Source organism: Diuraphis noxia, unplaced genomic scaffold (assembly GCF_037042655.1).
Source record: "Diuraphis noxia isolate RWA-SAM2 unplaced genomic scaffold, SU_Dnox_SAM2 contig0004, whole genome shotgun sequence".
In the NCBI taxonomy this organism is placed as follows: domain Eukaryota; kingdom Metazoa; phylum Arthropoda; class Insecta; order Hemiptera; family Aphididae; genus Diuraphis; species Diuraphis noxia.
This window is the reverse complement of record NW_028301714.1, coordinates 54,572,496-54,860,853: the sequence shown is the minus strand read 5'-3', so window position 1 is coordinate 54,860,853 and position 288,358 is coordinate 54,572,496. Positions and strand designations below refer to the sequence as shown.

Sequence of the window (288,358 nt, the reverse complement as noted above, 5' to 3'; positions counted from 1 at the left end):
ATATATACCAGATACCTACTAGTTATGAACATAGTATTTTATGATTTTTTTAGAGCACTTAAATCCAAACCCTATAGTTATGACTTATAATATAACTTTATACAATTATGACTTATAACATGTACGAGTCTTGATGATTTCAGTCGAATTCGAGTGTGTTTTGTTTTTTCCTCTCCCCCGGCAAACTGCGGTCTATAACCGTAGATAGACATACATCGCAGACACCTCGGGTTAACGAACGACGACGACGAAATAAAACAACGGCACAAGCATTACCTATATAAGTACCCATACAACACACACACACACACTCTCGATCGTCCTGTGTACACAATATTACTATATTAATACACTACAATATGTAATTACACGTCCGGCGAATTTGTCGTAGGATTTTTGATTTCACTCGAAGACCACACTATCTTATTATATGTATATACAAAGGTACCTATACTTATATGTATATGTATTATTATTATAGACGACGTCTGCAGCGCAGACCGACGACGACCACGTCCTACTCTAAATTTGTCTCAATGATAATCGGTTTTATTTTTTCTTCTTCGCCGCAAGTCTATATATGAAAACGGCCCGAACAGATGGTTATCCTTATATGTGACCCGCGCGCGTCCATGTGGTCGGACGAAACACGCTACGCATGTAGGTACGTATATAGGCGGCGGGCGATTATTATTACTATTATTACTATTACGATCGTCGCACACACACACACACAATATTATTATTATAACACAATATAATATTATACGTTTACACGCCCGCCCGGAACAACTGCTCGGCGAAAACGGTTTTTCCCGCGCCAATTCCAACGATATCGGCACCGGACTTTGGCTCGTCGAACTTTTTCGTTTCGGCCTAGGACCGGACGGGGTGCCCGGCCGACGATTCGTCGCGTCAGGACTTTCGCGCCCCGGTAGCACTCGCCATGTGTTCCGCCGCCGCCGCATGCTCTTCGCTCCATACCTAGGTATAGGTATACCTACCCACCTACCTATCTGTATACCTGCAGCCTAGCGAGCGCGCACGTTTCCTTGTTTGTAAGACTACAATTTATTATTAAATACGTTTTATTCTCTCTCTCTCCGACTTCCGACACCGTCGTCGTCTTCCAGGTGGTGGAAGTGTAACCCATAATGGAAATCCTGCAAGTCTCCCGGGCCGACACCGCCACCGAACGTATCTAAACTCGTTTCGCCGTCTCCGCTCCGTACTCGGACAATCTGACAGGTCGCGTTCCAGCATAATATATAATATACCTTTAAACACACTTATATATTATATATAGGTTACAGTTATATTATAATATGTTATCATGATAAATAATAAATCATTTATTGTATTCCGCGCACCGATTGACGGTGATTCGTCTCTAGAAGAAGATCCGTAATATTTATAGAATAGGTACATTGTATACGCGTCACGTGCATATAAATAATATTTAGTTTTAGGTTGGGACTTGAAGTAGTTTTGTTTGCATGTGGTTTTATCGTGCCCTTGGCCGAGGGTAATATATATAACGTTTACCTAAGTTGACATTTTTAAACTCTTTAATTCGTAAACGTGTTATATGCGATTAACCAGATAGGTGTTCATAGAGAACGAACAATGTATAGGTACTATATACAGTGAAATACATAAAATAACTAAATTAATAACATGAAAATAAAACCGAATAAATAGATTATAGGCCATATAGCGATGGTTCACTAACCAGTCGATCTTACTAAAAATTCATAATAGGTACTAATATCTGTTGATTACGTGATACCTATACCTAATGTTTAAAGTTAAAGACTAATACATTTATACGCTATGTGCACAAAGTAAATTATTTAATAGCGTAGAAAAACATAAAAATGTCCGAATTCCGATGAGGAAATAATAAAAGAAGAATATTATTTCACAATTTATTATAATGCTGCATGTAATATATATTATACATTTTTAATTAAAATAATTATTTATATATACATATACCTAAACAAACCGTATTTGATCACTTGACTCTTAATTTTTTCACTTTTTGATAAAGGTTGAAGATCTCTGGGTTATAACTTAAAAAAATTAATGTCTATTCCAAAAAAAATAAATGTGTTTAGAAAAAATAAATAAAAAATAATATAGATAATTTATCTCAGATATAACCGTTTTAGTTTTAGACAACTAAAAAGATGTTTTGAATTGTTTTTATCTAGATAAACTATTTAGACACAATTATCTAAATAATTCACAACACTGCACACAAATAATAAAAGATGTTTTGCCACATATTACAGATGCTGCCAAAAAATAAATAAACTTGAATAAATATAATTGGTTTAGTCGAGCGTCTACAATTTAATTTTAAAACATTTTACGGTTTTGGTTTTGTTGGACTGAAAAATTAACAGATGATCCATAAAGCGGTGCCAGAAACATTTGGATTTAGTTAAAAATACTGTACGTTGGATATAATAACTATGTATGTATGTGCTTGTTATTCAACATGTCTTCCTCATGAAATGTAAAATATTTCAAAATATTAAATTGTTGACGATTTATACAAGTTATTACCTACCTAGGTTGAGATAACAAACATGTGTGAATGCGCTATGCGGTATAGTTTAGCTGACAATTAATGTGGCCCAGCTAACAAAAAAATACCAAACATTATTTGTATATAATATGGATAGATAAACGTAATAAACGGTTGAACACATATTTGCTCATCCATTAATAAATAATATTTTTATATTATATTCCAATTGTTGGGCAGATCACGTATAAAAATATGGCAAATTTTTTTATGAAAATTTCAACTTAATTTACATTACTCTAAATACCTCTTCATAGAACTTAAATGAAAATAAATATAGTCTTCTTGTATTTTGGATTTAGCAGTTCACGACATAATAATCATAATACTGTTAAGGAAATAATTCATTTTTTTACATTTAACAATTTATATTTGACATTTATTTAAGTTATTTGATAGATATATTATTGATAAATTATTAATTTTTTTGAATTTCTTTAGGAACGTCCTTTGGTTTTTAATCTACCCTTTATACTGTAAATTATTTATAGAATAATTTATCTGAAAATTATTATGTATCGAAATAAGATTTTGGATAGGTAAGTAGTTATTAAAGTTAGTATACTAATATTAATAGATCCATGATAATGAGATTGAAAGATATAAATTCTATTGTAATTTATGGTAACAAAAAAATATTAGTAGGTAATTTAAAATTTGTAAAATGTATTACCGTAGGATATATATAGTATTTAGTATAGTATATACTATATATAGTGTGTATTAGTAGTATAGTATGTTAAGTCTTAAGAATTTAAAAATATGGCCATATGTTTAATAATTCCAAAAATCAGAATTTGAATAAATTTATTGTTTAAATGAAAAATGGAGATGAGAATGCTTGGTAATTGATGAATCATCCTGTGTGATTACTGCTACTGTTACCTACTACAGACACAGTTCTCTGATACAATCATTTCGTCGGTAATAAATGATATATAGGTACCTAAATAATAATACTACGTTTTCATCTTCCGTAAACGAAATGATTATATAATATTTACTATAGTTCTACCTACATAAAAGACACAATTGTCGAGATGGGCGTATAATGTACTCTATAAAACACACGTTTTGGTTGTCGATTCCGATGCACTTTGGATGCATATAATAATAGTATTCAACAAAAAATAAGAAAACGATTGCCGTAACAAAAACTATACTATAGCTATATAAACATTCAATAATAAACCTAACCTACGTAGGTGTGAGGTGTGTATGCATACGTAAATATTACATATTATAGTTAGTGGTGTAGTCGTGGGGGTTGGGGAGATGAAGTTACCAAGATAAAATATAGGTATACTAATATTATATTACCCCAGAGCCTTTTTTCGTGTTTACGGTTTTTTAATGCAATTGATAAAAACTGTAATTTTGTAATTCAATATGCTTACCTATTTTTTTTTTTATTTTTTTACTAACGGCGATATTTTATTCAATATTTACCATTTTCATAGCCTGATAAATTACGATTCTAGAAAAAGATCTATCTAGTTCCGATCAAAAGGGAAAATACAATACATTTTTTTAATTGGTAATTTCCTAAAAATAAAATCGTACCTAATTACTGAAATTGATACCAACTGTTAAAACATTTAAGAAACTATAAATTGTATCAAAAGTGGTCGTTTAAATTAATACGTTGTATAATATTATTATGTTGAACTACATCATGGAGGATTACAGGCACGTATTTAGGGGGGGGGGGTCATTATTTCAGTGTTCCTTGTTATGAAAATTCTTAGAGTATTTAGTAAATTTATTTTGATATATTATTGTTGTGTATAATTGTATCAAAAAATAGAAAAAATTATATTATATATTTTCAATATTATTATTAGCTTTGGTTAATGTAGCTCAAAAATGTATACCTACTGTTTTTTCCAATTATTTCGAAAATAATATTAATAACTTAAATAATATCTATATCAACTATGAACTAAGAAAGGTGTTTTTCGTTAACATTATCGACAATTGAATCAGAAACTCAAGTCGGTAAAACATACATTGATGAAATGAAAAACTTCATTTGTAAATCCCATATCTAGGAAAAAGTTATAAATCTATTAAAATTATTATTAGTAGTAGAATTAAGATCAGAAAAAATATAATAATCACAAAAATACATAACAGTACATTTTTTCTGTTTATATTATACTTGTTGGATGTATAGCACTACACTACCTATTACTCGTTCCTTTCAATTTATGATGAAGTACCTACGGTAAAATTTGTTTGCATTAAAATCTTATGAAGAAATATTTGTGTTAAATTTTGTTTTACTTATACTCTTTTAAATGAAAATTATTATTTGTTTATTTAACATATTATATTGTCTAGAGATTTAGAACATAACTAATGGATAAAATGGAAAATATTGGAACGGATGTGGTTTAGCGAGATAAGTGTTTTTCATGCATAATATAATAATACATTCAAACAGTCAGTCAAATTTTCTTTGAAAATGTGGACTTATGTTTAAAAAACTTCAAAATTTCAATATCTTGTTCTTAAGATTAAAATACCAAAAAATAAATTTTTTTTCTTGTAAATATTAGATTTTTTATCCCGAATATTTTGGGGAAATTAGAAAATTTCTATGGTAATTACTATTATTTATTTTATTGTTAATAAAGTAATTTAAAAAAAAATACTTCGACGGGTCATGAGTGGGAATAACGTGAGCTCGTGAACTACTAGTCCAATAAATTCTGATTGTACCATATTATGAAATACATAAGTTTCAGGAAAAATTATTTTCAAAAACTGTTAGGTAGGTAAAACTGCATTTATACCACAAAATATTAAGTTATACCACACGTTTTAGGAAATATCTTTTTTTCGCACAGAGAGGGGGGGGGGGGGTTGCAAAATATTTTGGACCGGTGCGAAAAAAATTCAAATACGGTCCTGGGCTACGACAATGAATAGTCGCAGCGCACACACGGTTGGCCGAATAGCTATTTATTCAAGTCTAAAAGAAGAAAGTACCTAATAATAATAATAAATAAATAAATCCCGGTCACGTCTGGATAATAAACCCCGAAATTAATAACTCTGTTCAACGTCGTTTGCATGGGGCTGTAAAAAAACAAAACGCAGACTTTGATGACGTCGACGACTATAATATAACACGCTCACATAATATATATTATAATATTATAATGTGTGTATGTGTGTATACACAATAATGCACATGTATCCACACGGACCTCTGCAAGTGGACTGCGGGCGGGAAAATAGAAAAGAATGTAAACGCGTATTACATGTTATACATATATCGGTGGACTCTTGAAAAATCGCTTCCACGTGTTGTGCGGGGCATGTGCGCCCGCCGGCCGAGCGTCTACGACGTGATAGAACACTGAAAACAGGTCTATTCGGCCGACACGCCGTCCGTAGCCGCTGCCGGAAGGGTGTGGCCGCCAAACACTCCTGTGCGGAGCTCATATTATAGCTTCATCTCTGTGGTGCACGTGCAACTATAATATTATTATAATATACTACACGTCCAAATACACGTACGGTACACAACGTAAGTCGCTGCATAAGCGGAGATGGGCTTATACGGCCGCGCGCCTCAAATAATTCCCAGCGAATAGTCTCCCGACAATTTTCACGTCCGACCGAGTGCTACGACACACACGTATCGATGTGCACCTTTGTAGAACACTTATATGATATAAGTTTCTAAGCGGCAAATCACATTATGTTATGAACATGAAAAAAAAAAGAGGAGAGTACGTAAAACGTAACAACTGCTCTGATGTACAATATAGGCGTCAAGTCAATTCAGCATCTTGAATTTTCGATCCAATAGTTGAAAAAAAATGTTGAACACTTTTAGAAAAAAATGCTTATTTTTATCGCGAAAGGAATATTAATTTAATAAATATTTTCTTAAACAATATTGGATCGGTTATTGGCTACAGACACACCATTGAAATGAAAATTATTCAAAGGTGTAATAGCTTTTCAAAATATGACACCGTGGAAGCTGGCTATATAAAGACGACGTATAGTGTCGTCCGTACATGATTTTACTTGATCGACAATAAGGGCAATCGAGTGTGGAAAATACGATACCTATTTAGTAGTTATGGTGTTTGGCCAGATAAGATGGAGTCGATTCCGGAAGCTTTAGCCTCAGATGAAAATAGTTAAAAAAAAAAATAACTACCATTTTTAGCACATAAATTATGGCCATATTAATATATACTGTTGGGAATTTTGGAAATCCATCGAAAATCTAATGACAGAACGGTGACACACACGTCTGTACTCGACACGTATCGTTGTAAACCTCGTCAAAGTCGACTTATGGTATCGTCACTCATTATACGCCATACGGCCATTGCAGTATCTCAAAATGACTGTGGCTCTAGGTCCTAGGATTTTATATTTTTTTTTTTAGTGAAGGTATATCGAAAAGTATATTATTAAAACACTATGTACAGTACGTATTAGAGTATTATACCTATACACAAAAATATAAAATTACGATAATTTACAATTAAGCGAAATAATCAATTAAATTATATGGTAGGTAAGGTATATAACACCTGTTTTATTTGTATTTTTTTGAATTGGGTGCTTAACTCTATCAGTCCCTACCTCAAAACTGCTGCTTGCAGATTTAAGTCATTATTTATTATTAAAATATTTTATTTTGTATCAAAGATGCTACTATGTTGTAATATAGTTCATATTATAAGAAAAACAAAATTTTTGACAAGCACCGTAGCGCCGTAACAAAAATCGTGGAAAATTTTTATAGTTATATATATAATATATATATATACGATTAAATTAATACATATAACGTTGTGTCCTATATAAGCGAATTCAACAAATGCGACAAAAACAAAAAAGTTAATATTTCATTGCATTGAACGCATCTTATTGCGATGGAACATAATTGTCACAATTGAAATCGCATACACTCTTTGCGTATTTATAATTGGTATTGTAATATTATAGTTAGCGATAGTTCTCGGAGTGTTCTAAAAGTTATTGAAAATGGTATACGAGTAAGCAACGCGCTCTAGCGATAAACTAGGTACATTTTATTTGGCTCTCATAACTTAATATTATAATAGTCGCGACATAACACGAATTAATTTTCACAAATTTTATTTTATAATCATTAGCACTTAACAGTGATACCGAACTTTTAAACGAAATGGTCAAGTGAAATAAAAATTCAATGGCCAGAGATTCAGAAATGGATACAAGTCAATACCTTAAAATATATAGATGGGTGGACATTGAAAGAAAATTAGAAGGAAAATAGAATACTCAATTAGTATATTCAGTATTCCGTTTAATTTTGATTGATATAGAAGTCGACATTATTTGCACAAGATTATAACTGACTCAGTCATAAAAGAATAATATGATATACTATTTTAGAATTAACTATTAACTTCTTATTTATTTTTTTATTTTTTTGGTGGACGCCCCTTACACCACCAAAGCACTTTACTCTAGTGATACGAAAATATTTACTACTCATAAACACCATTGATAATAATTAATGAATAACTTAGGACTTATCAACCAATGTTTACAAATTACTAATTAGGTATTATAAAATATAATGTGTAAAAAGTTATAAATCAAGTTTACAATTGTTAAGTTTAAAATGTGGTTTATTGGTATTAATTGTAATGTAATTTATAAATCACATAGGAAAATTAGAATCTTAGGTGATTTAAAATCAACAAACTATTATAGAATAAAGTATTTTAAATATTAAAATAAGGTATCATATCAAATTATTATACAATAACTTTTATTGTTATATACTTATTAATTATTACTTATTTATTTAATGAATATCATACCACAACACTTATGTCATAATAATATATACAAATATTATATTACATAAATATATGTGGTGTATAATACAAAGTGTCGGTTCTACAAATTATGCATTCCGGGGCAAAACATAACATTATGAGTTTAAAATTTGAAATTTGCGCCTCTCGATTATGAGCGTCCGAGGCATGGGTTCCGGCAAAGGCGTTTAATGGGGGAGCTAAAGGGGATATAGCCCTCTTAAATTCTGTCCATGTATGAGGACTGAAATATTTTTTATTCAAAAAAAAAAAGGCTATAGCACCCACTTATAAATTCATCACGACCCCGGATCGTCCCCCCCCCCCTTAGATCCGATACCAGTAATACATAATAATATAATATGTTCTTATGTTTAAGGAAAATTACTTGCAACGTACAAATGACCGCAGTGGATATGTTTCAACAGCTACAATTGTGGAAGCATCTACACTGGTGGATTTTCTGAGATTTGTGGCGACGACCACGACGCCTCGATTTTATGTAGGCCTGGCAATGTATACGTCACGCAATCTTTACCTGTGCCAAGCCGGTGTACAAAGGCTTGGCTTGATGCTTTTCACCACTTCCGTGATGCTGGGTGGGCGTATCGATGTTTTTGTATCCACCCTCACCACTGCATTAATGTGAGGAAGCGACCAACGCTGTATGCACAAGATATCGGGTCACCGAGTTTTAGATTTTTAACTGGCACTAAAAGACCCATTTTCAGATGTACATTTGTAAATTGATCAAGATATTAAGCAGTGCACCGGGGTAAATAAATACATTTAAATTCGTATCATAAAATAGTTGTCCAAACACATACGATCGTCCGTTTTTTGAGTGGCCACCGAGATTTTCTCGTTAGTTCGCCGCTTCAATCCGGGCCTAGAACGGCTAGAATCGATAGAATTCCAGTTTGAAATACGACTATTCCCGCGACATGGTTAGGATAGGTTTATCGTCGCCGCCGCGGTGGTACTACCGGTTACCATGTACCGGAATACGCCACGTTTAGTCCGCGGCGATTGCCAAAATAAACCATCTGGGACAGTGGCGTAGCCAGGATTTTTTTTAGGGGGGGGGGGGGTTTTAATAACAGAATACATTTTACCACGACCAAATGATTGTATTCCTATATTATAAACATTATATTTTTGATATAAATACGGCTGAGGGGGAGGGTTATAACACCCAAAACCCCCCCCCTGGCTACGCCACTGATCTGGGAGCCGGATGATCGGTGTCGTTTCAAAACCGCCGCCTTAAAACAAAATTGAAGACGATACAAAACTACGACAACGTCCAGCGGGGGGACTTTCTGCTAAAAGTTAGATTGATTTTTAATCCAAATCGATTATTGCATTAGGTACATGAATTAAAAAATTATTTATTTTATGCACAGCAATATATTATTACATAATAGGTTATTGAATTTAAACAATGTAAGGGTCAGTTGTACCGTCCATGGTTAAACTTCGATTACGCTTAATCAGCTGATAACAGGTATTTAACCGCGCAAATTCGGCCGATTAAACTCCGGTTAACTTAAATCAGAGACGGTACAACTGGCCCTATACGGTATAATAACCGATATTAAGTTCTTAGCGTGTTCGATAAATTTTCAAAAACTGTATAGCTAACGCTATCTAGTGGTGAACTAGAGAAATTTTATTTCATAGAAATGGTTCGGTATACCACATCGTGGCGCAAATTATTATGTATCATTACTAATTAGTCACTAGGAAAGTAGAAAACTAGTTTCTTTTTACTAATTTATTTATAGTTAGTAGTTAATATACTACGTTAGTTTACAAGAACATTTATTTCCAATTAATTCTTTAAACCGTTTATGTTTACACAAGATTTTCGAACATTTAGTATGTTTACGACGCTATGATGATATCCCAAAGCGGAGATTAACAAGTTAAAAAGTTTAATTTAATTTAACTAATTGACTATGGATTATGGAGTTAACTAGCTTAAATAACAGTTGAAATAAACTAGCATTTCACTACTGATTTAAAAAATAATCCACCAAGTAGAAATAATTTTTGAAATTCTTCGTTTTTATGGTTGTATACATAAATATTATTAATTAATTTTAAAATTAAAATTAAAACAATCCAATATCATAGGTAATAATACAAATATGTCTGTTATTTTCGAAATAAAGTTTTATATGGATATTTTCTAGTAGATAAGATAGACATAATAGTATTACATAATGATACTACCTTAATCTGATATCTGATGTAAAACTATTAATATTTGTTGAGATGTGTAGGTACAGTTGAAATATTATACTCTGTAGTCTGTACATTACGAAAAACGTACGATAAAAGTGTTGATTAGATTTTAGGAAATTAGAAAGACCGCCGTCACTTTTTATGTGATCCTCATACTAATTTTAAAAAAGTATATAGATTAACTTTTTAAATTGACCTAATCTAATATTTTTTCTCTTTATAGGTATTATATAATATAATATTATAGGTATAAGTTAAAATTTTGATTTTAATTGTTAACTTCTTACTTACCGATATTGTGTTCTCTTAACTTTAGATAATTACCTATTTTCATTAAATAGCCTATTTTTTTTTTTAATATCCTAATTGAGCTACTACCATACTATTACTAATTATAATAATCTGTGCGATATTAGCTTCAAAAAATTTGTAATTTTAAATTTAAAAAATCAAACATTTGGCAATAAAAATGATAGTCTGTGACATTAAACGCTTTATGTTATTAATTTTAGCCTAAAAGTGGTGGGGGACTGATGGAATGTAATACAAAACAGTTATAATTAGTTGAATAATCCTAACTTTATTTCAGGAACACTTTTTTTTAAATTTAAGCTTGAATGCATATCCAAATTCCGAATAATATACTAATATAACATACTATTCTGCCATTAACGAATTCAGAGAAATTCAAACTCAACTTTCGTGAAAAAAAAATATAGAGAAAAAACTAATGAAAAAATAATTTTTATTAGAAATAATTCTTCAAAGAAACAAAATTATGAGAAATCAGAGAAAAGGAGAATTTTAATAAAAACTCACAAATACTGAAATAGTCATGGCTGACTATTATATAAATTAAATAAATACATTTCATATTAAACGAACATAACATTTTATATTTAAATTTACAATTATAACAGAGGCATTTTTTTTAAGCAAAAGAATACATTTTTGTGTTTATCTATTTAATTACACATTTTAATTTATTCTAATAAAACAAAAAAAATTTTGTTGTACTGTGAAAAATCGTCTCCTTTGAATAATGCTATAAATGATTCTAAAAATTAATATTTTGTAGGTTTTTAGTTCAAATAAAATATGTAGTCATATACTTGATCGGTGATCGATAACAGTTAATCTTAAATTAATTTGTTTGTATTAAAATCCACAAGACATAGTACATTGATAATAATTTCGCACGTAATATAAGATAATCTTAAAGTAAATTATTTGATTTTAATTATATATTGATCCTCTTTCGGTGTGTTCAACACTGTCACGTAAATACAATTTTATTTTACGGGAATATTATATATTATGATAAATCATTGATAAGATGTGGTAATTTGTTAATCTCTATGCACGAGGCACGTATATATGTTGTATACTATTTTTATAATAGATAATTATTTTTACCGTTAACATGCATTATAAAAAAAGTATAAATGTTTATAAAAATTATATTAAAATTTAGAAAATATGCTCTGATCATCAACTTAGAGGGAGGTTCTCTTTTAACTATAGTTTATCATGCGCAACTGACTCACAATACTTATCTTTTACCTGACAAAAGTATTTTCTTCAAAGGAAAAGATAGAGGTTGATATTTACATGATGTTTCGTTATGTTCTGCAATTGAATTGATTTAAATAGTTTTAAACAGTTTCCGAGAAAATCAATTTCTATTTCGGGAGGTCTTATAATTCAAAAATATTTTTTACACTGCAATAACTAGATAACTCAGGTTGTTATCACTTATCAACTTCGGGAAATTAATATCCATAGTTTGAAATGAAATTAAGATCCTATCTTTATTTATTATTATTTTTCACCACATATATATTAATATATTATTTTGCATTCAAAATGTGAAAACAATTTAAAAATGTTGGGTGTTCAAAAAAGCCTACCCTAACCGGCCTAACCTAATGATTATTTGTATGTTGGTTTTCATTACTCTATGATCTCACAATAAATTTATTCTGTGGTATATATAACATAATATCTTAGTTACTGTTAATTTAATAATCATTAAAAATGTCATAAATTTAACTCACTGACAAAAACGTTATACAGGACGAAATTATTATTATTACTTTCTTATATTAGAAATTCAACGAAATTATTATTATAGTACAAAAATAATATTGGTCGGGCGGAATACAGGAGTATTTTATTTATAATATTATAGTCTGTAATGATATCCACCAATTAGTAACGCAATGTCAAAAATACCCCCATTCACCACCCAACCTACAATATTTGTATGCCAGTTACTCATACCCTCCAACCATGTCTATCGTTAATCCTATAATATGATATTTGAATATTATCTCTGATTAGAAATATTATTTTATAGTCTTCGATCTAAATATATATATATTATATAATACTAATAGATTTTAGTATTGAAATTATTAATAAAAAGTGTGTAAGTGGATGTCGCACTGCTGTACATTAGGGGGTGGGGTGGACCTCTGACTAGGGTAGGTTAAATTTGAATGCAATGATAGGTATCATTGTATACGACAAACGATTCTGAATGGAGATGATTTGTTAGTCTAGGATATATTATAATTAGATATTGTCATATTATATTCTATTTTAAAACAAATATTTTATTTTTCAATTAGGACGCATTTTTCATAAGGCATGGTTAATCAATTTTCCCAAAAACATTGCATGTATAGTTATCATGATTCATAATATCGTTACGAGATTTCATAAAAATTTAAAACTCAAACGCTCAAAACATTTTTCCTATAATGATACTTCGAGTTTTCACTATAGCTACTTGAAGGAAAACTTATGGAAAACTTAGTGTTGTGTTTTAATCCATAGTTATAAACACAAACATTTTTATGATTTTTCAACTTAAAAATTACTTGCAAATTTTCGTGTTATTGACATATTTCGTAAAAATTTAAACTTCAAATGATAATAAAAAAAAGTTGTGACCAACGATAGCTACAATAAGAACAACTCATAAGGAACCTTGTATTAAATTTTCAAGTTTTTTTGGTCATCCAAAATTTTTTTACCGACACTTCAAAAAAAAAAATCAAAAATTTCAGCGGTCTATAAATAACAAAAAAGCGAGTAAGTCGTGGATGTCGCTCTGCTGTACAGTAGGTTACTGTAATGGATGGGATTAAATTTGAATGCAATAATAGGTATCATTGTATACGAAAAACGATTCTGAACGGAGATGATTTGTCAGTCTAGGATATATAATATTTTAATATTGTCATATATTATATTTTGAAACAAATATTTGATTTTTCAATTAAGACGCATTTTGCATATGGCATGGTTAATCAATTAGTGTAGTTATCATGTAGTTATCATAATTCATAATACCTTATATTATCATAGATATACGAATACCTGGTTTGAGGATAAATCGTTATCATTACGCGATTTCATAAAAATTTAAAACTCAAACGCTCAAAACATTTTTCCTATAATGACATTTCAAATTTTCTATATAGCTATTTGAAGCAAAACTTATGGAAAACTTGATGTTAAATTTTATAACCTTAGACATAAATACAAACAATATTATGAATTTTGAACTACAAAATATTATTTTGAAAATAATTTGCAAATATTCATGGTTTTGACGAATTTTGTCAATATTTGAAATTCAAATGCTAATAAAAATTTAATTTAAATTTCCGGTGTACATTTTTTTTTGTGATAAAGATTGAAAAATTTGTAAAGAATCTTGTATTAAATATTCAAATCTTAGGTATAAAAAGAAAAACTTTTATGAATTTCGATCTAAGATGATTTGAACATTGCCGTAATTTTTATGTATTTAGTCAAAATTTGAGCTGTAAATGCTTATAAAAAAAATGTGTTACTATATATTTCTTCTATTTTTCAAATGCTATTGTGAAAATATTTTTGGAGCCTTGTATAAAATTTTCAAATCTTAGGTATAAAAGGAAAATTTTTTATGAATTTCTTGGATAAAATAATTTACGAATTTTTGTGATTTTTACGTATGTTGTCAAAATTAAAATTTGAATACATGTAAAAAAAAAAATGTGGCTATACATTTATTTTATTTTTCAACTGCTATTGTAAAAATATTTTATGAGCCTAGTATTAAATTCTCAAATCTTAAAATTAAAAAGAAAAACTTTTATGAATTTCGATCTAAGATAATTTGAAAATTGCCATAATTTTTACGTATTAAGTCAATATTTGAACTTCAAATACTAATAAAAAAAAATTGTGCCCATGTATTCTTATAATTTTTTAATCACTATAAGAATAACTTATGAGAAACTTTGTATTAAATTTTCAAGTATTTTGATAGGGCCAAAAAAATTTTATCGACACTTCAAAAAAAAATTTTCAGCCATATTGAAAATTTCAGTCGTCTATAAATATCTCAAAAAAATTCAAAATATTTTGAAAATTAAATCATGTAAAGAAAACGCCAACCTAAATAACTGATAAAATTTTTAAGTATCTACGACTTATACTTTTTGAATAATAACAAATATTTAAAATCGTTTGAGGATAAATCGTTATCGTTACGCTATTTCGTAAAAATTTAAAATTAAAACGCACTTAAAATTTTTTCTATAATGATGCATCGAGTTTTCTCTATAGCTACTTGAAGAAAAACTTATGGGAAACTTAGAGTTGTATTTTCAATCCTTAGTTATAAACGCAAAAAATTTTATGATTTTTCAACTTCAAAATTACTTGCAAATTTTCGCGTTTTCGACAGATTTCGTAAAATTTTGAACTATAAACGCTTATTAAAAAAAAATTGTGACTTACAATTTTCAGTTTTTTTAGCTACAATAAGAACAACTCATAAGGAACCGTGTATTAAATTTTCAAGTTTTTTTGGTCGTCCAACATTTTTTTACTGACACTTCAAAAAAAAATTCTCAAAAAAATTTTAAATTTCAGTGGTCTAAATGTTTCAATGGTCGAAAATGTTTGAAAATTAAACTGTATATAGATATCACTAACATTAACATTTGGTGAAAATTTCAAGTATTTACAGTGATTAGTTTTTGAATTACAATCATATAAAAATATCGATTTGGTCGAAAACTGGTTTTGCGTAAAAATTCCCGTTTTTCTGTCATTTTTTTTTTGTTTTTCTCGATTTTTTTGAAAACTGTTGGAGAATGTTTACTTTTGACCTCTATAATGCACCAAGGATCTTCAATTTTACATCGGAAACCACCCCCAAAGTTTGAAATCGAAGCATTAATTCGACTAGTTATGCTGTACACGGACACAAAAAAAAAAAACAAAAAAAAAAAACACACATCATTGTAAAATCAATACATTCATCACTTCGTTCAGAATCTAAAAAGTCAAAATCACTTTTTTTTTCCTTTTTCTCGATTTTTTTTTGAAAACTGTTGGAAAATGTTTACTTTTGATCTCTATAATGCACCAAGGATATTCACTTTTCCATCGGAAACCACCCCTAAAGTTTGAAATTGAAGCATTATTTCGACTAGTTATGCTGTACACAGACAGACAAAAAAAAAAACACACGCATCATTGTAAAATCAATACATTCATCACTTCGTTCAGAATCTAAATTGGAAATTTATAATATTTTATTTATAGAAATTCATAAGAGTTATTTTATTTTAAGAACCATAAAATTAAAATATTATTGTTGTCTCTGAATTTACTCGAATAAGTCGATACTATGCAGTAGACATTTGATTGATTGTGAATCCTGTTTAATTTTTTTTTTATTATTATTTTTTATTATTAATTGCTTAAAATAATATATAAATATTATAATTAATAATTACACAATGGAAACTAAAGTAAGTAAATATATACTAATAAGACTTACAAGAAATCTTGTAGTCAATTTTAAAGATTTTTTACTAAGTGAAAACGTTTCATCAAGAATAATTTAAAAAAAAAATTCCAACATTAGAAAAATTACTTAGGCTATAACTATTTACGTAAAGTAGCCTTCTCTTATTTTGAAATAATTACCACAACTCAACTTGGAATTTGAAAAAATTTGAAAAGAAATTTGTAAAGTACTTATAAAATTTTTGAACGGTTTTTAAATTGATTGGAGATAGTTGGGAAGCGAATTTCTCTGACATATGGGCCGCATCGAATGGGGTATATGGGCTAATATATAGGCTAATATAACTGTTTGAGACCAGTAGTGCATACAGACATAAATAAGAAAAAAGCGGGTAAGTGGGTGTTGCTCTGCTGTATAGTGGGTTACTGTAATGGATGGAATTAAATTTGAATCCAATGATATTATATCATTGTATACGAAAAACGATTCTTAGTAGAGACGGTTTATCTGTCTAGGATATATTATAGATTATTATTACTTATTATTATTACGGTACTAAGTAAGTTGAATTAATATTATTTAGTCGTATTAATGGATATTTTAAATATCATAACCAACCATTTAATAATAATCGGCATTTCTTTTTCTGTTCATTCTCCGTCTTTGCTCGGTTTTTAATAAAATATTTAATAGTTTTTTTTAAATAGTTTCCATACGAAAATATTCAATACATGTTTTAAAAATTATTTCAAACCGATACTTTAATATTAGTTAGAAGTTTGCTAATTTCCGTATGTAGATTTAAGAAATACTACCAAACCAAATTTTATTGATATGAAAATAAATTTACAAGGATAAAATTAACAAAAAAATTATCAAAAAATTATGTCTAAACCTAATTTTTAACTTATGTCATATTTGATTGACTTATAATTATATTTTTATTTTATTATGTTGGCAATATTATTGATTTTTGAATAAATTCAACACATCATAATTGATTTGTTGTTACATCAAAATTATATATTCAAACAAATTTTTTTAGGTATATAATTTTGTTGTTATATAATTCATTAACAGCTGATTTAAATTTAAAACCTAGGATATTTAGGACACAATTGTATATAAGTATTCTGTTCTATAAGCTTTACAAAAAAAAGTATAGGCAATAAGACATATAGGACCTTCTGCAAAAATTATTATTGCTTATATAAAGAAGATGCTAAAATGTTCACAGACATACTTTTTTTTTAAATGGCTAATACAAAATAAAAATTATATAAAAAAAACGTTAACATTTTTTTGAGACGATGAGTGTAAAAATAAACTATTAAAATAATCACCCTGTATTTGATTATAGACTCGGTATTAGTAGTTACGTACAAACCATCATATAATATTATAATGTGTGTTGTAAATTGTTTACTAACACGTAGTGATATATCTAATTACGATGGCATTATTCATACTGCTAAATTTATGCGTATCATAAATTTAAATAAACATTACTACAACCCGAGTACTAAATAAATAATCATAAAATACTAACGATTGTAAGTATATTTGACTATAATTTTTTCTTGTTCAGATGTAAAATGTGTGTTTACTAATTGAAAGTTAAAAATGCACGAATATTTGCAATATGCTGAAAAGGACTCACATAAGTCACAGGGTTTTGCAGAGATTTGTCGGTAAATAGTAAAGATAAACTGCACTTTGTATAATATATATAATTGATTTGTTAAGGTAAATTGTTAAATTTGATAATTTTGTTTATTACTCTCGAGGTGAAATAGGATAGAACTTAAAGAACTTTAATGAGATGCACCATATATTCTATATCATACTCAACTTATATACAATATCTTAAATGTCATAATTCTGCACATGGCATAATATTATGTATTGATGTATTATAAGCGATTTAATCAAACAAAACTCAAGCTGAACAATGAGCCGCGAGTTGTGACCTACATAATTCTTTAAAATATCATTTCGACAGAACTCTAGTCTATAGAAAATAATAATAAATAATGTTTACGGATTATTAGAATGTAATACTTTTTTAGTATTCTATTATTTTATATTTCTTGTTTTGGAAAACGAAATAATATATAGATTTTTATAATAATATTATGTCGTTGTCAATGGCAGACAAAATCTATTGAGTTAGGTTACAAAAAAAATTATCAATACGATACCATCATATTAAAACTAAATGTTCCCTAATATGAATTAAATGTTAAATTTTAAATGCAAATATTTTTGATTACTAACAAAATAGTAACCAATTACTGACCAATCATGAAATAAAGAAGTTATATATAATAATGAGGTAGGTACCTAACCTGACGTCGAAAATACAAACATTTTCGGTTATTAGACGATATTTTGTTTTGAAACCAAACAATAAAACACGAATTTCTTAAACATCCGATCTCGGAATTTATCAACACATACTATGTTTACGCTATTATATGACAGACTATCAAAAACATCGAGAAAACATGTTGTTAGTTTCAGAATAAAAACATTTCTGAAGTGTAATTTTTTTATACTTAGATCATTGCACATACAATCGAGAATTTTTATATATACTCCTGGACAACTAATATTTAAAATTACAATAACGTTTTAAATTTAAATCGTGTAGTTTGTACTTTTAAATGCACGTTATCTGTAGCAAAAATATGAAATTATGGATGTAGATTCGTATGCAATATACACAGGTCTATGTAAGGTTCTAAATTACAAATATTTTAGAATGTATAACCGTATAAATAATTAATTTTTTTTTTTTTTAAACTTAACTAAGGTTTCAACAAATTTAGAAAATCGGTATATTATTTTTATATAGCTCATTATATTGTTATAATAATATAACTGGGGGACGAGGTGGCCGAGCGGTCTAACGCATCGGCTGTGGCTCTGCCGGACCGGGTTCGATCCTAGACCATCGGGCGATATTTTTCTCCGGGCAAGTCACGGTGTCCGGAGAACAAGTGCAGCCATCCCCCACTCTGGGGCATGGCAGAAACCTACGGGTGCCCCAATAAAAATTCTACCAACACTCACACACGTGTAACACACCTTACCGTTCCATAAACGTACAGTACCACCCCCTTCCCAATGGCCTAAGTTGCCGCGGGATAATTGATAAAAAAAAAAATAATAATAATATAACTGTAATCATCTAGATAATTGGTTTTTATAAACATTTCATCATAAGTGTGGTTCATAATCCATTATCATTGAACTATCGTATAAATGTTAGTATAAATACATATTAGCATTGGAATAGCTTATTATAAATTATATACCTAACTGCTCACCGTATTTACGATTTAGTGCTGTTAATATTTCACTAATAGTTTTCAAAAATCATAATTAAATTTTTTCATATCAGCGTATAAATAATATTATACATATACAAAATTCTACATAAGATTTTTATAATAGACGCAACACTTAATCAGCGTATACATTAAGGGGTTCCCTATCGATTACTTTATATACTTTTATGTATAATCTACATCTATCTTTCTTTTTGGACAGGAAAAACAACACAACATTATATTATGTTCGGGAAATGTTCATGGAAGGATTATTGGTTAACGTGATAATATAATTATCGTTTATACAAATTGTATTAAAAACATTATCTAATCATTATAATTTACAATATAATATTATGTTTATTATTAATATTTGTATTGCTGCCTTATTGTACCTACTAACGTAGTTAAATCGATGGAAGCATAATATTATGGATAAAATAGTATTTTTAACAGTATAAACTAGTAGCAGGTAGAATCTTTCGTAGCTGCTACCGCTTACCAAATACCAACATACTATAAAGTTTAAAAATTACTACAATAATCCTTTCAATTAATATCAGGTGTCATTATATAAACTGAAGTTAATAATTTATCTATTAAATGATTATGAATGCTATATAATATTATATTATATTGACATAAAAAATAATTTAATTCAAATTATATTCTAGAAAATTTCATGATTTGATAGAAAAGTTATTAAATTTATAACATTATAATAAATTTACAAATTTGTAAAAAATTATAATAATATAGGTGGTGAAGTAGATAAATGACAAAACCATTTCATATTTTTATGTAAAATTGTATATAAATTATAAATACTGTTTTCAAAAATCAATTATAGAAAAAGTGAATAATACTATTATAGAAATTCTGTATACCTATAATTGTTATGTTTGTTCATATAATGATATATATTATAATACCTATATATTTTAAGCATTTTTAAAAATTTACTATAATTATGTTTGAATTATCGTGTTTAATTTGATAACAAGGAACAAATTTACACTAATCTGCACGCGGTTCTGAAAAATAACAAACTGAGCTGACGGTTATTTAACGATGATCGAAATAATAGTTAGAAAAAATAAGTTTTTATCACTACTCTATATTATATTATCACTACTATATATGATTTAATAAAGGTCTTAAAAGCACAAGTAATAGTGTGGGCAGTTGTGTCTTAGTGCGTTTTTCTAGTCACATTATGGTTGGTGCACGAGATCACACTCGTTAAAATCGAATTCTCCAGACTAATAAATGTATTTTTCACTAGATTATATAACAGTCTATAATTATAACAGTTTATTTACGAAAAAAATGATTTTCAAATGGCAAGACATGAAATAACTAGGAAATAATACCGAACAATATGGCCTTAATAAATCTCATCTCTGCAAACGACAAGCGAAAATATCAAATAATTAAATAATATTCGATGAAGTAGAAAGCACTGATATAGTCAGGATTTTATGTCATTGAGAGGTCTAAAGTGATGATCATTTTTAAGCTTCAGGTACCTCTGATTGAAATAATGTACCATGTATTACTTTTACAAAAATATTGGAGGTGCCAGAGGGTCCAAAACTCAAGAATTCCTTTTCCTGTGTACGATTTTGACAGGAAATGTGGAGCAACGTTTTATTTTATATGCTATGTATTGGATCAAACGGAGAAGAGGAGTTATTGGGATTAAAAAATCGTCTGGCCTCACGTTCAACATTGACCATTTTATTTGCATGCCTCTGGCCCTACTTATAAATTAGAGACCCCAGCTTGGCTCAATCGGGGTAAATTTTAGGTGTCACCATTAGGTATGTCAGGACCATTACCCCGTAATATACATGGACCATGATTTTTTCAAGCCATAATTTTAACCTTTCGCCATCTTTCTTAGCACGTTCCCTTCATCATATCAGTGATTTTTTTATTAGCTCAACCGGTTTCAATATCTGGTTTTTTTTTAGATCCTTTCTCTTTCTTTCGTTAATTTTCTTCTTTATATGTATTTTATAACTAATTAATAATTATTGCCAAAATAAATATCTATACTTGCTGACCTGTCTAAATATAATATAATTGCTAGATGAATATGATAAGTTTATAATATTTTAAAGGTACTTAATACAATATTACCTGCAGTATAAACTATAAATTATTTACGTTTAACTACAAATCAATACAATTTTCAAAAAGTAAAATAAAAAACCCAACATTTGTTTCTAACCCTAAAATAAAACCACAATTATGGAAAATATTTTCTTCCATATTCTGACTTCTGAATACCATATTCTTTAACATAAAATTAATATCTGTTTGGTATTTTAGTTATACCTACTTACAAATTTTAAAAATCTTTCTCAGATATTTTCAGTAGGACAGTTAATTCTAAACATAAGACTGTTATAATACAAATAATCAGCTTTTAGTTTATTCTGATTTAACAAGTAAAATATATAAAAAGGAAACCGCGGGGCTGGTTATCAGTTTATCACAGGTTTTAGGTGCCACTATTCAATTTTTTTTTTTGTAATGGACAAATAGGTATTTTATTTATTTTCATGTGCTGTTTGCCAAATCATTCAGAATACAATTTTCAGAACATACTTACTAAAAAACTAAAATCGTAGTATTAAAAGTCAAAATAGATTTATAAATTTTAAAAATAAAACAGAATTTGTAACAACTTACACTGTTTCAAGGAATATATTATATGTATTTACGAAATAAAATTACTCAGAACTTTACGTTTACTTTTTCCGTCTTAAAATGCGTTGTACAAATACAATAAAAAGCACAATTTGATAACATCTATAATTTCAAATTTATTGCGAGAGTAACATTGTGACAAGCAACCCACGAGAAAAATAGCGTCCAGGTCTCACTATACTTACATATTATTATACATAATAATAATTACTTCTTTAACCTCTCTATTCCACACAAACCTTAAAATAGGTAATTTTAATTACTGCCTATACTTTTCTAAGTATTAATAATATCTAGCAAGTGGAATTTAATGCCCTAAAATTTAATCAAAAAATTTAATAGGTATAATAATGCACCTATAAAATATACTTCGATTTTAGATTGTGAGCGGAGCAATGAATTTATAGACTATATAGTATATAGACATACAGTAGTATTTAGAAACTTTATATTTCGTAGATTTAATGTATTTATTATTAAATAATAACTCATAAATCCCAAATTAAAATAATAATAATATATAACACGTAGGTATACCTATACCTACCAGATACTATAATAACCATATTATGTGTGTTGTGCGTGTCTAAGGTAATACTCACCAAATACAATAATTTCTCTGTGTAAGAACAAGTTTTCATTTTTTTAAATCAATTATTGAAAAAATAATGATGATACTTCAAATTTATAAAAAACAAAGTAATTTACTGACGTCATGAAATTACGAGGACCTTGAATCATCTGATTTATACAATAATCAGGTACATATTTATTTATTACGGTGGGAGCTATTTTGTAGGAATCAAATAAAAAAAAAAAAATTGGGGTGGGTGGAATTTAGTTAATTGTTATAAAATTAAATATTATTATTAGTCCTCGTATTAAAATCAACAATTATTGTACTAATAATTTCAACTCGGAGTCAGAATCTATCCTATCGTATTATATTCACAGAATAAAATCTTAGAGTTTTTTTTTAATTGGGAATTCAATACAATCAACCTCGTTTAACATAATAATTATAATGAGATTATTATATTATTCAGCTTATATTCTTAAAATTTAATTCAGATAAACATAATATAATTTATATTTAAATTGGTACGCACGGTGCACCTATGTCCTATATTGTATAATTGCCTACAATAAAATATGATCAATATATAAATATTTAACTACAAAACATATTTAGCGACATAACTCCTAATTGGACACATCGGATACTTTCTCTATTATGTTACTATTGCACGTAAATATCAATACTACTGATAAATGGTAGTTTTTTAGATGTACAGGGTAAATTTAAGCGTAAGGAGTATACGTTTTCTGTCAATTTTTCGAATTAAGAAAAGTAGCAAACGTGTTCTTGCTATTCATAGTGTAACACTTAATTCTTTTTGAAAAATATAATTTTCTATTAAGAACTTAACATTTTTTTTCAACTTAATGATTTTGCTTGGTTTTTATAATTTAAAAAAAAGAACCCATATATATTAATTATTTCTTATTCTCTTTTATAATATAATTTTTATTATATTTGTCTATGTTCTGGTAAAATTTTTCATGCATTTATTATTTGTAAATGCCAAATATTTGAATTAAGTTATAGTAATTTTTTTCTACGATTTAAATTTTAGAAAAAAAGCGACATTGGGTTTTTAAAATCAAAAATAAAATATTCAAGTACCATCTATTAATTTCATGTGTTCAAAAACTCACCTTGTATAAGTACTGAATACCTATAATCTATATAATATATTAAATTTCAACATAACAAGAATCGTGCAACAATTTTATACGAAAGAATCCGAAAATTAATATCAAAATTAGATTAGTGAAAATATCCACAGTTTTAAAGTTTTGGCTAACGGTGCAATCAGTTTGATATTAATTCAGTTAATTTTTGGTATGTAAATTAAATATAATATTACGATTCATGTTTATAATTTGTTGCCTACTCACTATTTACTCACATGTTTCAGTGGGGGTTGTTGTGACTAAGTAATCATTCCATCGCACAAATAAAGTGAAATAAATACAAATACTTAAGCTGATTTTATAGTTGTTGGTTAAGCTCCTAATAAATAATAAGATAGTACAGTAACCTAAATAATTATGTATTAGGTATGTATATATCCAAATAAGTTTTGATGTAGTTAGATCATCCATGATTTTTCCATTTATAGCAGTTAACGAATTTTACATTCAGCTCATAATAATTAATCATTGCATAAGGGTTTTAAATAAGATTAGGTTAGATACGATGTAAAAATCAAAAGTTTTAACCAATAAACGTAATAGGTAGTGAAAATAAATAAGTAAAACGTAAATAATTAGAATCGCATGTGAGTTAAAATTTCTAAAAAGGTAATTTCTAAACATAATTGGAATCTATACTTGAATACTTATCAAAGTATTTGATGACAAATATCTACTGTAAATATAATAAAACCGGAGTATGATAGAATAAGCGCATCAATTAAATTATAACATTTAAACTTAAATTAAATCAATATTTTGTTATTATAATGTATTAATCCTATCCTACGTATATGTCCTAAACTCCTGAATGTATATAATACAGACTTAATTACCATTGCTACTTTTCATCTCGATTAAGTAGCATAGCATGCCCCTGTGGCCTTGAGTAATGTGAAAATAGAATAATCACATTTTTTATAGTAGAGCTCGTACATAATTAATTGTGAATTTCTAAAAGTTACATATAAACCAATTAATGCATAAATTATAAATGAATACAATATTTTATAATGGTGTTATAGAATCTTTGTCGATTTCAGTTTATTATTAATTATTATTATACTTATACATTCAATGTCTTGATATATTTTATAACTTTATAAGAAATACTTATCATGAAAGTACATAATATTATCATGGAAAAAAATAATAATAACAATAATATGAACTAACAATTACAATTGTATAATTAATGGTTTGAGGCTATGTTTGCCGGTGATCTCAACGATCGTTTTTTTTTTTTTGTATTTCAATAATAATGCATAGAAAATATCATTTCAAACAGCGTTGATGGGAGTATTGTATAAAAATATAACTTTTCATGTTTACCATAATATTACATTATTACATATTATATTTATTTATAAATAGCAGGCAGAGGTAGTATAAAATACAAATTGTATGGCTAAACAATCTGTACGAGTTGTTTCAAGGACAATAATATAATGAGTTACATTTATATTATTATTATTATTATACAGTATAATGTACGATATAGTGTTGAATCTAAAAAGTAAAATAATGCTTTGCGATGGTCGTCAATAATTGTTGGAATCTAAATTCTTATGAATAATGCGTGTATCTATCGTATTTTTATAGATATCTAGTAATGCACGAGAATAAAATAAGTTTTTCTATGATTAGTGAAACATTGAACCAATTGTTAGGATATTTATAAAAAACGGTTAGCAAATAAATAAAAATTATGCTATTTGCATCCAAAGTACATTTTATTACGTACATAACAATAACCGAACGTCGTTCTCATGTATAAAATATAGATTTAGATTGTAGGTACGTCTATTGTATGTATAAACACTTGGAGCGTGCAGTGCATAGAAAAAGAAAGATTGAAGTGAGTAAGTTATGTTTTATATTATAAAATATAAAAAAGCACAATATGAAATTCGTTAATAGCCACACAATTAATTAGAACGATTAATGCTTTGAAAGTATAAAAATACGCTTACACGGTGTAAAAAATAAATACTATATATTAGGTAATGTAAATCATATTTTTTTGAAAAATAAACAACAATACAAATATTTCTCAGTGATTTCACTATCAACAATAGCACTTTAACGTATTTAATATCGGTATTCATAAAAATGTAACAATAACTATAAGTAGGAATGAGTACTTATAAGTACCCAATAAGAAAAATAAATAGCCAATATTACATGTTAAATGTACGAATTACAATATTAGGAATACGAATTAAAATACACAACTGTCAACATAATGTAATAGTGTTGTTCTCGACCTCCATACATTTTAGATCTCGTTCCAGTGAATAGGTATGGAAAATTAAAGTACTATTTAAGTGGGTACTCCGCCTTTTATGTAGGTAAATAATAAATAATGAATAATTATATTACTATACTAAATTAATAAACACGTTTCTTTGTGTTCGCATGGTCATTTTAATGTTTTGTAGGTAGTATAGCATGATCATTTATAATATTTATACAAGCACAATATAATTATCTATTTATTATTAAACGTTGATTAAATAATATCATTTTTTTTTTTTTTTTTTAATTGAGGCCTCCCCACTTTCGTTTTACACACTTGTTGATGCTTATTTCATAAAAAATAAATATAGTATAAAGTGTTATATCATACATAATATCCCAACAATAATAATAATTTATTATTAAATTGATAATGAATAATAAAAACAGTAACTAATGCTCTTAGTATGTAGTATCACGTTAAACAACAAATAACCAGATACTTTCTATTAAATAGGTTCACTGAGCATTATTATTATTGAAATTTTTGTAAGAAGTCTCCAACATAACATTTATTTTGTAAAAAAAATGTTTGTTTTTCAACTTATACATTTTAAATTTTATATTTATCTTAGCACTTTCGGTGGTTACTTTTTGATATTCTCGAGTTGGAAGAGCTCATTATAAGTTAATGAATATAGTAGATACAGAAACACAATTAGAAAAATCATTATTAATAGTTAGCAATAGAATATAACACTCACAATTATTATTATTATTAAACTAATTATCATTTGATACGGTTATATATCGTGTAATTCTGTGTCTACGATCAGAATGTCGATAAACCAAACTATTTATATACTTTAACTTTAATTACTTATTTTTATGCATACCTATTGAATTGCTTTAAATGAATTGTTTTATCTAATAATAATAAAAAAAACAATTAAAAATTCAATGACATTATCAAATATTTGAGTATAAATCTTAAAAGCATGTCAATCATCAAACCACAAGCCACCGAAAAAAAAATTCATAAGCATTATAGTAAATATTCGATATACGTGTATTAAGAATAATCGACACTTGTTTCTGTTCTAAGGTTTACGTAAAGCAGATTTTAAATTATTTTTTATAGTGTACACAGATTTACAGAAACAAATTTGAGACATGTAGTATAAGGAAACTAGGAAACTCACTAACTCGTTGACTCAACGTTTAGTTTTGGAGAGCATAGAATATTTGGTCAAGTTGACTTAAAACGTGGTTTGTTTGGAAGAATATTTATATACATATTATAACCGTTTGGTCGTTTAATATAAAGATGTCATAAGCAGTTAAACATATATATATATATATATATATATATTGTATGCCTGTATGGTAATGAGATTGTCATAATATTATTAAAAAAATTAAAATTATAAGATAAAATTATGTTATGTCAATATACATGGGTAAATAATAATTAATTACGAACTATAAGTTATAAAAGTATTATACTATTATACAGAACTAAACAGTGATTAGTACGTAATTTGTTGCTGGGCGTGTAATACGGTAGGCATGTTTAATATAATGCGTTTAATTATATTTATAAATTCAATTTATTACAGCCACTAACCAGTAGCTGCCACCACGAGGCCAGCAAATATTGTTATATTCGCACACATTAAATTCATTATTAAATTGAAAACGCGTGAACAAAGTATTATACTGTAAATTTTTTTGGTTCAATACTTGTTTTTTTGCAATTATTATAAGTACACCCTTCGATACTCCAATGATACACAAGAGTTTATTAATAGAGCCGTGAATAAAACACGTGAATATAATAAACTAAAAAACCATATAAAATGTATAAATAAAAATAAATGTGAATACCCAAAACAATTCACAAAAAATTAATTGAATTTTTTATAAAGAATTGCGTATTTTATATTTCACATTGAAACGATATTCTTTTGCATAAAATATGTCAAAAACGAATTAAGTACAAGTATAAAATAACTAAAAATCATTGTGTACACAACAAATGAATTCATAAAATCAATTATATTTTGTATTCTATAGGTACCATTTTTCGCAAAAACGAAAAATTGTATACTCATAATAATTTAAAAATCTGCATTATTAATCTTAAGACTTAACTTTATTCTCAGGTAGCTAACCAACTAATTTGCTTAATAGACATTTAATGATCAAAATGTATATGATTTACTTATTATTTTAAACTGTATGTTGATTACCTATACGAAGTATTTCCGCATGCCATTCGGAAATTAATTCAGTTGGCAATGTTGCCATAAAAGGCTGTAAAGTGATTTAAAACAACTCGAGAAACTAGGACTACTGAATTGTAGGTGTCGAGTGTACCTCATCATTATGCAGGTGGCAGGTTACTGTAATAAATTATGACTAAAATTTGAATTCCGTACCTAATAAATCATTGCATGTCAAATTGCTACAAAGTACAAATGCTCTCCTTACTTAAAATTTCAAGACTTCTTGGGGTTTGATAGTTGTTTTTTTTTGTGGTTACTGTAGAAACCTATATTTAATTTAATATGATAATATATTCTATTATATAAAAATGAACATTGCCTTTCTTTCTTTCTTTTTCCGTTATAAACTCAAAAACTACCGAACCGTTTTTGAAAAAAGTTATATCAAAAGATTCCTCTATTAAATTCGGGGGGGGGGGGAGGGGAGAGTTCTTAGCATCGTACTTTGACCTAAATATATCACTATAATATGGTGACTCCCAAATACATTTTGTTTTGCATCATAGAAATTGAATATTTTTAGGGTTGCCATTGGTTACGGATGATCAGTCTTTACAGCTACTAAATTATATATATATATATATATATAAAAAATGGCTCTATGAAATGATGAAATTCAATACAAAGTTTGATTGAAAATTTTGCGTATTTTTTCAAAAAAGGCAAATTTAAGCGTTTTAAAGAATAATATCGTTGATATACTTTTATAATATTACAGCACATTTTCTTTGGTCATATACAATTCTTTTCCATCCACTCTATAATTGTAATCATTTATTTTAGAATAGCATAATTCAGAATTTCAATAGTATGTTCCGAACATTATCAGTGCATATTTCAAACCTTCTACGTATTACTAATTAATAACGATTTGGAAGGAATGTTATCACTCTATATCAAAACAATATTATATTCTTTCTAAAGTAATAAAAATTGATACTAAACAGCCGAGTACCGAAGAGAATAATATAACAATGTGATTTATTTCGTTTCTAAATAGACTAAATCCGTTGTGTTCGTATAGTGTACACGCAAAAAATGTCACGATAGTGTATATGCACAAACAACGATGTAAAATTTATAATAGGATGCGTAACATAATTATTGCAAGGAACTTAGTGGAGTTTTTATATTCCATATTCTTTTGTGTCTAATAATATAATAATAATGTCACCAGTTTGTGAAAATATTTAAAATCTTAGAGTAACCGAAATTCTTGGAAATTTCATTATTCCAACGCCGAAAAACCTTATGTGACCCGTTGCGATTTCACCTTGCCAACGGGTTTATCTCCCTCGGAGACGACGAATTTTACGCTCATACCTATATAAATAAATATTATATTTCGTTAAAACATACATATATATGTATATTTATGTAATATTCGTACCTACTTGACAATGGCTGTGTTATGATTTTGCTTGATTTTTTTTTTCATCACGACCGCGAGCTAATGATGGCCGCCTGGCTTATGTATTAGATTTAGGTACATGTTTTTGTTTCTTACATTTCTATTATATTATATTCTTTTTGTATCTAATATTTTTCATTTAGATACCGACCGTAGACCACAGAAATCATATGATAAAAATATGCGTGTTTAAATTATACAATTAATATGGTAAGTTCTTTATTTGTGTCAATAGTTATATAGACACTTATCTTTGTCAAGTTATTTATGTATTCGGACGTTGTTTTACTCGAAACTAAGTTTTAAGTTAAGTTAATTTTAATTTAATTACCTTGACACCAAATTTTTTTTATATAAATTATTATAGACCTTAATAAAAACCTAAAGAGTAAAATGGAATCAGAAAACTAATTACGTATTTTAAAATGCAATCAAATTAATATTATAATAAAAACTGCGTATATAATATAGGTATACCTATATAATGGTATGACATTATTGTACATGGGTAAATGTGAGACGTAGGGGTAACCGGTCAGTATTAATAATTTAATACTTGGCTGTTTAAAGCAAATAATCGATCTATTTAAATTATTAATACGTTTACTGTTATTATTATTATTATTTTAGTAATAATTACAATAATTTTTCTTCTATTTAATCGAATTATTCAGAAGTAAGTTAAATATTATTTAAAATCTATACGGTTTATTATAGTCATAACTACAGTTAGGTATATCATAACAAGTCATATTATAACTTATAACCTATTTGATAATTTATAGTATGATGGTTTAGTGTTAACCTGAATTCTAGTAATCCAGATATATCTTATATATTTAGGTACCTATACTGAATGGAATATCAATAAATAATTTCAGAGCGTAAATAATATGCAGCCAAGTAAACATTAGATAAATGTATTAATAACTTCCAAGTAATTGAGTGTCTAAAGACTGCAATTCGCAACTTTTACAGTGGCCACTGCACTAACCTTTTGAACTACAATTATTATTATTATAACAAACACATATTCAACGATATTTTAAATATAGTATACGCTGAAGTATTTGCTGAAATTCTCGATACATTTTTAGCACAATTATCATACAGACTAGTAAACTACAAGTACATTAGCCTATATAACGAAAATTAATTGAAGTAAATAATGAATTCTGTTTACATAATTTAATAAAGACGTTATAAAAACACGTTATTATTTATAAAATTATAACTACGAATCATGGTACATAATATGGATATGATTTTATAAGAACAATATTATTCTTTTAAGACTGAAATACCATTGAATATTTAACACTTGTTTATAGGGTTATTCACTAAGCATGTAAACCTTACCTTTTCGTTTATTAACGCATTTTTTCAAATTTTGATTTTTAGAATTTTTAAATATAGTTGAACACCATATTTTAAAATTCTTGAAAATGGGTGATTCTCGTTTGAAAAACAGTAGCACATTCTTTTATAATTACAAAAAATATCAAGAGTTTGAAAATATGGTCTTTTATATTTAAAAATTCCAAAAACTTAGATTAATTAAAAGAAAAATTAGGGTGAGCAGAGCATGCTTGGTGGTTAGGTTAGTTTAGTTAGGCTTTGTTGAGTTATATCATTTAGCACAGCATTTGGAAGATTATAGTATTGTAGTTATAAACGGCTAATGTATATTATTTTTAAATCTAATCTTGACAATATCATCGCATTCAAAAATTAATGTAGTATAAATGTCAATAGATTCTAGGCAACTGGTGTGTGAATTATGTTTTCGGAATTGAACATATAAGTGCATAATCATATTTAATTATTAATAAATTTAAGGTCAAAATAAAAAATATTATAGTATATAATATTACAACATTTATGACTTATAACTTGATATTTACCAAGCAAACCTAGAAATTTGTTTACAGGGTTAGAAAACTTTTGGAAGACTTTTAAATCACCAAACAGCGTGGGCTGAAAAAAAATGCATTATTTATTCATTGTGAAACTTAAGCACTTTACTTTGGCTGAGAAAATTAATCAACTTTGATATTTAATAATAAACTGTTGTAATTTATGATAGGTAGTCAAATAAAGTACCTATAGGTACCTTTAAGCATATTATTTTTTTATTTTTTTTAAGCCTCAACAACTAAGGGTATTGGCTATCATTAGCATTAATAAAGATACATTGATACATTATATATAAGGTTGTAAAGTTTAGTTCTTTTTAGAAATAATGTTGCTGTAGTTTTCAAAACTGGGTCGAAGTGCTTCTACAGATGATCCGGAATGGTTAAAGATGTTCTGTTATCGGCGTAGTTGCGGCAGTGTAAAAGGATGTGATTAATGGTAAGACCTTCCCCACAGGTTAAGCAATGAGCAGGGTCTTCACATCTCATGAGAAAGCTATGTGTGAACCACGTATGACCATTTATGAGTCTATTGATAATGACTTTGTGAGGTATTTCGGTGATGGGTGATGGCAATGGGTTGATAGAAAGTTTGATTTCGTTCAATTTTGTCTGTGACGATGTGCAATGTAATTGTCACTGTTTCAATTTCAAAGACTGTACAACTCTCTTAATGTCATTTTAGAGAGCAAATTTGCACTAAACAGTCTTCGGGGGGAGTTTATAGCTCTTTTAGCATAGATGTCTCTTGTTTCGTTGCCAGGGATTCCGACATATGGCTAGGAATCCATAACAGCGTCACGCTTTGATTGTTGTGATTTAGAAGGGAGATTTGATTTTTGATCATACTGGATATTGCATTAGGTTGATTTATGTTGCCAATACTGTTTTTAAAACTAAGAGAGTCGCTTAATATGAGAGTTTTATCTATTTATTGGTGTTAAATTATTTAAAGTGCGTGAGAGATCACGTATGCTTCTGCAGTTTAGATATAGCAGAAATCGAGAAGTTTGATCATTTTTAAAGTATTGTTAAAGAACAGCTCTACCCCTGCTTCAGTTTTAGATCCGTCAGTGTAAAAATTGATGTAACCCTGGAAGTCTAAAATTAGTGAGTAAGCCAAATTTATAAAAGTTTTGTCTATAATCTCACTTTTTATGTGTATAACGAGATCGGTGTTGTAGTGTAGTTCAATTACCCATGGAGCACTAATAGAATGCTTGTGTTTTAATATTCCAGAGCAATTGAAGTTGTTGAGTTTTATTGTGTTTTCAAAGTGTGAGGTAATATTGTTTTTTACTTTTCTAGTTTTTTGGAGTATGTAGTTTTGCGCTCTCTTTAAGTCTAGTGAAGGAGTGTTTGAAATATTGAGAATGCTTGGAATAGGACTAAATTGAAATGGTGAGTCTGAGACCCATCTTGTGAATAGTCTCTATCATTTTGAGTGTGGGTTATGTAGCTTCGATGAAAAGGAAAGTACCATACTCTAATTTAGACAGAATGAGAGATTTGTATATTTGTTGGAGAGTAGTTCCGTCTGCTCCCCACGTAGTGTGCGCTAATAATAACTTGATGATGTTCAATTTTATTAGAGTTGCTCTTTGAAGTGGGCCTGCCATGTTGTCTTGTTATCTAAGGTAATTCATAGGATTTTTATGATTTTAGTATATGGTATAGGAGTGTTGTTTATGTATTTCTAATTTGTTGTATTTTCTGAACTTGGTCAAGAGGGAGCAACGAGATCTTGTAGCAGAGAAAGTGAAACCAGTTTTAGAGGAACATTTTATTAGTGAGTCATTTGCATCCTGTAGTGCTGGTTGGATAGAGTTTTGATATATTCCTCTACAAAGGATATTTAAATCATACACATAAAGAGTGGCTTAGACTGGAAATGTAATATTCTCACACATATGTCGTTTATAACGATGAGAAATAGTGTAACTGATATTATTATAGATCCTTGAGGGACACTGTTTGATTGACTTAAAGAGGGAGATAGATGATTATTGATTTTCACTTGGAATGATCTTTCTGAAAAGAAATCCGTTATGAAGTTGAACATTTTGCCATTGAATAGGATTTTTCGAAGTTTATCCAGTATGCCAGGTCTCCAGGTTGTATCATGGGCTTTAGCTAAATCTATTGCAACTAGTCCTAGGACTTGTTTATTGTTGAATGTTTTTTATTGTTATCATGTGTGCCCTGTATAGAACTATATGTGCTTCTATGTTTTTGAAAACCATTTTTTTGAGGAATAAGATAATTAATTTTTTCTAAAACCCAGCATATTATTTTGTTTTTAATCGCAGTGTAACTTTTGTACATTTTTTAGTATTTTACCTGTTACTAATAAATTTAAATATCGAAGAAAATATTTATTAAAAAAGCTCAGTAAAATTAGTCGATAGTTTTTAATAAGCATAATAAAAACTAATGATTCAAAACATTTATTTCGATAATAGATTACATTACATTAAAAAGGTACTTTTTTATTAATTATTTTTTTACAAAAATTAGTGAAATATGTATTTTAGATGAATAAAATATATAAAAAGAAATTATAATCACTTAATTACAGTATCGTTTTTTAAAAGAACGTTTCCTTATTTTTTTTTTAGAACTTTAATTTAATTAATTATTAACCCAACACAAATGTAAAAATGTATAAATATATTATGAGTTCTGTAAAGTTCAAATTAAAAATAATCAACGTTTTTCACTAATTACTTATTATACTTGTTTAACTGACAACTTTCTTATTCAGAATATTGCAAAAAAAAAACTATTTATATAGTTATTATCGATATTTTATATTAGATATATTATAGTTCTAATTGGATTTTATAAAAATATTTGTTTATATTATAATTATTGTAATCTTTTCATTTATGTATTAAGGGCTAAGGGTTAAGAGTTTCAAAGTTATATAGTTTTGAAAGTTATAAAGTTTGTTAAAAAGTTAGGTTTTGTATACCTACAGTAGGTTTTACTCTGATAAATACATTTTTAGATGATTTATAATTATTAAGCAATAGTGCCGTAAAATTTACTTACAGTGTTTATCCTTAATAAATAAAAGTATTAACATCGTATATTGCTACGTTATAAAATAAAAGTAACTTTTATTCGTATACTAAGCGAATAATAATATTAAATTATTATTTCATCGAATTTCTTGTCAAAAATCTATAAAGGTTTTATACTAAATGAAATAGACTAACAAATAATAAAGGTATAATAAAATGAAAAATACAAAACTGCATTTTTCTCATAATTAATATTTTGTTTTTTACGGAACTTTTGCTTAGAAGGGAAGTATACTTTTATGATAGGCAAAGCTTAACTCTAAGTATTTTTAGATTTTTTTTAACGATGATATGTTATAGGTTAAGTACAATTTTTTTTCAACAAACGATTTCTAGGAGGATGATTTTTGTAATGATTTGTTTATTGCCACAGAAAATTCCTAACAAAATACGTAGCATGCTATATTGCTATACTAGATATATTAGATTTTTAGACTGTAGTAACTGTGATCTATTCAAATAATTATTAATAAAAATAATTATATATTTTATAACTTGTATAAAATTTATATATTTTTAAATTGTTTATATATATTTATATGAACAAGATAAAGTAAATATTAAACTTTTTGGTTTTGATCAAAAAGAGAAGGGTACGATTTTATACTGTACTCGAAAACAATTATAAGTCCATCACGTACTATTACTTAATATACTTATTAGTTATTGTTATTACTATTATATTTGAAATCAATAATATTGGGAATGTATAATAATATAACATACAAGTACAAAATGATATGTTCACGAAAATCTTTCCAATGTTAGTCGACGAATTCATGATTATCATTCCGGAGTAATATTATCAAACATATTGTTGCTGTTCAGAGAGAAACGTTGAAAATAAACATAAAAATATTATTCTGGACTTTGGATCCATTTATTAGCGCTGTTGTTATAATATGTCAATATAACATACGACTGATTAGATTATTCGTTAAATATTTGGCCCACAATTTTACATGCAAGCAGTATGCAGTACCTATTTAGTATTTAGTACAACTATACAGTGCATATTATAATAATACGTAATGACTAATGACATAGGTACAGTGTGATTAAATAAATATACTTACCTCTATATGTTTTTTACATTTATTCAAAATATAATTTTTAATTTTAAAGACTAAATTTAAATTCCTTGAGATTTTTATATAAAAATTATTATGATTTAATTGACAGTCCTCTCCCTCTTTTTTTGCTGTAAATTATTCAACGGATAAGTTTTTTGAAATTCATATTGATTCCAGTTAATAAAACTTTTAAATATTATTGATAATGTCCTTATAATGGTTTTACAAAAGTATATTAAGTATTTATTAACGCCTTAAACTAATTTTGTAAATTATTAATATTAATAAATTAATATAGGTAAATGTATTCAATTCTTAAACTACCATAACCTCCACATATCTTCCTAATTCAATATCATATTATCACAGACTTACAAGTACCTATACAAAGTTGTATTACTCATAATCTACTATTTTCTTATTCGAAAAAGACAAAAGTATTCACTAAATAATTAACAGTAGAAAAGTGAGGTTGTAATTTGAATAACAGGAGTTTGTATATCAAAAAGATAAAACTCAAATAGGTAGTACAAAATAATAGTTTAAAGATTAAGGTCTTTCAGTATATTTAAAAGTTTCAAAAAAAAAAATATACAATAACTGATATAACTGCATCAACTGCATTAAGGAATGAAAGGGGTGAGCATGAACAATGAATCACTCTGTATATTATATAAACTTTATATAATAATAATATAACATCAGTGCTGTGGGTATCAGCAATCACACTTCAAACAACAGAAAAGTACACGCCGCCGCCGTCTACTGATGTAATATGTAATAATTATTATTTTAATAGCTGAAATAATGTTATACCTAATACATATTTACAACAGAGTTATTATCTTTATCAATTTATTTTTTATTTTGATATTATTTTATCGTTAAGCATCTTACCAGTTACCATCCGCTTCGAGTGAACATTGTGTATAACATTATTGAACAATTATCGTGTATTGGTGTGTGCAGCGTGGTGTAATGTTACGTAACAGATGCCGATTGATGAACTAATTTTGACACACTAAGCCAATAAATTCAATATATCCACGATTATACAGAGCGAATGATATATTTCAAAGTTAACGAATTATAGTCGTTAAGCAAATTTGTGTTTATTGTTGTTATATATATCTAAACAATAATAATAGCACTTCTGCTAGCTTGAGGATTTGTTCTGTTATATTTAGTAAAAATCATTCAATTTTAATATCTCTTGGTTACCTAGATAGATATTATTCGGTAATATTCAATTTACAATTTTATTATAATATATAATACACCTAACTTTTACAGAGTAATGTTAAGAGAAAGATTAATTTAATAAAATGTGAAATTTGTGGGAAGTAAAAAAGATGAAAGTCGAGGTTTACTCTTTATATTATAGATACACGATCATATTATTTAATGCGAATTTAACATTTAATGTTAAATCATTTAAATTTTTTGTTTTATTTATCTACCTACTATATCAAATCTAACCCACTAATTCATGCGTAAACAACGATTTACATTTGTATGATGACAAATTTATAGTCACTATACTCACTCTATATACACGCGTTTACTATTTAATCTTAAGACATTTTGTTATAATAATAAATGATGATGTCTCGTGTTGTGGCTGAGGGTGGGCATCTGATTAAATGTACTCAAATACTACTAGACTGTAGCATATGCACTACATATCTGGTAATTTTTTGGCTTCCTTTGTTTGACAATGACGCTGTATAAAAATTGATTTTTATATTTTTCATTCATTAGTAAAAATGAAAAATAATAAAATAAAAGTGCCGTCATTATACATTTAGGTAATTTGAATCTACAGGTGAATCACTTTTAAAGAAGTGTCCTTTTCACCATTCGACCAAAACGATACGCAGACGCGTCTTGAATAACAGCCAAATACCTTGGCCATTTTTTTTTTTTGTACTTGCCTGCTTTAAAGTCGTGAGTCAATATTAGTCAATATTAATATGTTTATACACTGTTAAACATTTCACTCGAATCAATGAGCGAAGTTTGACTACAAACTTGTCTTTACATGTATTTTAAACACATATTCTATAAACATTTCCTCTGCAGAATCGATATTTTTGCCTATTAAAATTAGGCATTTCCAGGAAATCAATGTCTTTCGATCTCTACATGTTTTCTTTAAAAAATTGTTTATCGTAGTTTTGTAAGTCTTATTCTATACTATAGTAAGTTTTGTCAATATATCGTGTTTTCAATTTACATTATTGATAATGTGATGGCCCGAATTATAATATTCCGGTTTTTGTATCTTTGATTAATAAAAATAAATAAACCATAAACATCAAACATACCATGTTTCGAATTTACAACATCAATTATCCAAGTGCATAAAAGGTTAATTTGGATAATTAGCTTAGTTTTACCTAATCTATATAAAACATATTAAAACATTTAAATTAATAACTTTCTATATACTGCATAACATAATAAATACAATATTGATTAATAACATGCCAATTTATAGGAACCTTTTACCTAACCTTAGGAAGAATAAGTGCTTGCGTAAACATAACCAACAATAAAAAAAAAAAATGTTCGTTAATTTCTAAATAATTTTAGTAAAAATGTAAAAAAAGATAGAACGAAACAAGAATAAAATAATAAATATTTAACATTTTAATGTACTTAATGCACTTAATGTGAAAAATCAAGTAATACTCAAGTATTAAGTATTTAGGTAGGTATAACTTCTAATAAAGAATCACAACAATTATCATTCAAAGTAGGTACATCAAAATATATAACAATCACTAATTATTATATTATGTAAGTAATTAAAAACAATAATTTTAGATATTATCACCACTTTAAATAAAATATGCATTTTTAAAATAAACTATATTAATTTAAATAATCTTGCTAATGAATTGACATAAGAACTTTGATATAGCCTATAGATATACTGGTAACTGGTTGATCGGTAAATTATTAATTTGTAACGTATGTTAGAATAGTATTAAATATCACAGTACACAAAAAAAAGTACTTTTAGGTACTTAAATTTAAAACTTAAAATATAATTTCAAAATGATGTCTAAATGTATGTACATATATTCTGTAAAATATAACATATATTATTTATTAAATAGAAAATAATGGTAATCTTATTTATGATCTGGAATGTAACGTATTTAAATGCTAAATATAACAGTATCACCATATTGTTGGTAAATATAAATAATGTCAAAGCATAAGTACTTCAAAATACACTTATATGGTAAACAATTTAATTCTTATAAATAAATACATACATATGAATATTTCTTGAATTGTTTAACATTTTTATTATTCATAAGAGTATAGCAAATTATAACAAAACTAAATTAATGTTGATATATTCATACTATTGTGGTCATTGAAATAAAGTGGAAATCATTATAAATACTTGAAGCATATAAATAAAGGAATTTTTGAAAATATGTACATTATTGAACATTGATTGAATGTGAAGAACATGCGTCCCATTAAAAATTTTTAAGTAGAATTTTATATTAATGAAGCTAATTAAAGAGTAATATTTCAGCTGAATCATTGAAATATTATAATAGACCGTGAATTTTTTAAATATAACAATATTCACAATTTAATATAAAGTTGTATAAATAATAACTTGCCCACTACAATAAATTGCATGTACATTTGATCGAGTTACTTGAGGTTTGTGTTAGTATGAGTGAAATATAAGAAAACGTTTGCACGTTTCATCGAAGAATCAAATTTCATTTAAACTGTCTTAATTATAGTACGACGCACCAATAATGGCATGGCATCGGGTGATTATTCGGTATTCCGAAAATGTTGTTGCAAATCGTCTTCTTCTTATATTATATTATTTACTATCATATGACCGTGGGTGAAATTTTCGGAGAGATGAAAGAGAAATTTAAAATTAAATCGGCTTACATTACGCATTTTTTAATCACAGTATCTACATACAATATATTTTTTGACCTTTAACATTTACCAATTTAACAATATACTTGTGTACCTAATACCATGTGTGACTGTGTGTATACCTAGTTAAATACTTACACGACTTGATAATTTCAAGATCAAAAACAATAAGTTATAGTGTTATAATTATTTGTTTATTGTTCTTATATACATTTAGTGATTTGCGTTATAAAGGTAGATCCAATTTGGTACGATTACAATACATATGAAATAAGATCCAATAAAGAAATTAAAGACCTGTTGGGAGGAGAGAACATTATACAAACACTTAAAAGCTTGAAAATGAGCTAGCTTGGACACGTATGGAGATCGAATGGCATAATGAAGGATGTGCTTAACTGGAGACCAGAAGGCAAGAGACTATTAGGAAGGTCGAAGAAAGGTGGATAGACGATCACAACCAGTATTTCACGAATTTACTAGTTGCGGTCAAAATCAAAAATGACGTACTAGTTGCGGTTACACCTCAAAAAGGTTCATACTCATTAGTCATTAATATTATTTTTTATTTTTATTTTTTTATTATACGGAACAGGTCCGAGGCTGCTATGGCCATTGGACATAAATTACAATTTACGAAACAACACAATACATTACATAACACAGATATTAAATTAAATGTATATACAATTACAGAGCAGTTAATAATAATAGTTAGGTTATATAAGATAAATGAGATAATATAAAATAACATAAAGAACTAACAATATATGCATAATTGATGAAGTATAGTAGATGGGGGTTTGTGAAGCTAATTACAATAGATTAAATACTGCTGTGTTACCGAAAGAAATTTGCAAAGCTTGGTGATGTTGGAAGATTCAGGGCTTAGACTCCGTAAGATGATCTGATATTTGCATTCCTTCTCTCTCCGAGTTATATACATAGCACTCCGTGATTATGTGTTTAACGGAGAGGAGGACCCCGCAACGTGTACAGGTGGGGGAGGGAGATTCTTCTTTCTTCGTGAAGTATGAATGGGCGAAGCGAGTGTGCCCATAATGACAGAGGATATCTCGAATCGTCCCTTACATACACTTCTAAAATATAGTCTAAAAATGTAGTCAATTTTAAATTATTAGGAGGAAGAAGAGCCATAATATCTGTGAAAAACAATTGTCAACTTCATCTGGTCGTAGAAAAATAAGTCCGAAAAAAGTTTTAAATATTCAGAAATTTCACTCGTTTTCATATAATGCTTGTGCCAGGCCTAAATACATAATGACTGAATTTTTTGAAACCACGTAGCAGTGTTGAGACTTATCTAGATAATTATTTAGTTATCTTTTATCTTATCTAGATAAATATTTGAATTTTATCTAGATAATTATCTAAGATAAAAAAATCATTCATCTAGATAAATTCATCACTATACAAAAAAATATAATACACATTTTGATTGTCAATTTATTTGTATGATAACTATACTTTAAATTTGAATTGTCGAGTCATCTCAGTAAAAAAAAAAAAAATATGTTCATAATAATGTTATTTATTATACAGGTATTATTTTTTATTATTGATATTTTCATTAGGGGCCCGATCAAATATACCTACATTACATTATTACAAATCGTGTAAAATTGTAGTTTTTTCTTGATTTTGATACTTAATTAAAAAAAATTTTTTTTTCAGTTATACCTACCTTAGTTATTTATTAATAATAATGTCTACTGCTAACATTAATTTACTCATATAGCCGATGTTTATATAATATTGAAGTACTAAGTAGTATCAAAGGTGTACTCTTAAAATGTTTTGGATTTCAATGTGTTAAAAAATTAAATTTATCTTTCTTGTTATCTAGATAATAATGTATTTATCTTTCATCTTTATCTAGATAAATTTAAATTGTGTTATCTTTTATCTTTATCTAGATACATTTTTGTCCTGTTATCTTTATCTTTATCTAGATAAAAAAGTACTTATCTAATCCCAACACTGCCACGTAGGTTGTAGGCAAAAATGGCATGCTTTTAAATTTTTAGTAGGCTACACATCTTTAATTGCTGTGTGTATAGCCTGTTTGAAGTCACTGAAAACTCTATTTGGGATATAGTCACACAAACGATCTTTGAGATGATCTAATACAGTCGTGTAGGCATTATGACAGTTACTAGGCAACAACGAAAAAACAATGGAACGTATGCAGGCGCGGATTCAGTACGGGGACGGAGGGGGCGGCCGCCCCCCTTATAAGCTGTGTTTTGTTTAGGAAAAATGCCCACTAAAAAGATTTAAAACCAATTTTAATACGTTGAGTGCCGCGGTCGACGGGTAGTAGACAATTGTCAATTTGTATAAGCTTATTTTTGGCCTTATAATTTACTCGGTTATCAGAGCAATTCTTCCGTTTATATACGTAGTTATTCAGTGAAACGTTTTAAGTTCACTATTTGGAACTTATCAATTGATTATAAAGTTGTATTAACCATAACTGTTTTGTGTAAGTTATTTTTGAACACAAATATGTGCGCTTGCCACATATTATATTTTATTAGATATTTTATTTTGTATGTAAAATATTCAACCCCCCCCCCCTCCCCTAATCTCGGGCTGGATCCGCGCCTGAACGTATAAGCTATACTTTTATTTATATCATTATATCCATGAATTACAAAAAGTTGCTTAAAAGGAAAAGGACAACTTGAAAAAGTACCATCCATAAAAATTGAATCGCATTGTTTAAGAAAATCAAGATTCATCTGAGTCGTAAAACATATTATATTGTTCTGGACATCATACTTTATAAAAATCCATTTTTCATTATTTTTCGTTGGTATTTTATTAATTACCTCAGAAAGCGTCACATGCAAATTGTGGAAAGTTACGTAGCGAATTCAGATAAATATTCATTTGTACAGTATGCATATTTTTCCTAATAAAAGTAACGTCATTTGAGTCGAGTACACTTAATACCGTACTTAACATCATCTCGGATTGAAAAATTTTGGAAGGGCGTTCACTCACTTATCGTTTAACATAAATTCCGCCTGGAATTAGAGTATAATAAAGCTATGACCACTACTTAAATATACCTAAATTTGCGTGACCGTAACAGTTATATCGGCTTCTCTAAAAAAATGGACCGCATTTGGCATGCAGCTGAATTTCAGGATACTTGGGGTTGAGAACCCGGAAGGATTGTCAAAAGATAGTGAGGAATGGAAGAGGCTGTGTGGAGTAGTGATGGGCCTTAATGGCCTACAAAACCTGAAGAAGAATTAATATAAATAATTTTTTTTTAATGTTAAAATAATAATAGTTATATTTTTTAAACTTTTAATCTAATATTGTATTTTATTTCAATACATATTATATAACTTCCTTACTCAACTAATGTAAACAAAAACTAATTTCAACTCTAACAATTTGTGATCATCATAGCCTCGAATTCGTTTTTCAACTAAATATCTTGTTAATAATTTTATAAATACTGACTTAGACCAGACACATTTTTAAAGATGAATGAAGATAAGATATAATATTATCTTTAAATATCGGTCTTTATTTTTATCTTAATTTTGATGAGAAAAGCAAAGCTTATATTATGTATGGTGGACGATGGTATAATTACTAAAATAATAATAGTTATAACTTCTTAAGTTTATACAAAACTATTTATTTTTTTTTTATTTCAATATATGTATGCCTTATTACTTCCTCAACTACTGTAAACAAAACTAATTCTAATGCTAACATTTTATGATCATTATAATAATTCATAGCCTCGAATTTTTTTCTGTTTAGAACCTAGATAAAAACTTTGATAACACTGGTATATTAGTCACGTTTATAGGTGATACTATATTATCATTTTTATTTTGCATCATATTTTTAATGAGAAAATTATATTGAATTTATTTAAATATAATATATTAAATTATATTATGAATTTGTTTTTCAGTTCTTTAAATGTATTAAAAATACTTTAAAGCTTAGTATGTACTTTGTATCGTTATTACACTTGATCATTTGGCCTAAGAATAATTTAGATCGTTAAAAAATAAATCTTATCTAAAGTAACACAATTATTACAAACGAGTTATTCAAGTAACTATTAATTACCCATCATTTTAAATAATATATTCGTAACTTAAACTTTGAGAAAAAAATGAATAGTATGTGTATGCATATCGAGTATGATTAAATATAAGCACGGAGCAATGTTTGTTCTTAGACATAATTATAGTGTTCACTTTTGAATTAAACATTATTTAATATATTCGAGTATTCCTGCACTGTTGTACAGAAGCAAGGATCTATTACAATAGTAATATATATATATATATATTCTATAATAATTTTAAAATTTAATTTGTATTTTATATTAACTAATCTTAAGCATTTTAATTTTACATAGTTATTTAAAGTGTATTATCATTGATAGTCAATACTATTATAAATACTAATATTGACCATCAATGGTATTATGTTAATGTGATAAAAAAAAAAAAGTTATCTTGAGTTTATAATAATAAACAAAATAAAATACATCTGATGTAATAGATACCTATAACCCAAGATACTCTTTATGTACAATATTATAATACTAATTATTATAATTAATTATTGTGATAAATCATTATAATTAATAATAATAACCGTTTCGCAATAGGATTTTATACAAATCTCGGAATCTCAATAACACAGTATTATATTGCCACCATAATGTATTTAACTAGGTAGGTACTTATCGAATATCAGTAAAAGTTAACTCTATTAAATAATATTCTATGTTTATTAATTTAGATATCAGTAATAGTATTTAAATATAAGTTAAAAATACAGTGTATACCTACATTAATGTACTTATTTTTATTTCAAATTTGATTTTTGAATTAGGTTCAATTTGGTAACTACTTAATATTTAGAAGCGGAAGATACGATCTAAAAGTTTCAAGTATAGGTGTCTATATTTTAGAATTTATTAATTTAAAATTTTATATATACTAATATAGGTACATCGATATTCTATTTCTTCAATTTTTCAGATGTACTTCTATCAAAATTTAAAAAAACGGATTATGAAAATGTATAATTATTTGAAGTTATAAAATTATTTCTAAATTGTAATAAAGTTGTTATGCATTATACATTATATAAGTATGTGGACAAAAATCCTGCCTTGTATAGATAATTATTTCAAAATACAAATAATTTGTATATAGTTTTTTTTATTATTGTTTTGAATTTAATATTTTAATTAATGAGAATAAATAATATAATATATATATAAACAAATTTATTAAAAAGATATTATATGGACTGGTCAGTGGTTACCATTATTATGAGTTGCCAATTGGACACATTTTATTACTCAGTTTAATGTATGTTTAGCTATTTTTCAGAGAATATATATTAAAACGTAATATATTACTATAGTAAGATTATCCTTTATGTTTGTATTATAAAATTCAATTATTTAATTACAATATCATTTTTTGCACACTAGTGAGTACCCAAAATACGCGTAATTTCAACAATGTTATCGAAATAATTTGATTTAAAATAAAAATAATTGATATTTTGATAGTATAAATTTCACCTCATGATTATATCATGCAATAATGATGAAATGAATAGAGATATAAGAGGAAAAAATTATGAAAGTTTTTTTGTTTGAATATTAGAAAATAATATGTGTTTGTTATGTATATAATTAGTTCCCACATAATAGGAAATCAACCAACAAAGCTGTTCAAAAATATACATTTCACTATACTTAAATATTTACCACGTTATTCGTATAATACCTACTCGATGAAAAATGAAAATAGTTTTTTAAAAAGCTGGTAAGTAAGAGGATGTCGATCTGCAGTTCAGTAGGTTACAAGTGGATTCCTGTAATGGGTGGTATTACATTTGAATTCAATGATTTGATATCATTGTATACGAAAAACGATTCCGAGTGGAGACGGTTTATCAGTCTAGGATAAGTCTAGTATATTAATTATATTGTTATAATTTCAAAAAAAAAACGTCGTCCATAATTATTTAATATTATAAAATCGTAAAATTGTGAAATCGTAAAATAGTACTTTTTTCTCTTTTAACCGCTTTTATTTCGAGTACCGTTTCGAAAATCGAAAACTGACCTCTTTAAAGTACCAGCTCAAGAACATTATTTTTCAGAAAAGATGCTACACTTGATACTTTTGAGCAAGTTTAGAGAAATAAAAAGTGTTTACAAAATAAAAAATAAATAATCATCATTGTAAAACCAATACATTCCTCGCTCCGCTCAGAATCTAAAATATTGTATATAGTAATTATTGAATATGATTGGTTGAACGTTACTATATATTTATATTTTATGAACCCTCACTTAATCTGTAAACCAATACTTTATTATAAATGCCTGTATGACGAAATGTGTCCATCCGTTTTATTGTTTGTACTCCGAAACCTTTGAAATATTTGCGTTTTACTGCCGAGCATTTCAGCATTTGGAATAGTAACAAGTGAGGTCAATTCAATATGAAAGGTTCAAGTAGAATATATTTAATATTAATGGAATCATCAATTCGGTAAATAATTTATTATGAATTGTACTTTATCTGAGAATTAATGTTAATATATTATATATAGGTGTTGAGCGCATATTATTAAACATTTTTACGTTTTCAATCATATGAATCTAAGGGAATACCTAATAAAATCATAAAATGTGGTTGGAAAAAGTATAACATGATTTAGTCTAGCACTCTATACACAACAGTGTATAAGTTTCACATATTATTAGGTATCTATATTATCATTTGACCTCGTTCAGTAAATATCACAAGAAAACATTTTAAACGGTAATACAATTTCCAACATCCCTAAAACAACTAATAAAATATTATTAGATAATATGTCATTAAAATAATAATATTTTCCATATTTTAACTGTCGTTATATAAGAACCATGAGCCCTTTTTTTCCTAGCTCGCTTTACCTAAACTTCATCAGAATACTTTTCTATGGAAAACAAATAATAATATTGATCATACATAACTGCATGAAATTTGTATTATAAAGCAATGATTTTTAACACCAAACTATTTATAATAAACGAACGTGTTTGGAAGCGTGGACTGTAAAAATGGGTTAATAATAATTTACAAGATATGTCGGATAGGCATCGAAATATGGATTCAAAATTTAATATATTTTTGATTTAAATTGATTTAATATATAAGCGATACTACTATATAACTTTAAGCATACAATGCAAAGCATTCTAATACAACAAAATAACCATGCCACCGTTTCAGTTAATATGTTTACCCTAAATAACAGTACCTAAACCTTGGTATATTTTTGATGACTCGCTGCTAAAAACCTTTGAATTTTAAAATTCTAACATTGAATAAGATTTATCTACTTAACTAAAAAAAAAATCACAAAGAGGTTAGCTTGAAGTCCCCTAATAAAAATCTCGCCTCGGGACAAATTCCTCATCACCACCCACCTAAACGCAAGAAAACTGGTGAAGGGACCTTGCCAGCCTTGAATCACATTTTCGCATTTCATCGTTCTTACATGTTTTACTATTTCTTACTTATCAATAAGTTTGATGACCCTGTATGTCAGTTACACTTTATAATAAATAAAAAAATAAAAAACTATTTCTAAAATATAATGTGTTGTACAGATTATAAATTTACAATGTTTTTATAAATACTACTTTAGGCATCATTGCATCAAAACCAAAAACAGATGGTTTAAGTCAAGACTTTCGAATCGTTTTATTCATGATGTAAAATTCTTCATATATTTAAGTTTATACTTTCATATCGAACACTTATGATGGCGAATTAAAATGTTGGACAGTAGACAATAAAATAGAACAAGGTGAATGATGAGAATACTTGGATAATATATTGATATATGGAGTACAGTGACTATGAGAAGAATAGAATTTTGTTAATTTGGGGTGTGTAGCAGTAGTGCCAATTTTTTGAAGGAATGAGTTAAAATGGGTCGATATAGCTTAGTAATGTTATGAGGATAAGTAACATGTGGCAATGAGAATACTGAATACCTATATAGATATTAATGTAGAAAGGAAGACCGAAAAAATTGAGATGTAAATACAAAATATAGAATGACATGAATATATCTGGTATTAGTAATGAAAAAGTAGAAAACAGATCCCCATGGAGATGAAGGACAAGGGTGGCTGACCGGCCGACCCCGTATAATTGGGCACGAAGGTGAAGTTAAAGAAGTATTATAATTGGTATTGTATTATAAGAATTTTAGCAACATAATATTATGTTATTTTTTGGCACATGTTATAATTAAAATATTAAATACTGATTATAATTAATCTAACATAATGACCTCCACATAATAAATAATGATTCATATTATTTCTTTTATATTATTATTATATTTTAAAATGTGAGTCACATTTTCGTCCCCCACAAGGTTTCAAAACTTATCGAGAAACGTTCAACGTTTAGACAACAATCAAAACAAGATAAATCTAAAAAAAAATCACGTGTGAATTTTTTTATTATATAAAACAATAATCTTGGTCCTTCACTAATTTTTCTCGGAATAGTAGTATGTAACTTAATCAAGAGAAAAAATTATAATATACTCTAAAAAAATTTAGCATAAAAAGTATGTTATTTTATTCGACAATACATTTAACAATATTGGGCGTAACGATTCCGTCAGAATTGTTACATTTTACAGTGAAAAAAACTTAATCATGAAAGTACATTTAAAGATTTCATAAACGACATAAACAACATAGTAATATTATTATTTCGACAATGGAAATTGTCATTATTGGTATCATATTTTGCTAGTATACCCATACTGATGTATTGTTTGATGACCATTGACTGTTTTAATGTATAATGTATTGTATTTATGAATAACGCTTAGATTAAGTTATATTTACAATAAAAACAACAATAACAATACAGATAGTTTTAACTTATTCTGATTGATGGAACAGTACATGATAATTTTTTAATAATATTTTATAATTAATATTTCATTATATTTTAATATGCCTTTTTTTTCAAAGTAAGTTAAATATCTAATCTGAAAGAGTATAAAAAGATAAAACAAAATACAATAATGTTATTGTTTATTTTTTTTCTGTAATCCATGCACTATACATATTATATGCACAGTGCACACTATAAATCAAACTCTAATCTTTTCTACATTATTTAATACAATCATTTAAAGGTTCAACGTTGATGGCTTTTCCCTACTTGTTTTTATTGCTTTTTAAGTTTAGTCATATGATATTATCCCTTTTAAAATTAAAATATAATTTGTTAGACAATTTTGATAACAATGTTTTGTCAATTATTCAATTATAGGTACTCAAGTGTCTCAAATCTGAATAATTTGTATACAATACCAAGATTATTATGAACATTTAACATACTTATATGAACTACTAGATTGAGTTGGAATAACATCTTTAGGCACTTTTATTTTAGGTTAAATATACGTACCTACATATTATAGACTGTGGAGGTATCTATGTTGCATAAATAATTGAGCATAACAGATAACATACTTGCAAATATTTGGTTGAATTAGATGTTTCATACAGTCACATACTATCACATGACACAAAGTGCAACTATTGACGATTGTTATAAATGAAATGAAATATATAAACTATAAACATTGTTGAAGCGTAAACTATCAGTTAACTACCTACCTAGGCACCAATAGTTATCGAACATTGTGCTGTGCACTTTAGGTATAATATTAAATAGGTATAGATGTATTTGTTTTAAATTTTGCTATAAACATTCAGGCTCTATAAACAAAGTTGCATACTGCACAACATATTGAAACATAATTCATATATGTATTACAAGTGATACATTAAAAATCGTTTTTATCTGTTCACTGTTGTAAATAATTATTATTATTGATTTTCCAACTTAATGTTGACTATTACGGTATTCTTTCAAACATAAATTATTATTATTATTATTATAATTATTATACAAATATGAACGATACATGTATATGTATATTATTTATGGGAAAATGTATCATAGTTATTATTTATAAATAACAACGCAGGAATAAAGTAAAAACAAATTCTATTAAAGCCTTAATCCTTATAATCAGTTATAAATTATGATAAATGAACAGTTAGGTATAGATGATCAGTGTGTGAACAGATAATGATACGAAAGTTCAAAACAATAATGATAAATTTTGTGCTATAAATCAATGTTTATAAGCTCATCTTGAAAGGTATCTATACATACATATACATATAATATATATTTAATTATTTACACATACAAAATTCATATATTCATTAAAAATGCAAGTTACCTATTACTTTTTTCATCACCTCATTTCCGTTAATGTGTTTTTTCTATATGCTTGCAACTTACTTTAATTATAACAACATTATGAGCATGTCTGAAAAAAGTAAAAAAGTAAAAACGTAATATAAATTATAATAAACTTGTTTAATATGTGAATTATTAAACATTAAATGCATTAGTATTATTTAATACAAAAGGTGGGTGATTCACCAAGCTTGCTAACCTCCATTGTTTATTAATAATTAATATTTTCTTCCAAGTCTATATAAAAATCATAATATTATTAAATACTTATGTTGATAGCTTATAAATTTATATTATTCAACTGTGAGAAAGAAATACAAAAATGTTTATAAAACAGGATTGCATAACTTCAATTTCTAACTTGTAAATAAGACAACAGTTTCCCAAAAGTAATGGAACCTTTAATTTGTTGAAAAAATGTGTGTGATGCGTACCTATTTCTCGTTTTTATTATGCATGCAAAATGTAATTTAACTATGTAAGTAGGTACGTAATTATAAAATGTCTTACATCTATGACTATGTATATAAAACATGTGAAATTAAGTTTTTACTAACTTACCACTAATTTACCACTTTGAAATTACTAAACTAATTTAAAAAAAAGTTATATAAATAAGTTTTTTGAGACTCGAAGGATGTTTTAAGCTTTTTTATTCTACTACTTTAAGTTACTACATTACTATAAGTTGGTTTATGCTTCACACATGAATTTAGTTTTGACTCACAATAATCGGAAAAAAGATTTTGAGTTTTCTCTTTTATTAACTGTTTTGTTCTATTATCACTTGACTTTTAAACTCATCATAAAAACACAGTAACATAAACAATATAGTATATTATCTGCTCCACAGCACAAATGATAAATTTGTTAGATATATGTATTAATTGTCTTAAGACAAAATCTTTCGATGTCATTGTAATTTGTAAACTAGTTTTTTATAATAATATAAATTGGTAAATAGTTGTTTTAATATTATTTTTTAATGTCCAAAATCAAAAATTCAAATATTTTTCGTTGGTATAAGAGTATTTGTTAATAAATATGAATATTATAATATATTTTTGACGAACAAAACAGTCTTGTTTTACATAATATCAGAAATTATTTCTGATAAATCGTCTCTAAAGGTCATATTAATGAATACTATGAATTATGAAGATACTAGTAACAAATTTGAATAAAGTTAGATGCTAAAAAGATTAAGAGGTCAATAATTTACGAATCTTAGCTCACATAGAAGAACCACGTACGTGCAAATTTTGTCATATGAACATTGAAATTTTTTTTTAGCTTCTACATTGAAATTAGGTGATCCTAAAACATTTTTCATTGATATAGTTACCGAAGTTTTAGAAAAATATCCAATCACATTAGCACTTTATAACTTTTTATTAACCTTTTTTACATTATTGATGAAAACGGAATACAATACAACAACCTAAAGATCAGTAACTCTGTAGTGCGGTAGCTGTATCATAAACATAGCGAAAGTATGAAAATATATAAAATTCTTTTATTCTAAAATGAAACACACACCATTTATAGCACTGCTAGCACATATTTATTATTTACACAGAGATAGAATGGTATTTCCCAAAAGATGATTAATCTTTACCTAAAATGAAAAAAAAAAAATTAAAGGCACATTCAAAAACACCTGCCTACATATTTTTAAAGAAATGTCCACCACAACCGATTCTAAAAAATTGGTTGATGGCTAACCACGTCGCGGCGGTTTATCACTGGGTAGAGTTTTAAAGCATAAAATTCTAGTATTAAAATTGGATAATGATGATACAATATGTATTGAAAAAATATTCAAATTACTTTCTAGTTTAAAATTTAAATTAAATTAAAATCACATAAAATTATTTTGTTGATTTTTAAATTTTAATGAGATCATAAACTTCTAAGTCGTATTCTTAAAACAAATAGACAACTGACAGCCAAATTTATTTTATTTTTTAAACTTCCTAATTGATAGCTATTCTAGAAAGTAACGAATCAAATCATTTAAACTAGTTGAAATAAAGTACTTGCCTTGCAGCCTTGCAAAATGTGCATGTAACAGGTTAGGTTATGTCGCACGTGTAATGTTTTATAATGTATATACAATTATGTAGTGCACAGCAACACACATATTGATATATAAAACCGACCACTGGGATATAAATATTCAAACACTGAATTCGCTGAAATGGTTTTTAAGCCAAATCGATCAAATTTCGTTCACAATATGTACATTATTGCCACTGTATACTTTAAGTAATGCATACCGGTATACATATGCACCTGTATTGTATATACCGCTTATTTGAACTTGAAACGGTTGAATAGCGATGGGCAGCGCTATATATGATATGATGCTAAAAATATAGTTACGGTTTGTAGCACACCTCTGCCAAATTGCCAGTGTAAATCAAGCCACAAGGGTAAATATAGGTGCCGATAATATGTTTATAACATAATATGTTGCCATCGATTTACTGGTCCACATATACATTTTTAGAGCACCTGTCAAACACTAACGCATATCTATGACAATCGATTAAATTATATTGGTAGGTAACTGAATATATGACACACATTATATTATATAATATTATAATGCTATAGCTAAATTACCCTGCTTCATCACCCGTGCAGTACCTATACAGTTTTGAAAGAAATTGTACCTTCTATTTCATTTAAATAATTTAATTTATCTGTCAAATAACTATTTTTAGATTTTTAGTTACATTGTGGAGTTCCTAATTATTTGCACATAATTTTTTTTATGATATTTGAAAAAAAACATCTTTGTTTTTCGAGAGATATCTTGTCAAATCTTCATTTTGACCGTAATAATAATTTTTATGTATCGCAATTCGTCATCTGATGTTTTTAAAATTTCTATAAGTCACATTATATTTCTACTAATTTATTATAGTAGTAATTATTTAATCTATAACCAATGACTACCATTAAGACAAATAAACAATTATTCGTTTTGTGTGATCCAAAAAACAAAATTCATATATGAACCATCCTATAGACTATATATACTACATAACTATATAGTTACTAAAGGTTAGTATTAGTATGTGGATTGAAAAATTAAGCTACAAAGTACAAACCCTCTTCAATACTCAAGGAATCTATAAACGGTCCAATAGTCTTTGAGTCAAAAAAGAAATGGGTGGTACCGAATTAGTTCCCGAGCCTAAATAACACATGCCGAATTGGTTCCCGTTTAATTAATTAATTTTCCATCTTAATTTTATCGTTGCAACTCGTTTGCGTACATTCAAAATTTCTTACTTGAAAAAGTACAACTCGCTTGCACACAACGACACATTCACACACATGTGTAGGTGTATTACTATAGATTGCAATAAAAACTATCAAATATCATTTCGGATTTTTCAAACCTACCTACTTTTAGTACAGTTTCAGTAGTTATGATTCAGTATAATATCAGTAATTATAAATCTAAGTAAATGTGGTGTCTTAATGATTAGATATTCAAATTTTAAATATACTAATAAAAACTGTCCTGCGAGTGTTATTGTGAATAAATTAAACAAAATTATAGCCGACACTCATAATCATGAATAGTAATATAAGATAATTTTACAACAAAATCAGAACATAATTATGTAAAATTGCTACAAAGATCAATGCGTATAATCCAGAAAAAAAACATTATCACTATTATCCTACATCTGTTAAAGTGAGAAAGAAAATGTGTGCGCAAACGAGTTATGATACAAAGGATTTTCGTCACAGTTAGTCAAAATATATTATGTGCGCATTGCCCAATCGAGTTGTGTTTTTTTGCGCAAATGAGTTGTAAAAAAGGCAAATGTGCGCAAACGAGTTGTAGCCAATTTTATAATATTAGGACTGTCAACTTCAAATTACGAGTAGGATTATTGGTTAAAAATTTGCGTTAATGAGAGTTAAAAAAATATATAATATATACAATTTAAAATCGATGAGGTCAACAACCTTTGTAGCCTTGTAATGTTAGGTATACAAAATAAAAATAATAATAAAATATAATAATTACAATTTAAAGTCGTTGATTGGCAAATTTAAAGTAAACTTTCTTCAAATTGTCAATTCACGAAAGCTTCTAATCAATATACTCAACAACTCAACCATACAGTTCCCTAGGTACCTACCTATTGATTAATTGATTATTTTTTTCTTGATTAGCAATGAGTTATAAGTACATATATCTCAATCGTAATTTTAATCGACCGATGTATCAGCAAGAATTTGCTAAAATTCCAATAAAACTACCTATTTACATTTTATTGTATGTACTGCATGTAAAGTGTAGGTACATAAATACATTTATATTTTATGCTATCTAGTTTGTATTTTGTATCAATTATTTAAAATTAAAAATTAAAATTTTAATTATTTTTACTTAACCTAAACACAAACGGGAACTAAATCGGCTCTACCTAATAAAACACTTTATTAAACGGGAACTAATTCGGATCACCTTAATAAAATAACTTTTTCAAATGGGAACCAACTCGGTTAGTCCCAACAAAAAAAATGAAACATTAATTTTTATTTATATTATAGAGATTATATAACACATTAAATATCCTATTATTATACATGTTATCTTTCCGTAGGTATCTATATACTTAGTTTTATTTTCACTGATAGTCTATAACGTGTTCAGGATTATTGTTTTCAATGGAGGGAGAATGCAGTTTTTATTCAATAATAATAAGTGGATAAAATGTTTAAATATTTACATTTTAAATTGTAGTTAGGTATTACATAATATTATTTTAATAATGCGTGTAAGCTCAGTTCAAGGGTAATTAAATAATAAAATCTAACGATCTCCCACTGTAAATTCTAGTTTTAAAAATTAAAATAACTTGTATTATGAAAACTAAAAATTACGACTACCCTCCTTACACACATAACACACTTAAGCTATAGGTACTGCAGTGGACGCTGCCAATCGGTTTTCGTGTTTAAATATTCAGTTGAGAAAATTATCGCAGTTAATTATTACTGCTATACCTTTTATGTATATACAACTACCTTGTGCAGGATGTAATATTTGTATACGTGAATCATTAATTCGTTCGAAATTCGTTGAAAATATTCGTAAATAAATTATTAGTATTCGCAAACTTTATTTGTTCGCGTTTCGTGTTTATTATTATACGTACATATATTATAGGTAGGTACATCTCGATTATATTATTATACGTGATTTTTAACCTTTTTATGCTTATGATATTAATGCAAAGGTATCTACTTTGGATATACTTTTTAGTTTTTAGTAACTTTGAACCAAGAATAAACTAAAATTATTAATATTAATCAGATAAATGAGGAAAGTTTTATAATGATAATATAATTATTAAATATAAAGCATAGGTAAAAAACAACATTTTATTTTTCAACTAAATTTTGATTTATTTGAATATATTATTAACACTATTTGTGTAACTAAAATAGAATAATTGTGAAATCAATAATCTAAAAAAATTTACAGATAATCGTGCTATAGAATTTTAAAAAGATAAAAACAATTACATTAAGATCTTACGTGAGTTGGCTTCATTAATGTCTCTTATTTATCATATAATACAATTTACTTTTACATTACCTAGATATTTCTTATAGTGCGTTAAAAAAATGCGGAAATACATAAAATAATATGATAACATATATATAATTAAGAATTAACCAAATCAGTAACGTACCTATCTGCAAATTCATTATGAGGAGAGATTTGATTTCCTAAATTCAATACGTACTTTAAATTTCTACAATCACCATTGAAAAATTACTCACTGATTAGTAATATTACCTACTTAATAAAATATATGGCTCATAAAATGTATATCGATTATTGATTAATGAATTTATTTATGATTAAAAATGAGGGAAATAATACCTTTATATCTGATTAGGATAATAATAATAATTGAGTTGTTTATTTCTTATTTTGCTGTCTGACAGCTGTTATTTTAATTTATCTACGAACTATGTTCATAAACGATTTTAAAACGTACAATCATCTTCAAAATATAGCTGTGAATATTTTCAAAATTCCAGAACAAAAATGGTTCGATTAAAAAATTCTCTCATCATATCATACTTAATATGTTATATAGAACTTTGGTTCCCATCACTTTATACATGAAAATTATGACTGTGCATAGGCCATCTAATATTTATTTTTTCACGGGGATATAATATATGTACAGTAAATAAAGCAAAAGTTCACTCAGGACTTCGAATAGGTAAAAATAACTGAAAATGGAAGTTCTAATTCTCATTGACAGAAAACTAGTGAAGACTAAATTGAAGTATATTATGTGTATTATAGCCAAGCAAATTTATACAAGGAAAAAATTGTTTATGCAATATACCAATATACCAATTTATCTGTTTACATATTTTATAACAGCTGTATTTTCATCTATAAATAATATTACATATATTTTTATGTACAGTTAAAATTATAATTTGCAAAGATTTTCTTCTTAAATTTACTAAATTTTATTAGTAGACTTACATAATAATAATTGTAAAGTTCTTTTAGGATTGAATCAAAAAAATAGAATCAAAAACTAAAACAGAATCATGGTCACATCAAAATAAAAGGGAAAAATGTATCAATATAAAATTAGATTTAAATTGAAAAAGTATACATTACTATACAACCTATTTATTTTTAAAGAAAGTAAATAAACATCAACACTTTTTATGGGAATACATAATTCCAAGAAAGCCAGTATGAGAAATAATTAAAATCGGAAATGACAAAAATCTTGGATATTTTTTCGGGGAACATAATTTAAGAACTAAATGCTGGAATGTGTAAAACCAAGACAAAAATTACAGAATTTATATTTTACAATAAATTAAATGTCAAGAATTATAAAAATAATGTATATTTTGGAAAACATGTCTAATTTAATTAAAATACGATCATATGACAGTTTTTTAGCGATACGTTTGCTTTTCCCAACGATGACAATCAATCTTCATCAATTATTATACTAATTAAACAAAACTATTGTATGTATTGTATGTCAAACGGCTATAATATTTTCAAATTAAACTCGTATTGGCAAAATTACTAGAATCCTATTCCATTAACACAATTAGACTCTTACACCTAAACCACTGTTTGTCATGAATGACCTGCAAATGTCACTTAAAAAACATAATATCTCAAATTCATCACATCATAGAATACTTAAGTACCTATATTTAAATTTCGCCATACCTGATAAATAAGAATATTTAGAAAGCAATAGACAAATCTATGAATAACGAGTACAGTTAACTTTAAAAGCACACGCATAACGTTTTTGTTAAGTAACAGTAGTTTCAAGACAAAATCATTCTAATATAGCTGATGAAACGGGCAAATCAAAGGGTATTATAATATAATATATATTATACATAATAGCGTGTTGTAATTAAATTACATAGGACACAACAAAGTAATTAAGATAAAGTGACAGACATTATACGGTTGGTACCTAAATGTTTCGTACAATCCGAGTTGTTGTTCAAAGTGATTATTGTAGTTCCTTTGTATCTTAAGAGAATCTTAAATCTGCTTAAAAATTGTAATTCAAACAAAATTGAAAAAATATGTGTGTATATACTATGTAGGTATTCATCAATTTATAATGTATATATTCGTTAAGATTGAAAATCCAAAATTCTAAGTCATTACAATACTGGCTTACAATTAACGTCTATCATAAGCCAAAGGTGTCTTAATTTTCTACTAAATATTGTATTCAGAGTATACGATTTGAATTGGGTCGCATTTACTTCTCTTCACATTTCTTCTCAAAAAATAAAATTTTTCTTTTTGCATTAGTGTCTCCAAATACAAATACTCATCTTTAAATGATAATACGAGTACCTATTAAAATATTATATCTAAATTGTTTGAAACAAGTAAAAAAAAAAACTACAAATAATGAATATAAACGTATGACATATTTGGATTACTCCAGACTCCAGTACCATCTAGAAAATATACACAGTAAAAATGAATGATTTTCATTGATAAAAATATATATTTTGGTATGGAAACAATGTTCACTTCAACCATTCTCATTCAATGATATCAGGGTTGACAATAAAACTTTTTAATACTCGTAGAATTACGTCATATCGTCCGAAGACTCTTACAGTTCTAGAATGTGTATTTCAATAAAATATTAGGCGTGTCCTAGCTGGTAATACTGAAAAAATAAATCTGTTATATTTTTTTTTAAGCTGGGATAAAAAGGATAAAAGATAATTCAGTGTATATATTATATTATATAGGGACATACAAATGTAGTTAACACACTCAAAAGTACTTTTAAATGCAGTATTTCTGAGTAAGGTATCTACTTACTCATGTATAAATATCAAACATATTATGTATTTTATTGCTTATTACTTATTAGGTTGGTAGTTATTAGTTATTATTCGTTAAATTTTACATCTAACTTTTTATTATGCTATAAGAACAATTTTCATCATAAAATATTATTTTATTACAATTTGCTTTCAAGTATTTTTGAAAATTTACGGTGATAAAACGAATATACTCATGCGATTCTTAATAAATTACGTTATCGCAATCAGTTATTGTTTAGCGTAATAATATTTGGGATAATCTTTACTCGTTGATTTTTAAATACTAAACAAACTTGGTATGAACTTAGAAGAGTGCACTGTAATGGATGTGTAACGATTGCCTACGATAGTAGGTAGGAACTTACACAGTTATTTATATTAATTATATTGATATAAATAAGAATTCTATAATAAATAATTTGAAATGAAAAACGGGCTAAGTGAGAACGGCTCCGCTGCAGAGTGTCGAGCCTAACCTAATTAGTTTCGACATTAAGTAAGTTGCTGTAATTTATGTGTTATTTAATTCAATGATAAGTGTACGAAAAGCTATTCTTAGCTAGACGATCTGTCAGTCTATACCTACTACTTACCAATAAGTATACTTATGATAGATTTGTATTGCTATCATATTAATTTATTTTACTATTAGAAATAAATGATTAATTTGATTAATTTACCAAAACCTACACAATTATTTTATCAGTAAGTATTATTTGATCACCTACTGTAATAATAATTGTGTATTATTATTTATATCATATATTATTGCTGTTATCTTTTGAATCATTGCCAATTACCAACTAAAACGTCGTGAATAGTTTCATGGTAAAATAAGGTAATAGTATAAAATTAACCTAAATGTTTTAAAAATATAATTATCTGTGTAAGTATAAAAATAATAATTACATAAAATTCAAACATCCGTGAAATGTAACAAAATATCTATACAATTGCTATTATTCATTTAAATATCTAATTGCATATTAGTTTGAACTTCGAATTTTAATAAAAAAATTTAAATTAAATATTTTATAGATCTTTTGATTGCACTATTAACTATTTATGAAAAACATTGAATTAAATTCTCAAGTCCTAGCTACATGAATTGAACATTTTATAAATTTTTAACTAAAAAACGATTTTTATTATGATTTTGATGAATTTTGTCAAAATCTGAAAAAATCGTACCTATATGGGAACATATATATATTATATATGTTGTATATATATATATATACGTATGTATCATTAATATTTTGATATTGTAATATTTTTAATTATAATAATAACACATCAAGATTTATTGATATTTGTTTTCATTCAATGTATGCATGTCATTTATCAACAATTCTCACCGTTTATTTTCAATAATATATTGATGGTTAATCTCTGATGTAAGTTTAAAAAAAAATATATTTTATTCTTACCAAAAATTTAAATAATTTATTTGGATGGTTATTTTTGCTATTATTACACCAGCTATTTATTGTACGTTATTATAGCTCGCTATACATAATTCTACCGATCTAGGTAGTGGTATTTTTTACCAAGAAACTATCAATTTAAAATTTTTTATTTGAAAAAAATGTTTGGCTGATTACGTTACACATGGCCCATAAAACACATAAAGGAATGGGAACGTCACTGGGACATTTCATGTTATTATACCTTTAATAAATTTACATATCACGCCTTTTGTAGGTACAAAGTTCCTGAGTAAACATTTTTGTAACAAGTATAGGTACATTAAATTGTATCAAGCATAAATTATTAATTTATAGACAAGAAATAACTAGGTCATATCGTAGATATATTTACCGTCAACAAAATATCTCGATGGTTTCATTATATATACTATGACACTTAGTATAATATTATGCATGCTACTAAAATTTTTTTATTTTATCTTCGGGTTAAAGCTACGTCTTATTTTTCTGTTCACATTTATGTAATAATATGTCTTATAGTCTACAATTTTAATCGACGATACATCAGTATTAATATGCAATATGTATATTTTTGTTAATTGTATAATATTTTTAATATAGCTACAGAATTCTATGATTTCATCTTTAATATTTAATAAATATATGTATAATTTTTCATTCTTGTCAGCTTTAATGCTTATCACAGTGGTAATCATACTTTTACATTAAAACAGTCAACGTTTATTTTAAATATTTGTTTGATTATCCAAGGGCATAATTTATTTAAATATAAAAAAACTATATAAATATTTAAATAAGGTCCATTGGTTAGTATAAAATAAAATAAACTGCAACAAAATTTACTAAAATATAAAAATATCCTAACTAAAAAAAACCTTTTAAATTTTATCTAATATTTATTCCTACTAAGTCCTACATATAACCTAAACAAATACGTCATATTAAAAATTGAAACTTGGGAAATCACTCGGCTACATAATATTAAAATAGATGTCGGATGTTCTTCGTCATTGATTAGGTCACTGTGAACTTACAAAAGATTGATACATGCCAGTATTAAATAAGTGTATAATTTATTTATTTTTGTGTAATGTATAAATTGTAAATGTTGAGCAATCATAGTTTTATATTAATAGCTAATAATAAAAAAAAAAATTTATTTATTTACCACAGAAGTGTAATATTTATTTATCAAAATATACGAATGTTCTGTATAATATTTAGGTACTTATTATTTCATTATTATTTATGAACGTTACAGAAAATGATAGGTATAATACTGTAGGAAAGAGAGAGAAAAACCTTTCTATGCGTTTGTCATATACCTATATTCCTGCCATCACTCAAACATGTTGACGATGAAAAAACCATCTTTATATAGAATATTAATATTTTATTCTATCAAAAACTAGTTATATTCTTATATTTACGTATATTTATGTATGTTTTAACGACTCTCATCACACCCTCTCGAATCTAGTATAAACCATAATTCATAAACGAATTATGCCAAATGTCAATTGTGTCATGAAAATAATGACGACGTCAATAATATTACACACATACATTTTGTATGTATTTTTTTATTATGAATTTAGTGGTCATATTTAATAACCATCGAATATTATGACGCGTGTTATATACCATGCACACTTATTTTACCTTTTTACGCACATTAAAGTCATTTCATTGACGCGTTTGGTCCGATTGAAATGTTTTTCACATTAAATGGCTGAATTATAATATAATTGAGTTGCGCGTCACTCTAAATTGTTCTCGTAGTAGAAGTAGAATATTATACTCACTATAAACTGGAGTGTTATAGTTATTTAGTTGGTTACACGTGTTCATTATTGGTCTAATATGGAATAAAACTATTCGGACGAATTAAAAAAATATATCTTATTTTAATTCATTTTGGAAACCCATAAAGATGAAATAACACGTGTCATTATACCCTTATTATAATCGAACTTGTAAGATCAAAAACGTTAATTTTTCGAACAGTGAAGAAAATCTTATCCATTACTTGAGCTTAGTATATTTTTAAAAGTTTATTATTAAAAATATTTGTGTGGCCATGTTTTGTGCTACTAAAATTACAACTCATCATTGATGACCGCGAAACGTCGTCGCGTATTTTTACAATTATAAACATTATTTCACAAACAATGCACTGCATGCCTATGCGGCTATGCTGTGAACGATTGTACTATATCATCGAAATAATTGTATGGAAACTACGATACTCTGTATGACGGTAATCTAGGGTTCTGTAGAACGGGAAAATGGCGGAACAAGCGTCGTCGTACGTAACCATAGTGTTGCAAGAAGTGTGCCCATAAGCGCAAAATATGACCTAAATGCAACTCAAAAGTGCAAAAATAAATATTCCATGAGCGTAAAAAAATACTTTTTTTTAACAAACCAGAAGCACAAATAAATTTTAGGAAAATAAAATGCATTTTATCAAAATCTTATATTTATTAATTAAGCTTTTAAAATGATATTATAGTACCTAAGTTAAAAATTTGAATTTAACAACAGACAATACACTTCTTGAGTAGTTTAACCCAATAACCATTGTTTACTAAATATTCTCGGTTACTCTTTACGTGAAAATTACAACTGTAGACTTTTCATCCATAGTTCTAGATGTTAAAATGTTTCATTATATGATGTGTATAAACTATTAATTTTTAATTGTTGAAAGAGTTTATTTAATGAAGTACGGGAATTTATTTCCAACGTTGTCTATATACACAAATTTTCTTAAAATAGATATATCATCTGCAGTTGTTCTGTATTTCAAATATATATTAATTTATTCTATATAAATCGTGATATGACAATATTTACAATTTGTGTTTGATAGCGCTCAAAACACTGTACAACGTAACGAACACATGACTATTTAATAACAAATTCGATTTTTTTGTATAAAATATATAACAATCGAAGAATAATTTCTTTGAATCGAAAATTATTAATGATTTTATAAAAACTACATCAACAGTAAGTTGTAATGCAAGTATTGTGCTATTTCCCAACTGTTCCATTTATCAACCGATTTTCATTAGGCATCTACCTATAAGATTTAACTGAATTTGTTCAATTAGTAATAATTATTGTGTAGATGAATGAAAGTTTACACGTGAGAACATCATAATGGTTAAAAAAAATACGTTATAATATTTAAGTTCCTACGTTAGGGTGATATTATAAAACAAAAATTCAATGAGATGTAATAAAATCAGGTTTTAGATAAACCATAGCAACGCACATATTAAAGTTTTTAGAAATTTCACTATAAATACCTACAAATTACAATACATAGGCTTGCCTTTTTCGTTTTCAGTATTAATCTATCTTTTCGTAACATAACAATATTCATATGCACATCTATAAGAGTCTGCTGCACAAAATAATGTTGGTTGGACCTCATCCCCACAACAATTTGACCGATAACGTTGTCTCATTTCGACACATGCGCACGACTCAGGGGTGCGGCCATCTGCGTTTTTAATACTATTTACTATTACTTATATTATTACTTATAAGCTACTTTATAAAGGTCCAATCCAGTATTTCTAGTAAATTAGAATTTTTTTTTTATAAAATGCATTTTTAACGAGCAGCAATAAGTGCACGGGATCAGCTAGTATTGCATATTATTAATATACCTATTATAAGTATTATAATACTTACAATTAGCGCGGTTATGTGTTAAGATTGTTTTTTGAATTCAAAATTAGCAACTTTTATAAGTTCGTACACTAGTTATTAATATCACACAGAAAGACTGGTCAATAGACTCCCACGTACCAATGCGAAAACGCGGTAAAATTGGCCAGTATACACGTGGGTTGTGGTGATTGGAAGGATAGTTCCCGTTAAAAGTAAACAACATAATATTATGTAACAATATTACATCTAATTGAATACTCTTTATTCACATAATAGTCTATTGGTTTCTTGTCACAAAACGATTTGCTATTTATTCGTTTAAAATATATATGTTGTAATTTAATTCACATTATCGAATTTGTTAAACCAATACATCAATTGCACAGGATGATTCACCAAGCATGCTACTTTTTTCTTCAATTATACAATTTATTTAAAATCTAATTTTTTCATTTTTCGATTATACTAATTAAGACCATATTTTCAAATTCTTGAAATTTTTCGCACTACTTTAGTAGCACCATGTGGAAATACAAACTTCTGTTTATCAAATGAGAAACTTCCCCCATCCTTTTAAATAAAAATTTTCAAAATAATTATAAACTAAATAATTTACAGTAATAAAAATGGGTTCTCATTTGAAAACAGAAGCTTGTTTCACCTCAGGAGTACAGGACACTCTTAAAGTAATACTAAAAAATTAAGGACTGTGAAAGAATTGTATTTGAGTATATTTAAAAATTCTCTTATTTATACATCTTAATTAATTAACTTTATAATATTGTAAAAACATTGTAAAAATAATTGGTGTATTGGAACAATTATACTAATTAACTAAAAAAATTCCAAAAATCAAAATGCATCAATGAAAAAAACATAGAGTGAGCGTGTATAATAATGTCATACTAGCGAAAAATAGAAATACTACAAAAACTACTCAGAATTCTGAACTTCAAAGTTCAAAAGCCATATTAATCATACAATACAATAATTTACCAATAGATTAATGATTTTTATTTTTACAAACCTACATCGTTTTTAACTGCATACATTATTAGAATGTACATATAATAATATATTTTATACAATTTAATTATTAATAACTCGAAGGTTGACATGGACAGATAATGTTAATGTATTGATTATAAATTTATATAAATTTATATTCACTGCAGTGCTGTTTTATAATAATTCCTTGTAAGATGAGTAAGTCAACTTACGAACTTTTTCACACTTGAATCACGTCATGTTTTATAATCTACCCACAATCCCACCTTTATAAAATATGAAAATATAAATAATGCTACTCTAAATAATTGTTCTCTGCAAATAGGAAAAATTCATTATTGAATGTTACTCAATATTTAACTCGGGAATGGATTATGCACTGTTTACAGAAAAAACCACTTATCTTATTTATAGTTATTGACTTATTAGTTAAACTGAATGTATATACAGCAGAAAAACGTGCTTTGATGAATACAATTTTATATAATTATTTCTTGCTTTTAGTAAAATATAGGTGACAGATAAATATATATATATCTTAATATAGATATTTTATACCTACATAAAAATCTTTTTAGTAATTTGTTTATTATTTAAAATAAAATTATCTACATTTTGCTCGTCAGTGAAAATACGAGTACAAAGCACCTCTTAATTAAAATAATAATAATAAATAATGTTTTATGTGTATTTTACTGAAAATAAATTGGAAAAAACTTTGATAAAAAGTGAAAACAATACAAATTTTAATTTTCTATAATATAAATCAACTTTTATGAAGTAACCTCTTGAAATCTTTCCAAACGTAAAATTTACCTTTTAGGCCTTTATGAAATAAAATAGTATTTTTTATTTTGTGGTACAAACGTTTATCTACATACCTAATTAATTATCTGCCCTGAGAATTTCTAAATAAGTTGTTAAAGTGCGATCTCATGTTTCTAAATTCCTTTTAAATAATATGCGTTACATTTGGATTTGTAATAATAATATTACATTATTAGTATAATTATTTTTATAATCTAGTACGTATAACGGCAGGCAACTATATATTACTTAGTGGAATTTTAATTGATAAAACGTTTGTTTTGCTGAATTAAATGCACATATACAAAGAGGAAATATTATTGAAAAGTAAAAATGTTTAATTCAATATAGTAATAGTTTGAAAAAGTCAGAATAAAATAAAATAACGATGATTGTAAAAAAATTATTAACGGAGGATTTTTTTTTAAGTTTTCATTAGATTATAAGTTTGTTTTCAATATACATTAATTTGTCTGGTAATCATGTTTTTATAATTATAATAGGTTTACGATAACGCGTAAATTACTTTTCATGTATGTATATTGTAAGCACAATAATATTTGTTAACTACTCCCCGTTATCGGTCGAAAATACTAGGTAGGTATATCGTATATGGTCGTTACCGGGCCCATAGACATAATATAGATGGACTGCGCGTTTAGCCCTTATCATGTCAGCAATAATAAACTTAGGTAGAAGGTAAATAACCATGGAAAAATGTTTATCTCAACATTTTTCATCCATGATACGGAATTAATAGTTACCACGAGAGTTGCCGCGTTTTTTTGTTTTACATTTTTCGATTTTTTGATTCCAGTTATAATAGCGTAATATTATCATAGACATAATATAGATCATAATCTATATTACATGTATGAATATTATTATCTGTTATAATATTATATCATAGAATACATAAAACATAGCATTAAGCATAATATTTTATATTATTAATTCAAGTTTTATTAGTTTATTAGTTTTGGTTGTTGATATTTTGTAAAACAGTGGTAAAATGGTATATATATATGTTCCATTAAAAGCTGTAGAAACATTGGTAAGGATGATGCTCATATGCATAAGTAAGTTAAAAAATTATAGAATTTTAATAACTTTTATATTTTTAATACATTTAACTATTTGACATATTATGTTTTTAAGATTTCCGAGTAATGAACAAATTGCAGTTATATGGACTAACACAATTAAAAAAATTACATGCCTTTAATTTTTTTTTGATTCTTAAAAAAATAAATAATTAAGGTATATATTTTACATTTTTCATGTCTATTGTCTTATCAGTTATCACTTTTATTTACACAAAATAATACCTTGGAATAAAAACAATAAAAATGTTTTATCCATGCTATTTTACCTTCTCCGGTCTTGTTATTTAGGCTGAATTTATTGATGGCAAGGGGGAGGAACGCGCAGTCCATCTATATTATGTCTATGACCGGGCCACGATTCAAATTATATTACCTAATTGATAATAATAATTATCAATCAATCGAAAAAGACACGTCGAATGGTATGGGGTTCGGAATTTTAATCGGCTACAAATAGGACTCTTTAAAATGCGTAGTTCGAGTATCAATCATAAATAATGATTACCTTTAACGGCTTTAACTACCTAGCTGTTTAATATAATATTATATTCTTTGTTCGAAACGTTAAAACAATGAAACTGATTCGGACGATGGGAGAAAAAACGTAGATAATATATTAAAAACGAATTGAAAATTGAAAAGCAGTGAACATAATAAAAACGTCTTAAAAATAAAAATAAAATATCATATAGCTGTGACATGCGTTTACTAGCTGTTTAGTTGAAACCGATTCTTTGGCCGGCGTTCCGATTAGGCAATTCAGGCACGACAATGTCAAGGGCTTCGGGCGCATAACTCACTCCCACCCGACGCCACACGTACTACACATGCATACATTCAATAATATAGGTAATATTGTAATTTATAATAATATGATAGACATTGCTATTATATACAAAACTATTTTGCGAAAACAAGCACTTATTAATTGCGTTGTAGACTTATAGTGTAAACGATGAATTATAATATATTGTACCTAGGTATATACTTATACGGTAACAAATGTACGATGTGACGATAAATAATAATATCCATGGCCGAATTATCATAGGTGCAAAAACGTGTTCATATCTGCAAGACGACAACTTTTGAGGGGCGGTTGCATTTAAACATTTTAAACTACCTACCTGTTCAAATAAATTAGATGTTTCAATAATAATAGTTTTTTTTTTTTTTTTATGAAGTTAAATAACTTTACCATTATTTTTTTTATCTTTGCATATAATTTAGACTTTGAAGGAGTAATAATACAATATAAAATCATTGTTGGCAATCATTGTATTTTCCATCCGAAGGCAAAACATAATTTGGTTCATTACACAATGATTCAAACAATCATCATACCATAAATTTTAGAAAAAAAAACGTTACTTAATATAGAAATAGTTCTATAAATTATGTGTACTCCATCTTCTTAAAATACAAATGTAAAACATAATTTCTGTCAATAAGAAAATATTTGAGATTAAAATAAATGTATGAAAACATTTAAAATTTATCAATATTATAAATTAAAATATGAAATGAGAAAAACTGATGTATACATTTTCCACTAAGAAAAAAGGTATTAAAACAAAGTATTTCAATTTTATTTAAGCACCTAACCATAAGTTTATAAATAGTTTTTATAATAAAATTAAACGTTAACTTGTAATATCCCATTTTTTTTTTTATTGATAGGAGGGAGCGGAAAATGTTTGCAGCATTGGCCGTTAATTCGGCTTTGAACTGATATTATAAAATAATATACAATATGGGCAATGGTGTTAACAGTAGGAGGCGTCGAGAACTCAATTGTTTCAAAAAAATTTAAAAGCCCACTCAAAAATAAGTTCAAACATGTAAAAATGTACCTCTATTTCAAAAATTATTATGAAGTAGAAAATAGAAGATTTAATTAGATATAATATACCTACTAACATCGATTGTGTGATGAATAAATTATTTTAATATGCTAAATAATGTCTACTTATCGTAATAGGTATACATCATGAATTCATACTAATTTCATTGATAAAGATTTTCCAAATATTTAAAAGAACATTTCAAATTCAATTTTGATAAAGGAAAATTAAGAAACTGAGATAATAATACAATTATTATAATTTATAATTGTTTCAGTTTAACTTTATGTATAGTTTTTATTGTAACGATATTAACAATATTAATCAACAAAAAAAATGATCAGATTTTAAAATAAATAGTGATTCTAACTCATTCAGAGCATCATGCTCATTACGTTTTTAAGTTTCTATGAATAATTCTACTAAACTTAAGGCAGCTGGCTATTTTATTAAGCTGCAAAAATTCAAGGAATTTTCAGTTATATTTCGCAGTCGTTATAAGTTATAAGTCGTCATACCGTTATAAGTCATTCTGAAAATCAATCCATTTTAACAATCGAAAATGACTTAATTGGAAAGACATAAACAATCACATCTTGTAGATTAGTCAGATTTTGATCAATATTTTTTTAGTTTAAAGATAACAGCTATATTTTTATAACATTAGACTCCGATTTTTAAATTAAATTAAACGTCAGAAAAATGTATTCCAAAATTTAAATGATGAGTGATTAGTTAATACATTTATTACACTATAATTTTATTTGACCTATATAAAGTCTTAATTTTTAATATAAAAAAAAAATTTCAATAAATCTGTAAATCAGACTTTTTCACGAGACGTGGGAGTTTTTACTGTAAGTCAGTGAGTCAAGTTTATTCACTAAAATCCGTCTGCTCCGGCAATCAGACACCGTTAACAGTCAGCACTTAGCGCACACACCAAATCAAAACAATTATATTAAGCGAGGTGGTTGCTTTTCTCCGACGTGGATTGTTTTGGTATCGACGAGAAAGATAGTTAAAAACGTAGGTAGTCCTTAGCCAGGATGGTATAAATAAAAAACGAGTAGAGAGAAAAATGTGTATTCTGCTCTCGTCGAGGATAAGCGTGAGCATTTTTTTTGTCAGTTATTGAAAAAGCACAACAGTATACGACGAAAATAAAATATTGATGATGATAATAATAATAATAATAATAATAATAATAATGAATTAGATGAACGACACCGTGCGGAGGAGTAGAGAGAAACGGAAAAGTAAAAAAAAATAAATAAATAGAAGGTAGTGCCGTTCGTCCGTTGCCGGCCTTCGTCGGCCCCTCTCGACCAGTCGATTCCCCCGTCGCTCACGACGTACACCGCCGTCGCCGTGCCACCGTACGACCGCGTTTTCATATCACAGTTAACGCTCCGTGTGCGCACCGTGTCCGACTACGACTTACCACTCGTTCGCTTATCACGTACTCGAACGGTTCCGACGAAATATTGTTTAACCGTTTAATTATTATTATATGATTATTATTGTAATTTTAATTTTTGCTTAATATACTCTTTATAATAAATTTAAATAATTTAATATCATAATATTATTATTCTTATACATTTTACCATAGTGTTTTTAATTTTTAATTTATTTTTTATTATTACGTGCGTTTTTTTGTGCTTTTGGACTTTGCCGCAGTGCTGTTCTGTATTTTTACCTATAAATTTATAATATTGTCTTTTAAAATTGTGCGCGCCTTACGACCCTGCCGTTTGGATACAACAATCTCTGATTCTTCGTACATTGACCGGATCTATTTATCTGAGTAAGTTTCGATTATTCGCATTATTGTACATTGAATGTTCGCCGTAGGTCTTAGCTCCAGTAGAGAGTGAGTATTATATTTTAAAAGCCGAAAGGAATATAATGTCTATAGTTACGATAGTTATGATAGTTAATTAATTCTATAGTTTTCTTTAAACCATGATTATATAAAATTAAACGAAATGTTTACGAGGACGAAATTCTGACCATTCGAACCGATAATATTAGTATTACCGAGGGGTAAAAATCTCGAAAAACGTAGTAATACGCTTTTAATACCCCGTTGTCGTGTCTTGGCTCGGTAAAATCCGACGAGTCAATAACCTTTGAAAATGTAGATAATTATAGTGTAAGTGTATGCATTTGTGTGTATGTGTATATGTGTCTGTCGGTCACATGAATATAATACCGTTAAGTTGGTTTTATGAATACGTTCGAGTCATTAGTGCAAATATTAATTAAGCTGTTTGATAACGACAACGGCGCGTTTCCCTCGCGCAGTAACGCGCACGCGTTTATGATAAGAACAGTACGTGAATGGACTCGGTCGTACTCGGGAGTAGTTAAATTAATATTTCTTATTTTAATTGTTTTTTTTTTTAAGTTCAAAGTTCAAAGTTTGTTGTTTTTTGCTCATAGCTAAAAAACAAAATAAAAACAAATTACTTGGCGGCGTTCGTCCTTGAACACGGTAAACCATTATTCTTATATAATAATTTTCCCTCACAAAACGGTAGTCTTATATGTTATATATCAAGTATTTCAATCGCGGCTCGCCTTCATGCTGATGGTGCCTTGAACTTCCCACCGTCCGAGACCTTAAGACGCACATAAGTGTGTGTGAGACAAATACACTGTTAGCAGCAACTCTACACTCATGAGCGAATTCGCACCCCAAGGTGGTCTCCAAAATATCCATGTCCTTGGGGGTTATTCGTGTGCTCCATGAGATTTAGATGATAGAAAAAGGATCCGTGACGTCATCGATGTAAACAACAACTAGTTTTCAGTGCACAATATTAACCGAATTGATATATACTCAATACTCATATACTCGAAGAGTGGATATTTGAGTCACGCACTTGGACGTGTGTGTAGGTACCTATGTATATTATTCGAGTACATAAAAAAAGCACCGCGTACCTATTCCACTGCTCCACCTCCAAGCGAGTTTCACAAGGTTTAACAACGCGGAAGGAATGGTCGCCTTGATGATAACTCGAGTTCTACCTTGAACATTACCTTGATTGCCACCATCGGTATACAATTTTTACATTTTAATCATTGATAGATAGTCTATCTCTTATTATATGGGCTCGAGAGTGTTAACAGAAAAAAAATATAAAAACAATACGACGCGATACATACTATACCAATTATATTATACACAGTACACACACACATATATATATATATTCACACAAACCATGCATTGGTAATAATTACTATTACAATTAAACACAAATGTTTATGTTGTTATAATAGTATAGTGTAAAATAATATTTAAAGTATATTATTATCTCCATAAGGATTCGTTAAGAACTCGAAAACGGCAGTGTTTGACCAACGTGGGTTTGGTTTTTAGTGTCAAGGTCGTAACAATGCATTATCGATGTTTTCGCGCAATGTAGACCGATAGATACAGTTTTCTATATCCCGCGCATTTTGTTATCATTCTATCTTTGTCAATATTTGTGAAAACAATTTGATTTTCACAGAACGTGACAATAATATGGATTCGCAATGTTCAATCGTTCGTCTATATTGAGCCTTGAGCGTGTTCCGAAGACGCATGACACACTTATGATATATACGGTTTTTAAAATTTTAAACATTTCTTTTTTGAGGGGGAGGTGCAAAATACGAACGTTTGCAGTTTTTTCCGCCAATATTATGTTTTGAAAACAAAATGCCTATAATAATTTCACTGTGTAGAGCCTTTTTTCGATATTCTCATTCCGTCAGCCTTGACGGATATGAGACCTTGCTCTGTATCGAATTATGTGTGATGTACATTATTTTTCTCTGATTAGCTAATTTAACGATGTCACGAACGAAAACGGCTAGATGAAAATACACACTCAATGATTTGGGTTTTAGTCGTACCTATAATCTAATCTATTTTAATGTACTTCAAAGTGAGACGAGAAATCGAGTCCGTAAAATCTTTTATTGTTAAATCAGAACTTTTTTTCGAAATAAAATCAAGTTTATCAATAAAAACGCAATCTAGCAGTGGTTCGATGCTTAATAGATAATGCTATGAACCTTTATTGTATGTACCTACCACGTCAGACACCATGACCTCACAGCTTTCGCAAATTTTATTCAACTTGACCTCCGAGTCATTACAAAATGATAATGTCCATCTTATGTGAAATAGATGAAATACTATACAAATTGCAATTGACAATAAAAACGATTTCGTTTCCACTTATGTTGTAACCGTCATCGCTTCTTAAATATCTATAATACAGTACTATATTATGATTACTTCATATATCCACTACATGATAACAGAATACAGCATGACATATTTTTATATGCATTTCAGGCAACGATATTATTTATGTGGTGGAAACACAAAAAGTGATGCTATAGTGGTTTATAGTTGTTTATCTTCAGTTGTATTCAGGACGGCTTCTTTAACTCGTTTTCTCAAACAGTTGTCGTTTCTTATCACTTTTTAAGATGATTAAAAATATTAAAATAAACCGTTTGAAAAATACAAGCATACCAGAAAATGCATAGTGCTAAACGTCAGACGAACGCTACACCAAAAGACATTTAAACCAATTTCATCGTCGAAATTCAAACGTCATATTATTATTTTAATAACACGGTCCTATTGGTAACCTACCTTCGATGACGTATATTGGAAACTTAATGAAATTTCGGAACCATTTACGGTGCTTGGTAGTTCACTCACGAACTGAAAAACTGTGGCCTAGAGACTATGAAACTATCAAGGTGATAAAAGTGGAATGTAAAAAACCAAGAAATAAGTACGGTGCGAGGTTTTTCATTTGTTGTCCTTAAATTAGATATAGACAACTCACAGGTGTATAATATGTACCTAGTTAATTTTACCGCAGAAAAAGTTTAATGGAGTCGATTGTTATAGAATTATAGGGTATGCAATACAAATACATAATTGGTTAACTTTGGTGGGCAAACAGTATGCAAGACATCGTTTGATAAAAGCATAAAATTATTTTGTTCAGAGACTTTAGTAAATAAATATATAATTCTCTACAAAAGTACGATACACTATCTTTAAGATGGTAAAATCATTTTTTAAATTGACCTATTTTTGTTTTAATTCTCTTATATTTATATATAATAGTTTCTATTTCTGTTTTGTCTCTCTCTTGAATTTCCATGAAAACCGATATTGAACACCATGACGTGACAGTTTTCACAGAAATATGACGTGAACTTTTCGTTAATAAATAAATCAATCCTTATATAGGTGTAATATTTTGTTCCATATAAATATATATGACACGGTACAGTATTTGGTGTTGGGTAGCTCAACCGTAAAATCTGACTAGAGGATTCGATTTCTGTACGTTTAATAATTACAATCTGGTAAATTCAATTGATTGCTGAAGTTTGTTAATGTAAACAATATTAATTAATTAGCATGTATTGTGTAACTCGTGTATAGTATGAAATACAATAAAAACAAATACCCCATCATTATTATTATCGAAATAAAAATTATTTATATAGACTAAAGTCATTATATAAAAGTTTTAAAAGTTATACTGGAGTAATAATCCAGTTACGTGAATTTTTTTTAGTCGTATTTGTGCATGGTGCAAAAGTCTTCAAGTTTTATTGTAAATCATACAACTTCAATCACTAATTCAAAACCGATCAGCGTTCATTCATACTACTTAATAATATTATACACTCCAGCGTGTTTTACAAAATTTTAGTCGGTACACTCCTATCAAACACATTGTATCCGGATGCCGTTTCTATGAAACGGACAAACGAGAAGTTGGGGTATCAATTATCGTATCGGAAACTCTCCATCCAGATATCATAAGTCACATTTTTAATTAAAACCAATCTTACAAATAGTTTATAATCTGTTTTTATTTATATAGTATGTAAATACTACATCTTTAAAAATTGTTAACTTAAAACTCCTTGTATGCCAATGGCCTTAGACGCCGAAGCTTATTTATTTAAATAAAAAATAAAATTTGAACCAAAGCGATTTCATAAATACTGCAGTCTTTAAACAATTTATCCTAACAATTTATAACCAGAATGTTCAAGTTTAATGTTTTTACTCTACTTTGTTTTACGAGTAATAAACTTATATGTTCTAATGTTCTATAAATCGAGATCAATTGTCGCTTCTTCTTTAAATAAATATTATGTCGTGCGCGTGAAAGTATCACGAATGACTTATCCGCCTACCTTTTATATCATATACATTTGCGAAGACACGAACTCGTCTAAACGTTAAGCACACGCGATTTCCCTCATTATTTATTATTTTGAAACATTTGTAATACTATATCGTCTTTAACTATCGCAAAAGTTAACTTGCAGATATGAAAAAATATATACAATATTGAAAATTCACTCTTTTGTTGACATTATATACACCCAAAACTGCACATGCCAATATTAGATACTCATTTACTCATATAAACATAGATTGTCATATCAATAAATGTAAAATAATGTAATAATGTAATAAAATAAATAATTTGCTTTGATTGAAGTTGTATATATAGATACTTACGATCTATGTTCGTAATGATGGTTTACTATCGTAATTTATACAATATTAAACCTTCATTTTTGTTATCATAATAAATCAAATATAAAATACATTTATTGATACCTATGATTTGTAAAATACCATATAAAATTGTAGTTGTAATTAAATTATTAAAATCATGGTTAGGTAATCATAGCATTGTAGTGCAAAACATATTAACTGGATACCTGTTTGGCAACCACTCTAAAATCATTATTATTATGATAATATATTTACTTGTAGTTATACCTTATACACACAGTAAACTTTAGCTTATTTCATGTTTTTTGAACTATTATCATAAACAATTGAAAGTATCTATTTAACAGTATACATTGAAGTGTTCTGAATACAGCGATAATTTTTCTAATCAAAAGTTTGAGTCGCCATTAAAAATGTATAATTTCTTTTTCATTGTATTATTTCAACATGCCGCAAACACTGTAAAACGATTTTATCGAACATGTGCCGAAAAAAATATACTCTTGGCGATTAAAAAATGTTATACTACTGCAGCGTTATACTGCTCATATATCTAATCGACATCACGGGCACAGAGATGTCATAAAACCACGTAATGTCCTCCAAATACATGTTATAGATACTCGTATATCCCAATCGATATACGTATCGATAGGTGTCAATGAATCGATGAAAAATCGCATTCATTCCTGCAGGTGTTAAAAATAACGGTACGAATTTTAAGTACCAATGCGTCTCATGCAGCATATTATTATAACAATGTATATAGATAGTTGACGGTGTACCTCAACATTGTCAATATTATCGTTGCACCATCCATTCCGTTAATTCTCGAGTCATAAACCAAGTCATAATATCAGAGCGATAGGATTTCAATGCACTTGCGTTGTTTTCCCAATCCTCGCGATAACTCAGACAGCCTGAACACTTTTGGGGTGTAATTTTTTTGAGGATGTAGCGTTGCATACTTGTATCAGTGGGATTTACTCAATATCTGTAAATATTATATAGATCAAATATTATTCTGAAGAATTGGTTACACCAATAACATTATTTATAATATAATTGTTTGGGTTTTGTCCCTACCTACATATAATGCATATATACAACACATTTACTCATCAATATTAATAATCACCCCGCATGCGATCAGTAAAAAACAGCTGATCTAATATATAATAAGGATTTTGATTCAAAAGTGTTGACGACACGTCGAGTCAAATAGTGTATACAGAGTAATTAACTAGACATGAGATTCTATCGTAATGTACAAAATAATCAGCAATGAATTCAAAATAATAATAAATATTGTAAATTTATAAATAATTATTACATATACGCGTAGGTGTAATGGCTCAATTTATACACGTATAAATAAATATGTATAACAACATACACATATATTATACCCTACACAATGCAATCTGAACTCTCGTTTTTCGTTAGTTTTTTTACCGTTTTACCGATTTACCGATTTTTCACACGCCGTTTACGTCTCGTCGCTTTTCTTCGTACGTACCTATACCTACCGCCATTTACAACACCTGTTGTTCACTCGCAGCCGTGTAAACGCGTTTCTTTTTATATAATCTACACGGCAATCTATAACGGTGAACGGGCGGGTGAGCAAACGCGTGGCGAGGAGAAAGAGTCGGACCGCTATATGTAGCTGCCGATGGATCGGTCTCCGTCGCGGACTCGCGATCGCGCGCGTGTTATTTAATTCTCTCGAAAGACGTGAAAGCGAAAACGCTAATAACACCGTTAAAAATGCCGATTTGACGAGATGGCGTTGTAGAGTGAAAGTTGGCTCACCGCTACACAGAACCATCGGGAACGTCGTTTATGTATTTCATATATAAATAAGTAGGTATATAATAATATATAGTCGCCACTATACACAACCGTACATTTGCCCGTCTATTGTGCGATTTTTCTTCGTCATCTTCTTATACTCGTCACCGTTCTTTCTTTTTTGATGAGAAAACTGAACGTTTCGTTCACCACCGAAAAAAACACTGTTTTTTGATTAATTTAGCTAGAGATATCCCCCCCCCACCCCCGTTACGTGTCGTCTACATTTTACAGTATGTAGTGTTTGTACTAATTTAATATACCACGTGTTCGGTTTATTTAATTGACTAGTTACACTAATCTTCTACGTCAATTTTTCGACTTTGAAAAAATATTTGTATTATTATAGTTGGAGAAATTGAACTATTAATACATTTTAAAATATTCATCGGTTACTTCAAAATTTAAATTTCAAAATATGACACAGCTAGACGAGGGCTATCGGGCTATGGCAATACACCTTGCTATGTACATATTTAAATTTAAAAAATTAGACGCATTCACAGTAAAATGGGTTTCATGACATCGTTAAAAAAAATTTGCGGTTATCTATATCGCATCAAAGTTATTAACAGAGGATTGGCTGGTGGAAATTGTGTATTTTATTAAAATAGATCTTAAATCGCACATGTGGTACATAGCAGCAGTGCACATCAATTGAATAGTACTCCGGCGCAGAAATTACGCAAAGAATCAAAACCTAATCGACCCCTTTGATATTTAGGTATATCTATTATTATTTACTGTAAATATTAATCTTTTTTAATTTTCTAAATACAATTTATTTATGTTAACTATCTATAGTCAATTGTTACTATACGAGTTTTACCATTATTAATACAATAATACAGCGTGTAAATAGCATATACATATATTATACAATATATTATAGTAAAATAGACAATAGTGAGTACAAAGATTTATAACTCACGTGCACATTAAACAAATAAATTACGGTTGATAATAATAATATATATATATATATATTATATTACTGTATCATATATATATATGTGTATATTTAGGTAACGAAATAAAACCATAAAATAAACCCGAATGTCACCTCACAACGACTAACAACCTACGGTTATTACTATATTATAATATACTATATTATACAGTGTGTCCCTCGAGGACTTACCCATTGTAATATCTCACGAAATAATGGAGATATCAAAATTCTCGTTTTATAATAAGAATCACTGAGATAAGAACTAATGTTTTGGTAAAAAATTTTAAAAATATACTTTTTTGTTTAATTATTTCCAAAAAAATTGACTATAGCCATATTTTAGGGTTTATTTTTCTGAAAATATTGAAATTTCAAAATTTTATTTTTATTAATTTCCTGATTTGTAATATTTTTTCTGGTTTTGAAGAAATAAAATATGATTATAATTATAGGTGCATTGAAAGCGTTCGGCCGGCCATATGAGCACGCACGCGGCGCGGTGGGTCACATGTTTGATAACACCCCGGCGTTGAATTATTAGTCATTTTTCTCAAGATTAAAAACCAGAAAATTAATGAAAATAACATTTTGAAACGTCATTGTTTTCAGAAAAATAAACTGTACAAAATGGATATAGTGAATTTTTTGAAAATAATTAAATAACAAAATATATTTTTAACTTTTTTACCAAAACATTAAAATATGAAATAATAAAATTGTAGTTCTTAGCCCTGTGAGTCTTATTACAAAAAAAGAATTTTGATATTTCCATTATTTAGGAAAACATCGCAATCAGTAAATTCTGGCGGGACACCCTGTATAACTCTAATTAATATACTGCTTCTGCAGCAGCACACCAGACAAAAATATGATATTATATTATGTCATATAGTACCTACCTGCAGTACGGTCGTGTGTTGCGTTCGAAAATAAAAAGCTCGACATTCACACGAGAGTAAATAAATATTTTTTCCCTTTTCCCAGCCACCGTCGAGGCGTTTGCAATTGAGAAATATAGTATATTCTTGACATCGGATTATAGTAATTGAATACCTTATATAGGTACATAGGTAAATGCTGGTATTCTTGATTACAGTATGAGAAGTTTACGAAAACATTTAGTGCACAATTATAATATTATATATTATTATTATTATTATTATTATTATTTTCACATTGACATTGTTGCAAGAAATGTATTTTAATTATTTTGTGGAATATATTGTACCAGTCGAGAAAGCCACCGCGACGATATGGTTGACAGCGTTTATTGAGCGGTTTTCGTTTGGTTCCGATGGTTTTATCATCAGTTAACCAACGTCTGATTTCATATTGAAATTTATTGAAACGGATTTCTAAAATAAAACTAGAAAATTTATCGTCAAACAACAGCAAATGTATAAGAGTTTTGATTATGAAAACATATGATATTGAAAAATAAAAATCCGTATCTTGCGTTCAGCTGCGAATCACGTTATAATGTATAGTTTATCAATATATTCGTAAATATTCTGGAAAATCTAGAAATATATCATTGCATTCAAAAACTTGGAAAATCATTTTAATTAATAATAAATTACTCGTTTCGAATTAGATACACCAACAGGCAACAGTTACAAAACATAATTCATTAAATAATTTACAGTAAAAATTGTGATTCTAATTTAAGAAGCAGAAGTTTAAATAGGCTCAGAAGACTCCTCAAACAAATATCTCAAGAATTTGGAAATATTGTTTTTAAGTATAGTTAGAAATTGAAAAATAAAAATTTGAACAAATGTTTAGTTATGAATAATTTCATTATATTACATGAAAACAAATTAGTTCAGCACGCTTTCATTTTTATTCACCCTGTAAATGTGGTACAAATAATAAGAGCGAAGATGTAATGTATATAATATCTATTTTCGGCTGTTGTTTTAATAATATATTATTATACTCATCGACCGCAGTTTACGACGATATCATAATATGTATATTATTATTATTTATTTATCAAATTGCGTGATACAATATCGATATGTAATAAACTTTTTTATAACGCAAATATAGTGTGTTTATTAGTACGGTCGGCCGTTCGCCTTTTTTTTTTACGAAAAATGAAGAACGACTCTTTTTCGAGATATTCTATCTCAGAATCGTTTCGTCTTATCGAAAATGAGATAGGTAAAACGCTTTGCCTGTTACGAAATAATTTTGACAAATATAAAAATGAATAATATTTAGATGCGGTGGGCGTCGAGTGGCATGTGGTATTTGTCATAACAACACCGGCCATATCGTTATCATTATATTCTTTGCCGGTGGCACACTGTCATGTATAACAGTGAGATTAAACTTACAATTATTATGTAGTACGGTCAATACTCCAACAGCATATTTTGGTGGTGTCAAAATAAAAAATAAATCCCAAGTCTCCTTTTTAAACTTCGAGTTCTACGCCGAACTTTCAACTACCATAGGTTAATATACCACACATCCGCCCCAGCGTGCTGCTTATTAAACGGCGATGAACCGATAATAAAATATATATTAAATTAATGTGTCCGACGTTGTGTGGAAGACGAGAGCTCATAAACGAGAGTCAAGGTCACTGTACATGGTACATCTTCAGTCCCGTGGTACGTTTGATATATATTTCGATTCCATAAAAGTTTAAACGGTTTAAATTCTTAACTGTAAATTCACGTGCGTGCACATCACGATAACTTTAAACCGCTCGCAAATTGCAGACTGCGTTGCACTGGAAAAATGTATCATTAAGGCAGTATATCGCTGTACTGGTGCATAACGCATATTATTATCATGTGTAGTACCTACCGTAATGTTAAAATATTAATACTGTTATGTGCTTTTATCGCGTAATACGAATAAAAATATGTATAATATAATATGTTATCAACGACTTCAACCACGATTGTGCAGAGTGTATAATTAATATCAATTAAAGCTGTTTTTTCTCAAAACAATAAAAAGCAAAAATAAAAACAAAACCGTTAACATTATATTATTATAGCGATTTCCGTTGCCAGGTAGATATAGAATATACGTGTATACGTATATATATATATATATATCACAGAGAAGATGAAAAACACGCAGACGAGAGTGAAAACGAAAGTGTACGAAATGCAATTAAATCTCGACCGTAACCAAACAGCAAAGACGAAGACTTGCGCTTTCACATTGAACGAATCCAATTTGCGTATACATTCAAATATTATGTGTTTTTTTTAAACTTAATTTGTACTCCTATTAATATGATAAATTTAGTCATCAAGAGATCAAGAATTAGGCGATACACGCTTATATATATAATAATATACTTGAACTACTCATCCAAAATTAAATTGTTATTCGTTAGGTACTCTAAAATATTCTGCTTAGAAATAAGGGATTAAAAGAATTAAAAAAAAACGTTGTTAGTTTTAGTTGTTGATTGTATTACGTTTAATGAATCACCCGGAGGTGGCCCTCGAATATGATATTTTAGAGAATATAGGTACGCTACGTATGTTTAAAGGCGCCTTATTAAGTTTATTTGGCGACCGAACGGAAAATCTTAATTCAACCCGCTGAAATCGATCGATGTTTTACTTGTTACAACAATGCCGAACCCTGGAAAATCGTAATTTTTATGCTACAAAATTATTATACGTACCAACACTACTGACCGCCTACATTATTATTATTATGGTGTATATTACAGCTGTATACGATTTCTTTAGGGTAATGACTTTTGAACCATACACACGCCTCGAAAATTGTTTTCACTTGAATAATACAATATAACATTATACACTTTTTATTCTTTCATCGCTCTACACAGAGCTGCGGTTTTCCGGGTTCAACCCCCTCTGCTCCGAAATTGTATTTGTAGTTCCTCTCTGTCCTCCCCCGTCCACGTATAGATGGTATATTTTATTGGCGAGAGTGTGAGACGCATTTCAATCGCGCATATAGGATTTCGTCATTATCTGTCCATAATATGTAACGACAGTCACTGCAGCTTTATGATATATACGAATGACTGGAGGCCGTTGAACACCCTATAAAACGCGTAGTTAGCTTTCAACCCGCACGACACCCACATCGAAACAATAATACATCAGCAACAGGTACACGTGTATCGTACATGCACAGCGTTAACGGTTTTGCGTTTTAAGAAAATAATAATTACTGTGCATTTCGAGCGTAAAAATTTTGGTACAGCGATTATACCTATGGATACACGACCACGCTGGGGGATGCGTGCGTGGGCGTATGTTATATACTTGCACTGACACCAGTATAATGTATTACAATATTATTAACATAATTAAACATGGCGAAGGCGTGAAATATGCGTATGACGCACGCACAAACCACATAATAACGCGTCGAGCGTATTATATATAATACATAAAACCACCGTTTTTGTGATAACGCGGATTGTAAAATACACTGCAATCGTAGGCGGACGATGATACCTCGTAATCTTTCGATTATAATATCATCGATTTATGACCAGAAATTAAATTATTTACATTCCACATAAAAGTACGAAAACGAGATGACTATGATGTATTGGCGGTGACAAATTGAAACAGAACTCGAACGGTAAAGCAAGTCCAGCGTATTTCCAGCCAACCAGGTAGTGGTTTTTGATTGCCGGATTGGCGTTTGTGTTTAGATTTGAATAAAACTTGACCAATAATGATATTTGGCCAGTTTGGTGAGTCAAGGTAGTCTATTAGGTCCGGATGGAGGTTTCTATTAATCACTTCATACCAAGAGGCAGAGGTTATCTGACAGATACACTCACATCGAAAAGCTTGCAAGGTTTTCGTATTGAATGGTTTGCAAGAATGTATGGAGCCATGGAACCTCAAAGTTGGATTCCAGGATAAGGATAACCAGACTGGGTGGATTATATTGACTTGTTGCATACGTCAAATTTGTGAGTTACAGTTGGAATCTCAAAGAGGCCTCGGGGCTTTATTTATTTTAGAGAAAAAAATTTCGTGTGCTTTAAATACTACATACGTATATACACGTCGTGTGAAATAAAACAACGCTTCTCTAATCGAATTACCATCTAATGCTAATGACATTGTTCGGACGACGACAACCTTCGGCGCGTTCATGGCGGCGGTGGCGTCTGTTCGACGCGCGTCACCTTCACATACACCTTGAATTTTGAGGCTATATTATTATTATTATTATGTACACGCAACATATCTGCCGGACGATGACGCGTATGTGTGTGTAATATTGCATATATACGTATATGTGTGTATGCATTATTATGTATATAGCGTTAATATTCTGTAGCCCGTATATTATGTACGTAGCCCGTTTTGTACTATACATATAGAGAAAATTACTCGTGCAGTTGTAATGTACGAGTTTATATATAAAGATTATAATAGATTTATACAAGTGTGTATTTGGTACTATTATTATTATCATCACGACGGTCGGAGGGATGGGGTGTCTGTACAGGGTCGTTATTTAACACACACACATAGAACAATATATTATACTTTTTTGTCGTCTCCACCGGACGTACGTGTTTATTATACCTATATATTGTAATATATATATACATGGTGAATTTATCGTACGTAACTATACATTTATACAATATTACACGAGTGTAAGCCCTCGCAAACGTGTAATAAAAACCCTATGTGTTTGTGTGTGAGGATGCAGTTCGCAGAGACTATACATCGCGGGCACGGTACTGTATTCTATATCGACTTGACCCGATTCGCATGCTCCGAAAAACACGTACGTGCGTAAAGCGTACCTATATATTATATATATGATTATGTATAAGTCGTATTCGCGAAGAAGATGTCCGGATAATATAGTATAATGGTCGCGAATTAGGTGACCTAGATACGAGCTGATATCTTCGCGACGATACTGTCTACCACCCCTTGCATACCGCCGCCACAGTTCACGTCGCACAGCTCACATCCAACGGAAACCGCGCACGTCCCTTCATCCGGTTGGTTTATAACATATACGTGGTCGGGGGTAGTAAGTCGGTAACGTGAAACAGGTATATAACTTAATGAAATATATTATGTGACGGAGGCAAAACACATAAATACGTCATTAGTACAAATTATTATTATATGTCTATACTACATCACTATACGAACCAGTCAAGTCCTATCCCACGTCATTATATCACATGTGTTGTCTATGGACTATATAATATACGTAACATATTATTATTACAATTTATCGCGAAAATCTCTTGTACTAGGTAGATACCCTATTTGCATAATATGTTGTAAGGAAAATTATTATTACCTATTATTTTTTTTTTTTTAAAAACGTCATAATATTATCATCGGACATTATTATATCAACGCACCGGTTCGGCGGTAAACCGCGCGCGCGTTCGCGGCCGAATATAAGAATATAAATAATAATAATAATAAAAACGGTAAAAAAAAGAGAAACGCGAAAATATAATCGAAAAACAGTTGTCCGGTGCGTATACGTATAGGTACTTTCACCTTCGACACGATTTTGTTTTCGGTTCGGTACAAGAGTCTCAGATATAAACGCATATGTATACTATGTACATAACATTATATACACCTTTCCTTTTACCTGCACTCACGCTCACAACTGCAGTGCGGCTGATGGAAAATTCGCTTCTTCGTTTTTTTTTTTAAATTTTTTTTCAAACAAATGTACAATTGCAACGATCGCTTTCGTTTTTATTAATTTTTTATGCATTTATAGTTTTTCGTCTTCGCGGTCGGTTTCGTTGGCGTGGCCTCTATGGCATGGCATCTCCAACCACCGCAGCGTTGGAATACAGTAAACATCACTAACCTACTACATTATTTAGGTACCTATAACTACATATACCGTAATTGACGGTCGAACAACGTGAAAGATACGTCTGTGTGTACACAATGTTCATATATATATATAATAATAATTTCATCGATTATAATCGTCAAACGGTTGATCGAGTACTCGTCGGCGCAGCCCGAAAGATGAAAAATGTGGGTCTTGGACGAGACGTTCAATCGGGCTGAACCACGGCTGGGGACACGGCATCCACGAAGACGAGGACGCTCGCCAGCACCAATTCTATCGAATCGTATATTTGAATCTAAGCTTATAATGACTTAATTAACATAATAACGTAGTAATATTTCGGTCGTTTTTGGAATTTTCCGGACAATTGCCACACGAAGGCCTCCGCAAAAACAAGTCTATATAGTTAGGTTAGGCACATTACTGCCGCACTATATTATAATAATGAAGGATTCGTACTTTTATTAACATATTAAGATTTAAAAAACAAGAAAATCGATTCAATATTTCATATTTGTTTTTCAAAGTTTATATAATATTATGGTTTTAACTCGCAGTGACTTTAATTCGTGTCAATTAAATTAATTTATCCGACAATTTAGTTGTGTTTATTTATATACAAGGTTAATTTAAATACCTACATAATAAATCAACTTGTAATTCTATGTTTATGCATCAAATATCTCAAAACTTTTCATACTATACATACTTATACTACCTAACAATGTATTCTCGTGGTCGTTCGATATTATAATTATTATTTATTTTTGTTATATTATTTAGTATATATATAATTTAAACTATATTGAAGTTGAAATCCTGCCTGTAATAGGTCTGTGCGCAGTTCTGTAGAAAATAGCACATAATCTATAATACATTGTGTCTATACTTAACTTAACCTCACCTATGGTATTTTGGTACCTATCTAATATATATTACAATAGGTATACTACGTATTATACCCGATGTATAATGTATGATTTATTACCGTGGTTTAATGCGTTTGTCGTCCGAGGACAATTTATAAATCACTCACTATCATCAGAACAATATTAAGTACGTTCATAGCGACAGTGCATGATCATAAATTGTATAAATATATTTTTTACTGCAGATGTTGTGGTGATTGAACCAAAAAATTTTTGTTATTTTTCGATATTATTTTTAATGTTCAAGCATAACAACTTACTGCATGAACGGTGAAATCGTCATGACGTATCAACTATAAAGCGCCGTCGAATATATATTTTTTTTAACTGTTTATTTATAACGGGTCTGTTAATGAATTAAAAAAAAAATGGAAGTAATAATTGTTTATAGTTCATCCGAAATACCAAACATGCCATGAACAAGATAAAATTTATGCCAGTTAGTTACATGTTATGCCGTCAATTTTAGAGGAAGATGAGTAATATTATCATACGTTTATAGATAAGCCATAAATTATTATACTTTATGTAGGACATTATATAGGTACTACGTTCAGACCATCGAACCGTATTTTTACTCGGAAGAGTTATGTCCTTGGAGTTATGAACATTTTTTTAAAAACAATTTTAAATTGGCTCCTGTCCTTTTGTCCCGTCATCGTTTTGTTTTCTATGTTGCTGATTCGCGTTCTGTATACCTCGTCAAGCGTGTCATAGCCAATCCGCAAATATATTTTTTAGACGGCTTTCAAATTTTGTAAGCACTTTCATAGTAATATAAACCAACTGCACAGCACTCATCTTTATTGTTAGGGAGGACCGTTGTTATGTGAAGTAAGCAACTATATATACGTAGATAGTTATGAAGTATACAACAGGTAGTTGTCATTAAACAACCAAAAGTGCTTATATATATTATATATCTGTAGTTCGTTTTCCTATCTAAAATCTAAATAATGTATCAGCTTCAACCAGCACTGAAATTTGTAAAGAAATTCCCTGATCATTGCCTATAGCGTAATTTTCAAAGTTCTGTGTACGTAGCTGCAGTGGCTGCTTATTTCTTAACCAACTGATTCCACCTAATCCTGATCAAAATATGCAGTTTTCCTAAACCGTAATAATACCGATACAGCAATAACAAATCGTCCAACGCCCGATAATACAACTGAAAAACGAAATATTGCAAAACAATACATTAATTGGCATTTTTAAGGGACGTTGGGTGTATAATAACATTTTAAATGTTAAAACAGAATTTTAAAAAGAAGAAACTGTGAAATCAAAGAAATTATAGTAATAATTTTATAATACATATGTATAACGTCAGTTATTAATTGTATCTGCAGGGCACAGAAGCGATTATTGTGTTTTATTAACGTACGTATATAAATATAATAGGTACATAATAGGCATAATATTGATAGTCTCAATGCTAGATAGTTATAAGTAAAGTAATTGTTTTTTGGTAAGACTATGATAACATGCAATATGAAAAGATGCGAGACGCAAAGCGTCATATCGACATCCGGTCTAGACGAAGCACGTTAAATCAAAGCTATTTACACGAACCTTATATAATATAATATAATAATAATAATATAGATTAAAGAACAAAAAAAAACAAAAACCTTTTTATACAGTTAGTAAAGTTGGGTACAAATATTATCGTTGGACCTATCATACATATAATATCAAAATATGTTTACAAATATGTTACAAGTCGTTGCCACAGTTTGGAAACAAAAAAAAAAAAATCATATTACCTATGTAAGGAATATAAAACAAAATCGCAATAACGATATTAATAATTATAGTAATAACAATAATTATTATTATTATTATTATTATAATACGAGTATATTGTATACACCATGACGTATTATAGAGGTACCTATTTGGCTATATTATTCTTTGATACAGAATAGTAAAAAATTGTCTCGCGGGCGCGTGGAGATATAATTTCGGCATAGACATTGAACGGACAAGGACGCGGACCTCGGCGATCTCCCCCACCCATCACACGTTTACTCACCCCCCCCCCCTCACACACGCACACGCACCCGGACCCGCACAAGCTGCCGGTTTTTCGCGAGCCTTCGGCACGTATAATATTATACGAATCTTCGCACGCGAGGCGGCGGGGGACACCCTGTATGGTAATTATTCACGTGTGTGCCACCGCCGCCGAATCTGACGAATATTCACGACCGTCACCCACACACACCTGCAACGGACGTGTACACGTGTGTATACATACACTTACACACACACACACGATCGTCCTCTCACCGCTCCGCCGCCGACACCGAACGGCCTTGTCGACGTGAAAGTGATCCGGCCGAAGGCTGCGACCTTCTTTTGGGGTCATCCGTTTCGAAAATATCAATTTTATTCGTTTTTTTTCTTTACCTTTAGGAAAAAAATTAATATATTCCTTCGGTTTCTTTTCGTCCACCGGTTTTTTTAGTTTTGTCTATAATATATTATTGGTGTGTCTCGACAAGCAAAACACGGCGAATTTCGCCGCATGCGCGTTCACTATAATAGTATATCATTTATAGGTACGCGATGTTAAAAATATTTTGATTTTGAGTAGAACACGTTGCCACGTGAAATAGGTGTTATATGCAATCGACATAATGCGTAAAATACTAAGGTGACGTGTATGTTTTTTTCAAATCTTCGGTTCGAAGTATCTTACATGGTGATTTTATACGCCCACCGGAGTTTTTGAATGAAAAACTATTCAGGGGCTGCAATATTGTTATTATTCACACCGAATATACATAGGTAGATATAGGTCTATAGAGATATCGTATTATTATTATTACTTTTGTTAGGTATTTAAAGGACAGTTCCAAAATGCCCGAAAAATCGAGACACTTATACTTATACGAAAAGAAAAGCCCAACGCACGAAACATGATGGTTTTCCGGCACCCACGATTACTATAGTATTTTATGTATATTATGTTCACTTATACAGCTGTTATAACATTATGACTGATTTTCAAAAACTATCGATCGGTATGAGCGAAAAATTCTAGTTTTCAGCGTAGTATATTATTGTAATATAGACTTGCTATATATGCTGACATTTGAATACAAGGTTACCAATCATTCTATGAGGATGATAACATAACATATTATAATATTTTATAGTGTTCCTGTACCGCACGACTCTATAAAAAAATAATTACATCATTGATTTTCTGCACTTTAAAAATCTCAAAAGCAGTTATTTCTTATAAGGAACTGATCGGCTTTATGGGGTGGTATGCTGCCACGATGGTGACATTCGCCGCGGTATTGTTATTGTTATTTCTTATTATTATATACATTACTTTATGATACTTTCGAGCCGGATTCACTGCGGGGTGAATCGGGTGCAGTCAGTCGCTGTAACTTTGTATGCAATAATAATGTATATTATTATTATTATAAAATGAATAATTGTGATGGTCCGCCGCACGTCAAAAGAGCTATATACTATTTACCACGGCGGTGCAGCATAATATTCTATCCGCTTACATTATACACAAGCACCCTCGTCAACGCTTGTATAGAAATAATAATAATAATAACAATATTTATACACAAAAATATCAAACTCTAGTTGTGCAACGACTCGTTGTGGTCGCGCGACCGCCGCGCCGCCTCATCGAAAAGTTCAATGGCTTATCGCAGTTATTATTATTTTCTTCACCGCTGCCGCTACCGTCTTTCCGCGCCCGTCTGGCACGGTGGTGTGCACAGGTGACGCGACAGCGCCGACCGCCCACGATCTCAGCCGCCGACGCCGCCGGCACCCCCTTTGCCGGGGAGGGTCGTCGAACCTTGCGACATCCCTTACTCAACACAATATATATACATTCACTATGCTACTACTACATCTATCAGTGACTATACTACATAATATCCACCCTCTTGACAGACAAACGACTACCTAACCCCCCCTGTACCCCCAACTCAATCACAATGCGGATGTTTTTTAATAATATTTAAACAGAGAAACCTCCTTTGACGGACACCTCCATATAACGGATGGAATTTTGGAACGGCGAAATGTGTACTCACTGTATTTATCCTCTTAATAGTGGACACTTCCAAATAGCGGACAAAATTAAGCGACCGAGAGTGTCCGGTATTTAAAGTTTTCACTGTATTATATATTGGACGGTGTACCCGACGAGAGTTTTGTTTTTCTGTCCGTTAATATTATTATTTATTTTCCTTCCTCCCCCCCCCCCCCCCATACACACACCATTTTGGCCAGACGAAAATATCAACTTTTATTTTAAATACATTTTATATCGCATCACAAACTATTATTGTGCGTGTGAAAATTTGATCAAATCTATATTACTATTGCCATCGGTGCCTGGTGGCAAATATATAATACTATAAAATAAGCACAAATAATAATATTATAATGCATATAATATAAGTATTAAGAAGGGTTTAACGAACCCGGGAAAGTGTTGCGCCGTGGTGCCAGTTACTTATACGGGGGCGACAACCGCGGTTAGGTGTGTGTTAAGGGGTTGTTGGTGCTTATCGTTACTATATCCTATTGTATGTAATTCGCAACGAACATAACACTACCAATATATAATTATCTAATTTATCTAATTTATCAAATGACTAAACCAATACGAATTCGAATTCGAATACGTAAAGCGCGCCGACACGTATACAAATTTTTTTTTTATTAATAATACCCTCGGCAACATGGGCCATTGGGTTTAAAGTGAGAAATATATATAAAAAAAATTACATGAATTATATCTTTATCTAAATTATACTAAATTTTGGTCAGAAGATTGGCGGCTGTGATGAATTGTATGATGTTGGTAATGGATTGAGGATTATTGTTTAATATTTCTAAAAGTGATGATTCGGGCAGGTTGAAGCTTGTACGGATACTAAAATATGTTCGGCAATCGGTGAGGATGTGTTTAATGGTTACCTGAACACCGCAGGTTGTGCATATTGGAGGCTCTTCCCTGGACATTAGAAAACACGTATACAAATTGTATATATATACATATATACGATAATATAATATATTAAATATACTCAGGTGTATGGGTAACAAGTACTGTACATACTTGTATATCCAAGTATCATAACAAATGCACCGTGCGTACAGTTCACTGTGACCCGGACAACTTATTCAATATGCTGAATATAATTTGCCCTTTTTTTGATAAAATTTAATTTTAAACTGCTCATCTGTTAAAAAGAATATTTTATACACAATTTATTTCAAATATTAATATATAATACTAATGTTTCTTTATTATGCTTTTATCAATTTTGACTTTTTTAAATTACTACATTGTTTACAAGTTTTTTCTTCTTCCGGAAGTCTATATACACAATATATATTTGTTTATTCATTCTGTTACGATGTGAATCAGTGTACATATATATGCATAAATATTCTACTAATATAACAATAAGTATAAATGGACGTTAGAGATGCATAAATATTTGTATTTAGAAATCACAAGAATGTTTTCATTCGCTAGTAACATAATATGTGTGTTTGACTGAATAAACTTTCAGTAGTGCATAGTACTATCTACCTTCTAACTTATAATTATCCATAGGTATACGATTGAATAACACATAAACTAAATGCAACCGAGCACGAATCGTTTAAGGTGTCCTGACCGACATTTACATTAATATGTTGCTAACGTGTTTTTGATTATGATTACAGTTATTAAAGAAAATAATACATATTATATTTAACACGACAGTTGATATTTATCCAATGAAAAAATTTGAATATGTAACAAAAACTTGGTATGAATATAAATCAGGAAAAATGTCACAACATAATTATCTAAAAACGGTTGGATTCAAAACTCGACTATAAGAAATGATAATACACATATATTATTAGGTATTATAAACCTTTTATACGTCACCATTAAATTACAATTTTTATCATATTGTAATAATAATTATAATTATTCGTCATTCGTCATTCGTATTTTATACCATCGTTAAATCGTCAAATTTGTTTTTTTTATATATACAATTAAAATCGATAATTTTATTTATTTAGCATACCCTGATTTGTTAGTTTGTTTTAATCAAATATCATATATTCAATTATAAATTTCATTCGCGGAATGGTTGTTTTCTATACTGGTGTCGTTGATTAATCAAAAATGAATAATTTATCACATTTTATTGATCAATTATTCACAAGATCGTTACGATATTTTAAGTCATTTAATTAATCGTATATTTTGCACTATACATATTATGTGTAATAAAATATTCACGTTCCAAAGACTTTATATATAGCTACTTCTTGTCATCAGATTCATGGTAATACGAGAGAGAACCGAACGAACCGGACTGGCGTAGCAATAATAATAATATAATAAGAACAACAATAATCGATACGTACATCGTAATTTATAGCGTTTTTATTTTTTCATTCAATCTACGTAGGTATATTAGAAAACACTGGAAATCGGTGTTGCGATTATAAAAATATAATATATTATAATCGTTATTCGCTTAATTATTATTTATCAGCCGACTACACGAGCGTTTTTACCCGTGTCAAAATAATGATATACACATTACACACACTCATACATATAATATTAAATGTAGTAATATAGCTGCAGCCGCAAGCTGCATGTTCGTGTTTATGCACTCACGCTGTCCAACTACGTGCCGCCATATATTGAAAACGTTTTGCCAAAATATAATCAAGATACAAACGATTTTCGAGTGTACCTATACTCCATCCCCCGTTAAAAAAAAATATTTCTACTATATATATATATATATATATGACTTAAGTCGTGTGTATACACAAAACACAACCACCCACTCTCATGCACACACAAACACACGCAGAATACAGAATGATCGATATTTAAGAGTTTATTCAGGCATCGTTTTGAAGATTTTAATTTTTTTAGAGATAAAATTTTAAGTCATTTAAAAATAACGTTTTTGAAAAAGGAAATACATTTTTTATTCTTATATTTTTTTTAAATTTTAACTTTTTCGAATGGCAAGGCATACATTTTTAAACTCATATTCTTAATCAAAATATTTCTCGGAGTTCTTCGATATAAAACCGACCAATAGTTTATTAATTAGGATGGTATAAGTATTTATAAAATTAGGATGAGCTATGAATCATAGCTCATCATCATAGCCTATGATGAATGCGCGGAGTAGTGCAGAACTAACATTTTGCGAGGTACCCCCCCCCCCCCCACCCATATGACATTAGGTACACTTTAAATACTTATTACCTATACTTGCAAGTAAATATGTAATGTTTTTATGTGTTGTAAGTGAATTTTTTGAGAAAAAAAACAGCAAACCAAAAATTTTACTTAAATGTTTACACAAAAGTTGATAGAAAATCTTTATTACACTTTTCTGAATTGATAATATGCTCTATACAAAAGTATAAAATTGTTATCAATATAGTTTTCAAAAAATGAAGGTTTCACAGTTCAATTAACCCAATCATCTATAATATGAAGTTCATATTATGAACTCTCAGATTATTCGCTTTATATTACTCAATATTCACGTTTTATTATTATTTTTTTTAAGTATAAAACAATAAACATATTTGAGGTATACAATAATCGTATGCACTCACGCTTCAGTCAGCAACAATATAAATGTCTTCGAGTTTGTTTCATGTCTAATTGATTTTCAGTCATGTTGGAATAATGGCACACTTACAATTCAAGTCGTTCACCAAATTCATAATAAACAATAATATTAAAATATCGACTCGATAACAAAAAGCTGCGGTGGATTCATTCCAGTGCAAAATTCACATCGCAAGTCCAATAATATAATATAACCATTCGAAAACGTTAAATATTTTAAAGTTACCTATATATATACATAATACATACAATATAATATGTTTTTATAGATATACCTGCCTACTTACCACGACATAAAAGCATGATAATATTATAACGTAATGATATATATATTACGAATGTGACCTGCCGGACGAGTTAGGTTAAGTTGACGAGTGCTCGATGATTATATATTATTATCATTATTATTATTATGTGCACGCGTAGAAATTGTTTATCGTTTTATAATACTGCAAGTTTATGCATCCCAGCCAAAATTGAATTATGGCATAAAACGAGCGTTAGTTCGATTTTTTCATCTGTCTGAGGTGTATACAAAAAACGCTTTAGTTTCAATTATTCCGAAACCTGCAATTATGGTAGATTCATTTTAATATCATCTAAAGTTATTATAATTATTATAATGTTAAAATCATATAATTTGCGTGGACAAACATGGTTAGGTGACATATTATACCTAAACATATAATTTATATTAATATATTTTATAACAATACAAAAAAAAAACCTACCTGCTAATATAATATTACATCAATATAAGTGTATTCGTTTGTTTGATCGGTCTAGAGAGAACTGATTCTATCAGATTATCTGATGGTATAAAAAAAAATGTTGACTATCGTACGAATGGGACAAGTATGTAGGTAATGGATAACAATTAGTTTTTTTTCTCGCGGTAAACAGCGAATAATATATATTTTAATAATCATTATTTTCAATCAAGAGTCGAAAATTGTCATAATTTTTCATTCGATATCAACAAAATATTTAATAATTAAAATATATAATACACACCGTATAATATATTATTTTTGATGGTCATCATTTCATCAATATAATACATACGACAAACAAAATAAAATATTTTGCACATCGTATTATTTCAAACTATTAACTATTTATGCATTATTTTACATTTAAAACAGAACTGAAAATATTTTAATGCCACGCATACATAATATTAAATGCACTAACCTTACTTAACCTAAATATCAATCATACTAACCTAACACGCGCGTCTTGTGCGGATGATTAGCTGATACGCATAAGACATTGTAATAATATGCATATAGGTACGAATATAAAAAATAATATGAGTTATGACTATAATACTATACCATTACATAAGAAAAATCATCATACATTTAACTAGAGAATCGCGTGGGTAGTGATAAGCGTGAAATAATAAAAAGTAGGTACCTATACATAATATAGCGCGAAGTATACACGTCTATAATATACACATGCGATAAAAAAGAAATCTAAATGTTTAAATGTTATTTTTTTTTTTCATTTGCTCGGGGTGTATATTGAAGTAAAGAAAAATTTTCATTTTTATATACCATACGACGCAGTCCAAAACATTATTTCATTTCGTTCTGAACAATTATAAGAATAACTAACAAATATAATATTCAATAGGTACTCAATGTTATTGGGACAATAGAGTTTAATAAAATTGTGCACTTAACAATTCAAATAACAATAAATATAAAACTATACTTTTATAGTTAATGGTTTTAGTGTTTGAGGGTGTGCACCATTCCTAAAATATTACACCAAAACAAGTCACGATTGTTTTAAATATTTGTTTTCATTAAATAATTAAAATTGTAAAGGTACTCGACTACCCGATGTAAGTACCTGTTATTTTATGATCATAGTTTAAAAAAAAACTCGTCCGGTATCCCTTGACACTTCGCCTCTTCATTATTATTGTATAGGTACGTCTATAAACTAAGTAGTAAAGCCGTAAAGGCAATTACTAAATATTCATAGTAGTATAATAACTAATAAGCAATATAACAAACACTAAGTAGTACAAATACAAATAAATTTAAATAAACTATAATATTATTATGATACAATCGATACTTTATTTCGATAAGTTTTAAGTATATTAATATAACTTATACATAATAGATACTTTAATAGGTCTTAATAGGAACTCAACGTTTCAGTGGAGTAATTATAGGGATTAGTTATGCGAGGAAACGCTATACATCTAGGTATATATGGTTTTTTTTTTTAATTTAGTACCGTAAAATACTTTGTTTCACTTGTATGATACCCAAATAATTCTGCTATTGCATATAGGAGACTTATACAGGGCCATTTCCCCAGCCCTCGAATCCAATTTTCCAATTTTATTCTTCAACCCTCGTTTGAGGTGACTATACAAGGGAAACATCTGACTAAGATAATAAACCGACGAGCTGTATATAACAATAACGTATCTATGTATGATATAATACATCGTTGTTTCTTGACGGTAAATAACATTTAGGTAATTAATCGAATATTATCAGTGTCTGCATCACCAACAAATTACACAAATTACATCTGGAAAAATTCTGCAACGGAGATACACGCGCTCTCGTGTCGCAACGATTCGATTTCATATATTATATTATAGCCCCGTGGTCGCCATGGATACGCGAGCGCGTTTTAAAATCATAATAATAATATATATGTGGTACATACTGTTTCCGACGACCTCGGTCAAAAGCATTCGTGTTGCGACCGCCGCCGTCGTCGTCGTTGCACCCACTTGATGATATTATATTATTATTTATATATATATATATATACTATGGGCATATATACTCAGCCGCCGCCGTCATCATTCTAAATACACCGCACGCTAAGCAGTGTCGAGCTTACTCAATTAACAACTTTATAATATTATAATATTATTATTTTGGCTCATTTAGCCGACTCTTCGTCGCTATAGACTTTATGTACTATGGCTATACCACCTATGTAGGCTTTATTATAAGTCATGAACCATGGATTACAATATTGGACTTAAATAATTTACTTACGTACTCTCACCCATTCAACCACGGATGGAATACTTTTTTTGTTTAACCACGAGTACCTACCCGAAAACTGACACGCCGACACTGGACATTTGAATGATAAACCTTTTCGCTCACACCAAAACACGATAACATAATAACGTATAACCTAATATTTTTATTTTAATCATATCTTTATAGTATAGTTATAATATCACCTCCCAACATTTAACAAGCTAGTCGATACTTTTTAAAAATAATTTCGAACTTTGACCTACATATTATTTTAAATTTAATATATTCCTGAGCAGAATATTTTTCTTGAAATTTATAAAATATAAATACCTATTGACTATCGAACCGACAGTTGATTATTTACCTGCAAGCATTTAAAGTTAAGTCAAACATGGAGTTTCAACAATTCCACAACAAATGTTTTAAAGCACCTGCAAACTGTGTGTACTTTAAATGTTTATATATAAAATTCAGGGTTCAGTACCTATTTGTTGTTAATACATAGAATTTCATAAAAATATTCCGCGTCTAAATTGTATATAAAATATTATACAGGGGGTGTTATAACAGTCATTTGAAAAAAAAATAATAACCTTAAAAATCATTATATACGTCAAATTGACATCGCACACATAATATAGGTGCGAGTGCTAAGGTTAAGAGTTGTTATTGTAGATGACGCACAGTATGTAAATAATTATAGGGGTACTTTCTGTTTTGTTTTGCAAGTATACAACATTTTACGTTCAGTTTGGTTTTCTGAAATGTTTTCAGTTATGAATTAAAATTATTATTGTGGTATAATAAGTAATAACAATAAAATAATTTATTATATCGTGTTTTATATTAAAATTAAATAGGTACGTAAACGGTTTTATCTTGAAATCTGAATCTAGTTTCCTTTATTGATATGTACCAGAATGTAGCATATCATATATAATATTAAATGTACCTTCAATCCATCTATGTGTAATGTTAGATAATTATATTAATTATTATGAAAGCTACGCCGCTACAGCCACACAGTATTGAAGCATAAATTATATGTTATCATTTTTATACGTTCTGTGGTACAATTACATACATTATAATTTATAAGTCATTAAAACGAAAAAAAAAACATCTTGGAAAGTTTTTTTTTCATAAAAAATGTACATTATAATTATTGTAAACTTACGAATTTTAACATCAATTCCTCAAAGATAAAATATTCCACAAAATTTGCAGAAAACTCAGGTTTTACAGATAACTTAACGAAAAAAAAACTATTTTGATTATCCCATTTAATCCTTGTGGGTGGAATTTGATACGCACAGGTGTAGTCATACAATTTTTTTTTTATTTAAGAAAATTTACAATCTATATACAATTTATATAATAAGTAAATATGATGAAATATATTACAGGACATGAAAATCTTGAGGGAAGGGAGTGTCCAGTGACACTACTTCCAATTTAAACTCAGTGGGGAGGTAACTTAAAAATAGCACTAGGCATTTTTTAATAAATCACACGGCCATTTGCGTTTGAGGCGACGAGGGGGGTTATCAGGGATTGTACAAGAAGAAAGTTTAGATATGAGTGGTGTTTGGATGGTTAAAGGTATTTTTATGAAATTTGTTAAAATTATAAGAGGCAAATGTGGATATTGGTGGTATGTTAAGATCATGATGTAGGGTGCTGTTGCTGACGTACCGTCATACAATTTAAAGAAGAATTTCAACGATTCAGGTTTTGCTTTAAATAGTTAATAATATTACAATAAATAGGTCGGGACTCGGAATACAAATGAAGTGGTGACGATTTATTATTGACCAACTGGAAACTGCACACGCGAAAAAAAGGAGACGTGTTTGTATATACAACTATAGCTTATTGTATTTGTACAATTGTACCTATACACACAATATGAATATTACAATGAAAATAAAATTTTTTTTTCACAAGCAATACAGATGGCCTTTAGATGGCTTGCCTACACTTCGATTTAAGGTCCATGTCTATAAGGCACCCCTTGTACAAAATTCAAATAGATTTTAAAATGATTAAGCACTAACGACGAGATAAAAAGCACTAACGAAGCACAAACAATCACCCAGGGTTTAGACCCGAAATTCGAGGAGGGGGGGGCTGGAACATGGACCTCGTAATTTATATATTAGTATAGAACGCTAACACGTCATGGGTACTTTTAATACAGGGTAATTCACTAAACATGGCCTATTATTATCTTTAATACCCAATGAAATGATGAAATTAAATTTTTTAAAGGAGTAAACATGCTCGGTGAATCACTCTGTATAATACGGAATACAATTTAACCCATCCTTGTATGATTATATACAATATACACATTACCTATACCTCGTTCCGTAAATACAAAGAGCTTATACATTATTTAACATTATATATTATTAAACGCGTACCTATAGCCTATAGGTACTTATGTGGACACATCAAACGCATCACACCGACTTGCTGTTTTTGAGAAATCAGTATCCTCTCAATACCTATATACATATATATCGTTTATTTTTAGATCAAAGAACGAAATACGTTTGATTTTTTTTTTAATAAAAATGGTGCAGTAAGTTACACGCACATACTATTTGTGGTTTCAATTTCAAAGCGCACAAAGGATCGGGCATGGTAGTGTCATTTGTTAATAATTATTAATATTATTATCATCTATGTAATTCCATCAATATTTGTTTATTCTATTCGGTTCGTATGATGATTTATTTATGGTGGTTAAGAAATATTATACCAACCAGTGAAATGGAAAAATCTTGCAAGCGCTCAATCGATTAATAATTTATAATCGTAATATACTTATACATATCAATACAATATTATTCTCGTTATTTCATCCGCCAGGATGTTTTTATCGACCAACGCATTATCGATGCTGCGGGAATACGCGAAATACATCTTTACAGCTTAAAAAACGCACATAGATGGGCGCAGGTCGAGGGTATATTATAAGAAAAGGCTAATTATCGGAAATCAACGTCGGCGATTTCAAACGGAAATGTTCACGATTAAAATGTATTTAGACTTTAAGCATAATATAATATGAAAATATGTAATCTTCGTAGTCTCGAACTTTATCCTGCGCGGATAATGATTATTAATATCATTACTGTTACTAGTTAATAGGTACTTATAAAAACATTTGTTTTTTAAATTATTTTACGCATACCTACATAATAATATACGTCGTTTCATACCGAAAAAATTGATAAGTTATCAGAAACTAACTTCTCTGTAATATCAATTATAATATTATTGTTATTATAATATTATAGGTAGAAGTAGGTATATACTATAAATAATGTATTGCCAATCAATAATTAAAGTTATAGGTAAAACATAATAATACTATGTGGTTAGCATCATTGTATGCCGTTATATATATATATATATATAGAAAGTTGGTAAAATCTGTTACAATTTCGTTAATTAATGAAGCGGTTCGTGGAGAAATGAAAAAATAAATGAATACAGCGTTCAGCAGTTCGTCGGATTTTATTCCAGGGGATGCTGCAAGTGGAAACAGTATTACGATCGTGCATTTGACGTTTAAAACGTGTACAATAGTAAATAATAAATATGAACCAGAATCATTAAATATCATAAGAACGCTACACTGCCGCCACTCGTCTGCACAAATTTAGGTCAATATTAGCGACCACAGAATAGACTCGCACTCGAAAACATAATAACATTAAAATAGGTATCTATATGTAGGTATGTTTCAACGAGGAACGCCGACCAATTAGCCCGAATAATCGATTGTCTCTAGGATGAAAAGAAAATATATTAAAATAATTTATACCAACCAATAACGCGAAATAATAATATTATTTCTATATTATAAGAAGTACCTATAACAACACACATTTTTTATAAATGAACGCGCAACTTCGACGGTAAATTCTTTAAATTTCTCTGAAATAACCCACACGCTTACTTTACAATTATGTCTACGAGATTCTCAGCAATGCATATGAATATAATATAATTTTACAGGAATCACGAAAACCTAAACATTTAATGAAATCCTCATTTAATTCAACATGGAAATAATTATTTCTATTAATTTTCGTCTGCGGGTCAGATAAATTTCGTCCACGGGCCACCATTTGATGATCCCTAAAGTTTGCTGCAGTAGTAGACGTTCATTTTTTCGGACTACTACTTTCAGGGTAATTTATGGTACCTATATAGGTATACTCGTATACTGTATGTGAGGTTTACTGTCTTCTGTTAAGTACCTATGATCAAGTATAAAAAATACCAATTGCTTGTTTAAGACTTGAAAACAATAACTATGATTATACATTCTGTTTTGTGAAACAGCCTAAAAGTCGAGGGTAAAAAACTATTAATATTTTTCCCCCCAAATCTTATATTTTGAATTACCTGCACAACAAAAACAATCGGTCTGTATATATGAATATAATATGATCGTAAGCCTACACACGATTACGCAATAATGCGTATTTATATATTATATTCATTATAATGATGATGACGATGATAACAACAATAGTGTAGTCGGGGGCCGCACGGGTCATCTGGCCGGCGTTTTAACGGGAAACGTCTTTCGCGAGCAGCCGACGGACCCGAATAAAAAAAAAGCTCTTCGGACCCGTCCGGATCGCGGCATCATCACTTATCGCGAGCGCGCGCGTGAGAGAATATTTTACTGAAAAAAAAACAAACAACTATACGGCATTGTTCTAATCTATATCGTACATTTGTACAATTAACTTAATTGGACCCCCGGCATCATTATAAAAATATTATAATATTATATTATTATACCTCTTTTATTTTAGAATATCCATTATCCGCCATGTTACCGCGCTCTTGGCTCATACACTTTAATATTATTATATTACAATATACTATACAAATGCGTGAAGAACAATGCGTATTATAAAGACGCAACTTCGGGACGGTCTCGTGAAAGAAGCTAAATTTACCACCATCCGAATAATTCGGTTTGTGACGCGATGCACAATATTAATGCATTAAATCATGTTTTCGTAAATATTCATACCTATACACAATATGGATTTATAAATAATGTTATTTGTTATATCGAATTTTATGTTATTACTTACTTCATTATTTGAATCAGAATTATCTAACAGTCGATAAAAATATTTTACTTATATTTTATATAAACTACAGTTACTTTCAGTTACTCTTTAACCATATAACTACGACTACAGTATTATTACATTCAGATTATTAATATATAGAACGGACTATGGTAGCAATGGATGTTTTTCAGCTTTTAAGATATACAACTATAAATAAACTTTAGTTCAATAAGCTACATTTTAGAGAACTTACTTATTACTTAATAAGTTATTACTAGAAAAAACTTATCCATTGCCTAGCCATGTGAGCAAGTGACTACGTCACGTTAATCCTGCAAGACTGCTGCGGTATGTAATATCGTCACAGTCTGGAACATTCATAATCGAAAATCGTAAGTACATCTCTTAAGTACGTCGTTTTTGGCGGTGTTGCAAGAAATCGTCTTTTAAAAAATAAATGTCATATTTTGGAATAATTAAAGTCACGGATGTTAGTAGTCATCACACCGCGTTAACGTTTAATTAAATTTCGTTTTCGAATAATTAGTAGGCAGAAAAACAAATACCGCCGATTCACTACGGTCGCATTGAAGGTACCGATAAGTGGCTGCAGTAAGTACATATTAAACATATATATATATATATATATAGTTAAACCCCAATCCAGTTAACCGACGAGTGTATATTATACGCCGTTTAGTGTGAAAACCGTGAATGCCGTTACATTAATAATAATAATAATATGATATCACACCAGTTATAGAAGACCAAACCAGGTGAAAGTTTTTCTGCGATTACTTTCACTGACGGCCGCCGAATAATCCCAACTGTGCAGAATGCGAACCGGTAGAGCAGGCGGCGACGGGCATAATATCATTCTGGTTTATTTTCTTCTTCTGCGGCGCACGGAGAAAGTACCGTTATTCAATTTTCCGCCTATATAATATTAAGGGGATCCGACGACAACGCCGTTTATATCATTGTAATAATCAAAAGCGGTTTATCTTATACTGACTTTTGCGAGCCCTTGGGGTATTTTCAAAAACAATAATAATGCACAAAATTCATAAATTTCCATTAAACAAGACATTATGATTTGTGACATCTCCTAAAATATACATAATGTCTTGTAATATTTACATTCCACAAGATTTTTTTTATTTTGATTGACACTTGGCAGTTCACGCCCCAACTAAAAAGTCCTTTATCGTTTCCTGGTAGATTTATTTTGTTTATTCGTCCCAAACTCAAAATTATAACACGCAAAAATATACATTTATTAAACATCATCAAAATATACTGTAGTATAATTTCAAACGAGACATTTAGCCACTAAAACGATCTGTTCCCCACGCACAAAAAATCGGGGAACGTGCCTTCGGCACACCTGGTGTCCTCGAATCCTCTTGATGACTGCATACGGTTTCTCCACCGGATCGTCCAAACTTCTCGCATCACCTGTAAGGGGCGAAAAGATATCATTATTATTATTATATAACGCGATATCATTAGTAAAAAAAAAACAAACAATAAAATCTTTCGCGCAATAGGTTCTCGCTGTCGTTTTAAAGTGTATTACTATAATATCACTGCATATGTACTGTGCAAAAAAAAACAAACGGGCGTACACGTTACAGGTAGGAAAAAAATGACCTACAGTTAAGGTCGACAACTGCGTAAACTGGATACGAATATATACTACGAGACTGCTTTATATGTAATTAAAACCAAACTGTCCAGCCAACACTGTCAAGGTATTCCACGGAAGGTTAACGATTACAGCCGTCAACGCGGTACAGTCGTTGCGAAAACGATTATTATAAACTTGCTATTTATACTGATATATACGAACGCGGCAGGGCATTTTTTAAATATATTTTCCGTGTTCAAATGGACACCCAGTTAAGACTAGTTGGACACCCAGTAATGAAATAATTCACCCACTGGGTGTCCTGATATCCTGTATCTAACGATTGTTAGTTAGTAATATTATTAATTATTTATTTCAGATTTAATTTTTTTTAATTTAATTATCGGAAAATAAAATTAGTTTTATTGAAAGGCAACACTGGTCACTTTAGGTGGTTATCAGACTTTTCGGAGAGCGTCCGTTCTGATTTGAAGTAATTTCATCTGTTCTGTGAAACTATTATCGATCTAATCTGTTTTAATTGTCATTATTTATTATCACATTATAAAGTTTAAAATTTGAATTACGTAGTGTAAAACTAATAAATTTTGAAATTTAACGATGGAAAAAAAAAAGAATTTACTGTTTTATTTCAACAAATGAAAATGAAAGCAGGGGCGTCATTTGGGGGGTGGCAGGATGTGCGGTTGCACCCCTTAATTTTATAATGTTACAATTGGCCTGCGCCTTGCTGAAGCCTAAAATAATGCACGAGCCACGAATGCACAATTATTTATATGATTAAAATCAAATTGTAATAACCGGTCTATAATGTAAGGAAATAATTGAATGCAGGATAATATACATATACGTATGTATATCTATTTTTATATGGCCTGGCGAAATTTCAAAATGGCCTGCTTGAAACTTCGCACACCCGAAAAAAAACCTGAAATGACGCCCCTGAATGAAAGTAGCAGTAATGAGGTAAATTTTTCTTCTTAACTTGTTATGTTTTATGATCAGTATAAAGTATATAGAGTAATTCATATTAAGGTGAATACTTCACAATGTACACATATATGTATTGCATATACTTACTGTAAAAAAGTAAAATACATTTTGAAGTAGGTACCAACTGAAATATTTTGACATACCTACCTATCTATTTATTTATTGAAAAAAACATTATTTATGTTATGCCCAATAATTACCTTAAAAATTGTAATAATTGACGTGTACCTAGGTAATATAAAATAATATATTTTAATTAATATTTATTATATGTTTTTATTATATAATTATTTTATAATTTGTTGTTTTTTTTTTTTTTTAATTAATAAAGGTTAGCTAATTTTTTTTAAAGTGGACACCTAGTAAAATATCACTAAAAAATGCCCTGGAACGCGGGACATTTGCAAGCCAAAGTTAAATAATGATACAAATATTATAATTTCACCACGGAAAATGCGTGTTCCAAAGAAAATCGTTGGCCGGGCAAATGATTTTGAAATATTATTATAAATTATAATATACCTAATATAATATGTAAAACTTAACGCGCGAGACGACGACGCCACGCCGTCGCCCATAACCTACGCACTATGTCAAGGTCGATGAAGGATTTCTAGAAATCGCGTGTGCGTTGCACACACACACACAACGAAAAAATAATAAAAACATCACAAAAATAAACCCAAATATAATATGTGTACACCCGGCTCATGCATCGGCATACCGTATACTATTATTATTTTAGTATAGCGCTGGTATATACATTATACAGAGTAGTCACTGTGTTTTCAGTTTTTTTATATATTTAACACAGAAAAATTCGAAGGGCCACTCTGTATAATATTATGTATGTATAATGTTGTTTAATTCGCGATTCCACTGCGGCGTATACTGCAAATAAACACCACATTACAATAATAATATAACCACCGACGTAGCATTCCAAAATATTAGATTCAATAGCAATTTTAAAAACAACAAAAAAACAGTCAGTACGCATAAGATAATTGTTTCGTAATAAGCGGTGTTGTTAAGTAATTCCGAAGAGTTAATATAAAAAATCAAAAGATTTGAAATTCAAAAACGATTGCAATTATTATTGTCCGCCATGCCACTCTTAAAGGAAAGCTGTTTTCTTTCTGCTATTATATGTATATTGTATAACACACAAAATTTAGAGATTTGAGTAAAAACAATAAGATTTAAGATCCACGTGTAAAACAAAGCCGAAAAATCGTGTATTTTTATTATAAAATGATTAATCGTTTAAGATAATTATGTACACACTAGGTACATTATTTGTACTAAAATGTATGTCGTAAATTAGATAATTTTTTATAATATGATCGCTCCGGCTACAAATGATATTTCGAGCTATAGCCGTTATATTATCGAAATAACATGCATCGCCGGCACATACCGACGCCGTCTTTAACACCAATATTATAAAAATAATTCATAATATATGTAAAAAAAATCATTCTCAGATATTTTGTCGCATCGCAGTTCTAGTTCTGTAGTAGTAGTAGTAGTCGTTATTATTAAATACATATAAGACGATTATAGATTATAAAAATATTATGAAGGTACGCTTAACATAGTCAAACAATATAACGTATATGATTTGAAGGGAATTTAAAATCTGCATCAACTGCATCCTTAACTCTAAGTCGTACAGATTACTAATATAACCTGTGACCCAGTAGAGGGCCTTCCTATTCTAAACCCTCTCCCTATTGAATGATATTTGAGCACTAAAGTATAACAAGTGATACATTTTATATTATAGTACTATGTATTATATTGTATTATTATGACTATTATTATAATATACCTACGACAAAATAATTATATTTAACAATAATATTATTATCTACCTATGGATACAAAAAATTAAATATAAAATATTATCCACCTCAGAGAATGTATTACGCAGTTACGCTACCTACTGATCCAACCAACTTCCTAAATTTAGGTAGTAATAGGTACATAAAGGTGAGTAAACATAGTTCAACGTCGTTTTATATAATGTATAAAACAATAATATTATAATATAACGGCCGAAGCGAGGGCCACTGCACGTGGCGCACATAAGTCACAACAATCATTATTATTATTATTATTATCATTGGAATCACTATTCGAAACCCTTTCCCACACCACCGCCGCAATATTTGGCCTAGATAATATTCATGAGTAGTTTTAGCGAACACTAATACGGAATATCTTACCGGAAATCATTGGAGTGCTTATAATAAATAAATAATGATAAAAAATATTACTATAATGCTTATATTATATAATATACGTATACCATCAGTTGCGGCTACCTTGTAGATACTGTGCGGTAAAGCATATAATGATATGATATTTGAGCTAATATAATCGGGAATCGATCGTGTATTATAAGAGTCGTCTTGCTTGCAAATCGTCAATGTTAACGACGTTCTGCGAACGAGTTCGAGCCCCGCGGGCCGCGATTATACTTATAACCTTCAAGTTCAATAGCGCACAAAACCCACATTATAATCGTACCCGTTCGCTATCGTCGTACACTACGTTTCTGAATTTTTTACAATATATATTATGCACGCGCACAATAATTGTACACACCTATACCTCCCTCACCCATCGTCCAACAACGGATAAATGCATATTTATTTCCCACGCAGAGTGGAGGGACAATCGTACAGCACAAGCACACGGACTTTAAAACGTTTCAAGCTGAAATCTCGTTTCGATATTAGAATATTAGATATCATTATTTATTTTTAAATGAAAAAATTAAAATATGACCGTAGCTTGGAGCACATTGCACGCACATTTTCAATAGTATAAAAGGTGATGTTTGGAAGGAGAACATTTAAATTTTAGTTAAATTCAATAATTTCGTACGATTTTCTGGTATTTTTTTTTATTAAATACTATAATAAAACTAATTTTTTAAATGATTCTAATTAAAATAATTAATATGTACTACATTACAGAAAGGATGTACCTATTGGTGAATAGTTATAAAGTTTAAATTAAATTATCTATAAGACTACAAATATATTCATGAATTTAATTTTCTCATCAGACATCACTTTTATACATTCATAATGTATGAAATAAATATCATTATATTAGAATCAGATGTACATAAATAATTATTTATAAATATTAAGAGATTATAATAATTAACAGCATTGGTTCAATATTTCATTAATTTACATTCTTTCAGAAAATATTCTCTAATTTAATACCAGATTTGAAATAAAATTTTATTTCATAATAAAAAAAAAAAAAATTGCATTGAAAAATTAAACTAACAAATAATGTTTTGCTGACCATATGCTTATATTTTTGTAATACAATATCAATTGAATGTCGTTAACAACTACACACTTCTTATTGTATAATAATATATACACAACAATAACTGTAAAAATATGTGTACATAACACAGGATATAAGATGAATTTAAACCTTTATAAAAACGTAGTAATTGTGTCACCTACTCAGATTGAAAATGTGGTGTTGTATATTACCATTGTTTTTTTTTTTTTTTTTTTTATGAATAGTGATCATATTTTAACTAAATTTCTGAGCCAACAAATCCTATTTAAATAACATAGGTACCTACTAAATTACTATTACTAAATATTAATATTATTAAAAATATATAATTCACTTGATCATTCAAACAAAGTGCAAATCATCAATGTTCATAATAATGTTTAAAGAATTTGATTTTCAGGCCCATTCTATTAAGCTACTAAAAGGTTAAACAATCGACTCAATTGAAATGCACTATGTAGATAGAAGCAACTAGTATACACATAATAAATTATAAATAATGCATTATAGTGTTATACCCTATATAGTAAAGTTTTGTAATGGTAATTTCATATTTTTTGTCGGCCACTCAATAGGGCAGTGATCTGAATTTAGGTGACAAGTTAATACATTTATAATGCATATTTATAATGCTAGTAAGTAAACAAACATTTATTGATAACTTTTATGATATACAGTACCTCTAAGTTACTGATTCTTTCTTAATAGGAGTTATATAATAAGTGTGTGTAAAATTTCAATGCCATTTTAGTAATTTTATATAATATATGAAACAAAAATTGATTTTTTTATTCATTTTTGCTTCAAAAAATTTTAATTTTAGAGATATTATACCACTCTCCTATTAGTCTTATTAATACATAGTAGCTAGTTGTAGGTGTATAGAAAATTGTACCTTACTAATTCATAAAACATTATCATCAACATCTTATTATTAGTTACCAAGCATTTGAGGTTCATATTTTAAATTTTGGTTATTTCTATTGTTATGCATTTAATTTGAAAAATAATATTTTACCACAATTTAACGTTTAGTTGGTTACTTCCGTGAAGTAACAAATGTCACATTAAATATTAATATGATAATAGATATTAATTTACATTATTTAGACATATAAGGTTCAATATAAATTATAAGTGTTTTTCATAGACAATTTAAGCATTAGTATTGAAATTTATAATGTTGGCAAATAGTATACAAAAGATAACCTTACCAATAGCTAATGATTTGTACTTGTTTTTCCTCGTCCATACTTCGTCTACATCATCCATGACTAAGTTCCAGTGTTTGTCAAAAGCAATAATGTATCCTTCACAGTGACCTCGAACAGTCACAGCTGATCGTATGTAGACTTTAACTCGTTGTTTTGTGTGACAAAACGTAGCAATACGAGATAGTGGCCCACGAGATTTGCCAATTTCTGACATACGTGCCAATACAGTTCGTCTCTGTTTTATAGTCCGTTGAACTAATGATACTTGAGATGAGCCGGCCACTAAAATAAACCATTTGCAATATTTTATAGTCATTAATATTTAATAAGAACTTACCAGCACTTAAATCACGTTGTATTGATGCAATATTATATTCATTTTGTCTCTGTAAAATGCAAGTGTTAAAAAGAAAACTGGTTTGTTTTGAAGTATACAATATAAAATTACCCTGGGTCTTTCAGGTTTAATTATGACTTCACCTGTAGGAGTTAGTTCAAATTTAGAAATGTTGTCTAGCGGTTGAGCAGTCGTGCTAGGCACGTGTACGTTTTGTGAGTACAGAGCTTTGATCGGATTGAATGAGGTTGACAACATGTCCAATTCTTCGTCGGTGCTAGACGACATTGCATATTAATCTGAGAACAAGCCGAGACATTATTAAAATGTATCAAACTTCTCAATGTGTTGTTTCGGTGTATGACCACCTGTGTAAGAACAGGTCACCGTCGAGAATATGTAAAACTATTTTCTTACCGGCTGAATAGGAACTATAAGACCTGAAATATTTCAAACCACAATGTATTGTTGATAAAAAAGCGTTACTAATATTAATTCGTTTGTAAAACAATTTTCAAAAATAACAATTTAAAACTTTTTAAAAGAACGATGGTAGGTGATAATATGTCATAACAGTGATAACACTGATAACGATATGGAAAATAAAACGTGACCGACTGACGTATTTGGCGGGATACCCAAGAGTGAGATCTACACGGCGCGATTGGTACTTCAGTCCAACGTGAATGTCTACCAATAGCAAACCGTTAGAGCACGTTGCTGTAATAGAAAATTATATTTAAGTTTTTTTCTCTTTTTTTAGACTTGAAAATGTACTTGAAAGAAAAATGGAAACGAATCTCCATGAGCAGACAATGAACGACAACGGAAGTAGAACATCGCTGAAGGTGAGAAATTGTTTATTTTTAACATTTTGTACCACACAAGTACGTCATTTTAGACAATAATAATATATTTTGCTAATAATACCAAACCTTAAAATAATACGTTAAAATGCATGAAAACTATTCGTGTAGCTACTTTGGTACCTATTACTTATACCACGATTGTATAGAATATCAAGTTATCTGCAACCGTAACATAATATGTCTATAACATTTAATTAATATAATATTATAAATCAAATTAACATTAAGTATAAATCGGTTTTATCGACCAGTAATGTAGTTCACGAATTCGTTATTTTCTAGTGATCTTTTTCATTTGAAAATTTAGGGTTCTTTAAAAAATTGGCTATCGAACTTTAATATTATAATCGTTACTTATGTGTTATAATAATTAGGTGTTAGTTCAAGATTTGCATTTAGCAAATAATTGTTTTATACATGGGTAAATAAAAATATATTATACATTTTATAATATAGTTAACCTTGAAACGTTAACGAAAGAAAATATATATTTTTTTTAAAAACACGCTTTAAACACACCGACCCTGTTAGTTACCATCATGATAGTATTTTTTAAAGGGACATTTGCGTTCTAATTTCTGGCAAACGACAATACATGCTAATTACAATATAATTGTCCTGCAGTTGGATTGGTTCAAGTATTTTTTATACTTGGCCAACATCCAGGCGTATTTCATTGAAATTTCATTATGAAAGATTTGTGTCAAATAATTAGCACCAATACAACTACAATGTAAACTTTTTGTGTAAACTTCAATATGATTATTATTTACAAAAAAAATTCCTATATCTATTCGACTAATGGTTGTTAAAATTAATTTGATAATTTTGTTGCTCCAATGTAAGATTATTTTAAAAAGATAATTATTACCAATAGAGTAGCTTTTTCAAGCAATAAAATTATATTAAAACAGTATTACGTTAATTGTTTTTATCAAACAATATTTTGTAAATTTTACTATAATTTTTCGAAAGTGGTGTTTTATATATTCTTATATTTATTCCTAATGTTAATATATTATGTATTTTTTTTAATTACGTGAAAGTAATAAGTGATAAATTACAGTCATATAAAACATAAACGTTTATGTATGCAAAATAAAAATCATGTTTGTATTAGGCGATTTCGAAAATGTCATGATACCAGTTTCTAAATAAAAAAACTGACAATAGGTACTAGATTTATAAATAACTAACAAGCTGAACAATGATAATATAGACATAGCCACATAGGCATCGTATAGTTATAGTATGTACCTATTATAATATATTATAATATTTAAATTACCTATATTATAAACAATACAAAAATATTAAATTAATGCAAGTAAATAGCAATAATTATTCAAATGAATGTGAGGCTTTATTTTCTTATCAAAAATATTTTAAGGCTATAGAAGTCCGTCGAGTAAATATATAAGTATTATGGTTATTATTCCATTTGGTATCTATTTTGATAATAATTACATTTCTTAAAAATTACATTATTATTTCTTCGCAATTTAAGGACGAATAATTTAGTAGATGGTTGATAACCTACTTAATGTTTTATCAAATTAAGACATTAAATACATATTTTAGAAAACGTATACCCTGTCAATATTTATATTACTACAAATTGAATGAGTTATGACTAACGACTTATTATTTTAATTATAACGTGAATCTATAACAACCTTAATTCCGTAGTTATTGACGTAACTTATATCCTATATATTTCTTAATAAAAACCGTATAAAGTCATTAATGACCAATAGTTCACTAACGTATACTCTGAAAAGTGAAGCTCCAATCCAGCGAAGTTAAAAACATAGACTTGAGAATAATCAAAATTAAAATATATTTGTTTAAAAGATTTAATTAATTATTTGAAAAAACCACACAATACAAGGTTACATATTATATTATTCTAATCATTATTGTTAAGTACATTGAGTTTTTAACTTCTACATTATGCAAATTAAAAATTAATTTACTGTAAACATAACCAAGTTTGACTTTATTATTTCAATTAAATAATACATTGTAAGTTGGGATTTTTTTTTAAATGTTCTAGATTATATAATAACGTGTGCGCCATGTGGATTATTATAGTAGTAGCCGAAGACGGTCCAACATAAACGTGTTACTGTTCCTAAATTTAATATAGTTGTAGTAGATATTGATATGGTTATCTTCCAAGGTAAACGGCTGGATACTCAATGGTTCAAATCACACAATTAAAACAAAAATCAAATTTTAATGCACTTTAATGAGTACTAAATATATAATACTTACTTTTGATAACTTTATTAGCAGGCAAATCAATTTAAAAATGTATGAAACTAATTTGATTATTAGGTTATATTACTCATAAAAAAACTTTCAAAAACTATATAATATAAAAAATATATTTAAAACTTATTTTTTAAATAAATGTATTTGTTTGCAATTATTAATAGGTAGTTACTTCAAACATTTTCAATATAATATGTAATATGTTAATACGTATCGGTGTATCATATACTTGCATTTTAGTCATTTTACTTAGTTATATAAATTTGTTCATAGATTATCTCGTCTTGTATTGAATGAGCATTTGGATTAGTCTTTTATATTATCGAGTTGATCAAACAATTGCAGTTTTATTTTAAAACTATGAAACATGTTTTGTAGTTAAACAAATTGAACGTTACTACATTTTTCATTTTTTTTATTTCCTGTTGTTATTACAATGATAAATATTGGAGTATGCCAAACATATTCAATATATGTACTGACTACTGAGTATAAAAGCATTGTAAAAAAACTATCCAAAACGTAACTGCCTAAAATATTTAGTATTAAATAATAGGTGGTATAAAATAAAAAATGATATCTATGAAATATTTTATTACTACTCACATTCTATCTATATTTATAAAGCATGCAGATTGTTTATAATTTTCATATTTTCTTAAAAATAATTTAATTTTGTTTTTTTATTAAGGAAAAAGCCTCGGTAACGTGACCATTAGCTTGTAAATAATTTAATTGTTTTCAAAATAAGTAATAGTAAATTAATGTTACTATTTATTAGTTATGATTGTTCATCTGTTGTGTTTTATTGGTATTACCTATTCATAGGTACTACAAATTTAGGTATACATATTTTATTAAAATAAGAGGTATTTATAAATAATAGGTACCTACCTAATCTAGTGGATCAAAAAATCAAAAATTGGGTAATCAATAGATCCTTATAAGTGTTATTGTTATTTAGTATACCTACTGGTATTGTGTGTCATTCTAAAAACTGTTCCAGTACACCTATATTACTAGGTACCAATATAATTGGTTCAACACAAATCGTTTATTTTAATATATTTTTCTTTAAATTACAGATATCGAATAAACGTGGGTCCGTGATTCATTAATTGTCATCCTGGCTTTTGTGAAACCCACACCTCCCGTCTCGTCACTGTCTGCTGGTGTAGTGATTGCTGGAAGGACATCAGCCATCTCAGGTTCAGGTATGCCTTTCATGGACGATGTGTTACTCTGGTGTCCAGAGGCCGAGACAAAAATTGACGATTTTACCGAATGTCTTGTAAGTAGTTGAACGATATTACCAATTGTCATTATTGGATGATTTAAACAATATGTTAGCTAAAATTTCATTTTCGTTTTAGGGTAACGAAGTTTCCTGTCTCGGCGAACTACTCCAATCGGAAATATCCAGCGAATTAGACAACGCATTAGACGGAGGAGGAGTGAGTGTCCAGGATGGTGGTGAACATTCTGGCGATGATGACATTTTCAAGCAGCTATCCGACTCGTCCGCGTTACTTGAACAGTTTTTCGATTTTGTTAATTGTGATATAAAGGTAAACGGCTTGTTTAGATTTGTTGTATTAAATGCAAAGTGGAGAGGTTTTTCAATCGATCGATCATGTATTATAATGATTTTTGATTATATTAAATGAATATTTTACTCGTCAACTTTGTTATAAATTTATAAATTACCTATGCTCTTTTTTCACTATTTTTGTTTTTAGTTATTACTATTAAAGTATTATTTAAACAAATTATATCTAATAGTTGGGCGTTGGGTATAGACAGTTTAAAATACACACACATTGAAACGATTTAGTTTAATTTTTGTATATCAAGAATATACTAAATCGTATAATGTATATAATGAATTTAATAGATTATAAATATTTTTTTATATTTCAAATTTCAATAATAATATGTTTCATTTTAAAATTTAAAAAATAAAATAATTATATTAAGAGTATAATATAATTTTAAGATAAGAAGTAAATATAGGTACATACTTTATATAAAAGCTTAAATATAAGCTGTTTAAAATATTTATTGTCTTACTTCAACATAAAAAATAAAAAATTAAAAGTAATGGTTTGTGAAATTGCCTATATTTACTCCTTATTTTAAATCACACATATTATTATTTTGTATAATAAAAAAAAAAAACGTGTTATTTTCAAAATATTCAAAAAATAAAACTAGAATTTTATAATTATAATCATAAGTAATAATTTTAATATAGCAATAATTAGCAATTAATTAATGATGTATAAAAATTGAAAGTTAAAACTTAAAACTAACTTTTATATTTTTTGTGTATTTTAAATTGCCTAAACCCAACGCCCAACTTTTAAACACATTTTTTTTTAAATATTCATAATAAATTAATAACTAATAAGCTTCATATCCATATCAAATAGATAAAATAAATGAAATAAACATATACATTTTTTGTTCAGCTGTACAAATATTATACAGTGAACTTTAAAGAAATATTGTTAAACTTAAAGTTATGATTATCTGTATTTTGGTCAGGTTTTTATGATAAATTTTTAAATTATTAAAAAGTTATTACTTATGAGTATGTACAAAATTTAAAATATTGAAATTTAAAAATGCTCATAATTTTCTTAAAAATTTAATATTGTAAAAAACTGATGTACAAGGTACAAACAAATAATATTTTTACCCTTAAGTTTGATATTAAGTCAAATTATTACATTAAAGCTTAATTAACATTAAATTAAAACAAGTTTATTATATTTTACAATCCAGAACTTATGTTCATAGGCATAATCTAAGGTAAAATATTTGTGGGGTAGTTTGTGATAAAACAAATCTAAAAGGCAAGAAGACTATTTTCATCCAGAATATACCTATTTACATGTTAGTATTAGGTTCATCTCCTTTTGAACAATATGGTTTTATTTTTTTTAATGTGATCTTTTGTATTTATCTACAATCTACATCGACAACACTTTCTCAAAACATTTTTGTATCAAATTGTCCAATTATTTTATTTAACTACTTTTAAATAGTAAAATATTTTACTTTTTGTGCCTTAAAATGCTCTAATTCATAAATAAATATAAATAAAATAAGCTATTTTAATGTATGTTTATGATGTAACATACATTTTTATTTTTACAGGAAGAAAATAACAATAATGTCATGTCAACGGGTAACAAAAACCATGCTGCTGTTGCATTACTTCAAGAGTTGCAACGCACAAATGCTGGCAAGAAATTCAACATTACCACTGCAAATCCTTTGCTTGCAGGTACATACTCTTATACAAGATTATGTGATATGCACCCATAAATTAGAAAGTAATTTTGAAAAAAAAAAGTTCAAAATTCAAATATACAATCTGAAACCTACAATATACCTCCTATAAATCTTAAATGTTTATTATACATTTAATAATAATGTATCCAACCACTTTTTGATTTGCTCATATCAGAAATAATTATTTATATCTATCGTTTATATTTTTTATGAAGTCATATGTTAAAACCTACATGACTATTCCCAAAAATAATTATTTATAGTTTATACAAATTTAGTAGGTACCTATTTATGACATAAATTATAGTACGAGAATACAAATAATTACACTAAAATAGTATGGTATCTAATAGTTAACAAAATTGTCAAATTGTGACTAAATGTATCTACATAAAAATACTTGTAATTGTTTTGTTTGAATTAAAATATAGATAAACTTGTAGTGGGTTCAATATTCTAAAATGTCCATCATAACAGTCAACTTTGAACTTAGCATATCTATCATAATAGCATGTCCTAATCATTGTTTAATTGTTAACATTGAACACAGTCCTTCCATTAATTTTGTAATGATGGAGAATATTTATAATATTTTATATACTAAACATATTATTATATTGAGTATTTAATTACATAGTTTTTAATTAATTATAAAATCTAGTCCCTAGGTACTGTACCTACTAAACACCAAAAATAAAATTTTAAAAACAACTTTAAGTGTTCACTTATTTTCACTAGCAATTTAAATTAAACAGAACTTTTTATATACCTATCTAATTTAATGAATTTAAAAATTATTTAACATTGTTTAATTTCAAAATATTAATCTAAAAAATATATACCTCTCTAACTTAAAAATATTGGTGACAGCTGATAGGTTATAATATTATTTATGTTTGATGATTCACCTAGCACTAGCATGTAACTCCCCTCTTCCGTAACAGTTTAACCTATATTTGTCCAATTTTTAACTGTTGGGATTCTTAAGGACTTTTATATCTAGATTTTTTTGTGTTATTTAAAAACCATCTCTAAACCCAACTCAATTTTTCCTATTTATAGAGTGTCATGTATTCTTTGTTTTTGTTTACGATAAATCTTTTGTCTACTGTGGTTTGTAGAGTAGATTTTGTTATTAAAAAAATTAAAAAGATTTTTGATTACTTACCTATTTTTTAGTTATTAAATGTTATGTACTAAAGATAATAGTCTAAATAATGGTTTTATACAAAAAATAAAATATTATGTGCCATATTTAGAACACACTCAGATATTTTAAAAATAATTACATTTTTTATAATAGATTAATCATTAATATTATTCATGAAAATTTAAAACTACCATATCCAATTCCAATATGATGCTATTTGAAAAAAATCATGTATCATGTATCCTTAGTATCTATATAAGTAAAATAATTTTCAATACTTGTTCAAATTTTTATTTATATCTGATACTTATATTAACATCTTAAAAAAGTTAGGAAGACCCAATAAAAAAAATGTGTGTGTTAAAGTACATTTTTAAAAATCTTAAGTATTTGAAAGTATGAATACAGATCAGAATATTTTAATAGATGCATAGATAATTAATAGATAAAATAGGATTTAACATGTTTAATGAAATATTGTATAGATAAATCTGAAATATTATAATTTTTTTAAAATTATAAAACATATTTAAATAGTTACCTAGGGATATAATTATAGAACTTTAATTGAATACTTGATGTTAAACGCACAATAACCATTTATTTAATCACATATAACTCTAAATCATTTTTTTTTTAAATGTACATTAGGTACTATAATTTATCATCATAATATTTTATCTATTAAAAATTAAAATGTGAATATTTAGTATAGGTATATTTTATAAATCAAGTATCATTGTGTAAATACAAGTAGTTATTTATATTTCTAAATTACTGAAGGAAAGTAAATTAAAACTATAATTATTTATAAAAGTTCAATAGATACCTAGGTAGGTACCTTTTGGGCTTTCAGCTTTAATTTAAGTAGTAGAATTATAATTATTCATTAAATGTATTTAAAATCACATTTTTTGTAGACAGTTGTTAAAAATAATTTTATTTTAAGTAGGTAATAATTAAAATTTGTATTGTTCTATGATTTAGAAAAACTTTTGAATCCTGTGTCTCAGTTAAATCCAAGTTTAAACCAAAATTCAGATATGTTCATCAATCAAAACAAGTACATCAAGACAGAACCTTCAATAAATGATACAGGTACAATATATGAAAAGTTATGAATGAAAATTATTGAATTGTCTCAATAAGTCAGGATTTATTAATTAAAAGTTAGTCAGCAAATGTAAAAACTTATTCATGATTATAATTATTTTTGTTTAATTTGTTTGAGTGTAAGCAGACACTAGGTAATTTTAATTAACTCTTAAAGTCTTGAAGTATTTAATCCTCTATTTGATACTTAATAACTGCTAAATCCTTTGATGATCTCGATAATATTTATTGATTTCTCATAGCATAAAAGTATAAAGATATTAGAAAAAAATAGATACTTTGACAGTTTGACTACCAAACTGAATAGAAATAAGTACACAATAAAAGTTAGATTTTAATTTTAATATGTATTGTAGTGTAGATAGCGCTAGAAGTTTTAAAAATTAATTTCAAATTAGTAAAATATTTCTAAATTATGTATAATGTTAACACTTTTTCGTTTGTTTTAACGATTTATGCGTTCATTTTTTAAAACAAGCCCATAAGGAAAGTTCAATATCATTGAAGCGCTTTTCATTAATATAAACACTAAATAAATGTCTAGCTCATTGGCGGCATAGATACTATTCAGTATTCAATATTATTATGGGTTTTTATTTTATGTTACATTTATTCGTAACTCATTATCATAAATGTAGCTCTCAAACTTGAATAATATATTGTTTATATAATAATCGTGAAATTTCTTTTTAGTTCCTGGGTGGGAGACTTAAACCCATCAAGATCCTCTGTAGGCTTTTGGTACTATTTCATATATATATATATATATTAGCATTGCACCATAATGTTTTATTCACTATTTATTCTTTCAATTGAATGATTTTCGCTATTTTGGAGGTAAAGCGTACCTAATACCTAAAAATCATACATGTGTTATTTTTACGCAGCATAGTTCTTAGAAATCATAATGTAGTAAGTAGGTACTCTAAAAGTATCAATAGGTATTATAATATTATAAATACAACTTAGAAATTCTTGCCTAACACTATTTTTAAAACTAAATTACACTTTTTTTCTATATTGAATATTCATGTTTTGTTTTCGATGTTAATGATGTTATCTAGTAATCTTATAAGACAATATAATATTACCAAATCAGTATTTGCCAAGATTTCATACTAAGTACCCTTGTATTACCTATGTTTAACCATTACCACAATGTACACCAAAAACTCGCTGGTATCTATACGTTTTCCGACTCCTATAATATTATATCGTTCCAGCAGTTGTACCATTGATATTTAATCAATGGTTGTACTATACTGATTACTGACACTATCCCGATAAGAAAATCTAATTATTTAATTATACTAATATATGGTTAAACTAATAGACACCAATTTGTTTGTTTAAAATCAATATTAATTCAGATTCAATTATCAGTTCAGTTATAACTTATAAATTATAACACATTGATGGCATTTAAGCAAGTATAAATATCTTATTATGTGCACAATTAACATATATTTTGTTTGGCCATGATTGGTTTTTAATGATTGTGAATTATTTGTGATACAAAATCAGTATTTAAAAATATTTAAAAAAAAATAATAATAACGTATTTACATCTTGAAGACATATAATATATACAATACACTCAAAAATCCAAAGTATATATTATATTTAGGGTGTATTTTTCAAAATTTGATTTCAATAGTTTAATACAGCTAACATCTTGTTTTCATAACATAGATTTATAATGTAAATTTTATTTCCGTTTAGAATAGTTGCATAATATTGGCCCTCATATTGAAATATTGAATTTGTATATAGTTCTAATATTTTAGATAGTTATTAATTATATGACGACAATTTCGTATTCTTTTCACAAAATTATAGTTTATGCCTAACATTATAAGTTACAAATAACTACCCGTTTCCATTTGTAGCATAGTGCATTTTTATTTAATATTTAATCTAATATGATATAGCCGATATAGGACATTATATAAGTAGGTAGTGTATATAGGTACCTCCTACTGTTGAACCATTTAAAATATATTGTAAGTATTCATTATTAAATATTAAATGAAGACACAAAATATTTTAAAAAACTCGATTCGTTCAGTATTAAAATATAATAATAATACCAATACTAATAGTCTGTCAAATGTTGACATGTACACTTTTATAATATAATATGTTTATAAAAAGGAGGGCTGGATGCCCTGAAGTATAATATGTATAACGTTCTCTAAATCACTGATTATAATTTATATTATTTTCATCACTATTTCTATGTTTACCTCCCCCCCACAGATGTATATACTATATCGTTTAGATGTTGAAAATTACAGTCTTTAAATAAAACAAGTATAATATGCTATGTGTTTCTGGGATGGGTCTGAACTAAAACTATGGGGATTTTGACGAGCGTTTCGAAAAATTAATATAATGTTTTTAAGTTTCAACATAATATGCATCATTATTCAGTATTCACAATTTATTATCATTGCTAAGTATCTGGCACGCGCAACAGTCATCTGGTGCATTATTATCTGAGTAAATACCTATAACTATACTATAGCCATACTAGGTATATTATGCTAAGTTTAATACTATTACAGTATTATCAATGTGTTCATTATGGCTTACTAGGTTAGAAGTTTCAATAAATTTGCTGGCCAAGTTTGATAATGTACTTGGCCTTTTCCACGTATAGACCTATGGTTAATAGTTATACAATTATTAGGTGTGTCAACTTATATCTTATTATATATTATATAGTATATTTGAAATACATTTTTAAATCATACATAAAATCTTAATATATTTCAATATTGCTTATTATACTATTATAATATTTGTACATTAAGTATGCATAATATTGATGATTATTAATTACTTATAATTTAATTTTGTATGTACACTGTACAGCCATACATTTGCTTAAATTGTGAATTACATTTAGATACATATCGTGTTTAAACGTATAATTAAGTGTTATGTAACGATTGTAATTTAAAATTACATTTTTTCCTTGTATTTTTCTTATGATTTTATGGCACAAATAATTTTAATATTATAAACTATATATATAGTTAGCAGTTATACTTCCTATATTAATAAGCCGTACACATCAATTTATTGGTATTTTATTATCCAAGAAATCTTATTACACCCCAGTTGAGTTATACATATATCTTGATGATTGTGGAAATATTATATTATAACTGTTATATTTTATGAATACTTTCCGAATAAAGGAGTGATTGGGATTTGTATGTGCACTCTTCAGTGTAAGTAATGAAATACATCCTTGATTGTAAATAAACTTTGTGTGGTCATCGCTTGATACCAACCGAAGCAACAGTTCGATTAATATTGACTTAAATATTTTTTTTACCTAACTTTAAGTTCAATACATCATGTCTTATTCTCGACTATCGCATGATATGATACCAAGTATTTTCAGTTTTTCTACCTTTTTCACTCCATGTTTTTTTTTAAAGTTTAAAGCTGTATAAATAATATAATTCATTTCAATTTAATTTCGTCAGAATCAGGAAAAAAATCTAGCGATGAGAAGCGCATAAGACTGCCTATTATTATATTTTAACGCGTAAGGATTCGATCCAAGTTAGGTGGCTGGATTGAAAAATTCTTCCGCGCACATTGAAACTCTTTGTCTTCTGGAAACATCGTATACGCGCGGCAGCCATTCACCGGAACTCGCAAAGCGCGGGCTCCGGCGCTAACGATTTTCCGTCTGGCTTTCAATGATAATAATATTATACGTCCGGAATGTCTTTCGCAGTGTATTATACACGCACCGCTATTTTAACAATGTATAAGATAATAAATACGATTATAATATTAATATGTAATAATAATAATATGACTATTATGTCATTATATTTTACGCTCACGAAAAATATATAGGCAATACATTGTATTATACTTTTATTATTTATATACATATAATACGTTTTCTGTAGCCTACTGGACCAAGTGTGTTGAAAATGTGCAGTGTGCCTATATTTTTCATACGCGTTCGTCGTCTTCACAGTTCATTCATCTTGAATTTTCTATGTGCAATATAATATACGCCATGTATAAGAATAGTGGCGTCCGCATCGGGTTTAATTAGCGAGTAATTCGCCTCGGGGACGGAATCCATTTCAATCGGGTGGACACAATAGGGACTCCAGCGGACAATGGGTTTCGTTCGATTTCGATTTGCCGCACTGTCGTGGAGCGATTATTATTATTATTATTATTATTTCTGGCGCGATGGATACACATTACGATGACAACGGCTGGGGCGGTGGCGCATGCACGATGCACGTGATTAGATTCATGAGAAACCGGTTGCCAATCAACGGCTGCTGCATATTACAATCTTCTTTGCTTCTTCTTCGTCTATTTGTACTCGTATGTGTGTGTCTTTGGTATATAAAACATAATATGTTTGCATTGTGTATCACGGTATACACAGCATTCGCGCGGGGGCTACCGGATGCCTGGGTGCCGATGACCCTGCAATAAACCAAAATTATATTCGTCGCCCGAGGGTCTATTGCTATGGCTATCGAAAGAATACTATAATATCGAAATATCGATTATACACATACACGCACGAATATGAGTTTGATCTTAGCAGATTCTTAATTAAACGTTGTTGCATACAAAAGACAAAAAAGTTGATGATATATTATACTCCGACGACTACACAGTAATCTCGCTAGTAGTTTATTCATTTAGAGTTGTTTTTGGTTAATTTTTCATTAGGTTAATATTTTGAATAAACTGTAACAAATAGCACTTAATGTCAAAAGTAGGAAAAGTCACAAAAATCATCTGAATTTGAGGCCGTACGGAGATTAAAGATAACCTCACTTTGAAAAACATCTCATATTTTCGTAGTCGCTTTTATAAAGTATTATGATTTAAATATTAAGTCATCAAAATCTGTGAATTTTTTTAAAAATGAATTAAAGTTTGATACTAGATCCTAGATGAAGGAAAAATACACATAATTAGAACTACTGGATAAAATGAATTTGTAATCAATCTGATAGATTTCTTTCAATACATTTTGAATTATTCTGATTTTGTAATGGTTGCATTTATCTACACTCCTGCTGAGTCCTGAAGGACTATATTTAATATCTACTGTTTATTTAGTATATGTTTCATGCGCATATTAAACTGATATAGATTTCACATCTTAGATAGGCGTTATATAAATTTAACGCAGCTGTTAAAGCGAATATTAAGAATACGAACTCTGTTTCATGTCTACCGGACATGCGTATATACACGATAAAGCACAAAGTAAATTGTCGAGAATTTTATAAAAATGTATGGTACACTATATGGCAGCTTGCTTATGTATACATACATCGTTATGTGCTTATACAATGCTTACAAACGCTATTCGAGGGTTAGTAAGTTTTAAAAATGATACTACACACTATATGTCTACATCGAATTTGTTTACTCTCTACAGAGCTTAGAGATTTTGATTTATACAAACCATTCAAAAATAATATATATATATACATATATTATAAGTGTAAATTATACATTTATCCGAATCTGCGTGTTCTGTGAAATTTGTGTTTCACGTTAAACTTATTACGATTGTTAATTCCGTGTTTTATTAAATATTTAAATTATACGTAATGTGTGTAAGATTAAGATAAATCAAAACTCGCATATCATGAATAATATTATTATGTTTATATTTATGTAAATATATACATATACGTACATCTATGTCAATGGGTCTACAGCAGTTTTTAATATATATATATACAAAATTCTGGGATTTTAATAAGACTCGTAGGGATAAGAACTACAATTATTTCATGGTTTAATTTATTTTAATATTTTGATAAAAAAGTTAAAAAGTATATTTTTTAATTTAATTATTTCCAAAACAATTAATTAGCCATTTTGTAGAGTTTATTGTTTTTGAAAATATTGACGTTTCAAAATTTTCATTACTTTCCAGTTTTTATTATTTTATTTTCGAGAAAAATTGCTAATTATTCAATGCAGGAGTGTTATCAAGCATGTGACATGTCGCGCCGTGTGCGTGCTCGTACGGCTGGCCGAACGCTGTCAGTGTGCCTATAGTTATAACTATATTTTATTTCTTTAAAACTAGAAAAAAATATTAAAAATTAGGAAATTTTATTAATGAAAATAAAATATTGAAATATCAATATTTTCAGAAAAATAAACTCCACAAAATGACCATCTTTAATTTTTTGGAAATAATTAAATAAAAAAATATATTTTTTAAATTTTTTACCAAAAAATTAAAATAAATTAAAAAATGAAATGATAAAATTGTAGTTCTTACCCCAGTGAGTCTTATTACAAAACCAGCATTTTTATATCTCCATTATTTCATGAAATATCGTCATGGGCATATTCTCGCAGGACACCCTGTGTATATATTATACATACGAGTATGTTATATTTTTAAGCTCTATCATGGTCGATACTTCGTCTTTTCGATCTATGTGATAATAAGTCATCTATTTTAAACCCTCAAACGGGCAGACAAGTTGTTTAGATGGTGGACCAGGTCATTATCAAAAAAAACTTATATATCGCACTGCAGCAGACATCTGCTGGCGCTGTTCCGGTCTGTTTCCGTTTATTTTTCGTGACGCGTATTATGTATTATTTATGTTTCATACCTATATGGCTATATAATACATGTATATTGTGGTGGGATTACTTGTTTCGCACACGCTGCCTCAAGAAGGACTTCGCGGCACAAACGTGATTAACAGGCGTAAAATCCGCGTGTGTTTGCACAACACAGACCGACATGCTTTATATTTCCTAAAATAAAGATCACCTTGAGACTAATGGTGAAAGCTAACAGATTTTGGGGCAAGGATAACTACAGGTGTTTTTTTTTTTATTAAAGACTTCAGGTGCTTGGTTCTTGCAGAACTTTGTTGTTAGTTACAGTAAGTGTATTTTCTTTCTCTATACCTATACCGTTCGTTACCTCCTCGTCATCCAAACGAAATGATTATTATTTACTATTGAAAAATTGATATCCTTTCCCTTTCGTCTGGTCGTTTGGCGAGTTCACTAAGTATCTACATCCATTAAATACATATAGCCATAACTACGGTTGTAATTTGCAGATTGTTATTAGGTATTCAGTCCAAAAGACTAAAGACAACAATATTTCAATTTCTATGAACATTTTATAAAATTTTGTAATTTTGTTAATTAAAAAATTATTGTTATACATAAGTACCGCTACCTTCATAATGCTACCTACATAAACGTGCAGTTACATATTGAAGTTTTATAGTTTTTGTCTTTATTCTTTTTTAGCACTTTTTAATTTAAAATTCATCGTAGTGTATTTAATTTATTATTAATCTCGAATCATTCATGCACAATAATTTTATATTATAATATTTTTTCATACAAATTTCTTTTTATTCTAAATAATAGTGGTCTTGTCACGTTTATAACAATTCACATGAACACATCATATCTATAAAAAGGTTGTCTGAAAAGTGAATCAATAGAATAGTTCCTTTTATTTATTTAACTACTCAAAGATTTTAATTCTATTTAAATGTGTTTGTTAAAATAAGTTATAACGATATGAAATACCTTACACAATTTTCTAAACACAGGTTTAAACACTTTACGTTTGATATCAGATTACTTGTATATGCCCGTACCGCCTTATAATTTGTATATATACAGCGTGTTTGCGAAAGTAATAAGGAACTGGTTTCTATATGGTTTCAAAAAACCACTTACATTGTACTATAAATTATAATGCATGTATAATGTATGAATTATTATTGGGTACATGGCCGACTGTTTTAGTATTACTTGACAAGATAATACATATATATCCTCATTTTATTATTAGGTATACACATGCATTTAAGACTTAAGTTAAATTTTTGCATTTCGATTGTTTACACAATGATAAAAAATAGTCGATTAATTAACTCGGATGATTTTTAACAGATATCTCGAATTCTCGACAATTTATTTTGAAATTCAAAATTTTCATAGTTCAATTAATCATGTATAATGTGTTATAATTAAAAATTTAAATGTAAAAGTGTTATACGGAAATAATACTGTAACATTGTAGGTTATAATATTTAAGTAGTCATCATTTGTGTACTTGGTTGTTGGTACGTACAATTATGTTGGTATAATGATATATTCAATTATTATTGTCGACGTTGTATAAATATTAATTAGACAAATTATTTCCTGTATAACTAATAAGTAATAACTATATTAGCTACCTACTTAGAGATAATAAATTATAAGCCGATACTAACTTCCTTGTTTTTAAAACATACTTATCTGCGTTTTTTACTACTTTGAATAAATAAATAATATTTTAATAATTTAGATGTTATCATTTGTACGTAATATTTATAATACATATTTTTGTTTCAGGTAAGAAAATTTCATTATGAAACCTCTTGTATCTACACAGACCTAATAATTGGTAAGAATCTGTACAAAAACTATTATTATACTGTTAACATCAATTGCACAGGCGATAAACACGTGTAGGAAAAATGGCTAGGTAAACCATTATATTTATCTTCACATTATATTAAGGGATCGTTTATTTCATTTTATTTTATCAGTTCTAAATATATTAAAATACTCATTGGTGTATAATATTCATTACTTTTTCGGATGAAATACACGTTATTAAAGAACCCAACGGAATATTATTACTTTTCAGTTATTTTATCTTCAGTAAATATTTGAACAGTGTATTTAGTAGACCTACACAAAGTATATATTTATATAGGTTGTTTTTACAATCGGTCAACACATGCATACATTTTTAATGGCAAAATAATGCATATTATAATTTTCTTTATAAATTATTTTATTACTTATTGTATACTTAATTTTGGTCATTAAAAACTGCGGATACATGGTTATTTTTTATATTGTATATTTTTTTTAAATTCTATATTTAATTTGATATTCAACTAATGTACGAAATGGTCAATAATATCGTTATATATTTTCATTATATAATATACGTCATGTAGATTATGATAAAAATGCTATTACGGCATTGTTATTTGTTTCTAATACTTTTTGTGCATATTTCAAAAAAATTACTTGTAATAAATATCTATAAGGTTCTTTAACACAAGTATTAATGAACACGCTGTATGGGAATTCTAAAAAATGTGTAAGGCCGTAGCTGGTATAACTGTTATTTTTGAAATAATGTTCTTTAATTTTTGGTCATTATTTGATAGTCCGATAATCTATATTAGGTCTATAATGTATTGTTTTATCATAAAAACTTAAGTAACAATATTGTATGCTATGATTCTGGTGAAATTGATAAACAAATATCGTTATCATTTTTTGTAGCAATTATTTTTTTTATTCATGGTACAGCTTCAACTGCCAAGGTTATTAGCTTGTAACAAAATTAGTATTTAGTACATAGTAAAATATGGTTATACAATAGGCTCTTAAATTAGATTATACATATCAATTTGTTTTAAAAATGTAATTATTTTGTTGATGTTGTCATAGGTAGGGCTGAGGGCTTCAAAGAGGTCGTCCGGAAATATTAAATTTTTTCTGGTATCTATATGGATACGGCAGTGGATAAGGAGATGCTTGACTGTGAGAGGTTCTCCGCAGGTTAGGCACATTACAAGTTCTTCTTTGCGCATAAGATGTCCATGGGACATCTTTGAGTGACCTATAGTAATTATTATTAATGTATAAATTAATAAATGTGTACTGTTCAAATTTTTTTCTTTTGCTGTAATTAAAGACCAAATATATCATTAACAATTAAATTAGTGAAAACATTTTCGATGATTTATTTGTCAGCTTTTAGAAAAAAAAGTAAAATAACCGTGTTTATAAACATGATTTTTTGTTGATTTATACACAGACACACGCACAAATTTTTTATAATTTTTGTTGTTCACCGTTTGAAACCTAAAGTAATATACAGCATATACAATAATCGCTCTCCGGATGTTTAGATTTAGGCAAGTTTATGTGTTTTTAATAAACGCATATAGAGCAGATATACAAAATATTTTTTATTAGAAATCTGACAAACAATATTATATATGTAATATATTTTAATATGTAACAAAGTAGTTACACTTTTTTAATACGTTACTTACGTAATACGTAAAGAAAATTAAAATATTGTAATATTTAGGTGGTATGCATTTACTAAGTGAGAAATCGCGTCCTGAAAATTTGGTGAAAAACTTTTGGGTCCAATTATTGTATGATAAAATGTCTATTTATATAATATTATAAACATAAATAAAGTATATTAACGATTATGAAATACATAAAAATATCATACCTCATACGATATGATCTAAAAAATAAAAAATAAATATTTCCTCATAAGATACCTAAATGTATAAATTATAAATACCTATTTATTTTTTTCCTTATTTTTATTCAATGAAAAAATGTTGTATGATATTTTAATAAATTCATGCATATTTATTATCTATTGTCTCATTTATTATCTACATGTTTTATAATACATCAATTGTTTTAAAAAACTTTTCACAAAATTAAATCACAAAAAATTATAAAATCGCCGGTTTTTTTAGTTTTTGGGAAACGCCGATGCGCTTCAAAAACCGGTCGTGTGCCCATGATGAATATAATAAGTAATAACTATATAGCATTGTAAAGTTTATTTTATATACTATGATTAAACATCGCAATTTATCACTATTTCGGGTCGTATGCGCAATACTTATAAAACGAATGGAGATCCCTCTATATAAATTCACATCACCAACAACAACAAAATATATACCTATATAGTATATAGTATTAGTGGGGATTTCGTTTTAAATTCTGGGTGTATACAAATCAAAAATAACTTCTTCTTTTTTTTTTTTTATTGGGGGGAACCCATGGTAACATAGGCCATTGGATGTAGAGTGGTAAGGTAGGGCCGGTAGGGGTTATTTTTATATATTTTTTTCGTAGGTTTTTAAGTTGGTAGGGTTGTAACACGTGTTTATGTATATGTGGCAAGGATATGTTGCTAAAATCCCGGGTGGTCACCCATCCGGGAGCTAGCAACTGCAACCGGTATTTACGCTCAGTGCGTTTCTGTAGATTGAGCGTACAACTGCGCCACACCAAACCACATAACTTGTATTATAATTTATATTAAACAATTATAAATTGGTTTTAAAATATTTTTTATTTTTACATTTTTCGACTTTCTGAATAGTTCATCGGTTCTCTTACCGCACTGGCGCACTAACGACTGTCATCAAACGCGATTCTGACCGTGAGTTTGCTTGCAATTGGTCAATCGAAAGATAATAATATTACATTGTATAGACAGCCAACAAATAGTATTATTGGTAAATGGTAAAAGTTCTTGCACCTAAACCCATTGTAAATTTCCGACTTTTCCCCATAGATATTTAGTAAGAAATTTGATTAAATCACCGTCCCTATGACGAAAACCCTTTTAATCGTTACCAAAAGTCTGCAACATATATTGTGTGTACAAAATAACAATGCTTACCTGCATTCGAGTTTGTTAGTAACACAAAAATGCTATTATAGTATATAAATCATATTATATATAAAATCGATTTGAAAAATATTCCCTAAAAAACCAAAAATCTCTAACATCATAATTTCTCTGCTACTTCCTGCAGACAGCCAGTCCACCCACACACATACACCTTTAACAGCTAACAAGCCAAAGTGGTGACGATATTGGCCAAATTTTACAATATATACATTCTTCATACACACACCTATATGTATATATATATCTATATGTATATGGATGGTTAAGCCACCGACACTATCCGTTGTCGAAGTCTATGTTTTTCAATTACGTAGCCCCCGGTCACCCGAAAAATGCACAGAATGACTCCAGTTTACTCCTTGCAGACTTATTGCAGCTTATATATATGTAATCGCCTCCTTATTATCGCGTGGCCCGTTCGAGGTTCGAAATAGTTCTTATTTTAAATTTGATTATATTTCTCTCTTTCTCTATTTCTCCCTCTTTCTCAATACCACACCATCACTCGCATATCTCCCATTCTTATAACTATGTATTTCTATCTATTATATGTTATTGTGTGTGGTTTTTATTGTCACGTCGTCTTCGTCGTCGGCCACATAACGACCGCCTCCGCCGCCCCTCACGCGAGCACAACCGGATCATGCACTCAGACCTCTTCTCTTCCTCTCTTCGTCATCGTCCCCGTCACATACGTTCGCGCCTAGGTCATTACCCTCCTCGGATATATAAAGGTGCTCAGCTGCGTGCAGGTTTTCCGACCGGTGATTAAACCAACAATTTCCGCCGATTTTCTGAAAAATCATCCTAATTGACTATGATACATAAAGTTACTGAAATTTTTACGATTTTCAGTTGATAAGTCGCCATACAGGTTAAATAAATATACGTAGTTATAATTCGCTGATTGCTATTTTTTAAGGTTTCACTCAAATTTGTTTTTCTCACGTATCTATGTATTATAACACGAATTGGCGTTTTAAATTTATGCAATTTATAATACACAAATCATTTTTATAGCCTAAATATGGAAGTGGATGAACTAGAAATTAAAAAGTGATACTTAATATCTATATCATATGACTCAAACTAACTTATGATCATAAAAATAATTTAGTATCACATTATCAACTCATAAATCAAAGTAGAAAATGATCAAGATTTTCATGAGGTGAGCGGTACTCCTTTCGCCCAAAAAAGACCTTCTTCTTTTTGCCCACGTCCTCTTTTCGACCAAAAATGAAAAAATAGTTTTCTCTTTTCGCCCGCGTTTTCATGTTTTACATCAAAAATCCTTCGGTGCACTAGACCGGCCAGGCCGATAACAATATCTAGATTGCAAATATAATTGATATATTATTATATATAATATAATTTAACGAATTTGATATCGATACGTAACACTCGTAACAGCTTTAATTTTAGTATGTCGTTCACTTTTGTGCCGAATAGTGTGATTGTAATTTTTCTCGTGATTATAGTGTCTACATTTTATAAAAATGGAATTTTTAGAAAGTAAAAGAGGTGGTCGTATGGTCCTTTTATATAATTTTTTTAGTACAATTTAGGATCCACTAATAAAAAAGACAACTCTACCCGTTAGAGATTTGTAACAAGAACGTGTGATGCAAAATTATATACAGAATTATTAATTTTGAGACAGTGGTTTCCAAAATGTAAAACGTGAAACCGTGGGTAGAAAGAATACAATTATTTGTAGGTGAAAAGAAGATACTATTTTTTCATTTTTGGTCGAGAAGAGGACGTGGGCAAAAAGAGGAAGGTCATTTTTGGGCGAAAGGAGTTCTGCCCTATGAGGCATAATCGTTTTTCCTGTAAAGTCGTTTTTAATCGATGAATATTGTTTTGTTTTTTCGTAAGGCCTGTAGCCTGTTGTATAACTGTCAAGTAACTTAACTTTTAATTGATTATATTTCTTGTTTTATAATAATAAGTCAGCTCGACACCCCTAAAGAGCAGTATTTTTAAACAAAGATAAATTTAAAGTCAGTTGTTTTTACAGTTTTCGGTAAATAACTACTTACGCGTATACCACGAGTTGCAAGTTTCCGCGCAGAAAAGCTTTTGATCAATTTCTACTTTGCAAGCGAAAGCGCACGCTCAGGGTCAAGGCCTTGGCGCGTACGTCATTATATCATTATCGTAGTTATATATTGGACCTGAGTGCAATCACCTCGCCTTCGGGTAGTTTGGGATTTTTCGATTGAGTCTGTGCCGCGCCGGTTTTCCATCGCCATGACGACAGTTCCGAGCACCGCTATAGCAACAGCCCTGCAGGATGAAATTTCACTAATGTCAATACCATTCTTTTCTTTTTCTTTTTTTGTCCTATTTTTTCAAATTTCACAAATCAAAACAAAGATTGTTGGTATCTATAATCGTATCGTATACTTACGACTTACCTACACATAGGTAATACCTATAATAGACGCCACTATACCAAAAAGTCCTACATTTTGTCTTGTGGGCTAGCTGTTATATCCTGTATGTTTATTATAATACATTTATATCATGCAGCTTCAAATAAAATAAAATGGTTTTCCATTGCATGAATCGATCCTGTATAAAAATAATAAATTGTACTTTTGTACTATTATCATCATCTCGATCAATATTCAAACATATATTAATGATATATTTATTAATGTTATGTCCACATTGGAATTTTACTTAATAATTGCAAAACGTTTTTCTGTCAAATCATTTTTCATGAAAACTTAAGAGTGAAACGCCCAACCCACCCAGGAATTATATCAATATCTATCTATATACATAGTTATCCAGAACATTTTATGAACACTTGTTGAGCATACTATGATATGAGAATTGTACTAAATCCTGATGATTTTCCTAATATACATTTAAATATCACGTTGTGTGATGGATTTATCAGCTGACTGCCAGTGACAGCGGATTTATAAAATTGATACGTACAACGTGTCTACGTTTCTGTAAATTATTCATTAAACGCATAAAATATTGATTTAGTATGGTAAATGGCAATAATAAAAGAATAAATAATTTTAAAACGATAGCTACTTAGGTAATAAACTATTAACTAATAATATTTCAGCCATATGCTGGAGATAAAATAATATATATGTATAATGTATCTCTGAGAAACATTTATTTTATACGTAAATTAAGTATAAGGCTACCGAATACTTTGTCTTATAAAATAATTAATTATTTTTATGTCTATGATTATACTCTTGCAACGAAATTCATGACGAATGCGTACTATACGTAGCACGGAAATTTTCAATCGATTATTTTTCACGAGCCTATATAGCAACCTATGAATACAATGATGTGAAGTGTTATATCTCTTACCATTCATTATTATATCTATTTACAATTTCCATTCATTAATCACTATTTATTTCTTTACCACTACTATGATGGCTAACATTAATCTTGATAACCACTATTAATATACAACACAGTTAATAATCATTATTGTTTAATTGTTCATCTGAATGAAATGTTATATACTTGTATGCATTTAATATATTTTCAGATTTCAAATAATAGAAATTAGACACGATCATTTTGCTTAATGTTTTACTTTACATTTAATTTGAAATTGTTCTGCATTGTTTTATTACTTAACTGTTATTTAATAGTTTAATATGTATTATGTATAACTTACCTATGCAATATAAATTTCAAACTCAGTTAATGTTTTCATTAAACATTTCAGGTTTAATAAAATGTGTATTAATAATTTATAAATCAACTATACATATACGTATCTATTATATGATAGGTACCTACACCATACTTGTATTGTTTATGCATATATTAAACGTGATGCATATTTTTAACGTTATTGGGCTATTATATATAGACGTTAAAAATAAGTATTTTATACAGTCATTTGTGAAGTTTTCCATGATAGTATGATACATCGTGAATGTTGTGTGTTGTGTATTGTATGAAATATATTTACAATGAAATATTTCCAAGAACAATTTTGTGAATAAGTCGAGTATATTTTCTTTTCATTTTAGCTCTTTCATAATTTTATACATTTTATGATTAAAATTTACTTACTCTGTAATATTTATGCGTTTGTAAATATTATATGATAAGACTTGGTTTCATTATGTGAGGGAGGTGTTGGGGGCTGATATTTAGAATTTCACGTTATAATAATAATGACATGTCCACTGTCCAGTGTGCACTCATGTTTATAAAAAAAAAATGCATGATGACTTAACATAATTTACAACTTACGTGTGGTAGTGAATGTGGTGTAATTGTTTCACGTAAATAAAAAAATTGCAATATATCAATTGACGTTGTTCATAAAATGTTTTATTAACTTGGGCACAAAAATATATTTATGATGTACAGTAGTTATGCAGACGATAATACTGTTTAAATATTTCGATAAAACTAAGCGTTTCTTTGTTGATTTGATACTAAAAATAATACATTAAACTTAATGTTCGCATATACTATACTTCGATGACGTTTATATATCGTTTAGAATGACAAATCTGAATACTAGACATACATGAAACACACGTGTATATAATTATAAGGTTTTTTTTTTTAAACAAATAAACGTTGTAAACAATAAACATATTACATACATTATCGAAACCATTTCCTAGATGAAGTTTATGTTCTTAATAGATGATTGTTTTTTCAAATACAAAATTTATAATTTATTATTGCTCAAATTGGCATTAATTTAATTTTTATTTTTTTAACCTTAAAAATTGACTCTATTTACATAATAATATGATGTTTTATATTTGGAAACTAAAAAAAAATGATTGTGTTTGTTTTTATTCTCGTTCTTTATGTTAAACACAATTTGATTCTTTTTTTATCTGTGATATATATATATATACGTTTATATAGAGTAATTTCATATACCTACCTACCTACTAACATTTTAACATTATATATACCACAAACGAGGCTACCATAAAAATATTATAATTATAATACGTGATATTCTGCGATATAATACCGTAGTAAATTTTACAATAAATGATTCGCATGACATAAATAACACATAGACCATATACTATATAGACTACATTGCAAATATAGGTACATCATACGTATACGACAAACAAATTCAAAAATTATACTCATTTGTATAACATATATGTATTAGATCTAAATTAAGATCTTCTATCAACATATTTCCGTGTACTTTGTAAATTGGACAAAAATTAAACTTCATAAATTAATTTTGTTTTAAGATTATTGATTTTTTATGATGTTTAAATACTATATGTTTATACGATCCATAATAGGTTAGATATCACGTCAAATATCAATATATTATATTTTAGCTGCTGTACAAATTTAAAGAAGTTAAATAGCCGTATATAACGATATTAGAGTATTATTGTGAACTTCTATCTTTACGCAAAACAGTCTTGGGAACTTTTGGTATTAAAAAATTATTTGATATAAAACAATTTAAAAACTTACCCTTTAACATAAATACATAGGTGTAACAATAAAAATTTATCTTGTAACTAAAATGAAGTGGAATATTTTAATATTTTTTTTTTAAAAAAAGCGGGAAAGTGGATATCGCTCTGCTGTACAGTAGGTTACAAGTGGGTTACTCTATAATGGATGGAATTAAATTTGAATCCAATGATATTATATCATTGTATACGAAAAACGATTGTGAGTGGAGACGGTTTATCTGTCTAGGATATTATATTATAGATTATTACTACTTATACGTATTAAAATATTTGACTTTCCGGTGGGCATTTTTTTTTTTTGCCTTGTATTAATTTTCAAGCTTTTCTACCCAACAAATACATTTTATCGATAATAAGTTTTAAAAAACAAATAATGATCGAAAATTGCAAACGCCTACCTATAAATAGTTTAACTTAAGTCAAAATTTTTAAAAGTTTCATGGTGATTCTGATAGAATATACTTATATAAACATTCGGTGAAATTTTCATGTATATATATATATATATATATATTCATTTGTTTTAAAGTTACATCAAAACCCAAAATTGAATAAGTTGAAAATTGATTATGCTTAAAAATTCCCGTTTTTCCCTTAATTTTTAGTGTGTTTATCCAAATTATTAAGAAAAATATTGGAAATATTTTACTTTTTACCCACTAAAGTATCAATTAGATTCACTTTCTGATCGAACGAAGTACTGAAGTCGAAATTTGAAGCACTTTTTCTGCCCCAAAACGTGATGACAGACACAAAAAAAACACATAAAATCATTGTAAAACCAATACATTCATCGCTCTGCTCAGAATCTAAAACTATTATTCTGAGAACCCTGTGTTTATACAAGTTATATTTTAATTACGATGCAATACCAAATAACAACTAACTAAAATTAATTAAAAGTTGTGCTGTAACTTGATTTAAAACGCATATTTTCATAATAGTAACAATGGTGTATGTATAATATATAAATACCTTTTTGTTATTACACGTATTTAAATTCAACGCAATAACTCCACCACCCCGACACCACAATATATTTTCGCACAGAGATAATCATTATTAACTGAATAACAAATATAATAATCGAAAATTATCATCGATACACGATCTTTACCAATCGGACTTCGAATTAAAATTAAAATTTTCCAATTCCCTTTAAATCGATTACATTATAGCTATTCTCTATTAACTTATTTCTTTAATAAATTGACTCACTCAACCATCAAACAATAGTATAATGATATAATTATTTTACGGTGATATTTTATATTTTATATTACTTAAGTACCTATATACGATTATAAAAACAGCAATAAAATAAAAAATAACTTACTTTTTTTGTAAAAGTAATTATTAAGTCTCATCATGTATACAAAAATGGGTAATATAAAATAAAATCGGCAGAACCTATTGAGAGAACTATTGATACGAAAATATTAATTAACGGTGCCAAATACCTAAATTACATAATTATATTGTACAGGGCGTGTCCACAAAAAAATATATCATCCTGTATTTCGGGCAATGGAGAGTGTTTAGCGCATAAAACCTCATAAAATACGCATTGCTACACAGCTACACCTCCACCCCCTTCCCGGTTGAAGAATCCTTGACGTGAGCGAAAGCGTAAATGGATATAAAAGGGTTGGCTCCTAGGGGTTGGAGAGAGCGATGCCTCGTGCGCGCACACACACACGTGCACATCCACGTATATCAAACTTACATACACATATACACGCGTCTATTACCATGGTAACACTAGAACGAACACTTAGAACTACGGAAAGGGGTATGACTACGGCAACCGGCGACCGACGACCTTGAATCTCGCGGGGGGGAATGTCGTCGATATAATTGCCGGGCGCCACGCCGGTCGTTTGTCTGTGCGCGTTATTACACACACACATACACCCACACAAAAACGCGTATAAATTATAAATCGTGAGCTCGATCGGCTTACAGCGTACCCTACGCCTGAAAGCTTTGACCCATTTCACGATCATCCCTTTGCGGTCATGTAGCAGAAGCACGTGCCCGGCTCGGACGGCGTCGACGGTGGCGCCCGTGGATTACTATACTATTTTCGCAAGTCTTCTATAATATACACTACTCTTCACCGTATCATCGTCGTACGTCGTTACGTATATTATAATATAACATTCTCGTAGACACTACTCAAATATAACAGAATTAAAAATGTATTAATTATCACATTTGTGAAAAATTTTAAGATATAGGTAATATGTTTTTTATCGAGAAATCCTATATTAAGGGACATTTGTTTAACCATTCAATCGTCAGACAGATCGCTGCAAAAACATTTTTATTTTGATATCTTGATATAATGATGTACGTATAAAAATGTTTAAAGTAATGTTTTAACTTTTATAAAAACTGTGATGATTCATAATTAATATAATATAGATATTGAGTTCTGATGTGGCAGCACAGTGGTTGAACACAATCACTATAACATGTTCGCATTGGCTGAGGTTACTTCCTTGATGGGTGACCACTTAGATTTTTAGTGATAAATCTTTGCCTCAAACACACGTATTTCACATCAACCATACCGCTTCAGTAAAAACTGGCTTAAAACCATGCAGTTGGAGCCTTAAAAAATAATAATAATATAGGTATTTTAAATTTGTATCTTGCGAATACGCGTGCATATTAAGATTGGAATTCAAAATGTAATATTATATGACGTCGGGCTGGAACTCGAATCCAATATTGTTAAGTGTTAATAGTATATTACAGTAATATGTGTACATATACTGTATTTAGACCACCTGAGATTTAAGTTTAAAAATCGTGTATATAATATGTACGTTATTTATACAGTGGTAACTGGTATTATAATACCATTAATATCTAATGTTATTTAATATCGTGTTATCTACATGCAGGATGTATCACAAATTACAATGATATTGCCAATGAGCAATATTGTCATATTTAATATACTCCTGAGTACTGATATACTCTATAACTGTCTAACTCCTTATACATCGAATATGTTGTATTATTTTTAAATTTCATATTATATTATTCCCTAGTAAAATATATTTTTTTCTTACGTAAATGATTTTAAGCATTGTTAAAGAATTTATTTTATTATATATATATATATATATATATATATATACTCGTATTTTGCAGTTGTCTTATATTATTGTATAGTATTAAATCATATTGTTCTACATTCTGCTGTTCGTTTATATAAGAAAATCGAATGAGGTCTGAACGATCGGAGGTTGTAATATTACATATTTCTCTCACACCCATAAACAATATTGAATATATTAGGTGCCAACCAACCACTTATGCGCAGTGCATAATAGGTAACTTGCGCACGTTAAATGCGCCGGTCCCATGGCTTTATTTTAGAAGCATTTAACTGCAACTGCAATGTGAGCTAAGCTAACCATAAAGTATCCAAAATATATGAAAAAATTCCACGTATCAGATAGAAAATTTCATAACATTGCCTTTTATTGTATTATTATATTATTATGTTATCAGTTGTCACGCTTTATCAGAGCATCCAATCGCAAAACACATTTAAAATTTCATATTGAATTGATTTGAGAATGAGAGGTATATTTTTTGTTAATGTATTTTACTATTGCTCCAAATTACTAACACCACACTTCGTCAATCTCCTCGTCAAAATTGAGTTGAATAATTAATATATTTATTACTTTTCATTTGTTTCAATAATAAGAAACAGAAATACGATGTGGTGTCATCCGCTGTGTTTGAGTAAGAATTTTGGTGTTTATATTATATTATTACAATATAATATTAACACCAAAATACTGTGGATTATAACAATATTGTATATAATAATATTATATATATATATATATATATATATATATATATATATTGTTATAATAGTTTATAGTAATCGCATTGTGTGTTATAATTATTTTGCTCACACATGCCATTTTTACGATGAGCGCATATGTGCCAGAATAATACGTTGTTACATACAACTCCCGACAGATCAAAACACCTATAGTTTATTATTCTAGTAAATTGTATGCACACATGAAATCGCGGCTATTAATATGTATTAGTTTAGTATATAATAATCGAGTATCTAAACACAACTGCAGACTTTTAAATGTTTTAAGAATTTACCGTATTATAATTTAATGAAACCACTACTATAACGGTAGAATATATTTTTATGTTAAGTATCCATAAGGATACAGACATTTTATATCACTTGTCACTAATTACTAATAAGTATAAGTACCTAGGTAAAATATAATCATAATATAATTTTATGTTCAAAATATATTAAAGGTGGTTATAGAATATTATATATTTAACATTAAAATATGTTCGTGCTGTTTTAATTTTTTAAAATTTTTTTATCAATTACACAATATTTACTCTTTAATAAGGTTTTCAAAAATACTTCAAATAATTTGATTCGTTTAACCGCAACAATCTGTATCAAAACGATTTTTAATCAAATTAAATTTATTTAAGAGTAGTAAATGCTTTAACGACGTCAATAATGTTTTGCGGGAAAGCGTAAATATCTACGCCATGCGTAAATATCCAACGATTTTATTTGCTTTTAAACATATGTGCGATTTGCTCGGGTTTTTCCGACTTTGCACAGTATACAATTGTAACTATGTAATTTATTAATTGTTTATATTGCAAATACGTACACATCGAAGGAGGAAAAGATAACCGTCTACACTTTATAGTCTTGTTGTAATATGATGGAATATAATGGGTATTGAATAACCGTATTGTTTGCAGCCCGGTAAACTATTGTCGTTCTCGACTCACTGATGCTGCAGCGACCAAATCATATTATATAATATATTTTATTATTGTAATATTTTGTTCTTACACGTTGATATTATTATTATTACTATTGTCGTAAGCGTATGTACAAGTACAATGTATTATATGTGCATTAGAGACGTTTTCCTTTCAGTACGTGAAAATTCACCACCCGTCCGGTCGTCGTGTACCTGGGCTTCGTGGTATTGACCGCTGCAACGGCGGCGTGGTCTTAGTTTTATTTGTTTCGGTGACGTACATAATATACAATAACGCGTACACTTTAGCACATAAAAAAATTAAAATATATTTGTGGATGTGTTGGTGTGTGTGATTGTGTATGTATAAGTTTGACGAGTAATATTTGAGGCGGAAATTTGAACAGCTATAGCCTATAATAAGAACGAACTTTTATCGTGAACCCACTGACAATATCTTAGAAAATACGAGGAATTTAAATTTTTTTTTAAATTTAAGAACAATTAATACTGATACGTCTTAATCACGGAAAAATTTCAAATACGTCGTAGTATGTATTTTATATTCTTTCAATTAAAAAAATAAAAATAAAAATTCCCCGTGTTTCCTATCAGATATCGCCTAGTTTACGATAATATATAGTAGAATTATTTTGTGTACACGATAGTTGTTTACGCGTGGCCCCCGCTGCATGGAAAAAAATAGTATACTCGTAATATGTTTGTTTTAAAACGATTCTCAAAAAAAAATTAAGTTTTTGTGGGTGGTTGATTAAGATGAACTACCCCCTAAAATTTGAGATTTTTAATTGCCCAGGTGTACCTATAGGTTATTTGACACGTTTAGGTAGTTAATTTATTCTGAATATACTTAATACTAGGTAAGTAATGCATACATTACTAATACTTATTATTCTGAATCTAGAGGGTATGAATCTGAAAAACGCAAAATTTCAAAAACTTAAAAGATAAACATTTGCGATTCGGTTGAATTATCGGAGAGACAAATATATTAGCCAAAATCAAAATTTCCCCCACCCTGATTAGATGCTGTTAACATGGTCCACTGAAATGCGTCGATTTCTATTTCAAATTCTACTCACGAAGTAGTTGATGCACCGAATTAACACTCTATTATTATAATATAATATTATACACCGTGTCGCAATCCTATTGCGTCGGTGTCGTTCATACGTTGTAACAATATTGTTGCACTCATTACCGCCGTACCTACATAATATACGGGTTAATGAGTGCGGTTTTTGTCGTTTTATGTTCCGTTTTTTTTTTTTTCATTAGCGCCGTACGTCCTGTATTTCATTATAAGGAAGATACTACGGGTATATAATATTGTTATTCGTTGTTATTATTATTATTATTAGTTGTAATGTGCGCGCGTGTGACGCATTTCAATCTCACGCGTTCAGATGTCCGGATAGGGTCACATTCGTCGTCGCGGTTTACAAACTCAGTGGTGGCATAGTAGATTATTATTATATATACTTATATACACCATATACACGCGTGTGTGTGTGTGTGTGTGTCTGTATGCCATAAACCTTGGCATACTTAAATGGAAGCGAAAAAAAGCTACACCACGACTGTGCAGCTCACGTCCGAACGCACTGCACCATCACCGTGGTACTTTCACTTTTACAACGCCGCGCCGTATACGCAAACGGGACGAATATTCGCACGCCGTCTGGTGTATTTTAAAACGCGCACGCACACGCACACCGCAGTTACACAATCGCGCAAACATAATATATTCCGTCGTTCTATAATAGCAGGCAAACGGTTGTATATACAGGGCGATTCGTGCCCGGAAAAATATCGTTATTAATATTGTATCATAGGCACCGTAAATTATAGTAAGTAAATGCACGACCAAAGGATTCCTTTACAGTTTCTCACTGCAGGTTTGTATTCTATATAAAATCGGATTTATTTGTCGTAATTAATGTTCCTGTTGGTGCTTAAAAATAGTTATTTCGAATAATTTATATATTATTCTGCAGGGCTGGGTGAGACGCTAATATAATAATTAAGATCGCGTCTGGTACATGTGCAGCCACCGGTACGCTTGCCAATGATGGTATATTACATTATATATTAATTATATATATATAGTTACACATGAGAAAACGATGAAAATGTATGACCGGATTTCTTCCGATCGCTCGCCCTAGTTTTCGGTTTTTGTTATGTTTCGTTTCGTTTTTTTTTCGTTGTTTTTCCGTTGTTTGTACGCGTTACGGACAACAGCGTTCCATCTTTACGATTTCTTCGTGACCTCGCTGTACGTTGCACCGTGACAATCTACCAGACAAAAAAATATAAACGTCGACACTTATATATTATAATAATTGCGCGTGAATATATCTATGTATTTATTTACACATATATGGGTACGATGTACTGAAATCTGCAAAAACGATCAACGAACAAGTGGAATATTATTGCTGCAGTAAACAAAAATATTATAATCATTATACCTTGATAGATTATAGAAGGTGTAGTCGTACAAATAGTGTTTTATAAAATATGTTTAAATCTGAGCTTTCTTAGTAACACGTTAGTTGGCGCGAAACTCAGTCAGTGCCCGTCTGCGGTTTTTGAGCGTAGCCCACCACAGACTCCTGCATTATGTTATGTATATATAATATATATGTTTAAATCGTGCATAATACAACTATATTATAATATATAGGTTGGTACCTATATATACTCGAAACAGTGCAGATAGAGAAGTATAATATAATTTGATATAGGTACGCACAAATAGTTACAATCTATGCGGATTATCGTATTAATATGACATCGTGTGTATTCATTTATACGAAATTTGCGGGCCGCGTTGAAATTGATCACTCTGTACACACGCGCGATGTGGGAAGATCACCGCGATTCCGGTGTGGTGTACATATGTTCTATCGTGCCGCATTCTACTCACAGACCGGTGTACTGTAAATGTTTTGAACTGCACCACTCTATAATGTAGGCGCAACACCTTAATATATGTATTAATGTTACAATTTAAAATTTGATGGGCTTCACGAGATGCCGATAACTGTAACACCTTTGTCGAATGCATTCACGTCTTTAATCCTAAATTCGTGTGTAGACCAGCCGTACAGGTAGAATATATAAATCATGAACTAAATAATAGCAGGGCAGGCGCGTAGCCAGAATTTTTTGGGGAGGGGGCTTCATTTTAATTTATAAATAACTTGTATAAGAGTTTTATATATTGAACTTATAGAACTATAATATATGACAACATATTTTATAGAAATCTGAAGTAGGTATATATTTTCTACATCATAATTATACAGCCAAGAGAGGTGTTTTAATACCCAAAACACCCCTCAGGCTATTCCACTGTATAGGAATATATATATAATACATTAAATTTCATTCCCACCCATTTATAATCAATTATCTATACTTATCTCTCGATCGTTTTTTTTTTTTTTTTTGAGTGTAAATATTTCGTTATAGCATTGCTAAAATACCAATCGTCCAATAGAATTGCTTAATATATAGGTACCTAATTTATAATTTGAAAATGGAGACTTTAAATGGGATTTTAAAATGCGAATATTATTTGCATCACACGTTTCTGTGTAGGTGGTACACCCTCCCACCCTGTACTCATTTTATAAGTCACCCGCAGAAGCTACGAGAACAGCACTCTCTTCCGCAAGAAAACCGGCAAAACTACGCGTCTAACTCTCGTTATACCATGCGAAGTTTGGGGAAATATTATGTTATATACTATATAGGTAATAATAATTTATTGCACGGCGACCATACCGTGGCACGCGATATTTTTATATTAACACGCACAAACGTTATTGACGGAGGTTTTTATACTTAACACACTGCACATCATAATATATAGTAAAATATGTGTCACGGTCGATTCGCATAATAAAAATTATAATTTTACATTCTATGATTTTTTGATAACGTAAACATGATTCCAGCCAAACCAACTCACATATTATGTCATAAGATTATGTACAGCGTTCCGCGTCTTAATACAACGATAATATACAATAATATATTACAATATATTATACATATTATTATAGATGAGGGCACACCCGAAACGAAACATATATGCGATAAACTTGATTTTTTCTCGATTTCTTAATCGTCGACTTCGACGCTATAGAGGAATGATTAAAACACTGCAGCTATATCGTTAGTCGTTACCTATAACTATACAAGTCTCGTGTATATAACTATAGACCTGCAGAGCGTGCATATACACATAACATTCACTTTTACGTGTGATATTGCTGCACGTTGGCAAATCATAGATATTATACACACATTCGGTATCGTCGTGTTTTATGTCTGTGGTCATTATGTCATTATTATGATTATGATATTTTTGTGATGGGCATATTATATTACCTGTGCACATAGTAAATGCAGCATTAATCAATGGGCGAGTGGTGGTTGTAGCGTGTGGGTAGGACGGGTGGTAGTGCGCACCATTATCATATATATTCGGTTCTTATTTAATAATTCATAACGATACGATAAAAATATAATATGTACAGCTTAGATTTAAAACTGCAGCAGTTCATAATATTTAATTACGTGATAATATAGCGTTATTCACCTATAAATTGGTTATTGAAAAGTAGAAAGTAGTAGTAGAAGAATATTAATTATATATAGCTACACATAGTACACGTCATATATAAACGTAAGATTTTATTTAAATCCGTGAGACTTTTGATAATTTTTATGAAATATTTGAAATAATATATAAAAATTAATAATTAATGAGTGATAACCCCAGCTCGTATATTTCCCATTGGTCCACAAAATAAAATAGTTATGTTACATCAGGATGAAGTGAATTATTACCGCAGTAAAAAAAAAAAAAGATAAAAGGTCCGCAGGTCGAACAAATACTATTATTTTTTTTAAACCCGGTCAAGCCGCGCGAACATAGCCTTCGTACGAGCGGACTATTTCGACAGTAGCTTTCATTTCATAATTTAAGGAATCCGTTATACTTTCAATTTTGCGTCCAAACAATATATGTTTACGCTATTTAGCTAATGCCGACGTCCTTCGTGCCAGACAGTCGACGTGAAGACGCGCGCCGGCTGTTCTCGATTTACCTAACACATAATGCACTGCACGCACATTTTGTATCCCAAGTCGTGTTTATTTTTTTTAAATTTTCGACAGAACGAGTTGCGCAACATTTAATAATATATTACGTAGTACAGAGTTTTCATAGCATGATTGGCGCAGTTTAACGACGACGACGGTGGCAACTCAGTACTCACCGAAATCACGTTCGGTTTTGTGTACGAAATTATTTCCCTCCGGTTATGAGAATCGCGCGCGCAGACTGTACTCTGTAGCTGATGGCAGCCACAAAGATAATATAGGCGTCGATCGTATGATGACATTCATTATAATAACGGCGCGTCCGTATAGGTACCTATACAGATTAAAAAATTGAACGTATTATCCGTCACAAATTTTGACGATGTATGCTAACAATCACGGGTGAACGTGTTTTAAAAAACCAATATTATAGTATTATGATAACACATACTCAGTGCCAGCCCGATGATGGTTTTCGGGGGCCGGTGCAGAATTTTGCGGAGCCCCGTGGCCCATTTCGGCAGATTTATATATATATATATTAATTTATTAATTATTTACTTAGTATACAATAGATTATATTTACTTATTACGTAATTTGTGGTCTGTAAGGACCCGTGCTTGTGCGGAGCCCTCTTGCCCACTCCCCCCTAGGGCCGGCACTGCACATACTGGCATATTGTACCTATTCGATTCGGCGACGACGCCTATTTACGTGTTACACACTTACACGTGCGTTATTACACAATACATAATAGATAATAATATAAACCAACAACTAATTAATTTCGTAAGCGCGACGCCGCTGGCACCGGAAATTATTATTCAGATCGAGTTAGCGGAAATATTATCATTGTTTGTTTATTTTTGCGTGATTAGTTATTACAGGTAGATTTCTACTATACATATATAGGATCTAGTTAAATATTATAATATCATATCGGATGTGTATCGTGACGCGTATTAATATCAGTCTGTTTGCGTAGGTACTAGGTACACATGTATTATATACACAGTTTTAATCACAATATCACTGGTGAAAATAATTTCAATAATTTCTTTTGATATTATATCCTTCCACAAATATTGTCTGTCGGGATTCAATATAGTTGTTTCAATGTTTGAATCAGAACACCGTGAACTGCAATGGTCCAGTCCAGTACATATATAGCCGTAGGCAAACACGATCATATTGCGGACGATAAATAGTCGTAAAAGAATATAATCGAAGAACACTACATATATATACTGCTGTCATTGACATACGTACGTGACATATTATGTTTGCACAAATAACGACGAGACATTTGCAACAGAACATGATCTCTCCTAATTGAATTATATTAATTGATTTTCAATTTTATTTGCGACGACTAGCCGGAAAAAATATCGCATTACAACTTTACACAATAATTACAATGACGCATTATCGCATAATGTATAGGTAAATTGGAATTATCGAACGGTAACTGGTAAGATATTTATAAAGGATGATTCATCGAGAATTCTTAACCCCCTTCCTCGCCATAAACTATTTATTCAAATAATTTGATCAAATTCTAACTTTGGGTGTTTTTAGTATTTATACTTAAAGATGAAATTTTAAAATACTTAGATTTTTTACACCATTAAAGGGGTGTCATGCTATTTCAATTTACGGCATAACATGTTGCAACTCTTGAGGAAAAGAAGTTTATATCGGCACAGAACACTCCCTTAATAACATAAATTATCAGAATTTTTTTAATTTGGCCTGAAAGTATTCTAAAAAGCTCCAATAGTTTTAATTACAATCAATTCGTTATTAATGGGAAAAATGGGGTGAGCATGTAGGGTGGGATAAGCATCAAACATGAAGAATATTATAACATTAAAGAGGAGGAATGTAGCACCTGTAGAATACAATGAATTGCATATCATGCAGAGTTTTTAGCGTAAATCGCATAAAAGCTTCAACGTAAGTTGCGACGATAATAATAATAAAAATAATATACTGTATAGTATACTTCAATAATATCTGTGTAGCGCTTTAGTTGGCAATCCGTATTACTAAGGATGAATGTAAAAAATTATTTTTAATTAATTTCCGTAAACTAATCACATGTTAATGGATATCGTAATAATAAATAATACTAATTTAATGTTTTTATTTATCACTCGGTGTATATATACTTATGTTATAGAATAGTGCGCGCGCAACGCGTTCCCTTTTCCGGTGAGTGTGCTGCGACAGCGCACGCGGTTTTTTAAAAATATTTGTATACATTTTTATTTTCCCCATTTCAATTTCATCGATGTCATAATCCGCACTGCGACTTCCTGGCCTCCACGGGCCAGGTAGTTTCCTAACTATTATACATTTATATAGGTTCGGTACGCGCACTCCATACCTGCCGATCGAACCGGCGCGCGCCCGTGTCAAGGTGTACCGGTCGCAACAGTCGTTTTCACTATATAATAATAATAATCATAATATTAAACACAAACGATAGTGTTTGTGTGTGTGTTACCTCTGTACACATTCTCGGGGCGCTGGGAATTAGCTTGTCGTTCATGTATTATATATGTATATATGATAATATATTATCATTAGAATATCGTCGACCGTAATTAGGTCGACTTCTGTGTACTACCTACTACTATTACTACAACAACTACTATTATTACTATTACTACTACTACTACTACTACTACTACTACTACTAATACTACTTTTACTATTACTATTACTTCTACTATTATTATTATTGTTATTATTACTACGGTCCACGAGTTGTGACTTACTACTAACAGTTAAACGAACAAAATATTGCTGGTTAATTGCGATCTACGCATAGAAGAAATAAAACAAATCTTTGTGGACGGAACAAAAAAAAATATATATATCAAACTCGACCAACTGTAAATATTATATATTATGTTATTGTACGCACGGATGAGATGTCGATTAAGTTTGTTACAGGTTCTTTATACAATTCGTTATTTTATAGTCTAAAACTCAGGTTACAGTACCACGATCACGGTGTATATATACACGATATTAGGTATACTATATTAATACTCATTACTCATACTATATGCGATAATAGAAATTAATAAATATAAATGTATAGCATATCTTTGCACGATTGCGAAAAACCTCTCAGACATATTTCACGTGTTAACGCAGATTATCGCCGAATGTGGTGTATGATGGGATCATTTAAAATGTTGAAAAACTTAATTGTAAAAGTCTAAGCGTATTATGATTACATAATATATAATGAATTGAACATTGGGTTAGGTTAGTATAGACGATAACTACTTTTTTAGTATACGATGATACTATAGTTTTTCCTCTCTGTTTTTTTTTTTTTCGTTTGTTTGTTTTAATGTACCTGCGACACAGAAACCAATACAGATCCATTGACGCCATCGTATAATTCGTGTTTATTATTAAATATAAGTAGATACTACTGGGCACTGGCAATACACGAGAGAAATCGCTGTTTGTTTTTGAGTATTTTTTCCACGGTCAGGAAATGCGCACTGCAGTGACCCATATAATAAATATAAAGAAAAAAAATATTTGTGGTAAAAATGTATACGCGTTATAAATACAATATAATATCAAATTACCTATAACTTATTATATTCCACCGAATAATTATTGTTTAAAAATGAACATAGAACATTGCACGTCGATTTGTTGATGTAGTTGCGAAAAATATGAATAATAATATACTATAATATGGGGCAAAATAATATAATAATTGCTTTATTGATTACGTCTGTTGTCATTATTTATTACCGCGCCCACTGCAATGAGCTGTATGTCGTTTTCACATTGTACAAAATATGTTGATAAACGGTGGGAGAAAGAAAAAAAAACCAGAAAATACCGAAAATTAATGAAATAAAAAAATCGTAGACCCCTTTTCATCACTCAATGGGACGGGCGTTCCATTATGTGTATACCTACACGATATTCCCTCTTATGTGTCCGTTTCGAATTATCAAGGTACAACAATGCAATACCGCACGAAAATGCCTTCCCCCTTTTCGCGCGTAGTTGTAAATCTTTTTTTCAACGTCCGTCGTGTTTACACTCTCAAACAACACCGTTTTATGGTTATTCCTAGTGTAAAGGTTTAGGTAATAGTTGAGTTAGGTATATGTTTATGCATACGACAACGGCATACATAATATATATATATATATGGGTGCAATAACAGAACAACTTCAAATGCCGTGCGCAATGAAAGGATGAGACGCGTATGCCGCCTTACCTTATACGTTTACCCGTTTCCTTTTACTAACTCAAAGGTATACCCACATATTATTCATTATTATATTATTCTACAAGATTTAACTTCTCGAAACGTATTTCCTTTTTGTATCTGAGTCCCACGTGTTAAATGCTATATTAGTTAATAAACAACTGCAATGTTCTTTCAATCTTATCTTTAAATATTCGAGTGCTTAAATCGTTTTTAAGAGGCCGGTCATAAAAATTTGAGGTTTCGTACGATTTCCATAATATATAAAAAAAAAAACAATTTCACTTTTGTGCAGTTCAGTTTTTTATTATATATTTGTTTACATACTACCAAACGTGAATAAGGTCGTTATAATAATACACTCGTCGATAATTATTTAACACCATAATATATAATTTTTATGGTAAATATTTGAAACCATTCGATGTCAAGATTTTACTCTAACAATATTGCAATATAAGACATAACAACATCATGCGACTAACAAAATATGTAGTGTTCGCCGTAATCCCTAAAACGCTATAATGTCTGTAATATACCGTTATAACGTCGGAGGTAACTCATAATTTTTACACTTTGTATACCATCGTGGATTCGTGGCTATATGGTCTATACCTGTAGGGATTTTCTACTATAGTGGCTCACAAATGCCTGCGCTGCGGTGTAAATTTATATGTTATAAAAAAATGAGGAGAAAAAATCATTTGAAAACAATGATCCTACTCGTGGAACTTTTAAGTTTTATAAATTGGTACACTAGGTAAGTTCGAGTTGCTCATATTCGTAGTTTATTTATATGCATGTATATACCAGACAGAGTGTGATAATACACTGAGAGCTTAAAATGCAGATTTCTACAGTGAAAAATGTGTGCTGTGAGTATGACGTTCCAGCAAACTCTTTGCGACACGCATAGTGTTTCTTTGAAAATGCACTGTAGGTACGTCATATAATATTATAGTATGGAGGATGGTCGGATGGATGAGAAACGCATCATACCTTGCTGCACCGGCCTCACGGTGAACGAGTATTAATTTTTTCGAAGAGTTACCCTAATTATCGATGCATTTCTTTCGAAAAAAATTTGCGCGAAGCTCACACAAACAGAGTTGGCTTTCTGGGCATCATAAGCGCACTATGTTTCCGTATGGAACGCACAGAATAAGAGGAAAATTCGGCGATCACCCACCGCATAATGTATAATATTATAATAAATATTATATCAAAACTGAAAGTCCTTGAGTACCTATATATATAAAAAAAATATTTCAGCGAAGGAGGTGTGGTGAGTTGACAACGCAGTTATAACTACGGACCAGTGAAAAGGAACATTTCCAAAGGCACATCTACACCATACAAATTATACCTATATTGCATCGTTGACGACGTTGATATATATATGTACAACACGATTTTTATCGCCATCAGAAAATGGATAGGTATATTATTATTGCGAATGGTGACTGCTAATATCCACGTAATACGTACAATGTACATATAGGATGTTATAAGCGTAACAGAGGCGGTGCATGCAATAATATTATTATGTGCACTTTGGCAGCGACGCGATTGTTCGACTCCCGAGTCCGGCGTATTGTTGTCTCCGCAGCAACAACAGCAGCTCCTACGGACACAGTAAGGACATACAATGTACACGGACAGTGTGTGTGGCGAGGAAGAGAACGAAACGTTATAATATATATATTGTATGTGTGAGTGTGTATGTATTGGCTTATAGAATAGCGACGCGCAAAACTACTAACGAATGTACAACGAGAAAAATCGAACCAGAGCGTCTGGTGCGTGCGCGTGTGTCGGTGCGAAAGATCACAGAACTCGTTCAAGGCCAATAGCACCTCAACGACGACCATATAATAGTATATATTATATAAACATACCACATACGGCGGCAGTGAATACATTTCATTATTTTTCCTTCAACCCTCATCTCGCACACGAGTCGGAGGAAAAAGTTTTTCACCATTGCGGTCGGTGACGGTGCGTAATATATTGGTCGTCAATTGTTATTTTACTCGAAGATCGCGGAGTCGCATGCTGGTGGATAGGGAAAAGAGAACAAAGGGGACTTGGGGGTTTAAGTAAAAATTAACATACGTTATATCCATCCCTCCTTACATAAAATGTTATCCCATTTCCGGTGGCGACTCGGGAGATCGGCGAAAATCCGGTGCCATGCGTATAATAGGTACGCGAATCGAATCGCGTCGTCGCATATAGTCGCGCTGAGTGCGCCTTTATAGGAAGAAAAAGAAAGTGTGTCTGTGTGATGATTTCAGTGTGCGTGTGTGCGTATCTATGACGAAGACGACGCGAGTGTAATATATAATATTATTATTATTATCGTAAAATAATATATAATGTATACAAAATATATATACTGAAATACAACGTTTGCGCATATAGTCTTCCGCCGACCAGATTTCCTTGACACGAAACCACAATTTCAGAGTCTCGTCGTCGTCAGTTCGCACGTATTAATTCAATATCTAGTATGCTATATGCGTATACCCGGCTCTTGCAGCACTCGTCGTTGCGATCATAATAATAATACACAACAACGCGTAACGACTGCAACCTAGTTTTTTACGATATTATGCAAAAGTGTTATTCGTTTTTAAATATTATGACATTGTACCTAGTGTTCGCGATATTATTATTATGATACTCGTCGCATACATAATATATAGTGATAGAATTGGGTAGATTGAGATCGCAATAAGATAGGTACTACTACCTACATATAAAATATTGTATTGCTAAAGCAGCACTAAATACTAAACCAACGTCCGTGTAATTACTAATTATATAATATAAAAATGTATACACCAAATTAATTATACATAACGGTTTATGATGTTTATTGCAGTATAATAATGATATTATTATAGTGTCATACTGTCATATAGTAAGTATCGTACCGGCGGAAAACGATGTAAAATAATAACAGTTTAATATGGTATTACAAAAATGTTTGTGTGTATATTGGTATTTTAACTGCGCACAATCTAATATAGTTATACTAATATGACGTATTGACCGTTTGTTGAATTTTGAAAGCGCCTAAAAGAAATGAAACGAAAATAAATTTGAGTGAGTGCATGAGCGCAATAAAACGTACGTCTCCGGATTTCGCTGACGATCGATAATAATAATCGCAACGGTTGTTTACGCGATAGAAACGGAATGAAAAAATAATTTATACAAAACACAATAAACAATTACCGCATCAACACGTTGTTTACACTTTGGGGGTGATGGCGTGTGCGGGTCAACGACGTTTGGAAATCGCCGCTCGGCATTTCACATGCATATTTATTTTAAATAATACAACGTACAAAATGTTATTTTAAATATTTATAATACAGTTGCAATTATTATTGTAATGTTTAGTGATTTAGACCTGCGCAACCGCGGTGACGTCCGATTTTCGAAACATCGCCGTTAATTGCGCATGATGTGTTTAGTCATACTCGTCCCGATGCATTCCGAGTATATCCACCGACAAAATAATATTTTACGCGCTCGAAAAATGCCGTACAAATATGTATAATATTACAATGTAATGGTACCTTGTATACCTATACGTAGAAAAGTGAAACGATGTGCGAATAATGCTTGTTTATAACCGCACGTTTGCACTATAGCGTTGTGTAGTGTTGATGCGAGAGGTTAAAACTTGAAGTTAAAACTTGAAAATGAAATGAGTTAATGTTAACCACGAATATTTTTATATCGTTTTGTAACGATTTACATACACACCCTAAAAAATGTAACATGCTAAAAAACAGTAATATAATTGCTACGCTGTGAATATTGTGTAGGGTACCTACACGTCACTCGCTATAGTACAACTTGCCGATTTGGCATATATGATAATCGTACACATTCTGAAAAAAATATGCAATACATGCATATAAATAAATGCTCACACCAACTTAAAATAACAATAATTGTATATTTTACTGCTTGAGTTATACAAGTTTTTTGCAAATAAACACAATTAGAAAGAAAAATCTAATATCACTTGAGGTAATACCTCTTATAAGTACAATAGGTAATAGTAAAAACTGCAGTAGGTATGCAGTAAGGTTTATTTTTATCAATTAATAATATAATAATACAACTATACATAAACCTAGGTATGTACCGTAAGCTCTCGTAAAAATCTGCAAATAACCGTGGCTCATGTATATAGTTTAATTTCTAATAATATATAGATGCACACGGTGACGTCATACATAGCCGAATAGACCGACGGCGTGTTTCAAACGAATAGCGGAATGCCGATGGGTACCCATATTATGTATAGAATGCAGTTTTTTGTGTCTTTTATACCTTTTTCCGTGTGAACGACTGACTCGGGGTGTATGCATACGTCATCATATATATAATAGTAATATAACTACATATACACCTTCAACGGTCCGCCCGAAACATTTTTCCCCCGGTACACAATATATACATAGTAAAAATAGTGTATATATATATATATATATATATATATATATATGTATATCGACTCGTTTTTGACGGAATAATTGGTAACAATGCATGTTCGTTAAGTCCGGCGCGATGTGTGTCGTATAAGAATAATATAATTTATAATATGTACTAAACCGTGTGAGCGATGTTAGTAAACATAGACAATGATAATATATAAATATAATACTCGTCTCTTGCACCACAATTGCTGCGGTATATAAACAACATAAATATTATGCATTACGATAATAATTAGCGTGTAAATAAAATACATAAGCGACAATATATAATAATCGTAAATATAATAATTATTAATGTTTTGGTTTTTTTTTTGTCTGTTTCAGGTAAGCATCGACCGACATCACCCCCACCGACCACCACCACCGTCGGTAATTATTGTTTATGTACATATTATCACCTTGCTCGACCTTTTTTCCGTTTCACGTATTTTATTACTCGTATACTACAGCTCACGTAACAGTATACATTATTATATACTTTATAAGCGCATACGGTAGATGTAATCGCATACATGTGCAGCGACAAAAGATTATTTCCTCTGCAGCGCATCGTGTCCCGGGTCGACGGCCGCTTCTTTAGATGCAACGGTATAATAGTGTGTATTGTAAGTATAGGTATACTAAAATATAGTTCTGCAGCATGAATAGGAATATGGACAGGGTCTTTCAAATTTAGTGTGACAAAAATGGTGGGGATTATGTTGGACTTATGCGAACCCCACCATTTTTGTCACACACAATTAAGAAAACGCTGTACAACATTATAATATTCAATATTATAAATATAATATTTATAGGTACAATGTGTCAATGGATGTATTGCCTTGGTAACTATACATACGATTTATTTATTTATTTAATATTGTATAATATTATAATATACTGCAGTGATTTCCGAAACGTGTATGACGAAAACTATGAGGATTAGGCTGGCTTATAAGCGAAATCAACATTTTTGTCACATGAAATTTGATATATTTCTATAATCTGTCCAGTGAGAGAATGCCCTGCGTGCCGACTAAATTTTGGTTTTTCTACGCATCCTCACGCGACACCGATCCATAGGGAACTGGTTTCGATAACGTGGGGGATGTACAAAATCGGCGGTTTCTCTCGCTGGACAAAGTATATAATAATATTATACATTATATCTAAATATTTTTTTCCAAAACGATTTTCTGACGAGAGGGTGGTTTTTCAATAAACAATAACAATCTAAATTCCTTGCAAAATACTACAGGCGAAGAAAAAATTGATACCATCTTTTTGTTCATAAACACTACAACTGACTATGAAAATAATTGTACCCATATCGAATCACCCTTTATTCTAACATTCGTGATCGGGGAGGTCGTCGGGGTGTATACGACCGTATCGAACTGTTGCGGCGGAATAAAAGTATAATATTGTCTGCAATATAATATAATGTAACCATGCGTATGATAACTATTGACCGAGGTCTTGAAAAACAAAGCTCACCCATGGTTAATATCTAATCGACTCTCATGTTTAATAATATATGATTTGCTGTCAAGATCTTTCACGCTTTGAAATTAAATATTTAAAATACCGTCTTAAAGCTATGGTGAATTTATCGATTTAGAAACGCTTTATTATTATCATATCGTATATGTGAAAATTAGTATAGTACATTAGTACACATAATCACTGCGCTTCAGTTATATTATTTTTTATTTCTTATTATTATATTATACCTACTTGTATGTATATTAATTGTGACAATTCTATTTTAATAAATAGAATTTTTTTTCCCGCAGTCATTACTGATATTTTCAGATTGCGTACATAATTGTAGACAATTGTCGGGAAGAAAACATATATTCACTACTTATTAGCTATACTAAATAGTAAATATATTATAATCTATATTGGTTACACTACATATAACACGATATAAGTGCGTTGAAGAATATAAATTCGAAAATCTATCGATATTTTTTTCTACCCGATGCATCTATTTTTAGTGTCAGTTATTAATTATATTTATACGGCATTTTAAGCATATATATGGCATATAATGAAATTACACGTGTATTGGGTATGTAATATTGCTTATTAGTATTTTTTCATCCGGAAATAAATGCGTATATTCGTCGAAGTCGAATCGCTCAGACATTAGTCATATAAATATTGATAGATGAAATATTAACAATAATAGTATTTGCCTACTTTTTTATACTCTTGTACGTCCCAATAAATCGATGCCACACCATCGATTTTTCCGTTCCACGCACATGCTATTAATTTTTTTGTTTCAATATTGCTGAAGGTCGTACATAATATTTCATGCGCACGATGCGCGAAAAATATCGTGTAGTAAAAAATAAAATATATAATATACTATGTATGTTTGTAGGCATATAAGTTCCAACTTACGATGTATGATTATGGAGATTTCCACAAAACCGTGATCAATGATTGTAGTAAAAAATTTGATTGCATTTTAAGGTGACTGAGAGTTAAAATTTTCCTACACAAAATGAGCCGATTCAATAATAATTATTGTTTTAATTTTGTGAGAGCTTTTAATGTATTTGGGGACTATTGTCCCCCCAATCACTGCCTATATATATAAATCGGGTTCTTGGTTCGAGGGAAACATTTTCTATCTTCAATAATTTTATTGAGCGAAAACGTTACCCAGTTATTATGATAGTTATTTTCAGCATCACTTATAGGAAATACTATAGTATTAATGGACACACGCGGTGCGTCAACCGACCCAGCCCATTTTCTAGAGTTGTTTTTTTTAATATAAAATTACTCGAAATACGATCTATATCACTATCTTTTCTCTAACTTAACCGTTTCCGAATTCGAAAACATCATCGCGTATACCAAACATTGTTTGATACCTTGTTTTGAACAAGTTTTATAATTTTGCTACAATTTCATTAATATTCGAATATTGTTACGGCGAATATTTGTCCGTTACCAATTCCAATAGTTAAAAGTTTGTTTGGTACTGATTCCAATAAAACGTGTTCAAAATTTTGATTCGGAGGTAAAGTATAGAATCTTTAACAACTTTTTTCAACCGACACGCGCTTGCAAAGTTGCAAATATTACTCAATTTGTTTTTTTATTAATTGTTTTAGTGATCACTAAAAATTTCATCGGCAGCAATGTCCATTATATTTACTATTGAATTACATTTTTATGTTGATTGCGAGTACTATAACTTTATATTAAATGTAGTTGAGGAGGTGGGATACAAAACATTGAAATAAAGTATGGTAAAATATGAACTTATGAACATCTCGTATAATATAAGAATTGACAATAGTACATTTTTAATGACATATAACATTTTGTTTGTTTCTAACTTTTACAAATTATTGTATGATTTCTTCATTATTCTTTGGGTTCAGTCTAAGAATACCTATAAATTTCAATGAGAGGTTTTTTCACATGAGAAATCCGGCTTAGAAGTGTCCTATTCGAAAAATAATTTATAGTAATAATTCCTTTCGTTCATTTGATCATGATTGTACGTATTTTGTTGTTTCCATAGTTAGTAGCATTTATGATATATGTACTTTTTTCGTCAATCGTTAAACTGAACCTTAGGGGCGTTAAAAATGCTATAAAATAATATTCTGTAAATCGATGTGAGCCATACGCGTATTGTTCTTATTATTATTGTTATTGCGATTATTTTTTTGCACGTGTGCAATACACATAACAAAATATATATTAATAATGGAAATAAAATGGCTGAATTAGCATAAATTATTATCGTATTGATATAAATAAGTGTATAATACTTTAATGTATTATAACTATTTATAACGAATTTGTTCGTGCCGGAAGAGACACCCGCCCCCGGCGGGAGCAGGAAGACGCAACCGGTTTGTTTTTTGTTTCACCTCCATATACTATTATATATATATATATTTATATGCACATTATATTTCCTCCCCCAACGCGAAAGAAAAAAATCCAAAACAAAACCCAAATAACACATTATGATAATAATATATAAGCGACTATATTATACACAAACGCACATGCGCATTATACCTATGTTCTTATATACAACAGGTAGGTAAATAATATGACGCGTCCGTATATTATTATAGTCTATAGTGTAACAATGCATATTAAACGAACGCGATCCCGTGCTGCAACGTTACCTATACCTATATATGGCATAATAATATAATATTATGTATGTGGCCGCTCATTTCGTCGTATCCCTTAACCGCCCTGACCCTTTTTCGTGCAGGGCTCAGACGGTGGTACGTCGGTGGTTTTTCTATAATATGCTTTTATTTACACGTGTTATATTTTATAGAAAATTATACGTTCTATTGTCTCTTGTTTGTTTGTTTTTAAATTTTTAATATACCACACCAGAAATAATATTACACCCACCAGAAAATAATACAGGTATCGCGAACGAGCGATATTATCAAATAAACACGCACGCGTGGTCATTAGGAAATATCGGTGTGAATAACAGTTATAATAATAATAATGATGATAATAATAATTACGTGACGTGTAAACATTATAATATTATATTATGAGGCAGTGCGATGTCGTGTACGCAATATTATTATTATAATAGTCGAACGCAATGTAAACTGCAGCGAGCCATTTTCAGCCGTTACGCACGCAACGCCGCAGCCGTTTCCGTCGGGGTCGATCGTTCCATTTTTTTTTTTTTTTTTTGTTAATTATTCGCAATTCGTCCGAAAACGATCATTGTTTCAATTAAAATAATAATTATTGTATAAATCGTCATCCGATATCACTGCAGCCGTGTATGCCACCTATAGCTATAATATATCGCACACGTGTGTGTGGCCCGTTTGTAGATTGAATTCCATATTATGTATTTGAACAACGCGTTGTGTGAAATGCGAACCTATATAATAGTATAATATACTTCCAATATTGTACAATCGTACAATATTTGTTCTGGTGGTGGTAGCGAGTGAGCCAGAATTTAATTTTTTATGTCCACTCAACGGTGTGAAATTTCAAAAAAAAAAAAAAAAAAACAAAGTCGAACGCACGTTATCATATCGACATTCGTAATTCATGTATATATAGGATATAGTAATATGTTTTCATTTCATGTACTCTGGGCAGCTTGTGTATTATCGTATACGGAAACAGCTTTTCGACGGCATAATAATATAATACCGTGATATTACTATTACTATTATTATACTTTTAACATTCCGAACGCGCGAGTACACCGCAACAGAGATAATAATAATATTGTATTATGCTCTATACGTATATTATAATATAATAGACTTCCCGCGACGACCGCAACGCGTTTTTCCTATAATACACTTTATTACTGCACTGTTTTTAGCAAACGACCACGGAAATGTGTCGATTCCAAATTAGCTGCTGCTGTGGAGTCGCGCGCGCGCGTAGAACAACTCATATTGCAGCAGAGATAATAATATCATGCGAAAACGAGAACGGACGAAAAAAAAGTGAAATCCCGAACGAAACAGACGACTGTGATCGTCACGGCGTTAAATGCTTAATTAATTGTGTTACTATAGATTCGTCGGGCATACGTGCAATATAGAACATCAAACACAATAATAAACGCATAGGTAATCTCCAATCCGAATAACGCGCGATTCGACGTGGCAACACCGATGGGACTCGCGACCAGACATACATTATTATTTATTACAATATATTGCATATAGATATATATTATTGTTGTGTAGTTATGTAGTTGGATGGAAATTCAGCGAAGATTAGACTGTATAAATCACAATTATTAAATTGACCTAGTTTCGGACTAGAATAGAGCTAAAACGATGAAATTCTATCATAATCGTATAATAATAATATAATCACTGACGGGAGGTGGTCCGAAAATGTGCGTCCACCACACAATCACCGTGCACCGTGCAATGAATGATGACATGCTTTATGATTTATATATTATACTCAAATAATATATTGACGTTATAAATATTTAACATCGTTACAATATTTTGTTCATATAATGTTAAACCTTAAAACTAAGTATTGAAAAAAAAAAAACACGAAGATGCCTCTCATTTAAGTTTTTGAATTTTCACTAAGTATAAAATTTAAATGTTTTAACGTAAATACGTTTAAATACGTGTATTTTGTATAGTTCATAAAATCATAACACAGTGAAATCAATAGTAGAATTGAAAGTAAATAGTAATAAACTAAATAATTATGATACCCAAAATTAATAATAGAATCATTCAAAATTAATTTAATTTAATTCACAATCATTTAATGATTTGTTAAACTTCTCAATATATTAAAACAAATTAAATATCTTTAAATAAAAAAAACACATAGACATAACGATAACATCTTGCAATGCTCCATGTTATTCCTAATTGAAATAAATTCAAATTTCCAAATTTATTCCCTATACTGCTTACACTGTTAGTGAAATGTATAAATCTTATGTATGATTCATACATATAAAAACACAAGATAATTGACGCATCATAAGGATAGCCAAAAATCAAAAAATTAATACATTCTATTTTTTTTCAAAATATATCAAACTTTAAACATTACTCATATACATCTTATCAAAATAGGAATTTGAACAATATGTGCGATAACAAATATAAAATGTAATATTGATATTTTACTGTTGTAGAGATAGTAAGTAGGTAGGTGTAGTAGGTAATAGGTATAAGTAGATAGGTGTTTAACGGATATAATATATAAAAAAAAATTTTCTTAACGTTAGCTAGCTACTTAGAACGGTACCTACGATTACGTTTTATCTTAACCGTACGTTGTTCATATGAGGTACATGTAGATGTATAGATGATACATGTTGTGATGGTATTAAATAATAAATCGATACAGTGAGGATTATTATTACTAACGAATCGTAAAATTGGCCCGATCAAACACGTTTGCCCTTGTACGTTATTATATTATTAATTAATGTACGGACGTCTGGTCGTTATTGTATGGACACCCGTTTTGGACGAGATTATGCGATAATCACTATACACAATAATAATATGATCGTATACTGCACATTACAATATTATTTTGTGCATAATACGTTGCGTAAAGGAAAATACAAATTAAATTCTTATAAATAATTGATAGGGCGGTTGTTCGCCGACCCTTCCGCTGCTATTCTACGTGTATACATAGTGTTCATAGCCCTTAGGTCAACTCATGATATATATATATATATAATAGAGGCTTAATAATGTAAGGCTATTTTATGCCTATGCTAACTTATAGTATTGATAAATCCTAATTTTTTTATGGATTTGTATAGACATATTAGCTTCACATATTTTATATCATTCCCAGACTATTCTACAATATTATATCTATGGTTCGAACTGTAAACTGCATGTATCACATGCATTTAAAATTATTTGAATACTACAAGACGATTTTCGCGAAGTGACTAGATCATTTGTTTTCTTTTTTCCGCCAGCTGCACATATTTTGGCGTGAATATTAAGTTTTGTAAATATTATTATTTTTCCAATTACATGTTAAAAATTACAATACTGTAATATTAATATCATATTCAATATTCATATCCTTGCATCGAACGAAATAAACAGTAAATTATTAAATTTTCATATTATCGCTTTATTCGCTTTGCGTAGTATTCACCGATTATATATTATATATCTACTGTATATTATACATACGACAATACGGCATGTATTTATAATTATATACGATGTAAAATATAGTACCTACTACCTACTGAACTGTAAATACTTATAATATATTTTTAACTTATGCCAAGCGATAAAAGTTGTGTTTTTATTTTATATATAAAAAAAAAATGTATAATAGGTACGTTGTGCGAAATAGATACTGTCGAAAATCGGTGGGCACGGTAATTACGGCGCGCATACGGTGTTTTTAGGTCGCGCCGCCTGGTGCACACTGCTTGGGGGGGAAACGCCGCCGTCACCGGCGCTGCCGCCGGTTGCCCGTGGTCTTGTATAGCTTCTCATATTCCGGCGCTGGCTCATCGACGTCGGGTACCTACCGGCTGGTCATGCGTTGTAGTACGTGAATTTATTGGCGGTGCTCGCGAACGTAGTAGTATTTTATAATATTATAATTTTGTTTTTGGTTTTCGAATTTTTTTTTTAGTTTTCGGTTTCGAATTATATGAATATAACCGTGTACGATATAGAAAAAAAATTATCCCGAGGAAAATTTGTTTTCGTATTTGTATTCAATTTTTTTTAAATTCATTTTTCGTCGGAAAATTTTAAAAATATATAATACCGACTCGTATTGTATTATTATTGTTATAATTATTATTACTATTGCACTTGCGCGCGCGTGCTATACCTAGTGACCGTTTTTCTTAGTGTTTTTCATCAATCGAATATCGTTTTAAACGAATTGTATTAAACACGAGAACGAATAAAAACATAATCGTCGCGATGATCAGTGAAATCGAGGCCAAACCTTTGGACCTACGGGTAAAGTGTGAACCGGACGAGACGAACTCCGAATCAGATGATGCTGAAGATATTAAGCCAATCTACAAGGGTTACAAAAAATGCATCATTAAACAATTCCGTAAGTCTTTCACACGATTTTATAATAATGGACCACGAGTGCTTTTGATGACGCGAGTATACTCGTCATATAAATTTTGCAAGTACCTAACGCATAAAACCGGAAAACATTTCTGTATCATACCGAGTCAAATCTCTTATTTTATTTATTGTATAATATCGTTTACCTGTTACCCTCGACGACCGCGACATAGGGAGATGAGAAAAATACAAAAAAAAACCGAAAAATGCATTAAATAAAAGGATAAAAATATAACTCAACGACGCGAAATTCTTTTGTGCCACCGCGGAGAAAGGCGAAAACAAGGTAACCTGTTAAAGTGGGTCAATCGCGTGTGCACCCTCGTCAGAACCGCGTATATATACGCACTCATCATCGGGTTTTTGTGCGAAATCATTTCCTACACATCTGCCTCCTCGTCTTCGCCGTTTTATTTCAAATAAATATAATATATAGGATCTTTTTTTGGGTATAAAAACACCTTTTACCCGACAAAAACATCCATCCGTTCGTTTTACCCCCATCGGTTTCTCACAAGGATTACATATCGTCGTCGGTTCATGTTTTTTTTCTCTGTGCTGTCAGTATATGTACTAGCTGCAGTATACATATAGTTGGTGAATCTATGCTGTAGTGATTGTATGCACGGCGGAAGTTTCCATATTGTTGGAGCGTTCCGTTTCGTTTATCATTATTTATACGCCTCCCCGAAGTTCTCTTGGCCGTGTGCCAGGCGGTTTTCGCGACGTTTCTCTTGTCCGATCATCAAACACGTTCCGCACAAAAATCACTCGGACAACGTACTTTATCTCTAAAGCGATAAAATGATAATGCTCATTCAAATATAATGTTTTAACGTGGTGCATTTGCGGGGTTTATTGAACCGACGACGTATCGCGTATAAAATATATGCGGATACGAATTTTATTATAATTAGACGACCGCGCGCGTCAAAGAGAATCCAAAATAGTGAAAGTACAATAACGAAACCGTCACCGTATACGCGCGCGCGCGTGTGTGTGTGTATATATATATTTGAACATAGTTGATGTAGTGGCGGGGGTGGGGTCTATGGGGTACCGTCGGCGGAGAAATCGCTGTGGCCTTGAACAATCGGGCGCGTGAAAGTTCACGGCCAGTCGCCCAGGCGTCTTCGTGTCCGCCTCTCGTCCAGGAAGTGTGTGTGCGCGCGTACACGGAGTCCCGGAAATAGGTCACGATTATGGGCGACGACTGCGGCTGTGGCGGTGGCGGCTCCCCTTCGTATCGCATTGGTCATTGTTTTTACACGTTTAAAAAAAATTCCCCGACCGTTTATTGCTATCGTCGATGTTGTCTCACCGCCAGTTTTTCGAATAGGATTTCTAAAGAGTCAAAAAAACCGTACCTATATATCGTAATATAATATACGCCCACGCAAGCCCGTCGTATTATCGTTATTAATTTATTATGTAAATGTGTTCGGGGACCGTACGTAAACTTATTTCGAATCCGTTATTCATTTATCAGGCTCTCACGCCCCTTGCATACCAAAAAAAAAAATACAAAATTTATTTTACAAAAAACTCTGTTTATACTATTACTTAAAGTCAAAGAAGTTTTTGTCCCATTATCCACTAAGTATATGTATGTAGTATATTATTGGGGGTTACATTTTTTTAATTCGATTTGATCAAGATCATTTTTCGAAGAATGATGGTTCTATAAAATATATACAACACATATTTTATAAGGTATAGATTATTAATTTATTATGAACTTTGAGCACACTGTCGTTGGTTAAAATGGAATTTCAGTTAAAAATATTTTCTTCGAAACTCTTTATTTTATAATATATTGTATTTGTGCTTCAGTTTATTTAGATAAAGTATTTTTTTTTGGCTATATACTTAAGTATTTATTATACGAGATTGTACGGTTTTTCATTTTCTCGTTGGTTTTAGAAAATAACTATTGTCTATTATAATATTATGCTCTGTGACTGAATATCATTGTATAATATGCAGGTCCTATACTTAAATGTTAATAAACATATTATTTAAGTAACTACACTAAAAAAAAAGAAAATATCTAATCTAATCTAACCTTTATACATGTACCATACACAATAAGTTGTAACTTCACTCGTTTCTCAGAGTCACCAATGAGCGTACGCAAATTACATGAAGAAAAATTGATCGATATATATATATAATTATTATAACGACAAGACATCGAAAATGCTGAACCGTATACTACGATTCGTTATACGGCAAATCCCAAATTTTTCGCAGAGGATATTAAAAGTTGGGCACAAGAAGAAATATCCATTTTGAATTACAGTGTTCCTTGCGCGCGTGCTTATAATAGATACATATTATATATATATATATAAAAGGAGTCTCAAAGGAGTTCCATCCATTTCGAGTGGACGGTCGGGTAAGCGGGTTTGGTGACGCGGGGTGGCGCTCGTGGTGACTTAAAGTCGGAAGAGAGATCGGAGAGGAGTTGGATATACATATATAACACACAAGCACATATATAGGTCGTGTCGATCGTGGCTGTGACGGGGTGGTTAAGTATACAGAGAGTAAACGACCTTTGTTCGTCCCAGGGCCACGAGCACTTTATCAAGCACACAAAACGTGCGGCTCGTGGCAAACGTAAAAGTCTCCACCCCTTCCGCCTCGCCAACGTACGACGTTAACGCGCCGGGGTCGTCATCCCCAGCGGTCCCGACGCCGCCGTCCGCCGGCGCCCGGCTCACACCCCCATCGTCCCGGCCATTGCGCTGCCGACGCCGCTACAAGGATCGATCACCGGGCGTCTACCCGCGCGTGCGAACCGACCCGTCGCCGTACGATGCCTACATAAAACGATTTACCTCACTCACGTATTTTATATTGTATATATGTTACACCCTTACAGCTTGCGCGACACCGTACTCGATATGATATTATACCCTCGCGCTTAAATTTACGTCATCATATGACTCGATAACTCGCACTATACGTATATATAAGTATATAGTTTGTAATAAATCGTCAGTTCACTTTTATTGTCGCAACACAATATATACTTATGTAAGTTAAACATAATATTTACTTTTCCTCTTAAACCAAATGTATAAAGCGTAGTACGTGTATTTACTAGCTATATCTATATCTGTTATATATTATTCTACACGCGCGTTTGTATATGCAAGCACGGAAATCGAATGAATTTCCGCCGAGTTGGCGAATTCTGACGACGCGCAGCTGCCGTCGGCTCATCACCGCCGTTTTAACTCGCAAAACAAGGTCGTTTTCACTTTTGCTCCCATTTACATATTATTTTATTATAATTATGTATATTTTATTATAATTATTACGACCCCGCAACCAATTTTCCTGGTTTAACCTTTTTGCGATAGGATATCGACGATCGGTACCTACATGATGGCTGCCACGGGTAATTGTTGTGTGATGCGTTTAGTTACAATAATTCAGAGGGTGTCGAACGTCCTCGCTTAAATATTAATATGTATTGACGAGTTTTTTTTTTATAATACGTTCAACATTATTCGTCAGTAGCGACGACGCTTTCCGGGCACCGGTTGAATGGGCCGGCGCGTGGCGCGGCAGGCGGACAGTACAAAATCAGCTGTTATCGATTGCCGGCCAAAAACGCCTCGCTCGAAGGGTAGTGCAGGTGGGGGTCAGTGGGGTAGGTGGTGGCGTCGGCGTCGACGGTTTGGTTATAGCACGCCACGTCTGTCTCCGGTGCGTCTGACCCGCGTGCGTGAAAATAGGGCGAGGGCGGAACGCAGCCTTGAGACTAGCGTCTGCCCGCCGTCACCGTCCGCCCGTCTGCTCATCCACCCTGTGGCACGCGTCTACACACTCTGGCGGGGGGGGGGGCGATTGCTGAAAACTCCCACGCAAAAGTCGTTCCAGTGAAAGTCCGCTGGCCGAGTTGTGTATATAACTATACATGTAGATTGTGCCATTGCAGTGGTGATATGCGGGGTATTGCGAAACGTCTTTCGCGTATATGACCCAGTCGGCATTTCCGATTTACGACGACGATTGTAATAATGTTATCCATATAATAATGTCGTATAGTTGTTATTATTCACGATATTGCTGCTGCAGTATTATTACTATATTGCACATTGATATTATAACCAAGTATTAACAACATCTATACAATATTATGGTTTTATTAGCACACAGCCCCTTGCACTACGTTTTATAGTAACAGTAGAAATTTAATATTAGTATGACGCTTTTTTCGGAAATGTCAATATAATAAATAATAATAAAGTAAAATCGTTTTCCGGACTTGAGTTTGTTAAAATTAGCAATAATAATTTTAAAATATAAATATAAAATCTTCATAAATTGCTTTTTTTAAAGTACTTGATAGTTGATACTGTATTTTAAGTGCGGTGCACTTAGACCAGCGTCGACATCTCGCGACGTATAATAAATCGAAAATACTTAAATAACGTAACGATGCCGACAACCTGCTTGCTGCTGCACATAGTCCTCGCAGCGTAGACTTGTATAAATTAAAATATTATAGATTATTATATTACACATATAACCTATAGGTGTACGACGGGACCGACGGGGCGTTTCTTCTCGTCCGTGTATACATAACGTCCTATCACATAATAATAATATACGAGACAGAGAATTGGGTCAGACGCGCGCGCCATAAGGTTTAATTTTTTTGCCGCCGCCGCCGCTTCCCTCTGCAGCCCGCGTGCGGCCGTCGGTCCATGATCCTTCCTAAAACACCGATATTATAATATGTAAATTCAAATGTGGTGTTTATATCACTGCAGCATTATCGTTATTCGCGTGAACTACTTAGACGCCACAACCAGATGGTTATGTTATATTATAGAGTTGCGTAACCGCATTGTCAAAAAAAAAAAACCAACAAACAGCATTAAAACAACACGACGGGCGTGGATTGTGTCGTGGTTCGCCGCGTCCCTATCGTCGTCGTCGTCGTCGTCGGTGGCGTGTCGCAACATCATAATAACCGATCCGTTCTTATATAATTTCATCGTCTTTTTAGCATTATAATATAATAGTTTTATTATCTCACCGCGGCATTGCAGTGCAATGATTTGTATTTTAATAAATTATTATATTGGTATACGCGAATATTCCACCGACGGACAACAACTGCCGAGTCTCATTGAAAGAAAAAAAACGCTTAACGCCAAAATATATTAAAATAATTACCCATACTACTGTAACGTTTGTTACATCATTACTTTTATTTTATAAACATAATATGTACAATAGGTACATATTATATATGCATCTTACATATATAGCATGTACATTATGCTGACCAGATATTAAGCCCCTCCTCTCTTGTCGTTCATGTATACGACAAGCTACGATCAAATACTAATATACCTATAAGAAAACGGCAGTTCTCTATGATTAATATCACGTAAACTTAAACTCTGAGACTTAGTTTGTAAGTAATATAATAAACATTATTGACAATTATTTAGATCAATCTACATTTATTATTGTTATGTTAAAATCCTAAATACCATTTGTACTCTCAGCCTACGGTTAAAATGTATTCAAAAGAAACACGATAATATTCATATATCATCGTCCCGTCGCGACGTTTTTCGAATTCATTACGGTTTCGGTTTTTTTCCTAATACACGCGCGGGCTGGTTACGTAAATCCATACATAATATAGGTAATATACGTTACGTTGCGTATAATATTATGTACGACAAAATAATACCAGAACAAGATTTATTATTATGTTTATTGACGTCGTGGTCTGCTTCAGAATTCCCTAAACCGATATCCTTTTCAACCCCAAGGCCGTAGCGAGACATTTACGAGCATGAGGCCATAGACCTCAAACCCTTACGATGGGACTATTATGTTATATTATCGTCGACGATGTAATATAAAACAAATAGTATACAGAGATAATAATATGTGGGTCAAACGCGTACGACAATTGGTCACATCCCTTTTTCTTTCTTATACGTCACATATTATTATTAAGTTGCGGTATCCCATAATATGCGTGTATTCTTAAGACTTCTTCTTCAAACATTTATTGGTTTCGGTCAATTTAACCGCGTTAAGAAAGAATATATTATTATATTATATTATACACACGTGTTACGACAGTTTAGTACATGGGGAAAAGAGTTTAAAAAAAACTGTCTACAATAGTGATTTAGTCCCTTACAAGTACATGACCCAATTCCAAGACAACAGTTGGTCACGGGTATTTTTTTTTACGGTCGGCGTGTTTCTTTTTCGGGTCTAAGGGCGTTTGACCTAGTTTCGTATTCGTCGTGTGTAACGCACGCTGATGGATCGTCCTCCCACACGTTTATTTTCAGGTTAGAAAGAATCAGAATTTTTCGTTCTTTCATTCTTTTTTTTTTTACTCTTCTTTTTTATTCGTTTTTTTTTCATTTTTTTACCCGATGCCAAAACACACGCTGACCCGATTGCCACTAGAAATTGTTTTCGCCCACTGTTATCTGGCATAGATTTTCCGGTCCCTTTTTGGTGGGGGCTATACTGCTACACAATAATAGATATATATAATACAATTATATATATATAAGCCGTCCAAGGCTAAGACTCCGGGGAACAAAATATAAGTACACCATGCAATGAGAAAAAAACTCTCACACACAAACGCATGGACAATGTTTTTTTATATACGGCAATGGCCGTAATTTTAAAATCGCTTGATGTAATACATAGATAATAATAATATTTAATATTTCGATTTGCAGCCAATGTCACGACGACATAAAGGTAGGCCAAACGAAAAATTAATGACAAAAAAAAACATTACACTGAAAGACAAAACGTACAATATATAGCATCGACTTCCGACACCGATGCTATTATGATAATCTATACATAGATATAATAGGATTTAATATTATAATGACGTGTATACTCGATAAAATACGTGCTAGTGGAGCGGACGAAATGTGCGCGTTGTGCGAGTTATAAACATTGAAAGTGGATTCGTTTTCAAAACGACCGCCTTGTGTGTGTGTATATTTACTGTAAAGTGTATACATATATAGATGTATACCGGAACAAATGCGAAATTCACCGTCGTCACTTTCTTTGTTCCGGATTGAGTGTTTATGAGGTGACCGAAAAAAAATCATCAGCGATCTAATTTTCACTATCGGTAATATTAATAAATATTATAATATAATTACAACCGATTAACTTATTATAATACGTTTAGTGTATAATGTGGGGAGGGATCTTTATCGATTGTTCATAACATTTGATACCAACTATATATATCCTATTGTTGTGTACACATTTAATAATAGCTAGTTAAGTACTATATAATGATAAATATATATCCGACGGTAGTGTATATATTATTAGAATATATACGCTCTTGCGTTTGCGGGGGAGACGTGTCTTTTGGGAAGCAGGTGAAAATGTGGGTCAAGGAAACGATGTGGCAACCGTGTGGCGGTGGCCGCGGCGCCTCAACCCACTTTCCCTTCCGGTGCCTTATCTGCCGGTCAATTATTCCCCCTCGCGTCTGCAACCTCACCTCTACCGCGACCATCCATCCCGACCGTAAATCCTGGCGGTGAGGGTCGCTACGGTGTCGGGACCTAAGTGTGTGCGATATATAATATGACGTCGGTGACGGGGGCGTTGCCTATGTATGTATTTTTATCGAATCGAATTATATTTTATATTTTATTAATCATAATATAATTAAAATACAAATACGGGCTTATGAAAAAATCGAAACAAGAGATGCTAAAACTAACATTAAATGGCACAATAAAAATCATATTAATTATATACTATAATTAAATATATATTGGGAAACGTTATGGCTAATACCTACGTGATGTAGCCGTTCTCAATGAAATGCCATCTAATCGTAATATATTGTAGCCGCATGGTCACCGTGCTGCACTTATATTCTTCATAATACCTTTGACTACTTATAATATAATAATAATATTATGCATGTGCACGTTTGTAGTACCTAACGCAAATGTTCTTTTGTCGATACAGGTAATGAAAAAGACGAAAACATCGACTTCTTGGATCACCTCCGGATCGCCGGTAACGGTGGTATAGGAAACCAGGGAGCAGCCGACCATCTGCCTCCCAGACAACAGTTGTCATTCGCCCTGCCGCACGGATTCCATCACGCTGGTGAGTTTTCGATAGTCATAATTTAATATTGTAAGAATGATCATTATCTTATAAATAAAATATTTCATAAATACAAAATATGTAGGTCAATAGGCGTAGGTCACTCGGACTATAGGTAATAGGTACCTATTCTATTAAATGGCTGAATATTATCGTATAAACTATAATAACCATTGTCTACAAATATGCTGCCAAAATCAAAACTGATGCTCATAGCGACATCAAATCTCATAAACTATTACGTCGCATCGTTTCCACAATAATATGATTCACAATCTTGACGGGCGTAGTGTTCGCATAATATTATACTATATTATTATACAGCATTATTACGATTTCGTTTCGTTAAAACGACGCGCAGCTGTGTCGTCACAACGTCTCGTCGTCGTGACCTAAATCTGCCAGGCGAAGCGCGTGCACACCTATAATAAATCAATGCATATGTTTAAGCAATATAATGTATATATAGGTACCACTTCGACCAGTGACTTTCTATTGTTTACACCGCAGTGGCGACATTATTCCGACTCGCGCATAACATTATGTCTATTTATACTCTTTACTTAGAATGTATGAACACGGCTGCCGCGTCGCGAGACCGGAAGAGCCGGTTCGAAGAAAGTCCGTTTTCACTTTGCGATTTGGAAGTTTCCGGTACATATTTATACATCGACGCGATCTTTTGCTATCTGATTTTTCTTCGGAGCGTTAAACTCGCAACGATACCAATAATAATTTATCATAATATATGAACTCGTTTGCACTATTATATATGTTACCTATATAATTTATTCGTTTGGTCGATCGATATTAGGATTTCATTTAGACAGATAACTTTATTATAGTACGCATACATATAAATATTCAATATTATAATACAGCAATTATTATAATATATTTAATATTAATTATCTTTGTCTGCGTTCGTAAAACTATATTATATTATTATTATTAAATTTATCATAATACATAATATATAGTTCTATTGTCCTGCAGACGGCGTTATATATTTTATCAGAAAAATATCCATCGGCACTTCGTCATGATTTGATAATATAAAATGTTTAATTTATAATAATACTAAACGCCGTATGTGTGTCAAACGTCACGTTCAATATAGTATATAACGCGTTTTTACAGCCAATTATATACTCGAGAGGCCTTGAAACCCAAGAAACACCATGATTCGTTTACATGATTTTCTCGCCAAATAGTTTCGTAAAAATAAAATTTCACTTTTGCATCGTGTATTTTTAACGAATATTCTAAAGACGTGCAATGACTAAAACGCAGTATTGTTTAATGCCGATTTCCTCGACCCCGCCAACCGAACATTATATGCGTTATAGGCATCAGAAAGATGGTTTATATCGTTAAATTCGGTTCCCATCGGCGCACTCCGGGAAAACAATACTATATAACCCGCCCCTACTCCTTGTCCTGATCGGTAATATTCGACGGTTCGACGGAAACCACTGGGTATATATATATATGTTTATTATTACTATTATTATTTCCATTATTCGCAGGGTCGATCAAAAATCGTCTTCTGCGGCACACACCCCTGCCGCACGTAACGGCGATTATCGTGCTTGCCTACAATAAAGAATTTTGACCACTGGTCATTCCTTGGGAATCGTCGGTTATATAATAATATTACAATATTGTATGCGTTCATTATATATATTTCGCGCGGCGGTCAAACCCGTTCGACCGCTGGACGATGGTCAATATCGATGAGGGATATGAACAGCCCGTGATATCGTTTCTTCGATACCCCTTCCGCCGTGGTCAGCGGACCATGTTTTGGTACACGATGTGGACATCACCGGACACGACCGGTATAATAATATAGGTATACACCCCGGAAACCGGTTCTCCTCCCCCTGACTATTGTTCGGCCGCGGAGTGCATAAAGTGCAACAAAGTTTGCATATAAAATATGCGATTAAATTATAAGTGTGTTTGTGATATGTGTATATACGGCGCAGATCGCACACACCTGGAATTATTTTTGATTTCAATGCGGGACGATCTGTTGTATAGCTAGTGATAGGTACTTAAAGTAAAATAAAAAAAAAAACTGAAATTGAATAGGAATAATAATTCCGAGTGCACACAATTTACTGAAATTACGACATTCCATTATTCCAAATAGTTATTATTAAAATATACAAATATAGCAATATAAAAATTCAAACGATCTGCATCAATATTACAACCAATAAAAATATAAGTACATATAAAGTATATAACTTTTAGAAAAATTCTTAATTATTATTTAACTATAAATTTTCCGTAAACGTTGATGTTTCCTGGAGTATTGCATATTATATTGTATCATAAGATAAGAAAGCTCTTATATAATATATATATATATATATATGTATATATTATAATGTACATATTAAAAACGCAATTGTTGTCTTGGCAGATTTCTTTCAAACATAATTTCCATAGTTGTTTACGATCGCTATATATACGAATAATAGTGCTCATCGGTCAGTTTGATATTCGGTTGCGACCTTTGACATAACGGACATACAAAATAATAAATTACTACCGATTTATTTCCCGTCGTTCAGCTGTTGTTAAAAAAAAAATCGGTTTTATAGGTATAGGTTTATGGGAAAGGTCATCGGTCTCCCCTTATATGTGTATATATGTAGATGGCCGATGGTCAGTCGCTGCCAACTGACCATCGGAACCAACGCGAAAAACAGGTTCCTATTATAATCCCTTAGGATTGAAATATTCAACGACCTCCGAGAATCAGCTTTTTTTTTTGTTCTCCAAGGCAAATAGTTGATGACGAACACGTTAAACGGAAAAAAAAACCATAAAATCGTGTCATTGTCGCCGCAAAGACGTAGTGTAAAACAATATACCCCCCGGAATCGGAAACCACATAATAATAAATGTTTAATATGCAGACATGTAGATGTAACGATTTTAAGTCAATAGATCTGGGTCGACAGCATTTAATATATTTTAGGCACTCGGAAAAAAAAGAACCTCTAAATTCGTCATTGAAAAATCCTTTAGACATTGCGATGGGTTATTTGAGATTCAGACGGAAAAAAATTTTTGAACTCAACAGTTATATAATATGTATTTTGTGTGTACAAAAATGAACGACGTTACTTTATTATTATTATTGGACGTGTCGCATTTCAAAACACGTCATTGAATTCGGTTTTAAAAAATGATATGGTCTATCGCACTATGTCTTAATAAACTTTGCGAGCAAGTATAAACGTGCTTGGTTGATTTTATATTATATATCACATAAATACAAGAAACGGCAAACAGCATAACATCTACATACCTAGTGTATATACGGTTGTGGGCGTATTGCCGGAACCGGATGTCCGTTGAAATTAAAGAACATTTATTATATTGTATAACGACCTACGGCGTATGTCTGTAGTATAATATAAACTCTTGAAAATGATTCATGTACTCTGAGTACCTTTACCTATGCGTACGACTCGTATGATAACTAATACCGATTAGTACCTAATTAGTAATTACTAATTAGTTAAACTTATAGTTAACTGATTAAATTTTACTCATTTATCATTATACTATCTTTGATAACATATAGTAACAATACCTAACAATCAAATTTGAATAGTTTTCACTTTTCAGTTTTTAGTTTCAACGATTTATTTAAAATCGTCCTAATATAATAAAAGATAATAGATTGTAGTCACTAAACTATTATGAATTATGATATTCTCAAATTCACACGTGGTTTTATTTTTCATATTTTTGATATCGAAACAGAAATATAATAATATTTAAACTTTGATTACCAGCCCCGTCTACGAAATTGCAGAACGCAATGTAAACTACAATAAATATAACCATTATAAGAATATGCATAGTACATTAAGTAGGAAAGTGTGTCTATGCATGCGTTAATTACATTCTATTTTGTTTTTAACGTCAAATTTAAATTTAAAGCCGCAAATCATATTAATATTCTATAATATGTATTATAGTTCCGCAGTCCATGTTTTTATAACGTTGTGGTTTCGAAGGTTTTTCTAAAATAAACGGATCCGTCTGGGTGATCTTGGTATTATGTATTGTAATGCGTACCAATATTAAATATTTTAGAAAAAAGAAATACACGCGACAATAATATAATAACAATAATTTATGAGAACATATAATAATAACGATTAAATGTCACTGTCGTCGGTCAGTCGGTTTCGTAAGTCAAAATCGTATGTTTTATTAATATTGCAAGGCGATAAAAATCTGTCGACGTCCCACAAAAACAACTACAATGTCGTCGTCATTTCGGTCGTCGCGCACAACTACCCATCGTGACGTAATACTCAGCGCAGAACGAACCGCGGGTGCTGCACAAGCACATCCGCAAGTTTTTTTACGATTAGTTTTTCTTTAATTTATAGGTCATGTGTGTTCCTTAATTATATATATATATATATTTTTTTTATTGTTTACACCTAGTGTTTCCTGTCGGCGGTCGCGAAAAACTCGCCGGTCGTAACTATTCGTCATCAATAACAATAATAATAATAATATTAATAACCGCTCTTTGGTGGCGGTAGCACACCATCCCTCGCGTATTGGATTTCCGACGAAAACATCAGAATTATGAAAACATCTGTGTGTTTACGTGCACGAGCATTGTCCGCGAAGTTGTTTTCGCAATATGCGCGCGCGCCAAACCCTTTCGTCGCAACCGTACATAAATACAAATAATAAAGCCGCAGAAGCAGCAGGCGTCGGTCCCATTGAAATTGCGCAAAGAGCGACACGCGCCACCGGTTTCCACAAAAGTGTCAAAAACCCTACACCGAATGATAAAACCCTTTTATATATAACATTGCTGCTACAGTGTATTATATTATGAACGCGCAATAATTGCGTCGTAGAAATGACAGCCGTCTAACCCTTTGCACGAAAAAAGGGTGGAAATGCCCCAAAAATCACACCGACCACGTATAATATGACGGTGGCTGCGAGTGCACCGCGGGACGATGAGAGGGACTACTGCAGGTGAACACTATGATCGTTGCCGTCGTTCAGCTGTATATACATATACATATAACGCACGTGATTGCACAACGACCCGCGCAGATGAGGATGTACTCGCACGACGACAACAAAGAGAAGAACCTACGTCACCCTTTTTGGGTCGAAATTCCGCGTTTTCAGCACAAAAAAAAAGTATAATAATATTATATTATATAATGTCTTTGACGCGGCAAAAAAAAAAAAAATAATTCGGAAAAGAGGAAAAAAAGAGTTGTACGCACATTACAGCAGCAGCAGCTGCTCTACAGGGTACGTTTCCCTCACGGCCCCTTAAATAGGCATACACACCGCGTAAATTTTATTGATATTATATCATTGTTATTATTATAATCCCGTGGATTACGCCTTTTCGCGCGGTCCGTCGATGAGTTATTATATCGTTTCCCGGGGACGCAGGCGATCATATTATCGTTTATATATATTATATCATTTTTTTTTCGCTTTTCGGAATGTTCTCCGCTGATTCAGAGTAAAATCGAAAGACTCGTGTAAAACCGAGGAAAAAAACCGACGCGCGATGTAGAGAAACTCCCAAGGTCTCGGCGTGGGGTCAGTGAATTTATACGCTCGCCGAACCGGTTTCGCCGTCGTCAGACTCTCCTGGAACGGCGAAGACTTGCGCGGGCCCGAAGAAGAGGCGTAGTAACTATAGGAAGCGTATTATACTGTGGTGGTGGTGGTCGTTGTCGTCGTCGTTATAGTCATATAGCAGTCGTCATCCGGCTGCTTCTTCCTGCTTTTGTCTGTAACGGTCGCGGCGGCGGCCGCCGCCGTTTCCTATACAATATAAAACACTCGCGCATAATAATTATTATACTTAACATATCAACAATGTCGTCACGGTTCGCACCATCACCGTATAAGACTGATAAATAGCCTCTTCTCGGACGTATCACGAAATTACAATATTATACTGTAATAATAATAATAAAAAATGATATACGGTGTAAGCGAATATAGAGAGGAATACAAAATATGTAGAAGGGACGCGTAATCATTGTCCGTCATCGTCCGTCGTCCGGGGGACTTACTCGCGGACACGATGACTAATGGCGATGACCACCGCGTGTGATCTACACCTGTGCCGCCGACGTGGCATTTGCATGGGACCCGGTCGGCCGGTCTGAGCTACTGGCTAGTCGTCGACGACGCCCGTCAATCCGCCGCAGTGATTAATGGATCTATTTCGCGTGTTTAATCGGCTGAAACCCGTTTCCGTCTCGTCCAAACCTTTTTCTCTGTAATATATGATCGTTTACACTCAACGGTCATAACTGACGTATGAATAACTATGTACTATAGGGATTATTAAAGGGAATTTCCGCAGCCGTCGTGTCTCTCGTATTATTTTCTTTCTTTTCCGGGTGCGTTTCTCAACAGTGACGGACACCATTATATAGGCATAATTATATACAGACGGTACCACCATGTCGGAGAGGTTGTAGCCCTCATAATTTCTCCTTATTAATCCACATGGTTTTCACACATATAATTTTTCTGTCATTTAGATTTACAAATACAAAATTAGCTTAATTGTTTATTGCAAAAGAAGATTGGTTCTCATTTGAATTAAAAAAGTTAGTACCACCAGGACACTTCTATTAAGTAATGGTTAGTATACAACAAATCCTAGCATTTGCAAAATTTGAGAAATAGTCTTACAGGATACATACTCGTTCTCAGCCAATGTTATGCCTAAAATTGAAAAAAAACATTTTTCATGTCTTATTATCCAATATATAATTGAGGGTCAAGCCACATAGTTGCGCCTAGTACAAACACAATCGAGTATAATATAGCACATAAAACTACACGAGTTATTATGAGTGTTATATTATTATTATCTTTATACTTCGTTAGACCGTTGACTCGTTAACATATTGCTACGCTGTCGAAAAATAAAAATTATTCAATATATAGGTATTTTCGTGTAAACTGGACGTATTGTTTATACTATATTATATTTATATTTATTCTGTACATATATTATTTAACGTCGGTATATCCGATTGTTTACGAAAAACCTCGTGTTCTATCTCAACCGGCGTAAAATAGCAAAAAATAAATAAATAATGATATAACATCGTTGGAAATTAGCGGTGAACCAGATATTGTTAACGTATATATATGTATATATAGTTATACATTTGCAAAATGTGTATTTAACAGCTGATGTGTATAATAATAAACATAAATTCTGTAGTGGATTTCGTAACGCGCCGCGAATTTTACGACACTGTTTAGCGCACAAATCGACTTGGTCAAACGCCTAAAAATAAAAACCGATTGTACTCGTAACATTTATTTTTTAACTAACCATATCACATTCATAAAAATGATAAATATAATTTACAATATTAAATCATAGTATGCCTATAATGATATGTATTAGGTATGTATATTAAATATGTGCACAGTGCGCACGACACGCGTCAAATATTGTATTAGGTTATAACACTTATAACAATAAATTACGTTACGTGTCAGTATTATACACACACGTGTTGATTAAATATTATCACTCCGCGTATTGACAATAAATCGAGAATTTAATCTGCTGGTCAACGAGGACCCCAGAAACCCGTCGTCATCAAACGTCGTAAAACAAAATTATGATATTATTTCACCCGAACAACTACCACCGGCGAGACGGTCTTATTTTTTTCACTTAAATAATAATATAATTTTTCTAACTTATTAGTTATTATTATTAAAGTAAGAAGTAAGAATTGTTAGGGAAAACATATTTTAATTACGACACGAATCCGACAGTCTTAAGTTACGACTCGTAACAGGTTATAATATTATATAGATATAGATACAAAGTTTTATATTGCAGTTTGCCGCCTACACGTTTTGAATTAATACTGTCCCGACCTAACACAACCAGTCCGCGACTATTATTATGGTATACACTTGCCTGTATACCTATTAATATCATATTAATTATTCTATATATATATTGTAATATTATTACTGTTCTATTATTGTTTATATACTTTTTGTAATTGCCGTTTGGCATAAATAAAAAAAAAATATATATATATAGTATTCGTATTACGAGTATTTGAAATACATATTATATTCTGTAGAGTTGGGCAAATTAATATTGAACAATTATCTTAAGTTAAATAGAGTTAGATTAAAAAATTCCAACTTGTTAACTTTTAAGTGAATATATAAGAAAATATATATATAATTTTTTAATTAGTACAATATCACATCAATTAGTATATTTTACTTTTTTTATGGATGTTAATTTAACAGTAATTTAATGTAGCTTAGAATTTAAATAGAAATTTAACTCACTTGTTGCAAATAAAATAAGTTTTCCAACTAGTTGCCCACCTTTGCAGATAATATGGAATACTATAATAAAATATATCCTTACAAACACTATATTATACCTATAATATATTATTATGCATGTACAACATTTACATAATATAGTATATTGTGTACGATAATACTACATTTTATTGTAAAAAATACGTGTGCTTCTCATTGTATGAATGCGCTGTGTATCATATATTATTATCAAGTGTTTGTATGTAAACTGTATATCTGAACGTGTTTTCTCGTATCGTTTCAGGCTCTCTTCCACCTAGCCCGGCGGACTCTGGTGTATCCGACGTGGACAGCAGCAGCAGCGGACACACGTCTACCGACACAGAGCTCAGGGCTCGGCTCCAACCGCACCAGTATCACCACCAAGGTCAGATTATGTTCATGATATTAACCGACTGTATTATATATTAAAGTTTTTCCTCTTCTTCGTCCTCTACATCGTCTACGGTACTAATATTATAATAATGTCCATAAAACACAACATTTTATAATATTGCTCTAACCTAACCTTTCCAACACTTGTCCGCAATCTTTTAACACTGAAAATTTATCTCTATTTCCGCCTTATTTGTGTCTTTTACAAACTTACAGCTTTCTAAAGCCAAGGGATTAATATTTTTGGGTTTTTGTTTTTGTTTCATCGTTTCTGTATGCCGTATCAGTCTCTTCTTGCGGCCGCCGTACTAGTCCTGATCCGCAGAGCAATGCGCAATGTCACCAACAACAACAGCAGCAACAACAACAACAACATCAACAACAACAACAACAACAGCAACAGCAACAACAACAACAGCAACAGGACTTGTTCTCCAGGATATATGGAGTGAATGCTCCGCCACCCGGCGCTTACCATCATCCTGGTCCTGCACCCCCGTCACCCAAACATCCTCTTTTCATGCGAAACAACCGTGAGTGTTATTAATTTTATCATTGTAATTAAATCACATAGGCAATATAATATTTTAATATTTTATTAGTATTTTCATATTTATTGATACAATTATCGGACAAAAAAGTAAAAACCGTTCTTAGATAAAACGACGGCTATCTAGAAATTCGCTCTAGGCTAAACCGATTTAAGATTATCTCACATTATCCAGCACTGGGATAATGAACCATGTAAATTATATGGTCTAAAAACATCAAAGTGCGTTTTTTCACAACGGATTAATATAGCTAATTCCTAATTCCTAGTATAATAACTGAAATAGGGTTTACTTAAAATTTTATTTAAAATATGTTTCTTGAAATCAATAAAAAGATAAAAATAAATAAATATCACGCGAATGACTCATTCTACAAAATGTTTTTACCATTTCGTTTCGTCACTTGTGGTCAATCGATCAATCGATTATATTCACCGTCTATCTCATCGACTGCGTGTCTCTTGAAGGTACTTTTATACCCGTTTGTGAACATTACAGGAGAGAGGAAACGATGGTAATGTGTGCTCACTAAAAGAGACGGTGGAGGAGAGAGAATGTTGTAAATTTATTGGACGTGTGGTTGGTCAGTAATAGTCGTTTTGGCGCAAGTCGCCTGATCTTTGTGTGTGCAAGTTGGAACAATGATATGATGAATATCTATATGAAAAAAAAATCTTTGCGATGAAAACGAGTTTACATTCTGCAGTGTTGCCACTTGCCAATGCGGTCGAGGTGGGTTGGCCTGAGGACGATTGGTGGTTTTTTTATTTCGTTTTCTAGCGATTTGCGGAAAGGGAGAATCGGTGCTGTGCGGTGGTCACGTGACCACCTCGAAGCGAATGCATGTGAGTTGGTGTAGCGCGCAAAGTGTGTGTGAGAGAGATAGACAGACACGTATATGGGCGCCGGACGGACGTCAGACTGAGTGCAGAGGTGGATATTATGTACCAATATACAAGACCGAGAGTGAGAGAGTATACTATATGTATATATATATAACAAAAAACTAACGATATGCAGATGTGAGCGAGACAGACTCACAGACGCGTAAGAGGAGAGGAAAGAGAGAGAGAGAAAGAGCAATGACATACTAACACTTCAAGGTTAACTCTCACTCGCGCGCACACTATAATATAATATGCATTATCATACTTGGAGATGGATATCGAATACACTGTGGCTAAATATATATAATGAATAATGATCCATTCTGATTTTCGTAGATCGTGAATTGTTCGTGATATGCGATCTCCTCCCGTGACCTTTCGCCGCATCGATAGCGCACGTCTATTATTTTTTAATATAATATTATGTTTATAATAATATAATAATAATACTATCTTATCAATTCCGCGACCGATTTCGCGACCGCTCTCGCTCTGCACAAAAATTTATAGCATTTGCATAAAACCGTATTGTAGGTAGTAGGTAGATATAGGTGCGCTGCACGGACGTGTTTGGTGTTTGTCGAAATAATATGATTAATAAATCATTTTACGCATTTATATCGCGACGTGCACGCTCTCGTTAAGAGATAACACGAAGCGCCGTGTGCAATTATATAACAATATTGTTGCGTTATCGCATTCAGGAAGTGTACAACACGTAAACACACAAACACGGCATACGATAATATTAAAGAATTAATAATAATAATAATAATAACTCTGCCTCCGACCACCGTACAGATTGCAGACGTTGGCGGTGGCTTATAATTTTGTTTTTCACTTTATTACTATTCGTCGTCGTCGGGCACAATAGGAGCGACGATGATAGTGGCAGAGAGTGCTTGGATAAATAGACAAACGGCTTGTGCGTATAATTATTATGATGAAATGAAAATAATAGTTAATACATAATGTTCACATTATTCATTACTTATTATATACTTAATATACTCGTATATGGTATATGCGCGCGTTTATTTGGATTGAGTACGAATTTTTGCTAAAAAATTTAGGCACAACGACGACATGTTGTTATTCAAAAAACGCGCGAGCGAGCGTTCGCCTCACCCTCACCCGCTCCGTCACCGTTGCGTAACGCTCCACTGCCACTCGTCGAGAACCTACCGGTCACGTGGTCGACGTCGCCGCCGCCGTCGACCTTCGACGATGCTTCACGGGAGTCGTCGTCTCACACGCGGCAAATTCCGTTCCATTCGATAGCGATTTTTATTTTTATACACGAAACGACTTCCGCGTTCGTCGCCGAGTGTTCTCGGTAATTTTTTTATTCCCTCTTCACATAACAACAATATAGGTACCTATATAAAATAATAATATCGTATACCCGCGCGCCACTCCTCTCCGTCGTGTAGTTCATTATTTTTTTCACACCCGCGACGACAAAACGATACCTATGATAAATACAATATTATTATAAATTATCGACAATTGTTCCAGTTCTACTGGTAGTGACAATTCGACGACAATAAAACCTTAAAGTATGATATAATATTTTTAATAATATGCACATTATGCAAATTATGCACATTTGCTTATTAGTAAATGAAGCGATTTTGATGTCTTCCAGCACACTGTATAATATAAATATGATGAATTGATGACTAATGAACGTTGATAATTAAATCGTCATGTCAGACACCAATATTATAATTAAATATTAGATTAATTCAAAGATAAATTCTAATTACAAATAATAATTACAGTACAATATTTCAGTTTGATTAATTTTATAATCGTATTGCTTGTGTCAATGGCGAAAAGATAAAATACTAATAACAATATAATACTATTCTATTAAAACTCCCATCTATAATACATGGGTAATGACTAATGAGTAATGACAATTTGACGAATAATAAAACATAAAACCTTATTCTGTATTCATCAGTAGTGATCAGCTTTTTAAAATATTTTTATTTTTTTTTGGTTTTCGGACTATTTCATTTGATTATTTTAAATAGATTTATATAGAGTTATATAATTTCGGACCATAAAACCATGCGAATTTTCCCTTTAGGGACGCGCGTGACGACGGTCCACGTGAATCGGCCCGCGGTAGGTCCCGGCACAGCTGCGGCGGCCATCCGATTCTGGCGGAATGCGAATAACGGCGTCGAGGGCCGGGCTCGTGCTTAGAGCTGAAAATAGCACTCGTGAACTACAGTCGGATAGATTTAACGACGGCAGCTGCAGCAGCTATTATTTACGAATGCGCTTGGTGGGCGCGAAACGCGGAAATCGTGGATGCCACGCGCACGAAACTCGATTGGTTTTCGTTCCCGGAAAGACGATACCGGCAGTATAATACTTATTATAATACAGGGCGTTTCACAAACAATGAATTGTTTTCGAATATTTATAAATTTAGTCGAAGAGGTATCATAATAAACGCGAATAGGTACGCATCACATGTTAGAGAATACTCTCACAAAATAATGTTATATTGTGTATATCTATGCGTCATAGTTGGAAATTTCATTGGTTTTTATGGCGGGAGGAGATTAAAATATTCCTAAACAAAATGGACTAATGAGCCAATTAATGATATAGAAAAAAAATATTGTTTTAATTTTGAGGGAAGCTTTGAATGATTTTGGGAGGGGCTTAGAGAGGGTTGAAAGAGGCACCCTAATCACCACCTTTCCCCCCAAGAACGATATCGAAACGGTATTCGAATTCCTTACAAACTCGTCGCAATGGTAAAAGGAACACTAAGCAATGTCTACTGATTAAGTATAAACTTCTATTTTAAAATGCAAGCGAATGTCAGTTCATTTTTTCATTCCGTTTGTAATCTGTAAAATAATCGTATCATCAAGTTTATCGTAGTTTATTTTAGGTAACTATCGTTTTAAGGTTTTAACTATCATTCTACATTTCCTTGTCCACGTAACACGTGATTCGGTTTTTGCGATATATTATTAGTTGCACGTACGAAAACACTGCACTATGTCGTGCGCGCGCGCGCACACACACACACACACTCGCCCGTGATCGCGACGGACGTGACGTATACACACGGCGTACGTGTGTGTTAGAGAGAGATTGAGATTGAGAGAAGGATAGGTCGATCAAGTTCAAGGTGAACAAAAAAAAAATATACACGAGTATAATACATATTATGGACATCGCCGTCTGGGTTTCAACACCGGTTCGTCCGCCGCCGTGATCATTGTCGAGGGCTTGCGTGGGGAAGCGCCGCAGCCACTTACATATGTAAACCTATACTACGATCTGCCGTTTTAATCGTCTGTATATTATATACTATTATAGTATTAAATTATTACTTATGACGTGCATACGATGTATGTCGTAACCTCGTAAAGAGAACTAAAAGTTACGACTAATAACGTTTTTCGTATATGAGCAGTATAATATGACCGCCGTATAGGCGTATGTTTGAAACTGGTCCGCGAGTAAGCATCCCATCCGCTTGGACCGCGGGTATATTCGGTAGAAAAAAAAATGAAAACACCGACCGGACGAAACGGAAATCCGTTTACAGAACGACACCGGCCCAACAATAATATATTATTAACACGCCCGGACGTATTTAATGCGCATACCATTATAAAATAGGAAATAGAAGACGTTTATTATAATATTTTAATCTCATTTTGAATGAGAATTTTCGTCATCGTCGTCGCCCGTCGGACGTCCCCACAACGGTTTCCTGCTCTCTATAGACCGCGTGCGTGGCTCATGTATTTATAATATATAATATAATAAGATTGCGAAATGGTCAAATGCGTCGTTTACATTTTATACATGTTGCATTGTATTGCACTCATCAGTCATCACTAGCCGAAACGCGTGTCCACACTGTGCACCGTAATATCATCTTATGATGCGTTCACTTCTGATTCCGGAACTTCCCCAATTGTTGCTTTTCTCGGACTCTGTCGCTCGAAAAATCGAAACGACCATGATCAATTTCTATTGGCGAGCTGATTTGTATATTATTATAGCCACCACTGCATTATACACGCTAAGGCGTTGTAGCGTCCGTTTGTCTCCTTTTAAGGACGTCTCGTGCTCAAAACCGGGAAAAATGTGTACGTCAGGGGCGTCATTTGGGGGGGGGGGGGTGGCAGGGTGTGCGGTTACACCCCTTACTTTTAGAATGTTACAATTGGCCCTTCACCTTGCTGAAGCCTAAAATAATGCACGAGCCACGAATTCACAATTATTTATATGATTAAAATCAAATTGTGATAACCGGTCTATAATGTATGGAAATAATTGAATGCAGGATAATATACATATACGTATGTATATCTATTTTTATATGGCCTGGTGAAATTTCAAAATGGCCTGCTTGAAATTTTGCACACCCGAAAAAAAACCTGAAATGACGCCCTTGGTGTACGCGCGACGTAATTATATTATGTATACATGAATATTATGCGGCGGCAGTCTCTTTAAAATAATAATAACAAATAATGAAGAACTAACACCGTGTACACGACGACCGCATTTATTTTTTGTGCGGAAACGCGTTCGGAATGTTTAGAAACTGTTATCGGTAGGTATAACGTGGAAACGCGGGTGAAACATTAGCAACCTAACAGGTAGTGTATTAATAACTTGAACAGTTGGAATACTAAATATTATCTGATGGGTGGATATGAGCAGAACTGAGTATACTGTCTTATAGACTAATAATTTATGCAGATTGTTTTAACGCTTCGGTCATTCCAATATTATATAGGTACCTAAAACTTAGTAATAAAACCAAGGTCAGTATCAGTGCGCCACTATGATAATTATTTCAAAATCGAAAATCTAGGTTTTTTTTGTCGTTTCTTGTTAATTGTATATTTCTAGTCTGAATAATATACCTACAAAACCAGATAGCTTTTCGTCTGCGACCGCGTGTTACAACACGCGCACTTGTTTTTCATGAACGCCCTTGAAACGACCGCTAAAGTACATGTTCGCGTCTATAATTCAATATTATTATATGTTGTAAATAATATATTATAATATAATATAATTATTTCGACTCGAAAAACAGTATTTTATCAAATACTTCTTCTCTGATGTTTATGTGGCACCTAAGAATTATATGTTATTATTTTTACTTTTTTACTAACGTTTTCCGTGTTTTCGTTTTTTTTTCGTACACAGATCCTTATGGAGGCGGCGTTGCTGGCTACCACCCGTCGGCTGTCGGCGGCTACGGTCCGGCTGCCAGCCCCACATCCGCTGGCCACTTCGCCATGCCACCGTGCCCGCCTTCGGCCGCGCTCCCGGGCACCGGAACCGTGGTCGGTCGCGGTTCCGTCATTCAGGCGGCCACGGCCAATTGTTACCAGCCCAACGGCGCCGGGGCGGCTAACCTCAACGATCTATACTACATGGACTTTGGCGCGCCCACCGCGACTGCAGCCATGTACCACCAGAAGGTGGTCGGAAACAAGAGCGGCAGTAGCAAGAAACCTAAGAAGTATGGCGCCGTCGGGCGGCCGTCTGCAGCCGGTTCCCCGGGAGCCGTCCAACAGCAGACCTGTCCGGCCACTGGACCTAAGAGGAAAAGCCGAGAAGGTAAATTATTGTTTTGTAATTTTACCGATGTGCGAAACAAATCGCGTATTTATCATGATTTATTTTTTATAAATGTTGTATAATATACTAACGGTGTTCGTTTTTTTTTTTCATATACAGGTTCCACGACTTACCTTTGGGAATTTTTGCTGAAACTGTTGCAAAACTCCGACTATTGCCCAAGATTCATCAAATGGTTGAACCGGGAAAAGGGCGTTTTCAAGTTGGTCGACTCGAAAGCGGTGTCCAAGCTCTGGGGAGAGCACAAGAACAAACCAGACATGAACTACGAGACGATGGGACGTGCTCTCAGGTACGAATTTATGTCAATATAAACTATTATATTAAAGTGTTTATCAAAAACGGTTCGAATACAATAACGAGATAGTTATAAGTAATAACTAAAAAATAGATAGGACGAAACCTAAACTTGGTATGGAACAGACGCCAATGTTTTTCATGTATACAAATTTTTTAATGCATTTTTAATGATAGTGCATAGCAACACTGTCTCAAAACTATTAGCAAGTAATAGCCATTTATGCAGTATTATAAATGTAGGTACATGCTTTATTCGTTCTCACTCGCTGGTGATGGTATTAGTTAGGATATTATATTATGATATCGGTACTGGTGCACGTGCACGATGTGTAACGTCCGCATAAATCAGTAACGATCGTTGTATAATAAATAATAACATTATAAAACATTTAAACATAACTATATATATATCTGCCCCAGCTTCTTACCTATATGATGATAGCCTATAGGTATGTAATAATATCGATCCATCGATTAATTTGCTTTCGACGACCAGACGTTGTTTGTAAACACCGTTGCGTTATTTATATACGACGGTCTGAAGCTATGTTGCTGCAGATAACGTCATATTATTTTAATAATGTTTCTTAATATTCAGCAGCCAACAAAAACGCGTATAATGTAATACAGCACGATATACTATTATTTTATAATAATAATATGTTTGTTACGAAATGATTTTCTTTTATCGAAATATACATTATTCTGTTATCTGTATTCGATTTTGAATCTTTTTTTTTAATTAACTCCGCTTACGTCGGGCTACTTGTGTGTAGTTAATTTCACCAGTAGACTCTGTATGAAATATAATAACATTAATTCTATATAATATACGAGTGCACAGTGAATTATAAATTAAACTACTCGAGCTATGAACAGGTTTCAAAGTTTTCGCGTTTCCGGATAGGTACTACATACAATGCACGTTTAGGAACGACACGCACATATCGCGTATAATGCAACCGTTCTCCGCACGATCTTTGACTATAATGTTCTTACGTGTATCACCGTGTGGAATATATCACCAAATCGGCCCCTCAACCATAACTCCATCAAAGTCAACAAATTAATTAATTAAAACAAATTCGTTTGTATACTTTAATAATATAATACTTATTAATAGTTTAATATTACTCTGTTAAAACTTACTTATCGCCTTATCGGTTTAGGTTTTTTTCAATAAAATATAATAATTAACAAACAAACTGCAATAGTAATAATATGCTCGTTTAGTATTTTAACACGATCGTTGAACACACTTTAAATTCACGTTGTCTTGCGTACCTGAATCAAAAAAAACGAATACAAAACCGTTTAGATGATTCTGTGAGACTTTAAAACGAATTATATCATTATTTATTAATCATGTTCCGAATAAGGTATAATGTAATGTAATATACTAATATCCATATCAATAATCGTTCATTTGTTTGTTCGTTCACAGGTATTACTACCAGAGGGGAATTCTAGCCAAAGTGGACGGCCAGAGGCTGGTGTACCAGTTTGTCGACGTTCCCAAAGACATCGTAGAAATCGATTGTTCCGGCGCATAAAGATGTGCGTAAACCTGAAAACGACCAAAGACCTCGTGATTATAATATATATATATATATAGTCATCCTCATCATCGCAGTTGCTATATAATAATTTATTCTTTTCATCTCGGATGCAGAATCGTCGTCGCCTGTCCGTCGTCATATTATTATTATTGTTGTTTTTATTATTTTATTATTGATATGATTACCATTTCTGTATGTAGGTAAGATTCAACCTGCGTATGACGTGTAAAACATATTGTACATAAGATGAATGTATGTGTGTACATGTGTTATTATATATACTCGTATATATTATATTAGTATATAGAATACTGCACTATCCGAGTTCAAACTCATCTGCCGTGTAAATATCGCGCAAAAACTTGTGTTTCTTTTTTTTCATATTATTATATTTTTTTTTCTCGTGAACGCATGTGCCGCCACCGTCGTCACTGCTACCGTTTGAACAATTTATAATATTATAATAATGTTTGTATAATAATATATTTTGATGTACTCCCTGCTGGCTGTGTGGCTGATGTGTAGTTGCAACCGCCATCTGTGTGCATATGTATATGTGTGTGTGTGTGTGTAAAGACTGACAATAATTAACCGAGAAGATATTATGATATTATATACTAAAAAAAAATATAATATATTTAATGATATTAAGAAAAGTAAAAAAAAAAATATAAATATCTATATATACATATATAAAACGTAAAGTTATTAATAATATGTATATATATATATTATATAAATTAATTATTGTTAGTTTGACCGATCTCTACGTTTTTAGTATATATCATATATATATATTTGAAACAAATCTCGAAACGTGTACAAAATTTTAATTATTATTATTATTATTATTATTATTATTATTTTAATTAGGAAAATAAATTCGATTTGGAACAAATGAAAAAAAAAGATGAAAACATTTTTATTATATGCACACGGCGCATATACGTGTGTGTATAGTTTTATTTTTACCATTTATCATAAATAAAATTATTGCAATTGTAATTTTTTTTTATACATATTTTTGTTCCGAGAACGCGTTTTTTTCTCAACTTAAGTCAACGAAACCCCTTATTACTGTACATAACCATAATTTATAAGAATAGCTTTAAGGTCATAATATATTATATTGTTGGTGTAAGTTTTTAATTATTCTTGTGCATATATATATACACATAAAATATTATGCTATGTAGGTACTAATAATGTTATGTGTAATTATATTTCTGTGTAAAAATTTTTTTTCGAACTATTTTTGTATGCTTTTTTAAGTTAAAATTATTATTTTTTCCTTTTATTTATTTTGTTGTTTTTGTATGTAATTTTAAGAATTTAATGTGTTTGTGAACCATTAACGTGGACAAAATCATTGGCAAAGGATGTTTTTATATTGAATAATATCTTACCTTCGCGTCGCCTCAAACGAATAACAAGCAGACTTTTAATATAATCCGTACTTAAACACATTTAATAATAATACGATAATATATTATGTATATTTTATATATTTTTATTTTAATAACGCTCGCGAAACTACTCGTAAAAGCTCAAAAAATAGACGACTTTAATATGTTATAAAAATTATTACTATACACGGTCTAAATATTATGGTGATCACAATGAAACTGTTTACCATTATAATTGTTACGTCCTTTAAAAAAATAAATAAATAATATTCATGACTTAATAATTAATATTTCAATGTTATTTGTATGAAAAACTAGTTAAAATATGAATTTAACCAACAAAAACGTACTATAGGGACAGCATAATGTCGACGCGCACGACGTGAGGAGCACATGTAAAATATTCTTAATTATTTATCACTCGTACCGTCAATTTTTCGTAAAACGCGTTTTTTAAAAACCTCAAACTATACCATGTACCATTATCAAATGATATACAGCACCGATATTATACGATAGCGAATTATTATTATTATTATTATTGTTAGGTATATTATATTTTGCGAATAACAATAATTGTTGTTATATAATTATATTGTTATTACTACTATAAATTACCGTCGTCGGTTTGCTCGTACCTATTATATTTCTAATATTGCTCAAAATATGAAAACTAAATTTTTTCTCAATCTTTCTCTCTCTTTCTCTCTAACTCTTTCTTTTGGTTTTTATTTCCTTCGTTGTTTTCTGTAATAATATACACTTTATTGTAATATATACTCGCCACTCGTCGTTTAACGTCGTATTGTTACGATATAATATAATAATACATAATATGTAAATTTTTTTTTGGCTAGCTGATTGCAGCAATGTGCACTGCACAGTTCACATTATTGTTTGCTTTGTCGTCGCGCATACGTTTGTTCTGGTATTGTTATTGGGGAGGAGGTGTGGCTGAGAGTCGGCGTTGGAGGGGGGTTAGGTAATTGTCGGATGGTTGTATTCGAATTATATTGTGCAGTTTAAAAATTCAGACGAAACAAAAATCAAGCAGTGTTCGGATGAGTAAAAGGCCTTTATTTGTAATACATCGATATGTGATTATTATAATATATTTTAAATTATTATTATTATACATAATATAATATACTGGTGACGAATTTGTAGGAAGGTTTTTATGTTATATATATATATTTTTTTTTTGTTCTCTCCTTTTATTTTCTTTAAATTTTACGTTCCGTTAGAGACTGTGAACCGGTATGTGATTGAATTAACGAGAAATCGAAAGGAATTTATTATACACATAGGTATATAGATAGATATATAGATAAGATGTGATTTATTAAAAAAACTAAACGAATAAATGTTTTTTTTTTTAAAACAAATTTTCTATGAAATTGTTATAATATATACTGTGTACCTAGGGAAGAATTGATTATTTAAATATTATGTTGTAAAATACACAAAATATGTTTTTTTTTTAAATTTCATTTTTGTATTTGACGACGCCCGCAAAACGGCGTTGGAGAAAAATTATACATACGTTGTATAATTTAGTACACTTTTAATTTATATACATGTATACATGTTACATACATACATATATATTTGTGCGTGTGTATGTGTGTGTGCGTGTGACGTTAGCTTAATATTTATATAAAAACAAATCTTTAATATATTATTATACGTGTGTATGTATATAATAAATGTTTACTTTTAGGAAAAAATGTTCGCAATTTTTATATATATATATTATAATAAAATACGAAATAAGACCAGTAATAACATTATTGTTGTATTATATATTGTTTATGTTACTATAATATTGCTACAGTCCTTGTCATTGTCATCGTGTCCTCGCAATGCGTGATGATGATAATGTGTAATATTACAATATTATATGTACCTCATCGGTAAACGATGAGCTGCTACCGCTGAACTGTCATCGCAGCCCCTTTTAGCCCGGCCGTAATTTTGGATCAGGAGCGATAATATTTTTTACGATTCTTTTTACGCAGTCTCCGAACTATTTATAGACATTACCGGAGGTACTCGTCGCGACATATACCACTGCGGCGACGTTTGCACAAAATTATTGTGAGGGCCCGTCAGTAAAATCTCCAGCTAACAGTGCGTGTGTGGTCCGCACAGAATACTGCAACATAATCATTATTATATCATTGCTCATTACTAATGAGTCATTAGTAATGATTTCGTCGGTATCTTCACCAATAGACAATTATGGTGTCTCACCGGGAATTGAAGAATGTTGTTACATTGATAATGATTATAGTTGGTCACATGGCGATCGCATTTATTTCCAACATTCACAGCTTTTAATTTATTGTGTGTGTGTGAGTGTGTGTGCCTATAAGTTTGGTATAATATTGAGTTTTTGAATTTTTGTTATAATTTAGCAAAGAAAAATATATATGTTAAAAAGAACGAAAGTTATACCGCCGTCCTCTTACCGGTTGCGTGGTTTTTGTGCCACAAAAATTAATGTTTTTAAGCATATTTTTGCATTGAAAAGCCATTTTATAGGGTCTTATTGATTATTTCAGTAGAGCAATGATGTTTAGGCAAAAAAAACTGTTAGATAAGTACTTATAAATGTGCTAATTTATGAATATGTGTTGCATTAAATATTATATTATATTTATATGCATTGCACATTGCATTTGATTAAATCAGCGTACAACTTATCATATTCCAGTACGTGTTCGACCTCCGTCCGAGACACATACATGTGACATATTTATTAGCTTCCGATAGCAGTATTTATCATAAACAATAACCATCGAGCCGGTATTTAACTCCCTATCTTGATCCATATTAATACCTAATTAAGCGCCACCCACACTCCCTAGTGCAATTAACCGATAAATTGCTACGGAAAATTTATCAATCATGAATTCCCAAGAACAAAATATACAATCTACATCTCATTTAAAAACCTTTACACAAACCACGGCCAACACTAAATTTCCAAAAAAAGAACAAGCCATTATTTTAAACACTATCAATGATATACCCTCAAATAGAATATATAAAAGCACTCGGAAAAATTACACCAATCAAAAAATAAATATATTTTGCATCTCGGTTCTCCAATAATCGATTCTGCGTTTATTTTACGGACAAATGTGCTGTTGATGAACTAATTCAAAATTATTCATGTATTACAATAAACGAACACCAATAATACCTTTTTGTCACTTGGCTACCATAGCAAAAAGATTTATTATACTTCTAATGGCCATCTGATAATCCCACACGCCACACACGACGTAATCAATGAATATTTTATATTAGCCGGCATCGCAGAACATCATCGCAAATCACCTTTCTGAAAGCCGGTTTACATGATGAACTAGCACACATCAGCAGTTTTCGTCGTTAGGTATAGATACACCCCGAGTCCCCGACGATATTGCAAATGTCCCCGGGTCACTAGTATAATTAGATAATATATGATAACAAGTAACAACGATTTCAGAATCAATTTAACCTACGGCACACTTGTTACATATGGAAACAAACTGCTGGGCATACCTCTAACTTTTGCAAAAATATCTGAAAAATACATATGATAATAATAATAGTAGACAAACAACAGAAGTTGAGGAACATATTATAATATCCAATGACCTAATCGGTCCACTAATTTCAACGGAAATAGATGTAAATGATACCCCAAACAACGGGCGGTGACGCAAACCTCACAAAACCAATAAAATCTAATAACATCATAGTCATCATAAACGAACCAATAAAAAGACTCCCTCCATCGCTAAGTAGCTCGTTACCATCAACAACTAGGGCGCATCATATCGAACAACAGGTTAATATGAATTTCCGAACAGCCCAAAACCATAAGAGCAAAACTAATAGATTAAAACAGAACAAACGGTACAACACTCAGTTCAGCCAAAAAACTAAAAAAAGCAGCTCACTCGAAAACATTCACAAACTCAATGAAGTACTCAAACTCGCAGAAAGAATTTTTTTCAAATAATACAGAAATTTCACAGAAAAGCATACAACCCACATTTAAGGTTATAAGTGTTATATAAGAATCACACTGATTATCTTCGGGCATCTAGCGAAGTTGCATTGAATCATCTACTCCCAGTTAGGAAATCCCTCTTACAACTAATTTGGAAGCAGTTACCGCAACATTTTTAGCCATAACACAACAATTATTACACTATGCAATATCTATATTCCAAACCGGACAGATCTACTCTTTGAAGACATTGACAATATCATATAATAATAATAATAATTTTTGCAACTTTAGAATCTTAAAATTATTTTACAAAATATAATCAAACCACTACCTTTACCATTTATAACATTTATAATTGGTGATCTTAATTGTCATAGTGAGATATGGCGTTCAGACATTTTTTTTTGCGATTAATAAGAGACTTTTGACAAACTGCCAACGGTATTAATAAAAAATTATGTATTATACGATAAGTTATCGTCGATAACAATTTTATTATAGCTAGGCCTTTCCGCTCAAATTATTGCCGTTATATACTTGTTATGTGTTATTAATTTTATTTCACTATATACATACGTAAAAAAATACATTACTATCCAAGGTTTAAATTTAATGATCAAATTGCATTTTTAAAGTGCATTTTTGAATTATTTTTTTGAGGTCATTTTTTAAGATTTTTCGGGCATTAAAATTCCAGCTCTAAATTATATTATATTGACATAATATATACAATATAGGTATACCATATACTTATATGGCTTTATATTATACATACATTTATATAATATTATAAATACATCATCAATATTATATGCTGATATATATTGAGCCCCTCCTGTTTTGTCACATATACATTATTGATGAAAGGTTATGTTAATTAATGTTATTGTTTCCTATGTACCTTCCTATGCATTATCAGACGAGTTTTAAGTTTGTTTTAAGACTTGAACTAGTGGTGGGTACGTAATTTAAATATTCAAATTTTCTGAATATCCGGGTATTAAAATCTGGATTTATGAATTTGGTTTTTTGATGTGACATAGCACAAGTGTCATATGTAGCAGTCCAATTGCGTCGGGAATAAAATATATAATTAAAACATTATAAATTTATTAGAATATAGAAATGGATCATACCACGGCAAAATTAAACCGGATATCCGGATAGTCCGGGGTTTTAAAATCCGAATTCACCCATTTCTAATTAGGAAATCATTACGGTATTATTTTAACATTTCGTTTCCATGTTAACATTAGTTTACTGCAAATAGAAATATGAGAACTGCAAAAGTGGACGACAGATGGGGCCACTTTTACGGTGTGTTTATTAAATATTGCTCACGTCAGTCTCGAGTTTTGTGTTTTTATACATTTTTTGTATTTTAAATATCTAATATTAAATCTGTAAATATTATGTTTTTTTACCAGAAATATGAACTATTTTACGGTAGTAATTGGACTGTGGGCTATAAAGAAGAATCCATCCAGTGATGGAATTTCATAGTATTCATAAACTATAGTTAAAATTTAAAAAAGAAGTTCTTTGTTAAAATGTTTTTGTGGTTGTTTAGGTTTTTCATTTTAGTATATTTTTAATGACAATCCACAAATTAAGTTTATTATTCTAAAAGTGGAAGTGAATACTTTTTTGAAATTGTTGTGGTTTGTTCTAATATGTCAGCATCATTAAACAATAAACATGGAACAACGCACTTGTTTATTTTATTAATCAACTTATATACAATTTAAACAAGCCAAGTTGTATTGTATCGTGCACAAAGAATTTTGTGAAGACTTGAGAAAAGTATTAAGTATAAAAAATCTTTACTGCTTAAGTTATTGATGCACACATCATTGCCTATTTGATGTGTTCATAAAAATATTCTGCTTCGGATGTTCAGTATAAAATCAGCGTGGAGGCTAAAGGGTTTTAGTCTCTCCTTTAGAAATGATATATTTTTTTTTTTTTTTTTTTTTTTTTTTTATTTATAAAATAAATTTACAATCTATACCTTAGGCACAATAAGTAAATGTGAGACAGAATATATATAAGGTATCAAAACAATTAATATTAATATAAAAACAGTTTACAATAAACTATATACTACATGTTACGTTTGATGAGAGCAGCCACCCATTAATGACACTCGCTCGTTTTTTTTTTTTTTTTGAGTGTACTTAATTATTTAGTACTTGATTTAGAAATGATATACATATAATATATAGTTATTATTTATATAATTTATAGTTTTCATACGTCTTATACATTTCATCTTATCTGTTGTGTAAGTACTAAAAGTATAATATTGTACTTTTCAGAAAAAAATTTAGCCTCCTTCACCTCCCAATATTTCAAGTTTCTAAATCTTTGCCTGTCTGTGATATTGAAGGAAATTATAAACCAACGGTACAATACGTCACAGTCGTATACAAAATACCACGAAAATCATAAACGTCTTCAATCTCAGTGTTATTAGGTATAGGGTTATATGTTTATTTAAACGGGCTAATAGTAGTAATAATAAAGTGAACTTAAAACAATTTGATTACTGAACATAAATCATAACACTATCCGAACTGTGTACAGACACGAGATTGGTATCAACGAGCGGTTACCAATAGAAAAAATTGTTTAGTTTAACATGCTTGCTTGTTTCTATAATTTAAAAACTATATTTATTTCAAAGACGAAATAAAAATTGTATGTTGTCATTCAAAAAGGTAAAAAAATAAAAAAATTATGATACAAATATAATACGTTGTCTTACAACGAGTCGAAACCACGTAACATTTTTTCCGAAAACTTTAGTACTTTTTTAGATAATGAGTGTCTACGTTAAATAAATCACCTGATATAAAAGAATTAGGTATTTATGATATTAAAATAATATTAACTCGTACCTGCGTACCACATTGCACGTGTAACAATAAAAAGTTTGTGAAGTAATTATAATTGTTGTTTTGACTTTCTGAGGCTACAATGAAAATAATATTAAAATGTTTATGATTTTTTTTTTCAAAAGTCAACAATTAAATGAAATTGAATATACATATAATTATTAAATAACATAAAACATTATGTAGATAATAAAATCGATAGTGAGAATAAACTACAGTATAATATAACATAATACTCGTATTATTATAATAGTTTTAGGTATGCACTACCCATCGCTCGCACGGCATCTATAATCTGAAACGAATGGCGATTTTTAAAATTAATTAATTTAGAACAATAAGTAAATTTGATTACAATAATTGAACATTATAGTTATGAGTAATTTTTTTTTTTGGAGTGGCGAGGGATTTTTGATTAAAACCTTGTTAATCTAGAGAAGTACACAGAAATGGTATAAGAATGTTAGAGGAAAGGTTATTAGATGTTGAAATTTGGAAGGTAGTTTATCGTGAATTTGTGAAAATAAGTTCATTTGTTTTTTAATAGTTTAACATTTGTATAGAAGTAGATATTAGTATTTAATGAGTTTTTGTTTTGGTCATAGTTGTTTTCTGGACTTTCATGATTTTTTGAAAATCACATCATCTTCAGTAACTGACTGTGAACGCACAAATGATCATTATCTCTACCACAGGATACAGGAAGCATATTTGATTGAAAGTTTTGATTTTTTTTACACGATCCTAAACTATGATAATTTTAGCACTTAAAAACTCATTACTAACACATTAATTATATTTTACACTGTCTTGTGAACTCTAATTACAACACTATTTAACTGTATCAACTAACTAAACTTGTAAAATACCAGTAAAATTGACTACATAACGGGGTGTAGCGAAATAGCCTAACCAAAACGCCGTGTGATCGTAATCTTGTGGTTGATATATTATAATAATTTGTGATGGGCCACGACATAATTTTGTGTATCGATATTCAAAATTTGTCATGATATCGAAGTCGAATTATCAATTTTTTTTTCTCATTACTAATAATAATATAATTGTTATTACAATAGGAATATCGTATGTATTTGTTTGTCACCATCATGCATAGAGCGGTAAAATAAACATTTTTATAATTTTATTCTAAAATTAAGTTTTTTTTTATGTACAAATCGCTAGTTGAGTGATCAAAATAAATTGCTTTCCGTGCTCGTGTTTTATACTCACCGTGGTAGAATAATAACTAGATTTGACTAACTGTAGAAGCTATATTACGCTACTGTACGCGACAATGACTAAAATATTATTGTTTGTAAATAATATAATTACCCGATATCTCTCTCGGGCGAATACGGTGACGACTTTCGTCGAAAATTGACAGTAATTAACGTGGTAATAATTGACATGAATTGGTCATAATAAATAATGCAATGTGTGTCATATGTAAGTTGTAGGCATATGTATATTGCCGGGATATAAGTTCAACCCACGCTATGGACGACTGCTGCACTTACGTTATTGTTATAATTATCAGTAATTAGTCTCGAAATTGACTTAAACTGTTGTGGGCTTCTTTCAGCCGATTTTCAATTTCCGTTTAAGGACATGACTACATCATACAAACCTATATCAATAACGAGGAATAATTGCTTTGTCAGTAGGTACTATATAGTATATTAGCTGATTGCACAACTATTATTACAATTTCCGATTCGTGGTGAATAATATATACACACAAAATGTTGACTTGTGCGGTGTACAGTCTTCATATTAGTATGTGTTATTGTACAGAGCGAATGAGTGATTCTCCAAGAAAACTCGCCCGTATTTTTCATTTAATATCGAATTTAACGAATTCCGGTTAATGATTTTTCAATTAACTCGAAAGGCATATTTTCAAACTATTGAAATTTATTGTACTACTTGTGATGGAATAAGTTTCAAATTATTTATTTCTCAGATATTAAAACATTTATACTAAGGATAATGTCCTTTAAAATGATTTTACAAAAATATAAAATATACGCAATACAATTGGATCTAATATTTGATAATTATACATGGACTATTTTTTTTAAATATAAAATATTGTTAGATTAATATTAATTTATTAAATTTTCTAACTTCCATAATCTCTATATTATTTTCATAACCCATTTTTACGGGGTTATTATTCTGAAAAATAAATAGTTAAATAACTAAAAACTACACAAGGGGTAAGATGCTATAATTAATTTAATATGAGACTTAAAGAAATTATACATGATTTACAAAAAACCGTATTAAATATTATAAATAACTCTATTATTATATTAAACATATTGAAACATTTAATTACGAAAATACCGAAATATCGTAAGTTATAATAAAGAATTATAACTAAAAAAATAATAATAATGAATAATTACTGTAGTAATAATAATGTAGGTTCCATGCATTCAATTTTGGGTGTTTGTAACACTTAATGTTTTTTCGGGCCCTAAAAACATTATTTAATATAAAATAAGTATCTATTATTCCTATCAAAACTTCAAAACTTCAAAAATTACAAATTTATTTCAACGGGTCGCCTAAAAGAATCGGGCCCTTGCACTTCAGGTCCAACAATCACTTGGGGTGTTGGGGCTCTGCTCGTTGATACATAAAATATTTTTATTTATCACAAAAGTACATTTTATAAAAACCGGAATGTTTTCCATAAACGAGCTTCATTATATAATTTATTTTTGTGCTATAATGAATGAATAGGTATATTTATTCATGTATTTTTTTTAAGTATTAATTCTATGAGAAGGACGATTACCAATGGAAGCGTGATGACATCTGAATTTTTACTTTTATCATCTGTTTTCCCTTCGCAAAATAATTTCTACAAGTAATTTGATATATATTATAAGCTCAGTAGAGTCGAAACAGACAGTCGATCATCTTCTAGCTACCGTTAAACGCAAGGGGATATTTCAGTTGCAGATGGATACAATTAGAGATTGCAGAAGTGTAGTTCACCATAGTCAAATGAGCCTCGAAATATGCGAGTAAGGTACGCAAATAATATTTTATTATATTATTTTTTACGATCAATGTATATAATGTGTATATTATTAATTTATCTAATTAATGATTTTCACATAATCATTAGTCACTTAAAAGTGGAATTAATTAAAATTTTATTTTATTCAGTGTAGGCGGTGTAGCGCTAATATATTATTTCAATTAATTATAAGTTATAACATTTACGAGTAACATATAAAATTATATTAAATGATGCTTTCATATTGTGAGTAAATAATGATACAAAGAAAATGTTTAGAATTTCATAAAGGTAAGTTTAATATTATAAGGATAGTTTAAAGTTTAAACTGGTATACGAGTATAGTATTAGGGAATTTTTCAAAACTAAAAACAAAATTTGTTATTTTTTGAATGAAAAAATATTTATTGAATATTATTACAGCTATTGTTTTTCACATAATTTATTATCATGTGATATGACTTGTATTTATAACTTTATAAGTATCAAGTATTACATATTTATATTTATATTATTAGGGCAGACGTTTTTCTTTTATTATAAATAACATATTATATTATAAATATTTAATATCTAATAATAATAAATAATAATATTAATTCAGTTACAATAGATCAAAGATAGAATTTTTCAGTAAAAAAGTCACAGCTACTTAATAGGTGTTGTAGAAATTGTTATGCATCATATTATGATAGATTTGAATATTTGAATTTATTGATAAATCATTGTATACGATAAAAAACAATTATGAGATATTTCAATTTAAATGTGTTCTTTCATATTTTTGATTTATAAATAGTTAATATCACAAATTAAAGAGATTAAATGTCTAAATATTGTAAGAAATACTGTTCACAGGAAATAAATCTATTTATAGTAGAAGTTAAGATATAAGCTTATGGAATACTAAACAAGTTCAAATGGTCAAAAACTCAAAATTCAAAATTAATTTAAATAACCATATTATTATAGCATAAATGTGCGATAAATTTATATGTTTTTACACATTATTGCATAATAAAAAAAATGTATGGAACATTTTTTACCTATGTATACACGACATACGTCTTAAATGAGCTTAATATTTTTAATTTTGAAATCTTAAGAAAATGTGCTGGTGCATTGTGCATTCGTTTACGATATTATTTAGAAACTGGCCACTGCAACGGACATCACCATCAAGTTGTATATAATTGTATCAAAATAATATTGTCGAAATTTGCGAGTTCAGTAACATAAAAAATACACGGATATTATATTATATCTAAGTTATAAACAATGCAAACACGTAGGTTTTACGCAGTTATATAACGACGCATCGGTAAAATATGCATTTACACCAGTGCAGAGGTGCATGCATACTGCAGTTGCAGTAGAGCGTTTCGCTTTTGTTCGTAAAACGGGAATAATAATATAACTATATAAGTCTACATTTGAAAATACGTTTACTAGTGACAGAGGTGCATAGAAGTTCTTTATTCCTCCAAATGAAAAATAAATTATGACATTTCGCTTATTCACTGATATATATATGTATAGTTAGTTCTCGTCATATACGAATGTATAGTCTCATTTGGATTATGTTTTGAGAATTATTTGATAACATTGTTTTTTTAAATATATACTGCGATCAAGAGCAATACAGTATTGTCACAATTTTCCACCATGTTATTGAAATTATTATTTGCCACAGCTGAAAAATACGTATGAATAACTTCGATTCATAGGCGCCAGGTTTTCAAAAAGCTATTGGGTGCTCTTACCAATGTAAAACAACAGTGGCGCAAGCATTGGCGGGGAGGGAGTAATGGGTTGTACCCACCCCCAATTTTTTTTTTCTAATTTTGACTTCCGAGGTTTTGCCACAGAATTATAGATGAAATAGATTTTTATATCCTGTGGTTTTTCTTTGTAGCCACTGATATCATACAATGAACGTGGTGATAACGGTTTACCTATTTTAATTATATTGGGTGCTCCGCACCCAATGAATATTTTCAATGGGTGCTCGAGCACCCGAGCACCCATGTACTTGGCGCCTATGCTTCGATTTATGTTTCACAAAGTAATTATTTTTATAAAGACACACTAAGGCGTATCAAGATATATAGAGAAATGAATATACAGTGTAATAAGCTGGCAAACATTTTAATATAATAGTTACTATGTAGTACTATATTTAAGTAGCCAATAGGTACATATATATAATTAAATATTGTGTTTATAAAAAAAATAAACATATTTAATAAAAATTATTACATTACCTATATGTACTAAATAGTTAAAAATGTAATTCCTAATTAACTTTAAAACTTTTCTTATTTAAATGAATATTGAACTAACTTAACTATTTTTAGTTGCTTTAAAAATAATCATCAATTAAAAATTAAAATTAAAAATATTTTTCATGTTTTTGGTTTCTGGATTTATAAATTAATTGCATAAGTTATCTAATTGTATATACAGAGCTTAAATAAAAATAATCTAAGACAATAGTCACACTAATACAGTAGAACACGCAATAATATTAATAAGTAGATTAGATAATAGGTTTAATTAATATTTATTTTTTTCCATACTACCTAACTTAAAACTTAGTAAATTATTTATAATCTGTTGACGATTAACTTATGATTTGATCATGTTATCGTGTTCACTCAACTTGAAGTAAACATTTTCATTAGCTTGTCCACCTTTGTAGTTACCAATATTAAAATAAATTACTTTTGTTGGCTATTTCTGTTAAACTGTATACGTGTATATGGATACAGTTATCTGTTGTTTATAAGTTTTAAATGTCTAGTTTTTTCGAGACAATAAATCGGCCGGTCCGGTTGTCACCGCGATGGGAGTCATGCTCGCGAACCGGCTTACAAAACTATATCGGCTAAGCGTCATCATCGTCGCCCAGTCTTTGTCTCTTTGTCATCCGTCATGCCACCACCTCTACCACCGCCACCGCCGCCTACCACCATTACCACTACCACTGCAACCACTAACCGCGTTAGTGCGTACGTCCTCGTGTGTGTGCGTGCGCTTGTATACTGTTGCGGGCCGCGTGCGACCGTGTCAGTCGGTCGTTCGGACGCGCGCGTGTACGTTTATGTTAATACTAAACGACAAACAATAATTGATAATAATTATTATCGTTATATTTGAATATAGCTCTAAGACATCGAATTGTAAAACTTGCAGCGGTCGATCAGGTCGACGAACTACTGGACTTTGTGTTCACACTGCGAATCTCAAATTTTCAGACAAAATTGTTTTGTCCCCCCGTATTCGGTCCATCCCAGCTACGCGCTTGAGTAGGCTTAAGCCCGACCGCGATCGTCACACCGACCGATTTGAGGTAATTACTTTGATTTATATAATTTTATATGCTGTGGTATAATTATTTCGATAAAAAAAGTTCTATAAGGTAATATTGATTGTATTAGAAATAAAACGCACCTACGTGAAAGTAGTACTATTAAAACGCATATAATGTAGAGATTTTAACAAAAATGCAGATTTTAAAATGTTATACTTCTTATTAGTTCGAACTCATTGAGGTTTATCTTTAATTTGACATACAAATAATATCCTCCAAAATCAAAATTTAATTACATTTAAAAATAACTTTAAGATATTAACCTTAAAATAATATCAGATCGAAAAATTGTCTGTTATCTTACTGGTTATAATAATACTGGAAACTTACTAAAAATTATGAAAATGTTTAAAAAAAAAATATTATTTAAAATTGAAATTTTAATTGCCAAACGATATTACTGATTGTCACGAACTTCTCGGGAGCTTACATTTAGTATACACTCAATTAGTTTTAAAAATAAATAAATATTCTAAGTATTATATTATAAGTATTATATTATACTCCTGCAAAATACTCGTATTTTCTTATATCTGCAAGAAATTCAAATGTACTGAGAATTTATCATAGTATACGTCTTAATCATAGCTACCTACTATTATATTGTATGGTTTGTCAAATGTTTTATCTAGTTAATGCCATATCATTATTGCTTTTATTTTAACTAAATTTTATACCTACCTAATAATATATATTATATTATATTAATAATATGTTATAGTAATATTTTATGTTTTTTAATTTGTATGTTTAACATAATAACTACATACAGAATGTTATACATTCATACAACCACTGTATAATTTTCATACAGTTCTTAGTTTATATACCATGTATATTATTCCTACCGTTAAATTATTTTATTAAAATTTATTGTTGTGGTATTATGTGTGTGTGTAAACGTAGTGACAGGGAACACTGAAAACTTTTGTAAATAGAAATTTATCTATTGATGATAAAAAATCTTGTCCAGGAGAACGGCAAACCCGTTACACTGATTCACGGTTTATCGGTATGAAAATTCTAAACTTTAGTATTATTGAATAAATTAAATGCAATTATGATAACGCGTTTGTATACTGCGATTGTAGCTTACAAAGATCGAAGAAACAGGATTTAAAAACATTTTAAAATTATTAATATTTTGTTGGGGATCGTTGTTCGTTGCCTTTAGGGCTTGCAACATACACATTTCATTTTGAGAGTGAGCTGTGTATCGGTGCGTGGCGTGTCTATAACATGTCTGGCCGGCCGCAATGAGATGTTTCTGCGTTTAAGACGTTAAGTAGGTACTTAGCCGTATAGTGAGTATAATATGTTGTTAATGTTATCATATTATTGATAATTTTTTTCGGATGCTATTAACTGCGTAAACATTAGTGTACTTTTTGTGAATGTAATAAATACTATACTACAGGTTCGACATTTTTATTATCGACCCGGCTATTTTAGCTGTCAAAAATTCGTTTTAAAAATGTCTTGTTCTTTACCACCTGAGATCGTGGTAGTTATTTTACCCATTTCGTTTCACTCTTTTCATCTCACGCCATGTCTATCAATAAAGCTGTTTGTTTTTTTGTCCCTTTACCATTTTATAATATTTTTAAACAGCTTATATGGGTACATTATTATACGTACACTTAACATGATTATTATTTTTTAACGTTTCCGACGTTTTTATGATTTTAGTCTCCTTTTTTATCCATTTTTATTTACTAAAAAAAAATGATTTTGTATAGTTAATTAAGTGACAAGATGCTAAAATTTTTTTACGAAAAGAAATCTTATCTCCTACATTTTTTTTTATAATAGTGATGTTAAGGTTTTCAATTATTTTATGATAACCTGTTATTTTAATTTCAAAAGCTGTACAAAGTATTTAACTTTAATTTTAAAATATCAGATATTGAAGGAATATTTTTTTTATACATGCAAACATTTATGTATGGCTAATTAAATATCAAGCGTAAATTTGAAATTAGGGTTTAAAGTTTACAACAAATACACACAATATTTAGTTCATATCATTCATATTAACTTACAATGATGTTTTTATTATATAATAGAAACCTACTCGTATACTGCTCATACGTATATATTCTTCAATACTTGACATATTGAGTAAATTAATACTTTTAACAGCAAGCAATCATCTGCTGTATGATTATGAAATTAAAAGTATATTAAAGATTATTATTAAAAATATACAAACGAATTACCATTTAAAAAAATTGTTAGTGTTTGAAATATTTGTTTGGAAGGTTTTGACAAACGTAAGAGTTCACCAAAACTAACTGATTCATGTTATAAAAAAACACACTGCATTTTAGTATTCTATAAAATATTATATGTAGAAAAAAATGTATAACTAATGACGAACAACAGATTAAAAACTAAAACCGATAACGCATGTTGATCAAATTTATAGATTCAAGCATCCGACAATTTTTTTTCACCGGATTAAGGAAAACTGTTACGGGACTTATACAAACGCGTTCTATGAAGTAATAACCGTCGTAATTACTCTTAATTATTATTTGACGTACACTTCGCTGCAGATGATATTGGCTGCTCAAAGACTCGGCCAAATGGGTCGAAACGAACTCTCAGGTCATAACAATAATAATAATAATATAATACAAAAAGCGTATAATTGGACGATCCCCAAAATACATTATATGCTGCTGCATTAGAGTATCAGGCACGAACGCATGTTGTATCATACTTGATACGTCCGTGTGTGGCTTATTCGGTGTACATAAATGATTTATTATAGCTTTATGATTAAGATTTACATCGATCTATTATATATACATATGTATATAATATATTATTATACACCTAGTGTAGTAGTGTTACAGAAATATTAGTATATGAATTTATGATATTGAGTTTTAGTATATTGGTAATAACACTAATAAAGTAATAACTAATAAGTGACTTTTCTGAAACGTCAAATTATATTTAACACTACGAAAAAATCGCATGTTTGTATTTTCACTGATTTGATTTTTGATCACGAAAACAGTGTAATACAGTTTAATGAAAAAATAATATTACCGTACTTGATTAGTTTTTTTCTATGAATATGCCAACATTTGCCAACTTACTACGTGAGCTCTAACAATAATTTTTTTCAAATGTTTTTCTGTCTTGTTCGGTTTAAATGTGTTGATAGTTTTTTCTTCTCGCAAAATTCATTGTCTCTTTTAGCTAATTTATTTTTCCAATTTTGATTTGCTTTTTACAATACAAACACAATTTTTGAGGAATTATAATGATTTACGAAGCGTGTAAGAACTCTAATATGTGTTGTAGGTATTTTTATCGTTCTACGGCACTTGCTTTCAACACAATGTCATACAATATTAAGTCTATTTAACTCTATATAATCATGTCGTTTATAGAAATCGTTTAGAATAAAATATCTTGAAACGATTTGTAAATCAATACCGAGTATTAATAATGACGAACCATGTATTTAATGAATGAATAATGATACAAACGTATATACATAGTACATTATAACGAGTACTTTTAAACATTTTAAAATACCGAATCCGGTATCAGCAATTAATATTCATTTAATCATTTTGGATATTATCGTTGGTATAGGTAATTATAAAAGTTGATTTTTTTTTTGTTAGTAAACAATACATTTCTGAGTAAATTTTTATTTATTTTTAAATAATTCTGAAGGCATTTTTGAAAGTTTTGATAAAAAGTTATGATCAATATTCAACACGTGGAATGGGTGTACTATTTTTACATTGTACCTCGTTTGAATAAATTAAGATGCTTATTACAAGTTATAACAAATTAACTAATGGTTCAATATTACATTTTTATTAAACCGAAATGAGAAATTAAAAATGTATACTGTCATTTAAAAAATGTAATATACTTACTGTTACTGATGTTGGTACAAACAATGTTGTTAAAACCATAATGTTAATTCATAGAGAAAATGATTATTTACTAATAATAATCACTTACAAACATAATGACAAACCTGCCATGTTTATCGAATAATAGGTTTTTCTCTCCTATCATAATAATTCCTAATAATATCATTATATTAATTATAATAATATATTACGTGATTCCCAATGTATATAACTACTGCAATACTAATCGCTTACATATTAAGTATATGCAAATATATAATATTTACAATATTACTATTTACTGACGATTAGAATGTGTTGTGTGATGATGTAGATACTATAATAGAATTGTCGAATTCTATTGATCTATCTATTATATTATGTAATAAATATTTTGTTATAATTAATATACCTTTTTTAAAAGTTAATAATGTTGGCTAAACCAAAGTTATCACATATTTTGTTAATTTTATTTGTCAGTCACTTCTGTTACACACTGTATATAAACTATACAAGTGCATTTTTTCCAGCACTATCTTTACAAAATACATATATTTGAAAAACAAACGATACGAACTTCCGTCTCCTCTTCCATACGCGCGTACACGGCTTATACACATACTCTATTATACAACTGCAGCAGTGCTGGGGTTCAGAGTTTCAGACTGTATTTTTTTTTTTATGGAAATCAGTAGTTTATATACAAATAGCGAGCCGGTACGTAAACTATGCGTAGAGTATAACTCGTGAATGTCAATATCCTCATCAGTAATATTCCATTTAAAAGCGTATACAAGCATAATATGTGTACGCTGTATACAACAATAACAATACAACGTGCGCGGTCAATGTGCTCTTGTGTTCGTGTATAAAAATTATGTGGCTTACAATCGGAGCGTATCGTCATTGCGTGACCTATCCGAACGAATTGTAGGTATAATATTATTATTACGATGATCTGTCGATATGTTGACATAGAGACAGGGTATTGAGACCATTCCGCCAGTATAATATGATAATAAAGAAATTATGTAGGTACCATTCATCGTATAGTTTGTCAACGGAAATATCGGTGCACAACGATGAAAAATCTGCGGCGATGAACCCAATATCGTCGTGTATTGTTATAAAATCATTTTGGTTATATAAGCTAATTATAATTGTATGGAATACAACTCGTTCGTCTTCCCGTGAGTTATACATGCGAATGCAACCGCAGTAAATATCTTGAGCGCTTTATTTATAAACTCCGCCGTAACCACGCATCATCACCGCTACATTTCAGAACACGCGAAAAGTTGTTATGATATTTATAATACTATACTAATATAATATAAATCATCATTCGTTTGTAGTCAAATTGGTTTTCTACTGCGTTATGTTTAAATCCTAGAAATTATCATGCACGTATGATCTCGCTGAAACGAAAAACAAACTGTTCACCACCTGATGACATTATGATACATCAATAAGCCTAAAATAAGTGTAGCGATGTGCCCGAGAATTTGCATTGGGGGGGGGAGGTTGTTATAATTAATTATACATTTAAATTAATATTATGATGATACAAAAATACACAAAAAAATGTATTTATCGGACTATGAGGTGAGGGTATACATCCCCCCCCCTTTTTTCCAAGCGATGTCACTGCATGCTGAGGCTGAATTGTTTGTACATTACTATTAGTCCTCATGCATTAAGAGGGTATAACCCTTAACCTTTCCTTTGGCACGTCACTGAATATAAGTGTATATCAGTGTTTAGTAATTAGCTACATTTTATTAAAACCGTCGTTGCGTTATGGTTTTATAGATGTAAATTGATTATTTCATCGCTGTTCAATAATGCGTGTGATAAAGAAATTTTTTGAAATGAATTTATAAGCGGATATTTTTTTAAAAGATTTTATTATAATACAAAATGAAACAATATGTATAAAAGTTATTTTTAAGCGCTGGCAATGGTGAATTGCTCGCTCACTGCAATCGCGATGACTATTATAAACGACTATACAGGCAGTGCATCACAGTATTATTATATATTACTTTTAATTGTCAAGTATAATATGATTAATATAATGCATATTAATATATTATGTTCAGATGGGACATAGCATAGGGAATGTTGTCAGTCACTGATGAATGTTGACAAAAGTACCTACACCATAAAATACCAGTGTTAATCATAAATTTTCACTGTTTTATAAAATACTAACACAAAATGCGGACATTTACCGGTGTTTAACAAGCACAATAGAACAATCATGGTAGGTTAACAAATAAAATAATATTTAAATGAAACAAAATTACAATTTTAATGTTAATAATTAATTATATTTAAAAGATAACTATATAGTACGCTTTTCCCTAATATAGTCTGTATATATTTAACTTGTGAAGTTGTAACACACATCGATTAGAAATTAAAGAGTGCATGTAGAAGTGTATACAGCATATATTTACAAAAGTATAGGACCTATACTATAGATATCTAACTATAAATTATAATATTATGTATTATCAAATATTGAAATATGTTATATTTTGTAGTTGTAACCAAATACGTTTGAAATTATTTATAGGTATTTAATTTTTTTATCTAAAATAGTTGTAGGTATATTAACATGACATAATATACAATATCAATATTACACATTTCCAATGTGCATTGTTCGTAAGAGTACCTAATACCTATACATTTTTAGATTTATATTTTTCAGTTTCGAGTGTTTTAACTTTTCGAAAACTACATATTTTTATTGTCATCGAAATAAAATAGTATATTTGTAATACTAACGATTGTATATAGATATATAATGTTATGTATATCGGTGGGGTTTTCGTGACTCTTCTTAGGAGTATATAATATAGGTATATGTATGATATTATATTGATACACGTGCAGACGTGAAGTGTTGAACTGCTGTAGTGTTTAACACTTGGTGATGGCAGGTACCGGCTATACATTATACAGTATACATATTATTATAATCGATGATACTCGTTTGCGCACAGTACACAATTTTTTACCTGTAAACTGACTAGTCGTTTGCGTACATTGAAAAACCTAACCTAACCTAACCTAACGAGTAGAGCAAATTTCGATAAAATACACGTAATTGATTAACTTTATTATAATGTGCGGTTCTAAACGATAATGTGATTTTAGATAAATGTGTGCGTTATTGACGACCGCTGTATGTTACTATATGCCTATTATTTAGTCGAATGTGTGATGCTATCGATATAGCATAGTCATTTTAATTCATGTAGTACCATGGATATTCAAATATCAAATGTTTTTGAAACGCGCAGAGGAAAACGTTGTTTTAATATTTAAAACTATAAGTATAGTGAGTTTCGTGTTTTAAAATCAAGTGATCTGTTGTTTAGATGTAAAGAAAATGTTTGAAAACAATCTTAAACCTTATTTTTGTTAAGAGTTTTAGTAGACTTTTGCTATAGTTTATATACGCAAACGAGTCCTACGTTTTGGGTCATTTATCACGGGTATTAAAAATTCGTGTGCGGCGCAATCGAGTGTACGCAAACGAGTCACAAAAAAGGTTAAATGTACCATGTACGCAAACGGGTATCGCCCATTATAATATCACCATATTATTATTGTTATATGGATGGTAGAGACCGTCTACTCGAGTGCGTTAAAATTCTCTACATCGTCTAATATGTATGATTCGAAATATTTTATCATATTGATTAAAATGTAATAATTATAAAATAAATAATATATTTCTTTTTTGGGCCGAAAAAAAAAACAAGAAAATGTAATATTATAGTATTATAATTATTGTTGGTATATAAATAAGATAAGCTCAACCTTTTTATAAATCAATTTAGGATCGTCAGTCATTCAACTTAAAAATTTGATTCATCCAGAAAAAAATTGTCGCTTAATTAATTGCTGCACACAGCAAAAAATATCGATTGGTGTATTATTGTTGTTATTGTGGCTTGTTAGTATGGTCTGCAGGTATAGTACAGTCATATAGAGAACACTTATGCGTGTTATTTTACGTACTTCTATATATAATATGATATGCGAGGGACGAAGTCCTCTGCTGCTGCAGGTTTCGTGCTTCCGTATATTATTTTCTAGTCGGGTTACCCCTTTAGGCCTGAAAACTTTACCTAGCGCGAGTTCGTGTGCGTGTGCGATGTGTTTTGCGTAGAGGGACTTATTATTATATTATTTTATATGGAGGGTCCCTCGGACATGCAACGACTTTGCAATCGCGACGACTTTCGGCCTATATTTTACTATTGTAAATTGCCGCAGTCGTTTATAACAGTGCGTGCGTATTTGTGGCGATAGAAATATGGTAGTGTGGTTATGTTGTGGCGAGGAGAAATTCGGAAACGTTTTTTTTCTAAAAATATAGTTAAAGACTAAGCTCATCGTATGAATATTTTAACCAAAATCAACTGCACACACACACACTCATATATATAAATATATAGACTTGCGGACATGCAGGTGTAGCTTTATATATATATAAGGTGCACACAACAAAACTACCTAGGCCTACTAATAATAAGGGACTCGCTGGAGGGTCGCTGGAACATTGATTTTTTCCCCTTTCTTATAATATGTATACGAATGTTTCATACGCGCTCCCTTAATGTGTTCTTTTCATGTTAATACCCTTCGGGGCAAGTGACACGTGTGTTGAAATTTTTACAATAATATATCTATGTACAATATAGATAAACGAGCGGAAATAATATAGTATAATATATCATAATTATATCGTACATTTTTTTGTTTTGTTTTTAACAAACAAATAGAAGACGATCCGCAGAATTTCGCGTTTGCATTGATAAATATTTTTTTTATCGTTATCGTTTCGAGAAAATGTATCACTTCTATATTATATATTGTATAGGATTTAAAATAATAGTTTAGATATACCTACTTACCATACGCGTGTGTGTAAAACTGCATCAAACAAACCGGTCAAATCGAACAACTGAATTGTCACCATATAATAAATAAAACGGTATTACGATTCATATGATATGATTAATGTTTTACATACATTCTATTATACGCCAAGTCGACACACATGGTGTATCTATGTAGATTAAAAATGTAATATATGTTTCAAACACAATAGATCGCATCAGAAATTTGTTTTACTTTCTAATGCGGTATAGTGTAATACATGCACAGCTTTACAAAAAAAAAAAAAAAATATATATATGTATATATAATATTATATATTATAATATTGCACGTGTCGCATTTGACAATCGGTAGTTTTTTACACGATTATTAATCATCAACGGTTCATAATGTACGACAATGTACGTAATCTGGTATCATTAATACTCAAAATAAATATACCTAATCAAATCATCGTTATGTAAACATAGTGACCCTCACTTCCTATTTTTTTCAATAATGTAGTTATTCAAAATTGGATTTTTGGAATTTTGCACGTTAATAAATTGCATTGAGTTTTTATTTTTTACGATGCTACAATAGCTATATGATGTAAATCTTAATAATAATTACCTTAAAACACGCACATTGCGTAATGCTTTATAGTAAATCCCTGAAAATGTATCGATCAAGCTCGTAACTACGACGAGGATACTACCTATCCGATTTGAAACGATAATGTATGAACGCGAGCAGCATAAAACAATGTTGAGTCGATATAAAGGCTAAAATGTAATGACTCGTATAAGTAAAACCGATAGAATCAAATCACCCGTGGAAACTTTAACGCATACTGGTTCGTAAATCAGTCACCATCTAAATGTATATATTTGCTTGCACGTGTCCCCGCTGTAAACGGTGTGAGTGGTGTGACATAATGTGATATAATTAAAATGTAATAACAATGGGACAGAAATATTTTACGTGATCCGATGACATACCAACTATAATTTCAAGCGACGCGTGTCGCTTCGAATTTCCAAGTGATATATGAAATAATAATATTAATGTATAGAGAATGATGGGTGACCGTACATTTCACATTTTTGGATTGTTGTTAATAATCTTTACAAATCATACTAATTATAATTTACTAAAAAAATGTTATTTTGTATGTAAATGATCGTACTTACAATATTTGAATACAATTGCAAATGTATATCCATGAAAATTGTACTGACTATATTATAGTCACTGGTAGGTTGGGGTGATAATTCACTTTTAGGATAAAGAGATTAAGATGTTTAGAGGTTTTTCTAATTAATAAATATTAAATTAGAATAAATTATAAACGTAAAAGTGCAATTTTTGAAACAAAAAATTTTTTTTCTAAAAACACTAGCCTAAAGGCCAAAAGTATTACGCAAAATTAATAAAGCATTTGGTGAAGTGATTAAGCCTGATTAAATTTACCAAGACAAAATTATATGCTATATAAGTATGCTCCAACAACTCCAGTTAATATTTGACAATCATTTTAAATTTACAAAAATATGTATTAACGCAAAGAGATAAGGCGTCATAACTCCACTGCAGAAAATATTGAATATAACTTAATAATTAATTGTAATTATAAAGAATGGAAAAGGTCAATATCTGCTTAGACCATCATCGGTAGATTTAAAATATTTTTATTTATTGATTATAATATATTTTATATCAATTTTTTTTTTTGTTCCGCAGATATATTTAAATGTTTTAAATATTTTTATTATTATATTATATTTTTTTATGTATGTTTTCGCAATTTTTACTATCTGTTTGCATAGTATATAATAACGTGTACTTCAATAATTATAACAATGAAATAATGTCGTTTTCGAAGAATTTGGACGAGAGTATAATTTATTACGGTGAGCACACGCTGTCCGTCGTCGTCGAGTTGTAATAATTAGTGACTACACAGTGCGTACGCAATAATTGTGTATTGTATATGTTATGATTACGGTTCAAACACGACGCTAATATTATAATATAGGTAGTATTGTTTTATTATAACAGATAAATGAACTGAATGTTTTTTATCGGTAATCTCAGTATAATCGGCTGCTGGTGTGAAAATGATGTACGGTATTTTGGAAAAGCTATAGCTAAACATACTATTCGCAAACTGTAATCGGCGATATAAATGTAAGTAGGTATCCAAAAATATTGAATATTGTTGAAGAACTTCTTTTAGTATAAATCTAAATGCTTATGATAATATCGTTTGGCAATTTATCGAAAGCAATATACTATATATACATATATATTTAATTTAAATAAATGAGCCTCGACGTCTTTGGTCATTGGCATATAAGGAGTTTAAGGTTAACAATTTTTAAGAGTGCATTATTTACATATTATATAAACAAGAACAGATTATAAGCTATTAATAAGATTGGTTTTAATTAAAAAAATCATCATGTGACTTATCGTATGTGGATGGAGAGCTTCCAACATGATATTTGATACCCCAGCTTCTCATTTGTCCGTTTCATAGAAGTGTGTGAAGGAGTGTACCGAATAAATATATTGTATGATATAATACATAGTAACTTAGTCGTGTTATACTATTATGGTCGTAAGTATATAGGTACGCATATTATGTGCAGAGCCTACCGCAGTGCATAGAATTGAACGTGCTGCGCCGTCGTTTCCTTCATACTGTTTTGTGTGCACAGGGACACAATCACATCCAAGGATAATTATTGTTGTATATGCGTGCGTGCGTGTGTGTGCGTGTGTGAGGTTACTTATAACAATAACGAAAATAAATCGGAGACTTATTCTAAGGACGGGCGATTAGAAGAGAGCACAGTGCCGCCGCCACCGCTCGCGGAGATTATTCAACCCGACTACGACGACGATGGACCGCGTGAAATCGGTTTCCTCGTTCCGGACGGAATGTCGTATTATTACCGTGATGTTTACATTATAATGTATTATTATATCGTATATTTTGATAGTTGTGGCGGACTGGCGGGGTCCTGTGCCTGCAGGATGTTCGGGTGATTCGTTGGGTTTTTCGTCGTTTCATTGTTTCGAGGAAACGAAGTTTTCATTTTTATTTTTCACACTTACATTAGATACTAATCGTTGAATAGCAGTAGTAGTAGTAGATATAGTAGATTATAATATTGGACATAAATACATAATGCGTTGCACGGCAAGTTCATTGTGTCGAAAATATAGCCTATTTGTTGCATTAATATAGTGTCTGCGAGACGTGTGTGGCTTCAACACAACAGTTTCATTAGTTTCAAGTATATGTACCAAATTATAAAAAACAATAACTAATATACTTAGCTACGAGATTTCACGAGTATTCTGATACATTATAGATATTGGAAAAGCCCGGACATTCAAATGATCCCGATTGTAAAATGTATTTTTATTTTCGTCCGATATTAATATGCATGCCGAAATTATATTAATCTATTCATTTTACTATTAACATATAATATAATTTAAAGATTTATAAAGTAATCACTTATTTTTATGTATTTCAATCAATTATTGTCAACGTCACTGTGAATGAATTATTTATTAATGTCGTAACTTTATATTTAACAGCTAGGTAGTTTCAATAGATATGATAGTATGCAATAAAAACTAACTAATAACTACATTTTTTTTTCATTAATGTTCACATAAGTTGACTAAAACTAACTTTTCATGTTATACATTATTGGTTTATTGTTTTAATATTTAATTGAAATTCCAAGTTACAGTCACGTATAGAATTAGTAACATCTTTATATTGTATTAATATACATTTCAGCACATTTTAATCTTATTAGCTTTTTTCATTTTCATTTTTCGTAAAAATGAATAATATGTTAAAACGTGCTGACCTTTTAGATATGCTACCTTTTGTCTTTTCAAATAGATACAGCGTCGGGACCTATTTGACATATATATCATTATAACAGGTATAATGGCGTTATAATGTCGTTTTTGATTTGATGACCTTTTTTTGTTTATGTATGTGTACGATTACGATGGAATAATTGTTTTTCATTAGCTGTAGCTTTAATGACATTTATTCACGAGTAATTAAACATAAAGGCCAATCCAGCTGCGATTTTCGAACAACGAGAACGATAAAAAGTTTTTATTTTATATCAAAGACGTGTTATTCGAGTTTCGAAATACTATTATTATTATTTCACATTCAACGTGATATTGCAATCATACGAGGTCACCGTAATATATATTGTTATTTACGTCTATATTCAATAATAATACGTCATTACTATAATAGTATATCGTAAATTTGTCGTCTACCATATAGAATATAACCTAGTACCTTCTTTCCGATATCATAGTTTTTCAAAAAAGATTATACCACCCATTATTACGCTATTGATTATGTTGACGAATTATCTGAAAAAATTTTCGTAGACAGTATATTGTATATATGTTGGTAGCTTACATCAAAGCTATAATAATATTGTATAGGTACATTATTATTATATTTTCACGACGATGAACAACGTTGTCGTGCTTTCATCGAATTTTTCGTGATAGATTTTGATGTTTAGGCAGGATGTCACGTAAGAACGAAAACTATATACGTTGTACCTTACTATGTGTATGTACTGTATACTATGAACTATAAACCTATTATTATTTATTATTTTTTACGAAATAGAAGTATTATAAAACATGTATAAAATATACTTCCTCGTCCACAGCATTGTACCGTAAGTAAGCATATTATTCTTTGTTCGCCGAGTGTCTGTATTCTGTATATTAACATATATCTTGGGAAAGAAAAGAAAACTCATAATGTATAGTGTATCATAGTTAATAATAATAATTGTATAATTCGATATTTTTTGTTCGTCTGTTTGTAAGAAAAAATTAAAGATTACAATAGTTCTACGATCAATTTTTTCCTTGACAGTTATATATAAAAAATAATAACATGATAGTAATTTGATAACTTTTTTCTCGCCGATAATTAAATATAAAAAAAAACTATTAATTTAGGCAATAATAATTTTATTATTTTGTCTCAACTTTTAATATTTAACAATCAACAATAAAGTAATGATAATAAATAAATTATATATTATTATAATTTATTTTTTTTACTTTTTTTACATTTGCCCGATAACAACGATATCTAACGTCATTAGTTGAAAATTGTATTTATAATATATTTTAAAATATATAATTAACTCATATTAAGTTGTATAATTTAATTTTCTTCAAAAAATTGATAGTACCTATTTATTTTTGATTAAATGTCCGGTTGTAATGATTCTCCTAAGTTTTGATTACCTTTATTATGTGTTATGCGTTTTGATATTCTGTTAGAAAGATATTCTTAGTAGTATAATCCGCTAAACAAAATATTTTTTATGTATAGGTGGATTATTTTTGGCTATAATGTGATTCTGTGTTGCGTGAATGTGTGTCTTATTTGAAGGCGATACTTTAGTATATCCGTTAACCGTTTTAGACCTAGGCAGTGGGTTATGAGGCCATATTTGAATGTTGTTTTATATTTGTATTTAGTTTTTGTTATACAAAAAATTTCAACTACTTATTTGAAATTATATTCAAATTGTATGCTATATTTGAAAATTCCAGGTGCATTAAAATAACTATACATTATGGAAGAAAAAAGGAAATAAACTTGCTTAGTGTGAATCATCTAGTACATTATTTAATATTGCATGTCCTCGTGTACATATATTGGTATATTAATTGTAATAATATATACGAGTGATGCCTGGAAATTTCCGAGGATATGATGAATCACAACGGCCGTAGCATCGTCGGAACTTCGGAAGGTTGTGCGTACAATGCGTACCTACAATACATTTTACTGATTTCGTAGCAGCCCGTGGAGCTAACGAGGTCATATTTATGGCAATTTGATGAATTGATGATAATAATAAAAGTATCTCATGTTATTATGATAAATAATAATATATTTATATTTATTTTACTTCCAAGACTAAAAACTATCGGAATAAAAAATATAATTTTTTAACATTTTTTTTTTTTATTCTTCACTTCTGTCGGCGAACTGCGCAGTGGTCTTCTAATCTTTTTGAAAACTGTTTATTATCGTTACTTAGCGTGTGTATAATTTTTAAATTAAGATTTCCTAAAAAAAATGTTTTAATTTTTTTATTTACATTAATTTTGTTGTGATAAAATAGCAAATCTTCGAATGCTATATACTATCACGCAAACATTAAATACTATCTTTGTCTTATTAATTATGATTAAAAACAAAATATTTAAGTTAATAACATTTGTATGGTATACAGTATATACCAATGAACATTTTTAATTTTTACACTCTTCATTTTTAAAGATTCATTATCGCGTTCGACAAAAATATGAATTAAATTGCTTTTGAAATTGTACTTTATTATACTAATGTATATAATTTCTAAATATGAATAGTAATTTGGTATCTCTATATGTATAGCTATTTAAAGCTAATATAATATATTTTGAAAAAGATTAAAAACCCATTCCATACGAGTTTGCTGAATAATGAAAAAAGTCGTAAGAGTCACATTCCCTTGCTTTTTGATTATTATGAAATCAGTGAACGTCTGAATTTTTGTAAGAAAGAATAATAATATATTATTACGTTGGATTTACTGAGTGTACTATTGTTTAAAAACTTGACTTCGAATGAAAAATAAATGTCGTTTTGCGCTTTTGGGTGATTGAACGCCCACTAACTATATCTACCATATATTATGTATTTATTATTCTTACGTGATTCGGATTATGTGACGTAGGTAGATAACTCCGTAGATGTGTTATATTTATTATATTATTATAGTACGTATATCTTAAACCTACGCTCGGAGCTCGAGTGAGTATTATTTTTCCGTGTTTTTTATTTCGACTTCAACGCACCGCCGTCGTTGGGTCGTATTTTGTCAGTTTTTTTGCAGTCTACAACGTCAATCCGTAGCAATATACTATATTTATATGCATCACATCGTCATACTCAGTCGATTCCATCTTATCGTCTAATTTTTGTGGAACACTTAGAACACTGTAGAACAACCTAACCTAACCGTTTTATAGCACTCTGGTATTGCTGGTGACATACTCAGATTTGTCGATGGACTAAAGATGTACAATTTACTGATTGAGGAAATCGCATAATATAAACATTTAAGATATTTAAATGTATTAATTTATGATAAAAGTTATAAGACTATTGAGATGTTATGTAAATTATAATAATGAATAATGTATATGGCAGGGGTTGCCACAACGAGGCTCGCGAGCTGCATGCGGCTCTTAAATCAATTTCGTGAGGCTCTTGAACAAAACTTAGACTAAAATTAAAAGTAAATGTTCCTTCATTTGTTTTAAAATGCAAAATGTATCTTTATTTTATAAACATTGCTTTATGATGTGTGACTCGCTTCGAATTAACTTTATAAATTTGCGGCTCCCAAAGTTAAGGTGAATGGCCATATGAATATATATGAATATATATGAATTGACTTCGACATGTTACCTCAATCCTTCTCCTCATCTGTTAATACTTCACTGAAATTTTTTATACTTAGCAGTTAGCATATAGCGATAAGTATAATTTCAACATATATAAAAAAAGACAATTTAATATAACAATTTAAAAACTTAATTAATTTAATCGTCGTCCATTTCTCATTGCGTGTAAAATATCTAACTTTAATGGTTGTATTAGATTTTAGATTTTTTATATTTAAATTCTGAACTACATTTTGTGCATTTTAATTCATAGTTTATTTACGGGGTTTATTCGAGTTGTGGAACACTAGCAGATTTACATTTCTCAACTTAAACGCTGGCCGAGATACAATATTTGATGTGCATAATAATATAATGGCCTTGAAAGCATCAGTAAGACGTATCATAATATCATCTTGACCAAGAGGTACTGAAATTATGGCTAAAAACCACGATATTTAATAACGTTTAAAAAAACCAAACGACTCGGATACACACGTTGCCCAGTTGCTGTACTATAATAATGTTTACCTGCTTTTATTCGTGGAAATATGCACTTCGTAATACAATATATAATATTATATATTTATCTTTTGTACTCTGCAGCATTACAGCAAGATCCGTTCGTCGCGGCCGTCTGCTTTTATTCAAACCCTTTTCTTCTTCTCGTAATCCGTATAATATGATGTGTCAACACAGCGTATCTCTAATAAAATATTATATAAAAAGCACACAATAATAATACCAACCTACAGTTTCCGTTATTTACACCATAATATAATAATTATTATTATACTATAAACCGAAATATACAATACCATCTATACTAAAATATTATATTATTTAGTGCGGGGCGTTTTTCATCGTCGCATGCAATCCGACAAAATATAATAATGCATACAAAATAATATACAATGCGTATAACCTGCAAGCTGCAGGTGACATCAGTGGCGTATTTAGGAATTTGTCTTAGGGGGGGATAAACATTTTTTTCCACACAAAATACTTAGATTTTCAAGTACAATATTTCATCAAAAATTCTTAAACTAATATATATGTACACAAAATGTATTAATAAATGTGCTTTAAAATTCTACACAATTTAGTACCTATACAATATTATAATAATTTCTACAAAATGTAAATTTTGAATATATTAGAATTAAAATTTACTTTTAAATTAAATAACAATTTATAGATTTCTCGATATTAATTATATTTAATATATTTCGTCGTGATGTCAGCACGATAAAACATATTATAATTCCACAAGCTTCAAATTAATATATTATAAATATACACATTATATAGGCTCTGGGGGGGGGTATATCCCCCTCATCCCCCCCTTAATTACGCCCCTGGGTGACATTAACCAGCCACGCTGGTGCGCTATATAGATATTAAATGCCGTAACTGATAATATTCGTAATTTATTTCGTCGTACTATAATGACGTGTAAGCAGTATACGTATTGTTATTGCTCATGCAGGTTTATACTTTAGAAAAAAAAAATCAAATAAAAATAATTAATATCATATTATAATTCCGAAAACGATAACGATTATCGTGGTATATATTATATAATATTATGATAGATGACTCATTTTGCTGTGTAAAACGGTTGCAATTGCCGAAGAGTGGAATAATGATTTTTGTCTCTTAATCTCAGTAAGTACTCATATATAACATTAAATTACCTTTATAGGTACCTCTATATTGTTATACACGTATGACATACGTGTACGGAAGAAGGTGTAAAAAGAGCCTCCGAAATCGTTTATAGTTTCGACAAAAAAGTTTCCTTGAACTATTTTTCGATCATCAAACATTTACCATAATGTTAGCTATGTATATTGTTTATCACATATATTATATGTTATCTGTATATGTGTGAGAGGGGGTGTACAGTATGATTTATTTATCATAGTCTCATATGTGATTATGTGCTACAAATGCTACAATTTTAATCCATTTTATATTAGTGTGTGTGTGTGTGTGTGTGAGAGAGAGAGAGAGAGAAATAATATTTGTGTTATTAAACTTACTTGAAACTTAGTATTAATACTTATCGATACGATGTATTAATGAAACACGATTGATTAGCTTATTAGCTTTCTCACTCATCAAAATAAAACTACTGAATAATTCAGTCGAAGCGAAAGCGGCGGGAAATAGCAACCTAGTTAAAGGGTTCCTATATTATAAATAATATAATAGTTTTCAAGAATAACTGAAATTATAAACATATCGTCATCCGCTCTGCGACCATATAAATTATAAGTAATCATGGAGTGAATTGTATATAATAAAAATTCAAAATATGTAAATATTATGTATGTATTGATATACATATTTATGATGTTATTTTTGCCACTTTATTAAAAACATGAATTATTCAACATAATATTTTATATTTAACATTAATTTTTAAAACTTTAATTATATAAGTAGGTAGATAGGTAATAGCAATACAAGTACTAAATTAGTACCAACGAACGAGAAGAACTATAGACACTACTATATAGAGTAATAGACTGCAAGTCGATATTATGGTGATTTCAAAATTCGCTATCTACTTTATCTTATATCACATCCTTTATTACGATTTATAAAAGATCGGATTTGAACAGAATAATGATTATTATCAATATGTCTATTCATTGGTAAATACAAAAATACAAAATATATATTGGTAAAATATTTTAAAATATGCATTTACCTTAAAATATATTCAAGAATTTGAAAAGATGAACACGTTTTAAGTTCTTCAAAATGAAAAAATCTACAAATCATTTAATAAAGTAATACACACGTACATAGAAATTCAGACTAATTTCATCTTATAATTTCAATTGCCACTAATAATGTTCTTGCAAAATGATGGTAAAATTTTTTCTTTTTTTTTAATGGGGTATTACAAGAAAAATTAAATAATTTTTGTTTTTGTTTTTAATAATACAATTAGCAATTGATCTTTTGTCTAATAATAATTCATAACACATAAGTTGTTGAAAAATGTCTTAACATTTTAAAATATATTTTTGTATGTGTATTAACCAACATAATTTCGACTATGGAAACCAATATAAATAATTCATTTTTCAATATTTTAAAACTTTTTGCGTGGTATAGCTATAAAATCTATGAAAAATGTTTATGGTTTTTTTTATAAATTTGTTGAAATCAAAGACCTCACTAATCGTTTGAGGTCTTCAAATTATGGTTTTATTTATCACTAAAATTTTGTCATCCCAGAATTATTTTTACCGTTTTACAAAATATTATATTTATCATACCAACCAAAATGTAACGGGATAGAAAAACCTGTTATTATATTATACGTTATTGTAGTTAGTACCTACATAATATTCAGAAAATAATATATATATTATTACTTATTAGGTTAAAATTAAGTTTTTAGATGTTCACTTTATGCGACGATTTACGTTTGCATTAAAACATCATAAATATTATAGTAAACTATATAAATATTATATCTTTTTCACATTAAACCTGCAAATGCATGGCGTTCAAGAGTAGTGTAATGGTGCATGTAAGATTGTAAGAAGGCACACAAAATATGTGCACTTCTATATAATAACCAATAAGTCATAATATATCATAGGATTTTATGTAAATCAATTACTTCATTTCGTTTTGAGTTCTAAAAAATGATATACAGTAAATGTATAAAATATATTTTAAGATGGTGTGAAGGGATAGATAGTTTACTTAACGAAAAAATTAAAGAAAATATATAGATACTATCTCAAGCTCCGCTACACCCCTATACATGGTATATTTACCCCAGGACGTGATTATTATAACTACACGATCGCTTATAGTCGAGCCACATGTTATCATAATATAATTATTAAACACAATCGAAGTTCAATTGTTCACCGCCGACAGCCTCTTTATAAGACGATTTCAAGAGTGTTCTATATATTATATTATTGTACGTGCATAGTACAATATTATATAGGGTGAGGGCCGTAAGTATTTTATTTCGACCCCTCAACAGGTAATATCAATGTCACACAAAAAAAATCTTCCCCAACACCAAAACAACATATAATAATAATAATATTAAAGGTCGCTTCCCGGTTACACAAGTACACCTTACCTATTATATATTTGTGCAGTAGGTATATATTATACGGAGTACCTACAACTTACTATAATATATGCTCACTCAAACCATCCGTACAATCTTATCCTTTGTAATAAAATAACAGACGTATCATATTATCTCGTCGTGCGTTATACAATGAAATTGTAAATAATAAGGAAAACAACTTGCCACAGCGTTGTATTCTTTTTAATTTTTCGAAGGGTCCACCGTGTCACATTAGATATTATTGTAATTTGTATGCCTATATGCGGACGAATACGAAATTATTAAATGCATGTATTATATGAATTAATATACCGGAAGAAACGGAGTTTTTATATACAGAAGGGGGTCCTTATCCAAAACCTTAAACCTTGTCTAGGGGGGGGGGGGGGGGTGCGTAATTTTTTATCACAAAATCCGTGGTTAATTAGCAGTAGTGATTCAAAACATAAAATTGCCTAATGTTTGCAATTTATACATATAGTTCAACTTATGTTTACACTCAATTCACATCAGTCCTATAATATTTTATGTTTAACATAATATGGCCACGTAGAGTTGTTCTCTTCAGGTGCATAGGTACTATGTAGGTTAGAAAACAATACAGCTAATTTACTAATTAGTAGTTCAGCATATTACATAAGCTCTCTCAATCTCTGGTTATAACGAAGCTATTATAATTATTTAGGTATATCGTGATGATGTTCAAATGGTGCACACTGCATACGTTATTGGTGCATTATAATAACCGTTTACTATTATACACGCGTTTATTCGTCGTCCAAGAAACAAAACGATAATCGAGTGCACCACGTATGTAAATAATGGGCGAAAAAACATATAATACGTAGGTACGTATAAGTATATTTCGAGTTGCCGGTGAACGGTGTTGGTAAGTATGAAGAACTTCTAATAACGTTTACTCGGAGGTGGTATGCAGCATGTGCAAGATACCTATATTTATTATCACAATAACAAGTATATTTAATACAGTCGTGTTTCAACGTAATTGTCCGATTCTCGTGTTGTATGAAGGCGGATAAACATCCTGTGACAGTAGTTTAAAGTTTTTGACCGTGTTTTCGGTCGCATCTACGAATGATATTTTATACATTTGGAACGTCATCCTCGAATTTGTCTTTTTTTAGATTTTCATTTATATAAAATGTATAACTAAGTGCACTCTTCATGATTTTATTTAAATTATATAAATATATGAACGTGAATAGCAACAAATACTTATCACGTAGGTATATAAAAAAAAAATTTAATGCTCTTTAGAATTTGATAAAATATGTCAATAGTGTTCAAAGTATTAGGTTATTCACTACGCCAGAGGCTTAACTTACGGTAACTTAATATTCCACATAGAAGTCCGTCAATACATTTTGAGCTGATAATGATATACCAATTGTATACATTCAAGATAGTGTTTGATGCACCGAAAGACATACACAGTTATCTATAAAATATGAAATTATAATGTCAAAACAAAAATGTGTTTTGTCGATTTAACTCGATTTGTTTAACAAGCAATAACACATATTGTTTTGTACACTTATAAATTCAATTATAATGATAAGCAATTATACTAAAAATTAATTCTTTAAAGACACATACTTTTAAGCGTAAAGTGTATAGTAAGTTAATAACACTGTTTTGTATTAAAATTGTTTGTTACCGATACAGTTAGAAATTTGCACAAGGTCATTTTGTGTACGATAATAATTACGAAATAAAAATAAAATCTGGTTTCTTCGTTTGTAATAATACAATATTATCATACTATATATGTAAGATTTAAGTACTAGATAGTTCACTATTCGCTACATCCATATATATATACGTAAACACATAGGAAACATGATGAAAAGATGATTTTTGATATTTTTATAAGTATAGCGGGTTAATACACTCCCCCCTCCAGCCAATAGATAATATTTCAAAGATAACTTTCTCGTTTATTATAGTTGATTTATAATACAACTAATATATCCTTATTACTGGTACAATATTACCTAAAGTGTTTTAAATGTTTATGATTCATAACTTTTAACACTAAACACTATAAGTACCTGATTAAATCATCTATATTTATCTAATACTGTTACGGTAAACAACTAAAGTTATTAGATTAGGTCTAGAACTCTTGCGTCTGAAAAATTTATGTCTATATAATTCGTCTACAAAGCGGAAAAATGTGTGATTTGAATTGTGATCGGAGTACTCGGTATGTGAAAAAAATTAATGTTTAACTTATGCTAAAGATCTATAGAACATTAAAAACACGTGTTTTTTATATAGGTACTATACGTATATTATATATTATAATAAAAAGTATTTATTTTATAAGTTATTCATATCTCAGATTTTAAAATATCACTGCAAGTGTAGTCTTCCATGGTGTTAATTTTTTAAATTAGGTTTACGATTACGATCATTATGCATATTGAAGCATCACTCCTATATGAAATATAATCAGCAATAATATCAAACCATAAATGCTGAAATATCATAAATGTGCTCGTTTAATCGGTCATAATAAATAATTGAACTAATATCGTGTGTTATTGTATGTGTTACAGGTGCGTTATAAGATTTTATCGGACACCGCTTCAGTGGATTTTCACGGACGGATTTTGATTTTGTGACAGAACAAGTGCCAGACTTGCAACAAAGGCCAATGAGTATGTATAGCAAATTTGTTGTTCTCGATTTGTACGGGAAAAATTATGTAGCAAATATATTTAACACCAAATACGTCTTAAGGGTTAAGGGTTTGCTAATAGCACTATATGCCCGTCGCGAGTATTTAAAAAATTGTAAATTAATTTGTACTTGAAAAAAAATAATATTTAAAAACCCCGATAAAATTCACTTTATAATTTTATTAATTTTAAATTTTCTTATAGGTAAATTCACTCTAATATGAAATATAACAGGGTTAAACGGTTTATTTAAAATGTACAATTTGTGTCCTCTTATGATGATCACTTGTTCATTTAGGTTTTTGAACGTTGCTCCGTAGTCCGTAGATATTTAACATAATTTGTATGATCATAAAATGCGATCATCGTTTGAGAAATTTTCTAATCTACAATTTGGTTTGTGCAATTACACAATATTATTTAGTTATGCTGTGGTTGACCTACAAACCGACATATTATTTTAAAAAATATATATAAACAATACTAATAGGTATGGGTATTTTCTCTTGGTTGTACACACATTCAACACATACACACATTTAACGAAAGCCATGACTAAAACAGAATACACCCTATATAATCAATTTTTGACCGTAATAAAATAGATGGGTATCTACTAACATCCTATAAAGTGCATTTTCCAGATTTATAACGCGAATACGTGAAAAATCATTTTTCCGTTGCTTCAATGATGATACCATAATAAATAGGTATATAGGTATTATTAAAATATGAATGTGTTTCATATCATTTAAAAAACTTGTTACTTCAGAAAACGAGAACGTATTTTTTTTCCCATTTTTACAATTTTTTATCGTTATCACACTTCTTAGGTTTTTAGCATTTTGAATGGCATAAATAAATATTTATTTTACTTCATATAAAAATTTATTATATCATTTATTTTGACATGACAAACTATAGCTGTCATGGCATTTAGAATTGCAAAGTATTTTATTTTTTTTGCATAAAAAACGGTTTGTTCTCAGGATTTTTTGCATGTACATCTTACTAGTTAAAACTAGTTTCGATGGTTTTCGGGTTTTAACTGTAACACATATACTATATATATATATATATCATATTTGTTTTCGCAAAGTTCTAACTTATGGAATTACTATTATTGTCGTTATTTATAATGGCTCCGTTTATCCGTTTATAATTATATAGTTATATGTGTACACTGCACATAAACGACCATATATTATGTACCGACTTAACGTGGCATATTTTTAATAACTTTTCTAGACGTACAGTTCTCAGCTCACATAAATCTTTTGGTAAGCCGTATATATAAACAGCATACAAGTAGCGAAGTATATTAATATGTGGTGCTTATACTAATTTAAGAACGATTATTATTCTTACAACCGAATTGCATATTTTTTAATAGTATATTATCTTTAATAATATGGATATTATACAATATACATATGCAGCTATTATAATATAAGTTAGGTAAATAATAAAATAACTCATGTGGTTATCCAAAGTTGATCAATGGACATTACATCGAGATTTACCTAATGAGTAATGACTTTACACTAAGTCAAATATAACGTTAAATAAATTATTGATATAAAAGGTTTTCACCAAGCATAGTCTCACCTTTTTTATCATCATAATTTAATACTGAATTTCTTCAAATTTAAATTCTTTTACTTCAAATTCTGGAGATTTTCTATACTACTTTAAAAGTGACCTGATGTGATAAAAAACTTCTGATTTTCAAAACGAAACCCTTCCATCTTCTTTTACTATGTATAAGTTAGTTATATATTTAGTGGATAATGTTTTTAAACAAAGTTGTTAAACTTAACTCAAAATTTAAAGAAGTATTTTTTCAGTCATTAAAATGTGTATAAAAATATTATTAGTTTTAAAAGTATAAGAAATATATAATACTGGACCTAGTATTCTATTCATCTATTTGTTATTATATTTGGATTATTTTTACAAATTACAGATGTAAATTGATATTTACTCACATTTTTAAATCGCCTAAGTCCTAATCACGGATTACTATTATTGATATATTATCCTTAACATGTTAAATAACTTAGAAACTACGGCAATTTTGACTTCCATATGGCAAAATCTTCTGATAAGTTATCAATTAAATAATATATAGGTTAAGAGGGGGAGATATCTCGCTTAAAAAATAAAAGTTTGTTTTTCTCTATACACTATTTAAGTACATTACAAAAAATCTCAATAATTTGATAACATGGCATTCAATTTTAATTAACAATTTCGAAAATAGATTTTTAATAATTTCATTATTGAAGAAAAAAAGGAGAGAACATGTTTGGTTAATTATCTTGTTTATACTCATGCCAATATGCCAAATATGTTGTATCTATATAGTTCAAACAAAAATGTTTTGGAATTGAAAAAAAAAGCTTTTTTGATTTTAAAATATTTGCTAGTTAGTAATTTAGACCTTTGAAGTTCCTTGATTTTTAAATTGAAATACACCATTTAAATATTTTATGTTTTTCTCTCTATAATACATAAATAATATACATTTTCATCGAGCAATGGTATGTTTTGGTTTGTCATAAACTTTTTTCTAAAAACATTTTAGTTATTATATACCTGTTTAAAGAAAATTAATAGCAGTAGTAGAAGCGTGAATTGGCCAATATATATAGATACAGTATCTAAGATACTTATGTAGGCACTATGTACACGAGTACATGACAATAGCAATAACAATAAAAAATGTTTACGCGCTTATTATAAACAAGTAAAAAAAATTGTATGTGTTTGGTATATTACAACAATATTGCTCTCCTTCCGTGATTTTCATACCGTGCAGTGCAGTATAATGAATGACTCATGTCGTGTGGATAAACACGTTTTTCAATTTTATGACAATAATAGTTAATCTTTCATATGGTTGGGATTTTTATCTCACATTCAAGTGAGCTACTTAAAGGAGTGTACTTAACAATTTTTCGCATTTAAATTAGCCGTCGTAACTATATATAGATACGTACGACATATTCGCGGAGTCCGAATTATTATAATTATTATTTTATTAGGTATATTATTTTGTGTTTGGTAAAATAATATAATAATTCATTTTACGAATCTCTCATTTATTTCTTTTAAAAATATAACGTGATTCGTTCGTTTAATTAAACCAAAAGTACATTAAATTCTAACTTGATTCTTCAATGTGATAATAATTTTAATGCAGTGCGTAGATATCATACAATAACTAAAAGCACCTGTGCTCTAATTCAACGTGGATGACATAGCAGACAATTTGCAGTTTTCTCGTACGTATAATGATTATGCATGCAAAAATTTCGCAATATTTTATATTTACGATTATATAACTCACATTTTGTTTGTGTCCGTATAATAATAATAATATATAACAGCGATTTTGTCTTTTACTCGCGCATCCACGATAGTTGATAATATTGCCGAAAAAAATAAGAAATTATATATGTGTCTCATTCAAAAACCACTACAGATATAAACATCATACAAGAGGTGTTATCAATGGGTGATTCACTAATCATGTTATTCATGCCATTGTAAACTTTTATATTTGCTCATTGTATTATATACTTGTACAGATTGTTAATTGTCTTTTAAATAATAATAAAAAAAATACGTATAACCTCCACGCCATTACGACTGATTATGATTTTTTATTTTGTAATTCTAGTCAAACTTAATTTTAAAATGATGAACATTTGAATGTTATTTTTTATTCTTGATATATCAAAGCTAACTGATTCATATCAGACAACTGAAATATTACTGGTTTAAAAAAAAACATATTTTTTTTAATTACAAAACCAAATTTTTCTTTATAACTTTCATTTTTTCTTTCATACATAAAAACTAACAATACAAATTAAATATTATAATATTTTCATTTAAGTCAAGTAAATTATAATCTACTGGTTACATATACATATATATATATGTATATGTATAAAATATACATAATACGTGTACTCGTCTTAATATGATAACAGTTTAATATTTGAATTATTATTGGATTTTACTAATTGACTCACAAAATGTTGTATATTAAACAACGATGCCATATTATTATCTACTAGATGATTCAAGATACAGTTTTTTTTATGATGGTGCAATAAACCATTTTTGTCCAGTATAAATAGTACAAAATACATGATACCATATCATTTTATCTTCGAGAAATACTAAAAATTGTACAAATCCTAAACATATATCTATTAGATTGATTGTTTCTTATCTCCTGTAAAACGGTATTCTTTTTATAATTACCTAGTTGTCAGCTGTATAAGATACGTGCACAAAAATTCATTGTTACACATATTATGTGTTATTAATAATATATCGATGTATACTGCGACATTGGTAGGTGTACCTATAATTGTGTATATTAAAATTATAACAATGTAATGCGATCATGTAAATATCTTATTACCTACTTAATAATCAATCATTAGTATAGTCGTATAGACTGTATGAAGGTTCGTGTTCAACAGGACTCGGTTCAAAATGTTCAAATTATCCTTAACTTGTATACCGATAAATACACTGCATGGCTGTAGCTGTAATAATAGATATTATTCTAATGGCATTGTAAGCGGTAATGTTCAATCACCGTTTAACATACGGGCAACACATATAGGAATCAAGTAGTGTTCTATTTGAATATTTTTAACGTAGGTGCCATTTAATTTAGTAAAGCAAAAAAAATCTGAAAATAGTTTTGATACTAGGAATCGACTTCCGCACATTTCTGAATCTATATCCCTGAAACGTTCAGTTTCAATATTTGTATCCTTTTGTTATACAGTGTTAGTGGTGCAATAGTGGTAACTTGATGCACCATTGCACTAATAATTAGTAATTACTCCCGCTCGTAATCATCAAATTTATTTTATGATGTGTATTGCCAATGTGAACACTGAACGCCTACCCCCAGATTTACAGATGAATAAATTTTTTTGAAATGCCTTTTTTTTATTTATGGCCAGTCAAAGTCACCCAATTTTTATACATAACTCTGCTTCCCCCTTAAATTTAGGTCTAAGTACACCACTACACGTCTACACCACTGATCGTAGTATTAAAAAGGTCCCGCCGAGTCAATTCCATTTCGTTTCGCGACGACGCCTTGCTTAATACATTTTTATGATCGTTTGGATAAATGTCATTCCCAAAATTAAATGTTGAACTGATGAGATCATATTGTATTAAATATTTAACATTATATATTAGATTTATTTTAAAGTTGTTGAAATTTATTCCACTTGAGTTTTTTATATATTTTATTTCATATGCTTATCAGTCGAACCAAGAATACTTAGAACTGCAGTAGCGTCATTATAGGTATAATTTCTTATCTGAACAGTATATAAGTATGATATATTACACTACACTGCTCACGACTTGATTCTCGATGACTTTGGTGTTTATATCAATAATACGTTATTTTCTCTTTAAGCAAATTAAATATTGATCCATCAAATAAGTCACAGTCCTTAGAACTATTGATTCACTGGGTATTAAAAAATTCAAAATTTTTCATGTAAACCGTTCGGTGTTCAGTATTATTATTTCTTACTATATAGGTACACAAAAATAATTGTATACGCTAGTAAAGTTGATTACGATTAAACAATAAATACATATACAATAATAATAGTTTCCGACTAAAAGCTAATTAATAAAAAAAAATAAATACGTATACATTATCTTATAACATTATGCATGTAAATTATAATTAATTATCTTAGAATTTGACTGTTTGCGTGGATTCGTCATGATTTAAATCGGTTGATAATAACTTATTATAACATGATCAGTGTAAGAACTGTAGTTGTATCACGATGTTTTTGTGCGAAATGTGCAGCGTATTCGCAATGTTGTAATATAGGTAATGTTACGTAGTAGAGATTCTACAGAATCAAAGCAATTAGTAATAAAGATCACAGCAAGGGACAAAGTGAAATAATATTAATAATGATTTCTCTACCTAGATCCGAGAGCTATTTCTCAAAAGTCACAAAACATAAAAGAATTATTCAACCTGGTTCTGCAACTAACTACGACACCATAAAAATAATTATATTACCAAATAAAGTTTTATATAGTTTTGATTTTCTATGATCCTATGCAAACTATTCTAATTTATTATTCGAAATACAAAGACAATCTGTTTTTCAACCTAAAAAAACTCAATAAGGTAGGTACTACATGGTAACTATAATAATTATTTACCATACTATTAATTGAAAAATATATATTTATAAAATACCGTATAAATAGGTATTTTTCAAAAGATAGGTGAATAATATTGTCTAAAGATATTTCTAGGTATACACTATACACTTATACATAATAAATACAGTTTGCCGCAGCGGCTTCTCTGTCTGAAAACGTAATTCCGACGGAATTGATATATATATATATATATATATATATATATATATATATCTTTATTGTACAGTCATATAAGATTTTTTTTTCTAGCAATTTATTCTCGTTCACCGCTGATAATTATTATTGTTGACCTGCCATGGATATTATTCCCGCTGGCAGAATGACCCCAGAATTAAATAAGCTTTAATTTGTATTTCCGTTGTACCTCGCCAAAGTAATATCGGCGTGCTGCAGGAACGATCTTTAAAACTAGGTGCTCGTCAAACACAACATATAATTCGCGCGACGTATGGCCGGCTGCAAAGCAATAATTACTATACTATTAATAACGACTCTATTATACGCATTTTCTACAATAAAAGTCTACACGACTGCGTCTATTGAAATTACGACCGTACTTGTCCATATTAACTAACGAGTCTCAAGAGACTTTATTATGTACTCGTCGAGCTTCTTTTCTTAATCTTTTTGTTTGTGCCGCAGCAGTTGATTATTCAAAGTAATAATATCCCTACCGTAGTACTGTCGTCATCGTTGTCATTTAAATTGTAATTACTGTACCGCGAATAATCATATATTATTATAGCTTCCTACGTATGAGTAGGAGAGAAATTAAAGTTTTTTTTTTAGAATTATTTTATTGAAATATCGGCAAGTAGTTACATATTCAGTGATGTATTGATTTCAACAACAAATTGGGTACATAACGGAGGAAAGAATTAACAAAATATTGTTCATCAAAAAATAACAAGGAGAAAAGAAAGAAAAAAGTTAGCGAAACCTGCGAAACCAGTATAATAAATTAAGAAAAACACTTAAATGATGATGGGGGTGGATGATGAGGCATCGTAATAATAGGGTTAAATATTTTATCTTGAATGAATGGATGTAGGTTGGTGATAGTAAGACTTTTCATGTAAGAAACACCAATTAAGAATTATTTATTAAACCATAATATTACAACTTTGCGGTATAGTTTTAATTTTTTTCTTATTATTTTATTGGAATATAAACGACAAACGACAGAGATATATTATGATATACAAATACTAAAATACACGTTGTTCAGAAGTTATATCGGCTCTGAGCATGCTGGGATGATTATGGCAGAACAAACTACAAAGTAACTTTTAGAGTTTTAGACTACAGAAACGAAGCTAGTTACTGGTAGAGTAAGAAGGAACTCTCAAAATGCTATAATTCCAAGATGAGGAGTATTTAGTGACACATTTAAATAGGAACTAATAAACGTTGTTTTGGGAGTGAATTTTCCATTTTAATCAAACACCTGTTTTGCCAATAATATTTAATGATTCTTATTTCGCCCCAAACCAGTTAAACTGTTAAAATCAAATTTAAAATTGAACTTGAAATGGTTCTTTGGTTCAGTCTTCGTATTAAATTAACTGTAGTCATAATTTTATTGTTTAGTAATCTTTAAACATTTATCATCATTTATCAAACAAAAAGGAAAAATGTTACCTAGTAATTAATTAATTAATAAGAGTGCAATTTTTTTTAGAGAGTAAATTGAGATTTACTACGTATTTTAATCTTAACTTTAAAAATATCTGGAAAACAAAGAGTAGGCATCACCTCAAGTGTTCTCTTGGAAACGCTAAATGTTGCTCAAATATACTATATATATTACCATAATTAATACCTAATGTAAGTATTACCTATAGGCATTGATTATAGAATAGACTATTCTATAATCAATGCTATAGGTCACTACAACATACATGATATATTGACTGTACCTACCAAAAAACGTTAAAATTAATACTTTTATTAAACAACAGTTTTATTGTCAGTTTAATTTTAAATTGATATAAATTGGTCCAAGTGAAACGGTAATCATATATTACCAATATTTGAGTGAACTGGGAAATAACATTTCTAAACTATACCCGTTGGTCAGCAACAATGCGTTGTGAGATGAGCACGTTTACATAATATGATTTATATTGTATATAGCAATAGTTTTGTAAACCGTGTATATTCGACGTTCCGGAGCATTCGAACAGTTCTTAAGAAGTAATTAATAAAGTTCGTTATACTTTTACTGCATACTTACATGTAGTTGCATGAATGCATTAGTGCATTACCCGTATAAATTACTGATAAAGACCACGCAAATTCACATTAATCACATTGTAATTGTACGCTAATTATTTACATTGTTTTATTTACGTAATAGAAAAACATATTTGTCAACAAAGACCATTGTCGTGCATAATAGGTATATTAAATTTATCGGAACACTATATCATTTTAAAATACAAAATACCTCGTATGGTTGTGCATTGGTTATGAAGAAGATTTCCTCAAAGACAATGTGATGTATTATAGGTCGTTTTCAACTAATGTTTAGCAGCTTCTAAAAAGAAAACATACTATACTATTTTCTATTTGTGCAGCTATACGTGTATCTCTGTAGTGATAGCCTATACTGCATTGAGCAAAATACGCATAGTCCCAGGTGTGTAATATGATTAGGAATTCAAATATTTAATTTACATTTCACTAAGTTGAGATTTCACTGACTTAACTTTTTATTTTATATTTACAACATTGCATTGTCTGTTATTTGTAAAACATTACGACGGTAGGTAATACCGTTGTATTAAACACGTCTAAGAAAGAACATGATAATAATTGTGTGTAAGGTTTTTGCTTTCTGTAATTAGAAAATGGTGATATTTTAGCTTTTGATTTTTATATGACCACAATATTTCTAAAAAATTATTCTTTATCAGTTGTCCTCTATCAGAACACCTATAATGAATTTAACTAATAGAAAAAAAAATCTGTCCTACTTGAATTCAAATTTATCACACAACCGTGAAACACAGTGACGGTACCTAACCTATTCGAAAATCAATCAATGTGAAAGTATAATAATATTGTAATAATGGCCACAATGACCATCAGACATTTCGTGAATTGCACGATTTTTTTAATATCACCTATATAATATGTATAGGTAATGTTGCATAAATTAATTGCAGTCGATTATTTGATATTTTTTTCAAAACATCACTCATCAGTAGGTTTTTAGATACAAATAGGTATATGTGACTTACTGGATACAGTAACTGCTACAGTGATGATTATTGGAAAGTAAACTGTTGTGTAAGAAATAATATTTAATTTTTTAATGTTTAGAAGTAATATTTTACTTTTGTAATTCTAAACATACATAGATATAAATATATAAACAATTTGGGCTTATTTAGCTAATGGCAATGTCACATTTTAACAATTGTCAAGATTTTTACTTGAATAACATATAACTGTAATCTTTAAACAATTTATTTACTTATAAAATATGTATATTAATATATTATGATAGTATATAAGTATGATTTAAAATGTTTGACATTGGCATAATAATTACTTTATATGCCTATTTAGAATAATCTAATGACAATTAATTTACAAATTGAAATGAATTATTCGTATTTCTTATCAATAAATTATGTTAGGTATTAGTTTTTTTTTTTTGTTAATGCACAATAACAATAATAACAAACATATTTTCTGAAATGCAATAATTATTATCGACTTCTAAACAAAAGCACGCGACAAGGAACCCATTGGCGTGTTATTTCAATCGTCTTATCAATGACCTCCAGATTTGAGTTCATCAATATTATTTATTATATTTTATTGAACCTTAGTAATATTTATTTTACGACGACCGACGGAGGTCCCGTGTATCATGTGTGTACAATTATGAATTATTTACCTATCGTTGTGAGACGACTGTAGTGACGTAATAATAATTATAGAAATTTAACAAAACTATTTATTTTCTTGTTAAAAGTTTTATTGGAATTAATCCTATTTCTTTATCTTTTATAGCGAAATAAATAAATCAATAATCGAGATTGTTTTTATGTTCCATTGCACCATTGCATCAAATTATTAATGTAATTAAATAATTGTCAAAATCGCATTTACGTTATCATAGGTACAATTACAATTAACGAATATCAAATTATAAAAGAGCACATTAATATTTTTTAAACATAAATTATAATAATAGTATAACATAATAAAACGATCATAAACAACCATGATGAATTATTAAATTAGACGTCAACGACAAAAAAGTCGTGAATATGTCAAAGCAATAAGCATATATAACTGCTTATTATTTCTCCTCTAGTTATATGTATATTAAATTTTTATCAAGTTTATTTTAAATTTTTTTTTTAAATAATTAAAGCCTCAACAGCAAAGGTTATCGGCTTACATTATTTACAAATTAATATTACATAATAATAATGTATGCTATTTACAGTATGATTAGTACAAATATGTTTAAAAAAAGGTTGAGAAAAAAATAATACAACATACCAAAAACAAAAAATTGAATTACATAAGGTTATACAGTTTGATTATTTTTATGGAAGTTAGGATTTAATAGGAGTTTTCATGATCAGGTCCAAGTGTTTCATATAGGTGATCCGGGAATGGCGGACAATTTCCCCCTGGACATTTTCCCCCCGATTGTTTTTGGCGTAGTAGGACATTTCCCCCCCAATATATTTTCGATGCGGACATTTTCCCCCCATTTTTTTTTAAGTTTATTATTGAATAATATAATATAATTTATTATTTAATAAGAAATTATTTTTTTTTAAATAAAATATTATTTTTTTTTAAATAAAATATTATTTTTTTTTTATAAATACAATCAATTATACTATTATTAACTTTATAAATTTATACTATAAATTAGATTTTTTTTCATAAATATAATAAAAATTGTATAATAAAACGTAAAAAAATTATATAAGTATAATAGTCTAAAAATTCCGACATAAAAATGATATATTTTGTAAAAAACATTTAATTTCTGATTCTTTTTTTTATATCTAAGCACATATTTTGTAATCGTCTTTCATATTTATTTTATTTTGTAAAAAAACCGTACCTGTTTTAATTTTTAATAATTTATTAATTGCCATTGAATTTGACTTTTGTAGTGCTTCAATGAACATCCAAATATTTGGATGCTGAGTTCTTACCAAAGTTTTAAATTTATTATTGAAACCTTCACTTATATTATTTGTTCTACCTGTATTTTTCTTTATAGTATTATGTACATTCCATAAATAAGGAGGAAATAATATTATTTAATAAAAAAATAATATTTTATTAAAAAAAAAATAATTTCTTATTAAACAATAAATTATATTATATTATTTAATAATACATTTTTTTTAAAAATGGGGGGAAAATGTCCGCATCGAAAATATATTGGGGGCAAAATGTCCTACTATACCAAAAACAATCAGGGGGAAAATGTTCGGGAGGAAATTGTCCGGATACCGTGATCCGGTATGCTTAAGGACGTTTTGGTATCTACAAAATTACGGCAGAGTAGAAGGACTATTAAGTATTAATTATTCTTACGATTTAACTACAATTTACAAAACATGTAATATAACACATCGAATAGGTTTATAAATATAACATATTGTATTATATTATACATTTATGAAAACTTTATCTTCCACGTATTGTACAATAAACGAAAATGTTGTCATAAATACATTCGAAATACTTGAATAGTGAATACACATTATTAAATTTGAAAATGAAAAAAATCGTTGACGCGCCACGATCATGTTAATAATAAAAATTCGATTTTGTATGTTAAGAATTATTTTTTCTAAAGCAATAATTTTTTGTTTTCTTATACCTATATGTACGTTTGCGAATTTCGTTTCCAACCATTTGTCTTTTTGACTGTAGCTGGGGGTTTTCCTAGTGATTTTTCCCTTAAAATATTAGTACCATACAGCATACAATATACATGCAGGTACCACTCCATGAGTTCCGAGTTATTAAAATAACTAGAGAGCCACTTGTTAAAATTGAAATTGTTGATATAACTGTTGGTTATAATAACATTAAATGTAATGTTCGTTGATATTAGTGTAATTGCATACCATATAATGATATTGTATACCTACCTATACTTGTTAGGTTTAGTACACCCGGACAATAGCGCCATACGAGTTTTTTTTTATACTTGACGGATCGTCGAGGTGAGACAATACTCGATGCTAAATGTGAATAATGGTCGATAGCCAAAATGTTTTCGATTCTTGACCGACAGGTATATATAGACGTTCCGATGAAATCCTTTAACGAAATAGAGTCGCGTTTCGCAGCGCACACGTTAAACATCGCCGTTTTAGAATTAAACGAATAAATTGACTATTTCTGGACTACGCCCTTTGTTCTGGCACGCGGCCGGTGTCTTCTGGTGTATAATATTTTATAAATCTTACAAAGTCTTCGAATCTCAACGTTTTCCCGGCAGTAATTTAAGAAACGGTTTTTCTATAAACGATATCATATACAATATAAACCATACATGGTGTACATTGATCGGTGGTCTCTTGTAACAGAGATTACTATAATTGTACGAACATTGTTGGTTTTATTTGGCGATCATTCTATTAAGCCAGAAAAAAGCAATTGCTTGGATAATTAGAGAAATCGAAAGATCCAATTTTCGAAATATATTATATAATTTATAGGTAATATTAATATTTGAAAACGATTTAATTTAGCCCAACCAAAAAAAAAATCTTGGGTGTGCCCCTGAATAGTCATATAGACACTAAAACTATATGGTCTACTTAAACTAATAACAATTAACTACAGTGACTACAGTGGTTTAAAATACCAATACTATAATCGTACATTTGTTTAATGCGGTGCAGCGTACTACACGTGCAATGAACTTATCACGTATATATTATATATGCGTAAATTAAATTATAGTATTTGAATCCACCGTCACGTGAAATGTTATGAACTTGAAATCTGTTTTGATAATGAATCGTCATTTACCTATGTCAGCGTATCAGACCGTTAATATTTTTTTCATATATAATAAAATAAACAGAGAGGTTAGTTGAATGTTCGCCTGAATATAATATTTTATTCCGACGTTATTACAAAAATACTAATTAGATAAAGATAATATAATATCATACGCACATAATATGTACACATTAATATTTATTAATGCCACTGAAGTTGAACGGAACCTTATCTTAATCATACGGCTATCTGTTTTGTATAAAGTAGTTTTTAACAGCTGTTCGATAAATCCGATCGTTTATTATTAACGCTGCTGCTAAAACAGTCTTTGCTTACGATTTCCGGTAAAAGCACGCGTTTACCTTTTCTTCGTATTTGTATCATTCTTATTTCCCACATTTCTACTGGTACAGATACAGTCATCACGGCCATGTATAATTTTAAATTTACCTACTCACTGTTGTGCATCGTCTCCGGTATAGCTGCAGCTTGATAATTGAAATATCTCAGTCGCTCATTTAAATTACTATTAAACGACAGACTATATGCGTGCTCAAATAACATTAATATACCTATTCAATTACTGTAAGGATTGCCATTAACAATTATAATATGCACGAGTTAGGAAATTTGATGCACTGCAAGTCGTCGTATGGGAAAAATCCCGTAAAAATGTTTTGCCAATTTGTTCACAATCTATTCATTATATCATAACTACCTATATTATATCAAAATCGTTTTGCAATATTGTACCTACAATTATATCAATAAGAATTCTATTACAATGTAAGCCATTTACATTTTTACACGACATTATATGTATGCGTAATTGCAGGACAACCACGGGCAAGAATTCAAAGAGCTTCCGAAAACAACATGCCGATGAAAGTCAAAAGTTAAAGATAGATCGCTAAAAAATAGAAACAAAATGAATCAAAGTAAGTATTGTTACGCGTTAGTAACTAAATATGAGTCGGCATAATATATCTCTGATACTGCATATTATATCAGTAACAAATAATCAATAAATAAACAGGTGGTGGGGGAATACGAGAACATTTTTTTCAAAAAATACAATTATCTCAACTCAATTTTTACATTCGTTAAATATTTTTATACTTTGCTTGCAATCTATCCAAACAGATTGCAAAAAAAGTTCGATTTGCTAATAATTTTTTTCTTTAATTTATTAATGCTATCTAGATGACTAAGGTCCTATATACATATACGATACATCATAGATTATTGCACATTAAATTACGTATATATATATATATGTGTATCAAATATTATAATATATTAACGATTTTGACTAATTCTATGTGGCGATTGTGTTATTTTGTGCAGATTCCTATAGTCCAAACAGAAAAAAACCACTTGAGAAAAGATCGTGTACGGATTGCTTGTGCTTCCTCGGTTTCGGCGTGTTCATAGCCTGCTGGTTGGGTTTGGCCAGCTATGGTACGTACCTATATAATTTATGTTATAATTAACTTTATGCTAGCCACTGTGTAGCTATGTACGTGAAGTTTGGTTTTAACTTTGAAGTTTAAAAACGTCGTGATAAACATAATATGTCTTGTATACATATGGTCTGCATTTATAATCGCATTTAAGTATTAACACATCTTACCTCTCTATAATTGGCAAATGAAGAAATTTTAAAAACTAAAACTATATAAATTGATATAAGAAAAATATTATTAATACATCATTTTTTTTTAATCATATATTATTATATACACAATCTGTAAATATTATTTTACAATAAGCGTATGGGATGGAAGTGACATGGCTTGAGTATCAGGAGATAAGAAGCCACCCATTGGAGGCACTTAAGGTTAGGATGTTAGGCTAGGATTGATTTTAATGTGCTAGTAAGAGAGCGCAGTATACAAGATTAAGAGGAGGTAGAGGTATATACAATTTTAGATGAGTAGGTCACGACACTAGGTACGTTTAAGACGCTTTCTGGGGTCACCAGGAATAGCGTTGGTGGATAGCTCGGAAATCAGGGAATTACGATGGCTGTGGAACTTGGAGTGTGTGCGTTTGTAAAAAGTTTAAGCTACGTTTTGGACTGTTGGAATGGCTAGATTTCTATGTAGACTGTAGAGTGTCGTTAGATATATAGTACGGGGGTTTAGTTATTTGGCGGAGGCATTTTGACTTGGATTTTGTTAAAGTTGGACTTTTTGGCTGCACCCCAGAATTGGATACCGTATGTCCAGATCGGTTTGAGAAGGAGTTTATATAATAGTGGCTTGTTTTTTAAGTTTATGTGTTGAAAGTTTATGTGTTGAGAAAACTTAATTGGCGAAAGCGATTATTTAAGGCAAGTCTTTTGTTGTGGGTGTGAATTGTCCAAGTTAACCTGCGGCCTAGATGTAGACCAAGATACCAGACATTTTAGGTGGTTGGGAGAGTTACATTGTTGAGGTAGATGGGAGGGCAGACTATTAACCTTAGTATGAACGTATAGTGGATGGATTTTGTTTCGTTGATTTTTATTCCCCAGTCTTTATACCAGGTCGATAAGAGATTGAGATGATTTTGTATGAGGTTTGAGGCTATTTCGGGGTCGGTAGGGATCGCTAGAAACGCCTTGTCATTAGCAAAATCGCCAGTTGTAGTGTAGGCGGTGGTAGGTTCATCTGAGGTGAATGGATTGAAGAGTAGAAGTGATGTTACAGATCCTTGAGGTACCCCTGCGTGGATTGGTGATACTTCGAATAAACAGAAGCCAGATCGAATGGCAAAATGTCTGTTTTCTAAATATGATTTAAATAATAGAAAATAGTATGGTGAAAGAATAGATTTGAGTTTTAAGAGTAGGCCTTTATGACATACTCTGTCGAATAAAAAAAATAAGTATATTATATCAAGGGAATTCGATAACATGATTTTCTGTCTATGTCTATGGGTATATGTCTAACACACATCATGCAACATATTATATTATAATTTTAGACGTGTATTTTGCTAAACGTACCAATTGACCTTATAAAGCGATAATAGTTCTAAAAACAGTTTTAAATTTTTTATCAAGACTACTTCAGATGGACTTCCAAATTGTTTAATATTATCTCATCTAAAAACTTTATATTAGAATAATTAAAAAATTGTCATATTTCAATTTTTGAAGAAGTTAAAATTAAAAAATCAATAATGCAAAAAAACCAATTTCAAGTAGACTTCACGGAAAATTCAAATCAGTTTCAGAATTTTTATCGAAAATTTGTAAAATTGAGGAATTTGTTAAATAATATTACATATTTGTAACAATAAAGGTCATTGTCTCAAAAATGATTCATTTAACAGAAACTTTCGTTGAATGGAATCGTTCGTTTCACAGTATTAACAAAGTTTTCCGTTTTCAGCCTATCAAAATTCAGACCAAGAGCTGTTCATTTCACCGTCGGATTCGAACGGTCAAGTGTGTGGTCGCAATAAGAACGTGTCTGATAAATCGTACTTATTCTTTTTTGACATAACCGAATGCACGTCACCAATGATTTTCGTCCACGGATGCCAAACTCCTCAGGTATAAATAATTAAAACATTCGGATGAAGTTGGATTTTTAAAAATCAAAAGAAAAAAAAGCGGGTAAGTCGTGGATGTCGCTCTGCTGTACAGTAGGTTACAAGTGGGTTACTGCAATGGATGGAATTAAATTTGAATCTAATGATATTATATCATTGTATACGAAAAACGATTCTGAGCGGAGATGGTTTATCTGTCTATGATATTGATATATTATTATAGATTATTATTACTTATTATTAATACTTATTAAAATATTTGACTTTCCGGTGGACATTTTTATTTTATTATTATTATTATTTTTTTTTTTGATAAAGGTAGAAAAATGTATAAGAAATCTTGAATTGAATTTACAAATCTTAGATACAAAAATAAAAATTTTTATGAATCTCTATCTAAGATAATTTGAACATTACCGTAATTTTTACATATTTAGTCGAAATTTGAACTTTAAATGCTTATAAGAAAAAATCGATGACAAACTTGTAAGAAATATTGCATTAAATAGATTTGAAAAGAAAATTTTTATGAGATTATAGCTTAACATAATTACATGAAATATTTTAAACAATAATTATTTACATCTTATTATATAAATAGCTTTACTACCACTTACTTTGAGTAATAAAACAAATTTCTGAACATTTTTTTGTTGAACATAGAATATTATTCAGAGGTATATATTTAGTAAATAATATTTCTAATTTTCTATTACATACACCCAATATAATATTCTTCATAAAGTCTTAAATACTTAGGTAATAATAAGAATGATAAAAATTGTATATAATGAATACCTACATTTATTAAATCAAAAATTCCCATTTAAGTAGATGTGCAATTTTTAAAGAATTACAGAACTCGGGTGTAATTTTCAATAATATTTTTAATTTACACACTCATAACTCATTTAAAAATGACCAGTCCACGCCATAAACAACGCATCGGATTCCTCCGGCTCCAGTGGGTCTCGTGTATAGATGCAGCGTTTTGCTCGCGACACGAACCACGGGGTGACCGAAGTTTCGATGGAGTTTTGCGATGCAAGTGTTGTAGCTGGTGAGGATACAACGTTGTATGGACTTGTTATTTAAAAGTTTTAAATGAACAAATAAAAATAAAGAGAAAAAATATTAATGGGCGGAATGAGCTGTAAAGGAAACAAGGGAAAGTAACATGGTTATGACAGGGGGAAATAACACGGTTATAACCAGTATAGCCGAACATTATGTTTAGGTTGTATTTTGAAAATTTAGGATAGGGCCGCTTCATATTGACCACTTTCCTCTTCAAGGTATTCTATTTTTACCGGTATTGAGATATTATATAGGCATCTTGAAATGTTTTTCGCCCTACTATAGGACTTCGGCGCCATAATTTATAGCTAGTTTATTTTTTTATTAAATTAGGAACTTTGAATAATAATTTTTTTTCATCAATAAATAATCTTTCAATATTTGAATAAACTTGAAAATGTGATACAAAGTCTCATAAGGCGGTTGTTTTTAATGTAATTTTTAAAAAAAATGTATGCGTAAATTCAGAATATATTTTTATGAATAAGTTAGGATTTTGAAAAAAATCGACATAATCACGAAAATTTTCAAATTAATTTGAGTTAGAAATAAAATATTTATCTAAAATTTTAATTTTTAATATTAGATACTTCAAAAGCTCATATAAATGTATATCTATTGTCTACTTTAAACCAAACAATATTTGAATGTCTTGACAGTCGACACGTACAATAATATGTATTTACGAAAATTCTATATGAATATGATTTTTAAATCATTACATTCAGTTTACATTATCTATACATGTGGCTCTTATCAATGTTTTTTTATTATGGTAAGTACTTAAAAATAATATTTGTTTTTATAAGAACTTCACTTGAAAAGGATTTGTATCAATGTATACTTGTCTAGGATTTCGGTGGTATATTCTTCATTAATTTATTTTTAATGCCAACTTAGTGGACAAATTCTAAATATATCAAAATCATCAATTTTTAAATGTACGTAAGGACAATGATTTTAAAAACTAATTGTCATACAAATTATTCTCATTATACTAAGTTATGCATAGTTTTTAGGTAATATTTCTTTTGTTGTAGTTTATACGAAAACCGTGACTTTTACAAACCCTGTACTATCATACGTTGCAATTATCACCATCATATGTACGTTTGAGTGGTTATAACTGTAACGTATGGATAGTACAGGGTTTGTAAAAGTCACGGTTTTCGTATAAACTACAACAAAAGAAATATTACCTAAAATCTATGCATAAATTAAAAATAAATTAATGAAGAATATACCACCGAAATCCTAGACAAGTATACATTGATACAAATCCTTTTCAAGTGAAGTTCTTATAAAAACAAATATTATTTTTAAGTACTTACCATAATAAAAAAACTTTGATAAGAGCCACATGTATAGATAATGTAAACTAAGTGTAATGATTTAAAAATCATATGGAATTTTCGAAGATATATTGTAGGTACGTGTCGACTGTCAAAACATTCAAATTGTTTGGTTCAAAGTAGACAATAGATATATATTTATATGAGCTTTTAGTATCTGATATTCATTATTAAAATTTTAGATGCAAACATTAATATTTTATTTTCAACTTAAATTAATTTGAAAAGTTTCGTGAATATACAACACGATTAAATAGATAATATTATTAAATTGTACGTATTGCATCATAAATTATACTGTAAAATAATTAACATTTAATTTATGGGCATATTACTACAGCCACAACAAATCATTAGCAAAAACAATTTCTTTGTCCTATTCCACAATGATTTACGTCGCTTTGCAATAGCCGGAGTTATCGTCGGCTCCTTTCCTGCATCGTCACTACCACCGACGTCGGTTGTCGGTTTCAGGAAATTAACTGACTCTGGGCGTTTCGTCAAGCCGCCTTCAGACTCGACCTCGCCAAACTGTATTGAAATGTTGGGCATCGATACTGCTCGTCTGTGCGGTACCGAATTTTCGAGATCATGAATTTCAGATGCAATGGCAGGCATCACTGGTGCCGCTGCACTCATGAATCCAATATGATAACAAAATGTTGGACTCTCATAAGCCGCTATAATTGTAGGGATTGGTCCTGCAGTTGGTTCGTCTGGAGTCACCATCACTGAATCATCTAGCTTTGATGAGTCACTGGACAGTGTATCCATCGTGACATTCGACTCTTCGGGGCAGTTCTCGGTGACAGAAGATGTCTGAAGCACTGCCATATTGGGCATTGAATGACATATTCTACTCTGCGATAAATCCACGGGCCCATGACTTTCCTGTTCTTTTGTCTGATTTGTACGAAGATCAGAAAAAACCTGCAACATACAATCGGCCGTGGATGGCACGAGTGGATCGCCGGCAGAAGATCTCTCCATCTCAGGCACTGGGCTAAGTCTTTCATCCGGCTGCAAACTAGCTAGACCGTGACTTTCCAAAATGTTCAGGTCATTTTTGGACGATGCATTCTGCGTATTATCACCTTTTGACATGATCGTTAAATAATAGTTTACTTTTGATTAATAAAATTAAGTAACACTTAATATATCTCAACAATTCTATATAGGTGCAAGAATACAAAATAAATATACTTTATAACTTTTAATAACAATTGAACGTAATATAATAATATGTGATTGTTTCAACTAGTACATTAAAAATGGTACAATATATCATAATAAATAATAATATATATTTCAACACTTTTTTTTGCTATGGCAACAATATTTTTATTTATTTATTAGATTTAAATACTATATAGCTTATTATTATATTACAGAATAATATAAATAGACACACTTATTACCATAGATCGTAAAATAAAATGCCATCATAATTAATATTAATAATAATTAATAAGCAATATATAGCACTATAGTATAATTTTCATAGGAAATAAACACAAGATATTTGTATTTTTAAATTGTATTTTCGTATTCAAAAATGTAATTTGTGTTTTGTCAAATGTTTGTTTTTTATGTTTGTAATTTAATCATTTTATAACTAAGAAAGTATAAGTTCATGGTTCCCGCGTTTTTAAAACGATATAGATACACTAATTTTCCAACTAAACATAAAACATTGTGGTTTTTTAGAAAAAAATATGTTTTACATGATTTAAAATATATTAATTCACTGTTAAATATCACATATTGTGATCTTTTTTAACATTGAGAATAAATATTCTAGATATAGCATATCGTGTCACGTTTTAAAACAAGATATTCCAATCACACGACGTATTTATATAAAATACACATTACGCGTGCAAAAATTGTTTCAAAATAATGTGTATAATATAATCTGCTTTTTATTCCCCACAGGTATGCGTGGAAAATTGTCCAAATACGGATTGGTCCGTCAAAGACGTATTGGACTCCAAAGAGTCTCAAATCGACTGGCCGACCGTACAGAAGACCCTGATATGCGTCTCTCCTGATCTCAATAAATTGGTCAATTCGAAGGAAGTGCTAAAAAACTTTACGTCTTCCAACCTATGTGCCAAATATTTTACTAGGAGTGAAACTCGTAAGTGTTGATCATCAATATTCATTATATGCGTAATAATATATTTATTATACCCACGTTGTGTCTTGTGTGGACACAAATTATATCATTTTTAACCGTCGACGAGTAGGTATGTTATTAATTTATTTTCCAAATGATTTCAGTGTTTAATTATTGTATCCCTACGCTGAGCGGTGACTTAGAGAGTCTGAAACAAATTCTGAATTCCAACAATATTATGATGAGCAATTTTATCGACGGAACTGCTATGGTCGATTGGTTGAAAGTATCGAAAGAAGTAAATAATCAAAATCATAAAACTATAAAAAAAATTAAAAAACTCTCTTACCTACCTATAATTTTAAAAATTACAAACGGTAACAAAAAATGCAGTCAACGCCTGATAAAAATTAAGATTTAAATTTCGTTGTTCTCGTAGGCCAGTCAACATGTAATAGAAGATTTGGAAAAAAGCTACCAACATATTGTAGTTGGTCTGCTCATAGCCATCTTCTTGAGTCTTACTTACATCTTGCTGCTGAGGTGGTTCAGTTGGATAATGGTTTGGATGTCAATGTGGGCCATCGTGGGTTTATTAGCTTTTGGTGAGTGTTAGTTTTGTAGTGTACGAATATCAAGTTTATTATACTAAAAGTACATAATAATCACCATTTACCAATAGTTTGATCTATTCACTTTTCGACAATCAAAAAAAAACAAAAAAGTCAATCTAAAATGACTTAGAAAACTTTTTATGTACAATTATATTATACTACAGTATTGTATTATTTCTAAGTACATGAAAAAGTAGATCTTTACTATGACAGTGCTGTAAGTTTATTCTACTACATTTAAGTTATAACGAACATAATAAACTAAAATAAGATGACATTTTTTACACTTAAAATATGTTTTTTATCGAATTTTTTACTAAATTAATCAAATAATTTTAATTACTGTGATACTTGTGTGCAAAACAAAAGGTATAGGATTTTATAACTTTATTTATTTTTTAAATAACTATTCCACTATGCGCATTTATATTTATTTATTTCAATTGTTTCACTAAAATGAATATTAATATTTGATCAACCATATAAACTGTATTTATTATATAGTATACATATAGTATACACACTAAATGCGCAGTTATATATTATATATATACCTATATGCAGGTAACAATAGTGACCACCTTGATTCCCAATCTAACCAGAATGATGGTACAACGATATATCATTAGAGTATACCGCTAATCGATTGTTTTTATATTATACATGGTTAAACATTAAATAATACTTTAAAAGTTTAGCAAATAACGTTCTGTTAGATTTTTATTTTTATTTTGCGAATTTCAATAAATCCGTTGTTTTGTACTTCAGGTAGCTACGAATCGTACGTAAAATACATGTCATTCGGCGACTCCGATACCGCGACTTCGATGACGGAAGACGGAGAGCCGACTGACATTGCCACGGGTGGCGGCCGGCAGAGCTGGACCAACTACGCAAATTCGAAACTGAACAAAAAGTCCACTTGGTTGATGTTCACTGTTGTGTCGACCGTCGCGCTGGTCGTGTTGTTGTTGATCATCGTGTTCTTGCGTAAACGGATACGGCTGTCCATAGCGCTAATCGTGGAAGGAAGTCGGTGAGACGATGATATAATAATAATAATAGTGACTTTATGGTTTATATGTGATAATATGTAATAAATAAGTATAATAATAATTATAATAGCGTTTCACCTACTTATAATTTTACGTATAATCGAAACTGTTACAACTTTCATGACGTGAACAATTTCCATTCGAAATATGCTGCAATTTCTAATGCAAATTTGAAATTTTAATGACAATTTATCAGTTAAATAAAATTGTTTACTATTTTATTTTCAGAGCGATACTCGAGATAAAAACATCACTGGCTTTCCCGGTGTTCCAGTGGCTATTGTACTTGGTGGTGCTGATTTGGTTTTTCATTGTTGCCATTTATCTGTCGTCCATGAAACTGTACGTCTTCAAAGTTAAAGGCCTCGCCAATGATCACGACTGTTTTTGCAACAACAGTTACTACAAGGTACCTATCTATTTATATTGGTGATTTTATGCACCAAGTACATTTTCAATTATATTATATGTATGCGACATCTGATCGTTAGTTTACTTAAAAAAAAGTTATAGGTAATTATTTGCACTACTGCCCTATAAAATATCATTAGACGCACAAGACGAATATATTTATATTTTAATTGGCAAACAGCACTGACTGAGGTGGATCAACCTGTTGAATAAAATTTCGATCTCAGTTCGCTTCCGGTTCTTTCGGACTTAGCTAGCCTTTACCCACCGCTTATCGATTTTGTTTTTTCTGTAGTGTCAAATAATAAACGATTTTATATACGCAGTATGTCATATACAGTGTAATACAATACTCAGTATTGTATAGGTATAGACATATTTTAAACATCCAACCTAACTCAACCGTCTGTGTTAATATGTTATTAAGATATTTACTGCTCACACATTTTAATACTGATATTATAGTAACAAAAGTTTATTCAGTTTTTCAATTAATAAATTAATATTGACTATGTGTTGTTTACAAGGACGGTGACTGGTGCACAGAGTCCAAATGGGAACGGTACTGCAGTGCCAAAAGCCAAAACAATACCATGTGTAGACTGGCTAAATGTGCATACGACCATACAGTATCACAGGACTTCATCACCGGACTTCAGCTGTTCAATGTGTTCGGAATGTTGTGGTTGATGAACTTTGTGTCGGCATTCTCCCAAATGGTGTTGGCCATTACGTTCACCTCGTGGTACTGGACGTTCCATAAGAGGGACGTGCCATTCTTCTCGCTCACAAGTTCCTTCTACAAAACAATCAGGTGCGTACCATTTTAAATTTACGTTCTCTCGTTAGGTGCACGTTTAGCACATAAATTAGATTGAGAGAAGAGATTGGTCTCATTTAGAGTCTAGAAGTTTGAATGTCTAGGATGAATGAAATAGTTCCTTATATTACCGTCATATCTGCCCACCCCTATTTTCCTTATAAAATGTATTTCATTTAATTGCTTCAAGTAATAATTATATATATATATATACCTATATGTTACAGTAAATGACGTTGTACTAGAAAATAACGCTATTAACTAAATATAATGGTAATAATTTATCGCTATCAACTTGCTAATGAAATTAATGACAAAATATACGAGTAATTATTGGTTAGACCAGATATGCATGTGTATCTCAAATTATATAATTTTAAGTACTCGTATAATGAAATTATTTTTAAAAATAGAAACAATGCATTTTTATTATTATGTTATTTATATAACTTATATACTGCCGTGAAAGTTACTGTTATGCAAATTTTCAGTCTCTGGACAACGCTGGTATCCTGCAGGGCCGGCAATAGAACTGTTACTATAGGTGTTTCACTCCGTGTCAACTGTCTGCAATCTGCTTAATTGATAATTTAATATTTTAATTCATTTAAATTTTTTACTATCAATATTTCCCATATCATATATACACTAGAAAATAACAATGATTCCACATTTGTAAATAAATAACGTTATAATAACCGGTAAATAACGTTGTTTACCAATTTATTGGCCTACGTGTTTAACATATACGCATTCACTGGTTCAACTATATATAAATTATTTTTAAATTTATATTTTAGTTTTATTTGTCTAATAATATAGAATTTAAAATTTAGATTCTAGGTTGTTTACAAATACGATTTTTGATATAGGTATTGAATAATTTTCGATTATTAAACTGTAAACAAGAAGAAAAAAATACAATATAATATTTAATTACACTCATCTCCTGCTTGCCTAATTAACTGTGTATAGATACCACTTGGGAACGGTCGCTTACGGATCCCTGATCATCGCCATCTGCAATTTCATACGCGTGATACTCGAGTGGGTGGAAACCAAACTGAAGAAGTATGACAACTCGTTTACCCGAGCCATATTCACGTGCATGCGATGCTTCTTTTGGTTGCTGAACAAGTTCTTGCGATTCGTCAATCGGAACGCGTACATAATGTGTGCTATGTACGGGAAGAACTTTTGCACTTCAGCCAAACAGGCATTCGACCTGTTGTTGAGGAACGTATTACGTCTGGTGGTCCTGGACAAGGTAATATTGTTGTACTCAATTATGTTCATTATTTATTATTATACATCGAAGATGATTATCATATACAAATATGTATCTATTATATAAGCTCGGATGTATAATACTATAATATTATATTTCCGTCGCGAAGAGTGTATAATGTTCCTGCAAAAGTTTAGAAATAGATATGTGAGTATAGTTCTCATGAGCTATACCATTGATTATAAATACTAGTATTTATAATCAATGGTATTATATAGGATTAAATGATTACAATACAATGTTCTATTTAAAATGAAAACGACACTTCTCTATACTTTCACGGGGGAAAACAATCAAAGTAATCATTTTTAAGTATAAAAGTACTTAAGTTCCAAAGATAATTTTGAACCTTATTAAAAAGACATTTATTTCATTCTTTATTATATAATATTATTATGCATTTTTTTGCATAAAACCAGTTAAATACTGTGACGTAAAAATGATAAATTAAGTTCCATCATTCAACATAATGAATTAATTTTATGTATTATAAGATATTATTCTTTAAAAAAAAAAAAATAGTCAACTAAACCATAAAGTCATATTAAAATCATTGTTATAAATTGGGATTTATTAATGATGATTAATGACATACTGTAAACAAATATTTCAACTAGATGGCTTAAGAGCCTCCACGACTCTTCCATAATAAAAACCTCCGCGGAAGATCTATAAAAATACCTACAATTAAATGTAACATTATAATATATACGCCGTTTAATACTGTACAAGTTGGGTAGTTATCAATTATAATTGTATATGTACTGTTTCAGGTGACTGATTTTATATTTTTCGTGGGCAAGATTGTCATAATGGGCGCCACCATCGCGGCATTTTACTTCGAGTTCTACGAACCAATAGAGCCAATCAAAAAGTTCGAGTTCTTTAATCAGCCCGTCCTCAATAATAAGTGGCTACCGATGTTCATCGTGGCCGCCGGATCTTGGGTGATATCGTCAACGTTCTTCCACGTGTATTCAATCGCTGTCGACACACTGTTCCTATGCTTTTGTGAGTACCTACAATGATATGCATATTATAAATGCCTTTAGTGACCTCATAAACGATCAAATTAAACCAAAACCGGTTTGACGAAAAATATTCCGTTCCAATATTAACGCTTGTATATAAAAAAAAAATACATCAATTTTGAAAATAAAATATTTAGTTATGTATTGTGGTCGTGAAAACTAAGAAATGAATAGAAAATGTTTTAGAAAATTAATAATACAGTAATAATAAGTAATACATATTATTTTTTGTATACATACAACATTTTTTTCAGTATGATAGCGGTAAATTTAAAAAAAAAATTAAAGGATACCGTTTAAACCATTAATAGAACAAAAAACTAAAAGTAAAAAGTGTGGTGTAATTAATTCACAGCCAATTCTATCACACTCATGGTCCTAAAATTTGGTACAAAGATAAGCCTAAGCATGAAGATGACTCTCAGTCATTTTTTTTTAATTTTTCATTTTAATAAGGCCGATCTCACGGGAATTTGTTGGTTCAGGAAAAACGAATATAATTTTGTTTTTTAAGATAGTCATTGGTTTGGTTATAGAAAACCAGATAGCTATAATTGTATGCCTATATTTTATATGTGGTAAAACTGTAAAAATTAATTTGTTAAAAACAATAAAAAAAATATGTGTGGTTTACAATTCACGGAGTTTAAGACTAAGTAAATACACAACTACACAAGTGTTCCAATTGACACGGATAATGTCATAAAATATCAGCTATAAGTACTGTTTAATATTATAGTGTATAAACTCATTTTAATCTCTGGTCATATTTATTTTGTTTCAGTGGAAGACTCCGAACGAAATGACGGATCAGCTGATCGTCCTTACTTCATGTCGCGGAAGCTGATGAACATACTAGGAACGAAGAACGTGTTGTAATTTCAAATGCGTCGACGAAAGAGATGCGATTTAAATATTTTTAATACGTCATATTATATTGTACATACGACCATAATATTATACATCAAACTATATATTTGTGCTGCCCACCGCCGACGCCACCACGGTGTTCGTGTAAAACATACAATGAATATTCGCCCAATAAAATAATATATTGTATACGTATATGTCGTATACCGGTTCCTCGTCACCCTCCCCTACACATCATGTTATTATTTTAATTAACTATTTTATTTAATAATTTATGTATGTGATTGTAATATAATAAAATACGCAGGGTGTTTATATTTTTATCGTGAATCATGCTGTAAAATACTTCAAGGAACATAATTGATTTTTTTAATATTCAACAATTTAATATTTTACATTTTTTTATGATTATTATTTTATCAATAATTACATTCTTGAGACTAAACAATTTCTTTTGTTTTCTAGCATATTCCTTGATAGTTTTTTGTATAAAAATCACCCTGCAGGTAGCGTATAGCTTATTATCATATTATTATACTGTAAATAATTTTAATTTTATACCAAAAATAACATATCGTTCGTATGTGATAAATAATTTCGTAGGAGGAATGCTCCTAAAACGATAAGTCGTCATGAGTGTAGTGATTATAATATTATATATATATTATAACCTATTTAACTATTAATATTACCTTTGAGCTGATATACAGTATATTAGATGTGTATTCTGGTTTATCGACAGCATAAAATGGGAACAGATTTCAATGTAAAAAATGAGATTTAAGACTAGTCTCTGCTGCTCTATACTATTATTTACGATAATATAAATTATTTTTTAAATATACATTCTACCTGCAGTTTGATGTACAGACTTAAAAATAAAATTATGTAAAGCATTGGCAAATTTTTTATGTTATTAACATCAGCTACCCTAAAACCACGTGATAATATATATTAGAATATTTTTATACGAATTATATAAAGAGCTTATTGATGTATATATTAATTTATAATATTATACGTGCTTGGTAATTAAAAAAAAATAAATTAAAAAAATGATGAAGGCTGTTATTTTGTAGAGTACCATAATCTATATTATAATATCATTAATTATACATTATAAACACAATAAAAACTATACAATTTATATTATTTTACCTAACCACGGGATGATACATTTGATGCTTTATGCCCTTTGTGGCAACTTTCCATTTAATATGATGATATTATAATACTCAGTGTCAATCCGGGATAGTCTAATTACACTTTTTATCTAAATTAAATGGTTAAAATGCACTGGGATTTAAAAAATAAGGTTAATTCAAATGTTTGTAAAACATTAACTTCACTTCTCGCTTAAAATGCAATCATTAGTAAACTATTTTTTTTTTTTATACTATTAAATTATATATATATATATTATAATGTATATCACAACTAGATATAATATATTATAATATATTATCAAAATTATTTTTGTGAATAAATTATTTAAAAAGATATACCTATATATTACACTTTATTACACAATATATTTATCATGTTAACATTATATAATATATGCAAAAACTAATTTTTTACTACGATAATTATTAAAATTTAAAACCATTGTTAGTTCTAGGCTTTTAAGTGGGAAGAGAAATGAGTTAAAGCTTTTTGAACTCGAGTGTATTTCAAACATTACCTGATTTTCCCGAGTGCAGTTCAACCATTACCTTATTTAAAGTCAAGTGCAATAATTACACTAAAATAAGTACAATTGAACCTTATCCTGTCGGTATGACCCATCCGGGTATTCGATAATTGTGGGACCTTCAAAGCTTCTTCAGCATTGGGCTTCTATAGTCAAATAGGAAAGGTATTTAAATTATTATTCATGAGTTCATGACTGACTTCTAATCGAACCAAATTGTAAACATTGAACATGGTATATTATGGTTATTTTGTTGTTTAGTGATTGATATTGCTATATAGGTGCAGTTTAATCAATTATGGTAATAATTATATTTTGTGATATAGTTTGGAATTTTAATAATTTATAATATTTGAGCAAACGATGTCCCTAAATTGCCTATATAACACGCCGTTATAAATTTAAACATACCAATATTATTATGATACGAGTTTTAAATATTTTGTTTATCCCTAAAATTAAATGTTTTAATTTTAAGCTTTAAGGACTTTTTTCTTTTTTAATAAAAAATAATCTACTTTGGTGGGAGGGGGGTAGTAGGGGAATTAAAGTTGAAAATATAGTTCGAACTACTTTATAACTAAAAGAAAACTAAATTACTAATACAAATGAACATGTATTATGATATAATATTTTTGTGCCTTAATAACTGTTCACCATACGTTTTGTGATCTACAATTACTATACTATTAATAACTACAAAAATCGCATGTTTAGTTAAACTCTTTTGTCTATAGTTACAAAAATTGAAAGCATGTCTTTAATATATTAATTAAATAGCTAAAAATATTTGAATGTATATAGAAATCCTAATATAAACATTCGGTGAAAACGCCAATGCATACCTATTTGGTGTTTTTTTAGAGCAACACTATATTGATAACTTTATTCTAAAGGAACATTTTTTAGGCAACTTCATATGCACTCTGCCGTAAATAATCATTATTATCATTGTGAGTAAACCGTTTTATACGAACATACGCCCATTACTTTTCGCGTTCGCACTCATGAGTGAAACTTATATTTTATTATATATAGTACACTATTCAAAATGACGTTTTCAAATATTTAAGTTAACTAATAACTTTTGAAACTATTGCTTATTTATAACATGAACCTATTCTCATCGAAGTTATACGGTAACCCCAGTAATAACTCAAAAATTAATATCATTATTATCATTTATTTTATAAAATAAATGATAAATACATATATACTCGTACAGTATACATTTTAAAATATTTACAAACTATTTTAGTATAATAAAACATTTATAATAAAATAAATGTAATGCTTTCTGTATAAATTAGCAATATTATAAATTCATAAATCTAATTTATGATAAAGCCTGACAGATCGTCTTTGGTTAAAATAGTTTTTTAATACAATCATATTCATATATCATTGAATTCAAGTTCAATACACCCATTTCAGTGATACAGTAGTATTCAGTGTCCATCCAACTTTTTTGAATTCAACAATCTGATTAGGATTTTAAATTTAATTGGTGATTTCTCAAAAGCTATTTTAACAGTATTCTAAACATTTTAAAATTCAATACGCAATACTTATATTTTTATAGACATTCCAAGTATGAACATCATTGAATTTTGATATTTAGACATAAAAAAATGCAAGTATTTGATACTTTTTTAATTTATTCTAAAAATATTAATCGTAGAAACTTAAAAATTCTGTCTATGTGTATCATTATTTATCAAACACAATAAAATTCTCATATGTTTTAAGTATGTTTAAAGCTATACCAATAACAAATTAGCACTATTCAACGGTACGTTGGTATTGACTTTGATAAGTCGATATTTGTCGAATTCTCATATAAAATTTTAAACAGTTGTAAATAATACTGTAAACTATAATACGTGGAAATGTATTTTTAATTGTAATTGATAATTAAAATAGGTCAGACAAGCGAAGCAATATGTGGCGAAGCGACATTAAATATCACTACGCCGTTACTCAAGTACAAGATAATCTCGCTGAAATTCGGTTAGAACATAGGAACGAATGTTTTACGCTAGTAAAAAATGACTGTAGCACTATAGTACGAATTAAGTGCGTTTTTGTATGTTATCGTTTATTAACCAATAACAATTTGCTTAATAATACTGCAATTGTGTTATGACACAATTAATAACCAATGTTTGTTTTTTTTATTTAAATATATTCAATATGTTTACAATAAAAAACAATAATTAATAAGGATAACATATAGAAAATAAACAAACATGAATAACGTGAAGAGGGGGACCGTTCATTAACAGAACCTCAGAACCCGGCTTTGTTGAAAATTAATTTAAACTACCATAGAGCTAATAGAAAAATAATTATATCAATGATAATTTATAATATTTCATTCACCATATCTTAATGATAGAATAACACATGAATAGTTATGGAAAATCATGTTTATTCATGCATTCATTGCTCGCCAACCGTATCGGTCAAACGCATGACCTTGTTTACGTATTTTGTAATCATTAACGAGTCCCTTCCTCTCCATTCGTCGTCAAAACAGAACAATTAATCGCAAAAGAGATGGAATATAGGTACTGAAAAAAGCTCACAACACAAACACGCTTAACATGTCATGCGTACCTATCATTATTACATCGCAGTATTGATTTGAACTCGTACGAGATTGTAGTATTATTTTCCCCCCCCCAATAAGCGTTGGATTCAATAACTGCTGTCGATGAACTTCTAACAAGTCGATCATGATATCGCCTGTGACCGAATGGTTGCTCGACAACGTTACGTGTCTGAGTTTGATCGCCGCTTTCGCGAGCTTCTACTATTATTCGATTTCGACGTATGATAAATGGCGGAAATCGAACATTCCATACGTGCCGCCAGTGCCACTGTTTGGCAACACGATCAGAATGATGATGAGGCTCGAGCATCCTATTGACATGTTGGACAGGTTCTACAACAGTTTCCCGGACGTCAAATTGTTCGGATACTACCAGATGAGGGACCCGATACTGTTGGTCCGTGACCCGGAGCTGATCCACACGATACTGGTCAAGGATTTCTCGTATTTTACCGATCATGGTTTCGACTTGGACCCGTCCACGTCTGTGCTGGCCAACAGTCTGTTCTTCTCTAATGGCCAACGATGGCGGACGATGCGTCAGAAGTTGAGTCCGGGCTTCACGTCCGGCAAGCTCAAGGACACGCACGCCCAGATCAACGAGTGTAGCGACGAGATGGTGTCTGGAATTATCGAGACGATCGAGAAGAAGACAGACCGAATCGACGTGAAAACGATAACTTCTGGTTTTTCCACTGACGTGATCGGCACGTGTGCGTTTGGCATGAAGTTGGACACGATCAAGAACGACGATTCTGACTTCCGGCGGTACGTCAGGATAATGTTTCAGAATACTCCGAAACAGATGATCGTCCAGGTGTTGTTGATGATCTGCCCCTGGGTGATCAAAGTGTTAAAAATCCAAATGTTTTCCGCGGAGGCGACCAATTTTTTCCATAAAGTTTTCACCGATGTATTCAAGTATCGCGAAGAGCACAACGTGATCCGGAACGATTTGGCGCAGACCCTGATGCAAGCGCGTAAAGAATTAGTTTTGAAAAAAAACTCGACTACTGAAGGTATTATTGTCACGGCTATGGAATGATATTAATTATTTAAGTAAAAGACATTTACTTTAAATGATTTAAGGCCATTGCAATTGCTTGTTTTTTTTTTTTTCATTTTATTTATCTAAATACTAAATCCATATAACACAAATCCCTATAATTAGTATTAGTAGTATTACTCACCAACTAGTTTTAAATTTAATTATATGCAAAGTGGGAAGGCGCTAAAATTTTGTTGCCCACGGGCGCCAAAATCTTAAATACGGCCCTGTTTAAATCTTATACAATTACATAGGTAATAAAAATATAATTAATGTTTAATGTGCTACTGAATTTTAAAACTATGATGCACAAAATAATTTTTGAAAAATATAAATGTAAGTATTCGATAGCATATCTGTTGAATAATATTTTAAAAAACAATGAAAATACATTCTAAATATTTTGTTATAATGTATATATCTAGAAAAATGTAAATTACGAAAAATAAAGCATAAGTATGTTACAAAACGTGCACTAGCAGAGCCATTAGGAGTTCAAACGTATTTCTAATCCGCACTTCCTTTCTGTATAGCATTATCTATGACGTCACCTTTATAACATTAATAAATAACAATAATAATAGTCGTAATAAATAATAATGTAAGTTTTATTATATGTCTTGTTTGCAGATATATTCACCGACGACGATATCATCGGTAACGCAATTCTCATGTTCACCGCTGGTTCTGAAACCGTATCGTCTATTTTATCTTTTTGCCTCTACGAACTGGCACTGAACACAGAAATCCAAGACAGATTACGGACAGAAGTATGTTCAATGAAAGCAAAACATGACGGACAGTTAAACAATGATTATTTAATGGACCTCCATTATACTAATATGGTGTTGGAAGGTACTACAAAATTCATGAGTTATATAACTGGGCGAATCATCATATTCATCAATCATGCTCGTCCTTATTTTCCTACCCTTAATTGCAGTTCTGTAAAGAATACTTTTAAAAAGTATTTGAGTAAATACTCAAATCAATTTTTTTTTAAGTATTTCAGATACTACTCAAATACTTAAAAAAGTATTTGGAATACTTTTGGTTTTTAAAGTAGGTTTCTAATGATTTATCGTAATATTGACACATACCTAGTAAGTTTATAATAATTTTTATTTTATTTATTATTTATTGAATAAATGTTTGTTAAATTTTAAGAACATAATGTTTTCAAAATGTTCATCGGTCATACTGCTTCTCTTTTTAGTCATGGTTGCTCCGCCCACACTAAATACTCGCTCCACTAAAGCACTGCTTAGCAACGGAGTATTGAATTTAATGGAAAAAAAAATGTTCGAAATAAAAAACCAACGTATTCAATACAACAAGTACTTAATACAATAATACTTAAAAAAAGTATTTAAAATACCATTCAAAATACTTCATGCTGAAAGTATTTAAAAAGTTATTCAATACTTAAAAAAGTATTTGAATACTTTTACTCAAATACTTTACAGGACTGCTTAATTGTTGGTTACAGATACATCATATTTTTAATATTTAGATTTGTGTATCCTACAAGAAATGTCCCTGTAGCCTGTAGTCTGTAACCATTATGAAGCTATCCCATATGGCTATATACTATCATTCAGCTGCACGTTACAATAAGGTTGTTACTTGTTATTGCCTGCATCGTATATTTTATAATAATCATTTATAAGATATATTATTTTTCTTAATGTTTCTACGCTCAATATATTATTATACATTTTATACGATTATCAAGTATATCTTATCAAAAGTAAACAAATCAGTTTTAATTCTTAAACGAAATTTCTAATTTTTTTTTTTTACATTTTTGGTGCACTTATATAGCGGAAAAAATAATTGTATAGATTAAAATGAACTTTTATAATCAATTAATCTTAGGTAACGCATCTTATATTTCAATTAATCTTTCGTCATTTTTCAGAGACTGCACGCAAGTACCCCGTTGCTTTTAACTTAATGAGAGTGGCTACAAAAACATACACTCTACCCGACGAATCATTTGTAATTGAAAAAGGACAAAAACTCATTATACCTTTGTTCAGCATACATCGTGATCCAAAATATTATCCCGATCCGCTGAGTTTTGATCCGGAAAGGTTTTCTGTGGAACAAAAATCTCAACGACCTAATGGCACTTACATGCCGTTCGGTGACGGACCTCGATTGTGCATTGGTAATATAACTATATAATATCGCTTTTCGGTCGATAATGCATATAGAGTATAGACAAATGCATTATGCATTTGACGAATGTATGTGTTATTTTTATCGGTCGGTCAAAAATAAAATTTGTTTATTATATTGCAGGTAAACGGTTCGCCGAATCAGAAATGAAATTGGTCCTGTCAAATGTATTGTCAAAATTCGAAGTCTTACCGTGTGAAGAAACTGAAATTCCCGTTGACTTTAGAAGTGAATCAGGAATTATTTCACCAAAAAACGGCATTGTGTTAAAATTTAGACCAATTATTGTGCATAAATAATAATTATTATTTATTTCTATCTCTAAAAATGTATCAACTTATATTACCTATTTTTTGTCAATATTTCAAATTACTCTGTTCGCACTTTTATTAAGAATGTTTTTTTATAAAACTCTTTTGTTTCTTCTTGTAATCTATTATTAATATAATATAATTATTAGCATTAAGGATTAGTATATTTATAATAATTAAATACTATTTTTTTTCGTAAATATGCATACAAATGCAAAATGTTCCAAATATGCGAAAACATAAAACATTTGATTTTGCATACCAACATAATATTAGGTTAAGATTCAAATGTTCGTCTTATCTAGCTACTTTTCAATTTAATTAATAAAAATATATAAATGCATACAATTCCGGGTCCTAGTTATAATAACTTACAACACTTATAATTTAAAACAACTTTCGGTGAAGTAATTTTAAAACATTGAAATACATTTATTCCTATCTAATAAAATATATAACAGATATGAATATATATATATTGTATATATTTTTTATTATTAAGAAAGACAATTTACAATCTGTACACAGTAATTACAATAAGCAAATAATATAAAAAAACAGAATAAAGTAGCATGAATGACGTGATGAGGAAGAAACCCAATGGTAACACCTCCTTTACTAATTTAATAGGTCTCTACACCATTTTCGCTTTAGTCTGCGTGGTGGGTTTTTTGGGAGGGTGAGGGAGGACATGTGTGGTATTAAAGTATTGTGATGAGTGCTTAAATTTTGGTGAAAACGAGATATGAATATATGATACATAATATTAAACCGAAATTGACAATGTGATTGTTAAAAAATCAAAGAATCGGAAAAATTTGATTATTAATTCATGAATTATGCTAACTTGTGGTTGTGGCATAATCGATAATGGTTTAGTTTAGTTCCTTAGTTCAATACTTCAGATTTATAAGCATAGGGTTGAAATGAATTCAACCATTAAATGTTTTATATCAGGATACTAACTTTTAATACTAATTAATATTAAAAATCTTTAAGCTGCTTAACGCCTAAAGCTAACACATTTTATATTTTTTTCCTATAATACTGTATTAAATTCCGAATATTCCTTCCACTGACATATATATGAAATTTTGCTATACCTACTCGATTTGTTCGAGGTCAATGATTGTTTCAATCTTATCACTGCTTACCTATATTATTTGTTCTAGGCGAGAAAATAACTATACAGCGCATGCACAATCTGAATATTGAATTATTGCCTGCCGAAGACCAAACCCAAAATTATTGAGACGACTGTGCATAATTCAATTATATTATTATCTGGCCTTGTAGTTAAAAAATAGTTCTATTTATACTATTCCAATATCGTAATTTGAGTCTCAATATAATTACTCTTCCAATATATAAATTATGTACCTATATAAATATTTTATAATATATCAGCTCATTAATTTACTACAGAGTAAAAAATATATGTCTTGAAACATGTTTATTTATTTACTAAACAATTTTATGGGACTGTAACATTGATATATAAAATAATAATCTTAACAGCCAAAACAAAGAAAATATATATATATGTATAAATGTAGTTAATACAAATAATAAACAAGTATATTAAATAGTTTAATTTGAAAATATAAACAACGCTTAGCCTAACAAGGGAGAAATATAGCGTAGTCTTTAATACTTGAATATTTTTAAATTCATTAGCATTCTTTAAAATGAAACCGAACATTTCAAATGCTTTATTAATAATTACGTGGTATATTAAAAGAAAAAGATAAATCATCCAAATCTCTAACTGAATCCACTCGATTAATGATAATATTAATAATTTTATGATTAAAAACAAAAGGTACTTTACTCTTTGCTGGTAACAAATATTATCGTGACACCATGTTGTAAACCTATCCAAATTCTCTTGAAGATTAATTGCATCATTTTCATTATTTGTAAATTTATAATTTTTATAAAATTTAGTGTCATCGACGAACATCGGAACATTAACACCTTAACTGGCGAATTGAAAACAAATGGTAGATCGCTTATGGAAATAATGAACAATAAAGCCCCACGTGCGGGCCCTGAGGTACTCCAGACCAAGCATGAATAACTTTTGAAAGTGAGCGTGACAATTTAGTCACATATAGTTATTCACACTGCATTCGAAGATAAACAATTCAATAAAATAATTTACAATCTCATAGAATTTATTGACGGCTAAATCTATACTTAAATTATTAAATGATTGATTAAAATCCATATTTAATAAATAGTAATATAATCTTGAAAAATCACATTTAGAAAATTATAAAAAGTTAAGTGGTTACTATTTTCATGACTTCGTCAATGACTAGGTAGTCAAGTCGTCAAGATAAGGTTACAGCCTTACTGGTTAGGTTAAATAATAATAAGGTCTCATGATGAATGGTGATCATCAGCCAAAGGGACTAATGAGCACCCTTTAAAAATAGTTGAATTTTGGATATCAGTAAATATAAGATCAATAGTTCCATTATTTTGTGTTTTATAAATTTAATTTTTACTATAGAAAAAGCAACATTTATATTATATATATATACATATATTAGTAGGTATATTGATTTCTCATGAGAATCCGATAAGTATAATTTGATTAGGGGCCATATAAATCTTCCATGATTTACTGTACCTACCTATACACCAATTAAATAATCATTACTTTATCACTGAAAACTAATTAATTCATTGTTTGAAGAGCAGTGAAATATTTTTAGGGTGTAGTGTAAAAAACATTAAATGCGAGTTGAGAAAACAAATTTAAGCTGCCACAGATATCCACTGCTCAATATAATATACATATGTGCACTCAACTACAAAAAATTTAATACTTGCGTCAAAAATTATCATCACTTATAAAGATACCTGATACAAGCTTATAGTTAATTTCATTAAAATTGTAATATAGACAACATAATTCATAATTGATTACATATGTTATTTCAAATAACAATACTTACTTAATTACTTTAATTAATATTATAAATATTGAATAGAAATGGATTCATCAAACAATACTCAATTGTTTGGTCACCATGCGTCCGTGCCCGTGACAGTCGACAGATGAAGTTTAAGTACAGAGAGAGCACTAAGTTCTCTTGTCCAATACACTTACACTTTGTAATAAATTAAAAATATCCAAGTAACTGTAGGTCTTTAGATAGCAACATTCAGGCACAATATGTTCTAGCCGAACATATCAATAGAAGTGGATCCAGTACTAGAATTTTAGTGAGAGTAAATGGGAAGAAGCACAAGTACAAAAAATGAATGTCAACACTACAAATATATCCTCCACTAATATACTACAACAAAAAAACAGGTTGCAACATAGGGCAACTATAAAAGCCCCTTTGCTTCACTCCCTCCTTTTTTTTTTAACGTGGTATTGAAGACCGGAGCGAGAACTGCTTTAGCATAACTTACACTGACCGCATTGCTTCCCTCCCTCCTGGAACCACTAAATTGCATTTATCTGGAAAGGACAGTTCTATACTTCGTAATATTAAATTGAGATAACCAAATAAATATTCTGAAAGTTGGGATGTAATTAAGATTTTTCCATTCTTCCAATAGAAAAAATTAATTAATTGCAGGGTGATTTACTTTGCTCACTCCTTATTTTCTTCAAAAAAATATCTATTCAAATTCTGATTTTTGGATGGATAGTATGAATAATAGGGTATTTTCATAATTCAGTACTTTGACTCATATTATCAATGATCACTATACAAATATTAATTATCTAGCTTTTTTTTTTTGCCAATTTAAACATTAAAACATCAATAAAAGCTAATGTGGGGCCATAGAAAATATTTTTAGGTACCATAAAATTTGATACCAGGTAAGTTCATCATTTTAATTCTGATTGCAAACAATTTGGTAAAATGGATTTTCATAACATACCATACAATGTTTTGCATTAGTAAGATAACACTTGGGAGAGGAGGTCATCTCAGTTCAATAAAAATAACCTGTACATTTTCCCAAACGTACTACAGAGATAAATTTATACTTAATAGGCCAGTTGGTTTATGAAAACAGTCTGGTTACAAGTTGATAATAAAAGATATAATATTGAAAGGATTTGTAGAAACAGAGAATACTAATAAATAAAAAGAAAAATATTGGTTAACTTAAAATTGTAAATTGTATTTTTCAAATGTTCGTACAAATATCAGTTTACTTAAGCAACCAAAGCAGAAGCAGTACTGGACTCGTATCTCCAGTTGGGGGCGATCTTTGACTTGCGTTTGTAGTACCTTGCCAAACGATGAATACGAGATTCAACCAAAATCAAACGGAATTTGGAATCTCTGTCTTTTCTAAACAATAAAATAAGAAAATATGTTTGAGTATATACATCACACATAACATGCACTCATGGTACTTAAATCATTACCTGTTTCTTTCCAAATGTTTTCTGATTGCTACAGCTTTCTTAATCAAATGGTACAAATCTTCAGGGAGACCTGGAGCCAAGCCCATAGCTTTCATGATCCTAAGAATTTTGTTTCCTGTCACAAATCTTACTTGAGCAACACCATGGGAATCTCGCAAAATTACACCTGTAAGAAAATTTTTTTTTAATTATTTGTAAATAAGTTAAATAAAAATTGTATTTTAGACATTAATGGCTCTCAGACAAATGCCTCGATAAGTCTGCATAAAAAACCTATAAAATTGAAAACCAATTAAATAGGTTTTCAGAAAATATGTGTATGATAATCATCATAGAGCATTTTTTGTTCTCTAATATTAAGTTCTTAAAGGCTACATGTGTGGTTTGTTAATACTTTCACAGTTATCCGTGATTTCAGCAGTTACACCATGTTGTTCATACCATGACGTGTTTTGTGGATAATGCGAAATGAAACAAGTTAAATTAAACTAGTGGCAAAGTAGACATATTGCATAATATAGTATGTTACAAATATTACAATAGTTGTTCTAAATTTTTAAATGAGTAAATATTAGTAGAAATATGTATAATATATCTAATATACACTCTTGTATACATTGTTATGTGAAGGCTACCAGAAACAGTGATTATCCGTATCTAAAAATAATAAAAATTCAAACCAATTATATGTTTAGATTTAGAGTTTACTGTCTACAGCCTGTGAACACCTACCTACCTACTAAGATTATTCCTAACCTAAAGATTATTATAATAAAACTGATTAAATTGTGGTGGATTCAAACATACACGTTACTGACTCAATGAAACAAATTACGTTGACACGTATAAGCGTACGCGGCGCCGTTGTAAGTGTTAAATGATCCATACCTATCAATGATAATAGTGAAGAATATCAATGAAATTAAGTTCATCATATTTTAATATGAGATATCTCTTATACAAATCTTACTAATTGATATTTAACTATTTAGTTTAAATTTCCAGTTTATCATTAAAATTTTATATTTAATTAGTACATAAAAAGGTAGGTACACAACAAAATATCAAAAAGCTCTCAGACAAATGCCTCGATAAATCTGCATGGTAAACCTAATAAAACTGAAAACCAGTTCAATTAGTTGTTCAGGAAATAGTATGTAAAATAATCATCATAGAGCAATTACTTTCTTAAAAACACTTAGATAATCAATAATAATATTGAAGTTTCTATTAGGCGACCATTCAATTTTACAACAATCTTACATATAAGCAAATAATTATAAGATCAACATTTTGATATAATATTTGGATTACCTAACATAAATGTGATAATCAAACAATTAATGTTAAGTTAAGACGGAAAAGTGTTGACTTAAAATTAAAACTATATCAACTTCCCGATATTTAGATGAAATACAGGATATATTCGCTAGAATTTTTTTTTATGAATGGATATTTATAAAAATTTCAAGCAAAACTGAAAAGTAGCTCTCAGACAAATGCCTCGAGAAGTCCGCATAATAAACCTTAAAAAACTGAAAACCAATTTAAAAAAGTGTTCAGACAATTGTATAAGAATCATCATGGAGCCACCATCAATTTACTAGAAAAAAAGGTTCAATGAACAACATATTAATGAATTCAATGCAATATATATAAAACACATCTTAGTAGAACAAAAGTCCATTTTAATAATTTATAATTTATAGATCTGATAAAATTAGGTAATCCTGAATACAACACTGAAATTTGAGTAAAAAATAAGATTTCTTAGACAAATGCCTCAAAAATTCTTCAAAATGAACAAAAAAAACTGAAAACCAGCTTAAGTATGTTTTCTAGCTATAATAAATAGTAAAATTATCAGCATTGAGTTGTTTCATGAATAGATAGAAAACCTAAAATGAAATAATTATAAAGTTTAATGTGCCTGATAACTCTAATAGTTAAGATTTTATGAGCAACGCTATTAACTATTTTAAGTAAACTAAAGAACATGGTGAAGTTTAAATTAATCAAAACCGATTAACTTCACCATCTTTTTCATTGTAAAAACTACCAACTAAAAAATTAATTTAAGGAACATGCTGGAAATCAAATGCAATCGAGATTTTGATTGCAGTTTCCATCATTACAACAATTAATACTTTAATAAATCTTTTGACATATCACGTGAGAAAGTTGAAAGAAATTAGCATTACCGATTTTAGATGGTGTCAGACCCTTCTTGGCTAACTTGAAAATGTGATCTTTGACATCATCAGACGAAGCTTTCAGCCAGGTGGCAACGCTGCGGCGGTACGGCAGGGCCGACTTGGATATACCCTTACTGTTAACACATAAAATTCACAATCAGTTCACAAAAAGCAAGGCCAGAAACCATTAACCACTGACGACACAAACGACCAGATCGATTATAAAAAACGCTGTGCATCTCGATACGTCAGTATTGTAAATCAATCACAGCCGTATCGGCGTTTGTAAAGTCTAATTTTTCATAGTTTTCATAAAAATGGAATTGTTATATTTACCCAGGTGTGTGCATCCGACCCATATTGACGTTTGGTTGTTTTACACTTTTTGAAGGATAAAAAAATTATTCCACGACGGAGATGTATGTAAAAACTCTAAAAAGAAATCCTACACACACGTTTGACAAACTCTACATAACCAAAAAGAATGGTGTTTAGTCGATTCCGTCAAGGAGATACCATCACCGAAATACGAACGCACACGCCAAGGAATATCTGTCCAAAATCATACTTTTTCTTCCAGGAGCATGTTGCTTGGAACGAAAAACGAACGCCATTCCTGTTCGAAAGTCGTGCAATAAATAGTTGGTAATATAATAATAGACCTATATTAATGTAATAACCACAAAATATAACTCCAGAGGAGTTCAAACTCTCCGTGTCGTGTCGTGCTCGTGATCCATATGTTAATATATTGGTAACCAAATGTTGGTTACGCGTTACCTATATATTATAAAAATATATACAATACTATTTTCGTCTTTCGCAACATCGCAACAAGAATTATAATTAGTAATTAATTACAACAATAGTACAATACAACAACATTATGACATCGAACATGGACATTGGCTAGTTGTGAACCCTGAACCCGCCATTTCTCTGTGTCTATATAGTGTTGCCCGTGGTAATAACTAATTATTACTATATAAGTATTAAGTATAGTCACAGAATAGATTAATATTTAATATAGCTCGGACTTCTGATCAATGAGTATTGAGTGCACTTAAAAATATCGAAAATTGTCCTTTCAAAAAGTTCATTTATGCTGAAAACTATAAGTTCTGTTGATTTCTTTTGATATTAAAAGAAAATTACTAGTCTTTTTATCGAAAAACTCAGAATTACCTTATGCTATTTTAGTAATTAGTACAATATGTGTGTGACAATACCTTTGATTAAAAATACAATCAATCATCAATGGTAATATTAGTATAAGGTCTATGGGTAATACATGAGTAGTATATTATATTTTAATTTTTTTTTCGTAATATTTCTAATTAAGTCGAAAACTTACGTAAAATGTTTTAAACTGTAATTTAACAAAAAAAACCTTGAACAATGCTAAAACGAATCGTTGTTTGCATAGTATAAATAATAAATAACATATATTATAATACAATTAAAATTTTATTTTAAATGTATTATAATTATAAATTTACAAAGGAGGCCAGAACTCCAGAAATATTTTTTTATTATTACATTTTATTAAAAGGACGCTAGTACGCTACACCCGCATGTGTTGTCTCCGTCTTACAAGTACGTAACATTGCAAAAACTGTTTAGCGCGGGAAAGAACCGACAAGGCTACGGTCATAACTAAGAAACGAAATTTTCACCACATATAAAAGGGAATTTCGACTGTGCAATGTTGTTTTTATTGTTTTGATATTAGAACTGAAAAAAAAGTTATTCGATTTTGAAAAACGCAAAAACAATGAATTTTGAAACAATAAGAACTTTTTTTCTATTTGTGATATCGAAAAATTGAAAACAACGTTGCACAGTAAATGTTCTCCTTATTATATGGTGAAAATTTCTTTTCTTACTTTCTTAGTTATAACCAAATATAATTTATAGTATTTGTTATAACTTTAGCCTTCCTGGTTCTTTCCTGCGCGAAACAGTTTTTGCAATGTCACGCACTTGTAACTTGTAAGACGGAGACAACACATGCCGGTGTAGCGTCCTCTTAAGCCAGCATAACGTACTACCAAATACTATAAATGACAATACGGGACAAACAATGATAATTGTAGACGACATAGCCCCCTGAAAATACTCGGACGCGCTCTATGTGTCAAATACTGAATTTCATATTAATATACTAATACGAAGACCGCCCAATTTTAAAAAGCTATATCTCGCTAAAAATTAACAAAAATGATAATTCGAACGATAAAATTAAAAAAAAAATAACCTTATTAATTTAGGACACTTTAAATATGGGTTGCTAATTGAAAATCAAGTTGATAATGGTTTCACTATTAAATAAATGGGTGAAAAAATAAAAATTTCATACATTTTGAGAAAAGCATGAAACAAAATATACTGAAAAAAAATGATAAAGTCAAATAAAAAAAATCATATGTCATATAAAAAATCGATTTTGTCGAAAACTGGTTTTGCGTAAAAATTTCCGTTTCCCGATTTTTTTTTTTGAAAACTACTGGAAAATTTTTACTTTTGACCTCTATAATGTACCAAGGATACTTTCCTACTTTGCTATAGGTAACCACCTCTGATGTTTGAAATTAAAACATTATTTCGACAAGTTATGATTTACACACATACACAATAAAAAAAAAACATCATTGTAAAATCAATACATTCATCACTTAGTTCAGAATCTAAAAACACCCGCTCTCTGTTTTATTTTAAGGAATCTATAAATATAATATAAATATAAATATCTATAAATAGTATCCGATAACCAAAATAAACATTTATTTTTACAAACATAAATGTTTATAATAAATATGTGATATAAGGCATATAATATCTCTTTTCTATGTAATGAGCCTTCATGAATTTAATTTATAATTTAAAATAAAAAATAAAATGCCTTCACACAAAAGTTGTTCGTTTTGGAGTTGCACAAATAACAGCCGACGAAATCGAGGTTTAAGTTTTCATAAATTTCCATCAGATGATAATTAGTAAGTGTATAGTTATTCTAATTACTCAGGTAAGTACTATAGACTCAGTGGCGTAACAAAAAATTTTGGGCCCCACGCAAAAATAAAAAAATGGGCCCCTAATATATTGTTGTATCAAATATAACCCTTAAACCAATGGTCTCAAATTACTGTGGGCCCCCCGCAACGCATGGTCTGCAGCCCTCAGTTACGCCACTGACTATAGTCAAATATCTATAAGGAGATTTTTTGGCCATTTCAAGGAGGTATCACAGATTGTACCTATACAAATACAATTATATAACCTGTGGTAGTTCATTAAGATTTTTATAATTTTATACATTTCATACTTTCATAGAAATAATTGGTCAAAAATATTATTTATTCTGTAACCAGTAATATGATTAATTAGAATAAATAATTTATTAAAACAATAAATTATGAGTGTGTCAGATACCTAATTGAATTGTAAAAAATACATTTTAAAAACACATTGCATTTTTTAAATACCTCTAATGGTTACATTCCTACATGGCATAATTACATGATTTAGTTAATAGAAAACCAAGTTAGATTAATTAGGTTAAGTTAATTAAAAATTTATTTTGAAATATTATTACCTACTTTAGTTGCATACTATGGCTTGATCAGTGTAAAAACCAAAAAATAATAAATGAATATTATAATTATGGAAAAAAAAAAATACAAAATTATACCATTTGTTCAGAACATTTTCAACAGGAAGATTATTATAATTATACAAGCGGAGTTCGGTAATATTGATTTGATTTAAAAAAAAAAAAATTAAAAAAATGTCTTACTTATTTGATTAAAATTAGGAAAATTTTAAACAAATGGGCAGTGCCTGTGTTAACATCGTGGCAACCGCCAGATATGAATAAATCAACTACTGATACTACTGCAGCATCACCTGAAAAATCATTAGTTGGTAAAGAAATTCAAATGTTTAAAAAATAAATATGCATATGTGATTTATTACTTTTTTACTTAATTTAATTTTCAACAATTTAATACAATATTAATTTACATTAGATCACAGTGAAAAACAAATAGACCTTGAAAGTCTCTCAAAGGCAAAAATTGACCACACTGAAAATCAATTTGAGAGGAAAGAACCTGGGTGGAGCCCTCGAAACCCAAATCCTAATGATATTGGTAGTACAATTTATTAATTTAACTTCAATACTAATAATTTTAACTATTATAATAGCTTGTACAATATTTTACTTTACAGGTAGAGAACTTTTTAAAATTTCAGTAAATAAAAAATGTAATAAAAGAATATTTATGCCACGTTCTTTAAATTTTGACAAAAATTCTATGAAACCAGAAGATTTACTTGAATGTAAGTTTCCTAATTACTTTTTTTTACTTTAGAAATGTTCTGTTTGAGAATTTAGTATCAATTCAAAAAATGTTTTTAAATAAATAATTTTAATTAATTAATTTATATTGAATTACAAAAAAAAAAAAAATACATCATTAACTTATTTGGTTATCTACAGTTGTCAAATAAATAATCACATAACAATTTTGATTTGATTTAAAAAAATAAATAATGGATCAATATATTTTATAAGATAGTTGAATCAAATAAACTTCAATGTTTGTTTACAGGTAACTTATTATCAGATACTCAAAATAATACAGAACTTCAAAAAAAAATAACCAAATTAAAAACAAAGATACAAATTTACCAAAAAATGATTCACACTAAAAATAAACAAATACAAAATTTAAAAACTAAAAATAGTGACAAAACTAAAATTATGGTAGAAAAGACAAATAATAATTTTTTGTTAAAAACACAGATGAGACTTATGAGTTTAAAAAAAAAATCATGGCGTTTTAAAGAGGATGAAAAAAAGTTTGCTTTGAGTTTATATTATAACTCCCCTAAAGGCTACACATTCATGAGAAAGTTTTTATGTTTACCTACAGTAAGATCACTTAGGCGATGGCTCCAAAATTTAAATGTAGCTTGTGGCATAAATGAAAACATTTTAGAAGTGCTTAAATTTAAATTATCATCTTCACCACTATCAGATAGAGCTGTGTCAATAGTTTTTGATGAAATGTCAATAAAGCAATTTATATCCTACAATTCTCAAAACGATATGTTTTCGGGTTATGAAGATTTTGGCAATTTGGCAAATTTGATTGATTCAAAAAGTATTTCACCGTGTAATCAAGCGTTAGTTATAATGTTAAAAGGTATAAAACATTCATGGAAACAAGTAATTGGTTACTTTCTTTCAAATGGACCTATACTAGGAGTAAAACTTAAAACTATTATATCAAGTACAATTTACAAAATAAATTCAATAAATCTTATTCCAAAAGTCATTATTTGCGACCAAGGAACAAATAATCAACAATTAAGAAAACTACTTGGCGTGACAAAAAATGAACCATGGATAATTTATGAAGATAATAAAATATTCTTTATGTACGATACACCTCACCTTTTAAAATCGGTTAGAAATAATTTTAAAAAGTATGACTTCAAGCATCAAAACGAAATATATTCATGGACAGATATTGTAGCTTTTTATAATCTTGATAAAGATAAAGTGCCAAGACTAGCCCCAAAGCTTAAAGAAATACATATCAAGTTGCCTCCATTTTCTCCAATGCGTGTATGTTTGGCAGCACAGACTTTTAGTCACACTGTAAGCTCTGCAATCTTAACACTTGTATCAAATAATCAACTTTGTTCCAAAGCAGTCTATACTGCAAAATTTATCAAACTGTTAGATAATTTATTTGATGTGTTTAACAGTGTCTCATTTGATGAATGCAAAGTATTTCGCAGACCTCTATCTGAAAATACAATCCATTGGAAATTATTAAATGAAGCATTACAATTTTTTAATGATTTGGAAATAAAAAATGCAATGAATAAACAACCTCCGTGCATCACAGGATGGATTGCAAATATAATATGTTTAAAACATTTATATCAAGATTTACATGATAATTTTAATTTTGAGTACCTTTTAGTGAGACGCTTAACTCAAGATTGCCTTGAAAGTTTGTTTTCGGTGATTCGTGCAAAAGGAGGTAATAACATCACACCAGACTCCTCCAAGTTTCATTCTGCAATACGAATGTGCATTGCTCAACAACTTCTTATGCCTCCCATTAATGGAAATTGTGAGGTTGATGCATGTGCATTTTTAATAAGCTGTGCTGATTTACTTAAAAATAAAAAAAAGTTTAAATTTGAATTTCAACAAAAAGAAGTAAATATTTCTTCACCTGATGATATAGATTCCAGGTTTGATGATAATTTAAGTGACATGAACATCAAAGTTATACAGTTGGGTATTCATGAAGAAAATGCTATAGCTTACATAGCTGGTTGGGCTAGTTCAAAATTAAGCCACATAGAATGTGTAAATGAACTGGCTACAAAGGATAAAGACCAATTAATAACGATGAAAAACAATTTTATAACTATGAAAGAATACGAAGAATGTAACTTACTTTTACCACTTCCGGGCACTTCAAAATTTGTTGAAAAAATAGTTTGTCTTTTCAATAATAATATAGAAAATTTATTGATAGACAACAAACATGGTATAAAGAGTAGAATGTTGGCTAAAATTGAATGTTACATAAAAATATGTCCCAATATTTGTCAAAATTGTAGATTTTTATTCATTGATAAAATTTTGAATGTAACCATCAATTCTTTTATAAAAAAATGTAATAATACACCAACTTTTAAACAAGTGAAAAGTAAGAAATTAAAAAAAATAATGCATTTATAATAATGTAAGTACCTATTTTACTTGTATTGTTGTATTTGTATGTAATAGGTATGAATATTTTTGGTAAATAAATTTATTGTATATTATATTATTATATTATAATAATATAATAACTGTTAAAATGTTAAATACTTAAATATAAAAATATTATGTAATATGTATTTACTTTTACTATTTAGTAATTAGTTTTAGTATTTTCAAATACTATAAATGATTTATAGTATTTGGTATTTTACAGCTGATCAAAATTTTCTGTTACCTATATAGCTGAATATTACAAATTACAATCCTAGAGCGCGTTAGTTACTTTATCAGGGGGCATACTTATTTCGCGATTTTTGACACTAGTTGTCCCGTATTGTCATTTATAGTATTTGGTACTACCTAATAATTAATATATTATTATTTATTTGATATTATATTAGTATGACATAAAATGTCTCGCAAAGTGTAGTTATTTCCTAAATTATTTCTCAAAATAGATCATCTATCTCGAGCTAAACACGATAACTATATGGTGGGACGATAACAAATATGAGTGGCGGGGAGATAAATTTTATACTGTGTACTGGCGGGGCGATATCAAACAAGTGTCAAGTACCCACTACCTAGTCCCAATTTGTATCTTGCCTATATTGGAAAGCATTATGGATAGACTATAGTCTATACTTCTATAGATTATTAGAATATCAAAATAAAATTTACATTATTTACAAATGTCACGGAATCCGAGCACGGTGAGCACTAAATTACTGTACATTATTCGTGATCTGAATTTTTAAGCTCAACCACGGTCCTCATGAAAAAACACCAAAAACATTTTATCAACATGTCTTACATTAATTATTATTAGGAATAATAGGACACAACAGAATTCTGTTGGTATAAAACTATATAATATCATTAATCATGTTAATTAGGGCCATAGGGTACTACATGGTCGATGAATGAGGGAGGGGGAGTGGCGGCGTTAGGATTTTCGAGGCCCTGATTAAAATATGCTAATTACTAGTCAAAATTATCATACTGATAATTCTAAATTGGTTTTTATGCACAAAACATATTATATATTTTCATTTTTCACAGTCTATTCACTATTAATTTCCATTTTCCACCAATGTTTATATTATTATTATAATCATAAACAGATACACAAATTTCGACTAATGCACAATCAAAATATGTATTCTGATATAATAAAATAAATTTCTAAAAAGATATTAACTAATCGATCTCTATCTATTTTTCCATCTATATTCTATACGTATTAAAGCATACGTACCTATGTAAGTTTTCGGGGGAAATATTAATTATGATATAAGAGTATTATAATTAACTATACTTTTTTCCGTGATCTTATTATTTCCTCTATTTCTAAATCTGTTCCAAAATTAATATATTGTATATCTATTTTGCCTTACTCTAAAGCCTAGTTCAGAATTCAAGCATTTTAGTATCTAAACATGTATTATAAGCCAAATTTATTGAACGATTAGTTTCATAAATAGATATAAATATAAATAAAGTTGACTTAAAACTTAACTAAAATGCTGTCATAGTCTTAACTCTAAACGACTAAACTCTGATGGATAATATTCAAGAATACTAACATAAGACACAGGCTTAAGATAAAATTAGATACATCCCACTCCTGCTTGTCTTACAACTGTATAACATAGTAAATTAACTTTAACTTAAGCAATTATGCATATTACTATTATTTTTAAAATTTAGAATAAATCTCAACAACGATTAATGTCTTGGACATCTCGGGAGTATTTTACTAACATTATTTTTGGGTAAATTTTTATCATTTTAAAATGTTCAACAAATGAACAGTTTAAAAAACTGCTTAATCAAAATATCAATAAAACCCTCGAGATACCCTAGATATTACATTTAAATTGTATAAAAGGTTTATTCACTCTAATTTTAGAATTTACAAAGTGATATAAATTATAGTGAGCATAAAATTTGTTATGTTATACACTTTTGAAACGGAAACAATGAAAGTTAGTGTTGTGCCTTCTTAAGCCTCAAGCTTAAATCAAAGTTAAGATTATGTCAATATTTTAGTTGAGAGCTAAGTAACATATGAATACTAAATGATAAATAGAACAAAATAAATTAACAAAAGTAAAATTCTCAACTAAACTACACAACTGAAAAACTTAATCATTTAACCAATTTAGTTTATTCAAATATGCTTACATACTAAAATACTGTAAATCTTAACTGGGCTTTAGAATATGGTAAAATAGATTTATAAAAGATTAATTTTGGAATGGATAAGATAATAGAGAAAAGGTCATACTAGACTTTCTACAAGATTAAATGAATTGTTTTATATAGACCATGCTCACAATCACTATAGTGTTTCTAAATTTTTAATATCGATTTCTTTTAAATCAAATTTTCAAATTTTACAGGTGAAGAACACTTTTCAATAATGTAAATTAGATATAAAAGCTCAGAATCTAATATTTATAGTACAAATCTTATAATCAATTAATTATGCTTAACTAATGTAGCAGACACTTTTTCCTTGTCAAAAATATCAATACTAAAATTAATTTTTTTATTTAAACAAACTATAAATGTATTAATAATGTATCCTATTGATGAATAAATAAATGGTCATTCAGTAAATGTAAAATTAAAAGGCTTGACGATATAGTTATTATTGTTTTAATATGATTTAAAATAAATAAGTTTTGATAAAAAATTATGATTTTAATAACTTAATGATCATAGGTATTACAAAAACTAACTAACAAATTGCCATTTTTACACAAAATCGCATCACAATTTATAACATCTTCAGGAATAACATTCTGATATTTATTTAAAAAATAAATCCTTTGTCGTGCATAAGGATACCAATTTGAGTTATAGATCTTTCTGTTTGATGTGCCAAATGAGAAACATACATCTGTATCCAAACACCAATCTACCCAACAAACAAGCCCATGACAAATACCTTTGCTGTAAACAGAATGAATTCATAACATTTAAAATAATAAATAATAAACACACAAAAGAGCGACAACAATAAAAGTAATTAGCTTGATATAAACATAATAAAGTTATAATAAATATGTTGAAAAAAATTTTTTTAATTATGTGGAGAGTAAAAAATACATAATTTAAAACATAATTAACACTAAAAACTTGAATCAAAGTTAATTTATAAAAATTTAAAAATGATTGGTGGAAAATGTATTTTATATTAGTTTGAATGCCAGATTTAGTAAAATAGTAACTTACTTTTTAATTTGTACAGTAAGTAAGTTTTTGAGAATCAAACTAGATTCATTTGCAATGTTTTCAAAATTCAAAGTAAACAAATCATAAGCATTTGAAAGGCTTTTGCTTGGGTATTCCCACAACGGCTTTTCTTCCAGTAATCCATCTGATATTTTTATGCTCTCCTAAAACAATGCATTACACAAAATACCACAATCACAAATTATATTGTTTAAAGTAGATCCATGTCAAATAAAAATACATATTAAAGATAAAACTTCCATTAACACATTCACTTCGGACAACAACAAATGTCGGCATTTAACATAGTTCATATATTTTCCTAAATGAAGGCAAATTGGAATGATTTACCTTATTATTCAATGCACTACCTTGGTCAACATTACAACTCCATTATTTTTCAGCCTAAGTCCTCTTAACATTATTGTTGTACATAAATATTTTAATTTTTCAATGTTTTTTTTAACAAAAATGTTTCACCATAGGATCAGTATATTATAAAATTAATATGATATACAGCAAATTTACGAAATGAAATAAATAATAAATAATATAAATATATTTATTTTAAATTATTAATTAGATATATATTAAGACATCATTTTTTTCTTTGACTTGTACTTAATAATGAATAAAAAATAAATTGCTTATTGGTAAGATAAGTCTACTAAATATTGGTAATGTTTATATGAATTTTAACGTAGCATACAATATCAAATTTAATGATCCATTACTTTAAATAGGTATCTAAACTATTATTTTTATTATTATAAAGATAAAGTTTGTGAGGTTGTAGGGGGTAATTTCTAGATCTACCTAACCGTATTTGAAAATTCTTATACCAATAGACAGCCACATTATTTGTGAGCATCATAGGCTATATTTATTTTTCAAAATGAAAAAAAGAATCACCTATCCGGCGCCACTGAAGCTATGAGTATAAAAATGTAGTCAGTAAGTTCATTTTATGATGCAAAAAACTCCTAAGAATGGATTTTTCAAACTTTAACCCCTACAGGGATCAAAAGGGTTATATAATATTAAGAAGAAAAAATTTTTGTTTGTTCGGTTTAATCTCTGGAAATAATAAGCCGATTTTAAAATTTTTTTCAGAAAGCTATAATATCTCATGGATCTATACTGTATAGTCTATATCAGAGGTATTCAAACTTTTTCATCCCGCAGCTCCTTTGGGAGTTCAAAATATGTTGATGGCTCTCAAATTGTTATGAAAAAATTGAAACAACACATGGATACCAATGGCCAATATTTTATATGGGTGATAAAAACAGTGACTTTAGTACTAGGAATAAAACTTCAAATGGCTGTTGTAAGATGTGTTGTTTTCATTTCCACAATAATAGCAAATAATATTTATAATAATTATGCAAGACCTAGGTATGATGTTGGTTTCTAGTGTTTTGACATGGCACCCTTTGCAAACTCTCACGACGCCCCTGAGAGTCACGACACACTTTTTGAAAACCTCTGAGTTATATTTTATCTTGATAAGTGGCCCTTAATCTCTTTATTGAAAATTTGAGATTTTTATAATAATAATAAATATAAATATATTTTTGTTTTTTATAAGGTTGTAATTGGTTATATAATTTAGAAGATGAATAAGAAATTAGAAATTTGTTATAAGGCACCGATTTAAAATTTTTTTTTACGTTTACAAAACTAGAAATGCGAGAAAATGTTATGATTGAATATAATTTTAATCTTCTATTTTATAAGACTGTCTTAAAAGTCTTAATGGAGATTAAGATATCCACTGAACCACCACGGAAGTTTTGAACATGACTAGTTGATTATTAAAAGACGAATTAAACACAAATTCTAAATCATATAGAGTTGATATTTTTAGTGGGCAACAAAATGCACGGAGTTCAGATAGTATATTATAAACCTAATAATAATTAAACATATAAATCTTGAAGTAATTACTAGGTAAATATAAAACAAACATTAAACTTTAAAATTTATTTTTAGCTTTTGTTTAGATAAATGATTGTTTAATATATTAATAATTTAATTTACTTTTTTAACTATATTATTTTATAATATTTTTAACACTAAAACAGTTTAATACCTGGACAATTTCATTGAATGGTATTATTTCAAACCCTTCAACTTCAGTCAAAGGAGCTCGAATTTTCCATAAATCTTCAAATTCTACAGCTTGAATTTTCACAGTAACTTCTCTAGGAAATATTTTTGTTTTTGGATTTACTTGAAGAGAATATTTCACAATATCAATCCATTCAGGTAAAATCCATTTGGATGGTTCCATAAAAACTGTACATATTTCTTTCTCATTCTAATATAAAATTAAATTCATATACATTGAAATATTTAATGTTTTAAAAACTAATTTATTTTGTTGTACATTATTGATATTAATAAAAAATATTTACCTCTTTTTGTTTTGAAATTATTTCCAATACTTCTTTGTATGTTTTCAATATAACAACTTTTTCTTCCAATTCATTAGATCTAATAAATGAATGTATAACTTTTTCAAAACCCTGAGGCCCACTAACATCATAATAATAAACCTAAATGCCACAATATTATTAGAGATTTTTGTTAAAAACGCAATATTTTACAAAATGTAAATAAATACTTTTGACGCGCCAAATAGAGCTGCTGCGAGTCCCATAAATGACAAGTTGCCAAAAAATAGACATATACTATTTGGTTGAATATATTTTTTCAATGCGGTTAAATAATTGTTTGTAAGGTAGTGATCATTAATTTGCCCAATAAGAGTCCTGCTAATGACTCGATGAAAATCACATTCACAATAAGGAAAAGGAACATCTAAATATGAACTGAAACAGAACAGAGAATTATAATCCAATTAATTTGCACAGCATAGATATAAACTATTAAAATAAATATGCATAGAATATTAGCATAAATAATGCAACTGTATAGTAATTAAAATAATGCCAACCTAGACTTATTGGTGTCAAACCAAAATGATAATTCGTCATGGTAACCAATTACATTGACTTCTTCATTTGTTTTTAAGTTCACTTCATTAGCAAAGTAATACACTCCTTGTATCCAATGGTCTCTCCAAGGTACGTTATGCTGTTGCAAATGCCATTTAGGGGCACAGCTCAACATAATATCACCATCAGTGTCCATGGCTAAATCCCACCACACAAATGCAGCATGAGCAATACCATTTTCTTTTGATTTACAATGAATAGCATTTTTACGGTCTGTTATCACACCATTTTTATCATTCCAATTGAACCTATGAATATTTTAATTTGTTAAGTATTATGGGTAATTAAAATAGTTACAGTTTATATCTATTACCTGAACATAACTTGTGCAGGGATTAATGTTTTAAAAGAATCTGTTGGTAGTTCACCGAGTTGTAAGTCAAATACACTTTCAATACCTTGGCAATTCTTTATGTTTTCAGGTGTCTTAATCAATAACTTATTATTGTGATACACATCATTAACTCTATTAAAATTTCTTATATATTTGCTTTCGATTACTTGAGCATAAACGATAGCTTCAGAAGGTATTACAATACAATCATCCTAAAACAAAAATAGTACAAAATACTAATTATTAGTTTTTGGACAAATACAATCTGTTATTAATTTATTTATTTATATTATAATTATTACTGTTAATAGTTCCTGATGAGCATGATTGAACACTGAAATAGCTCCTTCACCAATGAGCTCTGTGTCAAAAACTTCTGTGACTAATAAGTTCATACGATGAGGTAAGTCTACACCAACTTTTAACTTTTGAGAGCTCTTGTGGATAAGAACAATTTTGCTATCCAAATTATTTGACTTTATTATTTCTTTTGCACATTTATAGGAATCTTCAAATTCCTATAAGTAACCAAGAGTTTAAAAATCTGAATGTGTTATATTATCAACAAAGTGTTAAATACTTCACAGGCATAAACAGAATCGGCACCACATTTAGCAGCCATCATAGCTAGTAGACCAGTACCAGTTCCAATGTCTAGAACATGGACTTTTTTGTTAGCTTTATGCAATCTAGTGATTTCTTTTTTCAATGCTTTATAGTACAACTGATTCTGTAGGGGAAAAACATTAGAATTATATTTTAATTATTGTTATAAAACACATGGTATATTTACTCTGTCACTATCATAGAGCATATCTCCAAAAGCAGCTCGGGCAATATTTTGATGGTGATCAAATTCCATCATAGAATTCACTTCCCAATTTTCATCCATGATATTCTGAAACATATAAATAATTTATAACACTCGCCACACTGATAGTTGTCATAGTTCATAGTATGCCAGTTTTTGGTATAATTTTTTATATAATTAAATTATGGATACCAAGTAGATATTTTATTTATAAAATTCAGCCACAATAAAGCTACACAAATTTCCAAGTAATAATGATTAACAAAATATCCAATTAAATGCATGCATCAAATGAAAAGTTTACTCCAAACATTTTTTGAAAATCAAACTATAACTTAATGATTATTATTTTAAAGCATTCATTTTTTACCAACATTTAGTATACACTCAGCGTTTAAAAATGTACCATGTATAAAGTATCATTCAAAGACAATACAATTATTTTGGTATAATGGTATAAACAATATATTTTAATTATTTAACTTCTCAAAATCAATGATTATAAATTATAATATTATAAGTCATGAGAATTATGTTAACAATTAACAGGAATATATTTGGAAACTACTCGTTTAAAATATACAAAACTGTGATTTTGATTACTAAATACATTGTGAAATAATTACAGTATTGTTCAATAACTGCAAATATACATAGTTTTAAGAATAATACCAATTATTATAGGTAGTGAACAAATTAATAATAATATGCAATAGCCCCCAAGACTAAAAAATGTCTATTACTATCTATCGATGTTTCTACATACTTTGATTTGTTTGGAATAAATTGTTGAACCCGTGGATGTCTAGCGGTTAGTTGGCCGCACGCAGTCTTACGACTGCAATTTTTTTTTTTAAATTTCAACGCGCAAAATTTAAGCACGATGTTGATGTTGAATACTTTAATATTTAATTCATTATTCATCGACTAGTTTCGCTTTTGCCGTTGCGTTGATAACAAATCGTGGTGATGGTGATAACGTAGAATAATACCGTGACTGGAGCAGTGGAGTTGACCTTGAAACAACAAACAACCGATTGTCGAGGTCAGCAGCTAGTAGCTACTGTTCTATGTAGCTACTGAACGTGTTCAATACTTATTCTTCAATATTAAAAAGTATTTTTAAATTCTATTTTCTATCTATTGTAGCATAATATTATCTTAAATTTTAAGATATTCATTATTTATATACAAGATATAAATTGATTAATTTAAATAATTTATATCTTAAAACCTGTTTGACGGTTGATACTGTTCAAAAAATAAAGGATACTTAATAATAATAAATTGATTTAAATTCAGTAAAAAGCATAATTAAAACCTTAGCTATCTTAACTCATTGCAATAACGCCATGTCACTATGTCAGGGGTATCATCAGTAAACTACCAAAAAGCCCCCCCCCCCCCAAAGATCAGTTCTCCCCCATTGTCGGCCATATCCATTTTCCTCCAAAAACGAGATACCGTTTTCCTCCACTGACCATTTTCCTTCAAAATAATAAAAAATAATTCTTGACCATTTTCCTCCAATAAATAATAAAGTAGGTAATATAAATAATTTATTTATAGCATAGAAAAAAAAATATTTTTGTCAGGTCATTATGTTTAATATAAATAAAATAATAAAATACTTAATAGGTACCTATAAATAATTTATACATAGCAAAAAAAAAAAAAATTTGTCAGGTATTATGTTCAATATAAATAAAATAATAAAATAGTTAATAAAAATAAAAAGCTTTACTCTATATTTATAAAACAGAACGCAATACACTAATACTACAACAAAAATATTGGAGGAAAATAGACACAACTTAAGTCGAAAATAATGTGGAGGAAAATGGAAACCAACCCTTTTTTTTTGTGGAGGAAAATAGTATCTCGTTTTTGGAGGAAAATGGAACCGCCCGTAACCGTGGCTACCAGATTAATTTAATTTATTGTAAGAACTATCTTATAGTTCACTGTTCACTCATCGTAATCGGTAAATGTGGCAGGCAAGGTTAGATTCAAAATGTTTAAAAATAGCATCGTTATGTAAATATACCACCAATTTACAATAATTAAATCAAAATGAGTAAGTATTCAAAAAATTAACTATTACTAGGTATGGTCCTCAAACAAGTTCAGCTAATGAAGATAAATTCAACAAATACAATATGTAGATATGGATAAAGATAAATTACAATACAGATACTTCAACATGTTATTCTAAAATAAAGATTAAATGAAACTTTTTTTTTTAAATTATAAAAAGATATTTTAGGTAATACAAAATACATGCCAATATTATAAGGAAGACGTGATGTATTTAATGTTATACTTTTTATTTTCTCCCATACACTAGAGAAAATGATCTTGCAGGCTGTGAGTTGCAAACTTGCAACCAAAACCGCAATCACCTCTACATTATCATCATCCACACAAACCACTTTGTTCTGAGACCTAGAAATGCTAATAATAAATGCCAAGTAAGATGGCATCAGAAATGGACATTCTACTCCAATAAAGTGAATCACATCAAACATAACACCAGGGTTGGACTAGGCCACCGGGACACCGGGATTTTTCTGGTAGGCCGCCATGAAAATGAGCCTATGGGGGCTGCAGTAGGCTAATTGGGACCGGTAATAAGGGGGCCTTTGTATATGTTAAATGTTAATAAATTTCCCGGGCCATTTGTTTGAGCTAGTCCAACCCTGCATAACACTAACAATTCAATATCTCCTATCAAAATATCCAGAAAATTTTAAGCAATATTAATAAAACTCAGAATCAGAACACTCAAATCTCTCAGTATCTTTCTACCTAATATACAATAAAGAACCGTAATAGTCATAGCCTACGGTGTTCAAGCCACCATTAATGACATTAAAGGTTAGGATATTTATAATTATATGAAAAATTGTACGGTTGAGTGAATAAATTTGTTCAATGACATGGCCATTATGGGTTGTACTTTGAATTCTAAGACTTTTGGTATACAAAGATACTGATCGAGAAAATATGCTCAGAGTTCAAAAATTAAATTATTTCAATACATCATAAAGACAAAAATAAAAGGATTTCTTTATATATTATATGTTTGTATATATTTTTTATCTTATAACCTATGTTGTAACAATACTGCATTAATTATTCTGGTATTTGCAGAAAATATTATGTTAGGCTGAACTACATTCCACGTATTCTCCATCAATAGAATCAAATGTGTAAGACAAGTACCACTTGATACAAAAGAAAATGTAGCTGCTAACCATTTGTCTGGTTAATAAGACACCTGCAATTAAATATATTTTTAAATGTACAATCATTTCAATATGATAAGATTTGAACCAATACATATTATAGATTTTATTTATTTATTTTATATAAATTAATCAAAGCAATGCAATGAAAAAAAATTCTTCAAGATAGGTATTTTGTAGTAAGGTTAACTATTATATTACACACAATTTATGTTGAGTTGGATGTATAAGATGTATTTGTATTTATAATTTTAATTTAAGTCTTTAATTCTTACAAATCATTTTCTGGATAAAACAATTATTGCTCTACACTTCAAATGTAGGGGGACGAGGTGGCCGAGTGGTTTAACGCGTCGGCTGTGGCTCAGCCAGACCGGGTTCAATTCTCGACCATCGGGCGGCATTTTTCTCCGGGCAAGTCATGGTGTCCGGAGAACAAGTGCCGCCATCCCCCACTTCGGGGCATGGCAGAAACCTACGGGTGCCCCAATAGAAATTCTGCCAAACAGGCGTCCGAACTAGGCCTTCGGGCCTACTCCTGGACATAGCGCCATACAAAAAAAAAAACTTTAAATGTACAAGGGTAAGAATACAATGCTACATAACCTTAAAACCAATATAGAAAGCTTTATAATTTCTTAAATTATCTATTGGACCCTACACATTTAAATAAAACATGTCACATAAAATGGCATATACTAAAATTCAATATCTAATATCTATAAACAAGAATTTGTATAAAATACAAATTTTATAAATAAAATGACTTAAGTACAATATAAGAATATTAGGAACACTGGGACCAAGATGAAATGTGTTAATTAACCCTTTAATTCTAATAAGCAATTGGTTTTTACTATGAAAAAAATTTTGTATTTAATATGTTTTTAACTATGCATGAATAATTAAAAAAAGTATGTATGTATATATTATACCATATTATTTAAAATATGTACCTATCAATGTTTGTTTACTTGCATAGGTATAGTAAAAATAAACATAACAACAGTAAAGATTAAAGTACATTGATTACTGACAGATAACTGGTATATATGTCAACTGACCTTAGTCTAATTGTTTCAAATAACTGATGGGATGATTTAATAATCCAGTTTATTTTCAACGTTCTAATTTACAGTTAGTCCGTCCTGGGACAATTTATTTGAATAATGTGATTGAATCGACTAACCGTGTTCCTAAGCTACTTAGCTTCTACTGTATCGGTATCATAATATATAAATGTCCATTTGGTTGTATGGTATTCTAAACCTTACAGTGCCTTATTGATGATTCTGTTCAACCCACTCCCACCGAAATATTTTACAATTAATTAATTTAATTTATATAAGTAACTTAATTATAATAATTTACCATGTAGCCATTTGGGTACCTAATAATATAATAACTATGTTTTATGGCGATTTCTATAATATAGGCAATATAATATTATTATATTATACATAGATAAGACGTACAAGATTGAATACGTTTTGTCGAATGACGAAACGTCTATAAATACTTAATATATAATCGAACAATAAATTATCGATTGTATTGTCAATTGTCAATTTATCTCAAAAACTCCATGATATTGTCTGTAGATTTTGTGTTATAAAATATTGAGATATAAAGAATTGTATATAATATAAATTTACTTTAAAATAATTATAATGGATTAACATAGTAAAATGTGATTTTTTTAAATAAGTGTTTTTTTAATTACTTAAAATTAAAATATTATTTAATTAACCCCCCCCCCCCACGGAAAATTTGTTCCAGCTATGGCTCTGTATTCAGTGTTTATACTAAAAAAGTGTTAGATTTAGGAAGTTAAAAATTATATCAGAAGTTTAAGTTTAAGTTTTTATTAGTTTTATCTTTTAACTGTGATAATAGTTAACCGTGATCTATTCATTTTTAATTGAAAATCTAGAAATATTTTATAACCAAATGCGAGGATTAGAATTTTTTTTGAAAATGCTATAGAGATTTATTTATCATATCCCACTCCATTAATATGCCACTGAAACCTTACCAAAATATTCTTGTTGACTTCTATGAGGATAAAAAGGAAATAGAAATAGTGTGAACAACCATATCAGTCCCATCTATTGAAATCTTCATAGAGATTGATTGATAGAATCTTAAAAAAAAAAAAAGGAATTAATTGTAATATATTTTTTATTTAGTATAGTATACTTTTTTATTAGCATCTAGTATAGACTATGGTAGCTCAACAGTTACAATTTAACATGATACTAAATTATACAGTACACTTTAATGTGTATAATACAAACATGATATTATAATCAAAGTAATGTCTCTTTATGGTGTTTTTATTGGTTTTAAAATAAAGTTATAAACATGTAATTTTGTTGAATATTACATTATACATTTATTTGTAATTTCCCACCTCCCGTTAAACAATGATTTTGAAGATGTTACGGACAATTTTTGTATAGTATAGTCATATTTACAGATTTGAATTTCCCTTAGTCTTGTGCTTTAAATAAACTGATAAAACATCAAATTGGTTTACACATAGACATATAAATTTCATGTTGACTCGATGATAATATTAATTCCTAAATATTTTGAAAAATGTATTAGCATTAATACAATTAGGTAAGAAGTGAACAATATACATTTATACCATATATTATATACCTTAAGAACTGT

At 29.7% G+C, this 288,358-nt stretch overlaps 8 protein-coding genes and 2 long non-coding RNA genes across 19 annotated transcripts in view; 4 read left to right on the top strand and 6 right to left on the bottom strand.

Moving 5' to 3' along the window:
* Nucleotides 1-70,399: 70,399 nt before the first annotated feature.
* Nucleotides 70,400-191,656, top strand: LOC107173361 (uncharacterized). 3 transcript variants are annotated; one of them, XM_089225699.1, is made up of 13 exons: nucleotides 70,400-70,788; nucleotides 110,243-110,327; nucleotides 113,711-113,916; nucleotides 113,999-114,193; nucleotides 115,788-115,917; nucleotides 118,063-118,173; nucleotides 154,270-154,314; nucleotides 170,577-170,720; nucleotides 179,389-179,511; nucleotides 179,807-180,052; nucleotides 186,169-186,585; nucleotides 186,706-186,898; nucleotides 188,351-191,656. In XM_089225699.1, exons 3-13 carry the CDS (start codon nucleotides 113,842-113,844, stop codon nucleotides 188,457-188,459), a joined length of 1,788 nt encoding a protein of 595 aa, XP_089081825.1. In that variant the 5' UTR covers nucleotides 70,400-70,788; nucleotides 110,243-110,327; nucleotides 113,711-113,841; the 3' UTR covers nucleotides 188,460-191,656. The 3 variants fall into 3 exon arrangements, with proteins under 3 accessions (XP_089081825.1, XP_089081826.1, XP_089081827.1); XM_089225700.1 differs by lacking the exon at nucleotides 154,270-154,314 and having other exon boundaries at nucleotides 70,401-70,788; XM_089225701.1 differs by lacking the exons at nucleotides 118,063-118,173; nucleotides 154,270-154,314 and having other exon boundaries at nucleotides 70,401-70,788.
* LOC107172373 (U6 snRNA-associated Sm-like protein LSm11) lies at nucleotides 103,199-110,049 on the bottom strand. The gene is made up of 5 exons (XM_015522661.2): nucleotides 109,897-110,049; nucleotides 109,591-109,778; nucleotides 109,480-109,528; nucleotides 109,143-109,424; nucleotides 103,199-103,403 (listed from the first exon to the last, which is right to left on the bottom strand). The coding sequence occupies exons 2-5, from the start codon at nucleotides 109,765-109,767 to the stop codon at nucleotides 103,258-103,260; spliced, it is 654 nt and encodes a 217-aa protein (XP_015378147.1). The 5' UTR covers nucleotides 109,768-109,778; nucleotides 109,897-110,049; the 3' UTR covers nucleotides 103,199-103,257.
* On the top strand, nucleotides 126,157-128,225 carry LOC149056205 (uncharacterized). Its single transcript, XR_016191402.1, has 3 exons — nucleotides 126,157-126,332; nucleotides 126,607-126,658; nucleotides 127,726-128,225. It is a non-coding gene; the product is annotated as an uncharacterized LOC149056205 (long non-coding RNA).
* An 11,221-nt stretch (nucleotides 191,657-202,877) lies between the features above and the next one.
* Nucleotides 202,878-254,675, top strand: Ctl2 (Choline transporter-like 2). Of its 4 annotated transcripts, none has more exons than XM_089225463.1 (14): nucleotides 202,878-203,169; nucleotides 226,212-226,313; nucleotides 240,427-240,529; nucleotides 240,939-241,052; nucleotides 242,972-243,135; nucleotides 247,499-247,703; nucleotides 247,847-247,980; nucleotides 248,122-248,287; nucleotides 249,065-249,332; nucleotides 249,580-249,760; nucleotides 250,290-250,576; nucleotides 251,558-251,849; nucleotides 252,644-252,881; nucleotides 253,686-254,675. In XM_089225463.1, the coding sequence occupies exons 3-14, from the start codon at nucleotides 240,520-240,522 to the stop codon at nucleotides 253,778-253,780; spliced, it is 2,154 nt and encodes a 717-aa protein (XP_089081589.1). In that variant the 5' UTR covers nucleotides 202,878-203,169; nucleotides 226,212-226,313; nucleotides 240,427-240,519; the 3' UTR covers nucleotides 253,781-254,675. The 4 variants fall into 4 exon arrangements, with proteins under 4 accessions (XP_089081589.1, XP_015379335.1, XP_015379336.1 ...); XM_015523849.2 differs by lacking the exon at nucleotides 202,878-203,169 and adding an exon at nucleotides 225,832-225,930; XM_015523850.2 differs by lacking the exons at nucleotides 202,878-203,169; nucleotides 226,212-226,313 and adding an exon at nucleotides 229,473-229,621.
* Nucleotides 245,602-246,667, bottom strand: LOC149056204 (uncharacterized). Its single transcript, XM_089225591.1, has one exon. It carries the CDS (start codon nucleotides 246,665-246,667, stop codon nucleotides 245,879-245,881), a length of 789 nt encoding a protein of 262 aa, XP_089081717.1. The 3' UTR covers nucleotides 245,602-245,878.
* Nucleotides 254,676-258,040: 3,365 nt separating the features above from the next.
* Nucleotides 258,041-261,721, top strand: LOC107173342 (cytochrome P450 6k1-like). Its single transcript, XM_015523851.2, has 4 exons — nucleotides 258,041-259,097; nucleotides 259,757-259,981; nucleotides 261,048-261,299; nucleotides 261,434-261,721. Exons 1-4 carry the CDS (start codon nucleotides 258,203-258,205, stop codon nucleotides 261,607-261,609), a joined length of 1,548 nt encoding a protein of 515 aa, XP_015379337.2. The 5' UTR covers nucleotides 258,041-258,202; the 3' UTR covers nucleotides 261,610-261,721.
* Nucleotides 261,722-265,758: 4,037 nt separating this feature from the next.
* RpS13 (ribosomal protein S13) lies at nucleotides 265,759-268,722 on the bottom strand. The gene is made up of 4 exons (XM_015523861.2): nucleotides 268,561-268,722; nucleotides 268,231-268,358; nucleotides 266,030-266,195; nucleotides 265,759-265,952 (listed from the first exon to the last, which is right to left on the bottom strand). The coding sequence occupies exons 1-4, from the start codon at nucleotides 268,581-268,583 to the stop codon at nucleotides 265,814-265,816; spliced, it is 456 nt and encodes a 151-aa protein (XP_015379347.1). The 5' UTR covers nucleotides 268,584-268,722; the 3' UTR covers nucleotides 265,759-265,813.
* Nucleotides 268,723-277,708: 8,986 nt separating this feature from the next.
* Nucleotides 277,709-283,486, bottom strand: Art7 (arginine methyltransferase 7). 2 transcript variants are annotated; one of them, XM_015523862.2, is made up of 11 exons: nucleotides 283,198-283,486; nucleotides 282,414-282,518; nucleotides 282,201-282,350; nucleotides 281,923-282,138; nucleotides 281,600-281,832; nucleotides 281,226-281,534; nucleotides 280,893-281,100; nucleotides 280,684-280,824; nucleotides 280,359-280,586; nucleotides 278,264-278,427; nucleotides 277,709-277,981 (listed from the first exon to the last, which is right to left on the bottom strand). In XM_015523862.2, exons 2-11 carry the CDS (start codon nucleotides 282,510-282,512, stop codon nucleotides 277,738-277,740), a joined length of 1,992 nt encoding a protein of 663 aa, XP_015379348.2. In that variant the 5' UTR covers nucleotides 282,513-282,518; nucleotides 283,198-283,486; the 3' UTR covers nucleotides 277,709-277,737. The 2 variants fall into 2 exon arrangements, with proteins under 2 accessions (XP_015379348.2, XP_089081564.1); XM_089225438.1 differs by lacking the exons at nucleotides 282,414-282,518; nucleotides 283,198-283,486 and having other exon boundaries at nucleotides 282,206-282,343.
* A 2,010-nt stretch (nucleotides 283,487-285,496) lies between these two features.
* LOC149056203 (uncharacterized) lies at nucleotides 285,497-288,198 on the bottom strand. 2 transcript variants are annotated; one of them, XR_016191346.1, is made up of 3 exons: nucleotides 288,157-288,198; nucleotides 287,715-287,822; nucleotides 285,497-285,711 (listed from the first exon to the last, which is right to left on the bottom strand). It is a non-coding gene; the product is annotated as an uncharacterized LOC149056203 (long non-coding RNA). The 2 variants fall into 2 exon arrangements; XR_016191347.1 differs by lacking the exon at nucleotides 288,157-288,198 and adding an exon at nucleotides 288,093-288,134.
* Nucleotides 287,843-288,358, bottom strand: part of LOC107173353 (uncharacterized) — a 1,921-nt gene continuing 1,405 nt past the window's right edge. For all 3 annotated transcript variants that reach the window (XM_089225436.1, XM_015523864.2, XM_089225437.1), the window contains 2 exons: nucleotides 288,347-288,358; nucleotides 287,843-288,264 (listed from right to left, as the gene is read on the bottom strand). The exon at nucleotides 288,347-288,358 is cut by the window's right edge and continues 226 nt beyond it. In XM_089225436.1, coding sequence (XP_089081562.1) covers nucleotides 288,205-288,264; nucleotides 288,347-288,358 — 72 coding nt within the window. In that variant the 3' untranslated portion in view covers nucleotides 287,843-288,204. The remainder of the gene's footprint in view (nucleotides 288,265-288,346) is intronic.

Bases quoted from the DNA above. Each gene is read 5' to 3' on its own strand.
- LOC107173342 (XM_015523851.2), top strand. From the start codon at position 258,203: ATGATATCGCCTGTGACCGAATGGTTGCTCGACAACGTTACGTGTCTG. The intron at 259,098-259,756 runs GTATTATTGTCA...TCTTGTTTGCAG, and splicing joins AAAAAACTCGACTACTGAAG to ATATATTCACCGACGACGAT. The intron at 259,982-261,047 runs GTACTACAAAAT...GTCATTTTTCAG, and splicing joins TACTAATATGGTGTTGGAAG to AGACTGCACGCAAGTACCCC.
- RpS13 (XM_015523861.2), bottom strand. From the start codon at position 268,583: ATGGGTCGGATGCACACACCTGG. The intron at 268,359-268,560 runs GTAAATATAACA...ATGTGTTAACAG, and splicing joins GGTCGGATGCACACACCTGG to TAAGGGTATATCCAAGTCGG. The intron at 266,196-268,230 runs GTAATGCTAATT...ATTTTCTTACAG, and splicing joins TCTGACACCATCTAAAATCG to GTGTAATTTTGCGAGATTCC.
- LOC149056204 (XM_089225591.1), bottom strand. From the start codon at position 246,667: ATGTCAAAAGGTGATAATACGCAGAATGCATCGTCCAAAAATGACCTG.
- LOC107173361 (XM_089225699.1), top strand. From the start codon at position 113,842: ATGCCTTTCATGGACGATGTGTTACTCTGGTGTCCAGAGGCCGAGACA. The intron at 118,174-154,269 runs GTACAATATATG...TGTCTGTTTCAG, and splicing joins ACCTTCAATAAATGATACAG to GTAAGCATCGACCGACATCA. The intron at 154,315-170,576 runs GTAATTATTGTT...TTGTCGATACAG, and splicing joins ACCGACCACCACCACCGTCG to GTAATGAAAAAGACGAAAAC.
- Ctl2 (XM_089225463.1), top strand. The intron at 243,136-247,498 runs GTATAAATAATT...TATTCCCCACAG, and splicing joins ACGGATGCCAAACTCCTCAG to GTATGCGTGGAAAATTGTCC. The intron at 247,981-248,121 runs GTAAATAATCAA...TTGTTCTCGTAG, and splicing joins GGTTGAAAGTATCGAAAGAA to GCCAGTCAACATGTAATAGA.
- Art7 (XM_015523862.2), bottom strand. From the start codon at position 282,512: ATGGATGAAAATTGGGAAGTGAATTCTATGATGGAATTTGATCACCAT. The intron at 281,101-281,225 runs GTTGGCATTATT...GTTCTGTTTCAG, and splicing joins TTTGACACCAATAAGTCTAG to TTCATATTTAGATGTTCCTT. The intron at 278,428-280,358 runs GTATTAAACTGT...GCATTGTTTTAG, and splicing joins CATTCAATGAAATTGTCCAG to GAGAGCATAAAAATATCAGA.
- LOC107172373 (XM_015522661.2), bottom strand. From the start codon at position 109,767: ATGTCGTCTAGCACCGACGAAGAATTGGACATGTTGTCAACCTCATTC. The intron at 109,529-109,590 runs GTAATTTTATAT...TGCATTTTACAG, and splicing joins TTAAACCTGAAAGACCCAGG to AGACAAAATGAATATAATAT. The intron at 109,425-109,479 runs GTAAGTTCTTAT...GGTTTATTTTAG, and splicing joins ACAACGTGATTTAAGTGCTG to TGGCCGGCTCATCTCAAGTA.